General features: G+C 51.9%; 3 protein-coding genes and 1 long non-coding RNA gene across 13 annotated transcripts in view; 3 read left to right on the top strand and 1 right to left on the bottom strand.

Moving 5' to 3' along the window:
* Positions 1 to 37,838, top strand: part of CAPRIN1 (cell cycle associated protein 1) — a 43,693-nt gene extending 5,855 nt beyond the window's left edge. The window contains exons 3-19 of the mRNA XM_051825901.2: positions 10,399 to 10,461; positions 10,569 to 10,655; positions 16,534 to 16,772; positions 16,868 to 16,950; positions 20,399 to 20,536; positions 22,946 to 22,998; positions 23,076 to 23,162; positions 24,698 to 24,853; positions 24,934 to 25,042; positions 27,144 to 27,205; positions 28,381 to 28,491; positions 28,739 to 28,888; positions 30,087 to 30,237; positions 33,227 to 33,421; positions 33,891 to 33,991; positions 34,370 to 34,433; positions 35,994 to 37,838. Coding sequence (XP_051681861.2) covers positions 10,399 to 10,461; positions 10,569 to 10,655; positions 16,534 to 16,772; positions 16,868 to 16,950; positions 20,399 to 20,536; positions 22,946 to 22,998; positions 23,076 to 23,162; positions 24,698 to 24,853; positions 24,934 to 25,042; positions 27,144 to 27,205; positions 28,381 to 28,491; positions 28,739 to 28,888; positions 30,087 to 30,237; positions 33,227 to 33,421; positions 33,891 to 33,991; positions 34,370 to 34,433; positions 35,994 to 36,058 — 1,914 coding nt within the window. The 3' untranslated portion in view covers positions 36,059 to 37,838. The remainder of the gene's footprint in view (positions 1 to 10,398; positions 10,462 to 10,568; positions 10,656 to 16,533; positions 16,773 to 16,867; positions 16,951 to 20,398; positions 20,537 to 22,945; positions 22,999 to 23,075; positions 23,163 to 24,697; positions 24,854 to 24,933; positions 25,043 to 27,143; positions 27,206 to 28,380; positions 28,492 to 28,738; positions 28,889 to 30,086; positions 30,238 to 33,226; positions 33,422 to 33,890; positions 33,992 to 34,369; positions 34,434 to 35,993) is intronic.
* A 3,957-nt stretch (positions 37,839 to 41,795) lies between these two features.
* NAT10 (N-acetyltransferase 10) lies at positions 41,796 to 82,044 on the top strand. Of its 3 annotated transcripts, XM_002709044.6 has the most exons (29): positions 41,796 to 41,991; positions 44,661 to 44,783; positions 45,848 to 45,939; positions 48,689 to 48,860; positions 50,231 to 50,353; positions 51,752 to 51,813; positions 52,432 to 52,546; positions 52,636 to 52,743; positions 56,218 to 56,351; positions 57,411 to 57,504; positions 57,642 to 57,740; positions 60,666 to 60,802; positions 65,264 to 65,388; positions 65,820 to 65,970; positions 66,228 to 66,324; positions 67,082 to 67,198; positions 68,577 to 68,678; positions 68,773 to 68,847; positions 69,322 to 69,438; positions 70,151 to 70,284; positions 70,765 to 70,813; positions 74,278 to 74,374; positions 74,452 to 74,562; positions 75,535 to 75,707; positions 76,174 to 76,293; positions 76,607 to 76,705; positions 77,492 to 77,565; positions 78,424 to 78,507; positions 81,231 to 82,044. In XM_002709044.6, the coding sequence occupies exons 2-29, from the start codon at positions 44,676 to 44,678 to the stop codon at positions 81,340 to 81,342; spliced, it is 3,081 nt and encodes a 1,026-aa protein (XP_002709090.2). In that variant the 5' UTR covers positions 41,796 to 41,991; positions 44,661 to 44,675; the 3' UTR covers positions 81,343 to 82,044. The 3 variants fall into 3 exon arrangements, with proteins under 3 accessions (XP_002709090.2, XP_089183620.1, XP_089183617.1); XM_089327494.1 differs by lacking the exons at positions 41,796 to 41,991; positions 44,661 to 44,783; positions 45,848 to 45,939; ... (3 more) ...; positions 52,432 to 52,546; positions 52,636 to 52,743 and adding an exon at positions 54,948 to 55,088; XM_089327491.1 differs by lacking the exons at positions 41,796 to 41,991; positions 44,661 to 44,783; positions 45,848 to 45,939; ... (3 more) ...; positions 52,432 to 52,546; positions 52,636 to 52,743 and adding an exon at positions 55,753 to 55,980.
* A 3,593-nt stretch (positions 82,045 to 85,637) lies between these two features.
* Positions 85,638 to 255,930, bottom strand: ABTB2 (ankyrin repeat and BTB domain containing 2). The gene is made up of 17 exons (XM_008269616.5): positions 254,640 to 255,930; positions 125,238 to 125,384; positions 117,975 to 118,188; positions 101,406 to 101,558; positions 99,976 to 100,141; positions 97,437 to 97,526; positions 96,807 to 96,908; positions 95,086 to 95,182; positions 94,610 to 94,745; positions 93,559 to 93,788; positions 91,962 to 92,140; positions 91,546 to 91,651; positions 91,194 to 91,296; positions 90,750 to 90,837; positions 88,117 to 88,185; positions 87,466 to 87,579; positions 85,638 to 86,882 (listed from the first exon to the last, which is right to left on the bottom strand). The coding sequence occupies exons 1-17, from the start codon at positions 255,523 to 255,525 to the stop codon at positions 86,685 to 86,687; spliced, it is 3,078 nt and encodes a 1,025-aa protein (XP_008267838.1). The 5' UTR covers positions 255,526 to 255,930; the 3' UTR covers positions 85,638 to 86,684.
* Positions 255,931 to 257,694: 1,764 nt separating this feature from the next.
* LOC149128338 (uncharacterized) lies at positions 257,695 to 270,265 on the top strand. Of its 8 annotated transcripts, none has more exons than XR_016230235.1 (3): positions 257,757 to 259,584; positions 260,196 to 260,293; positions 266,637 to 266,810. It is a non-coding gene; the product is annotated as an uncharacterized LOC149128338 (long non-coding RNA). The 8 variants fall into 8 exon arrangements; XR_016230233.1 differs by having other exon boundaries at positions 257,767 to 259,903; XR_016230236.1 differs by lacking the exons at positions 260,196 to 260,293; positions 266,637 to 266,810 and adding exons at positions 268,625 to 268,840; positions 270,228 to 270,265 and having other exon boundaries at positions 257,769 to 259,584.
* The last annotated feature ends 12,333 nt before the right edge of the window (positions 270,266 to 282,598 follow it).

The raw sequence follows: 282,598 nt of genomic DNA, 5'->3' as shown, positions 1-282,598 counted from the left end.
TGCTGGTCTGTACTAAATGTTTGCTTGTTGTAAACCAGAACCATTTAGGAGAGAAGTAGGTGTGACCACTTTTTCATCTAAATTCTTGTTTACTATTTAAAAACTTTTAAATTTTTATTTATTTATTTGAAAGGCAGAATTACAAAGAGGTAGAGACAGTGAGGTCTTCATCCGCTGGTTCATCCCAGATGGCTGCAGCTGCCAGAGCTGTGCCGAGCTGAAGCCAGGAGCCAGGAGCTTCTTCCTGGTCTCCTATGTGAGTGCAGTGGCCCAAGAGCTTGGGCCATTTTCTGCTGCTTTCCCGGAACATAGCAGAGAGCTGGATCGAAAGTGGAGCACTCGGAACTCAACCAGCTCCCATGTGGGATTCTGGCACTGCAGGCTGTGGCTTCACCCACTACTGCAGCCTGAATTCTTGTTTACTAATAAGCTCCTGGAGTTTTTCTAGTAATTGCCTCCTTTTTCTGGAGGAAATGATAGTATTCAATAGAGAAGAATGAGAGAGTAGCAGAAGAGAAATTCAGGCAAAAGCACTGCTGCAAATTGCTTGAGTTCAGCTCATTTCTCTGTACTTCTAGGACTTTGGGTAGGAGTACAAAAGCGTTGATGAAAATGAGACCTTCCTGGGCAGGGTTCAGGATTCCTGCTTCCTGAGGGAAGGGAGAGCTGTGCTTTGACCACGTTCTTGACCATGCCTGAACAAATGCAGTCTGTCTCCTTTAACTTCCTCTGTTAACCCTTTCCTTGTATGTTTTTCTGAATTGGTGCTAATGGAAGAAACTCCTGGCTCCAGCCTGGCCCAACCCTGCTATTTGCAGCCATTTGGGGAGTGAACCAGCAGATGGAAGATGTTTCTCTCTCTCTCTCTTCTAACTCTGCCATTCAGATAAAAAATAAATAAATTGTTGGTGAGCTGTTTGTGGGCACAGACTAGTAATCATTCCACTGTGCTTCCTTGCACATGGTATATGCTAAATAAGTATATTTGCTAGGTTGACTAAATTATTATATTAAGCTACATTTGTAGCTTCATCAGCAAACCTTTAAAATGGAAGGAGGGAAATCTGTTAAAAGAGATCAATCCAGGGGGCGAAATGCTTTTGAATAGAGCTAATTACTTGGATTAGTGGTGTTTTTTCTTTCTTTCTTTCTTTTTTTTTTACTGAAATGGAATTTTGCCTCTAGGGTTTTATTTTTGTTTCCTTAGATGAGTAGACTTGATGAGTAGGCAAGAATACCCTTGTTTAGAGTCTGGGTAGTGTGAGCAAGGTTCTTGTATAGTCTGAAGAAGGAGGATATAGGCAATTCTTGGTCTTAGAACCATTGTAAATTATTAGATATTTCATTTCAATCCCCTCAGTACTGTTAAACAGAAATAACAAATTCTGATCTCCATCTTGAATTACTGTTCATCTTACATTGAGCTAACTTATCGGTCAGTTGCATGGATTCATTCTACCTAGTAGCTTGGCTAAAGCAACTAATAATAGAAAAGACACTGTTAAGATTCTCTATGATAATTTGTTTTGCAGTTTACAGTTTCTATACTTTTTAAGAATACAATTCAAAGTAGGTGATAGTGAAATACTTTAACAATATTTTTTCTCTTTCCTGCTAGGATCAGTTGCTTTTTTTTATTGAAATTAGAACCACAGACAAGAAATAAGAATTTTTTCAGGATTGTCTTTCATGTTTTTTTTTTTTTAAAGATTTATTTATTTATTTGAAAGAGTTACACAGGGAGAGCAGAGGCAGAGAGAGAGAGAGAGAGGAGAGGTCTTTCATCCGATGGTTCACTCCCCAGATGGCTGCAATGGCCGGAGCTGCGCCAAGCTGAAGCCAGGAGCCAGGAGCTTCTTCCAGGTCTCCTATGCGGGTGCAGGGGCCCAAGGACTTGGGCCATAGCAGAGAGTTAGATTGGAAGTGGAGCAGCTAGGTCTCAAATCGGCGCCCATATGGGATGCTGGCGCGAAAGGCCAGGGCGTTAACCCACTGCGCCACAGTGCTGGCCCTTTCATGTTTTTAAAATTGGACAAAAGTCTTGCTGAATTAAACCCCTTACCTACTTTAAAAATTATAAGAGCCCTAGAGAACACTGATTTAGCATAAGTCTATTTTTTTGTTGTTCAGAAATCTGGCATCTTTTTTTTTTTTAAGATTTATTTTATTTATTTGAAGGAGTGACAGAGAGGTAGAGACAGAGAGCTTCCTTCTGCTGGTTCACTCCCCAGATGGCTGCAACGGCCAGAGTTGCGCTGATCTGAAGCAGGGGCTTCAAGCCAGGGCTTTAACCCACTGCACCCAAGTGCCGGCCCCAGCATCCTTTTTTTTTTTTTTAAGTTTTAAAAAATTTATTTTTATTTATTTGAAAGGCAGAGTTATAGAAAGAAGTCTTCTATCTACAGGTTCATTCCCCAGATGGCCACAGTAAAGCCAGGAGCCCAGCCAGAGCATCTTCCTGGTCTCATGTGTAGGTGTGGGGACCCAAACAACTTGAGTCATTCTCCATTGCTTTTCCCAGGCCGTTAGCAGGGAGCTAGGTGGGAAGTGGGGCAGCCAGATCTTGAACTGGCTCCCAAATGGGATGCTGGTGTTGCAGGTGGTAGCTTTATCTACTATGCCATAGTGCCAGCCTCCTTTTTTTAATCTTTTCTCTGTGTATTTGTCTGTCTAGGGGTTTTTATAGTACTCTAGAATTAATTTATGTGGCCTGGATATATAAGATGATTTAAGTATAGCAAGGTGTTCTTAACTCTTTTTGTTATTTTAGGTTTCATTTTATGTTCATGTTCTGTCCCAGTTTAGAGATCATAATTGAGAACAGTAATATGGTTTTCCTGGATACCCAAGTTAGTTTTAGAGGTGGTGTCTTCTAATTTTCCTTGTGACTATTTACAGTTATCTGGCTTAAGTATTTATTTTTTTGGAATCATTTATTATGTTTGTTTCTAAATGTATAATTTAAAAATGTTTCCTTTTTTTTTTTTTTTGACAGGCAGAGTTAGTACACGAGAGAGAGACAGAGAGAAAGCTCTTCCTTCCATTAATTAGTTCACCCCCCAAATGGCCGCTAAGGCCGGTGTGCTGCCCTGATCTGAAGCCAAGCACCAGGTGGTGCTTCCTCCTGGTCTTCCATGCGGGTGCAGGGCCCAAGGACTTGGGCCATCCTCCACTGCCTTTCCGGGCCACAGCAGAGAGCTGGACTGGAAGAGGAACAACTGGGACAGAACTGGCGCCCCAACTGGGACTAGAACCCGGAGTGCCGGCGCCGCAGGCGGAGGATTAGCCAAGTGAGCCGCGGCACCGGCCTGAAAATGTTTTCTAAAGACTTATTTACTTGAAAGGCAGAGTCACACAGAGAGAGAGAGGTCTTCCATCTGCTGATTCACTCCTCAAATGGCTGCAATGGCTTGAGTTGGGCCAGTCTGAAGCCAGGAGCTTCATCTGGGTCTCCCACATGGGTGCAGGGGCCCAAGCACTTGGGCCTTCTTCTGCTACTTTCTCAGGCCATAGCAGAGAGCTGGATCAAAAGTGGAGCAGTGGGACTTGAACTGGCACCCATGTGAGATTCTGGCACCATTCTGGCTTTACTCACTACGCCATTGTACCGGCCTCCGAAAAATGTTTTGTTACTCATTTTTGCGATCTATTGGATATAACAGTAATGGAAATGAGCTTAATGAGAACATCGATCTTGGATATCCACCTTCTAGCACCCTAACAGTATTGTATCGACTAAAAGAAGTAAACCTGTTTAATAAGGTAGCTGGTGATGAAGAATTCTTGGGGATTCACCAACATAACAGTATTCAGAAGAAGGGAAGCAGCAGTAGCAGAGGCAGAAACAATGCAGCAACAGCTGGAATCCAGAATGGCATCTAGTAGCTGAGAACGGTGTGCCTCAGAGAAGGATGCTGAGGCATAAATGAATTTTCTAGAATTCATGACCTTCAGCCTGTTATTTAACTGCTGTCTTTCAGTTTATGATTAGGTGACCTACACTTGATAATAGTACCTCCATGTAATGTTAGCTACCTGGTAGTTTAAATTTAAGTATCACACAGTGAATTCTGTTCACTCTTAAAAGCACAAAGAAACAGAGTTCCTACTGTGCTCTTTGCAATCCAGCTCACTGTTGATGCCCTTGGGAAGGCAGTGGAAGATGGCCCAAGTGCTTGGGCCTTTGCTGCCCTTGTGGGCAAATAAGGTGGAGTACCTGGCTCCTTGTTTCAGCCTAGGCCTGTCCTTGGCTTTTGTAGCCATTTGGAGAGTGAACCAGCAGATGGAGGATAACTCTGTCTTACTCTTCAGTGTTGCTGTTTCTCAAATAAATAACTAAAAAAAGGCGGGGGGGGGGGGACTGGTTAGTGCTTGTGGTAATTCTTAGTGCTACGTGACTGAAGTCTTGACATATAGTGGGTATAGTCACAGCTCTGTCCCATGGTTCCCCTTCATTGACTTGGTGGTATCTGAGACATTCCATGGATTTTATGTGGTGCTGTAGATGACTTTCAATATACATGGGATGTTTGGTAGTTGAAAAAAGGAATCTTACTTTGAATATCAAGATAATATATTTTAACATAGAATCTAAGAGGGCAGATTTGTATTACTAACTTTCTGCAATATCTTTTTATGCTAGGAAAATGGCTCTGTTATGCAGAACAAAATGCTTAATCTTTTGATGAGATAGATATAGCGGTAGTTGACCAATTCTCTTTACCACTACTATGTTAGGCAGCCATGTTCTAGTTTAGGGAAGAACAAAGCTGTATTTGTGTGGAGCCCTTTATTTCTGTCTTTGTCCCTTTGTTTTTGTAAATGCTAACATTGGATCTATCAGTATGACAAGTCCTTCTGTATTGACTTAGTTCATACCAACTCCAAGTGGACAGATTTTCTAGTTGGACTTAAGGTAAGCTGTTTGAATAGGGAGTGACAATAGGAATGAAGCCACTTTTATTTGTTTGTTTATTTATTTTTATTAGGCAGAGTTGTGAGAGAGAAAGAGAGAGAAAGGTCTTCCTTCTGTTGGTTCACCCTCCAAATGACCGCTATGGCTGGTGTGCTGCCCCAATCCGAAACCAGGAGCCAGGTGCTTTTGCTGGTCTCCCACGCGGGTGCAGGCGCCCAAGCACTTGGGCCATCCTTCACTGCTCTCCCGGGCCACAGCAGAGAGCTGGACTGGAAGAGGAGCAACTGGGACTAGAACCTGATGCCCATATAGGATGCCGGTGCTGCAGGTGGAGGATTAACCAAGTGAGCCACGTCGCCAGCCCCATGAAGCCACTTTTAATATGTTGTGATTTGTTTCCGAGTAGTTTACTCTGCAGTAATTAGGGGAATGGTAGTATTTGGACCTGTGTAATATCATATCCTTTTCCTTATCAATGAAGTTACTCAGGAGTTAGCTAGGACTGAAAGCTATAGCAAGATATTTTAATTTTGCTCTAAGAGGTTTTCTGTGGGGCTAGGGCTGTGGCTTAGTAGGTCAAGCCTCTGCCTTTGGTGCCGGCATCCGGCATCCCACATGGGCACAGGTTCCTGTCCCGGCTGCTCTTCTTTCAATCCATCTCTCTGCTTTTTTGGCCTGGGAAAGCAGTAGAATATGGCCTAAGTGCTTGGGCCCCTAAACCCATGTGGGAGACCGAAAGAAGGAACTGCCTCCTGGATCAGGATCATCCCAGTTCTGGTCGTTGGCAGTCATTTAGGGAGTGAACCAGCGGATGTAAGACCTCTCTCTGTCTCTCCGTCTCTGTAACTCTGCCTCTCAAATAAATAAATCTGTAAAAATGAGGCTTTCTGTTTCTAGTGCAGATTTCCATTGAGTTTAATCATAAAGAATGCTAACTGATTAGAAACCAAACCAATCCATCATTCAGCAAATTTACTGAGTTGAAAGCCAAACTTTTTTTTTTTTTTTAAAGACTGACTGACTTATTTGAAAGACAAGAGCCCAAGCAGTTGAGAAATCTGCTGCTGCTTTCCCAGGTGCATTAGCAGGGAGCTGGATCAGAATTGGAGCAGCCAGGACTTGAACTGATGCCTGTATGGGATGCTGGCGTAGCATGCTGCTGTTTTAACATGCTACGCCACAACGCTGGCCCCTCAAAGCTGAACTTTTATGCAGCCTATTCCTAAATTGAGGTAGCCATGTGATGGATGGTTTCTAAGGTCACAAATCAAATCACAAATTCAGGATATCTTATTTCTAGGTTTTTTTTGTTGTTGTGTGTGTTTTTTTTTTTTTTTTTTTTTTTTTTTTTTTTTTACAGGCAGAGTGGACAGTGAGAGAGAGAGAAAGGTCTTCTTTTTCCGTTGGTTCACCCTCCAGTGGCCGCTGTGGCCGGCGTACCGTGCTGATCCGAAGGCAGGAGCCAGGTGCTTCTCCTGGTCTCCCATGGGGTGCAGGGCCCAAGTACTTGGGCCATCCACCACTGTACTCCCAGGCCACAGTAGAGGGCTGGACTGGAAGAGGAGCAACCGGGACAGAATCCAGCGCCCCAACTGGGACTATAACCCGGTGTGCTGGTGCCGCAGGTGGAGGATTAGCCTGTTGAGCCGCGGTGCCGGCCTCTAGGTTCTTTTGGACTTGGCATCACAAGGAAATTGCTATATATATTACTTATGAATATTTCTCAAGTTTAAGGATGCATCATAGTCACCCTGAGGACTTGATAAAACAATTGCTAGCTCCCACCTCTAAAGTTTCTGACTGAGTAGGTCTGGGGTGATTGCATTTTGACAGTTTCCCAGTGATGCTGACATTGCTAGCTTGGGGACCACACTGAAAATCACGGATTTAGCTCAATATTGGGTCTCTGCTATGTAGAGATCTGATTATATGTGATAGTGAACAGAGATTCCTTCTGGCTTAGACTCGTGGTGATAAAAAAGTTCTGTACACCTTAGCAGCCTTGAGGTCCATTATTATAGTGGTAAAGATAAAACTAGGGCTCTTTAATAGAAAACAGTCTTTTATTGTCATTCTGCAGTTTTCTTGGTAAGTTTGTTATCCTCAAGGGAATGCCATTTCTAAGGCACTGTGACCAGACTCAGGATCCTGCTTTCCTGACGTCTGCAAGGTTAGGATATTTATAATAGTAGTGCTGAGTGTTCACCGTGGGAGGACAAACGCGGTGTGACTCTTGGGTGGACATTTGGCCTATCAGTGAAGGTGCTTGCGTCCTGTATGGGAGTGTCTGTATTTGAGTCCCAGTCCTGCTCCTGATTCCAATTTCCTGCTAGTGCACAGGTGATGGCTCCATGTTTAGGGACTGACCCAGCAAGTGAGAGTACATAAACACGCTCACTCACTCGCTCTCTCTAGTTCTCTTTCTGCCTTTATAATAAATAAAAGCAAATAAATTGTTAAAATCGTAACTCTTAAGTTACTGTGAAATGGTAAAATAGAAATAATGTTAATAATGTAAAGTCAAAGTTAAATAAGTATATGAACTTTAATAAAATGCAGATAATTATTTTGGCTTTGTATCTTTTTAGCACTTTTTTTCAAAGATTTATTTATTTATTTGAAAGGCAGAGTTACAGAGGCAAAGAGAGACCAGAGACAGAGGTCTTCCATCCGTTGGTTAACGCTCCAGATGGCTGCAATGGCTAGAGCTAGGAGCTTCTTTCGGGTCCCCCATGCCAGTGCAGGGGCCCAAGGACTTGGGACATCTTCTTCTGCTTTCTTAGGTCATAGCAGAGAGCTGGATGGGGAGTGGAGTAGCTGGGACTCGAACTGGTGCCCATGTGGGATGCCGACACTGTAGGTGGCGGTCTTTCCTGCTATGCCAGCCTGTTCCAGCACATGTCTTCTTGACAGAACATTCTACAAATACGTGTACTGTGAAGCTGAGTTTCACATAGTAGCTGCTTTCCTTTGATTTTCATTTCCCTTTTCTTTAACCTTGTTCCAGTTTAGTTGTGTAGTAGGTTAATCTAAAACTTAAGGGCTTAAAACCATCATTTGAATCTGCCCCTCAGGTATTGAGATGTCATACAGCAGAGTTGATGTCTGTTCCATCATGCCTGGACCCTCAGCTGGGAAAGTTAAACTTTGTTCATTCACATGTCTGATGCCTGGGCAAGAATGACTTGAACACCAGAACTGCTGCCCAGAGCTCTTCCGTGGACTTCTTAAGAGTGGCTTGGCTTCTGCATAGCATGGCTCTTCAGGAATTGGAGAATTTTGTGTGATGGCTCAGGGTTCTGAATACAAGGTGTAGTAACTTGCATTCAAGGCAGAGATACATTGCTTTTATTGGCCATGGACTTTATAAAGCATCTCTTAGACTGTACTCTATTGGGTAAACCTGACAGTGGCAGGGGAAATTAGTTTTTTTTTATAATTAAAAAATATTTTTTGAATTTATTTGAAAGGCGGACACATCGAGATCTTCCCATCTGCTGGTTCATTTCCTAAATTCTCTCAACAGCTGGGGCTGGGCTAGACTGAAGCCGCTGCCTGAAAGTCAGTGTGGGTCTCCCACATGGAGCTGTCCCCTGCTGCCTTCCAGGGTGTGTAAAAAAAACAAAGCTGGAATTTTAAGTGGAGCTGGGACTTCCAGGCACTTCAGCATGGGGTGTGGGTATTCCAAGTAGTTTCTTGACCACTGTGCCAAGTGCCTGCCCCTGAACTGGTTTTTAATGGAGTGCCAGGGTCACAATGTAGAACAGCATATGAGGCTGCAAATGTTGTAGCTGTCCTGGGAAATGTAATCTGTTCTAAAACCTTCCAACTGGATGTATAGTCAATTTGTGATGTGTAGAGAGTTGGAGTTTTCTACTATAGGATAGCTAGTCCTATAAGTCCTTCTGATAGTACCCTTTTCTTAACATACTTTTTCTAGCATGGAATTCTAGTTTTCTTAATTTATTATTTTACTTTCATTTAAAAGATTTATTTGAAAGTTGTGTGCGTGTATATATATATATATATAGAGAGAGAGAGAGAGAGAGAGATCTTCCATCTTTAGTTCACTCCCCAGATGGTCACAATGGTCTTGGGCCATTTTCTGCTTTTCCCAGGCCATTAGCAGAGAACTGGATTGGATATGGAACAGCCAGGACTTGAACTGGCGCCCATATGTGGTGCCAGTATTGGAAGCAGTGCCTTTACCCAGTATGCCACAGTATTGACCCCAGAATTCTAGTTTTTTATGCATATGTTATAAGTATACAAAACAACAAAAGGAACCTTTCCAGCTGTAATTTTAAAACTCTGGTACATTCTTAGCCTTTTTTGTTTTTCTTTTTATGTTTATACAAACATGTTTTAGGAATTTGATTTGACATTTATTTTGATTGGGTATATAAACTATGCCTCCATGAGGAATGTTCAGTACATTTAGTGTATATTAATGTCTAGATTAGCAATAATTGTCTTGAAAAAAGTTCAACATGAACAAGAAACACAGGTAATAGATGCCAGTGGTGGGGCTGGTGCTGTGGCACAGTGAGTTAAATCCCTGGCCTTTAGTGCCGGCATCCCATCTGGGTGCCAGTCCCAACTGCTCCTCTTCCGATCCAGCTTTCTGCCATGGCCTGGGAAAGCAGAAGAAGATGGCCCAAGTTCTTGGGCCCCTGCACCCTTGTGGGAGAACTGGAAGAAGCTCCTGACTTCAGATCAGCACAGCTTCAGCTGTTGTGGCCTTTTGGGGAGTGAACAATGGATGGAAGACTCTCTGTAGCTCTGCCTTTCAAATAAATAAAAATAAATCTTAAAAAGAAAAATGCCAATTGTAAGCTAATGGCAGGTCTTTTGGTTTTGTTTTGCTTAGTGCCTCGTTCTAAATTGTAACTCTGTACTAGTGCTAAATTTTGAGTCTTCCTTCTATTTGGAGATTTTCTGTTAACTATATATCTAAATAGAGGTATTTTGACTATAAATACTACATTGTTATATTTATATACTATAAATGAGGTCCACTAAAGACAGTATGCCATGGGTTTATTCAGGAAAAATACATTCTTTATACCACTTTTTCACATTCTTTATACCACCTATTCACATTCTTTAAAGGAGAAAGGGACAGATACTTGACATTTTATATATGTCTGATAAAACCACTTGGGTATAAGCAGGATTCTAACCAAGTTGTGCCCCCTCACCCTTGTGGGTTTGAACCACAGGCCTGTCCTATATAATGCATATCTTTTGAGTAACCCAGAGTAAGTAGTGCTGTGTCAGTGGTTTGTAATGTAGTACTCAATTTCATTCAGCAGTGGTTGGAGTATTTACATTTATTTTTTAGTTCACAATTAATAAATTTTTATTACTAATTTAAACTGGAGTATATCTATAAAAAGCAAAATTTGAAACAGATTTAGGAGGTTGCATGGTTTTTGCCATTTTAGCTTGATGAAGTGATTTTTTTTTTTCTTTCAATATAGGGTAAGCTTGATGATTACCAAGAACGAATGATCAAAGGGGAAAGACTTAATCAAGATCAGCTGGTAAAGATTTTTTTTTTCGTTAAAGAGTTTATGTTGACATTTTAAATAAGAAAATGAATTTTGTGGTTCTTTATTTCTAGAAAAGTTGACGCTATCTGTCATTTTAGGATGCCGTGTCCAAGTACCAGGAAGTCACAAATAACTTGGAGTTTGCAAAAGAATTACAAAGGAGTTTCATGGCATTAAGTCAAGATGTAAGTAAAAGCATATATGTTAATAAGTTTAAATATAGTATTAGTTAAAATTGTTCTTTTGGTTTTAATCTTTCCATTACTATTGGTAGCTTTTCTCTGAGGTGAGAGGATTGGATCTAATTATATTTAAAATGCCTTCTAGTCTGTAAAGTTTAGTATAACACTTGAAGTTTGTCTTTTGAAATATGACAAACATAATAGTTACCCTAAAGATCTCATTAGTTTACAAAATCAGCTGTACAAGTACGCAAACATCAATTTTCCGTATGTCCTGTAATGTCTAAAGGCCATCTCATAATTCCAGGAGCTTCTTCTGGGCCTCCCACACAGGTGCAGGGGCCCAAGGACTTGGGCCATCTTATACTGCTTTCCATTAACTATCAATAAATAAAGAGACTCACTTATATAATTGGTGATTACTTCCTCCATTTGGGGATTCTAAAGGGATATGGCTGACTGATAACATTGCTCTTGTGTCAACTTTTGATCCAAGGGAATTGTAAGTTTTTCCCAAGTACCTTTTGAGGTGAATAATGCCTTTGGGAAAAGGACAAAATTAAATGAAGCAAAGTCAGATAATTTGAGACCAGAAAGTTATGTCTTCTGGGGCTGCTATTGTAATGAAATGGGTAAAGCCACTGCCTGTGATGCTAGCATCCCATATGTGCTGGTTGGTTTTCTAGCTGCTCTATTTGTGATCCAGCTCCTTGCTAAAGGCCTGGGAAAAGCAACAGAAAATGGTCCTAGTGTTTGGGTCCCTGCCACTATGTGGGAGACCTGGATGGATCTCTTGCACCTGGCATTGGAGTGAACCAATGGATGGAAGATCTCTCTGTCACACTGACTTTCAAAATCAATCAATGTATCTATATAAAGAAAGTTAAGTCTCTTGAGTAAGTGTGAGCTTATTTGGAGAAGGACTAATAACATTGAAATACAAAGTTACCTTTAGTTTGGTGAAATGAAATAAATTGTTAGGTGATGAGTGAGTGAAGTACAGGAATTGAGAGTTCTGATATTAGAACCAGAATGCCTAGGTTGAATTTTTTTTTAAGATTCATTTGAAAGGCAGAATGACAGATGACAGAGAGCCAGAGCAAGCACTTCCATTCATTGGTTAACTCCCCAAATGGCTCCAACAACTGAGTTTGGGCCAGCACAAAGCCAGGAGCTACAAACTCCATCTAGGTGTCCCACATGGGTGGCAGGAACTCAAAACTTGAGCCATTATCTGCTTTCCAGGTGCATTAGCAGGGAGCTGGTTTGAAAGTAGAGTAACTGGGAACTGAACAGGTGCTCTGATAAGGCATGAGGGTACACCCGTTGGCACCTTAACCCGCTGTACCACAGTGCCTTCTTGGTTGAGTGTTGTTTCTATCACTTTTATTTAATGGTTGTGTGACCTTGGATAAATTTCCTATTTTTATATTTTACAAGGTTTTCCAGTTAAACAGAACCAGTCCAATAGTGGAAAAGGGAAAGGGGGCAAGTTCATCACAGTTCTTTTTTTTAATTAGTATTTTAAATTTTTTAAATTTTTCTTCCAGAGAAACCTTTTAAGGAATACAAACTTCATGCATTTGATAAGTACAACTTCAGGAATATAGTGATTCTTCCCACCATACCTGCTCTCCCACTCCTCTTCCTCTTCCTTCACCCATCCCCAGTCCCATTCTCTACTAAGATCCATTTTTGATGAACTTTATACACAGAAGACCTACTCTATACTAAGTAAAGAGTTCAACAGTTTGTACGAAAAACCACAAAAAAATTCTTTAACAGTCCAGACAAGGGCTGTGCATAAAGTCCTTGAATCTTGAAGTTAATTTCACTTCTTTTTTTTTTTTTTTTCTTTTTTTTTTTTTTTTTGACAGGCAGAGTGGACAGTGAGAGAGAGAGACAGAGAGAGAAAGGTCTTCCTTTTTGCCGTTGGTTCACCCTCCAATGGCCGCCGCTGCAGCCGGCACACCGCGCTGATCCGATGGCAGGAGCCAGGATCCAGGTGCTTTTCCTGGTCTCCCATGGGGTGCAGGGCCCAAGCACCTGGGCCATCCTCCACTGCACTCCCTGGCCACAGCAGAGAGCTGGCCTGGAAGAGGGGCAACCGGGACAGAATCCGGCGCCCTGACCGGGACTAGAACCCGGTGTGCCGGCGCCGCAAGGTGGAGGATTAGCCTAGTGAGCCACGGCGCCGGCCAATTTCACTTCTTTTTTAGAAACTTAATTAACTTTAAGGAAGCACCCAAAAAAGAGATACATCTTTTTTTATTTTATAAATTTATTTATTTGAAAGACAGTGTTACAGAGAGAGGTAGAGACAGAGAAAGGTCTTCCACTGCTGGTTCACTCCACAGATGGCCGCAGTGGCCAGAGCTGTGCCGATCGGAAGCCAGGAGCCAGGAGCCAGGAGCCAGGAGCCAGGAGCTTCTTGGTCTCCCAATGCAGGTGCAGGGGCCCAAGGACTTGGGCCATCTTCTACTGCTTTCGCAGTCCATAGCAGAGAGCTGGACTGGAAGAGGAGCAGCTGGGACTAGTACCTGCACCCATATGGAATGCCAGTGCTTCAGGCCAGGGCTTTAACCTGCTGCACCACAGCACCGGCCCCATGATACATCTTTTGCAAGCGCTTAGACATAGTTACAATACCACTCTTTGAGGACAGAGGTCCTGCATGGGAAGTTAGCACACAGTGACTTTTTTTTTTTTTTTTTAATTTATTTATTTGAAAGAGTTACATAGAGGAGAGAAAGAGAGAGGTCTTCCATCTGCCGGTTCACTCCCCAGTTGGCTGCAATGGCTGGAGCTGTGGCAAACCGAAGCCAGGAGCCATTGGGCACAGGGGTTGATTCCATATCTTAGCTATTGTGAATTGAGCTGCAGTAAACATGGAGGTGCAAATAACTTTCATATGCTGATTTCATTTCCCTTGGGTAAAATCTTGGGTTTGGGATGGTGGGTCATATGGTAGATCTGTGTTAAGATTTCTGAGGTATCTCCATACTGTCTTCCATAGTACTTTTTGAGGTGAAAAATGCCTTTAAGAAAAGGGCAAACTTAAATCCAGCAAAGTCAGATAATTTGAGACCAGAAAGTTAAGTCTTCTGGAAATTTACCAATTTACATTACCACCAAGAGTGGATTAGGGTACCTTTTTCCCCCCACATCCTTGCCAGCATTTGTTGTTTGTTGATTTCTGTATAAAGGCAATTCTAACTTGGGTGAGGTGAATGAAACCTCATGGTCATCACAGTTCCTTTAGTTTTCCAGTCTTCAAAATGGTGATGATAGTTATCTACCTCCCTCAGGATTGTACTTGGAACAGTATTTGATGCATAGCCAATATATTTCAAGCAGTTAATGTTACTATTATTTATTTTATGTAATTAAAGGAGGAAAATGTTGATAATTTGCCTGAAAAGCAAAAAAGATAATTAATACCCAGTTTTAGTCTATTTTGTGCTGCTGTAACGGTATCTAATATTGATTAAGTTATAAAGAACACATTTCTCTGTTCTGGCGGCACTGGGAAGATGAAGGCATCAGCATATGCCAAGGGCCTTCTTTTGGCATCCTTGCATGGTAGACTATGGAAGGTCAAGAGACAGCAGACCCACTTCCGTAAGGCCCGCCCCCTTTTGGTGGCGTTACTCCATTTATTACAATGGAGCCCTTTTGACCTAAGCACCTCCCAAAAGGCTCTACTTCCCACCACTCTTGCACTGTGAGGATTCGGTTTCTCCCCTCCCCTCCCCTCCCCTCCCCTCCCCTCCCCTCCCCTCCCCTCCCCTCCCCTCCCCTCCCCTCCCCTCCCCTCCCCTCCCCTCCCCTCCCCTCCCCTCCCCTCCCCTCTCACAGGCAGATGGACAGAGAGAAAGGTCTTTGCCGTTGGTTCACCCTCCAATGGCCACCGCGGCTGGCGCACTGCGCCGATCCGAAGGCAGGAGCCAGGTGCTTCTCCTGGTCTCCCATGGGGTGCAGGGCCCAAGCACTTGGGCCATCCTCCACTGCACTCCCGGCCCACAACAGAGAGCTGGCCTGGAAGGGGGGCAACCTGGACAGAATCCGGCGCCCCGACCGGGACTAGAACCCGGTGTGCCAGCACTGCAAGGCGGAGGATTAGCCTAGTGAGCCGCGGTGCCGGCCTATGATTCGGTTTCTTTCATACGAATTGTGGAGGACATGTTCCGACCACAGCATCCAGATAGGGATTTGTTTCACTTAGGTCAGAGCTTCAGGCTTGAACCCTGCTCAACTTGAACATGGGTCATAAACGCAGGGTTACTGTGATACCTATTTCTGATGCTACTGTGACTGTTAGTAAAGATCCTGTATCCTCTTTTGCTTCTATTTTAGAACTTTAGTGTTTTTAGGAGCTTTTGTTTGGTTTTTTAACTTCTTTGGCAATGCTTTTATTTAACTGTGAGCCTCTGATAAACTTTCCACAATTATTGAACAACTTTTTAATTTTTTAAAAATACTTATTTATTTTACTTGAAAGAGTTAACGCAGAGAGAGGCGAGGCAGGGAGAGAGAGAGAGAGAGAGAGAGGTCTTCTATCTGATGGTTCACTCCACAGATGGCCGCAATGGCTGGAGCTACGCCGATTCGAAGCCAGGAGCCAAGAGCTTCTTCCTGGTCTCCCATGCAGTTGCAGGGGCCCAAGGACTTGGGGCATCCTCCACTGCTTTCCCAGACCACAACAGAGAGCTGGACAGGAAGTGGAGCAGCCTGGTCTCGAACTGGCGCCCATATGGGATGCTGGCGCTTCAGGCCAGGGCGTTAACCCGCTGAGCCACAGTGCCGGCCCCCATCAACTTTTTAATTTTTATTCAAGGTTTCTTCAGTTTAGTTCCATCCTCTCATCTTCTTTTTCTCTTTGAACTATTCATGTAATCTAAAGTGGCTTCCTTTTTTTAAAAAAAAGAACCTGTTTGTTAGAACCCTTATTTTTTGGCTCACTCTCAAAGGCCTGCAACAGTTGGGGTTGGGTTGGAATTGGAGTCAGGAGCTGGGAACACAATCTGGATCTCCTGTGTGAGACAGGAAGCTTATTACGTTGCCTCTCAGTTGTCTTTGACAGGAATCTGGAGTTAGGAGCTGGTGCTGTAAATTGAATCCTGGCACTCTGGCATAGGACATGGACATCTTAACAACTAGGTCAAATCCTCACTTCTCTAAAGTTACTCTCTATTATTTCTTTTGCGTTTTTTACTTCCTTTCACATTCATGCCTCTTTTTCTGTTTCTTGCCTCTAGCTACCTATAAAAAGCTCCCTACCTTTAAACTACGCTCCTCTAAGATAATCTATCTTAGATGTCTCTTTCTTGAAAGCTTCCCTTAAGACTCTCACTTAGGTCTCTCTCTACTCATATATATTATTTGTCATTTGTTGCTAAAATACTGTGTACCCACTCTGGTGCCAATGTAGATGTCTAGTTATTGCAACCTTCACTCCTTCAGGTTTGCTTTCCCCATTCCTTCTTTTATAGGTTTCATTTGTGTCTCTTTGTCTTTCTCTCAGTTCATCCTACTGAACTTGAGGAAGGGTAAAAGCATAACCATGGCTCTCTGAAAGACTGACCTTTCCATCCCCAGACTGATGGCTAAAAATAAGGAAGGTAGAAATACTTGCGTTTAGGTGAAGTTATCCTTTCAGACTTCCCAAGGTAGACAAGACCACTGGGAAAAACACTATGTTTATGCCTGGCAGCATGCTGTTATTCATAAAAACAAATCAGTGTTAGTCACTGTTTTCAGTATATTGTAATACCTTTCCCATATCAGAAGTGTATTGTTCTGGAGTGTGCTGACTCTGTGAGTCAGTAGGAGTACTTAAAAGTTAGAACTTTGAATATCTTATGTTTATATTCTTATGCAGATTCAGAAAACAATAAAGAAGACAGCTCGTCGGGAACAACTTATGAGAGAAGAAGCTGAACAGAAGCGTTTAAAAACTATACTTGAATTGCAATATGTTTTGGACAAATTGGGAGATGATGAAGTGCGAACTGACTTGAAACAAGGTTTTAATGGAGTGCCAATATTGTCTGAGGAGGAATTGTCTCTATTGGATGACTTCTACAAGTTGGTAGACCCTGAACGGGACATGAGCTTGAGGTATAGTGGTATTTGATAATACAAATTTTCTAAACATGTCTGAAGTTGACTACTAGAAGGTAATTAATACGCTGTTAAATTATTATTGTTATAAGGTTGAACGAGCAGTATGAACATGCCTCCATTCATCTGTGGGACTTGCTGGAGGGGAAGGAAAAATCTGTATGTGGAACAACTTGTGAGTATTACAGATAAGTTTGATTTTGTAAGTCAGAATCTTTAAATAAAAAAAGGGGGGAGGGAGCCCGGCGCTGTGGTGTAGCAGGTAAAGCCACCGCCTGCAGTGCCAGCATCCCATATGGGTGCCGATTTGAGACCCAGCTGCTCCACTTCCAATCTAGCTCTCTGCTATGGCCTGGAAAAGCGGTGGAAGATGGCTCAAGTGCTTGGGCCTCTGCACCTGCGTGGGAAACTGGGAAGAAGCTCCTGAATCCTGGCTTCGGATGAGTGCAGCTCCGGCTGTTGCAGCCATCTGGGTAGTGAACCCTCAGATAGAAGACCTCTCTCTCTTTGTCTCCCTCTCCTTCTCTGTGTAACTCTTTCAAATAAATAAATCTTTAAAGAATCCTTAAAAATTAGTTTTTCTACTTAAAAGTCATTTTTTAAAAAGATTTATTTATTTTTATTTGAAAGTCAGATTTACACAGAGATAGAAGGAAAGGCGGGGGCGGGGGGTCTTCGATCTACTGGTCTCCCACGCGGGTACAGAAGCCCAAGGACTTGGGCCATCTGCTGCTGCATTCCCAGGTCATAGCTGAGAGATAGATTGAAAGTGGGGCAGCCAGGGCTAGAGCTGATGCAGATATGGGATGCTGGCACTGCAGGTGGGCTTAAATCTGCTGCGCCACAGTGCTGGCTGGGAATAGATTCTTACCTTTGTCACTTAAAAGGTTGAATTAGATAGATTTTTGAACATATTAAGGTAAAAGTTTATGATTTTATACCTTGCTCTATTTATTTAGGTTAAATAGCAAAATTTGAAATAAGATTTGCTTTAAGAAACTGGGTAAATCAAATGAAATGGTAATGATTTTCATGTGAGATATCATTTTCTTGGCTTGTTAACTTTTATTGGGGTCCATGTTTCCTTATAAAAATATTTTGCTTTTTGCTTTTGGTTATGTTATAAATGTGTGTTGAATTTACCATTTTGAGATGAGGAGATAATTTATGTGTGTATAAGCTTATTAACTTACAAGAGTAGTTTTATGTTTTGTGATTAAGATTTTATAAGCATTATTGAGGAGTAACTAGGATTAAACCTCTAAGCTTGTACTTTGTATTGTTATTTTTTGCCTTGTTCCTACATCTGAGGAATGTAACATTTTTATAGCTAATGGAAAGGTACTAAGTATCCAAATGAGTGTTTTTATTTTATGTACATTTAGATTTGTCTTAAGTTTTTGAAAACAGTTCTGAGTCTGAAGTAAAGTAAGGAAAAATATGAACTGTTCATCATTTAAAGAGCTGTTGGTAATAGGATTAATTCTATGATACTTTGGTACAGTATGGAGTCTGAAGTTTTATTTTTTTGTACAGTGACCTCAGAGAATGACTCTGCTATGTATCTCCTCCACAAGGCCAGAAAATTGAGAGTAATTCTTTATGTGCCTCCTACCTTACTATACCAAATTCTATTTTATTTGCCTTATAAATATTTGTTGATGTTACTTTTGTCTGATAACAGTCACTTTATTGAGTCTGCTCTCTGTCCGGTTTTAACATCTTTTAATGGCTTCATTTCATTTTTTTCTTAAGATTTATTTATTTATTTGAAGGGCAGAGTTACAGAGAGGTAGAGAGGTAGAGAGAGAGAGAGAGAGAGAGAGAGAGAGGTCTTCCATCCGCTGGTTTACTTCCCAACTGGCCGCAACGGCCAGAGCTGTGCCGATCTGAAGACAGGAGCCAGGAGCTTCTTCCAGGTCTCCCACGCGGGTGCAGGGGCACAAGGACCTGGGCCATCTTGTACTGCTTTCCCAGGCCATAGCAGAGAGCTGGATTGGAAGTGGAGCAGCAGCTGGGACTCCAACCGGCACCCATATGGGATGCTGGCACTGCAGGCAGTGGTTTTACCTGCTATACCACAGTGCCAGCCCCTCAGTTCTGTTTTACATGCACCTTAACTATAAGGCCATTCTTGGTCTGGCCTTTCAGGATCTCTGCAGCTTCATCTTTCCCTATCCTTTTTTTATTCTTTGTGCTTCATCCATTGTGGCATCCTTTCCGTTCCTTGTATTTGACAACCTTCTTTGTTCAGGACTTTGTAAATTCTGTTTTCTCTTCCTTGAAACACTTTTGCTCCCCTCTTCTCATCTTTGGTGTCAGCTCTAGTAGTACCTACTCCAGCAAAGCCTTGTGTGATCTCACCTTGATGTTCTAATGCCTTATACCTCTCGGTCTTCCTTTCCACAAATGTAATTTTTACTATCTTTGTATTTGATACTTGTTCTGTCAGATGAAGCTTAGGGGGGAAATAATAGATCTTTTCCAAAGAGATTTTTTTTAAGATTTATTTATTTATTTGAAAGGCAGAGTTACAGAGGCAGAGAGAGACAGAGACAAACAGATCTGTCCGCTGGTTCACTCTCTACATGGCCACAACCGCCAGGGCTGGCAAGGTAGAAGCCAAGAGTCAGGAGCTTCATCTAAGTCTCCCACTGGATGACAGGGACCCAAGTACTTAAGCCATGATCATTCTCTCAGGATATACTACTGATTCACTCCCGAAATGGCCACAATGGCTGGAACTGTGCTGATCTGAAGCCAGGAGCCAGGAACTTCTGGCTCTCCCATGCAGGTGCAGGGGCCCAAGGACTTGGGCCATGTTCTAACTGCTTTCCCAGGCTATAGCAGAGAGCTGGATCGGAAGTAGAGCAGCCAGAACTCGAACTTGTGCTCGTATGGGATGCTGGAGCTGTAGGAGACAGCTTTACCTGCATTGCCACAACACCACAACAATACTGTATAAATATATATATATATATTTTAAAATTTTATTTATTTATTTGAAATTCTGAGTTTCACAGAGGAGAGGCAGAGAGAGAAAAATAGTGGTTTCGCATCTCTTGGTTCACTTCCCAATTGGCTGCAATGGCCGGAGCTGCGCCGATCTGAAGACAGGAGCCAGGAGCTTCTCCTGGGTTTCCTACGTGGGTGCAGGGGCCCAAGGACTTGGGCCATCTTCTGCTTTCCCAGGCTATAGCAGAGAGCTGGATCGGAAGTGGAGCAGCCAGGTCTTGATCCGGCACCCTTAAGGGATGCCGGTGCTTCAGGCCAAGGTGTTAACCTGCTGTGCTATAGCGCCGGCCCCTACTGTATATTTTTATAGAACTTTCTGTATCCCCAGTGTCTAGTACATTACCCAAAAGATAGTTTATGTTGGGTGATATTTATTGAATGAATGTTGTCAGCTTTTTATTTTGAATGATAAAACACATAAAGTTTAAACAGGTTCTTGTTTCCTGTCATTCTAGTCTTCAGCGAAATTTAATCTTTTATGTGTGTATATGTTTTAAAAGCAGTGATTAGATGGGTTTTTCTCAATACAATATTTTCTAGACTGTTGAATCTTTTTTAAGCTAGGCATTGTCATATAGTCTAACATTATAATTTATATTCTTTTTTAGATAAAGCTTTAAAGGAAATTGTTGAGCGTGTTTTTCAGTCAAACTATTTTGACAGCACCCACAACCACCAGAATGGGCTGTGTGAGGAAGAAGAGGCAGCCTCAGCACCCACAGTTGAAGACCAGGTAGCTGAAACTGGTGAGTATGTAGGTAGATAAGAGCTTTAGGGTCCTAGTATTACTTTGCTACAAGTTTAAGCTATACATTTATTTACTTATATATGTACACTTAGATTTTTAAAGAAACTAAACCATAACAAAATATCAAAAATATCACAACAATTGACACCAAGAATATGTTATCAGTTATTTGTCCTACTGATTTTAATCATGGTTAATAAAATGACAGTTTTCTTGATGCAGTATTTCAGGGTGTGAGGTGGGTGAGGGCGAGTTGTAGGGAGTTTCAGTTAGATTTTTGTGTGATGTGCCCAGGTAGACTGCTGTTTATTTACCATGTCAGTATGTGGTGTGAACAGTGTAAGTTGTTTTTATCATGGGAAGATTATAACTCCCTAATTTTGAATTATAAATTCCTCAGTGATAAGGTGACTTTTCTAATTATTTTTAGTAAGTAGTACAGTAGTATTTAATTGGAAACCAACTACTTTTATAGCTTGTAAGTTGAGTAAACGTGTTGAGTACAATTGGAAGCATTATTGGTGCCTAATTTTGAAGGGGTTGAAAACATGAGTTCTACAGTCAGACTGTAAAGTCTTTGCTTCAGTACTACAAACCATGTCGCTTAGAGCAAATTACTAAAGCTCTCTGTAGTCAGGTTTCGCATTTGGAATTCAGTATGTGAAGTATATATACAGTGCCTAGTATGTGGTATACATTTTACAAGTGTTGGCTATTAGGTTGAACCCAAAAGGGAAGATTGCACATTGGTGGAAATTTAAGAGTTGGGGAAAAACATAAGGCAATGCTGTCCCCCACCCACTCGCTTTGCTGTCCTTTTTACTACCTTTAGGAAGTAAATTGAACTGGTAAGATTTTAATCTATGTTGTCTTGCATTATTACATAAAAGAATAAAGGATTTGAATGTAGTTGCTCTGTTTACATTATACATAATCTATAATACTGTTGAATAAAATTTATTCTGGAATAAACATAAAAATTTTTCTAAATATATTATTGTAGAGTAAGTGCTTGGGCTTGTGTTGGTTCCACGTGGGAATCCCTGGCCTCTGATTCCAGCTTCCTGCTAATGTGTCCCCAAGGAGGCAATAGTGATGTCTCATGTAATTGGATTCCTGCCATCCATATGTGAGGCCTGGATTGAGTTCCTGGCTCCCAGCTTCTGCCACATGACTCTTGGGGGACATTTAGGGAGTGAACCAGTGGGTGGCAGTTTTCTCTGTGTCTCTGCCACCCACTCTGACTGGGCCGGAGCCATGGGAACACATCCACTTGTGAAACAGGAACCCAGTTACTTGAGCCATCATTGTTTCTCCCATGGTCTGCATTGATGGGAAGTTGGAGTAAAGAACTGGAGCCAGAAATTGAACCCAGGTGTCCCTGTGTGGGCCACAGCCATCTTGACCACTACATTAAATTCCCACTCACTGAATTGTTAATTTTAAAAAAGATTTTTTCCATTTTTGCACAGTTTTTAAAAGTATTTGAAAAAAACATTTTCTTAAAATAATTTGAGAACTAGAAAAGGAGAGATCGGCTGTTTTCTGGATGCCTTCCACTGCTGGAGCTGGGACCTGGGAACTCAATTTAGGTCTCCCATGTGGAAGGCAGCTACATCAGTCATCACCACTGCCTCCCAGGTTCTGAACTAGTGGGAAACTAGAATTAAGAGCTCGAGCAGTGAGTGAAGCCCAGGCATTTTGATGTGGCATGTGGGCATCCTGACCCGTGTTATGGCTGCTAGGCCGAACGCCAACCCCAAATAAAGTGTATTTTTAGGACAGTTTTAAGCAAACAGCAAAACTGAACAGAAGGTATGGCGATTTCCTCATATACTCCCTACTTCCATGCTTGCATAGCCTTCCTCGTTCTCAGCATCCCTAACCAGAGTTGTGCTTTTTATTACAATTGATCAACCGGCCGTGGTATGTCATTATCACTCAAAGTCTGTAGTTTACATTAAGGCTCATTTTAAAAAATAAATTTTACTTATTTGAAAGGCAGAGTTACAGAAAGGGGCAGGGAGGGGATCTTCCATCTTCTGATTATTCCCCAGATGGCCACAGCAGCTGGGCCTGGGCTAGGCCGAAGCCAGAAATATTCAGGTCTCCCACGTGGGTGCAGGGGCTGAAGGACTTGGGCCGTCTTCTGCTGCCTTAGGTGCATTAGCTTGGAGCTGGTTCTGAAGTGGAGCAGCCAGGACTTCAGCCAGCGCCCATACAGGATTCCGGTACTGCAGGCTGCAGCTTAACTCACTATACCACAGCACCAGCCTGAGGGCTCACTTTTGGCATTGTACATTCTGTGGGTTTGGACAAAGGAATAATGACAGGTAGCTACCATTTCAATTGTAGAGTACTTTCACTGACGCAAAAATCTGTTTTGCATCGATTTTTAATCTCTTAGAACCTGAGCCAGCAGAAGAATACACTGAACAAAGTGAAGTTGAATCAACAGAGGTATGACTTTGATTTAATGCAACTTCTACTTTTCTACCTTTCAAACAGATGTCTCAAACATTTATTTTGCTTTGCAGTATGTAAATAGACAATTTATGGCAGAAACACAGTTCAGCAGTGGTGAAAAGGAGCAGGTAGATGAGTGGACAGTTGAAACGGTCGAGGTAAGAGTACTTTTTATTGCAAGGTTGACGTTTTTGTCTTTGTAATTTTTGTCTCTCCTGAGGACAAAATGTTAGTCTTTTGTGTTATTAGTACATATATTTATTATAATTATAAACTAATTTTATAAGACTGTTATTTATCCCTGTAGGTGCTTAATAGAATTGCTGCATTGCGAATATGGTTATTTAAATAATTGCACAAAGTATTCTGTTCTGACACCAAGTAGCTCTGTATGAAAAAAATGATCTCTCACATAGATGGCCTTCAGCAAAACCCACCATGTGGCGTGGCATTGGAAAGTCCTTGTGTCTCCTACTTAGCGTAGTGCTTTTGGCTGCCAGGCTCTAGACTTCCTCTAATGTTTTTTGCTATTGTCTCTCAAGTTATAGTAAGCCTTTTTTTTTTCACATCCTTATCCCTAATTCAATGGCGCCCTTCATATTTTCCTCCATTGATTGCTCTCAGACCATCCATAGGGTCAATCTAGGTAATAAGATACTTGTTAGCATGGATAGAGAAATAGAAATGAATTACTAGCATATGTTTTCTTTTAAAGATTTCTTTATTTATTTATTGAAAGAGTTATAGGGTGGGGGGTAGTGGGGAATGATGAGGGGAGTGAGAGCAAGGACTTCTATCTTGGTTCACTCCACAAATGGCTGCAATGGCCAGGGCTGGGCTAGACTGAAGCCAGAAGCCAGGAGCTTCGTCTGGGTCCTCTAAGTAGGTGACAGGGGTCCAAAAATGCCCATGTTGGATGCTTGGATGCCGGTGTTGCAGGTGATGGCTTTACCTGCTACCCCACAATGCTTACTCCTTAGCATATGTTTTGTGGAACATTGGAAATGAAAGATATGTATTGTGTAGTAGGAAAATATTGAGATGTAACATTGCTTTGTAGTTAAGTACTTTGTGTCTTATTTGAGGGAAGAACATACTACTGAACCTAGCATTGTGCCAGTATGTTTCCTTCTTACTCTGTGGTAGGTAAGCCTTTATCATGCTATCTACCTCTGATCCTTGGAATTTTGGAGCATCCCCAAGTCAATAGCAGGCCTAATTAATCGGTTCTCATGGTTCACCAGTTTCTTTAGGAGCAATTTTTAATCTCTTATTTATAAACAAAGAAAGGTTACCTGTTCAGACTCGATAGATATGACTTGCACAGGTGTAAAAGCTGCACAGAAGAATACCAGTAAAAATTAGGACTTCCCAGCAGAGATAGGGCAAGTTAGAAGATGTAATGGTTGAAGCAAAACACATTGTTTTAGAAAGAAGTCTGTGTGAAAGCAGTCTGTAAAGTAAACTCTGAAAAGCCACATAGTGACCTATACAAAGAATTGAGAATACTTGAAAAAATGACATTGCTGGTCAAAATGTTAAATTTGGCATGATTGTGGCCTGGGTAACACTATTAAAGCCTGTTCTGTTTACAGTATAGGTGGCCTACATAGTGTGGGTACCAGTTTTAGTAGTAATGAATGGAGCTCTTTTCTCTTTTCTCTCCCTTTCCCTCCCACTTCTCCCACGTTAGGTGGTAAACTCACTCCAGCAGCAGCCCCAGGCTGCATCTCCTTCAGTACCAGAGCCGCACTCTTTGACTCCTGTGGCTCAGGCAGATCCCCTTGTGAGAAGACAGCGAGTACAAGATCTTATGGCACAAATGCAGGGGCCCTATAATTTCATACAGGTAAGTGTTTTTTAATTAAACCCTAATTGAAGATTTAAGAATTTAATAAACTGAACTAATTCCATTATATCTTAACATAGGATTCAATGCTGGATTTTGAGAACCAGACCCTTGATCCTGCCATCGTATCTGCACAGCCTATGAATCCAACCCAAAACATGGACATGCCCCAGCTGGTTTGCCCTCCAGGTTAGTAATGGTACAATTTAATGTAAGAGAGAAAGGGTAGAGACTAGTGCTTGCTTGCTTTCTTCCTTTTTTTTTTTTTTTTTTTTTTTTTTTGACAGGCAGAGTTAGAAAGGTCTTCCTTCTGTTGGTTCACCCCCCCCAAAATGGCTGCTAACGCCGGCACACTGTGCCGATCCAAAGCCAGGAGCCAGGTGCCAGGTGCTTCCTCCTGGTCTCCCATGTGGATGCAGGGCCCAAGCACTTGGGCCATCCTCCACTGCCTTCCCGGGCCACAGCAGAGAGCTGGACAACCGGGACAGAATCCGGCACCCCAACCGGGACTAGAACCCGGGGTGCCGGTGCCGCAGGCAGAGGATTAGCCTAGTGAGCTGCGGCGTCAGCTGAGACCAGTGCTTTCTTACATACAAAGTTTGCTCTTTGATTATGTGCTTATCTTTGGCATTTGTATCTTAATTTGATCTTTTTCCTTTGAGTTCTGTTTATAGTTTTAAAAACTTTTATTAGCATACAGAAAAATGCATGCAAGTTCTATGAGTTTTCACAAAGTGACTACACTAGCACCCAAATCAAAATAGCACATTATCAGTACCCCAGAAACCTGTCTTGCTTTTCCCTTTTAGTCACGAGTTACCATGTCCCCTAATTCCGTGGTAACTACTTCCTTCTAATGCTAGAGACCAGCTTTGCCTGCTTTTGTAGTATTTATATAAGTGAAATTTTGCTTGACTTATAAAACTTTTTTTTTATTTCTTTATTTGAGAGGCAGAGAGAGAAAAAGCACGCTGCTATCCACTGGTTCACTCCCCATATGTACGCATATGGGGCTGGGCTGCAGTTGAAGCCAGGAGCTGGAACTCAATCCAGGTCTCCCACATGATTGGCAGGAATCCAGTTACTTGAGCCATCACTGCTACCTCTCAAGGACTGCATTAGCAGGAAGCTGGAGTCAGGAGCCAAAGCTGGGTATCAAACCCAGGTACTCCTATATAGGGTAGTGGCGTCTTAACCACTAGGCTAAACGCCCACCCATGCTTGACTTTTAAAGTGCACAATTAATCTAGGGATAAAATCAATAGAGGTGTTTTTTCTTTGGATGCTTGTAACTTTTCAGGAGAATTTATGAACATTTTATTATCTTAAATAGATGAGAAACATCAAGAAATGAGTAAGGGAATGCATACGAGGAAAGGGGAACAGATAAGCTACAAGACAATTGTAGTTTTAGTCTCCTGCTCGTTTTTCACCATTATTTGATGAAGCAGCACTAAACAGACTTGGTGCCTTGTATTGGGTCAAGTGGACTTTATCTGCAAGACCATTAATAGTTTTGAATCTTCTTGGTTTTTTTCCCCCAGAATATGTCAGTGTTAGTGGAACTAGATTAAGTAATGTATTTAATGTTGTATAATTTTAAATGCCATAAAAGAAGTTGTTGAATAAAAACAATTTTAATAACATAGTTAATTTGGTAAGATAGTTAGGTAAATCAATTGTGCCAAAGTGAACACAGGTAACACTGACATGATCTGTAAGACTGTTTAGTCAGGAGATGCTGAGTCCATTAATACGTGATTTCTGCATGACTTACCAAAGATTTTGGTTATATGCTTAAATATGGTTGAGAAGAGAGTTAGGAGAGGGGTAGAAATTACCAATAAGATACACACTGACTTGAATATAGGCTTAATAGTATATTTACAGTTCCCCCTGCCTCCCATGGAAACATTTGAAATTATACTGAAAGTTACATTAAAATATTAACAATTATTATTGATCTAAGGTCTTGAATATAAAATTAGTTCTTATGGATAACAGTGACGTGGATTCTTGTCTGTTGTGCTCTACTGCCTTGTTAGCACTTCCACATTAATATATCTTTACTCTTCGAAAACAAAATGAAAACAATTGTAAGAGTAAATTAATAATCACTATCAGGAAACCAAAATGCCAACTTGAAAGCTAATTTATTTTTATAATCACTGAAACTTTTTTGTTAAAATTATTTGGTGATAGAAATTTGCCTTTTGTAACAAGTAAATGATACTTATATATTTCTCAAGAAATTTGGTTTCGCATAATAATCTTTTGGTTGATTTTGCAGTTCATTCTGAATCTAGACTTGCTCAACCTAATCAGGTTCCTGTACAACCAGAAGCTACACAGGTAAAAGTGATTAAAAATATTTTTTTTTGGTTTCTATTTATTTATTTATTTGAAAGTCAAGAGCTACAGAGAGAGAGGGAGAGACAGAGGTCTTCCATCCGCTGGTTCACTCCCCAACTGGAGCTCAGCTGGAGCTGAACTGATCTGAAGCAGGGAGCCAAGAGCTTCTTCCCAGTCTCCCATGTGGATGTAGGGGCCCAAGTACTTAGGCCATCTCCCGCTGCTTTCCCAAGCATATTAGCAGGGAGCCATATCAAAAGTGGAGCATCCAAGACTTGAGTGGTGCCACAGGCAGAGGCTTAACCTGTGCCTCAGCGCTGGCCCCTCAGGTTTGTTTTTAATCAGTGCTTAGGTCTTTTTCTCCACTAATGAAAGTTAGATATGAATTTGGCCAGTATTCAAGAATTGTGTTGCAAGTTCATTAGGTTGGATAGTTATCAGCCTATATTTTCCCTTTTGATTTAAAACTTTTTTCTTGTTAATTCTTTTATTTATAGTAGTTTATTATAATTAAGGAAGCTTTTAAACACTGCAAACTCAGAATTGCAGAAGACATTTCAGAAAAATAAATTTTTTTTAAGAATTATTTATTTTGGAAGACAGAGGAGTTACAGAGAGAGGTAGAACCAGAGAGAGAAAGGGAGCTTCCATTCCTCTGGTTCACTCCCCAAATGAGCGCAACGGCCAGAGCTGAGCTGATCCAAAGCCAGGAGCCAGGAGCTTCTTCCAGGTCTCCCACATGGGTGCAGGGACCCAAGGACTTGCGCCATCTTCTGCTGCTTTCCCAGGCTGTAGCAGAGAGCTGGATCAGAAGAGGAGCAGCTGAGAACTGAACCGACGCCCATATGGGATGCCAGTGCTGCAGGCTGGGGCTTTAACCCACTACGACACAGCGCCGGGCCCAGAAAATTAAAATTTAATGCAATTTGCCATCTTACAATGATAAGGGGGTATTATAACTGGACTAGGGTTAATTTAACTTTAGATTTTAAAATATACATATTTTTAGTAATTGTTAGTCTTTATAGTCTGCAAGTTCAAAGAGCAATTTGAATTATTCAAAGAGAAGGTAGCATTAACTTCTCCCTTCCTTAACTGTTTCCCGGCTCTATCTGTGTTGATCCTAACAGTCAATTTTGCAAGAAGAAAGCAGCTTTGACTTTTCTTCTGTCTAGGTTCCTTTGGTTTCATCCACAAGCGAGGGGTACACAGCATCTCAACCCTTGTACCAGCCTTCTCATGCTACAGAACAACGAACACAAAAGGAACCAATTGATCAGATTCAGGCAAGTTCTGTTACTGGGCCATATAAACAAACATATATACCAGGCTCCTACTCATGAATGGGGCAGAGATATATTACATTTAATATATATGTATATTATATATATAGTGTATATATAGTATATATATAATATATATATAGTGACTATTCTTTTTGGACCTATTTTGGTTTCATGAAATAGTTGAGTTTATTAATACATAAGGGAATTTTCTTTACCACTAAAGTGAATGTATTCACTTTGTGTTTAGGCAACAATTTCTTTAAATACAGACCAGACGACAACATCATCCTCCCTTCCTGCTGCTTCTCAGCCTCAAGTGTTCCAGGCTGGGACAAGCAAACCTTTACATAGCAGTGGAATCAATGTAAATGCAGCTCCATTCCAATCCATGCAAACGGTAAGAAAATTAATTCAGTTGACATTAAGTGCTTAGGGTGTATTGTGTCTCAAGCAAGATTCTCAAAAGGTTTCCATTGTACTGGGCTTGCGTCTGCATCTATTGTAATTGTAGATTGCATTTAATTGAATATAAACTGAATATTCCTAAATTTGAGTCTTAGGAGTTAATGTAGCTGTATCTTATTTTGTAGTTTCGCTCTTTGCTTTGATTAACAAATTTTAAGTGTACAGAGTAGACTGTTGAAACATCCATATACTAGTAGTCATTATCTAGATATAATAGTTTTTGACAGCCCTGTTTGCTTGACCTTTTATTTTGCTGAAGTATTTCAAAGGACTTCATCTGATTATTCAGCAAGCATTTTTAAATTGGAGAATTTCTGTAAAATAGTGATAGTGAAAATACTGTATAATCTATGAAAGAACTCAGTGTTCAGAGGAATGTTCAAGATCAAATACTTAAAATACTAACTTGTGATTAAAATATGAGTAAAAATGAAAATGAATTAAACATTAAACTGAAAATTTAAATCCACAGAATAAATTTCTACAAGTGGTATTACATCAGGGGCCTGCATCTTTTTTTTTTTTTTTTTTTTGACAGAGTTAGACAATTAGAGAGAGAGGTCTTCCTTCTGTGGTTCACCCCTGAAATGGCCGCTAAGGCCGGCGTGCTGCGCCTATCCAAAGCCAGAAGTCAGGTGCTTCCTCCTGGTCTCCCATGCGGGTGCAGGGCCCAAGCACTTGGGCCATCCTCCACTGCCTTCCTGGGCCAGAGCAGAGAGCTGGACTGGAAGAGAAGCAACCGGGACAGAATCTGGCGCCCCAACCGGGACTAGAACCCGAGGTGCCGGCGCTGCATGTGGAGGCTTAACCTAGTGAGCTGTGGCGCCAGTAGGGGTTTGCATCTTTTATAAAGATTTCTCAAACATAAAAGAATCCCAGGACTCCTGATTGTGTTTTTAGTTGTTTTTTTTTTTTTTAATCTCCACTTTGTTTCACAGCACATTGTTGTACTGCCTTTATAAGTTGTATGCTCTATGAATATCTTTCCTCATATTAAAGTGCATGACGTTTGTGCTTGAAACTTATGTGATGTTCTTCATTAATGTTTGAAGCAAAGTAAGTGTTGAGATCTGCCATGCTGAAACAGGGAATAAAAGAATCAATTAATCATTGACTTCATTCACCTAAAGGTGTTCAATATGAATGCTCCTGTTCCTCCTGTTAATGAACCAGAAACTTTAAAACAGCAAAATCAGTACCAAGCCAGTTACAACCAGAGCTTTTCCAGTCAGCCTCACCAAGTGGAACAAACAGAGCTTCAGCAAGAACAGCTTCAAACAGGTAAGAAAGTGAGCATCACTTTGTTGGCTTCTTGCTTTCCACAATTACTGACAGATTAGAGTTGAGAGTGGCAGTGCCTAAGGATTTTTGTGTTAGCATTACACCATAAGAATTTTTCATTACTGATTGTGAATTAAATTGACTTCATACTTTATGTGAATTTTTGTGAAGCCTTAAACCCTTTTTCCTTTGGTCACTGAGCTTTCATAATATCTTGGCTTTGTTACATAATCTTTCTGAAATTAAACTTGTGATTTGAATCATGATAAACTTAACCTTACATTGCTAATTGATGAAGCTTCCTAGCTAGTATCATATGAAGGAGTCAGTTATATAAAGTTAAGAAACAGTAGGAATTAGTCTGGTTATTGTTGTACTGATTAGTAAAGCTTCATGAAGTTTAAACTGATTAAAACTTCTGTGAAAATCTCATGGTGGCTACAGTTGGTGGACTGGTTTGAATCAAAATTCTTTTTTGGCAAGTAAGATCGTAATTGGACCAGTTACCATATCTTTTACAGTAATAATGTAGGCAGAGATACTGTAATTTCTTACATTTATATGACATGAAATTTCTTTAGGTCTCTGATTATTTCATTCTGAGGAATTTAATTGGAAACTCAAACTAACATTCTGCTGAAATCAGAGGAACTGTTAACACATTTGTTTAATGTGACTCATCTTAAAAATTGAAAATTCTAAATTATTCATTTTTTGGTAGAGCTGGATCAACATTATAGCTTTTTAGTAGTAATTCTTAACCTGTTCCTGTAGTGGTTGTTACCACTAATGAATGTGGAAGTTGAATGAGTCATAATCTGATAAAAATTTATTAGTTGTACTGTGTTCAGTCCCTAAAGGATGAAACTGGGTTTTGTGGTCTTAGGCTTCTTAATGTAGTCATAAATTGGTTGTGGAACTGAAGTATTTGGAGACTTGTGACACTCTTTTATGTCTTTGACTTTTGCCATTCTTTTAAAAGATAGTGTGGTGAAATAAAAAGCAGTTACCATGTGTCATTTGTTTTGGGTGAATTTTGCCATTTGTGCCAGTTAATTTGAAACTCTTGCTTTTGTATTCCACTTTTCTAATTGAAGTGCTTGAACCAGTTGCCATCTCAAAATATAAATTATAAAAGTTGACAGTAATATTTTACAGATATTACCAGTAAGAAAGTAGCATCAGCCCATACTCCTTGCCTTTTTCTAACACTAATTTAGACAGCCATCATTTCCCATCTGGAATATTGTACTGGTTTCATGATTTTATTTTATTTTATTTTTTTGGCAGGCAGAGTTAGAGAGAGAGAGACAGAGAGAAAGGTCTTCCTTCCATTGGTTCACTCCCCTAATGGCCGCTATGGCCGGCGCTGCACCGATCTAAAGCCAGGAGCCAGGTGCTTCCTCCTGGTCTCCCATGCAGGTGCAGAGCCCAAGCACTTGGGCCATCCTCCACTGCCTTCCTGGGCCACAGCGAAGAGCTGGATTCGAAGAGGAGCAACCGGGACAGAACCGGCACCCCAACCGGGACTAGAACCTGGAGTACCGGCGCCGCATGTGGAGGATTAGCCTAGTGAGCTGCGGCGCCGGCCTTGTACTGGTTTCAAAACTTGTTGTCTTAACTCTTCTAGCCTACCCTGTTCTCCACAAAGTAGGCTGTGGTCATTTTTTCAAAAAGATTTATTTAAAAAGCAGAATTAGAGAGATATATCTCCCATCCACTGGTTCACTCCCCAAATGGCTGCAACAGCCAGAGTTGGGCCAGGCCGGAGCCAGGAGCTTCTTCCTGGTCTCCCATGCGGGTGCAGGGGCCCAAACTCTTGGGCCATCTTCTACTCCTTTCCCAGACCATAGGCAGAGAGTTGGATCAGAAGAAGAGCAGCAGCATCCCATATGGGATGTCAGCACCATAGGTAGAGGCTTAGTCTCCTAAGCTACAGCACCTGTTCCCCCCAGAAACTTTTAAAAAATTAAACAGTAAGGTGCATTTCTGTTAATAATTCACATGGGAAAAAAAGCAACCAAACAAAACTGTGTTGCAAAGTGCCTTTGAGAGGTAAGAAAGGTAGTAGAACAAAGGGAAGGCCCACCCCCAGCAACTGTGGTCAGTAGATAACTGGCCAGCCCAAAACCTCCACTTGGGGCGGACACAGAAATGGACAGGACTCTTGAACCTGGGAAAAGCAGCAGCAGGTGACCCAAATGTTTAAGTCCTTGCCTCTCATATGGGAGATTTGGGTGACGTTCCTGTCTCCTAGCTCTGGCCTGGCCCAGCCCTGATGGTTGCAGCAGTAAAGGGAAAATGTCTCTGCCTCTCTTTCTTTCGAATAAATAAACAAATATTTTTTAAATATAAATATTTAGTTTTATAAAAAAAGAATTTGAAATAGAATCAGGCAGAAAGGACTTTTAAGTTGAAGGTCTCTGCTGATTCAGCAGTGTAATTTACAGCATATTCTACTATATCGCTGCTTAGCTACTCTGAGAGCATGGTTTTGTGTGTTTGACTAAGTACCAAGGGAAATTTAAAATAATAAAACTTTTACCACCAAGGAGCTTTATAATGAAATGGTACAAAATAGCAATTGTACTAAGTGTTTAAGAAAGCCTCTGAATTATTGTAGATCCCTTGTACTGAAAGTTAGATATCTTTTGAGAAGATGTCAGTAGTACAGTCTTTTAAATCCATTTGGAAGGATGGAATTGTGTATGCTGCTTTCCAAAAGTTTGGGATTATTGTTGGAAGAATTTTACTCTCCTTAGCTTAATCTTTGTATAGGAGAAAGGGAGGGATTTCATTAACGTATTTTTTCTATTGTTAATGTGCAAATTTATTTAAATTTTGTATTAGACTTTGTGGAGACTGCATAAAGGCAAAACCAGAAAGCAGTTGGGAGAAAAATGGTAATCAGCTGTGTGTGTGTGTGTGTGTGTGTGTATACATGTATGTATATGTGTGTGAATTACAGTATATATTTTCTCTTTTATAGTGGTTGGCACTTACCATGGTTCCCAGGACCAGCCTCATCAGGTGACTGGTAACCACCAGCAGCCTCCTCAGCAGAACAGTGGATTTCCACGTAGCAATCAGCCCTACTACAACAGCCGTGGTGTGTCTCGTGGAGGCTCCCGAGGTGCTAGAGGCTTGATGAACGGATACCGGGGCCCTGCCAATGGATTCAGAGGTAAAGAAACAAACAGCAAGTTCTGTTAATCTTTTAAAATTTCAAGTTCTTCTATGATTTGTAAAATACATAGAGATAATGTCATAGTTTTGAGAAAAGATGTGTCTATATTAGCCTCTGAGGTACATTTTTAAGTGTGTTTTGATATATTTGAATGATGAAGTGGGAGATTTTTGCTTTTGTCAAATCAGTATCTCTTAGTGTCTTAAGGGATAATTGTTATCTATATATTACCAGATCTCACAGGGATGGGTTTTTTATGTTTGTGCTTGTGCATAGGTGAGTGAAAATTCTTAGGCAGTCAATACCTAATAGAAATGTATAAATCAATTGCATTAGGATAGGAAATTAGAAATTTGAAAAATAACCTGGTGCAGAACTTTTCAGTTCTTCCCTTCATTGTTAATAAGACAGTAAACATTCGTTATGAAGATAAGAGAATTATTTATTTTCTTGTCTTAAATTTTAGGAGGATATGATGGTTACCGTCCTTCATTCTCTAACACTCCAAACAGTGGTTATACACAGTCTCAGTTCAGTGCTCCCCGGGACTACTCTGGCTATCAGCGGGTAGGTAAAGTGGCTTTGAAATATAAACCTGACCTAAATACACCAATGGAAGGGTCTGCTGCAGTTGCTCTGGGGTTAATTTTGTGGGGTCCAAGATGTTTCATTACAGAAAGTGATGACTTTTGCATTTCTTAGTATTCAACATAGGTTGATGCCTACTCATTTAATGAAGTCTGTTAGAAATAATAATTTTCAAGGACAGTAAAATATATCTCATTGAAGATTCTTGAGAACAATAGAAAAACATCAGTTGCAGAGTAACTTTTTTAGCTGTGGTATGCTGAGATGTCTCAAAGAATAGTGTAAGAATAGAGGTAGAGGGGTTAGCATTTTTAAAAATTGCCATTTCTTGCCAATACTAACTAGCTTGTCTTTTAGGATGGATATCAGCAGAATTTCAAGCGAGGCTCTGGGCAGAGTGGACCACGGGGAGCCCCACGAGGTAATATTTTGTGGTGGTGATCCTAGCTCTTAAGTGGAGCATCTGTTCTGGCCTTGGAAGAGCTGTTCATAGTCTGCATGTGGATTATATGTTAGGAACCCATTTATCTTTTCCAGACTTGTGGCTAGGGATTAAATGAAATGCGCTGTTTCTAAAACTTAATATTGAACCCAAAATTTAATTTTTGAATGACTTTCCCTGTTAAAATATAAACTGTCTTGAAAACTAGAACATTTTCTCTTCCTCAGAAAAAGTGTTTTTCCAACTGGAAATTATTTTTCAGGTCCTAAAACCTGGTAAATGTTTTTAGGAAGTACTTATTGAAACATTTTTGTAAGACATTTTTGGAATGAGATTGAACATTTATATAAATTTATTATTCCTCTTTCATTTTTGAAACATGAATCTTATATTTTAGGACCAGAAACCCTTTAATGGCCAGGTAATAAACGATAGTTAAATTTAGAGAACCATTTAGAAGTAATAGAACTAACTGAAATTTCAGTGACTTTTGGACCACTATTAGCATTACAAATACCAAGTTATTTCTGCTTTTTAAACAGAATCTCTAAAATCTTACTAACTTACTGACTTGTAAGTTCAACTAACTTACTGAGGTGTATTTAAAGATTATAGACTTAAAAAGCATTTTGTCTTTTACTGTTGGAAAAGTGCTTTCTATTTGGGCAGGAAGTTAACCTGTTTTAACAGTTGGAGCTAGCATTTCATATAATCTGAAGCTCTAAATGGTTCTCTGAGGGAGGCTAAATATTGACTAGATTTCCTCCCCATAACATGTTTAAAAGTGTATATTAAGGAGGAATTACAAAGTACATTGATTGGAATGTTAGTAGAACTGGCCAGCAAAAAGGTGCATTTTTTTTTTAAAGTAATGGATCACTTGGGAGTTACTGACTTGACTAGAAGTATCAAAGGATTTTTGCATGTGAATGTGGGTTGTGTTCTTCTTTCCCACCTTGTAGCATTCTATGAAAGTTGAGTTAACTGAGAGCTTACAATCTGTTTTAACAGCATGTAAAAAGTTATTTTATCTGTTATAAGTCATTATACAATTTTGAATGTTATGTAGTTTCTTTTTAACAGTTTAGGTAATAAGGTCTGTTTTCATTCTGGTGCTTTTATTAATTTTGATAGTATGATGTTATTTACTACTGAAATGTAAGCTAGAGTGTACACTAGAATGTAAGCTCCATGAGAGCAGGTACCTTGTCTGTCTTCACTGCTGTATCTATTCCCAACGCCTGATGATGGTGCCTGGCACATAGTGGGCACTCAATAAATACTTGTTGAATGAATGAATGAATGAGTACTGGTGGAATACTCCATTAGCTCTACTCTTCTTTTAGCTAGGGAACATGAGCAAGTTTGCGCATGACCACTTCCAGGACAGGTGAAACTTGAACACTGAAGAATTGACTTCTTAAACCTAATAATGTGGTGACAAGCTGCCCACATGCTTCTTGACTTCAGATGAAATCTGCTTGAAGGCAAAACAAATAATATTTGAAAGAAAAATCAAATGCCATTTTTGTCTTCTAGGTCGTGGAGGGCCCCCAAGACCCAACAGAGGGATGCCGCAAATGAACACTCAGCAAGTGAATTAATCTGATTCACAGGATTATGTTTAATCGCCAAAAACACACTGGCCAGTGTACCATAATATGTTACCAGAAGAGTTATTATCTATTTGTTCTCCCTTTCAGGAAACATTGTAAAGGGACTGTTTTCATCCCATAAAGACAGGACTACAATTGTCAGCTTTATATTACCTGGATATGGAAGGAAACTATTTTTACTCTGCATGTTCTGTCCTAAGCGTCATCTTGAGCCTTGCACATGATACTCAGATTCCTCACCCTTGCTTAGGAGTAAAACATAATATACTTTACGGGGTGATATTATCTCCATAGTTATTTGAAGTGGCTTGGAAAAAACAAGTTTGACTTTTTGGACATTGGATAAAATCTACAAATCAGCCCTAGAATTAATTCAGTGGTAATTGACAAAGCTAAAATATTTTCCTTGAAAGGAAGAGGGAAGGAGCGGAGTGTTGGTTTGGCAGAACAGCTGCATTTCACAGCTTTCATGTTAAATTGGAGCACTGAATGTTTAGCTACCTAGCAAATTATGCATGGGCCCTTAATCACACATGTAAGGCTGGCTTCCAGCTTCGACACAGTACTCACTTTTCATCTGGCCAAGCGAGTGGTTAAAAACACATAGAAATTGCTTTTTAATAGCTGATATTGTGTAAGATAAAGTCAATACAGATTAGGCTTTGATTGGCACTCTTAAAGATACGCAACAAATATGGGATATAGTCTGGATGGCCGCTTCTGTACTTAATGTGAAGTATTTAGATTTCCTTTTTGAACACTTAACAATTTCTTTGAGACAATGACTTTTATAAGGATTGGTACTCTTATCATTCCTTATGACATGTACATTGTCACTAATCCGTGAATATTGCTGTATTGTCACCTAAATTGGTACAGGTACTGATGAAAATCTCTAATGGATAATCATAACACTCTTGGTCACATGTTTTTCCTGCAGCTTGATCGTTTTTAAAAGAAAAAGATACCAAATGCCTGCTGCTATCACCCTTTTAAAATTGCTATCTTTTGAAAAGCACCAGTATGTGTTTTAGATTGATTTCCCTGTTTAAGGGAGATGACAGTCAGTAGCTTCAGTTCTGATGGTATAAGCAAAACAAATAAAACATGTTTATAAAAGTTGTATCTTGAAACGCTGGTGTTCAACAGCTAGCAGCTTTTATGATTCACCCCATGCATTGTTAGTGTCACAAATTTTTATGGTTATTTCCAGCAGCTATTTCTATAGTATTTGCACTTACCTTTTATCTAATTTAACCCTAACTGAATTCTCCTTTTCTCATGGAGGCATTTATATTCAAAGTGGAGGTATCTTCCCTTAGGTATAGTATAGGGAGAGCTCAAATATAATGGAGATGGACAGTTTAGTAGTGCTATAGCCACACGTACTGTGTTGGCATTTGTGGTAACAGTTTGAGCACTAGTTCAGTGTGCCTATGAACTTAATGCTGCTTGTTGTCCCATTCCACTTTGACGTCATGGAGAATCAATCCCACCTATTAAGCAAAGGCTGTGAAATTACTTTTCTGTGCAGAAGTTAAATTTGTTTTCAGCCTTTAGCTAAGGGATTTTTCCAGTAGGTGCTCAGCTACTTAAAAACAAAGCTATTCTCAAACATTCATCATTAGACAACTGGAGTTTTTGCTGGTTTTGTAACCTACTAAAATAGATAGGCTGTTGAACATTCCACATTCAAAAATTTTGTAGGGTGGTGGGAAATGGGGGATCTTCAATGTTTATTTTAAAATAAAAGAAGTTCTTGACTTTCCTCATGTGTGGTTGTGGTACATCATATGGGAAGGGTTATATGTTTACTTTGGCAAATGAGTATTTCTTTTGCTAGCACCTCCCCTTGCGTGCTTTAGACATCTGCCTGGGATGTACCACAACCATATGTAAGCTGTATCTTAGAGGGATGGATAAAATATTTGTGGTTTAGTGAATAATCCCTAGATGATGTGTGCTTGTGATCCTATATAAAACTAAGTTTTTATCTGTGTAGAAAATAATTTCATGACATTTAAGATCAAAATTGTAAGTTCTTTATATAGTGATCTACAAGAATCACTCCAGAGATGAGATGGGAGAGAAATGCCTTCTAGGTTTCAGATTCTATGCATTAGTGCAGATGTTGTGAATTTGTAAAGATGTTTGTAGTTTGATTATTCTGTGTATGTTTTTTAAAAGAATCATTTGTTCTTTTTCAAAGTACTATTTTTCTTTCATTCTACCATCACAGTTTAAATGTAAGTCTTTTATGTCTTAATTCAGATCATATTTTTAAAAAGTAGTATCTCTTTACAGGGAAGAGAACTTTTTAAAAAAAAAGTCTCATTAAGATCTTGGTACTGAATATTCTGTATGTTAATGCTTGACCTAGTTGCTGAGGGCCTTTTGTTTGATCAAATACACATTTTAGCAGAGTTAGAAGGACATGATGATTGTCACACCTGTCACTGTAGCCTCTTGGTGTAGCAAGACCACATATAAAATACTTTTTGTACATACATGATAATTATCTCATGTGGATAATGAAACTTCTTTTTCAAAGTTTTTTTAGTAAAGGTAAAATGCCATTGATCACCTTGGTTTAGGGCAGTTTTATTTCCAGATTCTAATATTCTTAAAAATATGGGAGAGTTTTTCCAATCATTGTATCTTGATATTAAAGCAAATGTCCATCACCTGTTTTTAAATCAAGTAGTTTCTCCAGTTCATTTGTCTCCACACACATGTAATCTGTTGTGTGGGAGGCTTTTCCACCTAGTCTTGTCGGAGACATGAGAATGTGTGAATGTTGTCAGACTTTTAACTGAGGTGCTCATTTGATAACCAGTTCATAAAATGCAGAAGGTAGTTGAGCGGTTGGCTTTCTGTTTTAGGAAGTCTGTGTTTCGCTCATATTTTCAATAATATATCTGATAAGGAGAAAGGGGATGCAGGTAAGCACTGAATTCAAACCCTTCATTTTAACTTTTAGCTCCTGAATCTGCATCCTATTGAAGTTCTTATTAAAGCATTTTGAGTTTTATTGACTAAGTTACATTTGAAAAAATCAGTATTACTCTTTGAGCTCTTGTTCCTTTTTATGGAGGAAAGTGAAAGTGAATTGTTAAGGCTCAACTCTAGTTTTTCCTATTCTGAATTCTACAAACATTGGAAAAGATTAGTGAATGTTTCAAATTCCAGTAGATTAAATTATATGAAAACCTGATTCTTTGTTGTCCTTGAGCGAAGTCTGCTTCAGTTCTATGTACCATCCAGGGAAGCTCAAGTAAAGACATGCCACTTAGGAAAAGGCTTGACTCTGGTAGTTTCATCTTCTAAGAAGGCTTGAGTGTGTTTTCTCAGTCTGTACTATTAGCATACCCTACTTTAACAAGGTGCTAATGAAGCCTAATTTTGTGCAACAGGCTGGATCTTTGTCCAGTGCAAGACCAGCAGTTTGTCTCTGGTCTAGTTAAGAGAGAGTTTTTAGCTTACTGTTTTGTTACCTTTCTTGAAGTACCATCTTTCCGTTTGGGAGACACTTAAGCCACTGAACTAAGGCTTCATTCAGCAAATTAGCTGGCATCATGCCAAAATACTAGGCATTCAGTGGTGACAAAAATCATTGTCGTTCCTGCTTTCATTGAGCATAGCAAATGCTGTGATGGAGCAGTGCAGTTGGTGGTAAGGACTATGACTGATGGGATATGAACACGATCAGGAAAGGCTTCATTGGAAGGAATAATTGCACTAAGGTTTGAAGGATGTGAAGTAAACTAGGCAGGTAAGAGAAGAGCATATTCAAAGACCTGATCACTAAGGAAACTGCTTGAAGTGGAAACAGCAAGGTTTAGTAGAGTGGAGAAACTGGTAAGGGCTAACTGGGTAGCTTTGTAGTTCTACTCCATGTTAAGTTTTGTCTCTTCAGAACAGTTAGAAACTTGGTTTTTAAGCTGTGTGTGTACTGTTTGGAGTGAGGGGATGGAAGTAACCTATTGCCATTTAAAGAACATTGAATGCAGAATAAAATGTATGGAGCAAGAGATAGAGGAGGCTTATTAGAGTAGCCCGCATGAGTCATGATTATAACATACAGGTGGGTGGTGGTGGTGAATGGGATCTGTACATTTCCTTTCACTAGCCACTCCCTCAGTTATCCTTTGCCAGTTTCTCCAGGTTTTGGTTGTCAGACTTGATTTCTAGCTGTAGTCTTCCATAGATGATCTGCCCAATCCCATGATTTTGAGTATGTTCAGTGTTTTCAGTCTCCCCTAAATATTTCTAGGCCCCAGACCCCTCAAGTGCCAACACCTGGATTCCAGATCAACCTCTTGATGATGCTGCACCAGCTGCTTTTCATTCAAATCTTTGCTGGGGACAGGCCCTTTGGGGTACCATCTGATTTCCTTTCATACCCTGTAATCCTTCAGCAAATGCATGTGGTTCTACCCTGAACTCTGTCTTGCCATCTAGAACTTGGGACCACCACCACTACAACATGATAAAACAGGCAACTACAGTACCCTGTGATGGTTCTTCATGCTTGAACCCATGGTACAGATTTTGCACACCAGCCAGAGGAACCTTTTAAAAGACAGCAAATCGGGTTTTGTTACTCTTCTATCGCTCAAACTCCAGTGGTTTCCTATCAAAACTAAAGTTAGAAGTTTGGTCTGCATGTCCAGCATTATCTGGCCTGCTTTCCCACTGTGTTCTAGCCACACTGATTTGCCAAGTGTCTTACCATCTTGGAGCCTTTGCATATCTTTGGCGTGAGAAGGCTTTTAACTCAAATATCCTCAGGTTTCATTCTGGTCACAGCTCTTGCTCCAGTGCCACCACCTCACCTGCTTTTCCAGTCCACTCCTGGATACATTTAATCGCTCTTTGTGCACTGGCCTTTTCCTTAATAGCATTTAAAACTTACCCAGAATTACATAGGCTTCACTAGGAGCCGCAACATTTCGGTGACTCCTTGTGAACTCAGTGTAGCGTCTGGCATATTGACATTGAGTTGGAAGAGAACGTGATAACCGGTGTTGGACTAGATGGGTGGTGATAGAATCGAACTGTATTTGGGGAAGGGAAAATGAATTTGTCTTGGACATTCAGTTGTTAGTATCCAAGAAATGTAAAACATTTGAATCCCTAAAACAACGCAAAAATATAGATAACCCTTGTTAGGCGCTTGAGCGAATTCTCCCGGGAGATGGAGAGGACACAGCTGAAGAGAGCGTCCCAGGGCTGGTTTACCGAAGACCTTCAACCTTCCACGACCAGATAAAGGTCTAAAGGGGAATCCTCAAAGTACGACGACCGCCGTGGTGGGCAGAAAACGTACAGAATTCCAGACAGCTCCACAGGTTCAGTCCTGCGGGGATGGAGGGTCTAACGGTGAATAAAGCAGGCGTACTGGCTAAGCGGCCTCATCGTGTCCCGTTAAAATGTTTACATAAGGTGAATAAAGCTCGAGCGCATTCCAGAGCCATCTCGCAAAAACCAGGCTAACAAACCCCTGTCGTACCAGCATTGCGCTGCACCGGACCTACCCCCGGCACAATGGCTGGTGGCCTGGTGCTGACGGCTATATCTATATAAATACATGCCTGCTTAGCCCTTAGTGGCTGGAGCAAAGTCGCACCCCTCACCACAGCTACCGCTAGGACCGACTAGGGCACAGCTCAAGTTTAGGCAGGGGCTCCGCCTCCCTGTCCTGTGACGTCATTGGTACGCGACCGCATTAACGAAGGCCCCTTCGCTTGCCGTCGCATATACTGCCCTCGCGCACGCGCAGGCTGTCAGAGCCTATGCGGGACGAGAGGTGGCGGCCAGGCATCAGCCGAGGCAGCCTGAAGCGCCCGCCTCTCGTGGAGTTCCTTGCTTCCCCCACGTGCTTCTGCCGCCGGCAGGGATCGGCCGGGTTCGGGGCTCAGGTACCCATCGCTGGAGGGCTGGGGGTGGGTGTCAAGCTCCGCGTCCGTGTCCTCGCCATACTGGGAGGGGGTCGGCCCCAGGACCAACGTGCGGCATCGAGGCAGACACCCGGCCAGAGCGACTGGCCCTCGCTGGGCGTTCCTGGGTAGCCAGAGTCCTTTCCGTACTCGGGCGGGCTCTGGGGACCCCTGGCAGGGGGTCGTGGCGAATGGGTGCATGGCAACACTTGAGATTCTCGGAGCTGGCTCACACTTGGCCAGTTCTGCTCTGGGCTTTGAACTGAGGCGCGGTGATCCCAGGTCCTCCCTCGCTCCTACTTACCTCACTGTGCACGTTCGTTTCTACTTTTTATTCAGCCACGTGCAGGACTTGGTTTTGTTTGCCACGCACCTGGGTGGTGCTTGGCGCACAAATGCTGTGTGCAGTTAGGCGAATAAATAAGTGAGTAAAAAAATAAGCATCAAGGCCCTCCTCGTCCATTAGTCCTCCCTTGGCAACTTCGGCGTACGGTAATCTTAGAGCTCTATCAGATCCCTTATAGTAGCTATTATTTTACACCTAATTTTTACATCTAGTCTTTCCTTTTTTTTTTTTTTTTAAGATTTATTTATTTATTTGAAAGTCAGAGAGTTATACAGAGAGAGAGAAGGAGAGGCAGAGAGAGAGAGGTCTTCATCTGCTGGTTCACTCCCCAATTGGCTGCAACAGCCAGAGCTGCGCCGATCTGAAGCCAGAAGCCAGGAGCTTGTTCCAGGTCTCCTACGCGGGTACAGGGGCCCAAGGACTTGGGCCATCTTGTACTGCTTTCCCAGGCCATAGCAGAGAGCTGGATTGGAAGTAGAGCAGCCGGGTCTCGAACCGGCATCTATATGGGATGCTGGCACTGCAGGCCAGCTCGTTAACCCGCTGCGCCACAGCGTTGGCCTCTAGTCTTCCCTTTAAATACAAGGGTTGGATCTGGTGCCGCTTCTGAGAGCCCCACAGTAGTTAGGGCTAGAGGCTGCTCCCACCTCCCATAATTATTGATTGGGTTTCTGTGGCTGCAGCTGGTGAGGTTGTCGATGGGAACAGACTCAGGCCTGGGAGCCAGCCAGACTTGAGTGTGAACCTCACCTCACTTTTCTGCCTTGGGATGCGTTACATATAAATAGGGGCTCATGCTAGGGTTGGGAAGTAGGAAGGGGCAGTTATTAGTGTATGGTTAAGGTTCAGTTAATGAGCTTTGTTTTTAGAATGTAGCAGGCACTGGCGTTTCTAAGTGGCATGTTATTTGTACTTTTACCTTATAGTGTAACGGACAGTTCTGTTGTTCCTTTGGTACATTTTTCTTGTGGTAATGATGCAGCATTTTACTGCAGGCAATCATGTAACTTTTAAGGTCTGGACAACTTCAGTGTGGTTTTTTTCCTCACTTGAGGCAAAATAGAAATATTCACTGATTTCCTTTCCTTGGCTTTGTTAGTAACACAAACAAAATTAAAACAACTCTAAAAAACAAAACAAGATAAAACTTCATCATCCAGGAGTAGCTACTTTTCATGTCGATATTTGTGACCAGTTTTTCCCCTTCTGTTGTGTATATGTGTAAAACTGGTAGCATACTTTACTTTACCGTGATATACTCTTATGAGTATCTGTCCCAAGATCGTTTTTGAAAATGGTTTGGGTATATGGGTATACCATATATATTTTAGTCATTCTCTTATTTTTATTTTTGAACTGTCACGTTTTCAATTAAATTATTTACTTATTTGGAAGTGTGACAGAGATACCTTTCACCTACATGTTCATGAGAGAGAGCAAGAGAAATCTTCCATTTACTAATTTATTGCCCCAAATGCCCTCAAAACCAGGGCTTGGCTGGGCCAAAGCCAGGAGCCAAGAACTCCATCTGTGTCTGCTACCCTTGACTCATTTTCCAATGCCTGGGTTCCCAGGTGCATTAGCGGGAAGCTGGATCAGAAATAGAGTAGGTGGGACTTGAGTCTGGCACTCCGATATGGGCTGTCAGTACAGTAAGCGGCAGCTTAACTGCTGTGCCACAAGCTGACCTCGGATTTCCAGTTTTTTTTTTTTTTTTTTTTAAGATTTATTTATTTATTTGATAGTCATAGTTAACAGAGAGAGAAGGAGAGGCAGAGAGAGAGAGGTCTTCCTTCCACTGGTTCACTCCCCAGATGGCTGCAATGGCCAGAGCTGCGCCGATCCGAAGCCAGGAGCCAGGAGCTTCCTCCAGGTCTCCCATGCTTGGGCCTTCCTGTACTGCTTTCCCAGGCCATAGCAGTGAGCTGGATCGGAAGTTGAGCAGCCGGGATACGAACTGGTGCCCATATTGGGATGCTGGCACTGCAGGCAGCTGTTTTACCCTTCACGCCACAGTGCCGGCCCCAGGTTTCCAGTTTTTAAAAACTGCAAGGTGAGGGCATGAATTGCAGCTTCCCTTCTGACTTCCCCTACTGAGGGAACTTTTTTTCTTCTCCCAAACCTCAGTTTCCTAATTTCAAAACAGAGGCTGCCATCTTCCTTGGGGAACTGTTTGAGGCTTCAGTGGGCTGATGCTTATCAGTGTGCCTAGCTGAGCCCCAGTTCCCATCAGCAGCAGCCAGTTCAGGTTCCTCACTGCAGTCGGGTGTTTTGTCCAGTTGTATTTCCTTTGCTTCTCTTCTAGTGAAAATCTCTCACCATGCATCGGAAGAAGGTGGATAACCGAATCCGAATTCTCATTGAGAATGGGGTAGCTGAGCGGCAGAGGTCTCTCTTTGTTGTAGTCGGGGACCGAGGGAAAGATCAGGTAAGACCTGGTGATCGCTTCTTGAATTACTTTATGTCCTGTCTCAAAGAGGCAGCACGTGATAGGCCACCTGGGGTTTCAGCACACAAGGGCGTCAAGATTTCTTTAGTTGGGGATCCCCTTCATTGCCTGGAAGTAGCAAATTGTATTTATATTTATTTATTTTTAAGATTTATTTATTTATTTATTTGAAAGGCAGAGTTAGAAAGTGAGATCTTCCATCTGCTGGTTCACTCCCCAGATGGCTGCAACGGCTGGAGTTGGGCCAGGCCAAGGCCAGGAGCCAGGAGCTTCTTCTGGGTCTCCTACAGAGGTGCAGGGGGCCCAAGGATTTGGGCCATCTTTTGCTTGCCCAGGCCATAGCAGGGAGCTGGATGGGAAGTGAGCAGCTGGGACTCGAACTGGTACCCATATGGGATGCCAGCGCTACGGACTGTGGCTTTCCCCGCTATGCTACAGTGCCAGCCCCTGTATTCATATTCATTAGCAGACAAGACAATACCTATTGAAGTGTGAGGTGGTAGGTTGACCACAAAATGAAGTGTGTGCGTTTGAGCTTCTTCTTCTTCTTCTTTTTTTTTTTTTTTTTTTTTTTTTTTTTGACAGGCAGAGTGGATAGAGAGAGAGACAGAGAGAAAGGTCTTCCTTTGCCGTTGGTTCACCCTCCAATGGCCACCACGGCCGGCGCACCACGCTGATCTGATGGCAGGAGCCAGGTGCTTCTCCTGGTCTCCCATGGGGTGCAGGGCCCAAGCACTTGGGCCATCCTCCACTGCACTCCCTGGCCACAGCAGACAGCTGGCCTGGAAGAGGGGCAACCGGGACAGAACCCGGCGCCCCGACAGGGACTAGAACCCGGTGTGCTGGCGCCGCAAGGTGGAAGATTAGCCTATTTAGCCGCGGTGCTGGCCATGAGCTTCTAATCCCAACCTGGCTACTGTTTGCCTTGTGAATTTGGGCACTTCATTGGCCCTCAGTTGAGTTTTCACATCTGTCTGATAAGGTCTTAGCCTGGCAGTTTCTAAGGGCTGTTTGACCAGAGATTCTGTGCCTGTTCTTTGCAGGTGGTGATACTCCATCATATGTTGTCCAAAGCGACTGTAAGGGCGCGGCCTTCAGTGCTGTGGTGTTACAAGAAGGAGCTGGGGTTTAGCAGGTAAACTTATCCCCTTTGTGTGTCCCAGTCCACCTGCAGCCCCTGCTGATTAGTTCAGTGCCAGGAGGGTAGTTCCTTGATGTCGTTTTGCAGGGATCTTTACTAGAGGTGCTGCTGTCCCTGAGGACATCGCTAAATGGAGGGGAAAGTAGAGTTGCCATCCTTTCTAAACGCCTCACAGTATTTCTTGCCACTTGAACGCCCTTCCCAGCTCTCAGTGCCATGCCTTGTTTCCTGCACGTGCTTTCTTGTCGTCCTTTTCCAAACTGATCAGGCCACTCCATGAAAGTTCCTTCAGCGGCCGTTTCACACTCCCTTTTCCTGCCCTTCCTTCACAGACACAATGCACCTTCTTCCATGGCCACGAAGACCAGTTTTTCTGCTTTGGATCTCTTCTCTCACCTCCCTTTCAGGACTTGTTTTTTAAGACTTTGTTTATTTGAGAGGGAGAGTTACAGAGAGAGAGAGATAGGGAGGGAGGGAGAGAGAGGTCTTCCATCCGTTGGTTCACGCCCCAAATGGCCACAATGGCCAGAGCTGGGCCATTTCGAAGCCAGGAGCCAGGAGTTTATTCTAGGTCTCCCACGTGGGTGCAGGGGCCCAGTGATTTGGTCCATCTTCCACTGCTTTCCCAGGCTATAGCAGAGAGCTGGATCGGAAGTGGAGCAGCTGGGACTTGAACCGGTGCCCACAAGAGATACAGGCGCTGCAGGCGGAGGCTTAACCCACTATGCCACAGCGCCGGTCCTTTCAGGACTTGAATTGTCCTTCTGGCTGACACTGTATATTCTTGAAACTTTCTCCTTTCTTGTGTACACATGCTTAGCTTTCCTTGTTCTCAAAATGTGGTGAGCGTTTATAGCCAGCTTTATCCCGAGGCTGGCATTGTCCCTCCTTTTACTGCCGTGTATCTTAAAACCTAAGTGTCTCGCACCTCCCTGCCTTTGCCATCTGTCTCAGTGCCCATTTTGTGTGCTGAGACGTGAGACATGCGCAGCGACCTGCTGCCCCAGTGCAGTGCCTTTTCTCCCAGCTTCTCGGCAGGGCCCTTCTTGCCACTTCACTGCTGTCCTTGACGGTGGACTGTGGCCTCTGGAAGCCGTGGTAGTCAAGACTTCTGCTCATCCACAGCTTCTTCCGGGTCTCCCACGTGGCTACAGGGGCCCAAACACTTGGGCCATCCTCTGCTGCTTTCCCAGGCTAATGCAGGGAGTTAGATCAGAAGTAGAGCAGCCAGGTCTCGAATTGGCACCCATATAGGATGCCAACATTGCAGGCGGCAGCTTAACCTGCCGTGCCACAACTCCGGCTCCAAGCTTTTTTTTTTTTTTTAAGATTTATTTATTTATTTGAATGGAAGAGTTATAGAGATGCAGAGGCAGAAGCAAAGAGAGAGAGAGAGGTCTTCCATCTGCTGGGTCACTCCCCAAGAGGCCACAATGGCTGGAGCTGGGCTGGGCCAGAGCCAGGAGCTTCCTCCAGGTCTCCCAAGCGGGTGCTGGGGCCCAAGCACCTGAGCCATCCTCCACTGCCTTCCCGGGCCACAGCAGAGAGCTAGACTGGAAGAGGGGCAGCCAGGGCTCAGCACTGCAGGCAGCAGCTTTCCCTGCTGTACCACAGCACAGCCTGCACACCCCTCCCCCCAAGCATTTTTAGTATAGAATCGAGAATGAGGCCTGTTGCCTGCCCTAGAATTTTAAATTTTGGGGCATTTTCTCAATATTGTTCATTTGTCAAATATGAGAAGGGTGCAGAATTAGGCAGTTCAGTTTTCTTGGCAGATTTGCCTTTTAAACTTAAGCCACTTGGTTTCACTTAATCTATTGTCTGCCTGCTTTTTTAAAAAATGTATTTATTTGAATGATAGACAGAGCTCTCCCATCTGCTTGTTCACTCGCCAAATGTCCTCAACTGCTGGGACCAGGAACTGGGAGCTGAATCTAGGTCTCCCATGTAGGTTTCAGGCAGGAAGCTGTAGGCAGAAGCCGGATCTGGGGAACAAAGCCAAGCACTTCAGTTTGGGATAGGAGCATCTTAACGGCTGGACCAAACGCACCCCTGTCCCCTCCCCACTCCCTTCCCCACCTGCTCGGGTTGCAGAGGAAAGTAGCAGACTTGGTCACGTCCGGACTGCCTGCTTGCAAAGCCTTCTCACCCGCTCTGCTCCGTGCTTGTCCGCTTCCCTTCACCTTTACAGCAAGTTAAGCAGCCCCACACTTTCTTTTCTTTTTTAAGGTTTATTTATTTGTTTGAAAGAGTTACACAGAGAGAGAAGAGAGAGAGGTATCCATCTGCTGGTTCGCTCCCCAATTGGCTGCAACAGCTGGAGCTGGGCCAATCCAAAGCCGGGACCCAGGAGCCGGGTCTCCCATGCGAGCCCCACACTTTCTAAGTTCCCTACTGCTCTGAAGGTCTGAGAGGGTGATCGCTGAGCCTTTCCCCCACTCCTAACTTTTTTTTTTTTTTTTAATTTGAGAGGCAGAGATCCTATCCACTGGTTCATTCCTCACATGTCTCCAACAGCCAGGGCTAGAGTGGGCCAGAGGCAGGAGCCGAGAACTGAATCCAGGTCTCCCAACTACTTGATTGATCACGTATTGTCTGCCAGGGTCTGCATTAGCAGGAACCTGGAATTGGGGGCCAGGACTTGAACCCAGGCACTCTGATACGGGATGCAGGTAACTTAATGGTGCCAAACTGCTAGGCTCTGTTCCCAACTAAAGTAGCTTCTCTGGTTAACCAACTCTAGTCATCGGAAGAAGAGAATGAGACAGCTGCAGAAGAAAATAAAGAACGGAACGCTGAACCTAAAGCAAGATGACCCCTTTGAGCTCTTCGTAGCAGCCACAAACATTCGCTACTGCTACTACAATGAGACCCACAAGATCCTGGGCAATACGTTCGGCATGTGTGTCCTCCAGGTGCGTGTCCACCCTCTCCCCCACCCCCACCCCCGCCGAGCCTATGCCTGGTGTTAGAGGATCGACGGGTGCTTAGTGCTGCCTGATGGATGGAAAGATCTCCTACCCTCTGCGTTAGCCCTGAATGCCTGCAAGAGCCAGGGCGGGGCCAGGCTAAAGCAGGGAGCACGGAAATCAGGCTGGTTCCCCACATGGTGTCAGGGGCCCAGGTGCTTGGGCACCACCTGCTGACTCCCAGGGTGTGCGTTAGCAGGAAGCAGAGTGGCCGGGACTCAGCTGAGCACTCCAGTATGGGTTGTCCCAAGTGGTGACGTAACCGCTGTGCCAAATGCACACCTCAGCACCAGATACCGTGAGTGGCCCTAGGGTCCCAGAGCCCCTTGGCACTCATGAAGCCTTCCCTGGCCAGTGTGCAGAGACTTGTTAGAGCCAGCTGGAGCCACCTGTGTCTCCTGGGTCCTCTCCAGGATGCACAAGCAGCGTAGCTGCCAGGAGCCCACTCCCCCGCTCTAGCCCCGAGAAGCCCTTCACTGTCCGCCCAGAGAGCTGCTGGGGACGTGCTCCCCAGTGTGTATTTGTGATCGGGTATCTTAATAGACTTGCACGTTTTTCTTTGTTCTGGTTCTGGCGGTCTTTGTTTTGTTCTTTGATTCTTTGACAGCCGTGCTCCCCCCACCCCAAATCTAAGCACAAATTCCCACCTTTCTGTGTGTGTTTTTATAGTCACATACCACTGAGACCCTGATTTCGAAAATGGTAAAGCATATCTTGCAAAATATAAATTACGGAATGAGAAAAATCAAACTAGACAGTGTGATTGTTGTCTGCATTCCAGCGAGTTGGGCACTGCTGGCTCGTGTCTCACCTCAGAGGCCAGGAAGAGCAGTTATTTTACTCCCCTCTCACCCTAACTGAGGGGAGTTCCTTGGCCTAATCACTGACTAATTGGGGGAGTTCTGCTCTTGGCCACTACTAGGTGCCAGAATGGTGCCTCTCTTAAACAGTAGCACCCCCATGTGGAACAGTTGAGTTTTGCCAAACTGCTGCCACACACGAAGCTATTTCTGAAGTTCACGAGTGAATCAGTGAAGGCTGGAGGACTCGTTTCCAAATAGGATTTTATCGGTGGTTATTGAAACATTTTGCCAGAAGAGTATAAACCAGGTATACCTGTACTCGAGGCTAGGCTGCCCTCTGTCTCCAGATGAGGGCCTGTGTGTGTGTGTGTGTGTCCTGGTTCATCAGGGCTGGAGGCCATACTGTCTTGTCTTTGTGATCGGAAGCCCTCTTTGCGTGACCACCTGGCCTTAGTCAAGTCTCCTTGGATGTCCTTGGCATGATCAGCCCCTTCTAAGGTCTCTTCCTTCCAGGATTTTGAAGCTTTAACTCCAAACTTGCTGGCCAGGACTGTGGAAACTGTGGAAGGCGGCGGGCTGGTGGTCATCCTCCTGCGGACCATGAACTCCCTCAAGCAGTTGTACACAATGACCATGGTAAGCGGCTGAGGTTACACTGTGTGGATTCGCTTCAGTCTGCCTTCGCTGTAGCCCACTTTCTGTAAAGAATTTCTCACGGGCAGCACCAGTGAGCAAGCTGCACACCTCTGAGCTGGGAGCTCTTCAACTGCAACTCAAGAAAAAGTCAGTGTGGATGGCTCTCAGGGCCGGGTGTGCCTAGGAACCTCCGGATTTCACATTGCTTTCAGGTGTTCGTATGCAGTTATGATGCGGCTTTTATGTAGCTCAGTTTTCTGGAATGGCATTCTGCCCAGAGCCATGCCCACGCCTACGCGTGTGTATTGCAAAACAGGAAGCATGCACAGCTTTCTTGCTGGCCCCCATTCTAGTGGATGAAGGAACAGTCTCACTTGCCCATCTCACTCCTGTTTTGGCAAGAGTTTTGATCATGGGAGAGGAGGTTTGGCTCCCTCCGCAGAAGCCACTTAGGAGTGGGAGTATGTTGTACCTGAATCGGAGCGTCTCTGGAGCAGTGCTGGCACTGTCCCCGGGGGCTCATGAGCTGTATTTATCTAGTGAAATGGACTTTCCCCAGCTCTTGGGCTCCACTTCCTGTCATTTCCACCTCTGACATCACTTGTCACTACTGTCCTGGCTTCCTCGGGCAAGCCCAGCTCATTGTCACCTTGGGGTGTCAGCACGTGCTTCCCCCACCACAGCGTGCTTCCATGCATGTCAAGTCCCTGTTCGGGGTAGCCTTTGCTTGTGCTGCTTAGAATGGGTGGCTGCGCCCAACCGCAGCCTGCCCTGGACAGCCTTCCGAAGTTACCAGTGATTGGCTTCTGTACCTTGGGTCCCTGCGGGTGTGTTCCCAGGTTCCAGAAGAGTGTGTGGCATTTAGGCAGCGCCTCTGAGGTGCTGTGAGTAAGTGACTCCAGGTCCCATAAGTTGCTTTCCTCCACCTCTTACACGGCTACCTGCTTGTCCTTCAAGCCTTGGCCTGTCACCGGGGAGCACCTTCCTCTCTCTCTGGATGTGCAGGTCCTCCGTTTGCTGTCACCGCACCCTGTATTTTACTTGTATTCTTTACCAGAGTCTGTATCTGTTCACTTATGTGTCTGTCTGCGTTCCTGGCCTTCAGGCTGTGGGCCCCGTGAGAACGAAGGGGAGCTATATGCACCAGGTGTGGCCAGCATGTCTGGCACATGTGCACCCTGGGATGCTGGATCAAGTGTGGGAAAGCGAGGGGAAGTTCATTGTCATAAGAAACGGCACATTTAGCATCTGAGCTCAGTTCTAGCAGATCGCACTTGGCCAGAGCCAGCACCAGCACCGTGGGATCACTGACATCTCCTTTGGCAGACCTTGGTGTTGGACTCCTGGGCCTCAGCACTACGGGGAGACTTCACAGTGAATGTTGTCTTGCCTCCTTAGGACGTGCACTCCAGGTACAGGACCGAGGCCCATCAGGATGTGGTGGGAAGATTCAACGAGAGGTAGGTCTACAGACATCCTGCAGTCCCTTACTGTTGTCAGGAGCCAGGAGCTTCTCCCGGGTGTCCTATGCAGGTGCAGGGGCCAAGGACTTGGGCCATCTTCTACTGCTTTCCCAGGCCATAGCAGAGAGCTGGATCGGAAGTGGAGCAGCCGGAACTCAAACTGGCACCCATATGGGATGCTGGCGCTGCAGGCCAGCTTGTTAACCCACTTTGCCACAGCGACGGCCCCTTGTGCTGTATTTCTTCAGGGAGACTTTCTTTGTCCTGTCCTCCTGTGTTCTCTCTCCCTGATGAAAGAAGGCAAATTCCTGTGTGTGTGTGTCCCCATCCCTGGTGTGTGTTGGTCAGCTGAGGAGGACAAGGGACAGAGCCAGGGGATTGGGGGCACACATGGCAGGCATGTGGAGGGCTACCCATGGGCTCAAGGGCTGTGTATGGCACGCGGGTGCCCTGTACAGGTGGCTCTCAATCATCTCACTGCTCTGCAGCTGGGGCCTGGCGCGGCGAGACGCAGGGGGCTCGGTGAGCTTCCTGAAGAGCAGCCGCTCTTCTGTGCCCCCGTGTGGGCTCTGCCCACTCCCTCCGAGCCCTCACTGCCCTGGTTTTGTTTCTCAGGTTTATTCTCTCTCTGGCCTCTTGTAAGAAGTGTCTCGTCATCGATGACCAGCTCAACATCCTGCCCATCTCCTCACACGTGGCCAGCATCGAGGCCCTCCCTCCGCAGGCTCCGGTGAGTCTGTGGCAGGGTGCAGAGTCCGGGTCTCCCGTGTTGATCCTCCCGTGGTGGTGCTAACCTCCCCTTCCTTTTCTCCCTGGTAGGATGAGCGTCTCGGTCCTTCTGATGTGGAGCTGCAGGAGTTGAAGGAGAGCTTGCAGGACACGCAGCCTGTGGGCGTGCTGGTGGACTGCTGCAAGACCCTGGACCAGGTGAGTGGCGCTGGGCCCCCAGCCCAGCGTGCGCAGCGCACAGGTAAGGTAGGGCCTACAGAGAGCTGCAGAAGCCAGTCAGCCCCCAGGAGCTCCCCAGGGCTGGGCCTTGGCTCCTGCTTATACTCACGCATGCTCTTCTGTCCTGGCTGGGTTCAAGAGGAAGTTCAGGGATTTCCTCCCCCTTCTCCCCCCCACCATGCCCAATCCCCACGAACAGTTCAGGGGGCTGGGTGTCTGCAGGGGAAGATGGATTACATCTAAAGAGGAGTCCTCTTGGTGCTGTTCCCAAGGCAGGGGGATATGTGTGCACTCTGTCACTTCAGTTAGGTTTGATGATAGAAAGGGTTTTTCGCTTGTGTAGAAGTGCAAAGAGAGCTTGGTTGCCTGTCTGCATGTGAGGCCTGATGAGGGCCCTGTGGTCTGTTGGGTGCAGATGGCAGGCTGAGTGGGAGCTGCCAGGAAGCATTTCTGCGCTGGCATTGCTGGCAAGGTTGGCTTCTCTGGCGGTGCCTGGGCCATGTTGGCTGCTGATGGGACACAGCCCGGTGCCTTTGAGCTGTCAGGTGTGTTCAGGGTTCTGGGCTAGCCTGAGCCAGATGAGCAGCACAAGCCCCTTAGCACTGAGCTCTGCCTTCCTGGTGGGCAAGAGCCTCGGTGACCCCACCCACCCAGGCTGAATCCTGACAGACTGGCTTCTCTGTTCATTCTGGAAACATCAGCACCAGCTGCGTAGCTCTCTGGGCAGCCCAGACTGCGGGCTGTGGACTGCTCTGGACCATTTCCTGGTATGTGTTTTATTACCAGAGAGAAGGAGTGAGACACAGGATGGGCAAACAACGTACAAAAGGCCATGGCAAAACAAAAAGGGGAGAAAATTAATTAGTACGCAGAGTACACATTAAAGCAATAAAAGGTGGTGTTGCCACTTGGGAGTCCCGCTCTGCAGAGCCAGCTGTTATTAGCAGTAAATTCTGCATCTGAGTGCTAAGTTTTCCTGACTGCAAAGAAGTCACAGTGCACAGCCTGGAGGGGGTCCTTTGCTAGGCGTTCAGTGAGTCCAGCTTTTTTGCTATCATAAATAAAGCTCTTAGGACTTTCTTAGTTACATCTGTGGGCACTGTACGAGGGGGCTTCAAAAAAGTTTGTGGAAAAATGCTCGCTCTGTTTTGGTTCCATTTTCCCACGAATCTTTGGAAGCCATCTTTTATCCTGGGTAGGTTTCCAGAAGAGGAATTGCTGGGGCTGAGGCTGGGTGTGTAGGGGTGGGTGTGGGTGCAGCCCCGGCAGCGGATGCAAATGCTTTCGCTCTGGGCGCTGTGACCTGAGTCTTCACCCATGTGATGTGCGTGTTTTAGATTGGGCTGCTCTAATTAGGAAAGAGGCAGGTATCTTCTTCATCGATTATCGGTCAGCTGTATTGAGTTTCGTTTTTGTGTCCGTTTTTCGGTGAACCGCCCTGCTCATGTCCTCTGCGCACTTTTCTACTGGATTTTTGTTTGTGTGTGTTGGTTTTCCATTTTGGAAATGATTGCAGAATGCATTGTTAGTCCAGGTCCGATGCCCTTCAGTTACATCAGTGGCTTCTTCCCGCTGTTTGAACAGTTTACTACTTCACTGCTCTAAAAAGGGGCAGAGTTCAGCATTCAGGCAGACCGGGTTGACACGAGGAGGACCTGGCTCTGCTTTGAGTGTCTCCTCCTGGAGAGACCCTGGCTTCCCTCGGGCCCGCCCTTGCATCTGCCTGGGCCTGTGTCTCTTCAACATCTTCTTCGCATTGAAGAAGTTTCATGAGGACTAGCCGTGCCGCCCCATCTGACCCTCCCAGGACAGGTGCCAACCAGGGAGCCACAGTTGGCCCGAGTCCTGTTTTGGCTCCTCTCATTCGGGGCCATGGCATCAGGCTTTCCCTTCCAGGTGCCAGGCATTCCTCTAGGCCCTCTAGGGGCTTGGCGGTAACTAAGACGGTGCACCTGCTGCACGGAACGTGCCTTCTCGTTGGGCGACAGAGCAAATAAAGGAAGCTAGCCAATCACGGATCAAGTTGAAGGTGCTGTGTGTGACGGAAGGTCCATAAAAGCAAAGAGGGACAGGGCGTATGGGACTCGGGGAAGTGGGGCTGCTGTCTTTCTAGATCCAGCAGTTGGGGATGGCCTGGTTTGAAGGTGATATTTGAGCAAGGACTAGAAGGAGCTAAGGAAATGAGCCAAGTTGCTTTCTGCGGATGAGTGCATCAGGCAGAGGGATCAGCAAGTGCGCGGACCTTAGGCAGCAGTGTGGCTCGGGTGCTCCAGGACTCACGAGGAGGCCACTGAGGCTGTGTGGGCCCCTGGATGAGCCGTGGTGTGTGCACCGTGAGACGATGAGGTTTCTGCTTACGGTTACTTCTCAGTGCAGCTGCCGGGGGCTCTGGGTCCTCGAGCTGCTGTGCTGGGTCGAGACGGCAGCAGAATGAGGGCGGCAGCGGGAGGGCTGGGGGAGGCTTCTGGGGTCCCGGAGGCCAGTGAGGGTGGAGGCCTTGAGCCGAGTGCTCGAGGGCATGACGACGAGGAGTGGCAGGGTTTGTGTCCGTCTTGCTGGTGGTCGATCAGCTTCTGGCATAAACACTCGGACAGGTAACTGAGCCGAGGAAGACTGCGTGTGGGAAGGTTTGTGGGAGCCTTTAGCGTCCAGCTTCAGGTTTAAGATGTCGGTGGTTGTGGGGAGCAATCCGGACTAGACTAAGTTACTCGAATTAGGACTTATTCTATGCATCTGCTCTCCCACAATATGGCGCTGGGAGAGAAGTAAACAGCTTCCGCACAGCTGCCTCCAGTTCAACCAATTAACTGTAGGACTTGCTCCTGATTGGAGGAGAGCAGCGTACTCGGCGTGTGGGCAGCCGAGTTGGGATTGGCGGAGGAGGACTATAAAGGAGGAGAGAGACGGCATGCACCAGGAACATCTATGGGGAACATCTAAGGGAACCCGTGCAGCCCCCAGAGAGCCGGCCGGCGGTGTGCCGCTCCCCTGCGGAAGTGGGGAATGCGGCCAGGGGGAACTGCCCTTCCACGGAGGTGGAAGGGATAGTAGCCAACCCGGGAAGAACCAGCAGCAAACCCAGGGAGGGCCGAGCAGACGAAAGAACAGCTCAGGGTTTAGTGTCGTTCCTCCATGAAGAGGGGGAGCGACAGGTGGTCCCAGGGGAGCTGTGCAGGGAGCCGGTGCGTGGGCATAGGCCTGAGGTGTGGGGACGAGGTATGTGCCGAAGCTGGAAATCCGAGGGCTGGCCACATGTAGTTAGTTTTGTAGCTCTTGGGGCCGAGTCGGGATGGCCGGGGGAGTGGGATGTCCAGGTGCTGAGTGGTGCTTTCTGGACTCGAAGAGCTGCCACTTGTCATTTAACCCTGGCAGCAGCCTGGCTGCTCGGCGATGGTGATAAAGGGCTGGAATGTGGCTTTGTCAGGGCTCACCCAGTACATTTTTTTTCCACAGGCAAAAGCCGTCTTGAAATTCATCGAGGGGATCTCGGAGAAGACCCTGAGAAGCACCGTCGCGCTCACAGCTGCCCGAGGACGGGGGAAGTCTGCAGCCCTGGGCCTGGCTATTGCCGGGGCTGTGGCTTTTGGGTGAGGGAACTCTCGGCAGCTTGCAGGATCGGGGGCTGGAGGGGAGCTCGGTCTGACTGGGCTTGCTGGCTTTCTGTTGGCTTCTGGCTGGAAGCGGCAGCACTGTTGCCCTCCACCCACCCCCGAGGTGCAGGTACACCTGCGTGCACTCGGCACCTTTGGAATCGCAGCTTAGAGTAGAACAGACACACGAGCAAAGATGTGGGGGAAGAAACTTAAACTCTCGGAGTGAGAGTGATGTGACCCGCTTTGCTGGCTGAGAAAAGTACGAGTGTGGTGTCTACTGGCCTGCTTCGTGGAAGGTCCTGCTGGCCTCTGAGGGGCTGCTCCCCAGTCTGAGGCTTACCAAGGAGGCGGGATGGTTGATGCGGCTGCTGTTACGGTCTGTTCTGCTAACACTGTAGTAGCAGACCTACAACTTACCTCCTGCTCCCATGTGCGTCATCTTCCCGGTGCTCCCTAGAGCACTTTGGGCATCTCCTAGGTGGACGAACATGGGCTCAGGAGTTCCAGAGACTTCTCCAAGATCTCCCAGCAAGTTGATGCTGGGAGAGCTGGGGCCTGAGCTCAGCTCTTGATTCCTAGCTCTTTGTTTTTCCTGCTGCTCCGTCTGAGCCGCCAGCACCCTCTCCTGCATCAAGGGTCCTGGAGGCTGGCTGCGGCCTTGGCCTGAGTGTGCAGGAGCTCTCCGGCTTCAGCACAGCTCGTGTGAGCAGGAGGCCATCCCCCTGGTGGCAGGGCCCTGGACTGGGGAGTGCCATTTGGGTTTCTGCATGCGGGGAGGGGGGTGGTGGTGTCTCCCCACAGTGCTTCTCAGCAGTTTGCTTTCACACATGTGGCAGCTAAATGCCTGAACTTGCTACCTACCTGGGAAGGAGAACCTGACTCGGGCCTGGGGAGTCGCTTCATGTTTCTGCCCCAAAAGCATCCTGACCTGTTTCCCTGCTGTTGCCTCCAGTTATCACCTGTATGACAGGAGCAAACCAAAGTTTTCTTCTCTAAACGACATTGCTTTAAAGAGTCCTCCATTTCTCAGCCATCCTCCTCTTCGTTCTGTAGGTACTCCAACATTTTTGTTACCTCCCCAAGCCCCGATAACCTGCACACCTTGTTCGAATTTGTATTTAAAGGATTCGACGCTCTGCAGTATCAGGTAGGAAGCTGGGATGAGGGCTGACTTTGGTTCAGTGCTGAGCTGAAGTCCAGGGGACGTCTTTAGACTTCAGAATGCTTGCTTTCTTAATATTTGGTTGCTAAAGTTTGCCATTGGTTTTCCTTTGCGCCCGCCAGGAGCATCTGGATTATGAAATCATTCAGTCTCTCAATCCTGAGTTTAACAAAGCCGTGATCAGAGTGAACGTGTTCCGGGAGCATAGGCAGACCATTCAGGTGAGGCCGCGGAGATGTATCCTTTCGCAGGCATTGTGGGCTCTGTAATTGCATGTCCCTTCATCGTGTTGCTGTTTATGATAAACCTGTTCAGAATTTGTCTCTTCTAAAGGACAGTGAAGCCAGTGTAGCCAGACTGGAAAGTTGTAGTCTTGTCCTTTGAATGTGGAATGAGAAAGGGGGCAAAAAAAATTGTTCTGACATCAGTCAATTCTAACGTGGCTGAGTTACTGCAGGTTCTGAAATGGTCCCTCTGTAGCTAGAAGAATAACCTCGCCATTTAAATGAAAAAAGAACTTTGCCAAATGTGCTCCGCATCTTTGTGGTTTAGCCAGTGGCCTGTTTTCCTTTTAAAACTGTTTTCCCAAAAGCTCTATAAATCTCCAGCACTCTGCAAGCCTGAGTGGCCTGTGCTCGTCCAGAGCTCAATTCTGTGAAATCTCTAAGAGCAGCATTCTGTGACAGCTCACGGGGGGGACTGAGATTAATGGGCTCTTACTGGAGTGGGCTCATTGATTGTATTTGGAGTAGGGTGGGGGTGGGAAGTGAGCCAGGTGAACTTGGCAGTATACACCCTTCCAAGTGTATGGGTATGCTTGTCAGAGAGGTATGCTTTTATCTGAGAGTCCAGGTTGTAAACGAGGTTAAGTGTTTATGCCTTTTGCCTTAAGGATCTTGTTTGATTCTTACTGTCTCCTAGAATCTCCTCGTATACATTTCTTCCCACTTGGGCCTGATTCTCTCAGCTGAGGGGAGGAAAGATTGATGACGTGGGTTGGGGCGGGGATGGAGGCAGGCTGCAAGGCAGAATGCAGAGGCCTGTTAAAACTCAGGAAGGTACAGAATCCGGAGGAGGAAACCGTTTCCTTGAAGTGCCCTAGCGTGGCCCTTCTCGTCCTTGAATTTGTAACCAGATGCACTCTCTGGTTGCCAGAGTGCTGTTGTCTGCAGCCTGCAGGAGAGGCACACGGGGGTGACTTGACTGAGCCCCCGCCTCTTGCTAGACATGGAGAAGGCAACGATGGAACGTGGCCTGGCGCCTCCTGTGGGCTGCTTTGATGACGTGCTGGTTTACCTATCACCTGAAGAATGCGGTGGGGCCCGGTGTGGGGGGGTGTGGTGCTGCTCGGGGTGGGCCGGGTCGCTACCTCCGTGACCCGTGTCCTCTGGCGATGTGGTTGGAAAAGGTGGCTCGCGGTGAAGTACTTCAGCTGCCCTGGGAAGTGCAGGGTAGCTGTGTGACACTCGGGTGCCCAGCACTCACATTTGAGAAACACTGGCATTTTGCTGCTTGCCGCGTTTCTTTCATATGTGAAAGTCGTTTCTATTTTTGTCTTAGGTAAGCTTTGCAGATAGAGTGGAAGTCCCTCCTATACCTCTGCTCATGCCTTGTGTCCCTCCCTGTTGGTAACTTGATTCTGGGTTGAGGCTGTGTTTCCTTGCAGTTGCTGTGTTTGTGTTTTCTGTTACATAGTATGCGTCCGTAAAGGGCAACACACTGTTCTTGTCCTCCTTCAGCTCATCTAGTTACACTCGGCATTTGTTTTTGAGACACGTTCAGGAGTGAGCATTGGGCTTAACAGTTAAGATGGGCACATCTCATCAGAGTACCTGGGTTTGATACCTGGCTCTCGCTCTTGATTCTACAATCCTGCCATGTGGCCCTGGGAGGCAATAGGTGATGGCTCCAGTCGCTGGGTCCCTGGCACCTCTGTGGAAGACCTGGATTGAGTTCCCAGCTTGTGGCTTCCGTCCTGGCTGTTGTGGGCATTTGTTGAGTGAACCAGCAGATAGGAGCTCGCTCATTTTGTTTCTCAAATAACACTAAGAATTTTTTTAAGATGTGTCCAGGTTAAAACTTGTGGATCTGGTTGATTCCTTCTTAAACACTGTATTAGTATTCTACAGTTTATTTTTTTATTTCCAGAAGCAGAATGGTTGGGTTTTGGGATATATATAGGTTTTCAGATTTCTGGGATTTTGCTAAATTCTCCTTTAAGGTATTCATAATGGTTTCCCTTCATACAGGCATTTTTCATAGTTTCTGTTTGGCCAAGTCTCTCCAGCACTGTTGTACAGCTGTGATGGTTTTGCCTGTCTTTAAGTGAAATGGTGTCTCCTAGTCTTCAGTGGTCCACTGATGATTGGGGAGGTGGGGTCATCTTTGTTTATGCTAATTGTCCTTCCCATGAAATACCTCCTCATGGCCTTTTTTAAACCACTTTTTTTTTTCTTTAAAGATTTTTTAATTTATTTATTTGAGAGGTAGAGTTTCAGACAGTAAAAGGGAGAGACAGAGAAAGGTCTTCCATCCACTGGTGCATTCTTCAAATAGCCGCAATGGCCAGAGCTGCACCGATCGGGAGCCAGGAGCCAGGTGCTTCTTCCCGGTCTCCTGACTAGAACCGGTGCCCATGTGGGATACCAGTGCCCCAGGTAGAGGATTAACCAAGTGAGCCACAGTGCCAGCCCCTTTTAAACCACTTTAAAAAATTTTTTTAAAGATTTATTTGAAATGCAGAGAGAGAGATATCTTTCATACACTGTTTCACTCCCCAAATGGCCATGATGTCCGGGGCTGAGCCGAGCCAAAGCCAGGAGCCTGGAACTCCTTCTGTGGGTCTCCCATGTGGATGCAGGGACTCAAGCACTTGGGCCTTCTTCATCTGTGTTCCCAGGCACATTAACAGGGAGCTGGATCAGAAGCGGAGCAGCCAGGACATGAACCTGTGCCTCTTTGGGATGCTAGCATTGCAGGCAGCTGCTTAACTCACTGTGCCACAACGCTGGCCCCAAGGCCCGTTCCGTTCTTGCTTTGCCATGAGAAAATGGAAAGGAGCAGCAGCCCCGATGATGAGTTGTTGGTAAAGCATAGATGGGGCATTACCTGGCCAGGCTGATAACCTACATTTTCCCTCTCCACAGTATATACATCCTGCAGATGCTGTGAAACTGGGCCAGGCTGAGCTTGTTGTGATTGACGAAGCTGCCGCCATCCCCCTTCCCCTCGTCAAGAGCCTGCTTGGCCCCTACCTTGTCTTCATGGCGTCTACCATCAACGGGTAAGGCACCATGGGTGGCAGTCCTACTCCCGTTGTAAAGTCCTTACAGATTAGGTGGTACATAGTAACGTGGCCTGGGCCTGTGAAACTTAAGTCTGACTCCTTGGGGCTGCTGCATCCTTCCCTGGTCTTCTGCAGACTGGAGCTGGCCTCTTGATACACTGTAACCTGCCTCTGGTCTGATGTTAAATAGGCAGCCTAACACTGAGGAATTTCAGAGCCTAGTGTTTCCTGACTACAGGCATGGTCACGTTTTTAAAGTTATTTGAGAGGTAGAATTACAGACTGTGGGAGAGAGACAGACAGAAAAGTCTTCCATCCGCTACCACTGGTTCACTCCTTAAATGACCACAACAGCTGGAGCTGGGATGATCTGAAGCCAGGAGCCAGGAGCTTCCTCTGGGTTTCCCAAGTGGGTGCAGGGGCCCAAGCACTTGAGCCATCCTCTGCTGCGTTCCCAGGCCATAGCAGAGAGCTGGATCAGAAGAGGAGCAGCAGGGACTTGAACCGGTGCCCGGATGGGATGCCAGCACCGCAGGTGGAGGATTAACCTACTATGCCATAGCACTGGTCCTGTGGTCATGTTTTTAAAAGTTTGTAGTACTTAGTTCATATTTGCTATGGAAAAATTGTGTAAAACAAGTAAGCCAAAGAAAAATCATCTTGCGGCAGGCATTTAGCTTGGCAGTTAACATATTCATGTCCAACATCAAGTTTCTGTGTTCGATATTGGACTCCAGGTTTTTTTTTTTTTTTTTTTTTTGAGATTTATTTATTTGAGAAGCAGAATTACAGTTAGAGAAGGAAAGAAAGATCTTCATCTGCTGGTTCACTCCCCAAATGGCCACAACGACTAGGGCTGGGCAAGTCCAAGACTAGGAGCTTCTTCCGGGTCTCCCATGCAGGTGCAGGGGTCCAAGGACTTGGGCCATCTTCCACTGCTTTCCCAGGCTACAGCTGAGAGCTGGATCAGAAGTGGAGCAGCTGGGACTTGAACCTGTGTCCATATGGGATGCCAGCATCACTGGCAGAGGCTTAACCCACTACGCATGGCTCTGGCCCTAGACTGCAGTTCTTGTCCCCAGCTTCCTGCTAACGCAGACTGCAGGAGGCAGCGGTGATGGCTCCTGTGATTGTGTTCCTATTATCTGTGTGGGAGACCTGGATTGCGTTCCTGGCTCCAGGCTTTGGTCTGGGGCAGCTCCTACCTTTATGGGCATTTGGTGAGTGAACCAGATGATAGCAGATCAAGGTCTCTGTCACTCTGCCTTTCAAATAAAAATAAAATATTTAAGTCCACAAAAGAAAAACCATCTTAATCCAAACATGTAGAGAAAGCTTCTGCTAAAATTTTGGTGTACATTTTCCCTGCATTTATTTTATGTTTTCATCTGGAAAAAGAACATATCATTTAAAAGGTTGTGTTTTTTTTGGGGGGGGGGGCAGAGTTAGAGAGACAGAGAGAAAGGTCTTCCTTCCATTGGTTCACCCCCCAAATGGCTGTCATGGCCAGCGCTGCGCTGATCCGAAGCCAGGAGCCAGGTGCTTCTTCCTGGTCTCCCATGGAGGTGCAGGAGCCCAAGCACTTGGGCCATCCTCCACTGCCCGCCTGGGCTGCAGCAGAGAGCTGGACTGGAAGAAGAGCGATCGGGACAGAATCCGGCGACCCGACCAGGACTAGAACCTGGGGTGCTGGCACCACAGGCGGAGGATTAGCTTAGTGAGCCATGGCGCCGGCCAAAAGGTTGTTTTGTTATATAACAATATACTGTGAAAATCTTCCAGGTCAATAAACATGAATATCTGAAAAAGTTTGTGGGAAACAGAATTGAAAGATTATTTTTGGCACAAAAATATTTGAAATTCGTGTGTAGTTTTCTCATAACCATTCTCCATGAACTGTTTGGAAATTGGTTATATACATCTTCTCATTATAAAGATTTCTGTATGGAAATCGCATCTTAGTTAATTATATATATTTTTTAATTTATTTGAGAGGTGGAGTGACAGACAGTGAAAGGGAGAGATAGAAAGGTTTTCTGTCTGCTAGTTCACTCCCCAAATGGCCGCAACAGCCAGAACTGTGCTGATCTGGAGCCAGGAGCTTCTTCCAGGTCTCCCATGTGGGTACAGGGGCCCAAGGACTTGGGCCATCCTGTACTGCTTTTCCAGGCCACAGCAGAGAGCTGGATTGGAAGAGGAGCAGCGAGGACTTGAACCAGCGCCCATATGGGATGCTGGCACTGCAGGCGGCGACTTTACCCGCTAGCCACAGCACCGGCTCCAACCAGGAGCTTCTTGTGAGTCTTCCATGTCGATGGCAGGGACCCAAGTTCTTGAGCCATCTTCCACTGCCTTTCCCAGGCCAGCAGCAGGGAGCTGGATCAGAAGTAGAGCAGCCAGGACTCGAACTGGTGTTGAAATGAGATGCTGATGTTGCAGGTGGTGGCTTTACCTGCTACACCTCATGGCCAGCCCCGCTGGCATCCCATATTGGAGCACCAGTTTGAGCCCTGGCTGCCCAGCTTCCTGTCTAGCTACTTGCTGATGTGCCTGGGAAAGCAGAAGATGGTCCAAAGTACTTGGGCTCCTGCCACCCACGTGGGAGACTCAGATGGAGTTCCTGGCTTCTGGCCTTGGTCTGGCCCAGACCTGGCTGTTGTTGCCATTTGAGGAGTAGGCCACCAGGTGGATGATCTCTGTCTTCCCCGCCCTCTCTTGGTCATCTTGCCTTTCAAATGAGTAGGTAAATCATAAATTTTTTTTTATATATTTTCATTTTATTTGAAAGGCAGAGATAGAGATATCTTCTGTCTGAGTGCCCAGATGCCTGTAACAGCGAGGATCAGACCAAAGCCAGGAGCTCAAATCTGGGTGTCTCATGGAGTTGCTAGGGATTCAGGTACTTGAACCGTCATCTGGTGCCTCCCAGGGTGCACATTAGCACGTTAGCAGAAGCTGGATTGGAAGTGGAGCCAGAACTCAAACCAGGCTCTTTGATGTGGGAGGTTGGCCTCCCCACATGATCTTTTAATCATTGTACCAGATGCCTATCTGCCTCAGTGTTTTAAAAACTGTCTTATTTGAAAGACAGAAGGATGGGGAGGTAAGCCAGATCTCCCATCCATTGGTTCACTCCCAAACACCTGCGGTGACCAGTGCTGGTCCAGGCTGCAGCTGAAGCTAGGAGCCAGAAACTCAGTCTCCTGTGGGTGTTGGAGACCCTGCTACTTGAACCCTTCACTTGCTGCCTCCCAGGGTGTGCATTAGCAGGAAACTGGAATGGCCGTGCCATTTTACATTCCCACATCAGTGTATGAAGATTCAGTTTTTCCACATCCTCTCAAACACTCGTGTGTCTTTTTGATCATGATCTTTCTAGTGAGTGGGAAGTGGTATTTCCTAGGCTTCATTTGCATTTCTCTAATGAGTATGAACTTGGGTATCTTTTCAGATTTACTAGTCATTTTATGTCTTCTTTAGAGGATTATTTAGGTTCTCTGCTCACTTTTCTAATTGGATTATTTGTCTGTTGAACTGTATTGAGTTCTTTATATGTTCAAGATATACTCCCTTATCAGATACATGATTTACAAAACTTTTGTTTTCTTCATAATGTTCTTTAAACCAAAAGGTTTTAATTTAAGCTCTGTTACTTGTGCTTACTCTTGCATTTTGTTTTTAAAGAAGTAAATAGAATTTTTTGGGAAGAGCTTTGTTATGGGGGGAGTAACATACTTCAAAATTCCAACTTTGTGATCATCCTTTAAAAGTAGTGTTTAAGAAGTATTTTTTTTAAAGATTTATTTATTTGAAAGAATTACAGAGAGAAGTAGAGACAGAGAGGTCTTCCATCTGCTGGTTCACTCCTCAAATGTCTGCAATGGCTAGAGCTGATCAGAAACTAGGAGCCAGGAGCTTCTTCCGGGTCTCCTATGTGGGTGCAGGGGTCCAAGGACATGGGGCATCCTCCGCTGTTTTCCTGGGTGCATTAGCAGGGAGCTGGATCAACAGTGGAACAGCTGGGACTCGAATCAGCTTCTATATAGGGCGCTGGTGCCACGGGTTGGGGCTTTAATCTGTTGTGCCACAGTGCCGGCCCTAAAGAGGAAATATTTATGCAGTGTCTGCTGAGGGCTTTACGTAATCATCTTTTCAGTCCTGAGAGTTTTATTTCATGTCATAGTCCTGAAAGGTGGTAGAAGAATCTGTTTTTAAGGATGGGGCTACAAGAGCCGCAGGTACTGAGTAGGTGACCCGAGATTGAGTCTAGGCCCCAGGGCTATGAGATGGACGTGAGTGAGTGAGTGTGTGTGTGCGCTGCACTGAAGGTGGAGCAGCGAGCATGGCTGTCCCTGGGAACAGCGGAAGGTGTCTCGGCAGGCTCCAGAAAGTGGCTCTGTCCCCGTCCCGAGAGTGGACTGGAGGCCTCATGGCTGATTGCCTTCAACTTTCTCACAGCTATGAAGGAACTGGCCGGTCCCTGTCCCTCAAGCTAATTCAGCAGCTCCGGCAGCAGAGTGCCCAGAGCCAGGTCAGCACCACGGCTGAGAACAAGACCACAACGACGGCCAGGCTGGCATCAGGTACCCCGGGAACCCTGCCCTGGGCCCTGCAGTCCACAGCGAGGCCCCTTGGATTCTTGCTGAATCCTTGCTCCCCTGTGACGTCATGGCAGCACCAAACCTTCCCAGCACAAGGCAGAGAGGTTGAGCCCCTAAGAACTGATTCACTTGTCACTGGATGGCTGTTCAGAGAAGAGATGGGGCCAGCCGTGGGCCTTGGGGTGATCAGACCTTGAACTGTCCCCATCTCAGAACAGGTGGCTCTGACTCGGAGCTCTCTTTGGCACTGGCCGAGTTGCAGGTCCCCAAAACAGTTGAACCCGGTGTAACTTCTGAGCTGCACGTGTCTGGGCACTGTGCGACGAGGATGGTGTGGCACAGCCTTCTTGCTCTCCTAAGAAGTCTGTGTTTACTGACCGTTTCTTGTCATGTGTGTGGTTGATGGGGAGCAGCGCGCACCTTGCATGAGGTGTCCCTGCAGGAGTCCATCCGGTACGCCCCTGGTGACGCGGTGGAGAAGTGGCTCAACGACCTGCTGTGCCTCGACTGCCTCAACATCACACGCATCATCTCGGGCTGCCCCTTGCCCGAGGCCTGTGAGCTGTATCCTCCTCTGGGTTGCGCTGGGAATGGGCGAGGGGGTGCTGAGGTTCAAAGGAAAAGGGCTTCCACCCTTGGTTCCACAGGACGTTGCGTGAGGCACAGGGGAAAGTCGAGCAGTTGTCCCCCTAACGCCGTGTTTCTGCTCAGTACCCTGGGTTCCTCCTCCCAGGCCGAGCAAGCCCTTGTCCTCCTGGGGTGGCCTGTGTGGGGTGCTCTGGTTTGTTGCATATGGTGTAGTTGCTTAACTCCAGACACAGCTACTATGTCAACAGAGATACCCTCTTCTGCTACCACAAGGCCTCCGAGGTTTTCCTTCAGCGGCTCATGGCTCTCTACGTGGCTTCCCACTACAAGGTAATGCAGCTAGCCCTCTGCGGAGTTACAGCACTTGGCTGCCCTCTTTTTCTCAGCTTCTCCCATGCTTTATGACCGGTGGCTCCGGTGACCGTGCTGCCGGCATGGACTTCCGTGCCCCGACCTCCGCAGGATCCGGCGATGCAGCTGGAGGGGTTGTGGTTGCTGCGGTGGGCGGGCCTGGAGGGCTCGCAGCTGTGCCGGTGGAATGTGGAGTCTGGCAGGTAGCTCCAGCTGGGGTGGCCAGCGAGGGCAGACAGCCTCGCCTCTTCTGAAGACCCGCTGTTGGTCTGCCTGCAAGATTCCCAGGCCTCAGTGCCGTCACTGTCGTAGGCTGGCGGTGCTGTCGCTCTGAGGCCAGCTGCTGAGCCATCTCTGAGAGTGAGACTGAGGCCTTGGACGGCCTGAGACCTTACAGACTAAAGGGCAGTGGGAAAGGATACTTTCTGAGGATGTAGGTGGCGTTTTGTGAACGGCCTTTAGCGGAAAGTTCCAGGAGTCGGGGTTGGAGGGGGTGATGGCTTCTCCGGAAGTAGCAGCCTCTTACCTGGGAACGTTCACCTCCGCCACACAAGCGTGGTTCTGTGTAGCCGTGCACCTGGGTGGCAGCCAGTGTCTGAACCCCAGTGCTGCCTGAGCCTTTGTGAGGCACCTCAGGCTTCACTAGATCCCAGTCCTGCCTCGGCCGTGGGGAAGGCAGGGCCCCGTCACCTGTGATTGCAAACCCAGCCTCGCTGACCTGTGTTGTACCCTACAGAACTCTCCCAATGACCTCCAGATGCTTTCGGATGCACCTGCTCACCATCTCTTCTGCCTTCTGCCTCCTGTGCCCCCCACCCAGAATGCCCTTCCCGAAGTACTTGCCGTCATCCAGGTACGGGAGCAGAGGCGGCCGTGGGACCCTGACTGGGGAAGCACGTGTGCGTCAACATGAGAGGGGATGCTTTCAAGTCCTAGGCAGGAGCCGCGTGGCCGGGTCTGTGGAGGTGGGCAGTCAGGGTGCAGTAGAGGAAGCCACTACCACCGGAAACCAGAGTCCGTGGTTCACGGTGGGGAAGAGCCAGGGCTGGCCACCGGTATTACAGCTTCTTCCCTGAGCAGAACTTGTTTGTTTCCCCTGCTTTATTACACAAGCAACACCTGGCACTTGTAAAATCAAAGCCTGCAGATTGGAGGGAAAAGTGTTTTTAACATCTGGCCTGCATGTATCTGTGTCATTTTCTTTTTCATAAAATTACAGTCACAGTATTTAATCGTCTTTAAAATTTTTTTAAATTTTATTTGAAAAGCAGAGACAATGAGACAGACACAGATTGCCATCTGCTTTTATTCCCCAAATGCATGCTTCAGCTGTGACTAGACCAGGCCAGAGCAAGAACGCAGGTTAGTTACATGGGTGGCAGGAGTCCAACTACTTGAGCCATCACCTGTTGCCTCTTGGGGCATGCACTGGCAGCCAGCTGGGCCGGCGCTGTGGTGTGGCAGGTAAAACTGCCGCCTGCAATGCCAGCATCTTATATAGGTGCTGGTTTGAGTCCCAGCTGCTGCTCTTCCAATCCAGCTCTATGCTATGGCCTGGGAAAGTGGTGGAAGATGGCCCAAGTCCTTGGGCCCTTGCACCCACATAGGAGACCTGGATGAGGCTCCTGGCTCCTGGCTCCTGGCTTTGGATCAGCGCAGCTCCATTTGGGGAGTGAACCAGCAGATGGAAGACTTCTCTTTCTTGGCCTCTACCTCTCCCTTTCAACTAAATAAATATTTAAAAAAGGGATCTGGGACTTCAACACAGACACTTCTATATGGGATGTAACCATCCCAAGCCGTCCCAAGTAGTCCGCTTTTCAAAGGCAGTGCATTAAATAGTCGTGAGCTATGTAATTTTTCAAAGCTGTGTAGTATTTCTTACGTGCATGTACCCAAACCTGTGTGTAACCATTCTTGTATTAGACAGGTGAGTTTCTTGAATTTGCATTGTTGTGTGCAGAGCCGTGTGAGCACCCCATGTCTACACATGCATGTGCACCACTTGCATGGAACCGTCTTCTGAGAAGATTTATTTTTCTGTGGGCAGGCAGGGGTTAGTGTTCAGCCTTGTTACGAAAACAGCCGTGAAGCATCTATAAGAAGTGATTCAGTTGGTTTCAGAGTTACAGCTGGGGGTGGAAATAGCCGACCTAGTCGGAAACACTGAAAGTGCTGGTGTTTCATGAGTGGATTCCGATGTGGAGCTTGGTGGGCCTGCTTCCCCACAGGTGTGCCTTGAGGGGGAGATTTCTCGCCAGTCCATCTTGAACAGCCTGTCTCGAGGCAAGAAGGCCTCGGGGGACCTGATTCCGTGGACAGTGTCTGAGCAGGTGATGGGCTTTCCCCGGCCCATGTGTGGGTGAAGCTGGGGGGGGATGGGGGGACCTGGGTGTGGCTGAGTTAACTGGCTTGTGTCTCGCACAGTTTCAGGATCCGGACTTCGGCGGCCTTTCTGGTGGTCGGGTCGTTCGCATCGCTGTTCACCCGGATTATCAAGGGGTAACGTGTCCTCCCACCTCAAATCTGTGTGCTGCCAGCTGCAGTTGTGTGGCTCTTTAGGGCAGATGTGCTGGTCCAGAAGCAAGTAGAGTTGCAGGCTGTTCTGTTGGTCAGGTTCAGGGAGGGAGGGTGGCCAGGCTGATAGTGGGTGCTCCATCTTCCTGTGATCGCCTTCTGTTGCCCGGAAGGAAACAGTCCCCCTCTGGGATTTGTGTGGGGACCGGAAAGCACAGCCAGCCGCCATCCCCACGGTGGCACACGGGCTGTTCTCCATGGGCTAGGCCAGGTCGGGAGCACGGCCACACCACTTCCGGTCTCCAGAGCCTCCACCAGCCTGTGGAGGGGTTTCTGTGGCCCTGGCTGCCAAGTGCAGTGTGACCGGGATGAAGGCTCTCCTGCTCGGGGCGGGGAGTGCACATGGCTCAGACAGACTGAGAACGTCTCGCACCCTTCCCCGTTTGTGGGTGCTTACAGATGGGCTACGGCAGCCGAGCGCTGCAGCTGCTGCAGATGTACTACGAAGGCAGGTTCCCTTGTCTGGAGGAAAAGGTCCTGGAGACATCCCAGGAGATTCACACCGTGAACAGCGAGGTGAGCATGTTCGGGTGGGATGGCGGTGCTGGTTCGGGGTGTTCGGGAGCAGCAGGGAGGACTGTGCAGAGGTCCGGACTCCGCTCTGGTTCTGCGGCAGCTGCTGCGCTCTCCAGGCCAGTGCTTCTGTTGAGGTCCTCAGACCAGCATCGCCTGGCCATTTGCCAGTTCTCAGCCCCACCCCAAACCTACAGAATGAGAAACCCTAGGAATCTGGCTTAATGAGCTCCCCAGGGGGCCCTACTGCAGTTGAAGTCTAAGAACCCTTGCTGTGCAGCCCCCTCTTCAGGACCACCCCCAGATGGTGGGACGGTGTCTTTCGTTGATAGTGATTAAGGCTCCCAGCACGGACAGCTTTCACACACATTCATGGATTTTCATGGGGTGACGGGGAAGGAGCTTTCATTGAGTTTCAGGCCCAGAGTTTGTCACCTGCCAAAGTCCTGGGGCAGTTGGGTGACAGAGCCGGGAGCCCATGCTGGACCTCTAGAACCCTACCCCTGTCCCTTCGGCATTGCTGAACCCTCTGGCCATTTCTCTGCATGTTGGGCTCAGAGTTTGGGCGTTTTGGTTTCCTGGGGAATGATCACTGGGCTCATGGGTGATCGCATGGGTGTCGAGTCCCGAGCCTGCTGTGGCTGGGGTGCTTCACAGTGCCACTGACCGGCATCCCTCTGCTAAGTGGGCAGTATTCTCCCCACCATCTCCCCAGGCTGTCAGCCTGTTGGAAGAGGTCGTCACTCCTCGGAAAGACCTGCCGCCTCTACTCCTCAAGCTGAACGAGAGGCCTGCTGAGCGCCTGGACTACCTGGGTGTGTCCTATGGCCTGACACCCCGGCTCCTCAAGTAAGTGTGCCTGCCTTGGTTCCCTGGCGCTGCTCCTCCTTGGCGCTGAGAAAGGAGCAAGCTGCGAGCTGGGTATCCACTGCGAGCCAGCATCGGCCTTGGTTGTATGTGGGCTCTCCTTGCCTGGCTTCGCCACTCAGCTACTCCCCAGAGGACACATGGTGCTAGATTCCCTTTCCCTCTCTCTCTCTTTGAAGATTTATTTATCTGAAAGGCACAGTTAGAGATCTTCTATCCGCTGGTCTGTTTCCCAAATGGCCAGGAGCCTCTTCGGATCTCCCACCTGGCTGTAGGGCCCCAAGACCCTGGGCCATCCTCTGCTGCTTTTCCAGGCACGTTAGCAGGGAGCTGTATAGGAAGCAGAGCTGCCAAGACTCCAACCGGCTCCCAATAAGGGATGCTGGCATCGCAGGTTGCGGCTTTACCTGCTGTGTCGCTGCACTGGTCCCAGCGTGATACATTCTCATTGTCTCTTTGCAGGTTCTGGAAACGGGCTGGGTTTGTTCCTGTTTACCTGAGACAGACCCCGGTGAGTGAGACATCAGGCGGAGTGTTTAGCTCTGTGGTTACTGTTAGTGATGGGCCTGGCCTCGCCTGGAGCCCTGGTGCCTTGCAGCCACTGTGCTCTGAGGCTCTGAAGGTTACTGTGATGGCCACCAAGATGGCCATTGTCCCTGAAAGGCTGCAGTCACACTTTATTCTGTGTTATATGAGGCGGAGCTGGCTTGGTGTTTGATAAGAAAGTGGCAGAGGTGTACATGGACGTGGTCATTTGATTCTGGAATGTGTCATCTGGGTTCCTTGAATTTGTTTAAAAAGCAAAGGGGTGAATGAGGGGGGTGCCGAGGGTTCCTGAGGGAAGGTGAGAGGTCATGACTACTGGATCATTTAAATTGAGGAAACCAGGCGGTGAACAAGTAGGACAAGCTCTGAAGCTGATTTTTGGTGGTAGAGGGAACACAGGAAATCCTCAGTGTTCTGTGCTTCTGTGCTGTGCTGAGAACCAGGCACAGGTCACACGACTGCCCAGGGAGCCCTTCAAGTTGGAGCCAGACCCGGGGCGCAGGAGTTTGGAGTTAAAGGAAGAGGCAGGGGCTGGAGTCGCCAGCATACTCAGCAGAGTCTGCTCCAGCAGGACTGGGTGTTCTGTTCCCTGCTGTCCCCCTGCACCTGAGTAGCATCTGGTACACGGCATGCGCTCAGTAACTTTGTACGCAGTGAGTGGAGACACTTTTGAAGCTGTTGAAAGCAGAAGAGGTTGAGTCCTTGGACTTGAACATCAGAGGACTGAGGACTGACAGCCAGGGGACTGAGAAAGAGCAGCCTTGATGTGAGGGAGAGGGGAGCGATGCCCACGATGGGGTTCAGAAGTGTCTCAGGGAGAGGAGACGGTCGCCGTTCAGGGAGCGAGTCTGGACAGGACCGAGAGTTGCCCACTACTGGGTTGGCCGGCACTGGTGATCTGAATGAACGTGTTGGCGTGGTGAGGGCCCGCTCTGCTTGGGGAGAACAGGAAGGGAGGGAATCGAACGGGAACAGGGATCGCTTCACGTAGCAAAAGGGAGCAGAGGAGTGAATGAGATGGGTGGGCGATTCTAGTGTTTGCTTGCTGCCATGTGTGATCCTATGGAGACTGTCCGAGAGACTGTAGGTGAGGGAGGCCGAGTGCAGGGGTGCAGGCCTGGAGGGTGGGAGTGGGATGCAGGGCTCAGGAGGTGAGGGCCCACCCCTTCCTTCGTAGCCAGAGGGAGGGCGAAGAGTGTGGGCTAGTGAGGTGTCGGTCAGCCTCTGCTTTGGTGCTGGGAGGATGAAGACGGCTCCCTCTGACCTCTTCTGCTTTTCCAGGGAGGGGAGGAGTGTCCAGTGGCCGAGGTCAGGGTCAGGTGCCCATTAGAGGATTTAAAGTGGGCCTGGTTGAGATCCTGAGTGTGTGGCTGCTTCCGTGCACGTGTGCATGGCCTGTAGAAAGATTGGGTCCTTGTCAGTGCACTGGCTCGGGGCTGGAGTATAAGTCTAGCTGCCTACTGCCGGGGGGGTGTGGAGATGTGAGCGCCCACATGGACGATGGCACATCCCTGCGGACTGTGCTGTGTGCGTCTTGTTTCTGATGTGGAATGCCCGCCAGTGAAGTCCCCCACGTACTTTCATACTGTGGTACTTCATTGTCGGGTAGTTGAGAATGAAGATACCAGTGTGCTCGTAATTACTGTTTTAGCACTCGAGCAGTCTGTGTTTGCAAGCTGGCTACCGGCGTGGGAGCTCTGGGTTTTGGCTGTAGGGTGTCTACTGTTTGGCACCAAACATATTGACTGGATCATGTGGAGTTTAAAAAACTTATTTGGAAGGCAGAGAGAGCAAAATCTTCCATTCTTTTTTCTTTAATTCTTCTTCTTCTTTTTTTTTTTTTTTAAGATTTATCCATTTATTTGAGAGGCAGAGTTACAGAGGAAGAGATAGAAAGGTCTTGCATCTGCTGGTTCACTCCTCAAATGGCCACAGTGGCTGGAGCTGGGCCAATCTAAAGCCAGGAGCCAGGAACTTCCTCCAGGTCCCCCATGTGAGTGCAGGGGCCCAAGGACTTGGACCATCTTCCACTGCTTTTCCAGGCCATCAGCAGAGGGCTGGATTGGAAGTGGAGCAGCTGGGACTCAAACTGGTGCCCATAAAGGATGTTGGGGCCCACAGGTGGAGGCTTAACCTACTACAGCACAGCCTCGGCCCCAAAATCTTCCACTCTTGCATCCCCTGGTTCACTCCCCGAATGGCCACAATGCCCAGGGCTGGGCCAGGCCAAAGCTGGGTGTCTCACGTGGTTGCAGGGGCCCAGGTGCTAGTAGGCATGTTAGCAGTGGAGCTGGAACAGAAGTAGAGCAGTGCCACGCTGCGGCTTACTAGGCTAATCCTCCGCCTGCGGCGCCAGCACACCGGGTTCTAGTCCCGGTCGAGGTGCCAGATTCTGTCCCGGTTTCCCTTCTTCCAGGCCAGCTCTCTGCTATGGCCCGGGAGTGCAGTGGAGGATGGCCCAAGTGCTTGGGCCCTGCACCCCATGGGAGACCAGGAGAAGTACCTGGCTCCTGGCTTCGGATCAGGGCGATGTGCTGGCTGCAGTGCGCTGGCCGCGGCGGCCATTGGAGGGTGAACCAACGGCAAAGGAAGACCTTTCTCTCTGTCTCTCTCTCTCTTACTGTCCACTCTGCCTGTCAAATAAATAAATAAATAAATAAAAGAAGTAGAGCAGCTGGGACTGGAACTGGCCCTCATATGAGATGCTGGCAACACAGGCGGCAGCTTAACCTGCTGTGTCACGGTGCTGGCCCCAAGTTTAAATTCCCATGACTTAAAAGGAGCAAGTGGCTGGCTTCTGTGGGTCAGAGCAGAAATGAGACCTAAAGGTCTGAGCAGTCTGCTCCATCTGCATGCACTGTTCAGGAAGGTGCAGGTCGGCGATCTTTGAAGATGCTGTGTGTGAGCTGAGGTGATGGGACGACGTGCTGGCGAGGGCTCTGCTGCAAGAGGGGGCCTCTGTGCGGGGCAAGAAGGGGAGCGCGAGGAGCACTACACCTTCCTTCTTTGCATGCTTGCCCTTGACCAGTGCTGGTCATTCCAAAAAGAGGGTCTTAGGGGCAGGTATTGTACGGCGTGGATGAAGTCGCTGCTCGTGATGCCCGCGTCCTGTGTTGGATTGCCGGCTTGAGTCCTGGCACCCCTACTTCCAGTCCAACTTCTTGCTAATGCATCGTGAGAGGCAGCAGACGATAGCCCAAGTGCTTGGGCTCCCACCCACCATGTGGGAGACCAAGATGGAGTCCCTGGCTCCTGGCCTTGGCCTGGCCCAGCCCTGGCTGTTGTGGCCATTTGGGGAGTGACCCAGCAGAGGGAAGATCTGTCTTTCTCCTCCCCACCATCATGTCACTCTGTCTCTCAAGTAGATGAAGATAAATATTCCTTAAAAGAGTGGGTTCTTGATGCCAATTGGGAGTGTGTGTTCCCCAGAATGACCTGACTGGAGAACACTCGTGCATCATGCTGAAGACGCTGACCGACGAGGATGAGGCCGAGCGGGGAGCCTGGCTTGCGGCCTTTTGGAAAGGTGAACGCAGAGCAGAGGGGGATGGCCGGCTGACGGGGGTCTCCAGACGCTCACTCTGCCCGTTGTGTGCCCCGCAGATTTCCGAAGGCGGTTCCTGGCCTTGCTCTCCTACCAGTTCAGCACCTTCTCCCCTCCCCTGGCCCTGAACATCATTCAGAACCGGCACGCGGGGAAGCCGGCCCAGCCAGGTGAGCTGGGCAGTTGGGGGAGGGCTGCTGGTGGCTTGGTTGTGTGAAAGGAGGGAGGCAGGCGTGGTGTCCTGGGGAGAGCCCTGGCCCAGGGCGCGAGGCCTGCGCCTTGTCAGTCACCCGCTGAGCACCCCGCCATCCTGTACCCTGTGACAGAACTTTGGGGATGTGGCTTGACAGCAGCGTCAAGTTCATGCAGTTGGTCACGGTGGAACCTGGCTTGAGTCCTGTGACCTGGGAATAGCTCAGGCTGCCCGTGCACTGGGCAAGAGGGCAGTCCCATGGGCTCTGCCTTCTCTGGCCCGGTGCGTGAGTGCTTGTGTGCGTAAATAAATCCTAGGAGGCTGTGGAATGTGAAAATGAACAGAATGTGTGAGGGATCATTAGTAGTAGCTGTGTTTTTGTTGCCTGTTATTTTTATACATGTAGGTATGCATATATGCATGAGAGAACTTCAGCCAGCTTGTGGAAAGATGGAATTGGGAGTCGATTATTTTGGTGCAAAACTTTTGAACCCATGCCAATTTTTTTCTTTCGGTATGACTCTTCCAGGAGCTTGTCTAAGTACCCTCACTGTATATATGTGTGTGTGTGTGTGTGTGGATACTTTCTTGCCAATTATATTTCCATGGAACAGTCTGTGTTCCTCAAGCTGGGGCTGGCAGAGCATCCACACTTCCTGGGAAGCTGGATCCTAAGAAGTGACAGAACGAGCAACAAATGTGTCCCTCTCGCCTGCAGGCCCGAGGAGCCTTTCCTTGGTCTGGCGGGTTGGCGTAGGAACTCCGAGCTGGGGTCACAGCCAGGTGCCCTCCAGTCCTGGAGCTGCCTCCGCTGGGCGTGCTGCCAGCTCAGGATTGGCTTGGGTTAGTGGCCAGGCGCCTGCAGATGGCCTCTGTTGTCGGGGCGAATCCCGTCAGGCCCTGCGATGGCCTCGGGTAGACCTGACCCACGTGGCTGTCTTGTGTGCAGCCCTTAGCCGGGAGGAGCTGGATACGTTCTTCCTCCCCTACGACCTGAAGCGGCTGGAGATGTACTCGCGGAACATGGTAGACTATCACCTCATCATGGACATGATCCCGGCCATCTCCCGCCTGTATTTCCTGAACCAGCTGGGGGACCTGGCCCTGTCTGCTGCCCAGTCAGTAGGTTGCCTGCTGTTTGGGGGTGGGGGCAGTGGGGGGTAAGCAAGGACGGTGGAGGTGTTCATTTGCTGGGTTTTCGGTTGGGCGCTATGACGTGGTAGCCATCTCCTCGTTGGACAAACCTGGGCTCCGACGCCGAGGAGCACGCCCAGCCGTGCTGTGGGCGAGTGGGTGGGCTGCAGTTTGAACCTGTCTCCCCCCATCCCCCACGGTGCCTGAGCTCTTAGTGTGGTTGTGAAGCAGGTGTCTGTCAGGGAGTACAGGCTGGGCTGGGGACTCCGGGAGGAAGGAGCGTTGCTCAGTGGTTTCAGCAACAGGATGGAGGTGCAGATGGCAGGGTAGGCGCTGCCAGCCTGTCTTTGTACCAGGTAGCTCTGGCCAAAAGAGGGCAGCTCTGGTGCTCAGGGCCATCTTAGCGGGGAGGGGCCTACCCCGGGGCCGCCGCAGCAGCTTTCCCACCCTGCAGGCTCTTCTCCTGGGGATTGGCCTGCAGCATAAGTCCGTGGAGCAGCTGGAGAAGGAGATCGAGCTGCCCTCGGGCCAGCTCATGGGACTGTTCAACCGCGTCATCCGCAAGGTCGTGAAGGTGAGCTCGGCGTCTTCGGGCGACATGGCTGACCTGCTCCCGGACGGGTGTCAGCAGTTCACTGTGTTTGCCACAGATCTTCACGTGGTGCCTGTACACGCATACACGCATGCACACATATGCAGGTATACACACTAACACACCCACAGTACCTGCAAAGTTCTGTGCACAGACAGGGATCCGATGTGTGCCGGGTCTGAGTTCAGCTCTGGAGAGCACTGCCTTGTCCTGGAAATGCCCAGCTCCCTTGGGCCCTGGCCACCCTGGTGACCGGCCCCGCTGCTCCTTCATCTCTCGCCGTTGTCTTTCGTAGCTATTCAATGACGTGCAGGAAAAGGCCATTGAGGAGCAGATGGTGGCCGTGAAGGATGTGGTCATGGAGCCCACGATGAAGACTCTGAGTGACGACCTGGTAGGTCTCTGCCGAAGGCCCCTGGGCCCCGGGTTTCCTCAGCACCGCTGGCTTTTGGGGGCCAAGCGTCCTCTGTGTTCACCCAGCGCAGTGCTGGTCCGTTGGTGCCAGTCCCCCCGAGGGTCTGTTCTCTGCACCTCCCTGCCCGTGCAGCCTTGCTGAGTGTGAGTGCAGGAACCTGGTATTTGTCCTTCTTCCTAACTTTTTAAGTGCTTAATTTTTTTTTAAAGAAATTTTATTTATTTGAAAGGCAGTTAGAGTGAGAGACAGAGGTCTCCCATCTGCTAGTTCACTCCCCAGATGGCCACAAGGGCCGGAGATGAGCCAGCTGAAGCCAGGAGCCAGGAGCTGCTTCTGGGTCTCCCACGTGGGTGCAGGGGCCCACGTACTTGGGCCATCCTCTGCTGCTTTCTCAGGTGCGTTAGCAGGGAGCTTGATCGGAAGTGGAGCAACTGGGACTCAAACAGGATGCCGAGCTGCAGGCAGCGGCTTAACCTGCTTTGCCACACGAAGTCCCCAAGTGCATAAATGCAGGGTCTTCAAAAAGCTCGTGGAGAAAAGGTCATAGCTGCCTGAGAAGAAAAGCTACACGTGGATTTCAAAACTGTTTTGCACCAAAATAAGCGTAACTTTGAACTCCATCTGCGAGGGCTGTGTGAAGTACCCTGGTGTCCTGGAGTATAGCAGAGTGCCTAGGTGGGCCTTAGGGTACACTGCAGAGAAAGGGTCTTGGCTCCTGCTCCGCCCCCCCTCGCCTCTCACCTCCTCTCTGCTCTTTGACCCCAGGATGAAGCCGCAAAGGAGTTCCAGGAGAAGCACCGGAAGGAAGTGGGGAAGCTGAAGCACATGGACCTCTCCGAGTAAGGCGGAGCCGGCGCTTCGCGTAGCTTTTGGGCTCTCGCAAGCAGGGTGCTTGGAATCTACATGCAGCGCCCTGGCAGCCTTTCTGTGGGGTCGTGGAGGATTTGGTTCCCCAGACCACCTCTGCCGCTTGGCCTTTGCAGATGTGGGTCGTCTGGGTTCCCCGGGGCTCCCTGGGGAGCTGCCACCTCAGAGCACCCTTTGGGCAGAGAGAAGCTGGCGCATGCGCATCCATCTTAATGGTCATGTTCTGCATGTGAAGTTTGGAGACGGAATTCTGTCTAAAAGAAAAAGAACTTGTTCTAGAACCTTCTGAGTTTGCACTGTGGCGGTGTTTTCCCCACCCCGTGGGTTGCTGTGTGTGGGTAACTCTGGAGCTGTCCTGTGGTGCTTAGTGCCCGTTGTCCTGTTGCCAAGCCAGAAGTGATGGTGGCTTTGGACATGTGAGGTGGACATGGCCAGGAGTCCCGTCAGGGCGTCGAGCTCCAGCTTCTGCTCTCAGCTTTGGGACATAAAAACCTTGACTCACTGGGACTGCTAGACCCAGAGAGTCGAGGCAGGGCAGAGAGGGGGAGAGGCACAGGGGCAGAAGCCTGGAGGTGGGAGTGAGGAAGTTGGAGGGAGAGTGGCCTGGAGGTTTCTGGGGCGGGCAGTGACTGAGTGCACGCGAGAAGCCGGGTGGGCTGCCCCCGGAACAGGCCTGGCATTCCCGCTCCCGGATGCTTCTGTCCGGTGGAGCCAAGCCACGTGTGTCTCAGCACTGCCCTCCTGTTGAGGGCTGACGCGGCTCGGCCTGGCTTTCGCAGCGCGGGTCCCCTCTGCTCTCGAGCCAGCTCTGACTGTGCCTTCCTTTCCAGGTACGTCATCCGCGGCGACGACGAGGAGTGGAACGAGGTTTTGAACAAAGCCGGCCAGAACGCCTCGATCGTGAGCCTCAAGAGGTGAGGGGCCTTCTCCGGGACCCCTGCTGCCCGTGGGAGGTTGGCGCAGAAGCCTTGGTTTGCTGTTTGCTCAAGAACGCCCTGGCTGCCGCCACCTTGATCGCATGTCTCTGGGAGGTCAGGTGGGGCATCTTGAGGCTGGGGCTCCTCACTGTGTTTGCCTGCCCCTCTCCCCGACCCCGGGGCCCCAGGTCTGGTGGGGAGACAGACGGACTGGAGAGGACAGTGCAGGGGCTGCGAAGACGGGCACCTCACTGGCTCACCTCGAAGGTGGGGGCCATCACCTTCCCGGGGAGCACAGAGCGGCTGAGGGTCAGGGCCGGAGTCGGGACCAGGTCCGTCCCTGGTGAGCCCGAGTGTTCACCGCTGCCCTGTCCTTCCTTCAAGCCAGTTGTTCTCTCTCTCTCTTTTTTTTTTTTTGACAGGCAGAGTGGATAGTGAGAAAGAGACACAGAGAGAAAGGTCTTCCTTTTTGCCGTTGGTTCACCCTCCAATGGCCGTCACGGCCGGCGTGCTGCGGCCAGCGCACCGCGCTGAACCGAAGGCAGGAGTCAGGTGCTTCTCCTGGTCTCCCATGGGGTGCAGGGCCCAAGCACTTGGGCCATCCTCCGCTGCACTCCCGGGCCACAGCAGAGAGCTGGCCTGGAAGAGGGGCAACCAGGACAGAATCCAGCGCCCCGACCGGGACTAGAACCCGGTATGCCGGCGCTGCTAGGTGGAGTATTAGCCTATTGAGCCGCGGCACTGGCCCAGTTCTCAAAATTGTGAGTCTTTGTCTTAAAGAGACCTTGGAGGACTTGGGTTTATGTGGATCACGTCAATCTGGATCGCTCACACGGGAACTCTTAATAGCGTTTATTCATTCAGCGTTAGCAGTGGACTCCCTAGAGTACTTTGGTGCTGTGAAAGTTCTCTTCCTAACAGTGTCAGGGAGAAAAAAAAAGAGCTAGAGTGGCATCGCTTCACGCTTACGCTTTTGCAGATCTGTCTGGTGTAATAGAAAGCAGCCGGATTCTCCCATCTGCTTCCTCACGTACGCCATTGTTTAATCCCATCTCCTACTCCCCGGAAAACCAAACATCCTGAGAGGATGAAAGTAAAAAAGGCAAATAATGTGTTAGTAGTATCACCAGACAGCTCTGGCAATTAGCATGTTAGTAGTGTCACCAGACAGCTCTGGGCTTGCGGACCACTCAAGGGTCCTGGGGACCCCGGGAGTCCCTACACCACTCTCTGAGCCTTCACTCCCAGCTTCCTATCGGCAGAGTAGTGCATTGTGGGTAGACACGGTTGCCGGGCTGCAGCCTTCGTCAGCGTTTGCCTTGGGAATAGAGCAAGGCCTCTGGAGATAAAGGCTTGCGCAACTGGCTTGGAGCTTGGTGGGGATGGTGAGTTCTAGGCATCACCATGGTTGTGGATGGGCCCCCTTGAGAGTTTGGAGACATTTGGGAAGAGGAAACCGTGTGACCCCAGGAACCTTAGATCCCAGAAACGCGAGATTCTTCTGACGTCTCCGTAAGTCACTCTGGCATCATGGAGTGCTTCTGGCCTCACTTCCCAGATGCGCTGTGCTGTAGCACATGAGCCCGCTCTGTTGTGTCCTGTTTCTGGTTTGGACAGTGTGGCAGGTTCAGCACAGAGCCTTTGATGGCTTCAAGCCTCTGGCCCGGACCACGGTAGCTGTGACCATAACAGAACCTGGGAGAGCGCCCTAGCCATGGAGACTCTGCAGAGCAGGGCCCCTGCTGCCATCTGTCTGATGTTAGTGCTGGCCAGGAGCCTGCAGAATGTTGTGGTCATTAATGGACTTGAGGGCTTGCGATAAATGTGACAGTCTGCATGTTTGGAGGTAAAAATACTGATGTCTATCATAAGATTTATTTATTTATTTGAAAGAATGAGAAAGAAGTAGATTTTTTTCATCCACTAGTTCACTCCCCAAATGGCTGCAATGGCCAGGGCTGGGCCAGGCGGAAGCCAGGAGCCTCATCTGGGTCTCCTACGTGGATGCAGGTGCCCAAGGACTTAGGCCATCTTCCAGTGCTTTCCCAGGTGCATCAGCAGGGAGCTGGATTGGAAGTGAGCAGCTGGGACTTGAGCTGGCATCCATATGGGATGCCACACAGTTCCATAATGGAAGGTGCTGTTTGCTGAGTGATTCCCATGCCGATCTGTCAGTGAGGAATTGGTGGCCAGCTGTAGGGCGTGGCCTGTCAATTACTGTTGCTTTGGGTCTCTTCCAGTGGTTTAGGGAAAATACAGTAACGGTAGCACATCAGAAAGCAGCGAAGACTTTTCCTCGGAGTCTCATGCTGTGTATTGGGCATTGTCCTCACGGGCTCTGGGGTGCTGGGTATCAGGCATTGTCCTCACGGGCTCTGGGGTGCTGGGTATCAGGCATTGTCCTCACGGGCTCTGGGATGCTGTGTCTGCTTTCCAGGCAGCCCCTGGGGTGGGAGGGAAGCCTCTCTGAGCCGCTTGAGCTCTTCTTGAGGTCCTGGGAGGGGCACACACCGCATGGAAGGTTCAGGTGTTCAGATGCCGGCTCGTTCCCAGCAGGCCGTGCGTGGGTGGAGCCCCAGCCTGCAGCGCCATGCCTGCCGCCTGGTGGGTTTGCAGAGAACACTTACCTCTGTACAGCCAGGGCCGGGCGGCGGGGACTCCGGCGGACAAGCAGAGCCGCCTGCGCGTGTCATTCATGCTGCTGGCTCTCTCCCCTCCAGTGACAAGAAAAGGAAGATGGAAGGCAAACAAGAAGCAAAGCAGAACAAGAAGTTGAAGAAAAGCAGAGACGCAAGGAACAAAAAAGACACGAAACTGAAGCGGAAGAAGTAGTAAAGAGAGACCTGGGCAGCAGCGGCCGGCCTCGGGAACTCCTGAGCCTTCTGTGGGTGGCCCGGGCAGCCTGGACTGTTGTTTTTGTTTTGTTTTTTAAAAAAGAATAAACTAAACAAAAACAAAAAAAACAAACGCAAACCTGGAGGCCAGCCATGAATTCAGTCTCCAGGCCTGACTGTGTCAGGCCACGGGGCCAGCCTGGCTGCCGGCAAAGTCACTCCCAGGCGGTCTGCTCAGAACTTGGCGGCTGGGCAAACCCTGGGTGCTGCCGGGGTCTCGCTCCTCCTCCTGGTCCGGGGCTCTCCTTTCCCGTAAGTTCATCATTTGTTTTGGGCCAGCTTTTCAGGCTCCTGGGGACAGCATGCTGGCTCCTGTCCCTTCTCAGGCCCTTGAGGACATGACTGTCTGGTGACCTCACGGGAGGCGGCTGAGGGAGCCCTGGCTTCGATCATGGACTTGTCCAAACAGCCCGTGGCCTGCGGTGGCACAGTGGGAGCACCAGGGTAGCTGATGCCCCGTGCTCTCCTCCCGTGGCTCCTGCTGGCTGCTGCCTGCAGTGTGCCCGCAGAGCCGGGAGCACAGGACATCTGCATCCCCAAGACCCGTGTCATCCATTCGTGGAAACGTCGGGAAAGGCTTCTTTGCTGCAGGGGTGAGGAGAGGCAGGGAGAACTATTTTTAATAAATAGCATACTGAAAGACCTGCCTGCGGGTGTTGGACATGCCCCTGGCTCACTGCTGTTTGTCTGGAAGGTGTGGGCGCCCCTGCCAAGGGTGGGCAGTGTGGCTGGGGCGGCCCCAGCTCGGGAGACTGGCACAGGTGGCGGGCACTGGGTGGTGCTGTGGTTGCCTTGAGGGGGGTGAGGCCTGGGCCCAGCTGGCTGTACCCCCTTCCCTTGCTCGTCCCTGCCAGCTTGTTCAGGCGCTTCCAGTCGCTGGGGACGCAGGTTCTGTGATGGCTTCGTACCTACTTGGGTTTGTAGGATTCCCAGGCCATGGGTCCAAACCGGAACCTTCGTCAGCCCTCAAAGCTAGTTAGGCTTGTAGCGTGTGATGAACGGGCGAGGGAGGAAGCTCTGGGCCGCGTGTTAAACACTCTACGCCGCGTGCCTCTCCGAGGGAGGGGCAGGTTCTGTGCCACCCCCACAGCTACCGCGCCTCCTCCCGGACTGGCAGGACCTGGGCGCAGGGGCCTCTCATTCCTTGGGTCTGCGACTTCTGCCTGCCAGACCCTGTTAGCTCTAGGGGTTTGCTGAGGAGGACATGAGCTGTTCTCTCAGATGAGCACCTGAGCTTGCGTTTCAAAGAGGATTTTCTTAGAGCATGACTGGGGGAAAAAAAGAGCCCTGATCTCGAGTGGTCAGAGCCAGATGATGTCTTTGAGAGGCACAAGGTGCTCCCAGCCGCTGGTTCACCGCTGAGACGGGCCCAGTCCAGGTCTGCCCTGTGGGTGGCAGGAACTCACTGGGACCGTCACTGCTGCTTCCCAGGGACTGCGTTCGCAGGCAGCTGGAGTCTGGAGCCAGAGCCGGGTATGGAAGCCAGGCACTCCGCCTCCAGGCTACAGGCCCACCCCGCAGATGGTGTCCTCACAGTTACCTGAGTACATGGTCCTGCAGGTGAGGATGCCTGCGTTCAGAGCCTCGCTCCAGAGCCTGTGCAGCTGCCCCGGGCACCTCTGGGGCGAGCTTGTGGGGGGCGGGGGGGGGGGTTGGATGGTTGGCTCTTCCCTGACCCTGACCCTCCCCATGACCTTGAGCACTGCTATGGTTTGCATGTCTCCACTGCCGTGTTGAACTTGAATCCCCATTATGAGGTTAAATGGGACCAGGTAGGACATTTTGAGAGAGTTGATTAGCTTGCCCACGAGGCAGAGCCCTAGAACCTAATCTGTTCACAGGGTAGCGGGGTGGCTGGAGACGGGTCCAGCTCCCAAAGCTGTCCAGTCGAGAAGCCCTTGCCATGCGGTGCCTGTGCCACCTCGGAGCTCTCCAGAGGCCCCACCAGTCCAAAGGTCCTCCCCAGCTGGGGCTCAGTGTGGGCCTCCCGGCTTCCAGGACTGTAAGAAATGCGTTTCTTTATAAACGACCCGGGCACAGCAATGGGAAATGGACCAAGAACAGCGTGGTCGTCGCTCTGCCTGTCCTCCAGGTCCGTATCTGTCAATTGTGAGTAGGGATGGTGGCACCACCTCCTGACGAGGAGAGGGTGGAGTCGAACGGGAAGAGCTGGGAGGAATGCCCGGAATGCAGTAAGGGCCACTCGATCGCCCTGGGTTCTGGGCACTATCCTCGCATCCAATTCAGGCTGCTTGGTTCCATGCCAGCTGATGACCGCAGGACCGGCTGTGATCTAAAACCATCCTGAGCCAGCAAGAGTCCCACGTGCACAGCCGAGAGCGTGCGCTTTGCAGTCAGATCTGCCCGGTCGGTGCAGTGACGCCTCTGAGGTGGCCTTGTCCTCTGCACACAAAAAGCCCAGTGAATGTCCACTCGGGTGTGCAGTTCTGGCCCTGTTGTTTGCAAAGCCTGGGTCCTCAACGGGGAGAGGGCTCTGTGCTTTATGTCCTGATCTTGGGTTCTCCTTCAAGGCTGAAAAAGCACGGCTCCCCCAGCCCTCACCATCTGGCCCCCAGACAGGGGGACATCTGTGGAGCTCGGCTGTGTCAGGAGCTGTCACTTGTGGGATGAATTCAGATGGGCCAGGACGGGAGGGGGCTGCAGGGGCGGGAACAAAGGCGCCTTCTAAATGGCCTCCCCCAGCCCCAAGCCGGCAGGGGGCTCCTGTGCTTCCACTGCTCATCTGGCCCCCAAAGTCCCTGAGGACAGCCAAGTGACCAGGAGGCGGGACACAAAGCGTGCGGCTGGGGTGGGGGAGGGGCGGAAGTGACCGTCACCTTGGAAAAACGCAGGCTCATTATCTGAGGCTATTACTGCCGCACAGGCAGCCTGCAGGCCTGGAGGCGGGGCAGGGCCGGGAGGCCCGAGGGCCCGATTTCAGCAGACAATTGGTTAAACACCAGAGGGATTTTGCACGGGGCACTAGAAAGGCTGCCTCAAAGGGAGAGGCCCGCGGCTTCCTCCGGGCTTTGGCGGGTGCTCCTGCTGCCGCTCCGGGCTTTGGCGGGTGCTCCTGCTGCCGCCGCCTAGCAGCCGTGACCCTTGGCATCTGGCATAGGGAAAAGGCGGGGCGCCGGGAAGGATCACCCACATCTCCAAGCGCCAGCTGCCAGTCACCCCGCGTGGGGCGGGCGGAGGGGAGGGGAGGGAGCCTCGTGTCCCTAACTGATGCTTCCAGCCCTACAGACCCAGGAGCTCCTGCAGGAAGCCGCCTCTCCTCCCTGACCCTGCAGTCTGGCTCCTGGGAGCCAGAAGCTGGCAGCCACCGAGAAAGGGCCCCCCCGACTCCTGAAGTAGTGACCCTGAATTGGGGGGGGGTGCAGCTGCCTGGGTGAGTAACACCCCATTCCCCTTAGATTCCTGGTCCCTTGGAAGAATGCATGATGTTTGTGCTACACACAGGCCCAGAGGGGCCCCTGCCCCTCCCCCACAGAGAGCCCTGGCTGGATCTTAGCTGGATCTTGCTTCAGGTTGCAGCCAGATCCTGTGTTGGGTACTTTCCTCCAGGGGGAGGTTAGACATTGACCTGGAGGGACAGCCCCTCCCCGCCTTGTCGGAGCCGAGCAGACCTCCTTTCTGTGGCCTCCGGGAGGCGCTGTGGGTCCACATGCTGCCCAGGCTGGACCTCAAGCTACCTGGCCCAACCCTGCACCCGCAGAGCCCAGAAGTGGGCCCTTCCCAGCACTGACTTGATGAGGGCTTTGCGTGGGCTTCCTGGCTGTCCCTGAGCCGCAGGCTCCCGGGGGGCCTTAGGAATTCTTCCTCCTTATTCAGGCAGGAGCCTAACCTGTATTCCTGCCTGGCCTTTGCGTCTCAAACTCAAGCAGGGCCCAGATGCCCTTGGACTTGAGTCACTAGCTCACTGTCCTCCCTTGATGATCTCTTCTGGGGTCCCCATAAGGTGGCATGGCCAGCTTGGGCTCAGGGGCCAGGTAGAGGTGGCTCTGGCCCCACTTTGGGACTTTGCAAGTACTTGGGAAGCCAGCCCCAACAGCAGCTCCCCCGTCACTGCTGCGGAGGGGAAAGGCCTGCCGCTGTCCCCTCGTGTCACCTGGCGTCCAGGCGCAGGTTCCAGGGGAGAGGTGGGGTGCCATGAGTAACCCCGAGTCAGCCCTGGGCCCTCCCTGCCTCTGAACTCTGAGTAATCCTCTCGCAGGAGCATTGAGGCCAAGGTCATTGTTAATGAATGTTTATTGTTAATAAAACCATAGTACATTTACAGTAAGTGACATTAATGTACAGTTACAGTATCATACAATATTACAGCAATAAAATAACCCCTATTCCTCTGTACATCCAGCTCAAACAGCTCATCAAAAATATTTTCCAGGATTGTAAGCCCCTGGGGGCTTTCCCAGGTGACCACAGTGCCACCTCCTGAAACGCCCCAGGGGCTTCTGGGGAATAAATAGTTTCTAAGGTGCAGCCAGACAGCTGAAGGCTGCACCCAGAGCAGGCTGTCCTGGATGCCCTCACAGTGTCTGCGCCATAAATAGGACAGGTGGGGCCTGGCACCAGGGCTCCCCCGGCAGAGCCAAGGCAAGTGGGGAGGGGCCTGGCAGAAGAGGGTCTCCTCCTGCTCCCTCTTTTTTACCTGTTGTTTATCCCCAGTAGGAGCCATGGTTCCCTGTGGAGAGTGCGTGCCCCACTGTCTCTTCCTTTAACGGAACCTCTCACCTAAGAGACCTGACCAGGGGGCTGCATCCGGGCTCTGCTTCCTGAGCCTGCAGAGGCAGCCCACACCCAGGCCTGAGGTTTCAGAATCAAACTCTTACCTTGCCCCCACCCCTAAAAAAAAAAAAAAAAAAAAAAAAAAAAAAACAGCAGCAACAACACAAACTGAGGCCCCCAGGCTCCCACATCGTCCCCCAGCCTGAAGGGAGAGGCATCTGCCGACCCACACTCCAAAGGCAAGTGGAGCAGTCAGAGGAGCTGGCCCTGGAGCCCGGCACAGCCTTGCAGCCTGGCACGCTGGATGTTGAGCAAAACAAGTACCGGCTTTTGAACGACGTGGCCTGGGGCCCGGGCAGAGGATACTGGGATGCTCACACCACAAGACCTCGCTCCAGCTGGGATGGGCGAGAGCTTGGAGCACACTTGGCCCAGGACCTGCTGCTGGCCGCCGGAGGAGAGAGGGCACACATGGTGAGTGTGTGGGGGCCGGCTCTTGGTCACACCAGACACACACGGTCTGCTCGGGGCACGCCCGCCTTCGCCCGCTCACACCCGCGAAGTGATGTAGACCGAGTGCACGCGCTCGGCCAGCGTGCTCTGCAGATCCTGCAGTGGGTCCAGGCCCTGCACCTTGCTGCTGCGGCCGTAGATGAGCTGCCGGAAGGAGTCCTGCTCCAGCAAGGCCTTCATGTGCTTCAGGAAGAAGCCCTCACAGAACAGGGCCAGCTCCGGGGCGTTGTGGATCTGCAGGGTGGGGGCAGGGAGGGGTGAGACCTGGCTGCAGCCTCCCCCTGGTGCTGGGGGAGGTGCTCGCCAGCTCTGCAGCCACAGGCTGCCTGGCCGTTATCAGGACGCCTGCCTTGGATGGGGGCCCATCTGGGGTCATCCCAGCAGTGCCACCAGCAGCGTCACTCAGGTCTGACGGTGGGCCCCTGGGGGGCCTAGCTATGCCCCCTGGCTCGGAAGCTCCCCTCCCAAGGGCAGGGATCGGGACTGGCCACCACTGGACGTTGGGCCCCACTCAGCACGTGGCACCAGCACGGTAGCTGTGTTAGTTCAGCCCACAGCGAGTGCCCGCCCCAGGCCAGGCACTGGCGCTGGGCTCTGAGGTCATGGGCTCTGCAGGGACGCACAGTCTGAGACAAACAAGGTGACCGCAGCCTGCACGTAAGGCTATGTGTGGAGGAGATAAGGGCTGGTGCTGCTCAACTCCTGAGCAGCCATGGGCGCCGGGGCCCCGCGACCTCTGGCTAGAGAAGGAGTTGCAAATCCTCTCTCCCCCGCCCCCACCCCAGCTCAGGGTGGGGTGGGGGGAGGCGGCCCTCACCTTGGCGTATTTGTAGGTGTGCACGGCGCTCTCCACGCTGAGCGTCTGGGAGCACAGGATCTCACAGTGCCGCTGCAGGGCGTCTAGCTGGAACAGGCTGGCGGCAGACAGCAGCTGCAGGGGGCAAGGCGGGCCTTGGTGCTCGCGGTTGGGGCCGGGAGCTTGCCCAGTGTATGCCCTGCTTTTCCCAACCCCCTCCTCGCTGGCCTTGTGGGAGGGACCAGAGGATGGCCGTGGATGGTTGCTCTTTCTGGGCCACCTCCGTATTTGTTGGGCCACCCGCGGTCACAGGATGGGTGACAGATGCTGGGTGGGACTTCTGATCTGCGGAGGTTGTGGGGCTGCAAACGATGTGCTTTGCTTCCATGAGCGTCTGAGCCAGGTGGCCGTGGCCAGTAGCAAGTGACCAGCTGAGGCGGAGGGCCAACCACTGGGACACCCCCTTCTAGCCAGCCTGCGGCTATGGCCCAGGCTCAGCAGTATGTGAGTCCCTAGTCTCTCAGAACTTCCCCGGCTGTTGGTGGAGAGAGGGGACCGTGCAGCAGGGGGCATTCCAGCCTCAGAGGCCACCTGCTCCGCCCTCCTAACACTGCATCACGGGGAGAGGCGCGGGGTGCGGGGAGACCGTGCAGCTGGGCTCCCAGCCCTCACCTCCAGGATGTCGGCAGTGGGGATCTCCATGGATTCTGTTCCTCCGTAGTACAGATACTGCATCATCATCTAAGGTGGGGAGAGACCCCAGGTGAGTGCCTCAGGCCCGTGCCGCCCCCTTCTGTATCCCCCGCCCCCTCCCCGGCTCAGGCTGCATTTTCCCAGGCACCACCTGTAGAAGCCGCTCCCTGTCCTGCCTGGGTGACAAGCCCCCTTCCATGGAGTGGCTCCCCTTCTAGCCCCATAAAAACCCCAGGAGCTCAGGAGGTAGGATGCTGTTCGCAACAGTGGAAACTGAGGCCCGGGGAGGGAAGCTGGGCTGGCTCAAGGCACGTGGCCCTCCTCCCTTCGGTGCAGGGCTCCTCCATCATCCCAGGCACCCTGCTGCTCCAGCCTCCTCTTATCTGAATTCTACATATGGAGCCGGAAGAGCGACTGGCCAACTGGTCGCCCTCAGAAGGCCACCTCTGGGCAGCCTCATCTGCCCTAGGGCTCTGATGTGTCAGTGACAGCCAGGTCCTGGTGCCCTCCAGGTTTGCTCCCCGTCCGGCAGAGCCCCCACCCATGCTCCCGCCCAGGCTGTCATGACATCCAAGAAGGTAGTGGGAGGAGGGGCTCTGACCATGGTGCGGTCTGCAGTGGGAAAAACAATTGTGTGTGGTTGGCAGAGGCAGCAGGCCCGCATGGAGCTGGCGAGCGGGAGGTAAACAAGCTATGTCGGGACCGGCCCGCGGGCTGAGCGAGGCGGCACCACAGGGTCTGGGAAGAAGCCCAGCAGCGCAGGCGAGCAGGACCAGAGGAGCCGCTGGCTTTGTCCAGGTGCCCAAGCCGCCGGCCAAGGCCTGCCCCGGGCCTGCAGCCAGTCTGGCGATCTTACAAACGCCCCTAAGGGTCTGTCTCCTTCCAGGGACACGTGCCTCCTTGGGCAGGCTGTGTCTTGTTCTTCTGCCTGCCTGCTCTCCTTGCACCAGGCCCTGGGCAGGCACTGGAGACACGAGCAGCAGAGGGCAAGCTGTGTATGTCCCCTGGATGCTTCTGCCCAGGGCTGGGGCGGGAGGGGAAGGTGGGTCTTCCTCTGATTTTGGCCTCTGGGCAGGGGTCCCAGCAGCAGCAGTGCCTGCTCCTCCCTGTCCCTCCCTCCTTCCCCGGGCTGAATTTGGGGAGCTGGTTTGGCCCAACCACCCGGTGGTCACGTGAGTGCCGAGTATCCAGACCACAGCTGGAGCCTTGCTGAGGGGCCTGGCAGGCAGAGGTAAATTCAGTTTGCACAACCTGGCAGCCCGTGGCATGGCCCGGGTGCCTGCCTCCCTGCACGGCCAGGCTGGGGCTGGATGAGCCACGAGGAGATAGGCCTGGGGTGGGAACGGTGGCAGGGTTGGGAACTTCTGGGCCATACTCCGTGGGCCTGGGTTTGGTTGACAGTGACCCTGGTGAGTCTCTGGATCTATGCTATTTGATAGGATAGCCACTGGCCACGTGGCTTCGGGGTAGCTGGTCTGCATTAAGATGCACCGTGTCAGGCACACATTGGGTTTTAAAAGTGTAGCATGAAGCAAACAAATGTGAGAGGTCTCGGCAGTCTTTACATGGACCACGTGTTGAAATGGTCCTCTGGCTAGACCGAGTTGTATATTGGAATGGATTTGACAGGTTGGTGTTGGGTAGGTGACAGCCAGGAAGTTTGCCACCAGCACCCGAGGCTTGCAGAGGGCAGTGCATAGCACTGATTTGGACATCTGTCTCCTCCTCTGAAGCCACAGCCGGCAGCGCCTGCCCCGCCTCCCTCTCAGTGTCGCAAGGGCTGCTGGGAAACTGGCAGGCTGCATGGATGGCTTTGGGTCAACCCCTCTAAAGTGGAGGGCTCAGAAAGCAGGAGCTGGGGGGCCCTGAGATGGCAGAGCCCTGTCCCCAGAGAGCCCAGGAAACCCACAGCGGGAGGCTGGGGCTCTGGGCCACAGCTTGTTGAGAACCAGCGGGTAAGTGTCCGCGGGGGGCATGTGTGCCGGGATGTGAGGCCTGCTTCCCCGGGAGAGGTCACCAGCAGCTGCTGAGCCTCTTGAGGCCCTCCCTCACCCTCCAGGCCGAGCTTTCTAAATGCAGCTGTGACTGTTCTGCTGTCCTCGGTTTGAATCCAGGCCCCTACCCAGCTTCTCTGACCCCGCTGAGCAACAGGGAAGCCCAGTACACTTGCAGAAGCCCCGGATGTGACCCTTTACAAGCGGATGGGCTCCTCGCGACCTTTTCGGCCTGGCCAGCAGGCTGGGGTTGGATGCTCGGGAGAAGGGGCTTGGCCTGCATCAGCCCCGCTGCAGCTGCACCAGGCATACCCACACCGTGGTGTGAACATGCAGATTCAGAGCGGGGAGCGCGGTGGGGCACAGCAAGCTCTCGGGGGTGCTCACAGACCCCGTGTGCAGTGTGTGTCTGTCCTTATGCGTCTGTCTGCAGGTTGCCAGGATTCTGAGTCCAGCAGGACCCAGGAGAGGCCCTGAAGCGACAACCCCTCACAGTGGCACAGCCGCCTCTGCCCAGGGAAAGACCCGGACATGCTGAGCTTGCCCTTGACTCAGCCGGGCCCTGGTGGGGGGAGGGGAGAGGAGGACAGGACCAACCCCCAGCTGCGACCCACAGACCTGAAAGATGTGGTACTTCATATCGCTGATCTCGATGGTTTTGCTGTCCCCATCGTGTTCTGACTTATTGGTCATCAGCGTCTTGAACCTGCAGCAAATGGGACCAAGTGAGGCAGGGCTTGAACTTGACTTTCACACCGACACCGTGCAGAGGCAGCACCATCCATGAATGGATGCGGCATTTTACTGCCATGTCCCAAAATAATTCTCTGCTGGTGACATTCCCCACCCTTCTGGGCTGAGCCCAGTTTTGTCCCCACTGCCCTCCCTCGTGCAGGGACCCAATGCCTGTGGCCAGGACACATCTATGTTTTCTGATCATCTAAAGGGGTAACTTGGCCAGAGAGAACACCACCTCTGAGCTCCCCTTGGAGAAGTCTGGTCCCTGGGGTTTCTGTCGCCGTCTGTTCTCCATGTCTGTCACCTCACACCCAGGCTGCCTACCTGTTGGAAGCTGTCACCAGCAGTACTTTGTGTGCGTAGAACAGCTTTCCTTCCACCAGGAACGTCACGTCTGACATCTCCTTGTTGTTCAAAAAGTGAGGGTCTGTGAAAAACAGGGAACAGTGGAGAACGGCCGAGGACTCAGGAAACCTCCATGGGGTTGCTAGGTGCACCCAGAGGTGTGTGCTGGGGATGGAGGCGGAGACACACACACACACACACACAGGCACGCATGCGGATGAGGAGCAGAGCCTGATGCCAGGCTGTGGTCCTTGGAGGTGAGGAAGGAGGGCCCAGCGATAGAGACGGAGACGGGGTGGCAGGGAGGCGGAGCACGGGGGCGGCCTCTCACCTAGCCTGGCCGGCAGGGTCTTTCGGATCTCGGGGATGCTGGGGATGGGGCTGCTGCCGTAGCAGTGGGTGAAGATGGCGGCCAGCTGCTGGATGACCGAGTCGTTCTGCAAGGTGAACAGGGAGGGGGATGTGAGGGGTGGTAGCTCGCCTGCAGGTGCCTCTACAGCATCCCCTGTCTGCGGTTCCCGTGGATCTGGCTTGGCGAGAGAGGCCTGCACCTATATCAGCTGATTTCCCCCAGTGGCTCTCTGGCCAGGCTCCAGCCTCGACACATCCACGGCTTCTGCCCTGTGCCGCCGGGCAGTATGAGTCTGGGTGCTGGGGGTGTGCCCGTGTCTGTCTGTGCATCCCCCGGTCTAGGCTGGGGGCCGTGGACTCCGTGAGCGCGGGCTGGAGCCGCTCGGCCTGGCTCACCTTGCTGGTCTTGAGGATGTCGAACATGAGCCGCAGGCCCTCGGTCACCAGCTCCTCGTTGTACTCCTCCTCCTTGATGGAGCTGAAATCCCGCAGCAGGCTCTGCACCACCGAGTACCGCGACTGCGCGAACGAGGTCCGCAGGGACTCGATCCAGATGTGCAGCTTCCAGGGGACGCCTGGGGAGGGCAGCGGTCACTGGCTGGCCACAGGGCAGCCCCACTGCCACCCCTGCCCTGGTGGTGTAAGCCCATGGGATGGAAGCTGTGGGCTACTCTTCATGGGCCTGGGCTGCAGGTGCTCCTTGGGTGAGGGAGCAGAACGAGGAACCCGGGCCAGCCTGTGGGTTGCCAAGTGCGCCAGCGCCCGCGGAGGCTCTGGGGTATCTGCTGGGGAGGTGCCAGCAGTTCTGGAGGGGTGGTCAGGGGGCCGCAGAGACGCATGACAGTCCCCACACCAAGAGGACTTCAAAAGGTCCATGGAAAAAATGGAATTAAAAAGATGATTTGGCTGTAAGCCATTTTTGAAACTTGTATGTGGTTTTTTTCATAATATACACTGCCGTGGGCTTGGTGAGGGCCCCTCGTAATGGCCTAGTCCTACTGCAGGGGGCTCTTCCAAGGCAAAGTCACTTAGCAGCTGCCCGGAGCGTGTCAGCAGGGCCAGGAAGTCATTCCACTGCTGTGGGACCTTCATGACAAAAACTCCTGTCTCATCCCTGGCCTCACTGTGGATTAAGAATGAACCCAGGGCATTCCCCAGGGACGGTGTTGACTGTAGATGCAAGTGCTACCCATTTTACAGCTTAGAACACCGAGGCTGGGCCAGCACTGTGGTGTAGGTGCTGGTTCGAGACCCGGCTGCTCCACTTCCGATCCAGTTCTCTGCTATGGCCTGGGATAGCAGTGGAGGATGGCCCAAGTCCTTGGGCCCCTGCACCCACGTGGGAGACCCGGAGGAAGCTCCTGGCTTCGGATCAGCTCAGCTCCGGCCGTTGCAGCCATCTGGGGAGTGAACCATCAGATGGAAGACCTCTCTCTCTCTGCCTCTCCTCTGTGTATCTGTGGCTTTCAAGTAAAATAAATCTTAAAGAACACTGAGGCTGACTGCTGCTCTCCTGGCCCGGCCCGGGCTCATGCGTGCTGCAGCCCTGTGATGAGAATGACATTGCTGGGCCTTGTGTGTTAGGTGACCTCATCCCATTCTCAAGGTGATCAGGACTGAAGCCGGAGAGGAGGGGCGGTTACACAGTGTGCCTGACGCAGACCTGACCTACGTCTGTGTGACTCGCCTCCCTGGAGGACACAGAAGGTCCACAGCCCGGCATCCAGCGGTGACCAGATGTGCTGACTCAGGAGATGACGCTGCAGGGTGCTGCACAGGCTCATGGGAAGGGGGAAAGGCCTGAGGGCAGAGGGCTGGGCCGTGACCTTGAGATGCGTCCCTGCTAAGGACCGCCTGAGGCCCAGGGCATCTCCTCTTCCCAGGAGGTACTCCAGCCACCACCCTGTATTCAGCGCTCCCTGACCCTCCTGGGCCTGTGCGTGTCTGCGCATGCGCGCCCTGTGTGCCTGCGTGCACGCCCGGGAAGCCTCACCCAGCGCCCGCAGCTCCATGGTGATGTCCACGTAGCCGTGCTCGGCGCTGTAGTACATGGCCTCTTGCAGGGCCTTCGTGCGCGTCCGGCTCAGCCGCACGGGCCCCTCGCTGCCGCTGCCCTGGCTCGAGGTGTCGCTCTCCTCCACGCCCTCGGCCAGGATCTCCTCCAGGGACAGCACGTCTGCCTTGGCCTGCTGGGGCTGCGTCAGGAGCTTCCGCAGGACGTTCCTGTGGAGCGAGGGACGAGGGAGGCTGAGGCCCGAGTCCCCAGGCCCGAGGGTAGGTGGTGCCACAGCCAGCGCTGCACGGCCCAGACGCAGTGTCTTTCCCTCCCAGGCAGGGCGCAAGCAACCCCCGTCCCTAGACAGCTGGGCTACCCAGGGCAGGGTACAGGGGAGCCACCCTGGTGGCTTTGGGGCCGAGCAGCTCCTGCCTTCCTGTTGCGTGAAGGCAGTGTGAGGGCTCAGCATCACCCCCTCCCCCCGAGGCTCCTCCTCTTCTGCGATTTGCTAGCCCAGGGGACTTGCAGGGCCCTTGTGTCCCAGGGAAAGGGAGAGGCAGATGAACAAATGGGAGGTTTCCAGGCAGGCGTGGAGCCGCGTGGAGCAGAGGCCCTGTGGGGCGGACCCAGGGCGGGGGCGGAGACAGTGGGGAGAGGTGCAGGTGCAGCAGTGGAGAGAATGTATCCGAGGGGAGGGGCTCCAGGGAGAGCACAGGATGGGCTTTGGGAACCAGAAGTAGTGGACCCTCGGCCTGCTCCTCTGGTGCCCTTTAGTAACCTCTCCTATCTCCCCTGCCCACAGCCCTAGTGGTACCTGACAGTCCCAGTGGGTGCTGGGAGGCCCTGCCCCGTCCCAGCAAGCCACTGCCCCCAGCGTGTGCGGTCCCTGGGCTGCGGGAGGACCCACAGCTCCCTGGCTGACTGGTACACAGGCCCTATCTTTGGACGGGTCTCCAGGCCCAGCTCTTCTGCCGCCTTGGGCTCCTGAGAGGCTGTTTGGGCCCCACCCCCACCCCCCGGAACCATGGGCAGGTGTCCTGGCAGGTACCTGTGGCCGTGGGCGGCCGAGTGGCTGAAGCAGTTCATCTCCTCGTGGAGGGAAGAGGCCATGCCGTTAGCCTCCAGCATGCTGAGCAGGGGGTCCGCGCCACGGCTCAGCAGCAGGCTCACAAGCTCATAGTTCCCTGGGAGACAAGGGGAGGGTGACCAGGGAAGCTGAACAGGAGGGTGGGGGCGTCTCCAGGCCCTGAACCCTGGACTAGGAACCCCCAGGCCTGTCTGTGCTGGGCGGGGTGACATGGCGGAGGAATGCCGGCCACACTCTGCCCCTGGCACCCCACCTGGGCCTCCCTGCCCTGCTGGTCCTGTCGGTGCCATGCTCAATGCCAAGGGCAATGGGTGCGGTGAGGGGAGGCCCCCCTCCCCCAGTAGGTACCCAGCCAGCCCGGGGTGTGGGTGGTGGACAGAGCCCCATGGCTGTCGGCTGTCGGAGGCCTCTGGCGGGCAGGGCGGCTGTGTACCTACCAGCGGCCGAGGCGAGCTGCAGGGGCGTCTCGGCACAGCTGTCCTCCCCGCTGCTCACGGCCGAGCCCTCCACGTGGGCGCCAGCGTCCAGCAGCAGCTGCCGGGCACAGAGTGGGGAGGGTGCATCGTCAGCACAGCAGGTGCCAAGGGGCCAGGGGGCCGGGGGCCGGGGGCCAGGGGTGGGGTCTGTGGACAGGGCCTGAAGTTCTCTCCAGGCTCACTCCTGCTTGGGAACCTTCCAACTGCAGGTTACCCCCCTGAGCTCCACGTTTCTGGACAGTTCCACTCCTGTGGCCTGGGGCTGAAACTAAGCTCTGAGAACTCAGGTGGATGAACACAACAGAAAGTGTCACCGCCAGCTGACAGGGAGAGGCCGCAGGTGTCAACGTGGGCCAGGGAAGAGTGAGTGGTCCTGGGCAGGTACTTCCACAGCACCTCCTCCCCACTAAAAGCCCAGGACAGCACGTGGCCTCTTCTTATTCCAGCAAGGGCAGGCTTGGCCGGGGACAGATGGGCAAGGTGAACAGATACCAAGAAGTGCTGGCTGAGCTGGGCCTGTTTCTGCCCTGGGGCACGGGTGGTGACTGTATTACACTCATCGGTGACTTCCGGCTCCGGCTCCCCCTGTATGGCTGCTCTGATGGGACTACCCTCCTGGCCTTTCTGAGCCCTGGACAGCAGGTAGCTGGGCAGTCTAAGCAGAGCGTGCCCAGCCCTCACGTGGAGATCAGTCTCAGTTCAGGCTGACCTCCCAGCTCTGCTGCGGTGTAGGAGCAGGGCTGGCTGGCTGGCAGCTGGGAACTGGTGGCCCGTCTGCCTGTGCCAGTGTGGAGGCCGTGGAGGCGGGGGCCTGCCCGGCAGGATGAAACTGGGCACCTGTCCAGACAAGCCCACGGCTCAGCCCTGCAGGCCTCATCTGGGCTGAGGTCGGAGCTCTGCCTCAGTGCTGCAGGGGAGCAGGCGGGTGTGGTGGCCGGTGGACAAGGTCCACTCACTGAGTCCCTCCTGGGGGCTGGCATGGGGGTGGCAGTGATGAATCCTGGCCACAATCCCTGCCCTCGCCAGCACTGGGACCTCCTAGCTGGGAGGCTGTGAATCCTACAGACCCCGGTGGCCTGGGAATCGGGTGGTGTGTGACAGGTACCCTGCTGGCATGGGAAGCCGCTCCGTCCCAGCTTCCCCTTCTAGAACCACCACCACACCTTCATGGCAGCTCCCTAGGCCAACGCAGGTGACATGTGGCTTGGCTCGACAGGGGAGCTGTGCCGATCTGTGTTGTCTCTGGGGAAATGGGAAGTCTGAGCCCACTCACAGGGAGGGCGTGGTCCTAGGACAGAAGCTCACCATGATATAAAGCTGGCCCCAGGGCGGGGGATACACGAGAGAGCACGCAAAGCACAGGGCCAGAAAGATGCCCGGAGGTGAAGAGCTGGAGTGGACTGGGCACGTCTCTGAGGCGCCCCAAGAGAGGCAGAGATGCCAGGAGGGCGCAATGGGTCCCTTGTCCACTTGGACCTCAGCTTTGCTCCCTAAATCCCACACAGATCCTTATCCTAACCCTTTCCTTGGAGGCCACTCAGGTGGGTCTCGACCCTGCTGACCAGGTGTGCCCAGCCTTACTGCCCCCAGGCAGCTGCTAACTCAGGTGAGGCTGGGGCTGTGCCTGGGGTGCAGCCCACCTGGGAAGCTGAGGACACACGCTGCACATGGCGGGAGCTCACCTGCACCACGGAGATGTGTCCGTGCAGCACAGCAAATGTCAGCGAGGTCCAGTGCCGGCTGTCGGGGTGGATGGAGGGGTGCCTGGGAGAGTTACTCGGAACCTAGAAGACACCATAAATGATCACTGTTTCTTGGGCGGGTGACACAGGCATCTGAGCCAAGGAAGTACCCTCCTGGGATGGTGAATACTTTCTACAGTTGATCAATAATGTCTGCCTGGAGCTCCATGTGAACAAGGCTCAACTCTTGCTGTCTACCCTGGGCTAGCAATGGCAGAGGGGGAGCATTTTATGTCTCAGGAAGAGGCAGAGGTAGAAGTGTTTGGGAATGGAAGAGATGGCAGGGGATCCGGCTGGTGAAACAGGAAAGGTTCTGTGACACAGAATCATGGCCGTCCTCTCCTGCTCACCTCTCCACTCACCTCCCCCTCGGCTCTGGTGGACAGAAAGCCCAAGTGTTCAGTGGTGTGCTCTTTGCTAACAGTGACCTCCATGCACCCTACAAGCACTTCCAGTGCTTGGAGAGACAACCACCAGCTGTCCCAAACGCAGCACCCAGCACAGCTACCCAGACCCGGGGGTGATCTCCTCTGGCTTGGGGCCTGGTGCAGTGCCCTGGCACTTGCTCACCTGGATGTCCAAGTTTGCCCCAGCATCAATCAGCATCTGTACCATGGCTTCATCCCCGGCTGCACAGGCGTACATCAGAGGCGTCATCCCCTGTGTGAGCAAAGGCAGGTGTTAAACTGTCCGCAAAGAGGGCACAGCTGCTCATATCCCACAGGCTCGACCATCCCACAGGCTCGGCCATCCCTCAGGCTTGGCCATCCCACAGCTCAGCCATCCCTCAGGCTCGGCCCGCACCCACGCTGCTGGCTTCCTGCAGGAGCTATCCTGGGCCTGCTGGACAGATGCATGAGAAGGGTGGGTGGCTGGCACTGCAGGACACTAGCCAGGGAAAGACGGTTGCAAAGGCCACCATGGGGAGCTGTCAGCTTCGTGCAAGTTCCTGTCCCTCCCTGTGCCTCCATGTCTGCGTCTTAAAACAGCAAACGTCACTGATCTCACAGGGCTGCCTTAATTTAATGTGTTTGAAGTGCTGGGTACACAGGATGGCTGCTTTGATGAAGGGGTCCCTGGAGGGGCCGGTGCTGTGGCAGAGCAGGTAACGCTACCACCTGTGATGCTGGCATCCCATTTGGGCGCTGGTCAGAGTGTCCCAGCTGCTCCACCTCTGATCCAGCTCCCTGCTAATGGCCTGGGAAAGCAGCGGAAGATGGTCCAAGTGCTTGGGCCCCTACTCCCACATGGGAGACCTGGATGAAGCTCCTGGCTTTGGCCTGGCCCAGCCCTGGTTGTTGCAGCCATCTGGGGAGTGAGCCAATGGGTATAAGACCATTCTCTGTCTCTCTCTTGCTCTGCAACTCTTTCAAATAAATAAATAAAACTTAAAAAAAAAAAAGTTCACTGAATAAAATAACAATGCGCTCACCACAGCAGTGTCCTCTCTGTCATGTATTAACCCATTCCAGGCCCAGGCATGGAAACTATGGCGCTAAAGGGGTTTGTGTGCATTATCCCTTTATCTACCTGTCTGTTCCTTTAAGGAGGTTCCCCTTTATTTATTTCCAGGTGCAGAGAAGACAAGGGGAAATGACTGCCCAAGCTCACACAACAAGAGGTAGCACTTGGACAGGAACTCGGGAGGACATGAACTGTGAAGCCCATGCTTGGAGGCGCCCCCAAGAGGGTGCACCAGGCTTGAGCAGTTGGGGGGCCTGAGAGCTGAGCCCTGGTCCCTCCCTGGGCGGGGGCGGGGCAGCTCAGGAGGCTGCCTCCCTCTCCTAGAGATGAGGAGGGCACGGCTGTCACGGGTGGCTCCACCCCAGGTCTGTCTGAGGTTGAAGTCCGTGGACATCCATGCTGAGCTACTGGAGGAAGGCGACCCTCCCAGAAGAGCTGCAAAGCCCCAGAACCTGTGCTGACAGAGGCCTCACGCCCAGCCGGGCCACCTCCCAACCGCCCCCCTCTATCAGCAAGCCCCTCCCCCACCCCATCCTCTGTCTCTTTTCCCGGGATGCCTTCCCCACTCCTCTCTGCTCCATCCCTGCCCTGCCCTCCGCTCAGGCTCAAGTCAAAGCCGTCCAGCAGGAAGGCCTCCCTGCCACGCACGGCCCAGTCAGGTTGTCTGAGAAGGCGGCTCAACCCGCCAGCTCTCACCGCGCTTCCCCCAGGCCTCTGTGTGGGCTTGCCAGGCTTGCAAGCGAAAGGCCCTCGAGTGAGCAAATGGGAATCCCATGCGGCCAAGAGGCTGCATCTTCCAAGCCCAGCTCTGCCCCTGCCTAGTCGGACGACTTTCGGGAAAGCAACCTCAGCTTCCCCATCTGTAAAATGGGGGAACAGCAGTGATGGCATCACAGGGCGGCTGTCCTCAGGACTAAATGAATTAATCCAGGAAGCACTGGGAACCCACCCCAAGCGAGATGTCAGCTATTCGCGGCAAAAACAAAAAACAAGTCAAACACAGAAACTCCAGCTAAATTCCACGTAAAATGGCAAATTCTATCCCATTCATGCTCCATTTTACTCCTTAGCATTTTCCCTAACATACATTCTATTTTGTGTTTGTTTCTTTTTTAATATTTATTTGAAAGGCATTTACAGAGAGAGACAGAATGAAGAGAGAAAGAGAGAGAGAGAGAGAATAGTGCTTTATCTGGTGGTTCACTCCCTGAATGACCAGAACAGCTGGATCTGGGCCAGGCTGAAGCCAGGAGCCTCTCCCGGGTGCCCCATGTGGGTGCAGGGGCCCAGGAGCTTGGGCGGTTCACTGCTTTCCCAGGTGCATTAGCAGGGAGCTGGATCAGAAGTGGAGCAGACGGGTGCTTAGCCTGCTATGCCACAATGCTGGCCTGATATGTTTTGTATTATCAGTCTGCTCTCTGGAATGTTCACTCCAGGAAGGCAAGGGCTTCTGCGGGCCGGGCACAGAGCGGGCACCTGCCCCGCTCTCCTGCACGTGTTGGTGATTCTGATCCAGGGCCATCTATCAGCCTGCTCCCTGGGACTCTTTGCCTGGGCCTGCACCAGCACAGCCAGTCTCTGGGTTAGCACGGTGGGGCTGTGCCTCCACCCCGACTCTGGTCGCCCAGCCCTGGGAATTAATTACCTGGTCGTCCATGGTGTTCACGCCATCGGGGCCCAGAGCCTCGATGGCCTGGGTGATCAGATCCGTCCGCCCACAGCTGAGCATGCGGAAGCCCAGATCCTGGCTGAATTTCTCGGTCGCCGCCCGGGCATCCAGCCTCCGGAATGAGCTGAAACAGCATTCAGGCCTGCAGGAGAGACCAAGGCGGGGCTCGAGGGGGCTGTGTGGGTGGGCCCCTCCTGCCGGGACCCTGCCGGCCCCTCCTGCCAGGACAGGTGACACTGGGCCAGGACTGGGCAGTATGATCAGCTCAGCCGTGCATGGCCTGCACCATGCTGTATCGCATACTTCCATGTTTCTAGAAACCTGGAAGGAGGGTGCTCGGCTCTCGGGAGCCGCCCGCTGCCAGGAATCAAAGTCACAGCTGAAGCATCCGCTGGGGGATTTCCCCGAGGGGGAGGCGCCCGCCTGGGCTTGTGCTCCAGCCCTTGGCTCTGTCCCTTATGCACAGAGCAGGCTGCACCTCAGCCCGTGAGACGGTCACTGTGGCCAAGTTCTAGCTTTTTGGCTTTGCCTCTTTCCTCGAGGCTTCCTGGGGAGGACCGGAGATGGCAGGGCATGGCCTGGGATCCCACGGGCAACCCACTCAACCTAACCAAGGCAAGTCGCGGCTCAACCTGCGGTGACACAGGGTAGACAACCCATGTCCGATAGGCATGTCCATGTCCATGTCCGATGCGGCCTGGAGCCTTGGTTGGGCCAGAGTGTAGGGAGTTCATCTTCAGACCAGGGTCAGGTGGTTGCCATGAAGACAAAGGAAGCCATAACTGGGATTTGGCCAGAGGGTTAAAAAGTAAAAAGGTGCAAGGGTCTTCGAGGCCAAGGATGGCCAGAGGGGACCCTCTCGAGAATAGCATCTGCAGAGGACTCATCCAACCCAAGACAGGCACTTTGGGAAGGAAACCTGGGGCAGAGGCGCGGGAGCTACACAGTCCTGTGCTCCAACCGGGACTCGGCCGAGCTGCCGGCTGCGTGTCTGTGGGGAGGCCGCTGCTCCTCCCTGGCTCTCTGCTTCCTCATCTGCAATGTGGACACCATAGCCGCATCCTCTGCCAGGCTGTGGCCAAGACTAAGATCGTGCACAGAGACTCGGCATGGGGTCCGCGCCCAGGAAGTGCTCAAGAAGCTGGTGGCCATGGCAGGAAGAGAGGAAGGAGAGGGTGCACTTCTACCCCTGACCCCTCCATGTATCTCAGAGAGTCAGACCATGGTGAGCGTTCCTGCCCAGGACCCCCCGTGCGATGGCTCCCAGCACCGTTGGGCAGATGCAGCAGGTGCCCTTGGAGTGGCGTGCACGCCGTGCGGCCCCTGGACTCTGAGCATCCCCCAACCAGCTACCAGGAGGGAGCAGAGAGGGGCTGCGGGGTCCTCCTCCCTCCCCAGTTCCATACTTAAGCTGCCGGGGCTCGCAGTCCAGGCCAGGCAGCAGCAGCCGGGCGGCCTGCCGGATGTCACCGCTGTCCACGGTGAGGCTGCGGCGGTGCTCGGCGTAGGTGATGGCCACGCGCATCCATTCCATCAGCGGCGGCAGCAGCATGAAGGGCCTGCGAGGCAGAGAGAGAGGTCAGGTCGCGGACAGGGTGCACCTGGAATGGTGGAGGGGCCCCTTGGGGACACAGGTGTGTGTGGGGGCACTGGCGGCACAGCAGCAGCTGGGAGGTCTGGCGGCGGAGAACCCGTCCCTCGGCCCACAGCATCGTGGTCAGGGGCACAAGCAAGTCCCGTCCTGGGCAGTAGTGGGACCAATGGCCCTCAGCCACTCATGGGGCAGGGTACACAGCATGGGCATTGGGGTTTCCAGATGGTCCTTCCTGCACAGGCCAGAGACCCCCTGGGGGGGTGCACAGCAAAAAGTTGAACAGACCCAGGCTCCAACCCAGCGTCGCCACCTCAGAGGCACACCCTGAGTCACTTCACACGTGACACATGTGTCCCTAATTCTCAGGGTTGTCATCTATGTGCACCGACAGTCATTCCTTCCGCACCAGGGCCTGGGTGAAGGTGAGCCCTACAACGTCCTGTGCCTGGCCACAACTGCCCCCAGCCTGGTGCTCAGGGAGCCCTGGTCCCTGGGGTCCCTGTGGCACAGAGGACCTGTGTGGAGCAGCCAGGATTGGAAGCTGATGTCCAGCAAGGTCTCTGGGTTGCCAACCCTATGGGCCACCAGGGGGCGCCATTCACACGGACTGTGACAAGTGCCCAGGGCCTTATACGGCCGCTCGGGACCGCCCTCTCCCCCAGCTGAGCCTTGCCCCTCCTCCCACTTGGCTCTGATTCCACCGGGCCGGCTTTGGGGGAAGGGGGTGGGGTGGGGGTGGGGGCGGGGGCGGGGCCCCTCGCTCTGGAGGGAAGGTTCCTCTTGTTCTCGGCCATTCTGAGAGTCTGTTGGCAAGAGCCCTGGGGAGAGCCCTTCGCAGTGCAACAGCTCTCACGGTTTTGGAGGGGCCAGCCAGCCCCCACGGCCAAGGGACAAGGCAGCCCCGGAACTGGGCCTCTCGGGCTGTTTTCTCTGATGACAGCCCAAGAGCCAGCCTACAACAGGCTCTGGCCCGCGGCCCCGCCTCTCAGCCTTGCCACCCTCTGTCCTGCCTTTTAAAGCCAGCCGGAGAGCAGGCACCAGGCCAGGGGCAGGCGGCCAGACACACCCCGCTCCCTGGGAGCACTGGGCACACCGGCTGTCTCCTTGACAGGCAGCGAAGAAGGCCAACCAGGACAGAGATGCTGTGACCCAGCCACAGGCAATGGCTGGAGCCTGCCTCAGCTTGGGCCATCTTCAAAGGGACAAGTCCCTCACCTCGAGGGCCAAGGCCGCTTTGATTTCAGACAGAAGCAGGACCCCAGATAGCTGTGACCTCGGAGGTGGTGGTTCTCCTGGAAGGTGACTCTGGTGGTCTGGCTGTGTTGCAGTCACCTAGCTGGGTCACTGAGCATCCCAATGGCTCTGAGGAGGGGTGGCAGGGGGTGGGGGACACAGGTCTCACCAGCCCGGGCCTTAGGGATGCCTCGAATCCCACCCCACCCCAGCCCTGCCCTGCCTACCTCCTGGCACCAGGACGCTCCAGGCTACACACACACCCCACCTGCTCCCATCTGCTCACGAAAGCAGCGACCAGCTCTCCCCACTGCCTACCGAGATCCTATTCACCCATCAAGGATCAAAGCCAGTGCCACCTCCTCCCAGAAGTCTTCCAGACTCCCTCTCCAAAACAAACAAAAAGAACACCTCTGTATTCTTCAAAACCAGGCCCGGCCCAGGGCCTGACACAGTTAAGTCCTCGATAAGCATTTGCTGAATGACTAAGTGTACGTACAGGCACTCGGAACCTTCAGTGGGGCCTTGTAGTATCTCTGCCCAGAAAAGAACGTGGGATTTCCGAGGGTACGGGGCTGACTCACCTACAGGGGACGCCCGGGCTTTCTGGGGGAAGTTGGGTAGCCCGGGAAGGAACAAGAACTCATTCATGAATTCGGGCTGTGTGTCAGGTCTCCCTCGATTACGAGTGACAGCTTGAATTCCCCCCAATATTTTTCAGTTTTCCAGTTCTTACGTGACCCGGCGGGAAGACAGGCTCTGAGAACCGCTGCGCGCCTGCCCTCTGATCCACACAGGAGGCTCTATTTAAACGTTCAGCTTTGGAAATTGAGGTATGAATAGACGGGGGATCAGGAGTTTGCCGGCCATTCTTCCCCGCTGTGGCCAAAAGCCGAGACGGAGTGCCAAGAGTGGCTGCTAACCTCTAAGCAGGCGTCCCCTTCCCCACCATGCACCAGAGGAGTCTGGGAAATCAGGAAGTCCAATCAGATGGCATCTTCATTCTCCCGCCTCATACTTCTGACAGCTCAGCACAGGAGAAAGTGCAAGCTCGCTAACCCGGGCCTCTGCGGGGCACCAGCTCATTCCACTTCCACGCCACCAACCTAGCTGGTGATGTGAAAGGCAAAAAACTACATTTCCCAGAATCCTTTGCAGCTGGGGTTCTGGACACAAATTCAACTCCGCCATTAAGAACTAAGGCAGAGGTCACCTGGGTATCCTGTTTGTTATCATAGCAAACCAGGTCGTGAAGCTATGAGGTCTTTCTCCCCCTCCCCCACGAGAACATTCCAGTGTCCAATTCTCCCCCTTGCTGGGGGGCTTCAGAGGCAGGAGCGGTGGTGGTGAAAGCAACAGCAAAGACTTCTCAATTCTAGCTCCAACCCTGAATCGCAGCCCCAGGGGTATCTGCTCCAGCCCACAGCTCTGGGGGCAGCTTGGCTTGTTCTTGGGGTCACCCCTGGGGGCTCAGCCTAGCAGCTCCTCCAGTTTTTCTGTTAGTGCCCAATTCCCTGCATTAAATCCCTTCCTGCTTGGAATACCTTCAGTGGCTTCCGATCGCTGAACTGAATACGGATCACCGGATCACCGCTCTCAACACAGAGAAACCCAGCTCCTCTGACTCTCGAGTGTGACCCGTGGCCGCACACAAGGCCGGGCCTGTCCCCAGAGGGGCCGCTTCAGGCCTTTCCCCTTGGCCCAGCCCCCTCCCTGGCCTGGGGTCTGGGGGAAGTTGAATGATAAGCAGTTCCCAGGGCCTCTCTGTAACGTCCCCTGCACGCCCAGCCTGCACTGTCCAGGCTCCGCTTCCTTTCTGGCAATTTCCTCCAGTCCATCGGGCATGCCGAGAAGAGCCCGCCTGCCCTGCTGGGCGTTCTGGAAAATCCCTATAAAAACTCCCACCCGCAGGGGCCGTGGCTGTAACCCCAGGGTCACAGGGCTTCGAGGGGCAAGGTATGCGCTATTCCTGGGAGCCTGCGGCTCTGCTCCCTCCCAAGGAAGAAGGCCAGTCCTGCTTCCCGCCTTGCCTTCCACTCACGGCCATGCCACGGTGCAGACGTCTGCAGGCTGGATCCAGGCGGAGGAAACTCTCTGCTTGCTGAATTTCCCTATGGCTGAGTCTCATAGCTCCGAACGGTTCTCAAAAAATTTTTTTGTACACTTAAAAATGATCTTGAACCTCAGCGAGCTTCGGCCTGTGTGCTTTCTCTATGGCTACTGACTGTGCCCGCGGTGGAAACTGAGCAAATGTCAGCACACATGAATATGCCCACTCACAACCCATGCGCTGCCGCGGTGAGGACATGAGCACGTCACGTGGCCCCTGGGAAACTCCCCTGGACACTTGCAAGAAAATGAGAGTGCACAGGCAAACAATGTCTTATTAGGACAACGGCTTTGATCCTGTGGGCTCCCGGAGCTGGTCTCTGGGACCCCAGGTGTCCCTGGAGCACCACTTTGAGGACCACTGCCTTAGTCCTTAGCAGATGCCGTGGGAGCAACACTGCTCAGGGGCTGGTGGGCAGCTGTGGGTGAGGGGCTGGGAATGCGCCCTGGCGGTGAAGAGTGGTGATCGGTTTGCATCACACTCCTGGACCCCGTCCCCTGCAGCATCCTGGTTTCTTCCGTACAGCTGAACGAGCTCTGTAGCCCTCTTGGGGCTGTTTGCCTACTATGGAAGAGGTTAAATGGTGTGATTCTCTCCTGTCCCAGCCTCAGCTGCTCCATCAGCAAAATGGGTATCAAGTACAGAACCGCCTTCCAAGACAGCTGGAGCATGTACACAGAGCGCTTTACATTCCCCATAAACATAAACGATTATTACTAGTTTAGTAGCTGTTGAGAGAGAAAACACTAACAGCAGAAAAGGCTGCAGGAATCTGGCCCCATGAGATGCCTCAGCTGCAGCCTTGGTCAAGTCCAGCCGGCTCCCTGCCTCCCCTCCCCCCACCCCCGGCAGCGAGTATAAACATGCAAGGCTTGCACCGGCCTGCCAGCGACTGCCCACCACCCACTGCAGCCCAGCTCATAAAACAGAGCAAACAAACGCCACCACTATGTGGAGTGCAAGCTGGAAACTTTCCTGGCAGCGCAGGCTCTTGGCCTTGGCACTGCAGACTTGCACGGGGGAGCACAGAGATCCAGGGGCTGTGGGTCTCGAATGCGGGGGGAACCAGCCACTCGAGCACGCCCCACCCCACCCCCACTGATGTCTGTGCCCGACCTGAATAACAGTGCATGCACGGGCAAACAGATCAAAGGGTCATCAACTTTCTGGAAGCACGCGTCCCAGACATGAGCAACTCTTATCAAGGAGGGAGGGGCCGTGGAATCCACCGGTGAAACCTGGCTTCTACATGAAGAGCTTGGCAAATCTGACCCACTCCTTGTGTGGCCGGAGGAGGGACTGCGAGACGGGGATGGGCCGCACTCAGGGTGGCACAGCTGGCTGGGCAGAGATAGGGATGCCAGACCCAGTGGCTGTCATTCCGTTTCTCTTCCCTGCTCCCTTTCATTGCCTAGGTGGCCCTGATGGTATCGGGCCAAGGGTCTCATACGGTCCCTCCACAGGACCAGGCTTGCAAAAGCCATTTTTCCCTCCTTTAAAAAATGAAGGCGAATACGCTTAAGGCCTTGGTTTTAAGAGGTCCCTTCAGTCTGGGACGGGGGTGGAGGGAGGTGAGGAAGAAAAAACCAAAACAAAACACACAAGCCGTGCCCCACTCAGCAAGCCTATGATTTATTGGGATTACAGCCCCGTAAGCAGCAGCGTCTCAACAACATGGAACAGGAAACGCCTCCAATTTCCAGCTCAAAGCAGGCTCTGTTCTTCCTCGAGGCAGGCAGGGGCCTGGAGCGAGACTCAAGGTTGGCAAGTGGGGCCTGGGTCCCCGGGCGTGCGAGACAGCCGCACGCCTCTGTCCCCAGCTGGGCGAGCCCCTGTGCACCCACACAGAGGGAACTGGGTGCAGGCCTGGGCCCCAGGGCTGGAAGGGGTGCAGGAAGTGCGCGCAGCCCCAGGCTTGCTCTGCAGTGCCATTTCCCCAGCACTCTCTAAGCCCCACCTACCCCCTGGAGTCCAGGGAATGGTGGGACAGAGATCAGCGAGGGCTGGCCATGACTCTGCCCACCTTGAACCCCAAATCCTTCCCCTCACTGTGCCCCACCTTCGACTGGAGCCAGAACCAAGCACTGGGGTTGAGTGTGGTGATTCTCCTGAATTCACCCTGCTCAGACACACACGGCTCCTACACGCCCCCGGTCTAGGCCGGGGCCGGGGTGGCAAGTGACATGGTCAGGAATCTGCAGAGACGCCAAGCTGTTCCACAAACAGACCTCTCTGGAAGGTCAAGGTTGGCTCTGCAGCGCCGGCAGCTCAGGCCCTTGCCAGGTTTCCCTGAGTTCTGCAGAGCCACCGCGGCCCCGAACCAAGCCAAAACATCCATGTAGAATAAAACCAACATTGTGCCCCTGAAGGCGGCTTCCAGTGCCGGCACAAAGGAAGCAATTCTAGTCCGGCTCACATCTTGGACTAATTATTTTTTCTAGAATTGCTTGGTAAACCAGGATGGTTTGGCTCGGCTTGGAGTCGCAGTCGGGCACATTTCTCTCTTCAGACCCCCGGGCCTCTCTCACCCTGTCTGAGCCAGGCTGCGGCAGAACGTGGAGCTGACCTGGGGCCCAGTCACCACCGAGGCTCAGAGGGTCCTGCTGGAGTCCAGGCTTTGGACTTTCTGCAGGGCAAATGCACTGGGCTCGTTACATTCCTGGGCCCCAGATGAGAGGCGCTAGACACAGCTTGCCTGGATACACAAGAACAGGAGCGCGCTGTGATTAGCTGTGAGTTCTTCCCCCCCTCTCCCCAGTGCCAGGTTCAGTGGAGCCGGGACTGCTCATAGGAACACGGACGGAGCAGGTGCTAAGCACCCGCAACTGTCTAGAGTCCCTTCAGCCTGTGTCTCACTGAACCCTCATGCGGGGTGAGAACCATTTACCAGGAATGCTGGGAAAGAAGGGGTTCAGTTGTTCTGAGCTTGGCTGAACTCTGCATGGACTTTGCTGGTGGAGCGTCCCTAAGCTGCAATCCAAGATGCTCCACGATCCTGAACTTCCTTTTTATCGGAATGCAGCTTACTGTTGGGCGCCATGTCAGTGGAGGGTGCTCTAAAAGTTACAGATGTCACAGCATTTGGCACTTCTTTTGGATTAGGGACGCTCCACTTCTCCCTGCTTAGAAAGCTGGATATGCCCTCCCTCCCATCTACCCATGGGGAAGCAGGAAGTCGCCTGTCTACACCCTGCGCCTGTGCATCGTAAGCGGCTGGGCTGGCAGGTGAACTGAGTCCAAGCCCCCAGACAGTGCAGCCCCCTGCGGCTCAGCTTAGTCCCTGGCCTGCGTCCTGCACCTTGGGGATGAGAAGGTGAGTAGGCTCAGCGACCATCTGCTTCCCAAACCGGATCTCTTATGGGAGGGCACAGAAGTGCTGTTCCCCATGGTGCCAGGACAACCAGGCTGAGCCAGGTCTGTGTCAGGCGAAGCACAACATATGGTCACCACAGTGCTGGGGCACTGGGGCCAAGGGTCCCTCTGCCTGGCTCATGCTGTCCACTCTGGGCAGCGGAGAGTGTTCCTGGTCCAGCCACCCTCCAAGCCAGTACCGCATCCTGGTGCCCATGCAGCCTGGACCAGCTTGGAATTAGCGTGTGTGTGTGTGTGTGTGTGTGTATTGTCTGCTGTCTCCCCAGACCGCCACTTCTCAGAAGGCACAGTGCACTGCGGTCTCCAACATTCCCTTCTTCCTGAGCACAGGGGCCCCTACAGGGCCTCAGCTGTTCCCTTCACACACGCGTGGCCCCTTCCTCACGCCCAGAGCCAAGGCCCTGTGGCCACCAGCATGGTTTCAGGTGTCTGCTCTTGGCTCGGTGCTACTGGATCAGCCGAGAGCTGTCTAGGGAAAAGGGGGAATCTGTTTTGTCCTAACGCCTTGAGTTGGGCTTGGGTATCGGTGAATGAGTCTCCTTCGGAAAGAAAGGAAGTCATTTCCAGATAAAAAGCTAACAATTCCACGTGAGAATTTTCCAACTGGGAACAGCTCCGTGGGGACAGCACGGCTGAGTGAGAAAGGGAAAGGCGGGTATGGTCCCACGCCGAGGGGGAGGGCGCGCAGCACGGTCACCTGTCCTTGGTACCTGAGCCTGACCCCAGGGCAGCTGATGAGGTGGTCTGGTTCCAGTGGAAACTGCTCCCGGGCCTCCGCCCCTGCAGCCTTCCCCACACAGTGGGGCGGGCGCTGGCCTTGTGAAGCCCAGTGTACCTGCCCCGTTTCCCAGGCCACGGCACCCCAGTGTGTGGCTACCCAGAGGGCACGTGGCCGGTCCAGCAGGCTCACCTCCCACGCACCGAGAGCACCATGAAGTTGCCTCCCTCCACTGGCTGGGCGTGGCTCCCCGGCCTGCTGGTTGCACGTTACCCAGCCCTACTGCCGTGTGGCAGACACGCACTGTCCTAGTGTTTGGTGCCTCTGGCTCGTTCACCACATGGTGGCCAGCCAGTGAGGGCCTCCAATCTGCTCAGACACACTTCCCTCCCAGGGCACCTGCCACCACCCGGCGGCCTCTGCTAATGAGGCCGGCTTGGATGGACCCCATTTCCCCCATAGACACCTGCCGGGCTGCAGGGCAGGGATGGGCCTGGGCTCTCGGGACAGTCCATCCTGTTGGGAGTTAGCAGAGCAGAATCACACAACCCCTGCTCTCTCCAGTCCCTGTAATGTGAGGCAGAAAGGTGACTATTCAGGCTGACAGGTGAAGTTTCTAGAAGTTTCTAGGAGGCAACACAGGAAGGCAGCTCTTGAGACCTGACAGATTTAAACATACGAGGCTACTTCAAAAAGTTTCTGAAAGGAAGTAATTAAGCTTGTTCTGGTGCAAAACAAAGGATTTGAGATCCATGCATAGATTTTTCATAATGCACACTTTTCACTTATCTGCATGGATTTCAAAATAATTTCAATTCCACTCTCTACAGACTTTCTGAAGCTCCTTTGTGTAAGGGGGAAATTCCTAAAAACTGGCAACTGGTGACACTGGGCCACAGGGCCGGCCAGAAGAGGAGCAGGAGAGAGTGAACCAGGCTCCTGGAACAGGACCAGAACCTACACTTCACACTTGTGTCTCAGCCGCAGCTCAGGGAGGGCTGGGGGTGGGGGGCCTCACGTCTCTGGGGGGTGCTGAGGGTCTGCTGTGTGCCAGGTATGCACGAGGCCATCTGTATCCTTCACCTCTGACCCTGCTGGCCACCCTGGCAGGTGCATACTCCTTGCGTATGTTTTATAGATGTGTGGCCCGGGCTGCACGGCTGGCCACTGCTGACCTGTCTGGTTCTAAAAACAAACCAGCTGGCTGGCGCTGCGGCTCACTAGGCTAATCCTCCGCCTTGCGGCGCCGGCACACGGGGTTCTAGTCCCGGTCGGGGTGCCAGATTCTGTCCCGGTTGCCCCTCTTCCAGGCCAGCTCTCTGCTGTGGCCAGGGAGTGCAGTGGAGGATGGCCCAAGTCCTTGGGCCCTGCACCCCATGGGAGACCAGGATAAGTACCTGGCTCCTGCCATCGGATCAGCGCAGTGCGCCGGCTGCAGCGCACCTGCCTCGGCGGCCATTGGAGGCTGAACCAACGGCAAAGGAAGACCTTTCTCTCTGTCTCTCTCTCTCTCACTGTCCACTCTGCCTGTCAAAAAAAAAAAAAAAAAAAAAAAAAAAAAAAAAAAAAAAAAACACCAGCTAACAAATCAGTGGACACACTGGGGGCCACATAGCAAGTGCTCTGAGCCCCTGGTGTGCCCGCTTTACCCCTCTGCCCAAACTCCAGCTTTTGCACTCATAGCTTCATCAGGCCGGAAAGCCGGTCGGGGAACAGGAGGCCCCAGAACCTCAAGGGGTGCACACCCCAGGCTTAGGAAATCTGACGAGGCTTCTTCCTCCCAAACCGCACACAGGCAAGCTGCTCAGGTGCTGCTCCGGGGGCCGAGTGGGAGGGGAGGAATGGGAAGGGCCGCTGGGCAGGCGAGTAAGAGCAGGCAGGAGGGCGGCTGGGCCCAGTGCGGGGACGGCCTGAGCTGCCAGGCTGCCCGCCCAGCCTCGGGACCTGGCAAGTTTCCAGCTCAGCCTAGGAAGCGCTGTGGTCAGAGCACAATCGACGGAGTCCCCCTGGAGTTGGGATTTCCCTGCACAGGCCCTCGCGGCAGACAAAGCTCATTGTCAAAACGCTCCAGGCCGCAGAGCTGGCAGCCGGCAGCCAGGCAGCTTCCGTAGGTCCGCAGCATGCGACAATGGGACAGGAAGTCAGGCCAACAGCAGCCCCTGGGGCGCGGGTCCTCTTTGCCTCCATCCTCTTATCCGGCACTGCCGCTTCCTTTGTGTGCCCCCATCCCCGGCTTGTTCCTTCTTCGAGGCTGGGCAGATGCCACCCTCAGCCTGGCAAACGCGGGTCAGCGAGGGGAGAGGCCCCCCGGGCAGAGGAGGCGCTGCCCGAGAGCTGCCCGAGTCCTGCCCTCTCTCTCCCAGGGAGGGAAGGGATTGGCCTGGGCGGACGCTGCGAACTCATGATGCGGTCATCTCGGGCCTCTCTGCCGAGGCTTAGGGCTGCCGCTTCCTCGCCTCAGGCACGCCTTAGACCCTCTCCCGGCCTTAGTCTGCTCATCTGTAAACGGGAGGCCACAGCTCCCTCCAAGAGCCACCGTGGGCGCCTGTTAGCTGTGGTCTGAAGGTGCTTTATGAACCGCTTTGTCTCCACGCCTCTAACTGGTGTGAAATGAATCGCATTGGATGACTCCCAAGTGCAAGCCTCGGCAATGGCAGCCCACCACGGGCAGACACTGCCAGACCCAGCAGCCAGGGGCACGGCGTGCCACCAACTGTGGACGGTGACTGACAGCCTGCCTGGGCGGGTGAAATCCAGGGGGTAGAGTTCATTGAACTCCTTGAGTTATGAGTGGCAATGCCTCTGTCCAACAGAATTCCTGTGCCAAGTCTTTTGTGACATCTGGTCTACCTCATCCTTTCAGGCACCTGCTCCCTGGGCTACTGTCTTGGGCTGTGAAAACAGAATTAAGGGCAGTAACTGAAGGAATTGAGAGGGGGAGAAAACACGCATTTTGGGTGTGTGCAGTTTTTAAATGCATTGATGTTTTTGGGTTATCCACGCATTAACGCTGACTCGGTCACTGTGGTCTCTATAGGTTTTGGATGGCAGTAATTCTATCAACTAAGGGCAGCCACCCTATAGGGAGCACTTGTCCTGTGCCAAGTCCTTTACAGGCACACGGGGTCCCACACAGCCTTGGCAAGTGGGTCAAGCCACAAACTGGGCAGACTAAGGCTTGAGCAATGAAATAACTGGACCAATGTCAACCAGCTAAGACACGGCAGAGGTGGGACCTCAGATTTATGGCCTTTCCCATCCCAAAGAGCCCAGCCCTTGGTCCCTACAGCCTAGTTCATGAACTGAGCGAAAGACAGCACTGTCTACAACGTGCCAGGCTCTGTCTATTCAGGGCTCTGGGGGCACTGCAGGAGTGAGGCAGAGCCGTGAGGGAGGGGCACACGAGCTAGTAAACAGACACAAGAGCAAGAGAACCTCATGGAGAGAGAACAAGGGGAGAGTGAGGGTTGGGGGTGAGTGGGGTGGGCGGGACAGCCCCCGGTGAGCACAGCAGAGCCTCCCGAGCCATTTCGGAGGTTATTGGACTTCTCAGCCTGAGGAATAATGGGAGTGAGCACTTCATTCACTCAATAGCTGTCCTGACTTCATTTACTTCCATTTTGGGTACACAGATGGAAATTTAATGCACAAAAAGGGGGAGAGGGAGAGAGAAAAGAGCTTAACATTGCAAATCTTCTTGAAATGGTATTTAAGGGAATCACAAGTCAGTAGTATAAAGCCACCACTGTCATCATCCCTATTATTCGATAAGGAAACATTTTCGCAAGCCGAGCAAAAGAGAATCGAGCCTGCCCCTGCGGTGGGTGGGCGTTTCATGTTGGGTGGCGCGTGCTCATCTGAGGACAAGGAGACAGGGGTGCCTCTGCAGCCTGGGGTCCCTCCTGCACTTCTGAGATATTTCCCCAGAGCTGGGGGTGGGGGACCATTGAGCAGGCAGGCTCTGCCAGGGTCCCCAGTGCATGCAGGACAGGGCTGAGGTCCAGGGAGATGAGGAGACCCGCTCAGACCACAGAGTCAGAGGAGGAGGGGCTGGCCTTGACCCTCACGCCATCCTAGAGGAACCCCTGGCCCAAACCTGACCCTGAAACCCTTGCCTAGTGGATCAGGCAAGACTTGAAGAGCACTGAGTGTCTGTGTTTTCAAAGTGTAGACCCAGAAGTCTTGCCCACGCCACCCACGTGGCCCAAGCTGGCATGGCTGCCCTTCAAGGGCTGGGGTACATCCTTGACGGGCTCAGCACCATGTCCCAGCTACTCCAGGCTTCCCAAAGAGCCTCCCGAGTGTGAGGACGATGGCGATGAAGACCACTGACAGTGCTGTGTGCAAACGCTACTGTCAGTGCCTTATGGAAGCAAGAGCAAGCCCCACAGCACCCCGCGAGGTCAGCAGGGGGCAGGCTCCGTGACACCCCGAGGCCACCCGGCTCGCATGTGGCGGGTTTGGGAAAGCAGCAGCAGACGACCTGAGTGCTTGGGCCCTGGAGGCCTAGATGGAGTTCTAGGCTCCTGGCTCCAGCCTGGCCCAGTCCTAGCTGTTGGGGCCTGAACCAGCAGATGGAAGATCTGTCTCTCTGCCTTTCAAATAAATAAATCTTAAAAAAAAAAAAAAAAAAAAAACCTTATCTTATCATCTTATTATTCCGCCATGCCCCACTGCTCTGCTCTCGGCCCTCTTGGGGACCTTGCTTCCTCTTGCCACATGGGCCCTGCTCCCTTGGCCTAACACACAGGACCCCGCTAATAAGAGGTCCTGCTCAGCACTTACTGCGAGCCAGGTGCCGTTCTACAAGTGTGCAACTCCTTCAGTCAGTGCCAAATGCTGCTCAGCCTCGGGGGTAAGCAGCTGGTGGAAATGCAATCATCAGGGGCCAGTGCTGTGGCATAGCTGGTAAAGCCTCCGCCTGCAGTGCTGGCATGGGTGCTGGTTCAAGACCCAGCTGCTCCACTTCCGAACCAGCTCTCTGCTATGGCCTGAGAGGGCAGTGGATGATGGCCCAAATGCTTAGGCCCCTGCACCCACATGGAGACCCAGAAGAAGCTCCTGGCTCCTGGTTTTGGATCGACGCAGCCCCGGCTGTTGCGGCCAATTGGGGAGTGAACTAGCGGATGGAAGACTTCTCTCTGTCTCTCCTCTCTCTGTGTAACGCTTTCAGATAATTAAATAAATCTTAATAAAAATAGGTAACAGGAACTTAGTGAAAAAAAATAAATGAATGTAAGCACACTTCATGTGTTTCAAAAAAGAAAAAGAAATACAATCCTCAGCAGGCAGTGAAGCCCAGTGTCCCCTCCCCGATAGGGCCCTCTCGCTGGCTAAGGAGTCACGGCATCGGGTGTTTCCAGGCCTCCTCCCAAATCCCAGCCTCTTGGTTTAGAGTCCTAGATACCAGCAGACCCTAAGCCTTCTGAGCATGCCCCCACCCCTCACGAAGTGGCACCATGAGGGGCCAGTGGAGGGAGGCCAGGGGCTGAGGCCCGGCGGAAGCTTACAGCCAATGGGCTGGCGTGTGGCCGAGTGGCCTGCCATCAGTGCCAGTCCCCCGCCATGGCCACCGCTCAGAGGTCCCTCAAGGGCCGTCTGCCCCAGCCCCCTGCACCTCTGTCCACACGTCCCCCTTCTCTCTGCTTGATGGCGTTTCTGCCAGCCCCCAGGCAGGCCCCCGTCTCTCCTGTGTGTCTACATGGCCTTCCTCCTTGTTCCTCAGAGGCCCAGGACTCTGGCCCTGCCGCCCATCCCCTGTCTCCAGGCATGTCCCCTGAGGCCGAGGTCCACCCGATACCTGTCCGGTCTCCTCCAGACCTCAGGTGAGAGAGGCGCCCCCATCTCCCGGGCAACCCTGCACCCCCGGCAGGACGCTTCTTGCTCTGGGAGCCTGCGCTCTGGTGACCACACCCCCTGCGGGGCAGCAGCTGGGACTACTCATGCGCTTCAGGCCCTACCTTGTGCGGGGGGGGGGGGGGTGGGGTGGGGGAGGCAAATCTGCCATGGGGGCGGGGGAGAGAAGGAAAGGAGGGGGGGGGGGAAGAGGGGGAGGAGGAAGAGGACAGGGAGGAGGAGGAGAATGGAGAGGAGGCGGCAGCGGTGGCATCCTAGGTGGGTACAGGGAGGGTCCGGTTGCGACACTGCCCCAGGGAGGAGTCCTGGGAGAGGAGAGGCCGGCAGGGCTGGATTGGCCCGAGGAGGTGACCCCGTGGGCCAGGGCCCACCCGGTGGTCTTGGAGCTTTAAGATCAGGTCTGAGCAGCTCACTGGGAAAGCCGGAGCCTGACAGGGTGGAAAGCAAGGGCTTTCGAGTCGCAGGGACCTGGCTCGAACCCGCGTCCAGCGCTGCCTGCCTCTGGCCTCGTGCCCTGGTTTGTAAGATGGAGATGATGTGGACATATCCCTTGCTGCTGTGTCTCGGGGCACCAGGAACAGGAGCAGGGATGCCGTCGGGAGGGCGTCTGGTGTCATCTCCCTTAGCCCTCTCGGGCAGCAGCCCGAGGCAGGTGCTGCTGGGCTCACGAAGGCACTGGAGGGAAGTGACGTCAGGTGACCTCCTCGCTCATCAAGGGTGGTGCCCTAAGCACCCTGAGCTCCCCCAGGCTCCCCGCCAAGCCCCCAAGCAGGCAGCTGTGGGGAGAAGAGCCCCTCCCAGAGAGGACTCAGGCCGCCCCAGGGCAGCGCGTGGCTCAGCAGACGTAGCTGGTGAGCTGCACACCCAGGCAGCCACCAGTCCCCTGAGGCAAAGCCCTGGGCCAGATCCCCACAGCGTCACATCTGGTTCCCGCTGAGGCGGGACACACAGGAAGGAGCGTCAAGCGAACAAGACAGAGAGGAGAGACAGACGGACATCCCTAGACTTGCAGAGGCCGTGTGCTCTCAGCTTGGAAAGCTCAGCGCCTCCAGCTACTTCCCGTACTGGGAGAAGGTGGCGGGCTCTGGGAGGGGGGACCAGGGCTGCAGCAGTGCTCTGAGCTCCAGTGCCTCTGGGGAGGGCTGGCCAGGCTCCGGTGCCACCCCGTGTCCCATCGAGGTAGGTGCGAGGGACAGCAGCATGTGCCTAAGCAGCCGGGAACCAGGCCACCAGAGCGCGCTCGGGCTGTCTGCTTGCCCGAGTATTTTTAGGGTGTCCTCCTTTTAGTGTCAGATTTTGAAAATTCTGTATTTTTTTCCTAACAGTGGTTCCAATTTCCTACATGTCTAATACTCATTTGAAATGACTCATGGAAAAATACCTTTGCTACCAATTTATTGGTGCCACAGGCTGTGGTTTCCAAACCATCCGATAGCTAAATGCATGCACATGTGGACCCTGCTATGCGCGCTCGGCTGTCGGCTTGGGGAGGGCTGGGGTCCCCCAGGGAGAAGGCCACAGGGCCCCACAAGGTGTCCAAGGAGGCCAGGGGCCAGTGGCTACAGAGGCAGGCTTTGCCACAGGCCTGCTGGCCCCATGGCCCAGCGCCATGCCGCAACTCACACAGCACAGAAGCCCTGCTGCTTCTATGGCAGCAGACCCAGAGGAGGCTCCTGGGTGACCAGACCAGACTCAGCACCCTTGGGACCTGTCCAGACAGCAAGCGAGCCTGCTGCACCGCCTCCTCCTGGCTGTCTTCCTCGCTCTTTCTCCTCTCCAGCCAGCTCCTGAGACCATAACACTTTCTCCCCGAAGCAGAACCAGCTGGGCCCACGCCCTTGCTCCAGCCCCACCTGCAGGCTTCCTGCTTGGTGTCCAGCCCTGGGAGGCCCCGCCCAGCCTCGCGCCCAACTCCCAGAGAAATGAGACAATGACGACATGATAATGGCACCAGCGATAAGAACCGCAGGGACCGGCATTTCCTGGAACTCTGCTCTGTGTGGAAACAGGGCCACTGTTGCTTCGCTTCTCTTAATAAAGGCAGTGTAGTGCAGTGGTCACCAGGAGCACAGCCTGTGTGCACGTGGCCAGTTCTCAGGCCTCTCTGTGCCTCCACTTGCTCATCTGTAGAATGGGACTATGATAGGCACCCCCCATTCCTGGTGGTGTGTGAAACGAACGAGCACACACATGTGAAGTGCCTAGCACACAGTGCTCAACTGCTGGTGATTCTGTGCAATCCACCCGCTTCATTACCAGCTTTCAGCCAAGGAAATGAGGTTCACGGAGGCTTGGAACCTCGCACCCAGGTCAGGAGGCCCCTGAATGCCACAGCTGTCACGCACGCCCGGGCCATCTGACTCTAGCTTCCAATGTTTGCTGCCTGTCTATGGGATTGCCAGGGTCTTCCCGATGGTGTGGAAATTTGCCTCGACACCTGCAGTCACCTGGGTAGACCAGTTAGCAAAGGCATCCTGTCCTCAAGGGGACACGGCCCCATGTGCGTCCACTACCCATGCCCTTCAGTGAGTTCCCTTGTGCAGTGTGCAACCTGTACATCTGTTCTTAGCTACCCTGTCCTCAGCTGGAAAAGGGTAGGGCTCCTGGGAGTGTTTAAACAGTAACCTACTGGAGATCAAAGAGCCATAGCCATGGCGTTGTCATCTGTAAATGAGAAGGGACAAACCACGCCCGAGATCTCTGACAACGAGGAGACCCACGGTGACATCACTGTCATCAAGACGTGACAGCTGTGACTGACAGAGGCCGGCTGCCGGCCTCTGTGCTCGGTGCTCTCTCCTCACTGCCCCTCCAGGTAGGAAGAACATCTCAGTTTATAAAGAGGCAGCTGGGTCTCAGGGAGCCCCAAGCCCCACATATCTGAGCCTCAGTGACCCGCGCTGCATGGGCCCAGGGTAAAAGATGATCCCACTACACACCAGCCAGGCCTGCGGGCATGTGGATCCCCAGGCCACCCCCGCAGGCAGGCAGGCCAGCTCCAGGGTTCCAGGGCGCTCTGGTCACTGTGTCAGTAGGCCAGTGCACATGTGAAAGCATTCCCCAGCAGGTGCATAGCCCAGGCACCTCCCTACCGTTCATTGTTCAGTGTCATTCTTGGGGGGTCCAGGTTGGGGTTCTCCATGGACTCCATCTGTGGACATCGCAGGAAGTAGTAGAGCGTGTGCAGGGCGTCGGGGGACCAGGTGATGGGCTGTGGCGGCTGGCGGGCCTGGCGGGCAGGGCTGGTGCCCGGGCACAGCGGATGGCGCCCCTGCATGTGGTGCATGGCGCGGGAGACCAGGTCACCTGTGAGGGCAGAGGAAAGCAGACAAGTCTAAGCCCCCGCCAGGACCTCCCAGGGCTGCTGTGGTTTGGGGTAATTACTGTTTACCCCAGAGCAAGGCGGTGGGGCGGGCGGGCGGGGGTGGAAGCTGTCACCTGCACACGAGAGCAATTCAGTTTCTCTTTCAGTTCCAGCCCTGCCCGCACTTGGCTGGGCTGGGCTCCTCCAGAACTTTCGCTAGTGTGGTTTCTTTTTCAACATCCCCACTCTCTCCGCCCCCACGGAGGGAGTCTCTGCGCTCCCTCTCCCAGCCTCTAACAGTCGGCGCCCGGCTCTAGGGCAATCCCCTCCGTGCCGTCTTGTGCAAAGCCCTCTACAGAGAGCGACACCCTCAGGGACAAACACCGCCATCCCCACCTGCGGGGTCCTCACTACGTGCCAAGAATGCAGTGCCCCAGATGGGTGCTTTAAGGCTAAGGGCTCAGTTATTATCCCCACTTCACAGATGAAGAAACTGAGGCTTTTCCAACATGCATTTCCTGACCCCACACATTCTCCTGTGGTTGCATTAACTAGTCAAGGTCGTGTGGCTGTGAAATGGTAGAGTCTTGCTTGGACTGCACAGTTCATGAACTTCACTGTGACCGGCGCTGTGGCTGGAGTCTGTGGGGTCTACAGGGCCCCATATCCTGTGTTATGCTTCGCCCAGGGGTCGGGTCTTTTTTCAACATCCCACCAGCCTCAAGCAGGAAGCCTGCGATCATTGTGTGAGGCCACAATGCTGAGACAGGATGGGCTGCAGCCAACCCAGACACCTGCCGGCGCCTCTGCAGCAGCCCCTGGGGGCCTGAGAATGCAGGGCCCCCCTGTGGGGGTCAACCTTGCCTCCAGCGACTCCTCACGGAGCCCCTGGGACACCACGAACCCTAAGCTGGCAGAAGCGGACAGGCTGCGATCTGGCCAGGGAGGCTTCCTTGAATGCATGGCAGAAGCAGCTCGGCTGTCAGTCAGCCTGTGGGTGCAGCTTCTGGAAGTCTGGGCGTCTGCTGTGAGTGGGGCCTACTGCACACCGGGCGCTCAAGCACCTGGAGAATGAAGGACGAAGTGGCCTTCTGCGCTCGTCTCGTTTTCAAATACTTGTGCAACGTCTGGAGAGGTTTCCGCCGCCCAGTGCTCCCAGGACAGCCACAGCGATGGTGTCTGACTTCCGGGCAGGGACAAGTGACACCCCTGGACTGGAGAGCTCCAGGAAGAGCCGTCCTTGTCTCTCGTCCTCACTCCCCCCATGCCCTGGGTCCTCACTCCCCCCACACTACTGACTCTGCACTGGTAGACCAGCTGTCCGTGTGCTCCTGGCATACTCCTGGGCCAAGAGCTGGAGGGCAGTGAGCTCCCACACCTGTCCCTATCCTTGAAACTCTGATTTCACTGGTCTGGGGCAGGACCCAGCCACCTGTAGTTTGTCTAATTCCCTTGGTGTTTCCAACCTCCCGTCAACTTTGAGGATCACCAACGTCAACTGCTAAGAGCGCAGACTTCGAGTCAGGCATGCTTGGCTTCCATAATGATCACAGCCTCAGCTTCCTCACCTGCAAATTGGAAACCATAGCATCTGCCCCGTGATCTTGATGAGTGCAAGAAATAACCAACAGGAAGCTTTTCATTAACGGCACGCTTGGCTCAGAGGAACCATGTGGTCAGGTAAAACAGAGCGCTATTATCGCTAACGCCTCTTTGTTCATATTCTCTGTCCTGTAGGCGGCCGCTGGAGAGTGCTTCCTTCCAGAGCGACTGCCTATGGTCAAATACTGGCCCCCAGTCCCCAGCGCAGCAGGAGTCTGAGCCTTGAAATGCAAGCGCCCAGCCCTGCCCCGGGGCTGCTGGGTGGCAGAAACTGCCATAGCAAGCAGCAGCCGGCCCGTCTCCCTCCCAGCCGCTGGCTGGGCCGCTAAGTGGGCAGCAGTAAGTTGACAAACCTGGTTCCTGTTTCTCTGGGTCTGAATGTCACAGATTTTGGCAGGACCACGAGGAGGAGGAAGCCAGGAGTCTGATAGCATCAGCGAGAAGTCTCGCTGAAATATTTCAAAGGCGCGACAAGGTAGACGTCATTACCGTTCATTACAGGTATGGTTGTTTTATTGTCATTGGTGGAGAAGCCGCCGGCTGTACTTTTCCAGCCAGAGTGCGGGCTAGAGCGCCCAGAAAGCAATCAAAGCCCATCTGAGAGGGTTTCCCGAGAGGCACTGGGAAACCATGAGGGCAGCTACAGTTGGAGGGCCCCAGCCCCTGCACATCTGGCTGCGGCCAGTTTCTCTCAAAGACCAACAAGCCAGGTGCCTGCGGACGGCTCCGATCCCCTGTCTCAGAGCTGCTGCTCGGCACCCGTCTGCAGCCAGAGATCAGCGTCTTTGGATCCTCTCCTAAGGGCTTTTCCTTCCTGGCGCTTCCTATTTTCTCGGCTTTGCACTAGACATAATAGAGAGATCTAACATTTACAGCCGTCCAGGGAGAGGGTGTTTCCACGTACAGACGAGGCAGCAAGCTCACAGAAGGTAACGGATCTGTTCCATAGGCCAACTAGTGAAAGAATCAGCCAGGCCCTCATGGAGGGGGGTTCCCCCACGTTCCACATGCACGCTCTTGACCTTGGCACCAAGGCTACTGAAAGTGTCGCCTGTGAATCTGAGCAGCTCCACATGCTGTTACTGGTTCACAACAAGTTAATTTCAGAAATTCAGTGAATTTTTAAGAACTTCCATAGTTGGGGCTTGTGTTATGGTGAGTGGGTTACACTGCCACCTGCAATGCCAGATCCCATATTGGAGCACTGGCTGCTCCACTTCTGATCCAGCTCCCTGCTAATGCGCCTGGGAAGGCAGCAGAAATGGCCCAAGTGCTTGGGCCCCTGCACCTACATGAGGGTCCTGGATGGATTCCTGGCTCCTGGCTTCAGCCTGGCCCAGCCCCAACCATCACAGCCATTTGGGGCATGAACCGGTAGATAGAACAACTTTCTCTCTGCCTCTCCCTCTCTCTGTTACTCTGCCTTTCAAATAAATAAAAATAAATAGCAGTTTCACAGAGTAATTTTATGTCTATCTGACCCAGTCATAACTTTAAAAATTGGGTTCATATTTTATGTGTCTTATTTCAGTTTCTAGACATTGTCTCCACTGTAGTTTTATTTATTTATTTTTTTACTTTTGACAGGCAGAGTGGACAGTGAGAGAGAGAGACAGAAAGGTCTTCCTTTGCCGTTGGTTCAGCCTCTAATGGCCGCTGCGGCCAGCGCACCACACTGATCTGATGACAGGAGCCAGGCACTTCTCCTGGTCTCCCATGGGGTGCAGGGCCCAAGCACTTGGGCCATCCTCCACTGCACTCCCTGGCCACAGCAGAGAGCTGGCCTGGAAGAGGGGCAACCGGGACAGAATCTGGCGCCCTGACCGGGACTAGAACCCGGTGTGCCAGCGCCGCAAGGCGGAGGATTAGCCTAGTGAGCCTCAGCGCCGGCCTCCATTGTAGTTTATAAAAGGTTTGACCTGTAGCAGCCTGGGGGCTGGGCTGGCTCTGGGTCTAGTGCAGGTGGCTCCTAGTGCTGTCTCAGAAACGTCCTGGAGCTTGAGAAGCGAGTAGGAAGCTCTGGGGAGCCGGGGTCTGCAGCCCAGCCACGCCCAGCAGCAGGGGAAAGCAAGCCCCCCCCCCCAGCCCCCACCCTGGGCACCATAAAAGACCTGATTAGAGGTCCTGCAGGTTTCACCCTGGTCCTTCCAACCCTCATTAGGCGCCATCCAATAAAAACAGCGGGGCGAGAGTCTGCAAGTTAGCGCTGTCTTCAGAAGACGGCTTCCAACACGTGGCTGGCTGCCCTCAAAGAGAAGTGTTTGGTTTCGTTTATTTCTCACTCCTTCCCTTTAAAGCTTTCCTGGGCAGACAGGGGCAGAGCAAAACACAAGAGCCCTGCTTCCCCGGGGCAGCAGGACTGGATACAGAGAGAGACTTCTCCCTTCCCTGGCAGGCTGGTCTCGGGAGGTGCAGGGAGGGCGCCCAGGTAGGACCCAGGGGAAACTCTGAGGTCCAGGAGCTCAGCGCCAAGTATCAGTAGCCTCATTAAGGTCTTTCGCCTCGGAGAGAAAAGTGCAACAATGCCTCCGCCTTGGACTCCTCCCTCCTCCACAGCCACCTTGCAGAAACCCTGGTTTCAGAGGGCGGGACAGACACAGCCTGTCCTGCTGTCCCTGGAAAGACGCTCAGGCGATGCTGCTTCTCTGTGACCTGGAGAGTGGCGGGGGCCAGGGCGGGGCTGGATCACAGGAGAGGTGTGGGAGACAAACCCTGGGTGGGACAGAACCCATCCCCTGTAAGACACACACATGCATGCATACACACATGTGCACAGACGCAGATACAATACACATGTGTGCACATACCTGCACACAGACATGCACATGGGCTGTGCATAGGTACACATGCATTGCACTCTCTGAGCGTCAGGTACTGCTGTCTGTGCCAGGGATATGGTTCTAAGCACCAGGGAGACAAAATCAATCAAGTCTGTATGAGTTGGAGGAGAGAGGTGAGAGACTACTCACAAGTAAGTTCAGCCTTTCAAATGAATAAATAGATCTTAAAAAAAAAAGTAAATTCAGGGGCACACCAAAAAGTTCATGGAAAAGTGGAATTAAAAGATGTTTATTTCAGTGTGAAGAAAATTTTTTGGAAAACATAACCTGTGTTTTCCGAGAACATTTTCAACACCCCGCATATCTCATGCATGTCAAGTGGTGGTCAGTGCTTTGAGTAAAACAAAAGTTGCCAGAGGAAAGACAGAGCGAGGGTGGGCGCTCACTGGCACAGGTGCTCTGGGAAGCCCGCTGGGTGAAATGCCATTTCAGTGGAGGCTTGAGAGAGTGAACCGCATACTTGGGTGTCAGGGGGAAACATCTTAGGCAGTGGGAATAGCCAGTGCAAAGGCCCTGGGGTGATCCTACTTTGGGTTGGGGGCTGAGGTGAGGAGTTTGGATTTTGCTGACCATGTGGGGAGTCATGGGGGTGAACAGGAGGAAAGGGACAGACAGCAGGCAGATGAGTGACATACCCTGACTTCTGTTTTCCACAGCCCCGGGCTTGGCTGGGTGGGTGGTGGTGGCAGGGGTAAAAGGGGCAGAGCCGACAGGGTGTGGTCTCTGGGACAGCAGGAATGGCACCCAGGAGTTGCTGAGTGCCCCCGCTGTTCCTGGCATGGATTCCAAAGCAAAAGCAAAGCTTGCCCTCGGCTTGCCTGAGTGGCTGGTGGCTGGGCTGCTGGCCCCGTGCAGGAGCCCATGGCCCTGAATGACTAAGAGCATGGCCCCAAGGCCAGGCACAGGGGGAGTCCAGCCCTGGACCTGAGCCTCTCTCTGTGACTCACGACAACCTCTCCTCTGAGCCCTACTTCCCTCCTCAGCAGGTGCCTCCATAAGCAGGAAACCGAGAGTCCCAAGTCCTGCTTTCTCTCCCGGCCCCATTAGGGATCTGCAACCTTGAACCTGGCACCTTCAGTTCCTGTCCTGGGGAAGGGGAGGAGGGAGGATGGGAGGAAGCAAGAAGGTTTGGCATTCACCGCTCAGGGCCCAGAAGACCTGAGGATGTCACAAACGGACAAGGCTGGGGCCATCCACGGGGTAGACTCAACAGAACACGGGGTTGGAAGCAGAGTGTGTGCTTTGGCTTCTTAGGTAGCAGGAATGGGGCTGGCGCTGTGGCATAGCAGGTAAGTCTCCGCCTGTGGTGCCAGCATCCCAGATGGGTGCCAGTGAAAGTCCCAGCTGCTCCACTTCTGATCCAGCTCCCTGCTAATGAGCCTGGGAAAGCAGTGGGAGATGGCCCAAGTCGTTAGGCCCCTGCACCCACATGGGAGACCTGGAAAAAGCTCCTGGCTTCAGATCAGCACAGCTCTAGCCACTGCAGCCAATTGGGGAGTGAACCAGCGGATGGAAGACTCTCTCTCTCTCTCTTTCTCTGTCTGTAACTATGCCTTTCAAATAAATAAATAAATCCTAAAAAATGAAAAAAAAAAAAAAAAAAAAAGGAACAAGGGTAAGGAGAGGGAGAGCCGGGAGATGGCCTGGGCCTTTGTGCCCCTAACACATGTGGGAAGCCACTATCAAATGCGGAGGGTCAATTCAATGTTAGGGGGCTCCGACTGTGTTCCCTGGAGCCCCAAAGTCAGAGACAGCCCAGGGCCACCGCAGAGCTGGGGAAGGGAGCCAGGGGACCCTCCCTCCTCCTGCCAGAGTAGCCGTGCGGGCGTCTTCCTTCCTTTGACTGTGCTGAGGCTTTGGGGGCTTTCTTTCCAGAAAGAGCACCACTGGCAACTTCAGAGGCTTTGTGGCAGGCAGGTGAAATAAGAGAAACAGGCAGGGGCTGGCGCTGTGGCGGAGCGGGTAAAGCCACCGCCTGCAGTGCCTACATCCCACATGAGCACTGGTTCTAGTCCCGGCTGCTCCACTTCCGATCCAGCTCCCTGCTAATGCACCTGGGACGGCGGTGGAAGATGGCCCAAGTGCTTGGGTCCCTGCTCACTGCCGGCCATTGTGGCCATCTGGGGAGAGAGCCAGTAATGAAAGATCTGTCTTTCCCTCTTGTTCTCTGTTAGCTCTGCTTTTTTGAAATAAATAAATGAATCTTTAAAAAAGAAAGAAAAGGAAAGAAAATCAGGCCGGCTATAAGCTAGCCAGGGCTTAACCCATTTAATTGCTTCTTAGCTCCCAGTGACAGCAGCTGTGATGCTGGATGGGGCTCAGGGGCACTTGATCATCTGAATTTTCAAGAGAAATCAGAAATGCAGCTTTACATGGGATTAAACCTACACACTGACCACACCGTTCATTTGTGCCCTTGGCCACCACTTTGTCAGCCGTGGCTTGGGAAGATAAGAAGCGTGGAGGGGGAGAGGTTGGGGGAGGGGGAGGGAGGAGGGGGAGGAAAGAGGGGGGAGGAGGAGGTAGCAGAGGGAGGAGTGCAGTTTCTTCCCTGTCTTGTCTCTGCAATCCCTGCCCCACTGCCCGCTGGCTGTGGAGGCCACACTTACTCAGCTCCGAGATGCTGCCCACGCAGGTGGCCAGGAGGGACTGCTCCAGGGTCCGGAGCTCCAGCTGCGCGTAGGCGTCGGCTCGCTCATCGTGGCCCAGGGCCCCGCCGTTGTAGGGACTGAAGTAGGCGGGAAGGGACAGGACACCTGTGGGAAGCAAGGCAGACAGGTCAGACTCAGGGGGGAGGGGAGGCCGTGTGGACCCCGCTCTCCATCCCCCAACACAGCAGGTGTCAGAGCCTCGAGGATTCACAACTCTTCCCCACAGACAGCGGACAGCGCGGCGGGCTTTTCTCGGAGCTGCCCAAGGAACCAGCGTGCCTCGGTTCACGGGCCGTTCATCTGTGCACTGAGCACCTGACTCAGGATCTGGGGGTGACAGAGAGCTGGACCTGCGTTCCCACGGCCCTGGACTGGCTGAGTCAGAGGCAGGTGCCCGTCCTGCCCACTCAAAGGGGCAGTGCTGCCCGCACGGTCGTCCCACTTCTGCACGCTGCCCTGCTCTGCCTCAAGTCCCCAGCGGCTGGAAGCCACACGAGGAAGACTGCTGCTTTCTCTGCTCCAAGAGGGAGGTGTCCCAGCCACTGGCCAAGTCCAGTTAGTGTTTCTCATTAGCACGTCAGCGGCCGCGGGCCGGGGCTGTTGGAATCAGTCCCAAGGGGCAACCACAGCCTGCCCTTTCCCCAGCTCACTGTGCTCCTTCTTAGAAAGCACCAGTGGGGGCCACGGAGATTCTGGTCGCAGGCGGATTCCCAACTTCGGGGTAGCTGCGCTTCCTTGGTGCAAACCATCCCCACTCCAAATTCTTGTTTGTTTGCTTTTAGAAAAATACCCACGGAAATTTCATCAATCACTTTTGTTGCGGGGAGAAAAAATCTCTTAAAATTCCTTGAGATAACTGGAGAGCCCCTGGGACAGGGCCAAGCCCCGGCTGGGAATCTGGATCCTGACTGCGTGTGATGTGATGGGGGGTGAGGACAGGGCTGGGTGGTGTGGCGCAGTGGTGAGCGCAGGGCCTGCAAGGGCATTGGCAGGGCTCAGAACTCTGGCTCCTCATTTAGCGGCCGTGTGAGTGGACTTCCTGGGTTGGTCCATTGTGTGTTAACCAGAGACGGTGCAAGCACCTGGCTCGTGAGGATTCGTGAGGACTCCTTACCGGAGTCCATGCTCGAGCCGGTGCGTCGCTCGCACTGCCCAGTGCGGCTGCTGTTTCTGTCCTTTGTGTTGTGAATGAACGCGGACTCTATTCGCACGGTCGCCTCTGCTCTCTCTGGAACCCTAGGGCATGGGCTCCACTTTCGAGAGTGGGGGACGGGCATTGGGAGAGTTCAGGTAACTTGCCCAGGTAGCGTGGCAGGGCTGCGAGCCCAGAGGCTGATGAACACATCCCCCCCCCCCCCCAGGCTGTCCCTCCTAGCACGTGCAGGGCTGACTGCACAGCATGGCATAAAAGCATTTTCTCAAGGCTCTGTTTTGTCAGCAGGAGCTGCACCCACCCCCAGCCAGGGGCCTGGTTCCCTTAAAGCAGCCAGTCTCCCCGACAGCTGAGTGACCAAGCATGTTAGGAGGGGCTGGGCTGTAAGCATTCAAACAAACACGATGAAGCTGAAAGCCATCCCGGCTGTGAGCTCCGACTCGGGGCAGCCCAAACAGCTGGGAGGGCCCGGCGCAGCCCCGCTCCTCCAGAAATAACACTGGAGACATATGGCTCAAATTTATGGTGCTTAGGGCAAGGGGATAGGAAATTCAGCTGATTTGTCAGAGGATTCCCAGAGAGAAATATTATGTCAGTGGATCTCGTAACAGGAGCTGGCAGCTCCATTAATAATCGTTCCTGTTTTCCCAGTCATCACCCATCCAAAGGGGCTTTCACTTAATACTGGGGCACAAGTCATTAGGAGCCCATTATTATTAATAATAACCGATCGCTTCTGCATAGTACCTTTCGCTTTTTACATGGAGTAGTGGATTCTTCCAGTATGGGAGACAGGGCAGCTACCGCTGACTGTTACCAGGCTGACTACGTGCCAGGCCCTGCGGCAGCTCACCTGCCTGAGCACCTGCAACCTCCCCCGGCCTTCAGGACGTCTTATTCTCACCCATCTTACAGATAGCACAATGGAGGCCCCACGAAGTGAAGCGGCCGGGCCCAAGGTCAAGGAGGGCCAGATGTGGAACAGCAGCTGGTGAAATGCCCATGGCCTCCTGGTCTTTCTGCAAGCTAAGCAAACCCTGGTATTGGAGGGAAGAGAGGTCCCCTGTGGGCCTGGGGTTTGACAGGGGGAAACTTAAAGACAGACACAGAACTAGGACCTTCCTTGAATGGGTCTCCAGGTACCTGCTGCCCAAGGGTGCATGAAACCCGACTGATCAGGCTTTCTGGGACCCAGTCACACCACTCATCTTCCAACCTGCTCCCTAAGAAAGCTGTCTTCATGCCAATTCTGAATTCGTCCCCTCCCACATGAGCCACTCCCCAGCCCTTCTCCCTGGAGAGGGAAAAGACTGTCTTTAGATTCTCTCCACGCCTGATGTCTTCTCTTTCTCCCCACCATTGCCAGCCTGGTGCCATCAGCTCAGGCTAGGTCATTTCTGGGAAAAAGAATTTCTGAAAAGCGAAAAGGAAAGAAAGGGCATCTATGAGTTGCCACGGAGGAAAATCTTGCGGGGAAAGTTGTGTGTCTCAGGGCTTCCCATGGATCCTTCACCAGCTCACCGAGCCCCCGTCGAAAGCCCTGCTCTGCTCCGCGAGCGACACCTGTGTCACTCAGAACCCCGCCGGGAGGTGCAGCACCTGGTATGAAGCCAGACTGGCTTTGCCTCCGGCTTCTAGAAGCCAGCATTCGTGCTGGGACAGCATGCCAAGCCGGTGTGCCCCTGACTGCGTGTGTAGCCTCATTTTTCAGTCTACACAGAGAACCACAATCTCCCATCACTCGGTTTTTCTCACTCTGCCCAGCCCTTGGATCTCAGAACTCATTATCTCGCTCCCCATAGCCACCTCCTTCTCCTTCGCCGTCCCCTCCCTGGGCACAGTAGCACCTCGTCCGCCCGGTTGGTCAGACAGAGGCCTATGAGTCATCCTTATCAACTCTCTGCCTCCTCCACACCTCCACTCCGCCACCAGGCAGGCCTAGCTGCTTTTACCACCGAAATCTCTTGGGCTCCCATGACCCAGCTCAGGACATGACCTCCCTCCCTCCCTCCCCCACCGCCGGACACCGTGGCAGCCTCCTCACCAGCCAGGCTCTGGCTTCCAGTCTTAGGCCATCCCCTGCTAGGACCTCACTGCTCTGGCTACGGACTCTTCAGGGTCTCCCCACTGCCCTCACAAAGAAGCCCTGACTCCTTCGTACAGCGTAGAACAACTTTGCTTCTCTGAAATGCAGGGAGGAGAGTCACGCATCCAGTAAATGGGGAAAACACACTGATGTCAGCGGTTCCTCATTTCTCTAAGCTCCGTTCCAAGTGCTGGTCACATCCCTTTGCAGGTGGGGTGGTAGTGGGGGTGGGACGCAACCTGTTGTTGTCCAAGGTGAATCACCACTAGTGCCCAGAGAGGGCGCCATCGAGTCAGCTGGGGAACCCCAGGCTTGGAGACTGGAAACCCCGCCTTCCCGAAGCTTGTGCGCGCCAGCCAGGAATTACACTGGGATTCAGCTTGCAGAGGCCCAGTCCCCTCCAAGCAAGCAGCAAGCCAGAAGCAGATGCACTGCACGGCGGCGGGTGGAGGGACCAGACGGCCAAAGGAATCCCTGGGGAGCTGGCACGCTTCTCCATGGAGCATGGTGTGTGTATGTGTGTGTGTGTGTGTGTGTGTACGTGATGACATTCCAAGATTCCCAGCAATGGGATTCCAGACTCCACTGACCCCTAGGGATACTCAAGTGTCCCCTTGAAGGCTTTTCTGCCCCTGGTTCATTCCATCATTTAACTTCTGAGCAGTCAACAGGAGGAACAAAGAGACCTTGTTATTACTATTTTCTATGGTTTAACTTCCCTCCCGGCTATAACACCACCTTCCTGCCCGTACACAGCTGGACAGAGTGTAGCTTTTCTGAGCATTCACCAAAGGCCATCAAGTCTCAGAGGTACCCCTTCTAGACTCAGCAATGCCACTCCCACCCCTGCGCCCGGCTTGTACGTAAGCTTTCCGGGCCACAGGATGGCAGCGGGCCCAGGACCTTGCAGGCCTGTGTGCGCAGCCTCTTTCCTGGCCCTGCCCTGGCCCCTGCTGCCAGATCCACCGGGCGCCTGGCTGGGGGAGGCTCACTGGCCAAGGCAGCAAAAGCCACCTCTGAGAGGAAAAGTGGGAGGCAGGGATTCCTTCTTTGGTGCCCTAGTGGGGAAACTTGGCAGGGCCTCTCCTGCCAGTTTCCTTAGGAGCTGGAAGCTTTGGGTGGGGTTCAATCCTTAAGCTTCTGAAAATAAAATTCTATTGCCCCACGGAACGGTTTCCAAATAGTCCACTTACTCCAGCCCTTTTATTTATTTTTTAAGTGTTTCCACTCTCTGATCTGGAGTTTTATATAGAGTACGTTACTGCCCACTTGTCTATTAGTCATACCAGGACCAAGTGCTGAAAACTGAAGCGTGAGTGGCTTGTAGACAGCGAGCAGCGGATGTGAGAGGGGTTGCACGTTGCTCCTGATGGTCTAAATTCAGGGCGGGCAGGGGGATGGGCTGAGGCAAGGGGAAGATGGAAGAGGAGGAGACACCTGTACATGGCATGAAATAAGCTTGTGGGTGTCGCTCCCCCTCTTTGTGGAGGAACGACACAGGACCCTGCGCTGTTCTTTTGTCTGCTCGGCCCTCCCCGGGTTTGCTGCTGGTTCTTCCGGGTTGGCTACCGACCCTTCCACCTCCGTGGAAGGGCGGTTCCCCCTGCCACTTTCCCCACTTCCGCGGGGGAGCGGCACACCGCCGGCCGGCTCTCTCGGGGGCTGCTCAGGTGTTCCTTCAGCTAGATGTTCCTCTTAGATGTTCCTGGTGCATGTTGTCTCTCTCCTCCTTTATAGTCCTCTTCCACCAATCCCAACTCTGCTACCCACACGCCGAGCACGCTGCTCTCCTCCAATCAGGATCAGGATCAGCTCCTGCAGGTCATCACTCAAGTTGGCGAGAGGCAGCTGCGTAGAAGCTGTTTATTCCTCTCCCAGCGCCATATTGTGGGAGAGCAGATGTATAGAATAAGTCTTAATTCCAGTAACAGCCTAGTCCGAGTTGCTCCCCACAGTGGGGCTGTCAATCATCCATGGAAAAGTGGCTCAGCAAGGGGCATCCAAGGGTCACCCTATTCCTGGACAAACCCAACTTAAGATGACGCCACTGTGCTGCATAGTCTGAGTCCAAGTTCAGAGAAGATGGAGGAAGACAGGGAGTGGGGGAGGGGTCTGCACTGGGCTTGGGAAGCAGGCTTTAACCACCGGTTAGTAAGCAAGGGAGATGGGCTACCATAAACCGACCAGTCAGTCTGCTAGGGATGGGGTGAATGAGGTTTGGCACCCCCACAAGGGCCCCAGCAGCAGGGACTGCCACCAACCCATTTTGCCAGCAGGGGGCACTGAGGCTTGGATGGGCTAGGTCACTTGGCTAAGGTCCACGGCTAGAAGACAACACAGGTGGGGTTCAGATTCAGCCTGACCCACGTGAGTCCCTGCTGGCCACCAGGACACCACTCTGCCTATCACGTGCGGCTGAGGCCAGATGGGGAAGGAGAGGTGCACCAGGCTCTCCCCATTCAAAGCCAGGGCCGGAGTTCTTCCTTTGTCATTCCCCACCCCCCAATTTATCAGAGGGGCAGAGAGACAGAGACAGATGGACACAAACACAGAGAGCTTTCCCACTGCTGGTTCATATCCCAGCTGCCCACAACAGCGCTGGGGCTGAGCCAGGCCAAGCCCAGAAGCCCAGAACTTAATGCAGGTCTTATATGTGGGTGGCAGGTGCCCCAGCTCTTGAGCCTTCACTGCTGCCTTCCAGGGTCTGCATTAGCAGGAAGCTGGAATCAGGAACGGAGCCAGGACTCGAACCCGGGCACCCTGAAAACAGGAAGTGGGTTTCTCAATCAGTGTCTTAATCACCAGGCCAAATGCCTGGCCCCTTCTCTTTCTATGGGCAGGAAATGAAAAGCAAATAACAGGCAAGCTCCGGTGAACACTTTGCTCCTGCTAAGTTATCAGGGCACCACAGGCAGTGCAAGGTGGTCCTCTGGCGAAGGCAGGCCTGGGCCAGGAGCTCCCCATTAAACCGTGAAATAATAACGCACAGTTAAGACTGCGCAGTGAGCTGGCAGCCAGGGAGGCCAAGGCAGATGAGGCATAGCACGCACACGGCCAGTGACACCGGTTCTCCCCCAGAACCAGGGAAAAAGGCAGACCTCACCCCGGCTCCTGGGCTCGAATTCACCCCATGGGCAGGCTGCAGGGGTCCTGCTAGCGGACCTGGTGGTGTGGGTGGGAGGTGGGGTGGGGAACTCTTTCTCCTCCAGTGGGCTCCAAGCAGGGTGAGGATGGAGAAGGGGAGAGAGGGGCTGCCACAGAACCCAGGCACCCCACAAGACAGTGCAGACGCCCCTGGAACCCCCACCGGGAATGCCGGCTCCATGGCATTTTAGTGAACTGTTTCATTAAAATAAATAGCGGTTCTCTCGCGGACCTAGAGGAAGACTACTGAGTGCCTATTAAAAACAAGCAAGTTGGTAGAGATTGTGGATGGCTGTTTAATTTCTCTGAAGCAAAAGCCTCATAAAAGGCAGCATGTTAGCGTGTTCACTCCCATTTCCCCTCTTTGCAAGAGAGTAAAATAAAGCCAGAGGAACCACCCAGATCAATTTCAGGAAATTAAACCTAAAGGTGACCTCTGGAAAAATCCAGCAGTAGTCACAACAGCGGGCAGTGCAGGGCAGAAATCTAACATCGCAGCCACTGAGCGTTTTCCTGTGGAAAGAGCTCCGAGGTATTTAGAATACAGTACTCTCGAAAGAGCTTCTGGGTGGGCTCCCTCTGCAGCACTGATGTAACACACTGAGAATTCAGACTGACCCTGGGAAGCAGGGGTCTGAGAGCTCCGGCCTCCGAGGACAAGTCCAGCACATGACCGTGGCCCTTGGTCTCATGCTGCCCTTGACCAAGGTGGATGCACACATGGGTTGCTGTAAGCCGAGGACTTACAGTTGCTGTGAGCCATCTTTCATGTAAAGCAGCACACGCACACACATGTTACACATGTAGGGACTGTCACGGAGTAAAGGCAGAACTTAAGGATAGCGAAGGAACAACCTGGAGGCCACCTCCTAAAATACCCACATCTGATGTGCCAGGCTGGAGTGGCTCTCTGTCAGGCTTAGGAAAAAAACGTGCTCTGACCTCCGGTACTTTCCACTTCTTACAATGGGCGTGACTTACTGGTGATAACACAAGTGTAATGAAAGACGCTGGAGGGGAGGAGGCAGAGAGAGAGGCAGAGGCTTCTGACCAACGGAACAGCCACAGTGTCCAATACGGCAGGAAACTGGCTCTCTGAAGTTTATTATGTTTTTAGATAATCAAAGTTCTTTGAGAAATGCTTACTTTCATTTGCTTGAAAGGCAGAGTGTTGGGGGGTGGGGGGGGGGGAGAGAGAGAGAGAGAGAGAGAGAGAGAGAGACAGACAGACAGACTGAGCCTGGTTGAAGCCAGGAGCCTGGAACTCCATCCCTGTCTCCCACGTAGGTGCAGGGTCCCAAGCTCTTGGGCTGTCCTCCATTGCCTTCTCAGGCACATTGGCAGGAAGCTGGATTGGAAGCGTAGAAGCGGGGTCTTGAACCAGCACTCCATTCAGGATGCTGGCATGGTAGGTGGTGGCAGCTTAACTGGCTGTGCCACAACGCTGGCCCCAAAATTAAATTAAAAAGTGAAAATGGTTCACAAACCCGCCGTTACTATCAAGTTCGGCGCAAATGCTTGGGACAGAGATCAGCTAACATCGGGCAGAGATTTCTGCGGGCAGTGTTTTCAGTGTTTTTTTGTTTGTTTCCTTCATGGCTTTGCACATTCTTTATAACGAAGTCATGGCTGCAACCATCGTGAGCGCACAGGTGAAAAAACAGAAAAGGAAAACCTGATTGTCTTGCAGAAACTTCACTTTTAAAGTAAGTAGATGGGGGAAATACTCCTTTAGGAGGAATGTCAGGTGGGAGCCGTCCCACGCAGCTAACCAGGAGGGGTGTCTCTCTCAGGGTGAGTCAGCCCCTCACCTGGCCCCCGGCGGTGGTGACTCACCCAGGGGCTGCGTCACCGCTGGGACTCCCCGGGGCATCTTGCCGAGGCTGCTGCCCTGAGCCAGGCTGAGTGAGGATGACTTCTCACACCACGTGGCCAGCATCGTCATGAGTGGGCAGGGAGGCTGACCGTGGGGCTGGGGCCGCGAGAGGAAGTGGAAATGGGCAGGAGGGCTCCGTGGGTCAGCCCAGGGAGGAACAAAGAGGGGGCAAGAAGAGTCCTGGCACCTGTTAACAAACACAAGGAAGGCACCCCTTTAGGGGCTTTTACACACACACACACACATACACACACACACACACCCCTTGCCAATATCACAAGGCGTAGGGCTGAGGGCCAGGACATGTATTAATAGAACTGGAGCACATTAGTTACAAATGCACCTCCCTGGAGCCCCGCTCACCAGCAGCACCTGTTCCCAGCAGCTTCGGTTCCAGTTCCCAAGAGCTCAGTTCTGGAGGACACCGAGTCCTAGGGATGAGGGTTCGAAGCCCAGCTCTGCCACTTGATAGCTGTGTGATCCATACTACTTATTTCACTTCTCTGGGCCTCAAGCTGCTCCTTTTTATAAAACTGGCCTACTGATCACACCGAATTCCCAAGATTATTTTTCTATTAGGAGAGGTTATATAGGCAAGCACTCATCAAAAGGCCTGACGCACAGTAAGCGTACAGTAAATAGAAATATGTTATAAATGCCTCGCTCTTCCCAGGCTGACGGCTTTGGGATAAGGGCACCAGATACCATCTAAAAGCTAGTGTCACTATTAAGAGCAGGGGAGGGGTGCAAGACCACTCTGCTACAGGTCACATTCATCACTCGGAAGGTCATTCATCCTGCCTTTGGTCGCTCATTTATCCAACAACTGTTTACTGGTTAGCAATGTGCCAGCGGCCGCTGCTGTGGTGTTGTGGGTAAAGCCGCCACCTGCAGTGCCGGCATCCCATATGGGCACTGGTTTGAGTCCCTGCTGCTCCACTTCCGTTCCAGCTCTCTGCTAATGCACTTGGGGAAGCAGCAGAAGATAGCCCAAATGTTTGGGCCCCTGCCCTGATATGGGAGGCCCAGAAGAAGCTCCTGGCTCTGGCAGGGCCCAGCCCCAGCTATTGTGGTCATTTGGGGACTGAACCAATGGGTGGAAGATCTCTCCCTCTCTCTCTCTCCCTCTTGTTCTGTAATTCCGGCTTTCAAATAAATAAATAAATCTTAAAACACAAACAAAAAGACCTGTCTCCAAATACAGCTGCAGTCTGAGGTCTAGGGGGTTAGGACTTCCACAGATGGATCTGATGGGGACACAGTCCTGCCCCCAGACAGACTGTCAGTGATTGGCAGATGAAGCGATTCCGACGCGAGAGGTCCTGGAATCCAGTGGTTGTCAGTTTTTAAGCCACGAGTCCTGTGTTGAAATGAAATCGTGGGGACCGTCCTACCACGACCACTGCTGAAATACACTGCCCAGGCTGCGGGCTTTGGAACCGTCCCTCGGACCTTGTTGAGAGCAGAGTGGTTCGGCTGAGCCTGGGCCTCCCCGGGGGCTGCAGGTAGCACACTCACAGGAGCTCCCTCCACGGGCGGCCTCTGGGGCAGACCACTCAGTGGAGCTCCACTCATTCAAAGGTTATTTAAATTTAAACAACAACAACAACAACAAACACAAACCCGCATCGGAGGGCAGGTGCTTAGCAGGGTGGCTGAGCTGCTGTGTGGGATGCCTGGGCTCCGGAGGCTGGTTCGGCTCCCCAGGCCAGCTCCCCGCCAACGTGCACCCTCAGAGGCAGCAGGCGATGGCTCGAGTAGTTGGGTCTCAGTCACCGACATGGGAGACCTGGATTGAGTTCCTGGCTCCTGACTTCAACCTGGCCTGGCCCCAGCTGCTGTGGGCATTTGGGGAATGAACCAGAGGATGGGAGAGCTCTCTTTCAAATAAAGTAAAATAAATAAAAAATTTTAAAGAATCCAGGAAACAAAAAGATGAAAATAAAAATCACCATGATTTCACCACTCAGAGACAGTCAGCACTGACACTTTGGTACAATATTCCTTCACACTCTTGAATATCACCCGTGCCCCCGTGTGCATCTCTGCTCTTAATTTAAAAAGCAGAACTAACCCCACCTGCTTTAAGCACTTTTTTTTTTTTCCAGTAACCATCTTATGGACATCTTTCAATACCTCCCAAGGCATCAAAGCATTGTTTCTGCCCATGACTTTCTTTTTAAAAAAGGACTCTCCCCCTCCAGAAAAAAATTTATTTATTTGAGAGGCAGAGTTACAAAGAGAGGGAGAGACAGAGAGAAAGGTCTTCCATCTGCTGGTTCACTCCCCAGATGGCCACAACGGCCGGAGCTGAGCCGATCCAAAGCCAGGAGCCAAGAGCTTCTTCTGGATCTCCAACAAGGGGTGCAGGGGTCCAAGGACTCTGGCCCCCTTCTACTGCTTTCCCAGGTCATAGCAGAGAGCTGGATGGGAAGTGGAGCAGCTGCGACTCGAGCCAGTGCACATATGGGATGCTGGCACTGCAGGTGGAGGCTTAGCCCACTATGCCACCACGCCGGCACCCTGGCCATGACTTTCAATGGCTGCATTGAAAGGCACCATTTTTTAAAAAAATTATGATTATGATTATTTTATTTTTTAAGTATTTATTTGTTTTGAGAGAATTGCAGAGAGAGGGAGAGACCGAGAAAAAGAGCACTTGGAACATCTTCTGCTTTTCTCAGGCCATTAGCAGGGAGCTGGATTGGAAGTGGAGCAGCAGGGACTTGAACTGGGGCCCATGTGGGATGGCGGCATTGCAGGCGGTGGCTTTATCTGCATCTCCACAACGCGGGCCCCAGCATGCAGCATTCGAAGAGCTCTTACTCTAGGGGAGTCAGGAAGGAGAGAGCTGTCAACCCCACTGAGCTCCAGCACTCAAGGAAGCCCTGCCTGCTACCTGCCCTGCAGCGGATGCCCCGAGCAGCCACGTGGGCGGTGAGTGACCTCCTGGAGCCTCAGCGGGCCTCGGGGACCCACATCGGCGGCCCCAGCTCAACCTCAGCTTGAAAACCATCTCTCCCAGATATAGCGTGGAGCTGCAGGAAGACATGGGGCTTCCTACCTAGCGCCCCTGGACATCCCTGCTCCCCCTCCGAGGCCACCCACTTGTGGCCCTGCCTCTCCATGGGAAAGCAAGGACCCTCAAGGAACCCAGGCAGGAAGGTGACCTGCCATGTGATCCCCAATTGTGGGGTAAGAGAGAGCCTGAAGTCAGCTTTCCTGGAAGGGCGGGCTGACCCTTGGGGGCATCTCCGCCCATCCACCCTGGCCCCCGTCTTGGGGGTTGGGGCAGTGACCTTGTGCGCTTGCACAGCAACTGCGGGCCTTGGCCCGAAGCCCCCCACTGTTTGTTTTACAAACTCCTACTTACAGTCTCAAATTAGGCTCGTTAAGCAGGCCGCTCCCCGTGGGGCTGTAAACGTCACTGGACAAGAGGGGAGTGAGTTTACGAGGCTGGCGTGCGATCTGCCCACCAGTGCAGCCGAGGGCCTGCTGGAAACAGTGACTCGGCGGCCGCTCTGGGCAGAACCCCTGCTCACCCTTCCGGCTAGGGGGGCGCTGGGGAGGGACAGGGTGACCCTTCCCAGAGGGCTGCGCAGGCTCTGCCCTGCACTCCAGTGCCGCTGAGGGGTGCAGTGCTCGCCTCACGGTCTCGTCCATCTCCCTCTGAAGCCCCCCAGCTCCGTGGACCCTCACTGCCCCCCACTAGTCACTGTCCCAGCCCAGGCTGCCCACCCCACCCCCATGCTCTGGGCCGACTAGCCTTATCTCCCCGCCGCCACCCCGGGGGTCCTTCCCCTGCCTGGGCCACCATGTCCCAGGGTCATCACTAGAATCCAAGCTGGGCAGCAAGCCTGTGTGGCTTGAAGCTCACGGTCCACTCCCGGCCACCTGCCAGGTGGCAGAGATGAGGGCGAATCAGCTGCACTGACCTCCTTGGCTAAGCGACAGGAGGCGCTCTCTCTGTACCAGGCCTCTACAGAGCACACAAAACACCACCCCTCCCCACCCCCAAAGCAGAAGAGCACCTGGTGCGGTATCTGGCCAAGGCTGGAAGGAGCCACTGCCACTGGACAGGCCTCGGAAGCAGGGCTCTGACACCCCAGAGCTTACAGACACATCCCTGCCACCCCCCCAAAGAGAGCTGACCCGCAGCTACCTGGAGACCTGTGTGTCCCCTCATACCGCGGGCGCAGGCTTCTCGCCTGCAGACTCCAGCCCCTCTCCCAGCCGGAAGCCAGGACCTGAAGCACAACCTCAGGGTGGTGTGCGTGTGCGTGTGCGTGTGTGTGTGCGTGTGCCTCTCCCAACTGATTCAGAAAAGAACAGGCGAGCCACGTCCCTCCTTCTGAATGCTGAATCCCTCAGATTTGCCCATTGCTGCCCTGGTGGTCCCGTCTTTGTCCAGCCTCGCTCTCCACCCAGTGACTCATCCTCACAGCATGGCTAACAGCCCCAGCCCATGGCTTGGTGGGTTCAGTCTCACTGGCAAGGTGGACGTGGGGAGTAACAGGTTCTCTGTGCCTCAGTTTGCCTCTCTGCAAAATGGGGACAGCACCTACTCCGAGAGAATCAGAGTAAGGATTGACTGAGGGGAGGCGCACAGGTGTTCTGGGCACAGACAGCAAGGCAAAGGGGCCCCGGCTCCATCACAGGGAAGTGGCCCAGCATCTGTAAGTCGATGATGGTTGAGTTTTAAACAATTTAGATATAGCTCATGTATAAAAGGATTCACCCTTTTAAAAGGTACAGTCCTTTGGATTTTAGTACGCTTGGTCTACCCTGCGTGTGGTTCATCTGTGCCACTGCTGGCAGCCATGGGGGTCCTGCCCACCCTGGCCATCGAGAGCGGTGCCACTGTGAGCACCCCTGCACGAGTTTTTCGTGTGAACAGACATTTCCACTTCTCTTGGGTATACACGTCGCAGTGCAATAGCTGGGTCAGGTGAAAATTCTACATTTTGACTTTTTGGGGCTCACCAGACTTTTTCACAGTGGCTTCCCCAGCAGTGTGGGTCCCCGTTGCTCTGCATCCTTGCCAACACTTGCTATCGTCTATTTTTCTGGGTACATCCTGGGAGGGATATGTATCCCTACGTACACTATATCCTTATGCGCTAGCTTTTCAAGAAACCTGTGTGATTATTTTTCTTTCCCACCAAAGCGGCACTGACTTCTGTGCTCCCTTAAAAGAAGCGCCACTGCCAAGGACATGGAAGAAGCTTGTGGAGGAATAAGAAGAACGCACACTGATCAAGAAATCAGGAGCTCAGGATGACCCTGAAGGATTACGCCCTCTCAGTGGCTACACACTACATTACGATTTTTATTTTTGTAGGAATAACTAATGCGTGTTTGCTGCTGAAAACGAAAGAAAATACAGCCACGTGCAAGGTGGACAATATAAGCAATCCACAATCCCATCACTTGGGGAAGTCTTGAGACATTTCTTAAACTGACAATGTTCTTTCATTTCACTTGTTACCCCCCAAAGCATTTTCTCGCGCCATTAGAGACCTCTGCAAGAGGCCTCTGAACTTGGCCACACAGCTGCTGCCTCTTGTTTCAGTTCTACAGTCCACTTGGCTCCTGTTCTTCGCGAGGGTTCGCTTTGCTCTCCTCTGCAGCTCAGCGCTGCTCAGGGCTCAGCAGCAGGGCCCCTGTGTGGATACACCTGCCGGGGAGCGGGCAGAGGCCCTGCAGAAACCCCTGAGGAGGCCGGAGGGTGGACAGACACCCATACACACACACACACACACACACACACCCCTTGCCCACACATTTCCCCGTGACAACCGTTCTGATCCCAGAAAGCAGAGAGGGTGGACCAGCAGACTCTGCATTCACAGCCGCGGGCCAGGGCTGCGTTTGGATGCTAACAAGTTCACAAACCCTGCTAAAGGGCAGCACAGCTCCGCGAAGGGGAATCTGAGTGTCGCGCTGGGGGTTGAATTCTGGCTTAGTCACTCAGCCAGCACCCTGGCCCAGGCCTCAGTCTTCCTGCAGTAAAATGGGGGCCAACACCACCTCGGGCATCTTGCAGGGTGCCGTCACGTGCCTGGGACTCAGTATGTGCACAACAGTGGTGCCAGGGGCAGGCAGTGGGCAGAGAAGGCTCCGGTAACTTGGTGGTGGGCAGGACCCCTCAGCACCTCCAAGTGATGCTGGCCTGAAGCTCCTGGGGCACGGGTCGGCCCTTAATGGTCTAAAGCTGGGTGCCTCTGCAACCCTTCCCCTCTGCTTTGCACCACAAGACCTTAGCAGAGACTTAAGTTTCTGAACTGCGTCTCTGGAGTACAGGAAGGGATTTTTCCCTGTCCCGGCTCCTCCCCTGCTGGGGTGGGGCAGAGGTGGCAGGAGCGGCTCCCTGGAGGTGGTGCTCAGTCTGTGAGTCACTCCGGGACTTCCGGGGTGAGGTCACGCGGGGTGGCTATTTGTGGACACCTTGGCGGGGCCAGCTGATCGCTGACTCAGCGAGGCAGAGGGAAGGGAGGGGGAGCCCCCATCGCAACTGGGGCCCCGCTGACTGCTGATAGCTACTGAGGAGAACGGTTATTCTCCCTGCCCCTGCCTTCCCAGCCAGCAAGACAGGGCTTCCCCTGGGGAGATTCCTGGTGACTTTCACTGATAAGAGCTGTAACTGCCACACCCGGGTGAGGCTGGCCGGGGGAAGGCACCAGGGCTGGTCGCTCCTCGAGACGCAATTCCCTCCTCCACCGCCCCCAGCACCCTGCACCGTGGGAACACAGTGGATGCCAACTCTGGCTGCGCCTCCCACAGCACTTGGATTGGCATGAAAACACTTGGCTCCCAGGCTGTGCCAAGTGCGGGGCCACATTCAGGTGACCGAGCGCTGTCTGATGAGACACCGAGTTACCTGGCTCTGCCTCGGAAGAGCTCGCTTGACACATGTAGAGCAGAGGACTTCAAAAAGTTTGTGGTGGGCCGGCGCCACAGCTCACTAGGCTAATCCTCCGCCTTGGGGCGCCGGCACACCGGGTTCTAGTCCCGTTCGGGGCGCTGGATTCTGTCCCGGTTGCCCCTCTTCCAGGCCAGCTCTCTGCTGTGGCCTGGAAGTGCAGTGGAGGATGGCCCAAGTGCTTGGGCCCTGCACCCCATGGGAGACCAGGATAAGTACCTGGCTCCTGCCATCGGAGCAGCGCAGTGCGCCAGCTGCAGCGCGCCTGCTGCGGCGGCCATTGGAGGGTGAACCAACGGCAAAGGAAGACCTTTCTCTCTGTCTCTCTCTCTCCCTGTCCACTCTGCCTGTCAAAAAAAAAAAAAAAAGTTTGTGGAAAATAGTTAAGTTTATTTTGGTGCCCAAAACCCTGAAATCCGTGTATATGCAGCGGTCTTCAAATAGTTCATGGAAAATGCTTATTATGAAAAAAAAAAAATAACTGTGCTAGGATTTCAAATGTTTTTGTACCTAAACAAACTGATTTTTAAATCCCGTTTTCCAGCAACTTTGAGAAATGCTCTCACACAGAAATTGTTTGTTTACTTGCTTTACCTGTTCAGTGTCTGGCGCCGTCCTCTCCCCCACCCCACGTAGGCTCCTTATGACACAGGCTGCCTGGACAACACCAGGCACGTGGTAGCTCCTCAGCCAACAGTTTTTGGAGAAAGTGAATGCCGTCCACCAGCTGTCACCACGGCCCTGGGTGAGTTCATCTCCTGACCTGTGTCTTCATCATGTGTAAAATGCATATGGTTTCTCCTCTCTCATGGTTATGCCTAAGTCACCTAAAGCACTAAACCCAATTCCTAACACATATGAAAGTGCTTCAGAAGGTTTATGGGAGGTCAGAGTTACGGCACAGCTGGGTACACTGCATGTGAGACACCACCATCTGGTATACAATTTGGGAGGACCTGGGATCGAGTCCTGTCGCTGCGGCTGGTGTGCTGAGGCTGGTGCGCTGCGGCTGGCGCAGCGCGCTGATCCAAAGCCAGGAGCGAGGTGCTTATCCTGGTCTCCCATGGGGTGCAGGGCCCAAGCACTTGGGCCATCCTCCACTGCACTTCCGGGCCACAGCAGAGAGCTAGCCTGGAAGAGGGGCAACTGGGACAGAATCCGGTGCCCCGACCGGGACTAGAACCTGGTGTGCTGGCGCCCCAAGGCGGAGGATTAGCCTAGTGAGCCGCGGCGCTGGCCCCTCTTCTTCTTTTAAGATTGATTTATTTGAAAGTCAGAGAGAGAGAGAGAGAGAGAGAGAGATTTCTTCATCTGCTGTTTCACTCCACAAATGGCTGGGGCTGGTCCAGTCTGGAGCCAGGAGCCCAGAACTCTATCCAGGCCTCCCATGTAGGCAGGGGCCCAAGTGTTGGGGCCATCTTCCCCTGCTTTCCCAGGAGCGTTAGCAAGGAGCTGGATTGGAAAGCAGAGTAGCTGAGACTTGAACTCTGACATAGGATGCCAGCGTGGCAAGTGGCAGCTGAATCCGCACCACACCACCAGTCCCCCGCCTCTGCTTCTGGTCCAGCTTCCTGCTGATGTGCTGGGGCCACCTGATGATGGCCCAAGTGCTGAGTCCTTGCTCTCCATTTGGGAAACTCAGATGGAACTCCAGGCTCCTTGCTTCAGCCTGACCCAGCCCTGGCTTTCAAATAAATGAATAAGCCTTTTAAAAACCATTTATGGAAACATGAGACCAAAAGATAAATTTATTTTGGTGCAAACAATGTTTTTGATGCCTAGGAAGGCAGTGAATGATGTCCTAATCATTAGAGCCCCTGCCACCACGTGGGAGATCAGGATGGAGCTCCTGGCTCCTGATTTTGGCCTGGTCCAGCCCTGGCTGTTGTAGCCATTTGGGGAGTAAATTTATGGAAGGAAAGATAGACAATGTCTTTCTCTCTCTGATGCTTTGCCTTTCAACTAATAAATCTTAATTTTTTTTCTTAAAAAGCCATGCATACTTTTCCCATAATACACATTTTCCATGGACTTTGTGAAGACCCCATAGCAAGGGTTCAATAAACCCATACATGGGCTCTCTCTGTTATCGTCAGAGGTGACAGGGTCCCAACTACACAATGAATTAGGCTTGTTCAATGAGTGCCCCCAGCAAGTGGGGGGGGGATCAAAAGGCACTGGGGCCTGAGATGGCCCCTCCCAAGAGGATTTGCCCTGTGGGGACCCCCGTCTGGCTTCTCCCCCGCCAGCCCCGGGAGCAGCAGAGAGCAGCCCATCACTCATGGCCATTTTGCAGAACCTGGTCCAGCTAAAGGCACTCATTAGCCGCGGGAGGTCAGTGTCTGCTAATGGAACTGTCTTGGTCCCTCTTGAAAGAATCCAGCCACGGCCACAGCCACGGCCAAGCAGAGCTGGGGCCAGGACCAGCGCAGCAGGAGGTTTCCTTCCTGCCCAGGAACAGGGGCAGGTGAGCAGCCCTCCCGCCTGGGGCTCCTGGGGACAGCCCTGTGGGGATGAGGCAGGTGGGGAGTCCCTGGCGAGTCCTGTTTCGAGCCTGAGTTTAAAAGAGACTGAGGCCGGAGAAAAGGGGGCAAGGAAAAGACTGGCAATCAAGAGCCTTCTGTCCCCAGGAAGAAGAGCTCAGTGGGGGCCTTGTGAGACAGCTGAGAAAAATGCAAATGTTCTTCCCCCACTCGGGTGGATGCTGAGAAGTCAGCTGTTTCCCACCTCTGGCCTGGTGCAAAGGGTGTAAAACCCAGGACGAAGAACGGAAAAAAAAAAAAAAAAGCCCAACTTCCTGCTGCTCTGGACTGGCTCATGGGCTGCGTGGAGAGAGCTTGTTTCCAGGGCTGGAGGAGGGACTTGTGCCTCCAGATCTCCCTGGCGGGAGCGGGGAACCCCCCTCTCGCTTTGGATCCCCTTCCTGTGCCCCCCCCCCCCCCCGCCCCGCTCTGGGATTGACCCCAGGGGGCCTCGGGGCCCAAGGCCAGGCCTGGCTGTCTGGGGGCAGCAGAAGTGACTGAGATGCCCATACCCCGGCTGAGAGCTTGAAGAGAAAAAGAGCCACAGAGGGGGAGAGAAACCAGCGAGGCCTCTCCCTGAGGGATTAGCACCTGCCTGGTCCTCACCATTCCCTAGGGAATCTGTGTCTCAGGTGTGCCTGGGCCAGCCAGGAACCACACCCTCCCCCCAGGATTAGAACTGTTTTGAAATATTTGGTAGAATTTTGAATATTCTATCTTTTGAATATTTGGACTATCTTTTTGAATATTCAGTGGGGTTATTTTAGCAGCTACTGTCTGTGGGGGAAATAATATTCTGTCCTTGGTGAACCTCCAGTTTATGTATACATTTGCCTTTCTCATAAAGGCTTAAAATCAGGGCTGTGCTGTGGCTTAGCGGGTAAAGCCACCGTCTGCAATGCTGCCATCCCATATGGGTGCCGGTTCGAGTCCCGGCTGCTCCACTTCAGATCCAGCTCCCTGCTAATGTGCCTAGGGAAGCAGTGGAGGCTGGCCCAAGTGCTTGGGACCCTGCACCCACATAGGAGATCTGGATGGAGCTCCTGGCTTCGTATCAGCCCAGTTCAGGCTATTGTAGCCATTTGGGGAGTGAACCAGTGGATGGAAGATCTCTCTCTTTCTAACTCTGCCTTCCAAATAAATAAATAAATCTTTAAAAAACAAGACGAAATCATTTAAGTTGTATTTGGAAAGTAAGTTGTGTGTTTCGTGGAGGACATCCTGGCGTTCGGAACCACCGTTGCTACACACCTGAATCAGCCTGAGTCCGGCTGGCTTCCGTGGGGACCCACGGTCACAGAGAAGCCAGGCCCTCCTCCAAGAGCAGATTCTAGACCTCCACCTGCTGCCCTAAAACCCCACTGTGTGCGGGGAAATCTGAAGGGCTGGGGGCGCGGAGGAGCCCTGCTGAGAACGGAGCCCCAGCCAAAGGACTCAAACCCCAAGACGACCCTGCAGGGCCCCGCTGGGCTGCCCTCCTGTGGGTCTGCAGCTGTCTTCCTACTGGGGGTGGAGAATGGCTTTGGCCAGGGTATCCTTGTTGGAATCACTCCGTCTTCCTCCAGAGGAGTTGGCAAGGAGCCAGCACACCCAAGCACCGTGGCTGCCGGCAGCGTCCCTGGCATCTGAGAAGCAGGTCAGCGGGGGTCAGAGCAGGCCTCTGCTACCTACGAGTGTACTTGCCTCCCCAGGTCAGCCTCCCCCTGACCGTCTTCTTTGGGACCATCTGGTCCAAGCGACCATCGCCATTCTCCCGGATGCCTGCGATAACCTAGCTGATCTCCCCACTTCCATCTTAATCTGAACACACCGCCCTTCTATTCAGAGATCTTTATGCCAACACCTCCTCCACCCTGGACTGCAGTCTGAGCAGAAAAGCCTTTAAATTGACCTCAAAGCCGCATACCACGCCACATATCCCCACCTCTCTGGCTGTACCACAGTGGCAGCCATGCTGTGCTCAATCATGCACATATGGTGGCCACAGGACCTTTGGACTTGCTGTTCCCGATCCTAAAATGCTCCTTTCCCCTGGTATCTGTGTGGCCATGCACCTCCTCCAGGGCTTTTCTCAAGAAGCTCCTTTCGCACTGAGGTCTGCGCTGATCAGCATCGGTCTGCTTCTGCCCCTCCCGATTCACATTCTCTGCATTACTTCTCTCTATAGCACTAACAACGTCAAACACACCGTGCGATCGTCTTCATTGCTTTATCGTCTATGTACTCTCCAGGAGAGCAGAGCTTTTGTGTGCTTTCTTCCCTGTTTTATTTGCAGCATTTAGAGTGCTGCCTGGAATACAGTAAGTGCTCAATAAGTACTTGTTGCGTGACCAGGGCTCTGCCACGGGACCATGTCACGCACCTGCACGAATACTAACCCAGGACTACTGGATGCCAAGTAGCCCACTTACACAATCCCTCATGCTCACCACAGCCCGTGAGGAGAGGCCGTGCCCCTGCATTACAATCCAAGGCATGGAAGCAGAGAAAGTGGCTGTGCCTACAGCCCCAGCTCTCGCCAGAACTAGGCTCCTTCCTTGTGACTGGAGCCATTACTCTGCCCACTGTCTTTGTCAGCACTGGAGCCTGCTTCCTGCTGCGCTGGGAGCCACGGGCGGGCCGGGGCTGTGACTGGTCTCCAGGAGGTGCCCATGAGTATCTGCGGGTGACTCCGCCTGGTCAGGACCAGGGCGAGAGGTGCAGTGGGCTCTGCAGGGGCACTCGCTGTCTTGCGCTTTACCCAGCTCCCGGGTTTGTGAGTCAACCCACAGAGCAGGTCAGAGTAGTGTACAGATGATTGCAATGCAGATCCAACACAGAACCCCTGCTCACGCCTCTGCCTTCCTCCGACCCCCGCCCTAGGCTCTCTGCCAGCAAGGAGCACTACGAGACAGGCCTTTTCCTGCGAGTGACGTCAGCAGGGTCCGTGGGAAGCCCTGACACATAGGGACCAACTGCAAGCTGTCACTGAGCCCCTCCAGGGGACACCGAATGGGCCGCTCTGCTCTGCATTCTGGTGAAACACCCGAGGCTGGGAGGTGTACGAAGGAGAGAGGTTTATGTCTTCAGTGCCTGCTTTTGAGGGCTGAAAGTTCACGTGCAGGCGGCCTCATGGCAGGTGACATCACAAGGATGGACGTGTACGCGGAAGAGATCATGCGGCAGGACGGTATGCCGCAGACCTGAGAGGACCCCGTCTCCCTCTCCTGCCATGGGAACTGACTGCAATCCTGCAGGAACTGCCTTAATCCTGTCCAAGCACAGCACTTCCGCTAGGCCCTGAATCCTGGGATTTCTATCCCCTCTCAACATGACCACACGGGGGACCAAATGCCAGCCCATGAACTCAGGCCACATCCAGACCACAGCACCCACCACCAGCCACAGGCAGGAAGACATTCTCGGTCCAGTGCCGGGGAGACGTTGGGGAGAAGGCAGGGACTTATCTTCACAGCGCGAGAGGCTGGGCACCGAGTTATCACCTAGCAGTCAGGCGCAGTACCTCATTTCAGTTACACAACCAAGAGACAGCGAAAGCACATGGAGGACTTGACGGTTCCTGTGAAAATCATGATAACCACGCTTTCTACTCATTTCATTCCATTTGTTTCCTGGGTTTCTGAGAATGGATGGAGAAAAAAAGCCAAAGCCATAGGGGTCCCCCGACCGCTGTCCTTGAGGCACCAAGGCGGGGAGCTCACACAGAGGGCCCTCCTTCCCGCAGCTTCCGAAAGTTTTCCATCAGACGAACGGACTCCAGGTGCCAGGATCGAAGCTGAGCTGGTGCCGGCAGCAGCTCCGGCTGGCAGGGAGACCCCAATTCCCCAGCTGGCCAATGAGCACGATGACCTCACCCCTGAGCCATGTCCCAGGAACGCGGCTTTGCTCCCTCTAATGCCGACCTGCAGCTCGAGGGGGACCAGAAGCCCCGGGAAGCCGCAGACAGCAAGGATCCCCAGCAATAAACCAGGAACACACGGGCGGGTGCTCTGCTCCACCAGAGAGTCCTGCTCTGGAAGGTTTGGGCTGAAATCCTCAAGTTCACAGGGTTTAATGCAAGAGGGAGATGGAGTAGAGACTTTTCCAAATTTCTCTCTCTCTTTTCTTTTCATTCATTCATTCATTCATTCATTTTTTATTTGACAGGTAGAGGTACAGACAGTGAGAGAGAGAGACAGAGAAAGGTCTTCCTTCCATTGGTTCACTCCCCAAATGGCCGCTATGGCCGGAGCTGTGCTGATCCGAAGCCAGGAGCCAGGTGCTTCCTCCTGGTCTCCCATGCGGGTGCAGGGCCCAAGGACTTGGGCCATCTTCCACTGCCCTCCCGGGCCACAGCAGAGAGCTGGACTGGAAGAGGAGCAACCGGGACTAGAACCCGGTGCCCATATGGGATGCCGGTGCCACCGACGGAGGATTAACCAAGTGAGCCATGGCGCCACCCCCCCCCCCCACAAAGTTTCTCTTTCTTTCTAGATGAGCTGTACTATGGCATTGTGGTTCAAAGGAGGATGGGGTGGGGGCCGGGGCAGGTGTTTGGTGCAGCAGTTAAGATGCTGCTCCGGATGCCGGCATCCCGTATCCGAGTGCCTGGCTTCGATTTCTGGCTCCGCCTCCTATCCCAGCTTCCTGCTCCTGTGGCAGCCCGGGAGGCAGCGAGTGATGGCTCGAGTAGGCGGATTCCCACCACCCGAGTGGGAGACCGGGGTTGAATTCCTGGCTCTGGGCATCTGGGGAGTGACCCAGCAGATGGTTCACCATCTCTATCTCTGTGTCCTAAATAAAATAAATACTTTTTTTTTTTAAAGGAAGATTTGAGAGCCAGATGGTTTGAGTTCCAGATGGCAGGGATGGTTCGAGGGTACACACTTGCCCTCTGAACATGCAGCCTGAGGACAGCCCTACCGCCCAAGCCCCACACGGTGGCAGTGGGGAACAGGAGCTGGCGGCCTCTGTGCCTGGTGCCCAGGCCTGGACAGGACGGAAAACCTGGTGGCTGCACTTTGTTCCTCCCCCACCCGGAGCTCCCCCGGAGGTCAATCGTTTCTTATTCATATTTGTGTTTATTTATTTATTTTTAAAGAGTGCATCAACCTCATACTCATCTTCAGTGGAATGTCAAACTGGTCATCTTTCATGCTAAAGTGCAAAAAAACTTTCCCCTTTCATCATCACTGAGTGATGTCAAGCTTTTAGGGTCCAAGGCAGAGGTGAAGTCAGTGCCAGGCCACACCCCTCCCCCACGGCCGCTGTGATGTGGGTATTCCGGGAGGGTCCCCCCAGGGTTGATCTTGCCTCCCAGCCCCTTGGTTGCCTTGAGAAGCCAAAAGCAGAGGCTGCTAGGAGCCCGCCCCGGCCCTGTGTGTGAAATCCCGCCCACGGTCACCCCCCGACCTGTGTTTCTGGAACCTCATGTCCAAGGCCATGCGCCAACAAGGTGCAGAAGGAGGGGGCTTCTGCTGGTTATAAACAAAGCCGGGATTCAGTCAGGCACGTGGTAGGTCTTCTGTCTCTCTTCTGAGGACCACAGATCTGTGAGGCACCTGCCTGTCACCCCTGAGTCAGAGCTGGCCACACCCTCCTGTAGACAGAGGAACCCAGCAGGTGGGAGCAGGGGCCAAGAGTATAGGCATGCCCACCACCACCGGAAACGCAGGAGCTCCCCCTGACTGTGGGAAGACTGTCGGGCACCTGGTGACCAGCATCCGATCCCAGTGGCAGTGACAGTGAGAGGGGAGGGGTGGTCACGTGCCACGCCCACCGCGTGAGCAGCAGGTAGCAGTCCTCTGTGGGGGTGGGTGCTGGCCGGGACAGCCAAACTTGTAGCCCAACAGCAGCTGGACCCGCATTAACTCTGAGGAGGTGCTGATTTTCCTGGATGGGGGGAGGGGGCCTGGGAAACAAACACGTCCAGCCAGAGTCTTCCCGTCCTGGGCCGTGGGGCAGGTCTGGCTGCCAGCCACGGGCTGATATCTTCCCCGCGCTTACTCATTTGGAGCCAAGCCACGTGGTTCGTACGTGGATGCCTGGCTGAGCCCTCAAAGCCTCCCAGGGATGGGCAGGATCCTTGTGCTGTTTTTCCAGGAGCAGGGACAGGCCCGGAGGGAGCTGGGCTTCTCCACGCCAGGAGCCTCCTGCCCGGGGGCTGCACCCCAGCCCGGCTCCCAGGCAACCAACGTCTGAGGACTGCAGCGGGAGGCACTTCCTGCCTTCCACAGAGCCAGCCCAGCCAAGCTCCCCAGGGCCTTTATGGCACACCACGGAACTGGAGGTGGGCAGGCCTTTTCCACTTCCTGCCCTGTGACCTGGGGCAGACTCCTGAGCCCCCGAACCCCATCTTCCTCCTCTCTGTAACCTCTGCCCGCCGCCCTGTTCCAGCAGCGGCACAGACCTCTAACGAGCACTTCTTCACCTGTGCACCTCCGGCATCCCCTGCACGTCCCCTCCTTAGTGGTCTGCAAAATACCCCTGGGGGCGGGGCCTTGTGCCCCTTTCGCACATTGTCATACAGCTGTGATGATGGGAACAGCAACACTTTGTGTGATCGCTCACGGAATCCGTTCGGCACAGACCCGGTGTTGGAGACGTGAAAGCTGGTAGCCCATGGGCAGATGCCAGAACGGCCCCCTTAGACTTCTGGAGCAGCGTCCTTTGTCCGGAACACACCTGGGCCCGGATGTCCGTTAGGGACTCAGCAGGGGCAATCCTGGGCTTATAAAAAAGTTCTCTTGGAAACCCCTACCTGGGGGTGGCCCAGGTCCTTCTGGACCAAGACAGGTCTGGTCTGCTGGAGGCTTTGGCTCTTCAGTGAGCACTGCATGGGGCCCCCACTGCTGAAATTCACAAGCCACTGCATGCTCTGGGCTGGGCCCTGGGTTAGCCTGGACACACACAGAGAAAGACACTGGCTTGTCTTTAAGCACCAGCCTGGGCATCAGCGGAGCACACCTGCCCAGGGAGGGGCAGGCTGGTCCCTGGAGATGTCCCTATTGACCGAGAAAGGCACTTCTTCTTCGTGTGTGTGTGTGTGTGTGTGTGTGTGTGTTTTAAATCCCTTGCAGTCGTTAAAAGCAGACACAGCTCTCAAACACTTAGGGGACAAGAGGGCAATCTATCAGGGCCCCGTGACCCTTGAAAGCTCTCAGTGGAGCCGGAAGCCGGCCCGGGCCCGGCTGGCGGTAGGCAAAAATGCCCATCAACAACCCTGTCGCCAGCAACACAAAGAGACTGAAAGCCCGGCACATTTGTAGCGTGTGACTAGAATATTCCACAGCTGGGCCCCTCGCACAGAATGCAGGATAATAACGGAGGCAGCCAGCGGGGATAACCAGCGGCCTGCATTCTAACTGTGGGCGTGCTTCCTGGGTGCTGCGTGAAGCCTTGCACGTAGGTTTCGCATCTGATTCCATTTGCTCATTGCCGCAGTGGGTGCCCGCTGAGCTTGGCCTCGGCCAGCCTGGGTTATTCTAAATATACCCCATTCACCATCCCTACCCCCCCGTTTACTTGTTATGTGACCCTGGCCCAAACTCTTTAGGCTTAGGCCTCTCTTTCACCTAGTGTAAAAGCAGGATACGAGGGCCTATCTTCCTAGACCGTCGTAGGCATTAGCTGAGTATATCCATGCAAAGCCCCTGGCTCACGACGTGGGACATGAGGTCTTGGTCCACAGCAGCTCTGGTGCTGCGATGGCAACTGGCAACAGCCTCTGCATGGCACATGTATCACCCTCTGGAACTGCCCAAGGTCAAGAACCACTCGGGCTCAGGGCTGCTGCAAGATCCAGGCCCGAGCCTGTGCCACCCGGCCACACAGCCTTCTTGTCCTGTGACGGCTCAGGGCCCAGCATAGCCACTTCCCTGCCGGGCCTTTTTCCGTAAGGAAATCATGCCCCCCACCCCCAAGGTATTCACTTGCAAGGGTGGGGAGGAGACACCTGGCTGGACAGTCTCTGTCCATTGAGACTCCTAAGTTCGAGCCAGTGATTTGTCCCTTGTGGCACTGGGGTGGGTTGTTTGCCTTTGTCATGTGGTCCACACGGGCTGGGGCAGGGGCAGGAGCTGCTGTCCGGACGACTCACAGGGATGCTGCGGTCCAGACCACAGCGCTGCCTCCTCCTCTTCCCCGTGGCTCCACGGAGCCGTGTCTCACAGGAGGAGAAACGGAAGCTGATCACGGTTACAGCTGGAAGGCGCAGGTCCCACCCATTCCCCTCGGAAGCTGTCCCCCAGATGTCTGGAGCCTCTGTGCTGCTCTGGATTCCACGGTAAACTCGGGACTCCCCCAGGCCCTGGAGGCCGCAACCACAGAAACACATGGACCGCAGCAAAGCAGAGAGGTTGCCCTCGGCCTGGGGCCATAAATGCCTGTCATCCTTGGGTCGGCCTTTGCGGCCAGCTCTGAGCAACACACGTCCACCAGCGGCCCTGCCCGTGCCAACAACAGAGGGGCCGGCTGGGACTCGGGCTTCTTGTCCTCTGCTCCCCAGCCTCCTGAGCCAACACCCCTGGCACCTCCTTAGGGTTCAGTGTATTTGTGGGATACAGGCAGGTCCCTCACCACGTACACTGCCTGCCAGAGTTCTGCATGCCTCAGCTGTGGCACTGTCCCCAGAGCCGGCACAAAGTTGGAGGAGGACCGCAGGGGCATGGGCGGGGTGTGCCGGAGCCTCAGCAGCAGGACCAGCCCAGGAGAGACCAAGCACATGCCACCTCTGCTTAGTGGAGAATTCTATTCTATTCCCGCTAGCCAGACAAAAAAAGCAAAAAGCCAGTTGGGCAGTTATGTGGGTTTCTTCAACAAGTTCACCCAGAGTGGCTAAGATGGGGTTGGTTCTTACCCAAGCAGCGACATGAGGGCGGCTTTGTTTGGTTTTGAAAAGACAAGCATCGCCTCCTGGACCCTTCTCTCAGTGTGTGCATTCCTAGCCATTCCAGCTTGCCTCGAACCCTACTCCAACATCTTTCTTTGGGTTGCTTTTTACATCAAATCTATGTCGCGCAAATGAGTTTCTTTGTACTGAGCCTAGGAATGCTCCACAAACCATTTTGCCCAAAGCTCAGCTTCCTACCACACTGGACCGAGGCCTGGCTGATCGGTCTCGGCCTGGTGGCTGGCGGGCCTGTGGTGGCGACTGCCACACGCCGCCCAGCTTGCTTCTCATGCCAACACCACGTCTGCTCTCCTCAACAGCGCCGACAGGGATGCGTCTCTGGGGAGTCCTGGTCCTTCCAGGACCAAAGAGCAGAGCAAACACACGGTTCCCACTGCCAGCAGAGCAGGAGCTGACACCCTGCGAAGCACTTCACACGCACACTTCACTGAAATCACCCCACAACGCTATGGCAAAGGCTATTTCTGGCACCAGTTTGCACATGAAAAATGGGTTTAGAGACAGGGAACAAAGAGACCCACACTTGATCAAGAATCCAGTACCTTAAGCTATCATCACTCAGTATCCACGGGGACTAGTTCTGGGACCCCTCGCAATACCAAGTACCAGCAGATGCTCAAGTCCCTTACATAAAAGGCACAATAGGGGCTGGTGCTGTGGCGTGGTAGGTTAAGCACCCGCCTGCAGCGCTGGCAGCCCATATGGGCACCAGTTTGAGTCCCGGCTGCTCCACTTCCAATCCAGCTCCCTGCTGATGGTGTGGAAAAGCAGTAGAATATGGCCTCGGTGCTTGGGACCCTGTACCCATGTAGGGGACCCAAAGGAAGCTCCTGGCTCCTGGCTTTGGATCGGCTCAGCTCCAGCTGTTGCGGCCATTTGGGGAGTGAACCAACAGATGGAGGACCTCTTTCTCTGTCTCTCCCTCTGTCTGTAACTCTGCCTCTCAAGTAAATAAATAAATCTTTTAAAAACAAGCATAATATTTGCATATAAGCTATGCATAGCCTCCCACATATTTTAAATGCCCTCTAGATTACCTATAATACCCAGTACAATAAAATGCTGTGTAAATAGTCATTAGACTACATTGTTTAGGAACCAACAGCAAGGAAAGAAAGCCTGGCTTTTCCACTGGTATTTAGGTCCGTCCGTCCTTCCTTCCTTCCTTCCTTCCTTCCTTCCTTCCTTCCTTCCTTCCTTCCTTCCTTCCTTTCTCTCTCTCTCTCTCTCTCTCTCTCTCTCTCTCTCTCTCTCTCTCTCTCTCTTTCTTTCTTTCTTTCTTTCTTTCTTTCTTTCTTTCTTTCTTTCTTTTTCTAACAGGCAGAGTGGACAGTGAGAGAGAGAGACAGAGAAAGGTCTTCCTTTTCTGTTGGTTCACCCCGCAATGGTCACTGTGGCCGGCGCACCGTGCTGATCCGAAGCCAGGAGCCAGGTGCTTCTCCTGGTCTCCCATGTGGGTGCAGGGCCCAAGCACTTGGGCCATCCTCCATTGTACTCCCGGGCCACAGCAGAGAGCTGGACAGGAAGAGGGGCAACAGAATCCGGCACCCTGACCGGGACTAGAACCCGGGGTGCCGGTGCCGCAGGCAGAGGATTGGCCTAGTGAGCCACGGCGCTGGCCCCCCTGGTATTTTCTAACCATGGCAGTGGCACCTGTGGGTGCCGGAGGGCTGGCCGTATTTGCCAGGTGCAGCAGCAAGGGCAGGGAGGAAGATGAGTGACCTGAGGCAGGCTGCGATCCCGGCTCAGCGGACGAGCCCCCTTTGTGGGAAGAGCCCCTGGGGACAGAAGCCACACTCAGGGGACAGCTGTTCATTTTTAAAAAGGGTCGTTGCAAGCTTCTTATGAAAAAAGAAATTTCCTTGCTGTCTTTCTTTATGACTCATTTTTCCATTGCACATTTCCAACAACCAGAACCAGCGTCCTCCAAAGTAGGACTCGTTAAAACATAGAAGTGAGGTCCGGTCCATCTCAGAGGGGCTCTGCACAAGGGAACCTGAGTGCACTACCGGGCAGGGTAGACAAGAGCGTCTGTCTCCAAGAGGGCATTTACTGATTGATGTTAAACGAAGAGCCTCAGAGACAGGAGGAAATTCAGAGAAAGAGAGAGATATTCCATCCATTGGTGCACTCCCCAGATGGAGCCAGGAGCTTCATCTGGGTCTCCCATGTAGGTGGCAGGGGCCCAAACACCTGCGCCATCTTCCGCTGCTTTCCCAGGAGCATTAGCAGGGAACCGGATTGGAAATGGAGCAGCTAGGACTTGAACCGGCGCCCATATGGGATGCTGGCGTCACAGGTGGAGGCTTTACCCACTACGCCACAGTGTTGGCCCCTCACTGCTCGTGTTCTGAGGGCAAATTTCAGAACAGCGGCTGAGGTCAAGTGCAGTACAGCCATGCGCCCCCAAACCACACTCCAGTCACTAAGAGATTGAGTGCATGGCACAACAGTGTACACTACACAAGACACGTGGGTTTTCAGGAAGTTCTATACCCAAATAAACTTAATTCCACTTTCCATGAGCTATTTGAAGAAGCCCCGTATAGCCTAAGTGTGTAATACCATGTAGATTACATGTAATTACATGTAGATCTGTATGAATACATTTAATTTTTTTTAAAAAAATATTTATTCTATTTATTTGAAAGGCAAAGACAGAGAGAAAAAGAGAGTGAGATCTCCCACTCTCTGGCTCACTCTCCAAATGCCCCCAAAGGCTGGGGCTGGGCCAGGCCAAAGCCAGGAGCCAGGAACGCAGTCCAGCTCTCCCATGTGGGTGGCAGGTACCCTACTACTGAGGCATCACCTGCTGCCTCCCCGGGAGCACAATGGCAGGAAGCTGGAATGAGGAGCAGCGCTGGAACTTGCACGGTGCCCAAATCACCTAACGATGCATTTCTCAGAACACGCTCCATCATTAAGTGACACGTGACTTACACTACATCCGTATCAATGAGCAATGGAAACAGATAACGAGAAGTGGCGAGATAATGACCTCACCTAAAAATACCCACAGCCGGGTGAACATTTAAATCGACCTCTAAGAAAGCAACAACTGTCAAGTGGCTTTGACCAGAATAAAGTGCTTGGGCTTCTCAGAGTAGACATCCTTTGGGAATGTCCTCTGATACAACGGGGCTGTGCTGCTGACGCCTGTGCAGCGCATTTCACAACTCCTGAGAAAGGAAGTCATAGGAACTTGACCCCAGCAGAGCCTCCAAGAGCTCTATCTCAGAAGCAAGGGTTCCTAAGGAGGCGGCAGGTGCACAGCCCTGCTCTCACAGAACTGGGGTGCAGCTGCCGACAGGAGACCTCACCAACATCAAGGCATCTCTGTGGCGGTGGCAGAACAAAGGTGAAGGCTACCACAGGGACGACATGAGCTGGTCCTGGAGGAAGAACTGGGAAACTCAGGCAGGAAGAGACGGCAGGAGGGGTTCCAGGCAGGAACAAAGGCAGAGACAGGCAGGCTGAGCTGAAAATAGGCGGGAGCTGGCCACTGCTAGGGGAGTGGCGGAGGAGAAGCTGGCCAAGTTGGGGGTGAAGGGGACCAAGGAGGTGAGGGCCTGGATGTTACCTGCTGACAATGAGGAGGTGTGGGGAGCAAACCGGACTAGACTGTTACTGGAATTAAGACTTATTCTATGCATCTGCTCTCCCACAATATGGCGCTGGGAGAGAAGTAAACAGCTTCCGCACAGCTGCCTCCAGTTCAACCAATTAACTGTAGGACTTGCTCCTGATTGGAGAGCAGCGTACTCAGCCGAGTTGGGATTGGCGGAGGAGGACTATAAAGGAGGAGAGAGACGGCATGCACCAGGAACATCTATGGGGAACATCTAAGGGGAACACCTGTGCAGCCCCCAGAGAGCCGGCCGGCGGTGTGCCGCTCCCCTGCGGAAGTGGGGAATGCGGCCAGGGGGAACTGCCCTTCCACGGAGGTGGAAGGGATAGTAGCCAACCCGGGAAGAACCAGCAGCAAACCCGGGGAGGGCCGAGCAGACGAAAGAACAGCGCAGGGTCCTGTGTTGCTCCTCCACGAAGAGGGGGAGCGACAAGGAGGCACCCAGGCTCTCAGCCAAGCGTCCCTCCTGGACCCAACAATCCTTTAGTGCTGCCAGCTTGCAATCCACAGGGGCAGGGGTTCATCCCCAGCACCCACGACAACGCCCAGCACATGGGGCATGTGCGATCAACGCTAGATGTGAACCTGAGCCTCTTCCCTCCTCTTCCTAACACCTTTGCTTCCTGTGGGGGACAATGTGGTACCAAACAGGAGGGCTTCAGCCAACGGAAACAAGTTTCTCCGCGGCCCCCGGGACCAGCTCTTTATAGTTCTGAACGAGGAGGGATGTCTGCAGACAGTGAGGAGTCAGGGCAGAAGGATGCCCATCGCTCCAGTCTCCAGGCCGATGCCCCCCAGGCCCCTCAAGCTGTAAGGGAGACCCTCTGCCTCAGAGGGGCAGCACCAGCCCCAGCTTCTTCACACAGCACACAGGTCACCAGCCTCCCTTAGCAGGATGCTGCTGCCATCACCGAGAGCTGACCGCACGTAAGGCCTTTGCACGGGGCTACCTTTGGCCCATCAAGTCCTCAGGAGGACACAGGGGAGGTGGACACCAACACCCCCGCTTTGCAGATGAACAAAACTGGGGTTCCGAGAAGTTCACCGACTGGCCCCGGGCAACAGAGCTACTGAGGGACAGAGCAGGACTCACACCCAGGTCTGCCTGACATCAAACACATGTTCGTCCTCCTCCTGATCTCTGAGGCTATACCCAGGGAGCTGGCAGGCTAGGAGACGGGCAGGCTACGCCCTGTCTCCAGCTGCTGTGGAGCGGAGGCAGGAGGAGCCTCCCGGGGGGCAAGGAGAGGGCTCCTCCTATGACAACCAAAACCAAAATAGAGCGGGCGAGGCTGCCCATGGGTGTGGCTCCAGAGGGTAGCACGCCGGCTGTGAGTCACCCCTCGGTCAAGGGCGAGGGCCCTGCTCAGACAGCGCTGGTGCTGCTCCTGCTCCACGGGGTGAGAGCTGCAGTGGGGGGAGGGGCTCTCTAATGCACAGAATAGAGGGGATCTGCCTGTCCTCCTCCTTCCGCTTGGTTGCTGTGGATCAGGGCGTCCACTCCCAAGCCCAGCAGGTGTCAGGTGCACTGGGGGAAGACGTGCGCCCCCTGTAGGTTGTAACAGCGAACACGGTCCTGCTGAAAGGGTAAAAGACTTCTTGTACTATCTACATCTTGCAACACTCCTGACCTTTTCTTCCTGAGACCCATGCATGCAGCAGGTTGTTATGTTTTCCCAATCAGGGCGCAACACAGATACAAGGCATGAGGACAAAAGAACTGCAGACGGAGTTGAAGACACAACTGGCAACTAAAGAACAACGCAGGATATCTACAATCAAATGAGACGTGAGCCACCGCCGACTAAGAAGCAAACAGGAGTGTGGGAGACGGAAAAGGCTCCTCTAGTGTAGGTTGCACTTCCAGAACTCAGGAGCCAGGGAAAATGAGCTGTCCTCACCCACCCCACCCTTAGCACCTGTTGGGGCAGTGTGCAGCCGCTCAGGGATCTCAGAGGACACCCGAGAGCTCACAACCCAGCCAAGAGAGGAGCTTCTAGGGAAATCCAACATGATGGATGGCATGGCCTAGGTAGCCGTTCTGAGTTCAGGCTCCAGGGGGCTGGTGGCAGTGAGCTGGAAGGAAGGCCACCTGCTGTGCATGGTCCAACAGAAGAGCTGGGCCAGAGCTCCATGCTGCCACGCCTGGGAGAGCCATGCGGCACCTCCTGGAACGTCTGGGCTGCTGTTCATAGTGGCTACTGATTGGCCAGTCCTCTCCCCTGGATAATGTGGCCCCTGAGCTAGTGACTGCATTCCCCACCTGTGCATTTAGGGCGCTTCCCCTAACCTGCCTCATCCACAAGGCCAGGAGGAAAGCAAAGAGGATGTGAGCTGTGGGGAGGAGGAGGCAGCGAGAGGTGGGCGTGGGGAGGAGAGGGAAGGGTGAGGAGCTGAGTTCCTCCCAGGCCTGTCCCAGCATCTTCCTGTGGCTCAGACGCGCCACCCACTTCTACTAGCTCCTGCCCTTACTCAGTTCTGGTTTCCTAAGTTGCATCCACAGGAAGCCTCTGTAAGCTGGTGCCAGAGCCAGTGAGACTAGCAGCTGGAACAGAAGCGGCTGGGTGATCTCCAGGAAGCCATAAGGTGGTCAGGTCTGGACACCTGGTCCTTCCTTGTGTCACCCCAGGTGACTGTCACCTGGCCCATGCCTGAGGCCCTCCCCACTCAGTGGCTGCTCTCAGTAGAAAACCCACCCACTTCTGTGGGCCTTGAGCCGATCTTCTCTTCTTCCCAGCTGACCCCTGTGCCCTGGAAGGAGGTCCCATCCCAAGTTAGCTTCTCAGTGTGCCTCCCAGATCAGAGTGAGTAGGGGCCCTCCCAGGCTGGACGTGTGGCAAGCCTGGGAGTCTCCCACCCCACCCCAGAGGCCTGGGATCCATCACTGCCCCTCCTTCAGGGTGGCTGGGAGCACCGCTCACCAGACAGTGACACCTGGGCCCCTGCCCCTCTGCACACAGACCTGGCCTAGCTCTCTACAGTCCCGCTCCCAGGGGAGTCACAGAGGAAGCAAGGAGCCTGTGGCCAGGGCAGGTTCTCCCCTGCCTAGACAGCCCCCGTCCTGCCACCACCCACTGGAAGGCGGGCAAGCTTTCTCCCCACTCTCCACGAGGGGGTTTCCTTCGGTATTTAGGGCTCTTAAGACAAGATGGCCTTGGCATGCCGTCACCTTGACTCAGTCTGCTTGCAGTGAAGGTCACGGTGCACTGGCCTGGCCCCAGCCACGGGGATGTGTAGATTTCTATGTGGTATAGAGGCAGGCACAACAGTCTCCAGGCTTGGTAAGCCACAACTCGGTACTTCATGTGAGTACTTAGTGCCGGTACTGAGCTCAGGGCTTTGCAGATGTGATTGTCATTCAACCATCACAACCACCCTGTAAGGAAGGTACTGTCAATTCTCTCTTGTTACTAATGAAATGGGAGGTGACCTGGCCAGGTCTTTAGTTTGAAAGGCAAAGAATGAGGGGATGGAGGGAGGGAAAGAGACAAGAGACAGAGACAGACAGACAGACACACAGAGACAGAGAGAGAGAGAGAGAGAGAGAGAGAGAGATCTTCTATCTGCTGGTTCACCCCTCAAATGGTCCCAATGGTTGAGGCTGGGCCAGGCTGAAGCCAAGAGCCTGGAACTCCATCCAGGTCTCCCATGTGGGTGGCAGAGGTCTAAACCCTTGAGCCATCCTCTGCTGCTTTCCCAGGCGCATTGGCAGGGAGCTGGATTGGAAGTGGAGCATCACTTTGCCCACCAAGTCAAACTAAACCATTTATTTTGCATAAATTCTTAACAAACACAGGGAACTCGGCTGGCATTCTGTCAAGTTATGCAGCATTCACCTCTCAGCTTCCCCTCTCTAAACCAGCATGTAGCTTAGATTCCAGCTAACTGTGGCTGACTTGAACAGTGCTCATATGGGATGCCAGCATCAAACGAGGCTCAGTTGAATCCACTGCACCACAGTGCCGGCCCTGCCCTGGTCAAGTTTTGCAGCTGCTGGTTCCTGCCAGAGCCAGGAATCCCACCCCCATCTCCCCATCTCCCATGTGGAACCCAACCCTCCCATGACTGTCGGCTCCCAAGCTCCTCCGGGACACTGCTCTCACCACCTGCTTCCCTGACTTGGTGCTCTGTGGCAGTGTGGAATGTGGTAGCCACTGGCCACATATTGCTACTGAGAAGCCAGTACCTATTAGGAAGTAAATTTTTACTTCTATTTCATTTTAATTGATTTAAACTTAAATAGCCACAGGTGGCTAGGGGCTATCCTACTGGACAGTGCTGACATGAAGCTGTATTTTGTACAGTGCACTTCCGTCTGTATCATGTCATTCAATGAGAGGCAAACCAGGCAAATAAAATTTACCCACAAGACAGATGAGGAAACGGGCTCAGAGATTTGCCCAGGTGGAAATGTAGGAAGGTTCTGCAAACAGTTCATGGAAAAGTGGAATTAAAAGGTGCTGCCCAGGGCTTTTTTTTTTTTTTTTTACAGGCAGAGTTAGACAGTGAGAGAGAGAGACAGAGAAAGGTCTTCCTTCCGTTGGTTCACCCCCAAAATGGCCGTTACATCCAGCGTGCTGTGCTGACCCGAAGCCAGGAGCCAGGTGCTTCTCCTGGTCTCCCATGGGGTGCAGGGCCCAAGGACTTGGGCCATCCTCCACTGCACTCCCGGGCCACGGCAGAGAGCTGGCCTGGAAGAGGGGCAACCGGGACAGAATCCGGCGGCCCGATCGGGACTAGAACCCGGTGTGCTGGCGCTGCAGGTGGAGGATTAGCCTAGTGAGCTGCGGCGCCAGCTGGAGGCCTGGTTCTGACAGAGCCCTACTGTGGCTCCACAATTTAACACATCACTTTCTCATCACTGGGAAGTGAAAGAGACAGGCACACTCTGTGGAAGATTCCAGAGAGTTCTAGCAGCGATCACTTCAGACCAAAGGACAAGGTGATCAGGATGCAAGATGCTCTAAGTCGCTGTGTGCTTCCAAGTTACTTCTTAACCAAAAGGAAAGTGAGGCAGAAATTTGATGCGTTTCTTCTCCCTCCTCCACCGGTCTTGTCCCAGGAGCCATAATTAGGAGGAAGAGGGAAAAAAAAATGTGTGATCCCACGCTGGCCTCAAGGCCATTCCAATGTCTCCTTCAATGAAACCCAACTTCTGATCATTGCTTTGCGGGCATCACTCCCCAGCCCGGTCCTCAGGGCATCGTGGCAGCGCTGAGGACGGCTGAGACCCACGGGGTGGGCACGGAGCCTCCTCAACCCCCACCCCGCTCCCGAGTGAAACGCAAGCCGGGCTCGCCATGATGCCCACACTGCAGACGGTTTCTCGTCTGCGGGGGGAGGGGCCGCCTAGAGACCGACATAAATCACACGGGCAACAGCCACATGGAAAACGCGAATTTAATGAAACGCAGACAGAAGATAAACCCCAGGCCCAGCGCGGTGTTGTTCTTCCCCGGGCCTGGTCCCTGGTGGATGCCCCGATTCCGGGACACGCTCCCTTTCGCCTGGGAGTCCGGCGGGAGGGAGTACCGCGGCGCTTCAGCCTTGGGCTTCGGGTGGAGAAACAAGCCCGGTTTTGTCTCGGGGCTCCCCGCACCTCCGCTGCAATAACACTCGCCTTGTGGATCCGCGCTAAAGGAAACAGCACATGGCGGCTGCGCCCGCGGCTGTCGGGGGCTCTGACCCGCCAGTTGCGGGGTGTCTGGGGTGTTGGGAGAGCCGGAGCGGGGAGGAGATGCAGCCGCCGGCAACCTGTGCATGCGGTGCGGGCAAACGAGGCGGAGGTCGGCTTCCCAACATTCCCAGCAAAATCGCCCAAAAGAGTCTTGTTTTTTTCTTTGCCAAGTAAGAAATGGTTCATGTAGTCTATTTGGGCACACATATGTGCACACGCGTGCAGGCTCACACACACGCTCTGGAGGGGGAGCCTGCGGCTTTGCAAAGGAAGATTACGTCCCTGGAAACTCCAGCTGGCGCGTGCTCCGGAGCGTGTGACCAGGCTGTGCAGCTGCAGGAGAAGCAGTTTGCCGCCTGTGTCCCTGCGCTGCCCTGAATCGCTGCGGAGTCACGGGGCGCTCACGGCCGTTGAACACCTTCTCAGAGACAGGCACGTATTCAGGAAAATGTAAAACGCTCACTCCAGCACGCCAGCTCCTCACGCCCCACTCAGCTAATGGGTCCCCAGGGCTCCTGGGAAAGGAAGCTGGTCTGGGGTGAGGACGGTCTCAAGGCTGACCTCTGAGTTCTGACTTGTCCTCTCTGAACCCCTTTACAGGATCAGAGCACGGGAAGGATCTCAGACCGCCCGGGCCCTCCCACAGGAGGAAGCAATGAGAAGAAAATGAACCTGAGAGCTGTGTGTGGCCCAGGAAAGACCTAGGTCCCGTTAGCAAAGAAGACAGCACATGCCACAGATGTGAGGCTTGTCAGCATCCCCAGAAGCCCTCTGGGATCTGAGAAATGGCCCATGGAGCCCAGCACCGGAAAGAGAGGGCTTGCGGCCACACAGCAGCAGGACCAGGGAAGCTCCAGAACCTTCTGGAACGGCGACGGGCTGCATCTGTGCTGTGCAACGAAGTGGTCACTAACCAATGTGAGCACTCGAACTGTGGCTCATGGGACGGAGAGACAGAAGTTTTACCTGATACTGAGCAATTAAAATAGAAATTTAAATAGTCCCATGAGGCTAGCTGCTACCCTGCTAGACAGCACAGCCTTAAATCTCTGTTTATGGAAACACACAAGCAAAGCCATCTGACAGCTGCTGGCACCTGGGGCCTTCAGACTCCCAACTCCAGGATACCCAGCCACAAGATCCAGGTGGCCGACATAAAAGCACCTGTCTTCTAGGCAGGACGGACTCTGATGCACACCCCCCGAGGAGGCCGTCCACCGAGGGGTTGTTCACAGCCACAGGGAGCTACCGGGTCCCTCCAAAGCACAGCCCGCCTGTCACGGAACAGCCCAGAGTCCCTTGGTGAGGTGGCCCTGGGGCAGAGGCAACCCCCTGGCTGGGCCTTTCTTTAGGCAGAGTTCTCTGAAGACTGCACAGGCTGCAAAGCCCCATCTGCTTTTATCTCCCTCAAAATCACAAGATGGGGGTCCCCTGACATGCATGGCGGCCTGTGACGTCACTCACTCCAACATTCACAAGCCACTCCCTCATGCACCTGTTTTACAGAGAAGACCCCCGCCCCCATCCCTGTCCAGGATTTATGGAGACAGAGTCAATGGAAGCCCGACTTGTGCTGCTGTGGGCAGGTTCCCAACTTCTCGCTGCTCCTGTGCTGTCTATGCAATGGAAACCCTGACAGCACTTGCCTTTGGGGGGTTGCGGAGCTGAGGTGTGTACGCTTTACACCTGTTGGCTATGTTTTTTCAAACATTTATTTCAGAAAAGTCTTACGTTTACAAAACAAAAACTGTGAGGTAGTGATACAAAAAGTTCCCTTGGACCCCAACTCCCCCACCCCAGCCCTCCTACCACGAGTGGTGGCTTTTGCCCATGACTTTGCTCATTTGACCCTTCCCACATGCGAGGAGTGAGGAGGGGGGTGGGCGTGGAGAGGAGGTGCACCACATGGTGAACCTCTTTCCAACCACCCACTTCCTTCCTGGAAACAGACCAACTCCATCCTCTGGGCCACGCACAAACCCAGGCTCTTGTTGATTGCTAGGGACTGTGTGTGTGTGTGTGTGTGTGTGTCTGTTCCCCCACGGCAGGTGTGATCTGGCCTGGAGCCTTAGAGAATGGGGAACACGACCACGCCCCGGCTTTCAGAAGTAGCGGTGTCACAGAGCCACGCTCAGCACCCCGGGAGATCCAGGACTAGTCAGCGAAGGCTCAGCAAACTTCCCCCAAACGAACTTTAAACAGAGAAAGCTCCCCACTAAATGGAAAAGGTGAGGTTCTGCTTTCTTGGGGGCCCCTGCCCAGGCCTCAGGCCCAGAGAAGCCAGGATGACCATCAAGGTCCTGACATGAAGCCCCCCAAAGCCCCGAGCTTCAGGGAACATGGTCAAGTAGAACAGGAAGGAGCAGGCTGAATACAAAATGAAAATTTTCTCAATCCAATCGCCCACGTGATCCCAGCGACACGGTACCTGCGCTCGGAGCTCTGCCTCTTGAATAATAAATGCTCGAGGCCCAACTGCCGATTGCTCTGTAATTCGATGAGGGGTCCCCGAAGAGGCCCCACTGGCACAGGCGGCAGCCCAGGGCTTTGGGAGGACAGAATTCCCAGGCGGGGTGACTCCCCAGAGTCTAGGATCGCACGGCTCCCTCCTTTGAGGATGTGTCGCTACCAACAAGGGGTTCCCGTTGTTCTCACAGGGACATTTGACCCAGGATGGCCTCGCTGGGAGAATTCCCCGACAGTGTACTTATCTCATGGATTTTCTCAAAGCATCCAATCTGTACTCCCTGATCGGCAGATATAAAACCTGAAGTCCCCCTAGACCCAGAGCCCCGCCCAGGGCCATGAGGAAGGCAGGGGCGAGCTGGGGAGAGACTGCGCCAGGTGTTCCTGCACACAACCCTGCAGCTGTGTTTCCTCCCAACGCCTTTTCCTGTCCTGCTTGGGTCTGCGGAGTCCTCACAGCAAGCTGAAACTTCGTAATGCACTTTCTCCACTTCCGTCTCAATCACTCTCACCTAGGTAATAGCCTTGTGAGACTGTTCTAGAGAAAGAAGTTAGTACGAACACAGCAATACCAGAAGGGTCCATGTATCAGTGAGCGCGCACAGACAGGAAAGCTCCCAGTTAACCTCAAACAGGCAGGTGCATCTTTGCTCTACAAAACTATTCTTCCTGGGGCCTGTGCTGTGGCTCAGCAGGCTAAAGCCATGGCCTGCAGCACCGGCATCCCATAGGGGTGCCGTTTTGAGTCCCAGCTGCTCCACTTCTGATCCAGCTCCCTGTTAATGTGCCTGGGAATGCAGCAGAGGATGGCCCATGTCCTTAGGCCCCTGTACCCATGTGGGAGATCCAGAAGAAACTCCTGGTCATGGCTTTGGCCTGGCCCAGCCCTGGTCATTGCAGCCATTTAGGGAGTGAACCAGAGGATGGAAGATCATTCTGTCTCTCCTTTTCTCTCTGTAACACTGCCTCTCAAATACATAAACAAACAAAAAATTAAAAAAAAAAGAAATATAAGAACTGTCAAATAAATGTTATTGAAACAAAAACAAAAGCTATTCATCCTAGGGTTCTGGCAATTAGCCTGCTTTTCTATGCATTTGAAAGAGGACTTGGCTTATAAAAAATCCTTCCCAATTTTTTGGGCTTATAGCAATTGCATTGTGTGCAAAATGTCCCTTTTGCTGATTTTTTTTTTTTTTGAACAAGCTTATTTTCATCTACTTGAAGGCAGAGAAACAGAGAAAGAGAAAGAGACAGAGAGAGATTTTCCATGTGCTGGTTCAATCACCAAATACCTGTAGAGCCAGGCGTGGGCCAGGTCAAACCCAGGAGCTAGGAACTCCATTAGGGTCTGCCATGTGGGTGGCTGGGACTCAGGTACTTGAGCCATCTTCTGCTGCCTGCAAGGAAGCACTAGGAGGAAGCTGCTTGGGAGGCAGAGGAGTGTGGACCTGTACTGGTGCTCTGAGACGGAACGCGGGCATCCCACGCTGAGCCACACACCTGCTCCATTTTGCCTGAGTTTTGTTTCTGAGGAACCAAGGCGGTGATAACAAGACCCATGAAGGAGGACAGGCTGCATTAGTAAAGGGATGAGAATACAGGTGAAGCCCTGTAGGAAAGAGACCTCCAGAAAACCAGATGCAATAAGGCATCAATCCACAAGGACATTAAGACACATGGATAATGACTTGCATTTTCCCCCTTGTAAATGCTCTCTCTCACACCTTCTCTTCTGCCTCCCCGCACCCAAGGCACAGCCATTTCCACAACTGGGTGAATGAGCTGCATTCTTCTGGCTTTTAACAAACAGCACACAGTGCTGTCTGTCCCACCCCTCCAATTAAATCAGACTTGTTGCAACACAGCTGCAGCTACTGGCTGCCAGCATTTCAGAAGGGCAGCTCGACTTCCGACTTGGCAGGGTGGGCTGCTGGTATTCGCAGGGTCCTTCCAGCCCCCAAATGCCACCAGCCCCCTGGTACGGGAGCGCCCCGCAAGACAACAAGCACCGACTCACAGCCTTGTGTGGCACAGGGGGAAAGCAACCATCCTGGCGACCAGCCCTTGGCAGAGAAGTAAACGGGGTCCAGAAATGGGACAGCACTGGTGCTTGGCACCCAGTTGGCTCTCAAGAAATGGCGGCATTGGTTAGCACCCTGCGTAGTATCTGGATCTGCTCTGCAAGGAAGGCGAAGACTTTTCTAGCAAGCCTTGTGTGTTTTGCGGCTGATCCTCCTTTAGCAACACAAGCGGCTTGGCCTTGCGTGATCTCCAGTCTGGCTGTGTCCCCTGCAGATGAAGCATCTCAGGTTCGGAAGTCAAAGGGAAACTGCCCAAGGTTATACTGCTGTGCCAGACCCAAGATTTAAGCTTTTTATATATTTGCATTTCATTTGAAAAACAAAAACAGACAACAAGAGACAGAGAGGAAGAACAGAGATCTTCCATCTGCTGGTTCACTTCCCCAAATGCACACTACAGCCAGGGCTAGGTCAGGCCAAAGTCAGGAGCTAAGAACTGCATCCAGGTCATGCGTGTGGGTGGCAGGGACCCAAGTGCTTGAGCTGTCACTGCTGCATCCCAGGGTGTGCGTCAGCAGAAGTCTGGCATTGGGAGTGGAGCTGGGACTTGAACCCAGGCACTGCGATACGGGATGTGGGTATCCCAAGCGATGGCTTAACCGCTGCACAAAATGCTTGCATCCGCATCCAAGATTTCAACCTATGTCTTCCGACTTCATCCTCAGAGCCTTCCAGGGGCTCAGAGCCAGTGAATGGGAGCACAGCCCTCTTACAACAAAGCCAACAGGGATGCAGAGGGGCTGTGGGTGTCGTCCACAGCCTCCGTGCCCAGCCCACCCCCACACTCTTTTCCCAGTGGACTCTTCCTCCTCCGTTAGCTTTGATAAATTACAAGGCCCCACGGCAGGGACCGTTTCTTCCTCTCAGCTTTGTTTGGAGTGCTGGCCTCGCGAGCTCACATAAAGGGCTATTATGAATGGTGACAATAATGCAATACTGTTTTCTCAAGGGCCTCAGCCAGGGCTTGCCTGATCCAACCGCTCTCCTTCCTGCCGCCTCTCACTCGGGGGTTTCACCTGCAAACCCTCAGTAGTCTACAGGGATTGTGCCCAGCACTGTCCTCACATCCAGTGACCTAAACCCTCTAAATGCTGGACAGAGAGGGGCCCGACGAGGCATGTCAGAGGACAAGGCAGGACCAGGCAGGCACTGCAGGAGGCAAAGTGAGGCCCAGGAGGCAATGGGCCCAGGTTCATCGTGAACTGAGTTCTCTCCCAGCCCAGGGCCTCAGTGCCCTACATCTGGGAGGCTTGGAGGGGGGGTATCTCTGGTTTTCATGAGGCCCCTTGGGACTTGGGTGCTCTTGAGACGTGCTGCTTTGGGTGGGGGCAGAGAGGGCTCACGTGCAGGGGTCCCTGCTTGTGCACGAGGGCCGGCCCATCCTTCCCACCCTCAGACTTTGGGTTCTGGTTGGAAATGTTTTCACAAAAGCTCAGTGGGGGGAAATAAAATGGGCTTTTATTGCAACAAAAGCAACCAGCAAAGTGAGGCAGGGTGGGTACGGAGGGAAGGTGAGGTTTAAACAGAGTACTCCCCATTATCCACCTTCTGTCATCATTTGCAAATACTGAATGGAAGATTCCAAAAGCAAACAACTCACCGGCTTTCAATTCCACGCCATCCTGCTCTACCCCACCCAGTGCATCCACGTTGTATGTGCTACCCTCCCACTAGTCCCTGAGTAGCTGTCCACTGTGGTGGTGTCACACAGCTTGGGTTCAAGTAACGCTCATTTACTTAATAATGGCCCCAAAGCACAAGAACGTCTGTAAGAACAAATCTCCTATTGAGAAACTGTGCAGAGGAAAAAAGAAATTCATGCTGGTTTTGCTGTTCTCGCTCAAACTGCTAAAGGCACAGTCAGCACTTTGTTAAGATGGAAGAGGTACTAAGCTTGCTTGTACATGTAGAAGAAAAGACGGCATATGTGAGGAGAATATGTATTATGAAAAAACTATGTGCAGGCTTCAAAAATGTTTTGCATCAAAACCAATTTATGGCCGGCGTCGCAGCTCACTAGGCTAATCCTCTACCTAGCGGCGCTGGCACACTGGGTTCTAGTCCAGGTCTGGGCGCCGGATTCTGTCCTGGTTGCCCCTCTTCCAGGCCAGCTCTCTGCTGTGGCCCGGGAAGGCAGTGGAGGATGGCCCAAGTGCTTGGGCCCTGCACCCCATGGGAGACCAGGATAAGCACCTGGCTCCTGGCTTCGGATCAGCGCAGTGCGCCGGCCTCAGCGCGCCAGCCATGGCGGCCATTGGAGGGTGACCATTGGAGGCCATTTGGAGGCAAAAAGGAAGACCTTTCTCTCTCTCTCTCTCTCTCTCTCTCTCACTATCCACTCTGCCTGTCAAAAAAACCAATTTATCTTTTATTTCCATTTCTTTCCATGAAGTTTTGAAGTTATCGTTGTATGGGATTTGATTCTGTGCATGGTTTCAGGCACCCTTCCACTAGGGGTCCTGGAACATACACCCCTGCAAAAAAGGAGGAACTGCTGTGAGTTCTTTTCTGTCTTATTTTTACTTATTTGAAAGAGAGAGAAATGTGGGAGGAGGGAGAAAGGGAGAGGGAGGGGGAGAGAGACCTCTTTCACCTGCTGGTTCACTCCCTAATGCCTGCAATAGCTGGAGCCAGGAGCAGGGCATTCAATCCAGGACACTCAGCTGGGTGGCAGGGGCCCAAGTACTTGAGCCAGGACCCCCTCCTCAGGGTGCAGAGCAGCAGGAAGCAGAACTGGGACTCGAACCCGGGCACTCTCATATAGGATGCGGGCACCCCAAGTGGCTTCCTAACGGCTGCACAGAATGCCTGTCCCCTGTGAGGTCTCTCGCAGGTTCTGAGCTTTTAGTTAGCACTCCTCTGGTGGCCAGGACTCCCTCTCCCCCTCCGAGCTGGCCACAGCTCATCTGAGTAGGAAGTACTGCAGCCCAACGTGCTCCTGTACGTGGTGGACTCGCCACGGCACAGCTCCCTCTAGCTCCCCCAGCCTCAGTGTCTTCCTCTGTGAGATGAGCTCTTCAATGTGCACCACCCCTCGGATTGGAGGCCCCGCATCAGGGGCCCGAGGTGACGCTGGACGGGGCTCCTTCCCCGTGCGGGGGTGGGAAGAGGGACCCATGGCCATCTGATGCAGCTGGCATTTCTGTCCTGACGTAGGGGAGGCACGAGGGATTGATGCCTTTGGAAATGGCACTGAGTGGTCTGAATTCAGGAGAAATCGCCCAGCTACTCTGGGGGAACCTTTCCCACTTGCTCACAAAGTCTGACTCCTGTCAGCTTTGTGCTGCCAATATTAGGCTGAGTTGGTTGGTTATTTTATCTCTTTCTCCCAAACAGTCTCCCCAGGCTGATCAAGGAAACCCAAGTTGAGATTCACAGCCAATGCAAGGCTCAACTACAATGCTCTTTCTGATCTGGGCCAGGGGTGGGTGTCCTGGCCTGGCCATGCCTCTGTTCCCCCCTGGGACACTGACCCAGTTCATCCCAGAGCTGCTGTCCATGGTGGGTGAGACATTTCTGCTGCCTGGGGCTGGCCAGACCTCACCCTGCCTTGGCCCTGCTTCTTCATTAAGAACAGGGACCTGGCTTTGTTCTCAAAAACCTCTTCCAGCCCAAAGATTTCACTGAATCTCCTCCGCTCAGTGTTGCTGGTCACCAGCGCGGAGGGTGGGGAACCTAGAGGGGTACATCGCACGGCCAGCTCTTCCACGGTCAACTCAGGACGTCAGCAACCCAGCTCGCTTCCTTACGACTCACTTCCTCTAGAACAACCGGCGAGCAATCCTGTCTGGTCTTCCTAAGCCAGGCACAGAGAAGTCATAGGAGCAAAAGCAACAGCTTCAGAGGCAGGCCTGGGACAGCGCTTAGAACCTGAGCAGCTGGAGGTAGCTCCCACGTGACCAGGTTGCTCTCTGCCCTAGGCAAGGGAGGAGCTGGGGTGGGGGGAAGGCCCTGCCCACATCCCTACGAAGTCACCTGCTGGCCTGGAGGACCACGGGGAGAGGGTGCCAACCCTGGTGCCCGCAGCAGGTAAGTGCACTGACATTTTGGGGGGGGGCACAGCGGCAGTCAGCCCAGGAGCTGACACTCTGACACCCAGGGCTAGCCCACAGGGGTCTCTTCTTCCCCAAACAGATCCACCAGCCAGAGGGAAACGCCCTCCCTGAGCAGGGAGGCACGACCACTGCTCTTCCCGGCTGCTGATCCATTCTCAGACTCTGGGGCAGCCACGTCCCCTGCCTGGGCCTCAGTTTCCTCACCGTGAGCAGCGCTGGCCAATCAGACCGATCCCTTCTGGGCCTGGCCACGGCGTAGGCCCCCGGAGCGGGCGGGAGAACAGTGCTGTGTCTTGTTATTTCTGAGCAAAAGCCCTAACTGTTCTCTGCAGCCTGAACTCCTCTATCTGAAACCCGCAACCTCTCCTCCCGCCTCCCTCCCCTGCCGCCCCCTTCCCCTGAGGTCCACAAGCCTGCTACAGAACCTCCATTTATTTTTCTTCAGTGCTTGGGCTGCAAACTCTGATGACTAAGCCATTGAATTTTAATACGCTACTGTGCTCCTGGGAGGACTCCTGCCTCTCCCCCCACCCCCCGCCCCGCCCCCTGCCCGCCAAGGACATGTGGTAGTCGTTAAGGAGCAGTTTGATGAAGTTCAGGTTTTCGGGGTAGGGGAGGGAGGGCCTGATACAGACACGCAACAGCGCGGGAGTCACTCAGAAAATAAACACAAAGCTCCTTTTGAGCGGGTCCACTGGAAATTCATTCCCCCAAAGCTCCCCCACCCCCTATTTTTTTTTCTGGGGGGTGGGGATGAGGGAGGGAGATGGCGATGGGAGAGGAGCATTCTCTCGATATGAACAAGCACTATTCAGAGGAAGAAATGATTCTCCTCGTTGGCAGCGACCGGGTGTGCCCATCAGGGCCCTCCCAGCCATGGGTCACCAATGCCAGGTTCTCTGTGGCTGTAGCTGCTGTGTTGTGGGTGCCTGAGAGGCAGCGGCCGTTGGGGAGCCAGCCAATGTGGCGGGGTTCCACAGAGGAGCCCAGGTCACCCTGGCAGAGGGCCAGCAACTCAACGAGCCGGGGACACTCCCCTGGGGCTCACAAAGCCCCCTGCAGTCCCAATGGATCCCCAACTTCTCTTCCCCAGGCCTGGCCCCCCTCCCTCCCCCCACGCCAATGGCATCCCCCCTGCCCTCCTCCACTCACGCTTCTACCTCTGCAGTTTGAAGACTCTCAGCCCGAATCCTGCACAGAACTGGGCAGTGCTGACAGCTGTCACCACTCCTGCTCTGGGGTGTGGCGGTGACACTGACTTTGCTTGAAGGTACACACTGCTGGTTATAGGGAGAAGACGACACGAAACATGGGACACCAACGTGGTGACAGGCACACGGACACTCATGGCTGTGGGTGACGCCTACACGGGAGCCTTCCACGGCACGCCTTACAGCTTGTCTGCAAGTTTGAAAATATTCGCTATGGAGGATAAGGCACTCTTAAAGAACCCCTAGACTTCCAGTGGGAAGACCTTGCTTGCACCCTGCGGCTCTGCTGGCAGGAACCAGCCCACTGGGGAGAAGCAGAGTGTCTCTGTGGTCTTCGGGGTGGATTTCACTTGCTGGTTAGCCAGGAGTTTGGCCAGCAGGTGCTCCCTGAGCAGGAAGGACCAGTGTTCTTACGCGGCCAGGAGGCCCTGCTGGTCTGATGCAGGCAGTCCGTGTCCCCACCCGCATCTCATGGAGGACGTCCCCAGGGACCTCTCGGGTGCCTTCTTCAAGATGCACAGTGAGTGGCAAAGAAAATGACAGCTCACTCTCTGCTGGTGTCTACTGGAAACAACACGCACACGTATGCAAAAGGACTCCTCTTCCCATTAAAAAAAAAAATTAACAGCTGAGTTTTCCTCTTGTACATTTAAGAGCTCAAGTCAATGAGCTGAGGCGACCAGAGGAAAGAAATACTCTCGGTGGAGCTCCTGGAATGCGAAACACAGGCAGGAGGCGCCATCACTGTGAGCCAGGCATTCCCCCGGAACGCCATTCCCTGGACACTGCATCGCAGCAGCTCAGAGTCAGGAGGCTGGGGTTTGAATCCTGCTCTGCCAAAACCCCAGGCGGCTCACTGAACCCTGCAGGGCCTCTACTGCCTTCTTGGGAGAACAGGGGTACGGCCAGATGCTGTGGAAGATACTAAAAGGCTGCGCCACAGGGCACGCGGGCTGCGTTCGAGTGTCCTAGAGTTGCTGTCACAAAGGACCACACACTGGGCGACTTTAAGCCACAGAGGGTTATGCCCTGATGCTCTTGGAGGCCAGAAGCCTGAGAGCCAGGTGCCAGCAGAGCCAGGTGGAGACTCGGATGGCATCTCTGCCTCATCCTCCTTTCTAGCGGTGGCCACCAATCCTGGACCTGCAGTTCCATCCGTCCCACCCCTGCCTCCTGGGCCATCCTCCCTGAGGGTCTCCGGCTCTGTGTGCAAATTTCCCTCCCAATCTCTCCCTTAGCTGATGATAGCCCAGCTGTGTCTGCTTCCCAGTCAGACCACATTCGGAGGTCCTGGGGTTCGCCCCTGCAGGTTATCAGAGCAGAGGCTGCCCTCCAAACTTCCTCTTGGCCCAGGACTGGGGCTGGGGCAGGGGCCTCGGCTGGGCAGGCCTGCTCAGTGGCTAATGCGCTGGAGCAATGCCCACTGGGACAGGAAACAGCCTCTTCTCTTTTTGTGGTCGATGCTAAAAGGGAGATTGGTTTTATAAAAATGCTGTGGTTTTCATCAGGAAGCACCCCTAGCCGGAGCCTCCGGGAGGGAAGTGTGCTCAATGGGAATTAAGTGGAGAGAATTCCTGGCCTGGTTGTGCAGGGCAGGTTTGCTGTGGGCCACAGAAGCTGTGCCTACCTGGGTTTTAGCTTGGAAAATGTTCCACAGGCACCGACTGGCAGCAGTGAGCAGAAAGCAGGGTCCCTGCCACAGTGACCTAGCTCTTCTGCTACAGCTCCCAGGTAGCCACAGAGAACACAGAAACACATGGGCGTGGCTGTGTGCCAAGGAACTTCTACCTGTGGCTGCTGAAATTCAAACTTCGCCAATGTCTGATCCTCTTTCCCAGCCTGGTGGTATGCACGGTAGACACTAACCCATTTCACAGATGAGAAAACCAGGACTCCAGAGTCCAGTTGGCAAACAGTAGAGCCAGAAGGAAGTTCACCTCTTTTGACTCCTTATCTGGTGAGGCAGCTAATAGGCCACATTGCCCAAATACTCTCTGAACCAGCTCCTTCCCCACACGTAAATGCACCTACCCACAGCTCCCCAAGTCAGCATTTGTCACCCCCAGCTGCCTCTCCCAGGAATCCTGCCACAACCAGGGTGTCGGTGCACAGCTGAGGATTCTCTGGAGCCTCAATCTCCCAGTGGGGACGACAAGGCGTTCACACTGGCCTAGGAGAAGCTTCGGGGCTTCTAGCTTCCCGCTGCCTCTGCACGACCCATCCAGAGCAAGCAGCAGAGTGCGAGGCTCAAGTGCAGCCTCTTGGCTCCCGAAGCATCCATGCGCCTGCACCTGTGGGGACCAGGTTTTCCTTCAACTCCATCAGTGACTGACAACCAGACGCGGCGGGGCCAGGCGTGCAGGGAAAATGAGTGCAGTTTAGGGGTCGGGGGTGCAGGTGGAGAGGGCTACAGCAAATCAGAAAGCTTTGCCCCATCTGAAGGGTGCAGATGCTACTCCGCTCCGGTCAACTGCTGCCCGACCTGGAACTATTCCAAGTTGTAAGTGCTAGCACAAGGATGTCTTACAAAGATAGTGTTAGGTCAAAAGGTGTTTCCAGGCCCCCGTGTGCAGCCTCTGCCCCGAGACCTGTCTTCAAACCTTAGGCAGTGGACACCGCCATGGAGAACACACACCCAAAGTTGATTTCCCTTTCTGAAAAGCGCTCCTTATTCGAAACCAGGGGTGGGGAATAGGTGGATGTTAATGGAGGAGAGACAGGGAGAAACAAGCAACCACATGGCCTTGCATAAAAGAGCACAGGAAGCGAGAAAAAGCCTGGTGTTTGGAAGTAGATGAACACTGAATTATTCAAGACAGGTTCAGCCCAGGGCAGAAATAGAAAATAAGTCCTTCCAGTGTCCTGATTCAGACTAAATTAAACCTGACGATTCCCGGTCACAAGACGCCTTTGATGGAAATGAAGGTGATAGTGGCTGATGCCGTCTGGCCTTATGATGGATAGCGCTCCATCTTCCAAACCCTCACCGTGTCCTTGAATCCGGAAGGTGCCTGGCTTGGGGCCAACCATCCAGACGCTAGCTCTGGCGAGCCAGCTCCGGGCCAGGTGGGCTCACGCGCTGCACACAGCCACACGGCGCAAAAGGGCCAATTCAACCAACAAAGGACCCCATCTGCAACAGTGGTCCCACAAGACTACGCCACCCAGAGGTGCTGTGGCTGCAGAAGTCTGTGTGAGCTCACCCCACTGTGGGGAGCAACCCGGACTAGACTGAGTTACTGGAATTAAGACTTATTCTATGCATCTGCTCTCCCACAATATGGCGCTGGGAGAGAAGTAAACAGCTTCTGCACAGCTGCCTCCAGTTCAACCAAGAAACTGTAGGACTTGCTCCTGATTGGAGAGCAGCGTACTCGGCATGTGGGCAGCCGAGTTGGGATTGGCGGAGGAGGACTATAAAGGAGGAGAGAGACGGCATGCACCGGGAACATCTAAGGGGAACATCTATCCGAATAACACCTGTGCAGCCCCCCGAGAAAGCCGGCCGGCGGAGTGCCGCTCCCCTGCGGAAGTGGGGAAAGCAGCCAGGGGGAACTGCCCTTCCACGGAGGTGGAAGGGATAGTAGCCAACCCGGGAAGAACCAGCAGCAAACCCGGGGAGGGCCGAGCAGACGAAAGAACAGCGCAGGGTTCAGTGTCGTTCCTTCACGAAGAGGGGGAGCGACACCCCACAGTGCTCACACAGCGGGGCCATCAATGACAATGCTGCTCTCAGAACGAACCTCCGGCGGCATGCGGTACGTGACTGTGCCCCTACCTTGCCTTTAGCACCATGGAAGCCGCCTGTGGCCTACCCCACGCTCCTTGATGTGGCGCCACGTCATACCTCTGAGCAGAGGCTGTGATGGTGTGGTGGGGCTTAGCAGTCCCCGTGGACTTAGCAGATCTGTGGCGTATCCAGGTCCCAGGTGCTGCATTGCAGTTGAGGTCTGTAATAAGAATCACGCTCCCCCGTGATGCCACTCAGCTTGGGCACCATGCTAAGCTCCAGTTTCCTCCTTGGAAGCTGAAGATGAAACGGTAGTACACACGCCTCATCAGGTTGCCAGCAGAATTAAACAGAACAGTGGACGTGGAGTGACCAGAAAGAACCCAGCGCACTGTGGGCCATAGTCTGGTAGTTTGCTTGTTTGGCCCTTTTACTTTGATATAATGATAGACCCACAGGAAGCTGGAAATAGTAGGATGGAAGATCCTGTGACCCTTAGCCCGGTTCCCCCAGGTGGCTACCTCTTACATCACTAGGGTATAATAGCAGAACCTCGACATTGGAATAACATATATGGATAGCTCTATGCAACTTCATCACATGTGTACATAGTGTGCACATATGCACATGTACATGATACGCATATGCAGTATATGTATTATTTTATGACTACTTGTGTAAGTATTTTATAAATATCATCAGAGGCAGTACAGGGCTGTGGCTAAGTGTGTGGCCTCTGATTCTAGACTTCTGCGTTCTAAAGTTGCCCTGGCCATTTCTAGCTGTGTGACCTTAAACAAGTTGCTTAACTGCTCTGGGCCCTAGCCCTCTTATCTGTAAAAGGGGGACACCAACACTAGTACTTCCTATTAGAGGACTAGATAACAAGGCAAGTACAAGCCATACTGGTACTTAGGAAACATCCCATGACTTTGAGCCATTATTATGCTTGCTGTTTTTACTATTTCTGGGGCTGAGAAAGAGAGAGGGGTGGAGAAGAAACTTGGCCCGGCTTCTGTGTCAGGCCTCTGGCCCTTCTTTTCCTTTGGTGAATGGTTGCGATGTTTCACAAAAATGAGCCAAGGAGCCAGCAGGGATCTGCTTTTGTTGTGTTGTTTTGGAATAAACCCATGCTGGAGTTTGGAGAAAGTCCTTGGAGTTCGAGGCTGAGCTCGTTTTGCAAGGCCTGGGGTCTCTGCGTAGGGGGAGCCTCAGCTGCCCTCAGGTTCACTGCTTTGGAGAGGAAGATGGCAACGGAGGGACACAGCAGGCCGGCTCTGGTGGCCTCTGCGGCCCACGTAAGCCGGCGTCTGGCCTCAGGTAAGAGCCTGCCACAGGCTCACGCTTCCTCTGAAAGACAGCTCTATCCTTGTGGATTTGTGGCTCCCTCGAAGGGCTTCGCAGCCCACAGAGGAGACGGATGAGACAGGACCCCAAAGTGATAACAGCCTTGCTGGAGGATGACGGATGGCAGCCAACGGCCTGGTGTCAAGGCCAAGATTCCCGAGAACTTGTCTCCCCTTACACACCAGCACTGGAGCAAACGTAGCGATGAGGGAGGCTATCAGACCCTCACGGCGGCAGCGGCATCCAGGGCATCGCCCCGGAGCAGGCCGCTGCCTTCGGGGAGGGGTCACAGTAATCACACTAACAGCTGCCACTTACGGAGCACTTTGTGCAGAGTGCACGCCACACTCGGGCTCAGTCATGATGCGGCACCATCTCAGAGCAGAAGAGCGGAAGACCACAGAGGCCAAAGTCACTGCCAGCAAGGGGACTCAAAGCCAGGCTGCACCCCTCCCCGGCCCCTGGTGCCACCCCCTCCACACCGTGTGCCTGCACCTCCTCTCAGCTGGACTCACTTCTTGCCCTTTATTAATGCTGTGATCCCTGCAGTCGGCTCATTTCTAATTTCACTCCTTCTAGTACCCTCTTCCGCATCCCCACGATAAGTAGTGCATTGCAACGCGATTCGTAGACTTGGACTTCAAAGTACACCTCAGCTGGTTAACATTAAAAAAAAGAGAATACACAGACAGGTCGTTTTTCTTTCCTCTTTTCTTGTTTTTGGCCAGGCAAAGGTATCATTTGGAAGGCACAAGGTCAGGCCAAGGTCAGCTACAAATCCCAGCCCTGTTTCAGTCCTAGGATGCCATTAGCAACGCAGGGCAGGCCCACAGGCTGGGTGCAGCACAATAGCGCAAGCGTGCCTTGAAAGCCCGCGGCGAGTTCCCAACCTGGAAGCATTTCTTGCTTTTCCACTTCCAGCCAACTCTCATCTCATCCTCAGGCACAGGGGCCGGTCCTTCCAGACTGTGATGACGTCGCCGACAGAACTGGACCGGCAGCCTTGACCAACCTGCTGCTTGCTGCCGGGACTGCCCCCAGCCCAGCCTCCCAGGTGAGGGACGGTTCCCGGTGGCTGTGGGCTCCAGGCTGGCAACGCTGCTTGAGATCCCCCACTCAGCTGCCTGCACCTTGTTCAACTCTGAGGTCAACCATGGAAGCCAAAAGCACACCCCGCGCTGACTGCCCTGACACCAAGCCCGACAGGAAAATCAGATTCTGCCATTTGGAATCCATTTGGCTTAGGGCCACGGCTGCATTCCTGACTCAAGACCTGACTCTGCACAGGGCTGAGCCCGCAGGCGCAGGCTGTACGAAGGAGCCGGAGTTGCAGGCAGCGCCCTCCTCGCCCTCTGGGAAGCAGGGCTACACGTGATGCCAGGAACAGCGCCATGAGTGAAACATGTCCCATCTCTGCCGGGGGGAAGACACACACCGGACTTTGTCCAGGGGCTTGTGGTGAACAGGAAACTACTATGGGGACCACAGCATGCCACGAGCTCCCCTCAAATACTGGGCATTGTTTTCCTTTTGCTCTGCCCCAAGAGGGGTGTCAACAGCCCCCTAAAACCTTGACTTCTGGACTAAAACTAGCCACAGACGGCACTGGCACCAGCTTCTGTCCCACTGCTTGTGAATACCTGGTGGCGTCTTCCTCACTGCCGTGTACATGGACCGTGACGTGGTGCCTCCCTTTGGATCATTGTCACCTGCTGTGACTGCTGGTCTGCCCCGTTTCCCCGGCCTGCTGGGTCTGGTTAAGGGTGGTCACCTGTCATGCCCAGCATGCCGCCAGCCACCCTTTTAGGTCCCTGCTGGGTAAGGGTCAGCTGGACACAGCCCTGTGACCCCACAGGTGGGACAGGAAGCTGTGGCCAGAGAGGGCAGCTGCTGGCCTTGCTGGAGGTGAAACACCTCCTTGCTGGGGACGGAATGGGGAGATGCTCAAACCCGCCCCCTAAGCCAGGCCACTGTCAATCACTAAAACGGAGACCTCTCAGCTCTAATTCATCCACTCATCGAGCTCCCAGAACCTAGTGCTGGCATCTGGGCCTTACCCGTGTGGGAGGGCTGGGAACTGACAACCCAGAGGTTGAAGCCTTTGTTTCGCAGGGGGCGGGAGAGGGGCGGCTCCTGAGCACCACGGAACCTGTTTTAATAGGAAAAATTCAATAGTACAGAGCCATGTCCAAAATCCTCACTCTAATAACTCCCGTGGCCACAGTGGCAGAGGGTCCTAATTTAAGAGATTTGTTAAAATGCATTTAAAAGTAGAACGCTTTCTTCTCCCTAAACTTAATCAGTTATTCTTGGCTGCAAATAAAACCGGTACTGCTACTTACTCAAAGCCATACTTCATAATCCGGTTACTGCTCTTAAGGGAGAGAATATTAATACATGAAATACTTGGCCATATATACCATGTGGAAAAAATACAGGGCAACAGGATTCTTCCACACACGCATACACTGTCTCCATCCTCGCCTCCCCTCCCCCCAACACCCACTGCTCCATCTCTGCTGCATGGGCAGGCACATCTGGATTACATAAATTTCAAGGATGGTTTTCAATATTAGTACCTCTTAGGGTTGCAATACTTGACAAATCTCGAATGTTAGGATGTCAAACCAAATTAGCTTGACCAGTCACAGAAGAGAAGGGGTGAGAGGGATGCACTGGGATAATAAACAAGGCCTTGCGGCTGATCCACTGTTTTGACTTCGGCTGGCACGGAGGTTTCAGAGGCGACCTTGCAAACTCAGAGCCAGGAAAGTGTTGACCTGCAGAGCCAGATCGCCATCCCTCCCCAGAGGGGCGGGAGGAAGTGAGCCATGGGGCTTGCATGGAGTCTGGTAATTCGCACTGCTTTCCACAGGATAGCCATAGGAGGATTCTTGGATGATTCTTGTCGAAGCAGTTTCCTCCTTGCAAGGCAGCTGTGCGGGCAGAGTGCTGTCCCCAGAGACACGAATCACATGGACAGTCTTCTTCAGGATACATCTTTCACCCGGGCTCTCTCATGCTGCTCTCCAAACTTTGGTCTGAGAGCTGAACGACTGGGTCAGGAGCTGGCATGCAGGGTGGAGGGGGCCCCACATGGCTGGGAAGTGTGCTAAAACCCTCCACTGAGACTGCTTGTCTGCAACCTGGTCAATTGAGGATCTCACAAAGAGACCTTTGAAATTTCAGATTTTTACCTCCGTTACTCAAGTTCTAGTCTTAGCTCCATGTCACGACGCCAGTATTTGGAGAAGGGGGGCTTGGTAAGAGGGCTCCGTGAGTTCTTTATGAGCAAGTCTAACCGTGAGTGGCACACACGTATTTTCCAAATACTCCCAATGGGAAGCTCTAAGTGTCTTGCTGAAAACACATCAGAGCCCCCTTTCTCAATAGCCGCACGTCACTGGTTATAAATTTGGGGGAAAAATGGCCCAGAATTTCTCTAGTATTTTCCCTAGCTCCTAGGGATGCTAACTGGGGAGAAACATATATGTAGTTAGTGTTCCTGGTGAACTTGATTTGGGCACACAAACAATGTTGTCTGTTGACTGCAGGACCTCTGGAATATGCAAATGCATATTATAAAATCCCAAGAAGAAAAAGATGGTCTAATGCACTTTCCAGGCCCGTTTGGCCACAGCCCCTTTTCCTGTGGCCCTTTCTTCCATGACAAGAGCCCCGAGAATCGCTCTGACCACAAGTTGATCCTAAAGTCCTCTTGTTAGTGATGATGACACCCAACCCACTGATGAGGAAGCCACAGCTGTGCCACGTGCTGGCTGCCACCTGAATGCAGAGGGGATGGCTAGGGACGGCTGTCAGTCCCTGCGGGTGCAGAGGGACAGCATCGTGCTTCTCTCCGGTGTCCCACACCATGTGCGAATATTTATGTACAGGCGACGTTTCCAAAGTACTGAGATAACAAGGGAAAAGCTGCAAACCCAAACACCCAGTAACCGGTGATGGGTTACATGAACCCATTGTATATATATATGTGTATCAGTCTGCTTGAGCTACTAGAATGAAATACCATCTACTGCAGGGCTTTATCGACAACAGAAAGTCATTTCTCACTGCTGTAGGGGCCGGGGAGCCCAAGATCAAGGTATAACTGGCGTCTCTGGTTCAGAGACGGCACCTCCTGGCTCTGTCCTCGAAGGGGCAAGGCAGCTCTCTGGGGTCTCTCGAAAAATCAAAAATCCCAGTCATGGGGGCTCCACTCTCACAGCCTACTCAGCTCCCAATGGCCCCCACCGACCACTGGGCACTTGGGCTCCAACATGGGAATGCGGAGAGGCACAAACCTCCAGACCATAGGGACATGGAGCAGTCCATAGGCTAAATGCTTTGCAAGGCATTAAAAATGAATATGAGGAGGAGCTGTCTTTATTGATCTGGGAGGATATTTCATAATAGAGTAAAAAGCAGGTTACAAAGCAAAATGGAAAGAGATAACATTTTCATAAAGATAATCATTATTTGTATATCAACCTCTTGATGACACTAAGTGGTGAAAATATAGATGATTTTAATGTGCTTTCATAATCCATTTTTAAAATTTTATTTCAGAGAGAGCGAGCGAGTACACTTCCATCTCTGGTTCCCTCTACAAATGCCCACACAGCTGGGGACAGCCTAGGCCAGAACTGGAGCTGGAAACTTAGCCCAGGTCTCCCACGATGGTGGCAGGGACCTAATCACTTGCAAGCTCATTTCCTGCCTCCCAGGGTCTGCATTAGCTGAAAGTTGGAGTCAGGAGCCAGAGCCAAGACTTGAACCCAGGTCCTCCGCTGTGGGACACAGGTGTCCTAACGAGTATCTTAAAAAACCAATTGAAATATCCACACTTATGACCCATATTTTTATTTTTATTTTATTTTACCGTTTAATTAGTTTCTAACAGATCCAGTGTGGTTTGTTATGCATATTTTTATAAGTTTGTCTATAGGGAGCATATTAGCTGTATGACTAAAATGATAAAAAAAAGTTCTTTTGATCAAAGAAGCATATGTCCCTTTGACAAGTGTTAAAAATACATATTGAGGAAAATTCCGTAAATCCAATGCTCAACGTTCCAGATTTAACCAAAGGCATGGAGTAGTAATCGAGAGACTGGGTCAAGACAGGAACTGTAACTAAATGCCAGCCAGCCTAGAAGGTAGCACAAGGTGGCCCTTGAGGACACAAGTCTTTTGCAGCTGGTCTTCCACAGCCAAACATTTCCCCCAGAATGAGAAGCAGCTGCCAGGACACTAGATCCCAAGGACCCAAAGACCCCCGTTCAGTTCCTCACTCTCGGCAAGACCAGAAGCAGGGAGGACAACTCTCTAGCCGTGTGGATGGGAGGGGGCTGTTGAGTTCTCTTACTGGGCATATTCACAACGTCTTGGTATCCAGGGCTTCACAAACAGCCATGCACTTGAATCCTGAGGGTCAAAACGTGGACCCTGAAGCAGGAGGCTGGGTGGAGCCCGAGGCCCTGTGTTTCTAGCAGCTCCCAGACAATGCCGGTGCTGCCAGCGCAGGGACCACACTTCTCAGGGCCCTCTCCACGAGGAGAGGGAGGAGGGAAGGAGGCTCAGCCCAGGGATGCAGGGATGCAGAGCTTAATTAAACAGGCCCACAGGCCAACTCTCACCGTGCAGGAAAAGCTCAGCTTCGGAGAAACCCTTCTCAGGCCGTGAGCGACCCAAATGGCACCCTCAAGCACTGCAATGAGGTAATGTCCCCGTCCCAGGGGGACACTGGCCGCAGCCACCAGCTGATCAGCCCAACGTGCCTGAGCTGCCTCATGGGCGTCACCCTTAGGTGCCAGGAAAAGACAGGCAGCACCCGACAGCCTGTTCAGAGGCAGAAGTCTAACAACACAAAATAAATCAAGCCCCATGCAGTCATGTCCAGCTGGCTTCCAGGAACGCTGACCCTGGAAGCGCGCGGTGAGGCGCTCAGTGCTCAGGGCAACCCAGACGGGGATGAAGGAGGAGCAGGGAGCTGTAACAAGGAGCGTGGAGGGCGCAGAAGACAATAAAAATGGAAAGAGAAGGACCCAAGTCGCAGGGCTGCAGCTGGGAGCCTGTCCCAGGGGCCGCTGTCAGCAGCGGCAGCAGGCGCTGGGCCTGCGCACACCCCGCTGGATACCGTCTGGACCTGGAGGGGGGTTAACGAGGCTGGGTGGAGAGGCAGACTCCATTTTTCATCCCTGACACTCGGGCGGCCAGTCCGCAGGCCGGGGCCGGCCAGTCAATCAGACACCAGCTCTGCTGTGTATAAACACCTTCCCTCCTCAGTCAGCAAGGCAGGCAGGTGCCGACGGTCTGGTCACGGTCAGTTGGACAATCTGATAAAGCCTTCCCCCGTCCCCGTGGCCCGGGGAATGGACCCGGCATAATTAGACCAGGCGGAGGGGCTGGGCTGTCAGGCGATCCAGGCGGAAATAACAGGGCCTCTGCCAATCAAAGGGAAACCCAACTGAGAGGGCAGCCTGGGGGGTGGGGGGTGGGATTTGTTGGACAAGTGGACGGTGGGGGAGGGGAGGCTCTTCAGGCTGGCTGGTGACTCTGTGCTCATTATGTGTGCTGGGCGGGGGCTATCGATCACTATTGGGAGTCCCCAGGGATCCATCATTATGCAGCAGGACAGGGGGGGGGGGCAGGGCTTTGCATCCCTACCAGTGGGGAACCTGGGTAGCCTCCCACCACCCCGTGTGCTCTCGCAGGCCTCTTAGCCGTGAAGGTGCAGAAATGTCCAGCAACAATGAAAACACCACCACCACCAGTGGGTCTGTGCTTTGCAGATCCATTCTGTGTTATCCCAGGCAGGCCTGGGGGAGGCGGAGGCTTGAGGGAGCTCACCGCCCTGCCCCTTGGTCCTGTCACAGAAATCCTCCATGTGCTCACGGGCAGTCCCTACGCTGGAAGGGGTGGCTCAGCCCCGCCGGCTCCTCCAGCCCTCCAGCCCTCCAGCCGCGGGGCCGGGCGGCAGGAGCCCCTGGCGCACCCTCCTGTGATCCTGCTCCTTTTACTAACTTACAAGCTGCCGCCCCGCTGCTTGCATCTGTGCCTGGGATGGATGAAGACCCCTGGGACGGCCTCTGTCCCCGGCCCATGTGCACCCCGCCCCAGCGGCTGGCCTTTCAGCAGATCCGCCACAGAAATCCAGCTGTTGACCAAACCCCAGTGGTGAAGGTACTGCAGGGGGAAAAGCAAGCCACGTGCCCCTCCCATCTACAGAAACCCATGTCCTGAGGGCCCCCTCTACACCCCCAGAGTCCTCCCAGGGCCATCTCTAGGCTCCCCATCCTGTTCCCAGTTCTTGCCACCCCTCACGGCTTTCACAGCTTCTTCCCCTGCCTCATCTTCAGAAAGCCAATAGTTGAACTATCAGATTCTCACCACGTCCCCTTGGAGGCGGGAAACCACACTCATGGACCTCATGCTGAGTGAGAGGCTGGTTTGAAAGCTTCGGTGCAGTTCCAGTATACGGCATTCTCTGTAGACATAGACGGAGCTATCATGATGGACAGCGGGCAGGCGGTGTAAGAGCTGGGGGAGGGGTGGGGGCGGGGACTACAATGCTTAGCTTTTTGGGGGTGATGAGGCCTCTTCTGCTCTCTGATGATGGTAATGGTCACACAAATACATACAGGTCTTGAGATGTGCAGAACTGTTATCACACCCTCATGAGTATTTTTATTGTAAGATAACTGAAAAACACAGGGGCCAACAGACTGGATCTCCTCCCTGGAAGGAGGCTGGCGAAATTCTACAGCCTGAGTCATCCGTTGATTCCAACCACCCAGGAGCATCACTCCTGCAAAATTCTTTAGATCTCTGAGGGCAGCTCTCCATACGACACACAGCCTCCGTGCCCACGCTAGGGCTTCCGCGTGCACCACCTGACACTGGGGACCCCTTCCGTGGCATGCCACTCACCGGCTCTCTCTTGCTATCCCAGCGACGCTGTTGAGCCAAACCTGTCGCCAACCATTTCCCACACCGGCTTTCTTTCCCTTCTGCAAACACACCTGCTGCCCCCACCTGTCACGCTTCTTCCCGCACCCCTGCGTGGTGACTCCTGTGCACCCAGGCCTCAGCTCTGACGTCCTCTCCCTGGAGACCCCGTGCCTACAGCAGCTGACCTCACCCCCACTCCGTCTCCATGTCTCTTCCCTTGTATGGAACTCCTCATTATCACCTGTCTGCATCCCCGCCCCCAGAAGGGTGAGAGGGCTTGTGCTCCTCAGGCAGAAAGCCGCCTTGCTCACCATCACACCCGCAACACTCAGAACCTGCTGCCCACAGGGGCTTAAAACCATGAAGCGGGCAGAGCATGAGCAAAACAGAGAAACGACGGGGCTGAGCGGGTGTGTGCGCATGCGTGTGTGTGCGGGGAGTCAGGGATCCACGTAAACACTCTCCCGGCCATTTTTTCGGTGTTACATCCAAATATTTCAGCGCATTTCTCCCAACATTTCATTATTAAAATGTTCAGACAGTAAAGCTGGAAGACGCTATAGCGAACAGCTGCACAGCCATCATCCAGAGCCAATCATCGGCCTTTTGCGGCACTTGTGTTATCACACTTTTCCACCTCTCTGTCCCTCTACCCACCTGGGTTCTCCCCCCACCCCACCGCCCCCTAACTTCCGGTCAGTCATCTAACAACACCACATTGTATAAATGAAGAAAGAGAACTGGAGGCGAGGACCCTCTTCAGAGCTATCCCAAGTGTAAGAACAACCAAAGGTTTCCAATAGCTGGGCGCCCTAAAAGCCGTACGCTTCTTTCCAGTTTCCCAGGCACTTTGAATCAGGCCAGAAGACATCGTCACAGAAGCACAGAGCCCCCAAGGTGCGCCTCATTACTCTTCGTGGTCATGTTTTCCATCCAGGAGCAGGTGGGGGCGGCCAGGGGGCACTCGGGCCCACAGGCAGACGATAATGAAGGATGACCCTCGGCCCCGGCTCCAAGGCCACTCCCCTTCCGGTCAGGCTGCTGTGTTGGGGCAGCGCTCACCCCCCAGGTACATGAGGACGTTGCAGGACTCGTGCCACAAGGGACACAGAAACAGCAGAGCCTCCCTCTGCGCACCGCTGCATCTGGTCCTAACATCAGCAGTGACCTTCACAGTCCCGCCGGGGTCATTTATCACTCACGCCCACCTCCACCTCCGCCTCCGGGTGGCGCCCGGCAATGCGGCCGATCTTACTGAGGTCGCGTTTGCTAGATTGGAACCTGGCTTTTCCAATCCTGGCATCGGTGTGGCCTGCAAAACTGGCTGTGCCTCGAAGAAAGCGGGTCGAAGGCACGAATCGACGACCAGCCAGGCTCTCACGAGGGCGGCAAGAGCTAACCTACCAAGGCACTTTACTTCTACGTCCGGGAGCACCTGCTATCAGGGCTCAGGAACAACTTACCCGCTTCCTCCCCAGGATAAATCAAGCGCACATCAATGCAACATTGCGTCATTAATTTCCATGCTCATCATGGCACATCCACAAAGCCTCTAACCCCAATAGCCACGGTTAATGCTAACGTAGTTTATTTACTAGGTGCTGGGTGCTGTGCTAAGTGCTTCACCCACTCTGTTTCATTTAATCTCAGAAACGCCCAGTCCTCATTGCTAGTCCCATTCTCCGTGGTGGAAAATGTGGCTTAGAGAGCGCATCTTGCCTCTGGAAACTGCACAGCGTGTGGGTAGCAGAGCTGGAATGTGCCCAGGCCAGACTCCAGGACCAGCAGTAAAGTCACGGTGCCCTTGGGATCCACAGACCAACTCTGCTCAGGCCAGGGCTTGGGCCCTGACCCCAGGTCTCCCTTCCCATCCAAATGACTTTCTCTGGAGTTCAAGCTCCACTGATGAGCCCTTCTAGGCAGGCCAGCCAGGGTGAGCCCTGGGATCTGAACACAGAGGTCATGGGGGAAGGTAAAAGAAACCTGGGGGATGGTGAACCCCACTCAAGATCAAGAATATCCCGCAAGGAACCAGCTCCTGAGCAGATGTCAAATTGCACTCATGGGCCCAATCTGGCCAGAAGTGTGCTGGTGGCCCACTGGGATTTTTTGGTTTAGGTACAGCTGTTAGGCTGGGTCTATAGCTCACTGTAGCCCCCACCACTCTCCATTGGTCTTGTACTATTCCCAGTTGTTTTACCTGCAACAGCTTTCATGGAAACAAATGAATGCAGATAGATGGCCTAGTCCCTGAAGATGCTGGAGGGAACTCCCAAGTTACAGCCAATCCACTGCACTGACCTTACCACAGAGTTCTGGGACTGGGCCCCAGACAGCCCTCTGGACACCTTGGACGCTCCAGGTCCTAAAGCCCTGACTTCCTCAGAATGCCAGTTTCCTTGTGAAAGAGGCTAACATCTCCCGAGCACAGCAGAGGGCCAGCCAGCGAGCCGATGGATGCAAGCCTGCTCCGTTTCTGGTCTCCCAAGACCAGAAGACAACGTGCACTGATAGAATCATTGGGACATTATAATGTTCTATCCTGAAAATTTCATATATACACAGAGAAACAGTATTTAAAAATGGAATTATCATGAGTATATGTGGAATTCTCATGAGTATATGTGGTCTCAAAAGAGCAAGCAGGAGCCGACCCTGTGACGTACTGGGTAAAGCCTCCACCTGCAGTGCCAACATCCCATTTTGGCACTGATTCGAGTCCTGGCTGCTCCACTTCCCATCCAGCTCTCTGCTATGGCCTGGGAAAGCAGTAGACGATGGCCCAACTCCTTGGGCCCTTGCACCCACGTGGGAGACCTGGAAGAAACTCCTGGCTTTGGATCGGCTCAGCTCTGGCTGTTAGGGTCATTTGGGGAGTGAACCAGCAAATGGAAGACCTTTCTCTCTGTCTCTCCCTCTATCTGTCTGTAACTCTACTTCTCAAATAAATAAATAAGATCTTAAAAAAAAAAAAAAAGGAAGCAAGGAAACAAATAAAAGCCCACCAACCTCATCTTCTGCTTTAACTGGTATTATTCTCTCCATGCTAAGAGTTAAAATATTCTACAAATTAATAGCTTTTTATAAAACACAGCAATAGAGATAAGCCATTTTACTACAAAGAAAATACAAGAATATGATGATCATTTATTTAAAAAGTTCATGGAGAACAGAATTAAAAAGTTTATTTAGGCCGGTGCCGCGGCTCAGTAGGCTAATCCTCCGCTTTGTGGCACCGGCACACTGGGTTCTAGTCCTGGTTGCCCCTCTTCCAGGCCAGCTCTCTGCTGTGGCCAGGGAGTGCAGTGGAGGATGGCCCAAATGCTTGGGCCCTGCACCCCATGGGAGACCAGGAGAAGCACCTGGCTCCTGCCTTCGGATCAGCGCGCCGGCCGCGGCGGCCATTGGAGGGTGAACCAATGGCAAATTTGGGAAGACCTTTCTCTCTGTCTCTCTCTCTCTCACTGTCCACTCTGCCTGTCAAAAAAAAAAAAAAGTTTATTTAATTTTAAAAAATAATTTTAAGAATCCCAAATGCTTGTTTTCATCTACTTGAAAGACAGAGTAACAGAGAGTGAGAGCCGTCTTCCATCCACTTGCTCTCCCTAGATTCCCGCAAGAACCAGAACCAGGCTGAAGCCAGGAGTCCAGAACTCCGTCTGGGTGTCCCATGTGGGTGGCACTGGACGGAGCACTTGAGCCATCATCTGCTGTCTCCCAGGATGCATTAGCAGGAAGCTGGATGGCAAGCAGAGCAGCCAGATTGGAAGCAGAACTCCAATACGGGAGGCGGGGGTTGCGAGCAGCACTGTACCAGGACACCTGGCCTAGTCAGTTTCTTTCAATGTGAACATTGTTTGAAATCCACTCATAGTTATTTCATAATATGCATTTTTAAAAAAGATTTATTTATTTTCCAGAGACTTCTTGGAAGAATAATCGTATGCATGGATTTCAGATTTTTTTGTACCAAAATCAACTTATTTTTAAATTCAATTTCCATCTACTTTTTGAAGTTTCCTTGTATATATTTAAGGTGCACATTACATATAAAGATAGGAAGCATGCACCGTGAGATATGTTATATCCATTAGGGTGGCTATTGTCAAAAAATAGCAAATAACAAATGTTCACAAGGACATGGAGAGACTGGAGTTCTTGTGCAGTACTGACAGGATTATAACAGTGCAACAGCTATGGAGCATAGTATGGAGGTAACTTAAAAAAAAAATCAAAAACAAAACCACAATATCCAATCATCTCATTACTGGGGATATCTCCAAAGGAACTGAAGGCAATTCAAAGCGTCTCAAAGAGGTATTCACACACCCATGCTCACTGTGGCATTGTTCAGAACGGCCGAGAGCTAGAAGCAGCCCAATCGCCCACCCGGAGAACGGACAATTGAAACATGGCATCTATGCATGCCCATGTCTCCGTCCAGTTTCTGCTGCCCTAACAGAATACTTGACACCTGGTATTTTATGAAGAATTCAGATTCATATGGCTTGTGATGCTGGATGTGGCCTTCACACTACGCCATCCACGGAGGGAGGCAGGCGTAGAAAGAGAGCAAGAGGGGCAGGTGTTGTGGCCCAGTGGGTGAAGCTGCAGAGCTACAGAAAGGCAGAGGCGGAGAGAGGTCTTCCATCTGCTGGTTCACTCCCCACATGGCTGCAACGGCCACAGCTGAGCCAATCCCAAGCCAGGAGCTTCTTCTGGGTCTCCCAGCAGGTGCAGGGGCACAAGCACTTAGGCCATCCTCCACTGCCCTTCCAGAAGCATTAGCAGGGAGATGGATCAGAAGTGGAGCAGTCAGGACTCGAACTGGCGCCCATATGGGATGCTGGCGCTGCAGGCAGTGCTTTACCTGCTATGCCACAGTGCCGACCCTGGCCTGGCCGACTATTGCCAGCACTTAGGGAGTGAAATAGTGGAGGGGAGATTTCTTGCTCTCTCTCTTCCTCATCTCTGTTGCTCCACCTTTCAAATAAATAAACCAAAAAAAGAGAGAGGAGCAAGAGAGTGCTGGACTCAATTTTATAACAAATCTACCCTCATGATAATGACTGCAACACATTTATGATAGCAGAGGTCTCATAGCCTAGTCACCCTCATTAGGCGCCACCTCCCAACACCACCACTTTGGGGATTTAGTTTCCAATGCTCAAACTGAGGGGCGTATTCAAACCACAGGGAACTGCAATGGAACATTCATCAGCTTTAGAAAGGAAGAATGGGGCAGCTGTCCCGCCTGGAGGCTGAGACACCTGGTAGGACGCCTGCGACACACATCACGGGTACCTGAATCATGGAGCCCTAGCTCTGGATCCCGACTCCAGTTTCCTGCTAGGCAGCAGGTGATGGCTCGAGTGGTTGGATTTTCGCCACTCACCTGGGAGAACAGGATTGAGTTCCTGGTTTCCGGTTTCAGCACTTCGGCTGCTGCAGGTATTTGGGGACTGAAGCAGCAGATGGGAATTTGTCTCTTACTCGCTCGCTTGCTCACTCTCAAATAAATTAAAAAAAAAATTGTTTTAAAGGAAGAAAACCCTACCACAGGCTGGGCCATGGATGCGCATAGAGGATACTATGCTCAGTGAAATAAGCCAGGCACAGAAAAGCAAATACCGTATGAGTCCACTGATGAGGTGTCTGAAGTCGTCATCTTTATGGAAGTGGCAAGTGCAATGCTGGTTCCTGGCTGATGGAAGAACGAGGGAAAGGGAAGCTACTGTTTAATGGAGATTAGACTCAGAAGAGGAAAAACCCTGGAGACCTACTTCACAGCAGTGTGAATATATGGCGCCCCAGGTACTCTACTCTCAAAACTGGTTAAGATGCTAAATTTTACGGGATGTATTTTTTTTTACCACAATCTTTAGAAAAAATTTTTTTTAAAGATTTATTTATTTATTTGAAAGTCAGAGGCAGCAGGTGAATGACATCCTATGTGAGATATGCGGGCCCTCGAAGTCCTTTCTCAAAGAGCGAGGCCAAGAGAGGGCCAGACTCACACGGGCACAGCCAGGGTGCCAGGCAGACCCGGGGATGGACTGAACCTTCCCTTAGCCCTCCCTCCCTTTCCTTTTTCTTTCTCCTCCAGTAAAAGGTTTGAGTACCTGGATGATTCTAATCTTTGTTTTGGTGTTAATAGGAATGATGTTTCTAAACGCTCTGCTTTTCAATGTATTTCTCGGGGACTTGGGAGACAGTGCCCTCACCCTCTGGGTCACTTCCCCAGGACTGCATGGCCTGAAGCTGGGAGCCAGGGACTCCATACAAATCCACCATTTGTGTGGCAGGAACCCAGTTACTGGAACCGTCATCACTGCCTCCCACAGTCTGCATTAGCAGGAAGCTGGAGTCAGGAGCTGGCACAAGACGTGGGGATCAAACCCAGCCACTCTGAATTGGGATGCGGGTGTCCTATCTGACGTCTTCATCGTTAGGCTAAATGCTCACTCCCTAAATGTCCTAATTTTATATTCAGAGAGTGTCCTGAAAACTATCCCTTTTGTCTGCTACTATAACATACTTATATCTATTTTATTGTCTTTCTGCCATTTCTGAAATTAGAATAGGGTTTATAATCTATGTGTACATAAATACAAACCACTAGGTTCCTTCAAAGTCCTAAATTATTGATTAAAATCAGCATTTAAATGCTTCAAGAAATGTTACTCTCAGTGCAATGCACTGCAATTTAGTGGTACCTGGATTAACATTAAAAATTTTTTTAATAATAGTATGTTTGAAAAAAATGTAAAAAAGCTTACCAAACCCATAATTTTATGGATAATGTGACTCAAAATAAGGCTGAGTTTTCAAAATTTGTTTTAAAGAGAAATACCAAGATAAATGTAGTCGAGTGATATTTAGCTACAGACAAAGTCATGAGTTGAAATTGGAATCATGAAATGATTACAGAAGAGACAACCTCGGGCACCCGTGCTGCCAGAGTGGGACTGGGTGTGGGCAACACAGCCACCTTCCCTGGCTCATCCCCGGGGTAATCTGCCTTTCCAAGATGGCAGCTGGGGCTAGGGTTCCCAATGTGGCTGGGGCGCACAGAAGGCCAGAGTTTCTTTTGCCAAGATTCTACCCAACTCCATCCCAACCTCAGAAGTCTGTGCTAACCCAAGTAACCACAGGGAAGTACTTTCTAAACTTTCAAAAGTGTGGTTCTTCTCCATAGTAAGTAAGAGCTGCTGAAGACATATTTTTAAAAAGCTCATGAGCCACATATGGAACATATGAAAATCACGCATGCACACATCATGAAGGGCAGGTGGCCTTCCAGAAAAACTCCAGGAGCGGGCATTTGGCACAGCCGTTAAGACGCTACTTGGGACACCTGCATCCCACATTGGAGGCCTGGGTTCCAGTCTTGGCTCTGTTCCTGATCTCAGCTTCTTGCTAAGGCACACCCTGAGAGGCAGCTGGTGATGGCCTGAGTACTTGGGTCCCTGCTGCCCACATGAGAGACCCAGATGGAGTTCTCAGCTCCTGAGTTTGGTCTGACCCAGCCCTGTCTGTTGCGGGCATGTGGAAAGTGACCCAGTGGAACGGAAAACTCCACCCTACCTATGTCTGTGCCTTTCAGATAAATCAAGTCAAACAAAAAGAAAGTTACCAACGTTTAAACGAGAAAGAAAAACTCCAGAGGAAGAAAAATAATGGAACAAAACTACGTGCTGGGGAGGACGGAATTATTCCGACTTGAACACAGATGGAGAAGTGTCTGCAGGAATCCCACAGCCAGCACTAATAGCTAAAATTACCAGCTTAAACTATTTCCCATGTTCATTCTCTGAAGTGCTATAAATGGAAACAGTTATAAATTTTTTTCCCCAATAAAGTGTTAGCATTCTTCTTTCTAAGACACAAGAGACTACCACTCACTTAAGCCCCACTGAGGAAAGCCGGTGATTGAGAGCCACTGTGCAAGCCCTGAGACGCTGCACAGGGAGCCGGGGCAGGCCGCGCCTGGGTTTCCCTGGCTCCTGCACCCACAAGGACGGGGTCCCTCATTCGTGCACACACCAACGAGTTCCAGATCCGAGCTAATGCCACAGCCAGCCCCCAGGAAACTGGCCAAGTGGTCCCAACAGCCTAATAACTTTGGGAATTACGAGGGCAACGGTGTCCTGTTCTAATTGGATCAGAATCAGCTTTGGTGTCTCCATCCCAGGGAACCGGCCTCTGCATCCCAGCCAGCCTCCCGCACGGGCTGGGGTCTGCACACGCAGCCCAGTGGGCAGGGAGGACACGCAGGCTGGCAGACTGGCAGCCCTGCTCTAGATCACAGGGTGGGACAGTGGTGGCACGGAGCTCTCGGGGGTCGGGAAACAGAGCGGGAAACCCTGCCTGTGGCGGGGGATCTTGCTTGCACTTATTTAAATAAAACCATTATTATTATTGTTATTTAACATCCATGGGCTGCTTTGGGTCGGGCAAAATGGTTTGAAAAGAAACACACCCTCCTGTAGCTCACCAGAGGGATCTTTTAAAAGGCTTTTAGAGTGGCTTCCATAAATAATACAGATGCACCATTTTACACAGATGCACGAGGAACCTGAACTCCGCTGATTTACACATCCCAAACGAGAGCCATAGATGTGAATTTGCTGTGTCCCGACCCTGGCCCATATATTTTTCAAGATGTACTGAGCAGGGGGACGGAGGAGCAAATCCAAATAGACCTTAAATCAAGCGTGTATTTCATTCTGCTTGAGACCCTGGTCTCAGGCCCTTGGACGCAGGCTGCATTCCTCCTCTCGTCCTACAACCTCACTCCTTCCGCAGTGACGAAGGCGGGGAAAGCCGCAGTGTTTGAGAGGACCGGGAGTGGTTTAGCAAAGACTCACTTGGAAAGCTGCAAACCAGCTGCAGCAGCTACAGGCTTTGTGGCACAGAGATGGTCTTTCCTACTTTGCACACTGGTAACATGCTGGCCAGTTTCTTTGGGGGATCTTTTAGTCACCGTCTGTAATGATGGCAGCCTGGCTGTACGCAGAGTTCCACGGGCTGTAACGCTGGTAACCCCACTCTGTCATTTTTGCCTCTGCCCACTGCTCTGTGCATGAGACAAACACCTACGGAATACTTCCTTCAAGCGCCAGATACTTGATGCAAAACAGACCTAAGTCCTGCCTTAAGGATCCTGCACTGTGGAGGAAGACAATATGCAATTATGTATATGGTAGAGAGCAGTTGTTGACAGGAAGAAAAATGAGCAAAGAGAATGAAGAGGCCGGTGCTGCGCTGCAGCGGGTTAAGCCGCCGCCCACAGTGCTGGCATCCCACATGGGCGCCAGTTCAATTCCCAGCTGCCCCACTTCCAATCCAGCTGCCTGCTAATGTGCTTGGGAAACCAGTGGAAGATGGCCCAAATACTTGGGTCTCTGAACCCACGTGGGAGACCCAGATGAAGCTCCTGGCTTTGGCCCGGCCAGCCCTGCCCACCATGGCCATCTGGGAGTGAACAAGCAGATAGAAGATCTCTCTGTCTCTGTCTCTCCCTCTCTGTATAACTCTGCCTTTCAAATAAATAAATCTTAAAAAGAAGAATTAAGAGAGATGGAAGGGGTAGAGCTTCCTCACAGGGAAGTCTGGGAGGGCCCCCTGGAGGAGGTAGCAGTGCAGTAGACACCTGCTAATACCTAAGCGACTGTATGGGTCAGCTTTTCATCACTATAATCAAACACCTACGATGGCTCCTGATTGGCTCACAGTTTTGGAGGTTCACAGTCTGAGGTTGGGAGCCTGGTGGTTCCTTCTGACAGAGTCTGAGGCAGTACAGAGCAGCACAAGGCATGAGGGAGCCTGTGGCTGTCTCTGTCTTTCCTTAGGAAACCACTAGGCTCACTCACGGGAGCCCACGCTAACAACCCAAAAGGCACTGCGTCCACACACCACAGTCAGATTAAGTTCCCACCCTCTTAGTACCATTAACCTAAGGCTGTGGGGACCAAGCCTTTAACACAGCGGCCTTTGGGGAACTCCCAAACCTGTATCCAGACTATAATCTGAGAGGGGCCACCCTGGGGGAAGTAACAGCAGGTGCAAAGGGCCGGGGTAGGGGTAAAGGAGTCATGGAGGAAGGCAGGGGCTGGATCACAAAGAGCTCATTGGCAGTGAAAGGATCTTGGACCTTATTCTAAGCATACAGAGGCTTTTTTTTTTTTTTTTTTTTTTTTTTTTTTGTGGCCAGAGGAGTAGCATGGTAAGACAGGCTTTTTTGTTTATTGTTGTTTTTTAAGGATTTACTTATTTATTTGAAAGGCAGAGTTACAGAGACAGAGAATCTTCCATCTTCTGGTTTACCAGCAGATGGTTGCAACAGCCAGGACTGGGCAAGGCCAAAGCCAGGAGCCTGGAACTCCATCCATGTCTCCCACACGGTGGCAGGGACCCAAGCACTTAGGTCATCTCCTGCTGCTTTCCCAGGCGCATTAATATGGAGCTGAATAGGAAGTGAAGGGGAGCAGCTAGGACTCGAACCAATACTCTTATGGGATGCTGGTGTCACAGACAGTGGCTTAGCCCACCACAATGCAACACCAGCCCCAAGACATACATTTTTAAAAACTGGTTTTCAGGGAGGAAGAGTGGGGGCAGGGAGACAGGGCAGGAGGTCGTGGGTGCAGTGCAGGAGATAGGACAGCAGCTTACAAGAGAACAGCAGCTGCGGAAACAGAGGGCTTTTGAAGACAGTATCAACAGGCTGGCTAATGGATTGGGTGTGGGTGTAAGAAAGAAGAATCAAGAATGACTGCTAGGTTTGGGGCAGAGCACCAGAGAGAAGCAGGGAAGCTGAAACCGAGACAATTTTGGACAAGTGACCTCTGATGGAGACTCAAGGCAGCAGGACAACCTGGGGTTGAGCAGGGTGCCCTGGGCTGGAGGTGCAGTGTGAGAGTCTCAGAACCCAGTGACTTCACCCAAATGCTTGGGGTCCAGGAAAAAGAAGCCCTGGACAGCATGGTCTCAGGGCTGAGTCTCGAGAGCTCTAGCTATTGTGGCCCAGGAGAAGGAGAGGCTCACCAAAGGGAATGAGAGGGGCTGGTGCTGTGGCACAGTGGGCTAAGCTGTCACCTGCGATGCCAGCATCCCATGTGGACACTGGTTCTAGTCCCCGCTGTTCCATTTCTGATTCAGTTCCCTGCTAATGTGCCTGAGAAATATGGTCTAAGTCCATGGGCTCCTGCACCAATTAGGGAGATCCGGATGAAGATCTTGGCTCCTGCTTTGGCCTGGCCCAGTCCTGGATGTTGCAGCCATTTGGGGAGTGAACCAGCAGATGGAAGCACTCTCTCTCTCTCTCCCTCTCCCTCCCTCTCTGTATGCACTCTGTCTTTCAAATAAATGGAATCTTTAGATTATTTATTTGAAAGGTGGAGTTACAGAGGCAGAGGCAGAGGCAGAGGCAGAGAGAGAGAGAGAGAGAGAGGTCTTCCATCTGCTGGTTTACTCCCCAAATGGCCATCAACCACCAGAGCTGGGCCGATCCAAAGCCAGAAGCCTAGAGCTTCTTCCAGGTCTCCCACATGGATGCAGGGGCCCAAGGACTCGGCCCATTTTCTACTGTTTTCCCAGGCTATAGCAGAGAGCTGGATAAGAAGTGGAGCAACCAGGAGTTGAACTGCAGGTGGTAGCTTTACCTGCTATGCTATAGCACCGGCTCCAAAAAAATAAATCTTTAAAAAAAAAAATGTACTGAGAAGGCACAGCCAAGGAGGAAAGATGAGAAACGAGAGTGGCAGCCCAGGCACCACATGAAGGAACTTAAGTGTGAGAGGGAACCATGGCCGGTGGCATCTGGTGCTGTGGAGACACTCTTTCCCAAGGCCCAGCAAGTTGTCTGCTGGTGGCGACACACACGCATGTGGGGAGTGAGACCAGCATTGGCACAAGGACAAAGGCAGACATGGTCAAATGTTGGCACTTGGAAAACCGGGTGAAAGATGGGAAACATTTGTTCCATTCTTGAAATTTTCCCTATTAAAGACCTAAATCTGTGAACTGATACCATCAAATTATCAGAGAATATTGGGGAAACCCTGCAAAACATTGGCATAAAGAGTTCTTGGAAAAGACCCCGGAGGTACAGGCAATCAAAGCCAAAATTAACATATGGGATAAGATCAAATTGAGAAGCTTCTGCACTGCAAAAGAAACACTCAAGAAAAGTGAAGAGGCAACTGACAGAATGGGAGAAATTATTTGCAAACTATTCAACTGATAAAGGATTAATAACCAGAATATATAAAGAAATCAAGAAACTCCACATCAACAAAATAAACCCAGTTAAGAAATGGGCAGAGGACTTACAGAGACATTTTTCAAAAGAGAAAATCCAAATGGCCAACAGACACATGAAAAAATGCTCAGGATCACTAGCCATCAGGGAAGTGCAAATCAAAATCACAATAAGGTTTCACCTCACCCCCATTAGAATGGCTTTCATATAGAAATCAACAAACAACAAATGCTGGCAAGGATGTGGGGGAAAATGTACCCTAATCCGCTGTTGGTGGCAATGTAAACTGGTAAAGCTACTATGGAAGACAATGTGGAGATACCTCAGAAATCTGAATACATACCTATCATATGACCCAGCCATCCCACTCCTGGGAATTTACCCAAGGGAAATGAAATCAGCATATGAAAGAGTTATCTGTACCCCATGTTTATTGCAGCTCAATTCACAATAGCTAAGATATGGAATCAACCTAAATTCCAGTCAACTGAAGATTAGATAAACAAATTATGAGATATGTACTCTATGGAATGCTACACAACAGAAAAAATGGAATCCAGGCATTTCCAAAAAAAAAAAAAAAAAAAAAAAGGATGAATCTGGAAAACATCATACTTAGTTATAGGGACAAATACCATATGTTCTCCCTGACCTGTGATAACTAATAGAGCACCTAAAAGGCAACCTGTAGAAGTGACACTTTGAGAAGCAATGACTTGAACAGCCATTGTCTTGACTGTTGAGGAACAGTTTTTTTTTTTTTATACTATTTGTTGAACTCTTTACTCAATATAGAGTTAATCATATGTATATAAAGTCAAATGAAAATAGATCTTAGTAAAAAATGAGTGGGAATGAGAGAGAGGAGGAAGAGTGGTTGGAGTATGGGTGGGAAGGAGGGCATGGAGGGAAGAATTATGTTCCTACAGTTATAATTATGAAGTGTATAAAGTTTGTAACTGTAAAACTGTATAGTTCTGTATACATTCCTACAGACTTACTTCTAAGGGTACAGTTTAAAAACTTGTCATGGGACCCCAAATCCCCTTAAGCTGGGTAGTAAAAATACCATCTTAAGGTTACAGTGAACATTTAGATAGGATTAAGTATTAAAGTGATCACAAATAGGATTAAGCATCTGACAATAATAATAGATAGAATTAAAAAGGAGAGAATGTTCCAACATGAGAAACCGTCCACACAGCAGATACATAGAATGACAATTGCTTTAAGTAGCATTCTGACCTCAGAATCAGCCCTTAAAGCATTCTGGTCTGGCTGAAAAGTCCATGAGAACATTTCAGGCATGGAAAGCCAAGATACTGTGGCAAAAAATATCCTACATGAAGGATCTCTGTAGGTGAGACCCCAGTGGAAAGAAATGGACAAAGAAGGATGTACTTTTCTCTGAAGGGAGGAGAGAACTTCCACTTTGCTTATGGTCTTGTCTAAATACTGATGGAGTTTTATTTTCAAAAGGCTTCCACAGCCTAAGCAGCTTATGTCAAGAGCCTCAGGTGGTCACTGACGTCATTCATAAGAGTGTTAATTGTTAAATTAACAATGGGAGTCACTGTACACTAACTTCCCATGCAGGACCTCTGTCCTCAATGTGTTGTATTATGAAATTTAACTGTAAAACTTGTTCTCAAAGATTTATTTTGTTTTAGTGTATTAAGTGGAAGATATGAACAGCCCTTGCCTCCACTGTGGAGGAACAGTTTGTGTGTGTGTGTGTGTGTGTGAGCAAATTATTGAAATTTTTACTTAGCATAGAGTTGATCTTCTGAGGAAAAAGTTAATTGAAAATGAGTCTTAGTGGAGAATGGGACCAGGAATGGGAAAGGGAGGAGGTGGGAAGACAGGTATGGTGGGAAGAATCACTATATTCCCAAAGTTGCACTTATGAAATGCATTAAGTTTGTATTCCTTAAATAAAAGGTTTCTTTGGGAAAAAAAATTAATCACAGATACCTGATCTACATTTGAGATATTTTGTGAAGACAAAATACAAGATCAAATGTCCAAGAAATTTGAAAACCACAGCACCAGACAAGCTTGAGAGGTTAACACGGGCAACAACAGCACAGCAGATCTGAAAGTGCTCAGCGTCGTTGAGAGCAAGGATGCTCTTCCACTCCAATGTGAAACCATAATAGACACATTGAGTCCTTGATTGTCCTTCAACCTCCTTCAGAGAATGTAGAAAATGATAACTCACCTAAAAAGCAACATCCTAAAAGTATCCACAGTTTCCAGGAACCCAAAAACTTGTTTGAGGTCCTGGGGAATTCAAATCATTAAGAAATATATTCATTGGGTTCCCAGGAGTCCTACAACTTTAGCTCTCTGCACAGTTAATAAACTGGAGAACAGAAAACAGAGAAATTTCCCCTACATCAGAAATTATGTTCAAATATAGATGAAAGAAAAGAAAATCAAGAGTTTCAGTAAGAAACTGAGGAGGGGATGCTGAGTCTGGTGATACAGGACTTGTTGCTGTAGGTTGAGTTTCTGTAATCTTTCTGAGTGCCCACAGCTTTCTGAGTGCCCGTGTGACACCACAAGTGTTCAAGTTCCAGACCTGACATTGCATGATGGGCCATGGTCCAACTACAACTGCATTAGAAATCTTGCATGCAATCACCTTTAGGCTATTGTACAGGTGTCAGGATATCTGAAAGCTAAATGAATTTCATCTTTAGACTTGGGCCCCACCCCCCAGGATATCTCATTATGGATACATGAAGATTCCAAAACCTGAACAAATTTGAAACACTCGCGGTGCAGCATTGTAGATGAGGGATACTCAAGCTGCATCTTAACAGAATGACTTCCTGGGAACGGTGGGGATGGAATCCTGATGTCGGAGGCTCTGACAGAGAATGAGAAGGGAGACAAGGACCCCAGATAGCGTTTTCCAGGAGTTTCACCACAAGCCGGAACACACACAGGGGCAGGGGCAAGGAGCATGGGCCGAGTGGGAATGATTACATCAGATGGCGCGTCTGTGGCTGAGGAGAGCAAGCCGGCAGAGAAGGGGAAAAGGACGGGAGCAAAAATTTCCAGGAGGCCAGAGGTGGTGGGATCCCAATGTGGGGTGGGGGGTTGGCCATGGCGGGTAGGAGGGACAGGTCGCCCTCGGCGGGATGGCAGGGGACCCAGACACAGATGCAATGAGATCCTTCCATCGCACAAAAGCAACATAAGGACATCCCCTTCTGACTGCTATTTTCACTGTGATGACAGAACACAGTGGGTGAATGAAAAGGGGACAGCAGGTGCTTAAGGTTTCAGAGAGAGGGGGCGGGAGGAAGGAGACAAGGGTGAACTGACCTGAGGGTGGGATGAACAGGGTTCAGCCAGAGCAGAAAGCTCTCGCCCATAGATACATTAGTTTGTCTTAGTCCCAGCTGTTGTAACAAAGTACCACAGACTTCCTGGTTTATAAACAGGAGTTGGCTTCTCAGTGTTCTGGAGGCTGGAAGTCTGGGACCAGGGTGCCAGCACAGCTGGGTTCTAGGCTGCAGACCACCTGCTTTCCCTTGGATCCACACACAGTGGAAAGTGCGCTAGTGAGCCCTCAGGGGTGTCTCTCATAAGGGCACGGATCCCATTCCTCAGGTTCCCAGAGGCCACACCTCCCCGCAACATCACACTGGGGGTCAGGATTCCCACATGCGAATCTTCGGGGGACGTAAACCTTCAGTCCACAGCAGCCCACGCACCTAGATGAATCCAATCAGCATGGTTGCACACATATTTTTTCCACCCAGGCTGAGCCACGTGGGGTGGAGATGGGATTCACCAAAGTTGGGATTTTTCCAGAAAGGGTAAGAACAGAGTGAAAAACAAGGCAGTGTGATGAGAGGGTGGGGAGGGGAGAAAAGAATGCGGGGGCGGGGGTGCGAGACAGTGGAAGGTCCCACTGGAGTGGAGGAACCACGAGAGACCAAGGATGTTAGACCGCTAGGACCACACCGAGTAAGCCTGGGATCTGAGAGGCGGGGAGTCCAAGAGACCAAGGCTTAAAGAGGTGATTTCAGAAATGACGGACTTAGCGGTCGTGGCAAGGTCCAGGGTATGACCTGTGAGTAGGTGGCTGTAGCCAGATATGGGACAAGACCACAGAAGGGAGAAGGGCAAGGAACTGAGTGGCCAGGTGATGTTGCTGGGAAGGAGGCGGGAGCTACGGGGCCGAGACAGGCAGTGAGGGAGGGGCCAACATCTCCAAGGGAGGGCCAGAGGTAGGAACCCATTGCTCTGAAATTATTGAAATAAGGTGGCTCAGCAGGTGCCTGATGACTCGCCAGGTCATCAGGCAGGTCTGAAACGGAAGCAGAGCCCAGGACCCTCGGCTGCCGGCTATCCCAACACATCTATGAGCTGCCATGGAGCTGGTGGGATTTGTTGTTTGTCTTTAAGCAGAAAATGGGGTGCAATGGTGTGGCACAGCAATGTGTCCTGACACACATCCAAGTTCGGAAGAAATAAACAGCCCCTGAGGGAGAAGGCTGCAGGGACAGCAGCGGAGGCAGGAGTGCCTTTTTTTTTTTTTTTTCTGGCTCAACTTCTGGACAATTCGACCTTGCTCAAAGACCTAGGGAAACAAACTACTCCACCCGAACCTGAGTTGAAAGAAGGCTTTCAGAAAGTGAGGTTTTCACTCATGTATCCAGTTTAGCCAGAAAAGGTGTGAGGATGCAAAAGCAACGCCTGTAACACGTATTTCAGGAAGGAAAATGGATTTGTCCTGGCCTCTTGTGTGTACATTCGTTTTATGTCCTCACGTCTCAGCCCATACCTGGCACACCGCAGGTATTCCATGAACGTAAGAATGAATTCACTTTTCATTCAGCGTCTCTGTAGCCTTTGTACTGGAGATTGTTTTCTTTCCAGTCTTTCTAGTTCCATATTTTTTTAAGGGTTTAACTGAATGAGCACCAGTCAAATTTCTGCTAACTTCTCCTAATGGACGTTAGAGTAGAATATCTTGAAAAGAAAACATATCACACTGGAGGATTTGCAAGCTGGGTTATACACTGACAAGTTACCCAATTTCTATCATCTTACGTGAACTCAGTGTGATGGTTTCAACGTGGCTCCTCCAAACTTCAGGTGTTGCCGATGTGCCAGAATCGGGAGGTGGGTCCTTAAGAGGGGGCTGGGCCACAAGGGCTTCTCCCCTGCAAATGGGATTCAGACCCTCCTAACAGCCTCACGCAACATCCTGCTCTCTGGCCCTTCCTCCTCTGGCCACATGAGGACTCAGAGTTCTCTCCTGTGGGAGGCGAGGCCCTCATCAGACAACCCACCCTGCTGGTGCCTTGATCTTGAACTTCTCAGCCTCCTGCAGTCTGAGACGTAAGTTTCTGTTCTTTGTAAGTGACCCAGTCTCAGGCATTGTTATAGCTGCACAGACTAAGACATTCAGAGAGGCTAAACGACTTGCCCAAGATCACATGTGGGAGGTTTGCAAAGAACCGGGGCCCAGGACTCCAGGCTATAAGCTACCCCAAGCCCCCTACCAAACATGCAGCCAAGTTCCATTGCCAACTTCCAGCCAGGCTCAGTTGCTCATATCATCCCTTCAGATCAAACTCAGGCCTTAATTTCCACTTTAAAATCCAGAAGATATGGCTGGTGCTGTGGCATAGTAGGGTAAGCCTCCACCTGCAGTGCTGGCATCCCATATGGCTGCTTCTTTTCTGATCCAGCTCTCTGCTGTGGCCTGGGAAAGCAGTAGAGGATGACCCAAGTGCTTGGGCCCCTGCACCCATGTGGGAGACCTGGATGAAGCTCCTGGCTCCTGGCTTTGGATCGGCCCAGCTTCGGCCATTGCAGCACTTTGGGGAGAGAATCAGCCAATGGAAGACCTGTCTCTCCCTCTCTCTGACTGTAACTCTGCCTCTCAAATAAAGAAATAAAAATCTTTAAAAAACAGACCAAAAAAAAAAAAAAAACACAGGAGATGACAGAAAGAAATTTGGGGGAAAAAATCTCATTGAGAGTCCCTTCTTTTACTTTGAAAAGTCATTGTTACTTCCTGGCCTTCCCATGGAGGGGGGAAAAAAAAACCCAAGACACAGTTGGGTTTGGGAACACCAACACAAAGAGTCCAGCCTTTCCTATGTACAACTGGCTCTGCACGAACCAAGATCCCTCTCCTGCTTTCATTCCTGGTACTTCCTCACCCCCTTTCAAATTCCAGCCCTTGAATGGTTTGAGTGATTGAAGACACAGCTTAAGGCTTCATAGGAGCTTTATGGGGCCGTCTGCATTAATCCTCTGCTCCATGCAATGTAGAACACATTAAGTAAGATTGTCTGAAGTTAAAATATGGACTTCATTCCCACCACAGGGGAAGGAGCTTTTTAGCAGATGTTGCCCTGGAAGAGCTGGTGACTGTGAAATAGGAAGAGCTCAAAGAATCAAAGTGGAAGTAGGTAGGGAGGATGGACAGGCCGGGGCTGGGGGGAAGGCAGCACCAATTCAATTTCCAGACCGTTGCTTATGAAAAATAAGCTGTCCTCGGATCGTTTCTGGGACACGGCTGTACGCGGTGGTCATGGACCAGGGAAAACGAACCCAAATTGATGTTAAAAAATAATCATTTAAGCAAGACATTGCTCTGATGTGCAAGCCAAGATCTCTGAGAGGATCAGGTTGCCCTGTTGGGGGGGGACTGTGTGTTCAGGAACTGCCGGCCGCGCGCTCCTCTTCGAAAACAATGAAGGCACAGTTGTGTGCACAGTAAAGGAGGCCGCAGGCCACCGGAGGTGGCAGCTCAGCCCGACTTGCTCCTCCAGGGGCTCCTGCCAGCCCACCGGCCCACCACTCCCCGTGGGTCATTGTACACCAGCAAATGAGCCCCGCTCCGAGGCTCAGGGGCACAGACGTTCCTGTCGGTTAACCGGCTTTTCCTGTCGCAGGCTCAAACTGACAGCAGCTACACCTTGGACTCAGATGCCAAAGGCACTTGGAATGGGCTCGCCTGGGATGCCCATTCTGCAGGAGAGGCGGGAGAACCAGGAGGCGGCAGAGTGCTGCCCGGGTTGTCACCGCGGCTGGAGCTCGTCCTGGCTCTGAGAAGTGGGTTCGCAGCCTCTTTCCGGTTTCACTCTCTGTAAAATGGGAGCAATACACCACCTCCTTCATGGAGCCGGGGGAAGACTGAATGAGACAGGCATGGAGCCGGCAAGCCCAGGCCTGGCGCCTACTGGTGGTGGGCTGAGGGTGAGGAGTGGGACTCCCTTCAGGTGAGGAAGGGGTCTCTTTCAGGACCGTTGACCATACCCTGCTTGCTTCTGGGGGCGCTCTCTCACAGCCCGCCGAGTGCGGCTGCCACGCCAGCTCAGCGTGAACGCTCCGCATTAAGAATCATGTCACACCCTTGCTTCGCAAGTTGTGGAAACGCAAATCAGACTGCATTCAGCTTCCGATGGTGGGAGACACACTGAAGGCCTTTCAATTTCCAAAGTCATGATCAGAATGAAATGTCCCTGCGGCGGGCGTTGCACATTTTAGAATTCAATTACAGAACCCTACCATTTAGCTTGTTAGGCTGGCTGCTCCACCCCAGACCAAGCGACAAAAGACAATTTTTATAGCCAGGCTGCAAGTTCCAGTGCCATAAATCACTGGTTATCGGGTGGAAGGGAACTCATTAATACAAACGAGAAGCCTGAAAGGCCCCCATTAGCATGCTATTAATTTGCTTGATGGTCTAGGGCATGGCAAGAGCTAAAATAGTTAAGCCAGGCCAGGCCATGCCGCCTCTTGCACCCAAGAATAATCTGGTCCCATTCGTTTCTGTCTTGGGCTTGCCAAATGTCCCTGGGCATAATCAGAGCTCAAACACGTCCCCTCATGGCTTTCTCATCTTCTGTTCTTTTTTTTTTCTTCTTTTTAAAGAAGATTTGCTTATTCAGAAGGCAGAGTTACAGAGAGAGAGGGAGAGACAGAGAAAGAGAGATCTTCCATCTGCTGGTTCACTCCCCAAAGAGCCGTAATGCCTGGGGCTGGGCCAGGCTGAAGCCAGGAGCCTCAAACTCCATCGGGGTCTCCCAGGGGTCCAAGCACTCTTCTTGGAAGAAAGCATCTTCCATTGCTTTCCCAGGCACATCAGCAGGGAGCTGGATTGGAAGCGGGCAGCCAGGATTAGAAGTGGTGCTCATATGGGATGCCGGCACTGCAGGCGGCGGCTTTACCCTCTACGCTGCAGCACCAGCCCCCTTACTTTCTTTGAAGGAAGAAACTTGAGGGTGCGGGATGTGCTCAGAGTCTTGGTACTCCATAAAGACAACCAAGCCGTGAGCAGAAGTTTTAAGTTGGGACACCCAGGTACCATCTGTTTGCCTGCCCTTGCTCTGCCTTTTGTGTTTGTTTTTATGGAACGCATGTGCTGTTGAACCCTCCTGCAGCTGGGCTAACTCTGAGTATACGTGGGTTAACACTGCCATGCAGTTCGCTGGGGGGGGGTGGGGTGGGGTGCAGAGGATTCATTGAATCCCTGTGGGTTGAAAGGCTTGTCTTTAATCTTTGCCCCTGACCAGGGGGCATGAGGGAAGGACAGAATGCAGAACATTACCTGCCCTGTGTGGTCTCTCGGCTGTTTGTCTAACAGTGGGATGCTGCTGTGGTTTTCTGGTCTTCCAGGCCCCAAAGCTGATTCAGAAAATAGACTCACAGCCTTGGAGGCCTCTGACAGTGTCCGGGCTCCCCTGGTTCCTTGTGCTGAGAGAGGATGTCAAAGAAGGCAGCTGCTCGCAGGCTCCTAAACCCCTCCGTCGTGCCTGTCGTTAGCACTGTTCAATGGGAGCTGTCTTGGGGCTGGCGCTGTGGTATAGTGGGTTAAAACCCTGGCCTGAAGCACCAGCATCCCATATGGGTGCCGGTTTGAGACCCTGCTGCTGTACTTCCAATCTAGCTCTCTGCTATGGCCTGGGAAAGCAGTAGAAGATGGCCCAAGTCTTTGGGCCCCTGCACCTGCATGGGAAACCCAGAAGAAGCTCCTGGCTCCTGGCTTCGGAACGGTGCAGCTGCAGCCATGCGGCCAATAGGGGAGTGAACCAGCGGATGGAAGACCTCTCTCTCTCTCTGTGTCTCTCCTTCTCTCTGCTTCTCCTCTTTCTGTGTAACTCTTTCATATAAATAAGTCTAAAAAAAATGGGCACTGTCTTGCCATCAGATCAATGGGAGAAAAAGTATGTTCTTGGGGTTTTTCCAATACTGAGATTACAGATAAAGGTCTAGTGATCTGAACTGGATCTTCCAAACGATCATTGACTATACCAAGTTTAAAAAAAAAAAAAAACTACATCAATGAGTGTATCCAACAACAAGCTACCATAAACAATGAGCTTACACCAGCTGGCCTCAAGGCCGAAAGGCTGAGAAGAGGTAATATGTATGCATTTCAATTTTTTTTGCACTCATCTTTCCACAAACTTTTTTTAAGAAAGGAAGGATTTTATTTATTTGAGAGGCAGACACATGGGGAGAAAACAGTAGAGACAGCAAGCTCCCATGCACTGATTCACTCCCCAAATGCCTACCACAGCAGGGGCGGGACCGGCAGGAGCTGGCAGCCGAGGACTCAATGCAGGGCCTCCCGTGTGGGAGGGTATCAGGGACCAAACTATTTCAGCCATAACCTGCTGCCTGCTAGGGTTTTCGTGAGCAGAAAGCTGGGGTCGGGAGCTGGAACAGGGACTCTGCTGTGGGTCTCAGGCATCCTAAGCAGGGTGTTCAGCGCAAGGCTAAGTGCCCGTCCCTTTCCACCAGCTTTCTGATGCTCCCTCGCACGGCTGTTTTTACAGAACTGGACCACAGCATACATATGGTTCCTTGTCTCCGCCTCCTTCCCACCGCAACGGGGTACTTAGTGAGCATTTTCCTACGCCATTACATTTCCTGCAAAGCTGCAATTTTTATTGAGGCTACATACATTTCACCATCTCCAAGTGCTAGTATTTATTTAATCATTCTCAGATGACACGCAGTCAGGATTTTGATTTCTCCCTGGCAGCTCTACTAAAATTAGACTCCAAGCCTTCCCATGTGAGGCTTACGACCAGGCAGATTGAAATCCACCGAGCAATGCTCTCCGCGGGAAACCCGAGAACAGGGATTCTTGCCATGAACGTCTCTGGTAGGAGAGGGCCCACCCTTTCTGCAGTCCAGAGAGGCAGCCAAGGCCTGACATCAAGAGCTGGGCCGGGCAGTCACCCTGTTCCCTTTCATGGTTTGTGCAGGTCACTGAGGCTGTGGCCCTCGCATGGTTCACTGTTTGTGGCCTTGCCAATGCCCTGGCGCAGGGAGCAGGGAGATGTCTCTTAGATCAGCTGCTGCTCTGAGCCTCACCCCACAGACACAGGACCTCTTTCAAGAGGTGTTGTGTATTTAAGCCCAGGTGACATCCCCAAAGGTCCTGCTGGAAGGACTCAGCAGGTGTCACAGATTCATCAGGGGCTGTGGGCTCCTCAGGGGTCTCTGGGAGGGCAGGATTGAGATCCACGCCTGATAAGGGGCCCCCTGACTCAATTTCCTTACTCCGGTAGATTCATTCCTGATGGGTTCCGTTCTCATCCTTCCTGCCCCCCAGGCCTCCTAGTGCAGGCTCAGGCTGTGGGATGCTTTTATAGGTGGGAACGAACTAGACCACACAATTAGCACTATTGGATTTACAGCACTTAGGGAGATAACAGTGGTCGGCTCACTTCACTGGGCAAGGGGGAGACCAAAGACAGGCCCAGGAAGAGGTGTAACGGCCACTTCTGGTGCTGAGTGCTTGCCTGGAGCCGTAGCCAACCGTCTCAGCGCACGGGTGTTTTCTAACTCTATCTTCCATTTCTATTAACCAGTCACCGTCTGATAAGCGGATGACAGACAGTTTCCCCACATCTAAGGAGACCTCAGTACACTGCAAGGAATACACGAGCCGCACCCCACGGGAGGAAGAGCCCCGACGCCGTCGAATTTAATTTCTAGCTCTGCTTGTATTCTGTCCCCATGACAGCAGTGTTGCACTTTAAATGCATTAGACTCCATGAAACACACACACACACGCGCACACACACACACACAAGTCCTTCTATGAAACTATGTGCTAGCACTGTCACAAGCGTGTCCCAGAAATGAACCTGATTGCCTATGACGTAAGTATGATTCCCATTTCTCAGATGAGAAAGCAGGCGTGGACAGGTCGAGGACCTCGTCCATATACCAGGGCCAAGACTCGAACCCAGGCAATGCAGCTGCAGGAGTCTCTTGGCCAATCACATGGCCCCAGAGCCCCTGCTGGGAGAAATGGCGCACAGCTGGGAGGGTGGGGGGTTGTGGGGGATTGCAGCTGCCACTCCCCGCAGAGGGCGTGGGCCCCGAGTCAGTGTGGGATGCACCTTCTGCCACCTGTGCTGACAGCGGAGCCCAGCTCCTGAGGTGTGCCTCCGTGCCGCAGCATCTGGGGCTGCCGGCAGGCACAGCCGACCTGCTTCCACGTCAGGGCTCACGTCTCAGGCTCTGAATGAAGACCTCACACAAGTGCACTTGATGCAAGGAGAAGCCCTTGAGTTCTCTCGCTGAGACTCAAAACGTTACATTGCTCTCGGCACTAAACAGCACGGGCCCAAGACCCTGCCTGCCCCAACGGCCATCTTCACCAGTGCTTTCCTGATGCATGTGAACGGCGGAGCTGTTACGGGACACGCGTGCTCCCCGTGCACGTCTTTGCTTACACACGGCGTAGCCAGGCAGGCAGGAGCACCCTGGGCCGCCTCCTCAGCAAACTGAAATCCTGTCCGCTGAGCAGCGCCTGGGAATTCACCTTCCTCGCAGAAAACAGTCTTTCCCGTTTGTATAAACACGAGGGCACTGTACAAGGTCGCAGCAAAACAGAGTGAAAAGTTTGTTTTTATGCAAAAAAATGTTGAAATCCACGTAGGTTTTTTTTCTCCCCCATAATATACTTTTTTAAAGGAGCCACCTATTCCACTGGTTGCTTGAGGACTTAGATGGCGATGCTGCCCCCCTAGGGTGCACTAGCAAGAAGCTGGATCACAAGTGGAGGTGGGACTGGATCCCAGGCACTCCCAAAAGGAAGGGGGGCATCCCAAGGGGCGGCTTAACCCATGGGCCCCAGAACCTGCTCCGATTTCCCTGTGCTTAACCCAACAGCCTCGAACGCTTCCTCTGAGGGGGCCTGAGAAGCCCAGCGTGTGGAAGTGCTCTGGAACCACAGTCACCTCTTGCTCCGTGACCTTTGATGAGTTACCCCGCTTCTCTGTGCCCCAGCCCCCTCACCTGCAAGCTGGAGGTAAGAGCAGGGGCACCCACTCATGGGTTACCCCAGTGAGACTGACAGGGTGGACTCGGGCAGGGAGCACAGAACACCTGCTGCACAGCGAGCTCGTCACAGCAGCTCAGCATGAAGTCTAAGGTTTATTTATCTATTTATTCGAAAGGCAGAGTGAGAGCGAGACAGACAACAAACAGATGCACCGTCTCTCCGTCTCTCCACTGGTTCACTTCCCAGGGCTGGGTCAGGCTGATGCCATGAGCCAGGAACTCGATCTGGGTCGCCCAAGTGGGTGGCAGGGACCCAAGTCCTTGGGGGGACCATCTTCTGCTGCATTACAAGGCCCATTAGCAGAAAGCTGGTCCGGGAACAGAGAAGCAGCCGGGTCTCAAACTAGAGCTTCCCCAAGAGATGCCGGTGTTGCAAGCGGTGGCTTCATCTGCTGTACCACAACAGCCACCCCGGCTGGCTACACTTAGTATTACTCCGCCTACATTCCCCCGCCCACCACCTGACACAGGGCAGGTATGCAACAGAGACTCGAGGCCGGCATGAATCGTACTGCTTTCCAGACCACAGCTCATTTAAAGCTGCAAGAAATGAGAACCAACAGTGTTTGGGAGAGGTGTGTTCAGAATGTACAAAATTAAAGAACGCAGGCTTAAAACACTGTGCTGGGTGTGTGGTGTGTGGGGCCTTGGGGTCAACACCTGGCCACATCTTGGGACGCCTGGGTGAGCGACTCCCCACCTGCACAGCCTGGAAAGACGACTCCTAGGATGTCCTTGAGTCATCTGAACACATTCACAGCCGCTCCACTCACGGAGTGAGAACACAGGACACCGTGTGGAACCCTTTTCCGATCCTTTGGTCCTGAATGGTTCGACTTTGTCATGACAAACTCTGGGCATGAATGTTCAACCGTCTGGGGTGACCGGTACCCCCGTGGTCTGATGAGCTACGATTTCAGTGGAGAAAGATTTCCTAGGAAGCCACGGGGACTTGAACTTCAGGCAGCCCCCACATGCACAGGGAATCCCTGCTGGAACCCCCAGAGGGGGTCCAGCATCTTGATCACGTAGACGTGAGTTTTTACAGAATGAGACAAAGCGAGATTAACCAGAGTTGGCGAGGGCTGCACCTCCCCGTGCATTTGGGAGCATTTCTGGGATTCAGCGTGGGGGAAGTTGAGCCGGGGGTGCAGTCGGCAGGGGTGCAGTGGTTGGCAGTGACTTCCACGCTGAGTTAACCTGTCACCAACCATCCCAGTGTACCAATAACACCAGAGGCACCCCGATTACCAAATGTGTGGTGACGCAAGGGTCAGGGCCGGAGGTCACAGTAGGATAGCAAAGTGTACTACTGTGTTCAGCACTGGACGTGGGCAGGGGCAGTGTGTGCAGGAAGGGGCGGGACAAAGTTCCAAATATGTGGAGTCCCACACCCCTCCCCCCAGCTGTGGAAGAAAGCAACTGCTGTTTCCCCGACTTCAACAGCGATCCTGAAAAATACATTCATCACCGAGATACTGCGTTATGAAGCAGAAATCAAGTTTTCTAACCTGTGAGTGACAAAAGCAAAACACAAGCTTTTGGTTCACTCTTCTGAAGGGAAGACGGAAGCATTATTTTAGAAAATAGCACAGGGGGCCGGCCTGCAGTGCCAGCAACCCACATGGGTGCCGGTTCGAGTCCCAGCTGCTCCTCTTCCGATCCAGCTCTCTGCTATGGCCTGGGAAAGCAGTGGAAGATGGCCCAAGTCCTTGGGCCCCTGCACCCGTGTGGGAGACCTGGAAGAAGCTCCTGGCTTCTGGCTTTAGATCAGCTCAGCTCTGGCTATTAGGATCATTTGGGGAGTGAACCAGAGGAATGGAAGACCTCTCTGGCTCTACCTCTCCCTGTAACTTTTTCAAATAAATAAAATAATTCTTAAAAAAAAATAGCACAGAACCACAGAACTATTGGATGCAGAGGTGATGGGAGCGGCCAAGCACCCTCACAAGGCGTCAGGCAGGTGTTGGGCTTTTGTGACAGGTGTTGGTTTCTAAAACTGCTTTATAGTACTTGGCTCACTCTCAGAAAGCATCTGCTTTTATACCCCCCTTGGCATTTGTAATTTGGGGTTCTTCTTAACTGTGTCAACTTTAGGCCTCGCCACACCTGGCTTGTCCCTGACCCTGACTGACTGTGAGCTTCCTGTCACTGGGGCCGACTCTGAGACTGATTAACAAGTGACAAGGGAGGCGCCTTCCTCCTCCCCAACAGGACTGGCTCTCTGGATCCTAGAGGGAACAGGCTCCAGGTGCCTGTGTCATTCTTGTCCACAAAACAAGATAAGGCCTGGAGGGGCTGAGATCCAGGTGGTCGTCCCTCCAAACACGCTCGTCCATGCACTCCTGACATTGAGGTTCCTCACCCAATGCTTTGTTTGCTGCTTTGTTTTGATATCCCATGGACACCCCCAAATCGGTCTCACCTCCCACACCCAGTCCTCTCCCGAAGCCCCAGCTTCTGCTCTGCTGGGATCACCTGATGGACCTGCACCCCGACCATCCCAAACTCCCAGCAGCCTGCTGACCTCCAGATCTGATGCCAAGGCTCCTTGTGTTTGCCCCACCTCCCCTGGAGGACTCCATGGCCAGCCGCTTTGCAGGGCTCCTCCTCATGTACCTGGTCCCGCTGATCCCTCCACCTGGAGCAGCAGCCCTCTCCCAAAGCATGGTTCTCACCCCATCAGCACCCCCGCCCCGGCCTTCAGATAAACACAAGCCCTTCGTGGTGCCCACCTCCAAGCCGTGCCCTGCACTCAGCTTCAGCCAGCCCAGTCTTGAGTCCTTGCCTGCCCTGTGCTCTTGCAGGCACACTCAGCCCCTCCGAGTCTGGCTTTAGGACCCACCTGGGTTGGGCACCTGTCGGGAGGAACGGGGTCCTCCCGCGGTGGGCCGCCACTCATCAGATGCGTCTCCCCCTGAACTTGGCCGACCGCCGCCCTGCCTTCCCCTGGTCTCCATGCCTGGCTCTGTGCCCACAGAGCACGCAAACCCAGCTTATGGGTCCCTGCCACACACAGATGGAGTTCCAGGCTTCTGGCTTCAGCTGGCCCACTCCTGGTGGTTTCAGGCATTTGGAGGGTAAACCAGCAGATGGAAGATGTCTGTCTGTCTGTCTGTCTCTCTCAATCTCTCTACCTTTCAAGTAGATAAAAATAAATACAACTTTAAAAAAAGAAAATTCTTCCTTTTAAAAAAGCCATCTTGGGTGCTATCTCGGGAAGGGGCGACTCCTCAGTAGCCCCTGTTGTCAGCCAGGGTCCTGATGGACACCCCCATCAGATGTGGGGTGACAGAGCTGGGGACATGGCACGAACAGGCCGCCTCTCCACCCCAGGGGGCTTGCTGCGCAGCCTGAGCCCCGTTTCTGTCCGTCCTCGCCTGCTAGGAAGGTGTTTCTTAGCGCTCTGCCTCTTCCTCCGGTGCTCGCTGGCAGTTCTCACTCACACCCAGGCTTTGTCAGGCCCCGGAAGGGCGGCCTGCGGCCTCCAGGAAAGTGAGGTGTGAGGTGAGCTGGCAGCAGCACGACCCGGCCACACCGCAGACCCACACAAGTGCCACTAAATTTATCTGCCTCCCAGAGGCCTAAAAATACCACTGGGGAAGTTCAGCGCCCTGGCCGAGGCCTCAGCTGGCCTCCTGGGGACCCTTGGCTCCAAAGCCATCCAGAGAAACTTCCTCTAAAAGGCAACCTGAGCCCACCCGCGAGGCACAGGGCGCCTGGGCACCCACTGAAACCAGAGCTGGGTGCCTGCCAGTGGGACTTTGGCACAGCGAGGAGAGGAGAGCCCAGAGACAGCAGCTGAGGCAGCTCTCGGGGCTGGGCACACATGCATTTTATTTTTCTTTATTTATTTTCAGAAAGCAGGTGTCCATTTGCAATGGGAGGCCATTATTCAAGGACACCCGGGGTTGCTACCATTTTGTTTTAGGGCAGTTGCCGCATCATCTCTTCTGAGTAAGGCCTCTCCTACAGGAGGGAGCCAGAGTTCTGAGGGTGCCCCCGTGCTGGGCCAGGACCCCAATAACCTGCCCAGCCATGCAGAGAAGGCGACTCACAGTAAGGCTAGGGACAGCAAGGGCTCACCTGGACGGAGCAGGCCCAGGAGTCCCGACACAGGCCCTGTTTGGTTCAGCGCTGGACTCCCACTCCCAGGGAAGCTCAGGTTGGCTGCTCAGTTTCTGAGGGTCTCTCAGAGGGCAGACCCCTGGACTTGCACCAGCAGATGTGGGCTCACACTGGCAACGTAGGCCAGGTTTCTGCCTTTGTAATTGTGGGTGGGGTGGGGGTGGGGCGCTGACTGCGCCTTCCACAGGCCTGCTGGGTACCTGGGGCTCGGGCCACAGGTGACTTCAGAACACCCTCGTTTCTAGATCAAAAAGACCAAACTCTGAAGCGTCCAGTGGGTCTGCAGTGCTATGCGTTTTGTTTTCTTCCTTCCTCCCTCTCCTGATCCCAGACAGGTCCTCCCCAAGCGCACGCCGTTAGGTCAGGCTACGTCTCCCAGCAGCAGCTGATGGTTACCAAGTGCTGATCACAAGCCACGAGCCACGTTAACTGTGGTCCACGCATGACAACCTCCAATGCTCTCCACAGCCCTGCGTCACAGGTGCTGTCATTCCCAATGCCCCAGAGAGAGAGAGTGACCTGCGTGAGGTCACAGAGCTAGCAGGTGGCTAGTTCTCTAGGAAAAAAAAAAAAAACCAGCCCATTTCTTAGCAAGTGAAACCACATAGGCTAAGATCAAATCTATATGCTTGATTTGAAGATAGCCAGGGACCCAAAAGGGTTAATAATAGCTCCTTGTCAGTGCAGCAATTTACACAGGAGCCCGTGTGCACGGTCTTGCTCAAGGGGTTCTGGAACCTTCCCTGGAATGAGGTCAGCAGCTGGAGTGCGGCTGGCGGTGGGAAGAAAGAGAATGACCAGGCACCATCAGAGGCGGTGCTGGCTCCCAGACGGAGCGTCCCATTGGCTGGCTCCCGCCCGCCTCAGCCGTCTCCCGGGCAGGATGTGGTCTGACCACATTCTCTGAAGTGTCTGGTAGTTCCTTGCTGGCCACCTGGCTCAGAAGGCAAGCCAGCACCTGAACAGCTGCCTGTGTCACCATCAGACCGGGCACAGAAGTCCCAACTTCTGCCCCGCTGGGGCCAGGCCTCCCGAGTTAAGGCCAGGCCCTTCTTTCCAGATTCTAAGCAACCTGCTCTGTAACTCAGCGGCATCTGACAGGTGCAAACCTGGACAACATCGTCTCAGGCACCCCAGGGGGCGGCAGGGATTGTTACCCCGATTCCCCTCCAGCCCCCATCAATGATGTTCCAGCCGTGCCTTGAAACGGGTGAGCTGCCACCATTTCTTCACAGCCAAAACAGGGGTAGCAGCGGGACCCTGCAGCTCTCCGGAGAAACCAGTTAACATGCTTAGGGCAGCAGTGCCTGGCACTTAGCAAATGCTCGTGAAGTGCTAACGAGTATCAGTACTATTAATACTCTGGTGATGGGTGGCAAGAAATCACAGATCCACTCTGCAAACACCTCCCGCTGTCCTCAGAGAGGGGCCGTCCCCAGCACCGTTAGGACGGAGTGGCCCACGGAGAAGACAGGTCCCCAGGGTTTACACGTGGTGCTGGGTGGTGGGCGCTGCCTGGGTTGTGATGAAGGAATAAATACACTCTGCAAACTCAGACGGCTCCGGTCCCCAAACTCACACCAGCAAGAAGGAGGAATCACGGGAATACCACCCGGGACAGAGTCCATCCTTTGAGATCCCAGCCTTCGAGAGCTGCATGGAGGCCTGGATGGCCAGCATCCTGCAGGCCCCCGCAGCTCTTCCAGGCCGCCCTTGAGGCTGGGCCTCCTGGACGCACTGAGGCAGGGCAGAGGCCCCTGTTGGGACCTGGGCTTAGCCTCTAGCCCCGGTGAGAGCAGGGGCCAGGGCTGTTTTCCCTGTTGGGGCACCTGTAGACCAAGCCGGAGCCAGTGCCTGGCATGGAGCATGTTCAGGAACATTTACTGCATGGAGGATGGAATGACCAGGAAGGCCAATTTGCTGGGCGTGTGGCCCGGGGGCCACTGCACGACACAGAATGCAGCAACGCGGACAGCAACCTCTCCTCTCTGCACCAGGCAGCAGGGACGCTGCTGGTGGCTCTCCTTTGAGAGAGGGACACTCAGGCTAAGAGGTCAGTGTCCTGTCGGCCCTAGGTCTCATAGCTGGTGTGTAGCCGAGCCCAGCCTTCAACCCAAGAATCCACTGCGGGGGCCTGAACCCTCTTGGCAGGAGGCCAGAGGAAAATAAATGTGGGAGGCCCACCACTCAGAAATTATTATTTTTTAATTAGAAATAGAAATTTTGAGATGTTTATTTTATTTGAGGGGGGTGGGATTTCTCATCTCCTGCTTCACTCTGCGTAAGCCTGCAACAGCCTGGCTGAAGCCAGGAGCCTGGAACTCTATCCAGGCCTCCTAAGTGGGAGTCAGGGACCCAAGTACTGAGTCATCACTTGCTGCCTACCACGGTGCACATTAACAGGAAGCTGGATTCAGGAGCGGAGCCAGGATTTGAACCTAGGACTGTGATATGGGAGGCAGGCAACCCAAGTGGTATCTTAACCACCACGCCAAATGCCACCCCCTCAAAAACGATAAAGAACTGCAGGCCAGCAATAGCCTATCATTAGGCCGGTTGGCAAAGACCCCACGAGGCTGCACAGGTTGCAGGCTGGCGTGGCCGGCCCTGCCTCGGGGAACTGAGACACGGAGCTTAAAAGGCGCCATCAGCCCCATAACGGTCCTGACAGCTGTCCTCTGGCCAAGCTCCAGCTCATCTCTCCAAACGACTTCTCCAGAAAGGCTGCCGTGCGGATTGTCTTACCCTCCTTTCAAAAAAAAGCCTGGAAAAATCCCTGCCTGAAGAGTTCAGAATTCCACATTAAGAAAGGAGCCTGCCCCGCGCGCGCTGTCCTGGGCACGGTCTACAACGGCAGGCGGCCACGTGAGCGGCTGCCACTCTATCTGTGCACACGGGCTCGCCTGGCATTTGGAAGCCTAAGTGGAACCAGATCTCTGGTAGGAGCCCCAATTACACAGAGCAAGTCTCCTGATTAAAACCAGCGGCCCGAGGTTCCTAGGCTTCGCTGAATAAACAGCCTGGTTCAGGCTGACCGCTTTCTCCTGCTTGGGAGAAAGGAGCTTGCTGACCCGCGCCCAGGAGGCTCCGGGGCTTGGTTCTCTGAGGTTTTCTTGTCCATCTTTTCGAGGTGAGCTATCTGGGTACCCACAAGGCTTTGGGGAACACAGGCCCCAAATGGTTATGAGGACGAACGGAAACAATTCAGCTGATTCTGTTCAGGGTTCCCATGTTCCTCCCTTCTGCCCTGTCCCAGTTCATCCAGGACCCTGTGCGGAGGCAGCAGGGAGGCGAGGGGGCATGCTGGCCCCGTCTGGCCCAGCAAGAGTCCGGACTCCAAGTGCACAGGTCTCCTCCGATCCTACAGACAGTGGTGTCTTGTGCTGAGATCTCAGCGCTCTGACGCACAGGCAGAACCCCACAGGCCCATGCCGGCCTGCACAGGGGTGCCCACAGGCCGCTGTAGCAGACTTTATCTGAGGCCAGCTTATGCAGCAGCTGCTAAACCAATCCACGCCGGGCTGCTGATCACCCATCTGCAATTCAAATTTTGATCCAACACTTGACAGGAGAACCAACCACCTTGGGACCAAGTGACCAGACTGGTTAGAGCAGGGCTGAGGATGCTGGTGTCCGGGCTGGTGCTGGGACATAGCAGGTAAAGCCGCCATCTGTGGTGCTGACATCCCATATGGGCACCGGTTCAAGTCCTGGCTGCTCCATTTCTGATCCAGCTCTCTGCTAATGCACCTGGGAAAGCAGTGGACGATGGCCCAAGTGCTTTGGCCCCTGCACCCACCCATGTGGGAGACCTGGAAGAAACTCTGGCTCCTGGCTTCAGATCGGCCCAGCTCTGGCCATTGCAGCTATTTGGGGAGTGAACCATCAGATGGAAGATCTTTTTCTCTATCTGTCCCTCTGTAACTCTGCCTTTCAAATAAATGAATAAATCATTGAAAAAAAAAAAGATGTCAATAGTCCTCTGCTTTGTACGGGACCAGCAGGTGGAGAGGGGAGGGCAACGAGGGAGACCTTGGGGGAGGCAGCAGGGGGAGGAAGGCACTAGCATGGGGCTGTGTTTGGGGGTCAGTCCCACACTCAGGCCATCGCCATAGCACTTGTCATGTGGGTATTCGAAAAGCTGCAAACTGCTTCCTTTATCTTTTTTCCCCCCCAAGCGATGAGCAGATTGAGACCCTCTGGATAGACAGGAAATCACAGAAAATGCTGGCTTTTCAGAAAGAATTTCCTTAGAAACTCAACTTCACGCCCAGCCCGGCAGACGGCCTGAGATCTGTGGATCATCTTCTGCACTCTGCTCCCTCACTCCCCCAAAACCCACAGGCTGAAGTCACTGCCTGGGTGCAAAGATGTTTGCCACAGATATTTCGCCATCGGCTTCCAGGCGGGGCCACGAGAATAGCAACGCTGAGTTCCTCTTTCCCCGGGTGCTGCTAAAACCCAATTTCACAGATAATCCGTGAGCCCTAGAGTCTGGTTTCTAAAATAAAAAAAAAAAAAAAAAAAATACACCACAGGCTTGAATGTGATAAAAACGACAATAATAGAAACCGCCTGCAAGGAGTTCCCAAGAATAAATAGGGCTTGGCTGGGCCTGTCCTGATGGACAACATCAAGGGTACACAAAGGACCCATGTGTGCCCAAGGGCAGCAATCGGTGGCCATGAAGAGATGTGGGAAGATGATGATACGGTCCTTATCCTGTGCACACTAATGACCTCATCGGGGAGCCCAGAAGGCACATGGGAAAAGAACAGAAAGGGTTGGGCCAAAAAACACACAGGGCCCATCAGTGCTGACTTTGAAATTCCTCTGTGCGAGGTACGTGGAGGGCCATTCCTCCTCCACAGGCCGTCAGCTACAGAACCGACAGAGCTAGACAGCCTCCGCCCAGCGACGCCTGCGCGAGCCCCTGGCCCTTCCCAGCTGGGCTTTCCAGACATTTAATGAAAACACAGCCTCTCCTGGGTGCACAAGATGTGTCACCCTCGCCCCCTCGCCATGTGTTTACACTCTAGATCTGCTTGATGAGGCCTGGCTTAGGCAAACTCTGCCCTGCAATCTCACTGCCCTCTCTGTGCAGATCCTCATCGCCCTCACTAACATGGTCTGCACTGGAGACCATCACCCTCCTGTGGACGAGGAAGCTGGTGTTTGCCAACCTATTCTTTCTGTGACAGCACTGGGCCCACGCACCGCCCAGCGATGGACAAAACAAGTGCACAGGACGACTAAGTGTTTGCTGTGCTTTGCATGTCTCCCCCAGATTTCCTGTGTGGGCAACGTGGTTCCCAGGGCAGCGGGGTGGAGAGGGGAGGCCTTTGTGGGTGACTACATCCACCCTGAGATTCAGGGGTTACTGATGCAGTGGGAGCTCTCTGGCCCCAGCTCGCTCTGTCTCCTAGTACATCGCCCTCTGTCCTGGTGCAGTGGGACGTCCTCCCCAGACGAGGAGCAGACACCAGTGCCGTGGCTTTTAACTTCCCAGTCTCCAGCACTAGGAGCTAAAGAAAGCTGTTTCCTATAACATTACCCAGGCTGGGGGCATTCAGTCACAACAGCAGAAAACAGATGAAGACCCCATTGATCAAAACAGATTAAAAGTCGTTCCATTTTGGGGCCGGTGCCGTGGCTCACTTGGTTAATCCTCCGCCTGCAGTGCCGGCAACCCATATGGGCGCTGGGTTCTAGTCCCAGTTGCTCCTCTTCCAGTCCAGCTCTCTGCTATGGCCTGGGAGAGCAGTGGAGGATGGCCCAGGTGCTTGGACCCTGCACCCGCATAGGAAACCAGAAGGAAGCATCTGGCTCCTGGCTTTGGATCAGTGCAGCACACCGGCCGTAGCAGCCATCTGGGGGGTGAACCAACGGGAAAAAGGAAGATCTTTCTCTCTCACTAACTCTGCCTGTCAAATTAAAAAAAACAAAAAAACAAAAACAAAAACAAAAACAAAAACAAACAACCTCAATCCATTTTTAAAAAGGGCAACCCAGAGACCACCTGGAAAAATCACACTGCAGTGCCTCCCCGGGAAGAAAGCATGGACCCCGAGAGGTCATGGGGCTGGCCTCCAGTCACTCGGTCAGCTGACGGCACGGCCGGGATGTGACTGACTCCCTGCTCTGAACACACAATGACGCAGTCATCAGGATTCCAGCTGAGATCCCCAGGCCAGCAGAAAGAAGGTGGTTTTACTCGCTGGTGAATCACCAGGTCCAAAAGCCCAGGGGATTAGCAGCAGCTGGGGAGTCAGAACTGGATGTTCTGAGTCGGGAGGGGCCCGCAACGTGATAAGCGCTGGAGCTGCTGCTCACAGCTCTTCCTGGGGGCGTCTCCCCAGCAGGAAAATCCTGCTGCTAAGAGAAACAAAATGTTTGGATGGAGAAACACCAAGAAATCTCATCTCGGGGCTAAGGAGGGGAGCTCACGTGCCTTGCGAAGGGACTGCTCCAGTTATTAGCCTTGAGTCAGCTGTGTTGCCAAAGGCATTTCTTTCCAGCCTGGAATCCTGGAGCCAGAGACCAGCGCTGTCCCAGCAAGAGTGACTGCCAAAGCTTCTGCAGGTGGGGAGCAGCGTGTGAGGCCCGCACGGGAATGCAGCAGTGTGCAAACTCCTGAACGGACTGCCCCAGGCTCCAGAGCAGGTGGCTCAGGGCGAGGCAGTGGAGCGGACTGCTCCGCTGCCTGCAGAGGACACAAGGCGGCCCCACAGACTTCGGGCAGTCACTACACAGTCAGCTGGGGGAGATGGAGTCCTCAGCAAAGCTCATTTGGTCTTTTTTTTTAAAAAAAAAATATTTTATTTATATGAAAGGCAGAGTTATGGTGGTGGTTGGGGGGAGGGGGCTTCCATCTGCTGGTTCACTTCCCAATGGCCAGAATGGCCAAAGCTGAGTCCATCCCAAGTGAGGAGCCAGGAGCTTCTTCTGGGTCTCCCACATGGGTGCAGAGGTCTAAGCACTTGGGCCATCTTCCACTGCCTTTCCAGGCACATTAGCAGGGAGCTGGACAGGAAATAGAACAGCCAGGACTCGAATCGGTGCCCATATGGGATGCCAGTGCTGGCCCTGGTCTCTTCTTTGAGATTTATTTTATTTATTTGAAAGAGTTTCAGAGAGAGACGGGAAGAGGACGGGGTAGGAGGTGGGGGGGAAGAGAATAGAGGGAGAGGAAGAGGGAAGGGGAGGGGGAGGGGAAAAGGGAAGGAAGGAAGAGGGGGAGGGGGAGGGAGAGATCTTCTACTTTATGGTTCATCCCCCAAATAGTTGCAATGGCTGGGACTGATCTAGGCCGAAGCCAGGAGCCTCATACTCCATCCCAGTCTCCCAAGTGTGTGACACAGGCCCAAGCACCCGGGTCATCTCTGCTGCCTTCTCAGGCACATTAGCAGGGAGCTGGATCGGAAGTGAAGCAGCAGGGACTTGAATTGGTACACGACTCTCTGAGCTATGATACCAGCCCCTGATCTGTCCTCTGACCTTGTTACTGAGGGGTAGGACCAGTCAGGACCAGCTGATGCCTGAATGTAGGTCCGGGATAGCTCCAAGCCAGGGAGGGGCTGGGGGCACGAACAGAATGGCCAGTACACCATGCACACCTTTGGGAAGCAGTAAGAAGGTGAGTGCATGTTCCCTCTCCATCACTCTCCCTCTTATTAAACTCCTCTCAGCCCCAGTTTGGTCACCACTGCTTAGAAAGCAAGTGTATCAAAATGAGCCAATAGGTATAAAACACTTAGCCCGGTAGCTGGCCCGCGCTAATCTTTGGATGCGTGTGAGCTAAGCGCCCTTTTATTCCTAACACACAGCTCCCTCCCTGTGAGCTGGATGTGATTTATCTGTCTCCCCCAGGTACCTGCCTGGATGACTCAGACAGGAATTTCATTAGCAGGGAGTGGCGTCGGAGGCCACTATGGTTATGATATGAGGAAGGTACATATTCTCTTTCTCATGGACGTGACACTTGGGTTAACACTGGGATGTTCTGCATGCGCTAGGCAATCAATGTCAGCAGTCAGGGGGCCTGGAAGTGAACAGTGTCCAGAGCACAGAGTGGCTGACGGAAACATCCTTGGACCATCCCCACGACGAACAGGCATGGGCCATGTCAGCTCCCCCACTGGAGACAGACTGACGACCACAGGTCCCTCGCAAGGACACACTTCTTTTTGTACTTTTTTTCCCGCCTCCAAAGCAGTGCAGACCCTGGAAGCCCGAGGGGCCGTGGGGTGAGCCGAATGTCTCCTCCATTCTCTCATCGAACCTTCACTGAGTACTTGGTCCACGAGGAGGCAGATGGACACTGGGTGTTTGCATCAGAGGGTCACCAAAATGACATCCAGAACCCCCTGTCCCGTTCCTCCTGGAACTGACTAAACTGTGACTCTTCTCCAGAGTCAGAATTGCTGGGTTTCCTTACAGGTGAGTCCTGATTGTTGTGACCTTGACTGTGACTAGTTTAGGAACAGACAGGTGTCCTAATTCAAGCCACTGAACCTCGGAAGTCTGCAGGGCGGGGCTTTCTGAAAGGGAGGGTCCCTTTGTTAAAGGCATCATCCAACTTTGGGTTTTCTCTTCCACCTTTTGGATGATGTATGAGAATGGGATGCCTAGAACTGAGGCTCTGCAGGGAAAGTTGAACAAAACCCAACATCCTGATGCAGGCTTGGGGAGCAAAGGAAACGATTGTTTCCTTGATGACGCTGTCGAGTCACAGAACTCACCAACCCTGAAACCACCTTTCCTGGCAGTTCGTGGAACAGGAGATTATGCCCCTTGCTGTCTAAGCCTCATTTGTTGCTAGTTTTACATTCAGAAGCATAGCAATGATAAACCGAGCCCCTAGTGTTTTTCTGGATAAAGCAACGTCCCTAAGAGACTTTCCTGTTCTTCCAGAGAGACAAGAGGAGGCAGCCTTCAATCTGTCCTTCACCTCCCGCTTGGACTTCTTGCTTTTTCCAGGTGTTTGGGTCATGTTGTCTGTTTCCTGTTGAACCCTTGCTAAGCCTGACTCACTGCTAGGATTTGTGCAGAAGTGTGGAGGAAGGTTTGATTTCCGTGGAATGGGAAGCATGCGGCTCTTCAAGGCGAAGCATCTCTCAACAGTGCGGAAACTGGGGAGGATTTGGGCGCCCTGGCTGAAAGAGGGATGCTGTATCGGTAGCAGTTCAAGACCTTCAGGGCTCCTAGCAATCTGAACTGCATGCAAAACCATCCACAGTGCATGTCTGACCTCAAATACCTTTCTCATCACGAAAATACTTCCCGGTGAATGAAGGGATGAAACAGGTGGACCTTGTTCAGAACCTGACACTAACCAACTTCCTTTTTTTTTTTTTTTTTTTTTTTTTTTTTTTTTTTTTTGACAGGCAGAGTGGACAGTGAGAAAGACAGAGAGAAAGGTCTTCCTTTTGCCGTTGGTTCACCCTCCAATGGCTGCCGCGGCCGGTGCACTGAGCTGATCCGATGGCAGGAGCCAGGTACTTCTCCTGGTCTCCCATGGGGTGCAGGGCCCAAGCACTTGGGCCATCCTCCACTGCACTCCCTGGCCACAGCAGAGAGCTGGCCTGGAAGAGGGGCAACCGGGACAGAACCCGGCGCCCCGACTGGGACTAGAACCCGGTGTGCCGGCGCCACAAGGTGGAGGATTAGCCTAGTGAGCCGCAGCGCCGGCCTACTAACCAACTTCTAAGATACTTTTGAGGCAAGCAAGCAAGTTTGAATGTGGGTTAGGTACCAGGTTTTTTTTTTTAAGATTTATTTATTTATTTAAAGGCAGAGTCAGAGAGAGAGAGAGAGGTCTTCCATCTGCTGGCTCACTCCTCAGTTGGCTGCAACGGCCAGAGCTGTGCTGATCCGAAGCCAGGAGCCAGGAGCTTCCTCCAGTGGGTGCAGGGGCCCAAGCACGGGGGCCATCTTCCACTGTCCTCCCAGGCCATAGCAGAGAACTGGATCAGAAGTGGAGCGGCCGGGACCTGAACCAGCACCCATATGGGATGCTGGCACTACAGGCAGCAGCTTTACCCACTATGCCACAGTGTCAGCCCCAGGTACCAGATTAGATTAAGGGATTATTAATTATGACAAATACATCGTGAGAATTAAATGTAGGAAATTACATTAATATGTAAACAAGTGCTTATTTCTTTTTTAAGGATACATACTGATGTACTTAAAAACAAAATGTCATGATGTCTGGGATTTGCTTTAATCACTTCCCAGATGAAACAAGAGTCCAATGGTGGGAACAGCTGACTCTGTGTGACCAGCAGGCAGGGCTTCACTAGGCAAGCCTCTAGGTTTTCTGTTTTTTTACTGCTTTAACATTTTTCACATAAAAATCAAAGTATTTGGTCAGTAAAGCATGACCTCCGTGACCCTGCCTACTGAGAGCGTACTGTGCCTTACAGCTGGTCCTCCCCAAGGCCTTTACAGCTCCTCCTTTCTCGAACATTCTTCCAGACCTTTTATTAATGGCCCCTTCTCACACTCAGGCCCCTGTCCAAATGCCACCTTCTCACGGGCACTTTTCTCCACCTACAGTCCTTAGTCCAATCTGTGTTGCTCAACACTCACCTGGCCACCTGGTTGTTTATGTGCTGTTATCTGATACTGTCTCTTTATTCTGTGTATCTTGTACAAGCTTCTCCCAGTGCCAAGCGGGTATATAGAAGGCACTCAGATATTTGAATGAATAAACTGAATGTTCTCTCTTAAAGCCCTTATCAACATTAAGCTGAATGGTTATCACCTTATGAGTACTTTATTTAATCCTCACACTTGATGAGCACTTTATTCTTATTTAATCCTCACAATGGTCCTGTGAGAACAACTATTACTACTGCACTATAATGAAAATCTAAGGCATGGAGCTGTGGCATAACAGGTTAAGCTGATGCCTGTGACGCCAGAATCCCATATGGGCACCAGTTCGAGTCCTGGCTGCTCTGCTTCTGATCCAGCTTCCTACTAATGGGCCTGGGTAAGCAGCAGCAGATGGCTGAGGTCCTTGGGCCCCTGCACCCATGTGGGAGACCTGGATAAGGCTCGAGGCTCCTGGCTATAGCCCAGGCTCAACCCTAGCTGTTGTGGCCATCATTTGGGGAGTGAACCAGCAGATGGAAGATCTCTCTCTCTCTGTATTAGGAAAAGAGGCACAGATTGGTGCCTCCTCACAGGGCACCAAAAATGTTTGGTGGCAGTGTACGAATCTACAGCCAGACTGAATTTATTCAGAGAAAATAAATTTGCAGAGGTAGGAGCCCAACTGACGATATGCACATTGATGGGACACGTGGCAGAAGGCCCTGACCCCAGGGGTCGGGCCTTTTTATATTTTAGGAGGGCTAGGGCTGGGGTGGGGCAGGGGGCAGCTGGCAGAGGGGAATTCCTGGAACTGGTCTTTCAGGTGGCCTGGCCGTCCTGGGCATTGGGAACCTGGAAAGAATGTGGGGGTGGGGTATGAAGGCAATAGGGTGTGAGACCCAATTGAGATTCAAGGGCAAGGAATAAACTCCATTGTTTGTCTATCTTTTGGACAATAAGTGAGAATGGCTGAGGCTTATGTCTTTGTTCCATCACTCTGTAACTCGGACTTTCAAATACTTGACAGGCAGGCTTAAGCCTCTGTTCCAAGGCCCATGGCAGGCATCACCAGTGGATTTCTGAATTCTTTCTACTGAGCCTGGATTCAACAAGGTGTTCCAAGCAGTTACCCCCACTTGATTAGGTCTGGTCTGTGATGCCTACTTTGCATTCTCATACCACTAGGTCACACTATTAAAAAGTAGGCATGGGTTTGACTGCATTACCCCTCCAACAGAGTCGAATCCTGCCTCTTCAGGAGGCAGCCTTGGTGAGTGATATTGCCAGCCCACTGGGTCAGCCTCCAGGTTATTAAGTAGCACAGCCCAGCTGCCAGGGCCTTCTGAGGCTTGGCACGCAAGGAGGGCTCCCGTGTGGGGACCGCTGGTGTGCCCGCGCTCGGTTCCAGATCAGAATTTCCAGTCCTGCTGCCCTTCAGCTTCCCACACCACTGTGCCAAGGAAGCACACAGGGGTGAAAAGACACCAAAGCAGGGACCAGGAGGCCTACGTCCAGGCCAAGCTCAGCCCCCACAGAGTGACCCTGCACAGGCGGCTTTGTCCCCCTGCTCCCTGCCCCCTGAGTAGCATCTGAAAAGTGCCCAGATTACGAAACACCCAGAGCTCCTTCCAGTTCTAACCTCAGATTCAAGGTCCATTTTCAGAACCATGGTATTTGTGTGCACACTCCCGGGCACAGAGAAGGGTTCCCATAAACATTAACAGGAGCATAGGAGAGACCTGGTCTGGGAAAGAGAAGAGTCTGTTAGGTGGCCATGTGGTGGTCGCAGCAGAGCAAGGTCTGGATGTGGCAGGGAGTTTGTGCTCTGCCCCTGTGGGGAGCCTCCGCCAGTGCAGGGGTAGACTCAGCGGGTCACCGGCTGGCGAGGCGACTCTGGGCAAGCTGACCTCTGCACCCCGCTTTCTTCACTTGTAAGGTGCAGACAATTGTAGCACTATAGCTTAGGGTTGTTGAAATCATAACAGAACACCTCTAAGGAACCCAGAACGGTGCACGGCACATGTAAGTGCTCGACCACGTCAGTTGCTAATAGTACTACCATCGCTGGCCTATGGGTGACCCAGCCCAGCAGGGAAAGGGTTCTAGGCAAACGTTTACTAATGAAGGAATGAGGTGAAGTCAACCATTCCTTCCGGGTCCTTCTGCTCTCTGCACTCTGGCTGAGCGGTTAGCAGAGTCTCCTACAAAGTGAGATTTTGTAAGAGGGTAAAAAAGGGACCTGTACCATGGTGAGCTTTCTACACATTACACCTGAAGCAGGAAACTACTGTTCCCAGGTTGACTGACAACTTCAGGGGAGAGACAGAGATCTTCCACCAGCTGACTCATTCCCTTAATGCCCACAGCAGTTGGGCCTGGGCCAGCTCAAGCCAGGAGCTGGGAACTCAGTCTGGGTCTCCCATGTGAATGGCAAGGCCCCAACTATCAGCCCATCATCTGCTCTCTCCCAGGGTGCACATGAGCAGGAAACTAGAATTGGGAGCATAGCTAGGACTTGAACCCAGGTACCTCAACAAGGAAAGTGGATAGTCTTAGTGGTGGCTTAATCAGTGTACCAAATACCCACCTCAAGTATGTATTTCTAATCTTTAGAGTATCTACTAAAAACAACAACAAAACACCTACACAAAGATGTATAGTCAAAACACAACATATAAATTAAAATAGAATACTTAAAAATGTTCAAATAATCTAGCAGCTGGAATGAGGAAAGAGATAAAAAAATTAGAATGGTAGAACCCAGATTCAAGCTTACCAAGATTATATTAAATATGAATGGTCTAAACATGCCAGTTAAGACAGAGATTGTAAGAACAGATAAAAAAAAGTAAAACCATATACTTTTCATAAGCAACTTACTAGGAATATGAATATAGACCAGTTGAAATTAAATTTATGTAAAAATATGGGCCAGTGCTGTGGTGTAGCAAGTAAAGTTGATGCCTGAAGGCCGGCATCCCACATGGGAGCTGGTTTGAGTCCTGGCTGCTTTCCATCTAGCTCTCTGCTATGGCCTGGGAGGGCAGTAGAAGATGGCTCGAGTCCTTGGGCCCCTTTGCCCATTTGGGAGACCTTGAGGAAGCTCCTGGCTCCTGGCTTCAGATCGACATAGCTCTGGCTTTTGCAGCCATCTGGGCAGTGAACCAGCAGATGGAAGACCTCTCTCTCTGTCTCTATCTCTGCCTCTCTATAACTCTGCCTTTCAAATAAATAAATAAATCTTTTAAAAAATATGTAAAAATGCACTATACAAATGTGAATCAAAAGAAAGCTAACCCTGGTTTGGTCATTACATGTTGTGTGCATGTACCAAATTATTTACACCATTAACTACCCCATACCCCACAGAAAAACAGATAGAAAAAGGATAAAAGAAGCCGGAGTGGCTCTAATTAAAAATAAGATAAAGTATGGGGCCAGTGCTGTGGCGCAATGGGTTAACACACTGGCCTGAAGTGCCAGCATCCCATATTGGCACCGGTTTGAGACCTGGCTGCTCCACTTTTGATCCAGCTCTCTGCTATGGCCTGGGAAAGCAGTAAGAAGATGGCCCAAGTCTCTAGGCCCCTGCACCCACGTGGGAGACCCGGAAGAAGCTCCTGGCTTCGGATCAGTGCAGCTCTTGCCATTGTGGCCAACTGGGGAGTGAACCATCACATGGAAGACCTCTCTCTCTCTCTGTGTAACTCTGACTTTCAAATAAATAAATCTTTAAAAAAAAAAATAAGATAAAGTAGCTTCAGAGCAAAGACAACTACCAGGGATACACAGGAACATTGCAACACCAGCTTCAAAAATTAATGGAAAATGGAATTGAAACATCGGTTTATTTTGGTACACACATTTTCTGAAATTCTTGCATAGCTTTTTCCTAATATGCATTTTCCATGAACTTTTTGAAGCCCTCTCATCCAAATCGCAAGGGAGGGCTATAGTTTCTAGTGGGAGGGGGAGGGCTGGTGGAGGAGGAGTCCTGGCCCCTCGTCCCAGAGCTCCATTCCTCACAGCTGCCGGAGCAGCCAGCAGCAGGAGACACAGGAGCCTGGCCTCGGGCCCACCTGGTGGCCTTCACTCACCCCCAGGTCCACCCCAGCCTCACTAGCTTTTTTTTTTTTTTTTTTTTTTTTCCTTTTTCGTCTTCATTTTAATGAACACTTTACAAAGTACAAAATATACTGTCTTTTTTTTGGGGGGGGGGGACATTAGGTACTTTTTTTTTTCCTCTCCATCATACAGTACATGAGTCTAGAGGGTCTGTGGGCGGGCCCGCCAGAAAGGAAGCCACCTCCAAAGTGACAGCCGTTGTTGAAAAAGTCAGGATTACACTCATTCTCTGGGGCTACATTCTCATCTCTCCTGCCTCACACTGTATGCGAGGCTCTACATTATGTTGAGGATTTCGAAAGAAAAATTACCTCACTTCCACTCTTTGCCTTCTCCCTGATGTATTTCTTCCAAGAGCAACCGCGTAAGAAAAAAAAAAAAAGACTTCAAAAACCCAGTGATCCTGCCCAGGACCAAGAGTCCTGGATTGTGTTTTCTGCTCCTGATCTTGGCAGGATCTGGTTTAAACAAGCCCCCGGCAGACAGCCCGCGTGCGTGCTCGCAACTCTGCTGTCTGCCATCTCGCCTCCCAGCCCCGCAGCCTCGCGGTCTGTCAGCCACCTCCAACCCCTCGCGGTCCGCACTCCCAAATGCGGCATCCAGTGCCATGTGTGAAAACACAGAGAGTAAGGGAGCCTGGACAACCATGGACAACTCTGGTCCCAGCCAATTCCAGAAAAAAAATTTTTTTAGTTTGTGCTTGGACTGGCCCTGCTTTCCGGGTGGCAGACTGGCGGGACCGGCAGTGGGAGTCAGAAGTCAGACAGATGGAGGGGGTCACGTGGGTCAGGGAGAGGCTGGCAGGAGGCCCTCCCAGGATCCTCCTCCTGGAACGGCATCAGCCCCAGCAGCCAGGCAATCTTCTCTCTTCCCAGGCCTGCAGCTTCAGGAGTGCTGAAATCTGTTATCAGGGGAGAACGCGCCATTTGGGCTGAGAAGTCGGGTAATGACAGTCTCCATCCACAGCACGAGAGAGAGGGGGACGCGGGCTCTGCAGCTGGAGAGAGCTCAGTGTGAGGCTGACGCGGGTGCTCACCTGCTTGGTGACTCAGGGTGGGCTGATTCACCTCTCCAAGCCTCTGCTGCTTCCTCTGAGGAATGAGGAAGCAGCACCTGCCCTCCCACGGGTGTTGGGGGAACTGAACGAGACAGGCTGTGCAAAATCCGCAGCGCCGTGCCTGCACATAGTAACTGCTTAGTAAAACCGGTGTCTGTGATTCCTGCAACAGGATCACTCATGCCTCGGAGCAGAAAGCACTCCTTGCGTGTGCTCGGTGATGCTGGCTGTCAGATGCGCACTCAAGGAATCCATATTGGCCCGGCGTGCGCGCTGTCCGGAGCTAGTTAGCTGCAGGTACTTCAAAAGGAACATTTAATAACACCCCTCCTTGTCTGGTTTGCTTGCGAAATGGAAAGCAAATTAGCCACTTAGCCATCCAGGATCCTGAAAGCACGTGGTCTCTAATATATTAGCACACCTTCCATTTGCATCTGCGGCTGATTTTAACAAGAGTCTGTGAGATAAACGTTTCCATGATATTTGGCACCTTGCAGCTTGACCAAAGGGTCTCCCTGAAATTTCAATCATGTCAAGGCAGCACGGAAATGGACACAGATTGGAAGAAAAGAGAAGTGGCATTTTGACTCATCTGGCATGACTTAAGATACCAGTGGGACAGAAATAAACCCAGTCTGCTGGTTCTTCGTGGCCTCAATGGTTCTCTCCCTCAGACCTGTAATCTGAACATCCGAGAGGCACTGGAAAGAAGTACAGACAGACACTGAAGGCAGTGACTACAACGAGTAATAAGTGCTTAGCAGCAGCATAAAAAAGATACTCCAGTTAATGGTCCACTGGAATTCTTGGCACCCAGCCTTACGGGGCAGGTGTGTTTCTCCCTGAGACGGGGTTGTTCACTCGACTCCTCTCTCCCAATCTCCCAGTACTGGGTCTCCCCAGCATTGGCCCTTCCCTCCTCTATTCCGCAGGATGCCACAATAGCCCTGCCTCTCAGCATGGGGTGGAGCACGAGGCCTCGGACTATTAGTGACTGGCTCAGGGATGGGCGTGTGACCTAAGCCAGGCCAATGTGAGAAACAAATCTAGGATTTTCATTCCAGCTATCAGGGAAGCTAACTTGCCCCCTTTCCTATTAGCTTCAAAGCTGGGGCTGCAGTAGTCAGTTTACAATCAGAGGAGCAGGTTGTGGATTGGAGCCAATTCAGGAGCAGGATCCAGAGGGCAGGAGGAGCAAGAGAAACGGGGTCCTAAAGATGCCACTGAACTCCTGAGGCCCGCACGCCAGGAGCCACACCTACTTTTGGGACTGTTACATAAGCCCGTAAATAAATTGGTTTTAACTGTGTCTGCCACCCACCACGAGTCCGGTGGCAGAGATCTTAAGCAACCTGATGGGTTCTTAGCTTCAGTCACATTACTTGGAATATGAGAATGGCATACTGGGGCCCCAGTACTCCTTCCTAGCCACCTGTCCCGAGTGCAGGACTGGCTGTTTCTGACCACAGGATTGCTGGCTTGGAAATCCCAGGACCTCATATGGGGCAAACTGCTCAGGCAAGCAGCACTTGGGAAATGACAAAGCACTGGTCCCTTGGGAGACCCAACTTCTGGTTCCTGATGGTACCCTCCTTGGCCGTGAGACCTCAAATAAGCCACCCACACCTGACTTTCTCCTACAGGAGACTGAAGTCATCTGCTCTAACCATGGGAGGGATAGGAGGCCGTACCATGTGCGATCTGGGAACATGGGCTTTGAGCCAAACAGACCCATCTGGATTCAAATCCCGAGTTCACCCTCAGCTAAGTGCAGGGATCTTGGCTATGAGGCTCACTCTCTTAGCCACGGTCCCCTGATTTACAGAAGGGGAATACGTTAGAGTATTAGTATGCAGGGTTGTTCTAGGGATCGGGAAAGGTGAAATGTTTAGCAGGGTGCCTGGCATGCAGTAAAGACATGATCCACTGCAGCAATAATAGCTGTGAGATGAAACGAGAACATGGAAGTACTCCATGAAACCCGTAAGCCTCGCGCCTCCATCAGGGACTACTGTTGCCGCTGCTCTCCTACACTGGCTGCAGACACATCACAGGGTGGAGTAAAGGCAATAAACTTGCCAAAAAGAATTCAACCAACAAATTACATGCAACCATGGGAGGGGGTAGGGTAGGGTAGGGTAGGGTAGGGAGAGAGAGAGAGAGAGAGGTCAATGGCACGTAGGGGTGCAAACCCCATGCTCTCACTGTCATTTCAGCGACAGTTTAGCACACTCCCCAAGAACTGAATCCAGGTGGCTCATGGAAAATGCTATCAATAGCAACCTGTTAACCACTCCTCTGAGGCCTGGAGCTGTTTCCAGGCTCTGTGCAGCCAGGCCCCTGCTGAGCCCTTCCAAAGCTCCATCTGCAAAAGTACAACTAAGAACCCTTTCCCCGATTTCTCAATTGCTTTTCACATCAGCTTCACAGGCAGGATGCAAACGCGCTTCTGGATGAATGAGGAGCTTCAGTCCTGGACTGGGTGGCAGGCCTTCCAAGAAACTCCCAGGCGGGCTCATGGTGGGGGGAGCCCCCTCCCGTGTCCACGCGCCCATCCCATCAGCTGCCGGGTTTCAAATGGGAGGCTTGCGGGAAAGAGACGGCTGCGGGGAAACCAGGAAGCTCTTCCTTCCAGATGCTGGAGAGCTGAGTGCCCCGACTGAAGGGACTTTGGTTCTTTTCTCGCTTGGAGACCTCTTAAAAAAACACACATATACAAACAGGCCTAAGAAGTGCTTGCCGCAGACATAGAAAAGGGTCACTTTAAATCACCTGAAGTATTGCTTAATGTGGAAAAAATTAAAACTTGGAAATCAGCTCCATAAAATGTAAGGAGTCCTGGAAAAACAACCCCATCCGAGGTTGCAGGATCCGTTCAGGAAAATAGATGGCCTGTTCTCCGACTCGCCGCGCTAGCTGCGGCCCGTACACCAGCCCTGTGTACTTTGGACCGCTTCCCACCCTGCCATGATTTCCTGTCTCAGTCTGGGTCCCATGGTAACTGCAGAAATTTGGCGAGCTGGCTCCACACGCAGTAACTGGCCCCGTGTAGGATGCCAAGTGGGTATCTCTTCCTGAACACAGATTCCCCGTCCGCCTCCGGGGCAGGCTGCTCTCACTCACACACCCTGCGGTGTACACACAGCTCCTCCCAGCCTTTCTCTCTCAGCCCCCCTTCAGAAGGTGATGAAAATCTGCTACTGGGACAGGGGGCCTGGGTCTCCACTATTACACTGCTCAGGCAATGTTAGCTTCTTCAAAATGACGACTGCATCTCAAGGTTATCAAGATAAAAAAAATAAAATAAAAAGGAGATGGGTGGTTTGCCAGTGGTGAAGGTGTAGGACAGTTCAGTGAGAGCAAAACCTCATTTGCAGGGTGGTCAAAGTGACCCTTGAGGGGAGGTGGGCACTGCAGTCTAGCTTCTCAGCCTCCCATCCAGCTTCCGGCCAATATGCACCCTAGGGGGAAGCAGGTGATGGCTCAAGTACTTGGGTCCCTGCCACCCGCACGGGAGACCCAGATGGAGTTCCAGTCTCCTGGCCCCAGCTTGGCCCTGCCCTGGCTGTTACAGCCATTTGGGGAGTGAACTAGTGAATGGAAGATCTCTTTCCCTCTGTTTTTCTTTCTACCTTTCAAATAAAATGAAAATAAATAAGAAGCACACATACACAAAAGGAGTTATCTTGGAAAGGTAATTCCCTGGTGAGAGTCCCAAGGCTACACTGATGGGTGTCACGTTGTAAATATATCTGAGATCTCGCTGCTATTCTCAGATCTCAGCCCAAATGACACCAGCTCCAGGACTGGGAGAACAGTCTTCAGTACTTAATCTAAGGGAAGGGCCACAGTCTTCCAAGCACAGTACTTAGCCAACTATACTGCAAACGCCCCTTTTAGTCCTCACAGCTCAGAGCCCGGGGGGACAGGATGCAGGTTTTCAGCACCATTCTGACCCAGGCCTGGACTTTTAGCATAGGTGTCCTGGGCCTGGCCAGCAGGCACACTCGGCCTTAGAACACATCACAGACTCGGGGGATTTGCCCGGATAACCTCTTCCAGCCTCCTACCAACTGCACAGTTCACCTTCTGTCGTGAAGAGCCTCACTCAGGAAAGGATATGATAAAACTCATTCACGAACAGAGTCACACATCATAAAGTAGCAAGCCCGTCTACCTTGGCATAAGGAATTAAGTTATAATTGTAGAATCTTGGGCACTCACAGGGGCAGATTTTTGTTTTTTGAAGGAGGAGCTGCAAGAATTGGATCCTCTGGTGCCACAAAAACCACACAATGACCGGCTCTTGGCACTTGAGCCAGTTTGGTGCCCAGGGAAGCCCCCGGGCCCAGGGGGAACTGGTCCAGCCTTGCCCGCCATCCAGCAAAGCCACTGTTGATTTTGCTAATAGACCAAACAGACCCTCTTTGAAAAAGAGGCAGAAGCAGCGGAGCTCTGCCTTCCTGTCCATTTCCTCTGCCTTTTTAAGTAAGAAGAACTGGTTTCGGCAAGAAACCCTGCAAGCCACCGGTGGGATCCCTGAGGTGTGCTCAGGGAGCCACAGGACATGGCAGGGCAGAGGGCAGAGGAAATCCGTGAGCCACAGTTAGCACGGAGGGAAAGACCCGCTTCTCTGGGTGAGCAGCAGGCCGAGACTTTGAAGCCAACAGCAACGGCAAGATGACAGCTGCCATCACTGTGTGGAGAGTGGCCTGCTTTCCTGTCCTTCGCCGAGCCCCTTACCTCGGGGTCTCATGCACACATTGCCCGTCTGCAATGCCACAGCACAAGTCCTATGCTTCTGCTTGCTTTCTTTTTAAGGTTGGCTTGCTTATTTGAAAGGCAGGGTTACAGACAGAGAGAAGGAGTGAGAGGCACAGAGAAAGAAAGAGAGAGAGACAGAGACAGAGACAGAGACAGAGACAGAGACAGAGACAGAGACAGAAGAGAGAGGGCTTCTATCTGCTCACTCACTCACTCCCTAAATGGCCACAGTGACTGGGGTTGGGCTGATTCAAAGCCAGGAGCCAGGAGCTTCTTCCAGGTCTCCCACCTGGGTGCAGGGGCCCAAACACTTGGGCCATCCTCTGTTGCTTTCCCAGGAGCATTAGCAGGGAGTCCAGATCAGAAGTGCAGCAGCCAAGACTTGAACCGGTGCCTGTTTGGGATGCAGGTGTGGTAGGTAGTGGCTTAACCCACCATGCCACAGCGCCAGCCCCCTACTTTTTCTTTTAAAGAAACTGAGGCTCAGAGAAGGATTTACTCACTTTCCTACTCCCAGGATTTCAACAACAGGCAAAGCTAGTGAATGGTGACAAAAGTCAGGGAATGGTTACTTGGGGTGGGGACAGGCCACAAGGGCACCTTCTGGGGCCAGGAGCATTTCCTATCTTGACATTGACCTGGGTAGGTCACACAGGGGCATGCCTGGGTGAAAAGTCACCAAGCTGGACCTGATTAAGATTTTGTACTTTTTTGCATCTCAATTTAGAATAAATGTAAAACCGACAGTGCCTGGGCCCCAAATCACACAGGGAAGATCCCAAAATTGAACTTGGGTCTCCCTAGTTCCAAAGCCTATGCTCTTGTCTCCTCTACATGGTCCAGTTCAGAGGAGCAGGGCAGCAGGTGAGGATCATTTACATGCAGATGCCATGGACGGAGAGCACGGGGCTGAGGTCTCTCACAACCCCCCCACCCCGCCCTGGCCCCCCATACTTCCACCCTCCCTGAAGGAGAGGGAACCACAGGTAGAGAAAAGCCACACGCAAAGGTCAGGGTGCTGGGTGGTGGCCATGAAAGCGGAGAGGTCTAAGATCATACCAAGGCAAACACGGCGGGATCCAACTCAAATGTTTCCCTCCCTTGGAAAGCAAATCTGACCAACACGAATGCTCCCAAAGTGACTCTAATGAAAGCCTTGACATCTGGCACAGCAAGGACAAAAACAACCCCGTTTTTGTTCAGCTACCTCCATACACACACACACAGGGCAGCTCAGGCCCCAGACCTGTACCAAACACACACACGCATGCACACACACACACACGCACATGCACACAGGGCAGCTCAGGCCCCAGACCTGCACCACACACACACACACACACACACACACACACAGCAGCTCAGGACCCAGACCTGTACCAAACACACACACGCATGCACACGCACACACACACAGGGCAGCTCAGGCCCCAGACCACCAAACACACACACACACACACACACACACACGGCAGTTCAGGCCCCAGACCTGCACCAAACACACACACACACACACACACACGGCAGCTCAGGACCCAGACCTGCACCAAACACACACACACACACACACACAGGGCAGCTCAGGCCCCAGACCTACACCACACACACACACACACACACACAGGGCAGCTCAGGCCCCAGACCTACACCACACACACACACACACACACACACACAGCAGCTCAGGCCCCAGACCTGCAGCAAACCCGAGAGACAAGGCAATTTAAACTCGCCCACTGTTCTGGGTTGCCCTGCGGAAGCCGCTGTGGCTGGAGGAGGACACCCTTGGTTCTCGGGGTGTTTTGTGCGGATGACAGCACCTCAGAGTGCATCCATAGCAGCCTGCAGCCTGGTCCAGCTGGTTCACGGCTGCTGTCAAACAGCTGCCACCTAGGGACAGCCCACTGATTTCTTAACCTCAGGTGCATGAACTGGATTCTTCGCAACCCCTGGTTCATGGCCATTGTGAGCTAGTTATAATAATGTGAACTGAGCTCCCAAAGGCTGAGCTTGGGCAACCATCTGCAGCTGAACTCTGTGACCCTCCCTCCCCCGACCACACCCCCACCATCACCCACATTGACCTTCCCCCCACTTTCTCTCTTCTACAGTATCTCCTGCACCTGTAATGCACACCGTCTGTATATTTTCATATTTGTTGTTAACTTCACAAAGATTGTCTCCTGTTTTTCTGTATGCACTCTTTTGAGCTGTTTTTCACTTATCAGTAAGGAATACTCCATCCATATTTTTCCCTCTATTGATCTGTTGCCAGCGGAGCCCACGTACCTTGCAAAAAGTTTTGCTCACATTTTGGCATTTCACCCCACAATACCTGAGATAGGTATGACTGTTATTCCCATTTTATAGATTAAACAGCAAAACAGGCTGAGGGAGCTGCCCAGTGTCACATTAAAGAAGCAGAGTAAGGAGGGGTTAAACCCAGATTTGTCTCCAAGGCCCCTAACCTCTGCCCTCTGCACATGCTAGCATACGAGTGGGCCCTCCCTCCATACCAAGGGAAGACCACCAAGTACCCCCTCATTGTCGTCATCAGCACCATCATAATGGCAAGCATACTAGAGTCTCAGGTGCCAGGTACTGTTTTGAGCATCTTAGAAGATCTCGTTCATCTAAGCCTTACAACTACCAAATAAGAGGGAGGTTGTATTATGTCCATCTTACAGATGAGTAAACTGAGGCACAGAGATGGCAAGCAACTTGTCGAAGCAGCAGCAGATCCAGGATTTCAATCCAGGCAGTCCAGCCACACACCCAAACCCCCAGCTGGGTTACCCAGGACATCACCAGGGTACCTCAGGCCAGACTAAGAAAAGTGCTGACAGGAGGTGGCATGAGCCGAGCGTGCACCCCGGGTGGGACCGCGGCACCCCCAGAACCTGCCTTATCTACTGAGGAAGGCCGTGGCTCTGTCTCCTTGGAGTGAGCAGAGCTGCACGCAGGGACTGAGCAGGGGAGGAGGAAAGGAATGAGGAAGAGACCACAGCCTCAGTGAAGGGGAGCACAGCAGCTGGCTGCTGGCTTGGCGGGGGGGGGGGGGGGGGGGGGACAAGGCTCCGCCCCCAAGGCTGCAAGGGCCAGTGGGCGGTGCCTTACGATTTTGGTGCACACTTTGACTTTGTTTGAACTCTGACAGCACCGACCTGGTGTGTGTGTGTGTGTGTGTGTGTGTGTGCAACCTCGGACAAGCCATTCTAACCATCTCTGGTTCTCAGCTTCCTCCCCTGTAGAATGGACTCTCTAACAGGGCCGACCATGCACAGGCTGTAAGGAGGGTCCATGAGATAACCTCATGAGTCACTGGAACCTTGCTCACCTCGTTGCAGGCACTCAGCAAAGGCCAGCCTGTGTGCCGACCACCACCTCCCTGGATTTCACTAAGAGGATAAACAAGACAGTGAGCTACTCCAAGGCAACGCCCTCCCCCCACCTCCCCTGCTTGAGTCATCCTGACCGCTGTCTCCATCCCACCACTCAGAGGGGCCCTCCGAGAGCAGCCTGCCTTGCCCTGGTCTTGCCCAAGGCCTTACCCTCCTCAGGGGGACCTTTGCTCAATGCACAGAAGAGCCCAGAACACCACCTGACTCCCAGTGACAGAAGATAGCATTCCCCACTCTGCCTGCCTGCTCACCCCCATTGCCTGAAGAACATTCTTAGAAGTATTACCCAGGGGCAGGTGTTGTGGGGCTGTGGATTACTGCCACATCTCATATCAGAGTGCCAGTTCAAGTCCCTGGAGCCCCAATTCCAATCCAGCTTCCTGCTAAAGTGCACCCTGAGAGGCAGCAGGCGATGGCCCAAGTACTTGGGTTCTTGCCACCCATGTGGGAGACCTGGATGGAGTTCCTGGCTCCTCGCCTAGCCCCAGCTGTTGTGGGCATTTGGGGAGAGAAGCAGCAAAGGGAAGCACTCTCCCTCTCTGTCCTTCTATGCCTTTTGAGTAAATAAATGAGTCTTTTTAAAAATTCTAAACAATTGTCCTGGCTCCACTTAACAGGAGTTTTTACTATACCCAGGGAGGGTTCCGGAATACGCATTCTGTAAGTATTTCAAGATGTTTCAACAAGCAGCCAGGCCTGGAAATGACTGGCTTAAGGGTTTCCTGTATTTTAGGAAGGAGAAAGAGATGTGTGGGCTCTTGCTTCACACACATACACACACACACACACACACACACACAGGGTTCCTTTGGAGGTCTGGGGAGGTGCTGATGTTGGAGGAGACACTGCACAGATAATAAACAAAGCAACTATTTGGCAAGAAGCGTCAGGGTTACCCATTAACCATGAGTGATTTGTCAGTGCCAGAGAAGCCACACAAAGGACAACAGGGTGGTCAGCCCGGGAGGGCCCCCAGTGGGGCCCACGTCACACAAACAGCAACTCAATGATGCTCTCTCTTGGCCTCAAACCCTTCCCTCTCCTCTTGGTGAGCTCTGCCTCTGTTGCTAGAACCATCCGGGGAAGGAAAGGACAGTGGCAGCATTTCTCCGTGGCATTTGGGTTTCCCCAATTCGAGCCAATATCATGTAGCAAGCATGATGGAAATGCCTGCAGTCCCTACACATGGGTCCAACTTGTTTGGAGTGCATTGCAAGGAGAAGATTTAACACATTCTGTATTTGGGCAATAAGTGGCAGCCCCATAAATATACGGGCACTGCAGACCACAAATTCATCCCACAGCAGTGACGCACCTCTGATTACATGGTTGGACTGGGTGGTGCTTGTTACGCTGCCCAACACAGCACAGGGAAGCAGGCTGCTGGTCGCACGTGGGATGAGAGTGACAGCTGAAGATTCATGGTTTATACTTCTGTCATCCTCCAGAAAAAAAAGGAAAGAAAGGAAGAAGGGATGGAGGGAGAGAGGGACCAAGACCACGTGGAGTCCAGGACACACAAATTTAACTTTAAATTCACGTTAAGGGTTAACATTGTGGTCACTCTTCTGACACACAACATATCCTCAATTAGGAAATGCAAATGACACACGTCCAATGCCATCCCTGGGTAACAGTGACAAGGAGGCTGACATCAGCCAGGTGGGGGTTGCTATGAAGGAGTCTTCAGGAGGTTCATGGAGGGGCTGGCATTGGGGTGCAGAGGGCTAAGCCTTCTTCCACTTGCAACGCCAGCATCCCACATTGAAGCACCAGTTGGAGTCCCAGCTACTCTGCTTCCGATCCAGCTCCCTGCTTATGGCCTGGGAAAACAGCAGATGATGGCCCAAGTCCTTGGGCCCCTGCCATCCATGTGGGAGACCCAAATCAGAATTGAGCCTGGCCTAGTCCTGGCTATTGAGCCCATTTGGGGAGTAAGCCAGCTGATGGAAGATCAATCTCACTGTCTCTCTCTCTCCTCCTCTGTATTTCTGAAAAGAGCTCACTTCTAACAGTGAGAGGACCAGATCATTCACAATGGACAGTGGGCTCAGAGGAGTTCTAGTCTAAACAAGCAAACGTTCCCTGACTGATGACAAGGGGCCGATCAGGAAGCCCAGGGGGAAGGGACAGCCCTGGAGGAAACACAGAGAGAAGCCTGAAGCCATCAGCAGTGGCCAGAATAGCAGTGATAATAACCATATCCTCCAAGGAGCCTGTTCGCTCCTCTGCAAAATGGCAACAGTATCTACCCCAGAAGATGGAGCTCCCCATTACTGAAATGTAACACACCTAAGTTCTTACTATGTGTCAAGCATTGCTTTGATTGTTTGACACACATTTGGCCTTTATGTGTAATCCCTCCAAAACTCCTAGAAGGTATCTTTCAAATCTCTGATTCACTGGGAAGAAAACAATTTCAGAGAGGCTAAGTGGCCTTCCCCAGGCCACACAGCTTGGAAATCATAAAACCCAACCTCTTGTGTCAAGGGTCCAGAGGTTAGAGCTACAAGAATCAATGGCCCTCGTCTCTTCTTCCATGAATCCTCCTGTTTCTGCAAATATGGGGCTTCCGGGAAGCCAGGGAAGGCTTCCAGTGCTTGGACCTCTGTACACCTAAAAGGCTGGCTCCCGATGACCGACTGGTGCCCCAGTCTAATGGCCATCTTGTCTGGTAGACCCAGTAGACCTGTGCACAGTGGTGGAGATGTGCTCTGTGCTGTCCAACATGGCAGCCACGTGGCTGAGCACTAGAAATGAAACTGGTGCAATCGAAGAAATGATTTTTTACCTGCACTGGATTTTACTAAATTTTGACACCCCTGGGGTGGCCAACGGCCATCGTGCTGAAGAGAGTGGCTCTGTGGCTCCTGCCATTTGCAGCAGGTCCAGTCTCCCAGGCACCACAGGCTGAAGCTTGCGAGAAAACTCAGGGCTTCCCAGGGCAGCCCTTAGTGTGAATGAATAAAATCCATTTTTTCTCACTCTAGAGCAAATGCCATCATTGTGATCTTGGAACCTTCACAGCTGGAAGGGAGAAAGGGCCAATTCCCAAACAAATGGCTTCCCTTCCTTTTCGTTCCTTTTAAAAGGAGGGGAAAAAAAACCCACTGTGTAAAGGGCCCCTAGCGAAATGACTCTGGAAAGACTGCCACTTTTCCTGGTGACAAATGCCTTCAGCTGATGATGACACGAGGCCTCAAATATGGCAGACAGGAGAAGCCAGAAAGGTAGACACACTCTCGGAGGTGTCGTAAATCAAGAGGAAAGGGGCCCGGGCAACCAGCCGCTTCCAAACAGTCTTCCTCTGGAACTATTTTAAGCCACCAACACACACAATGTCTCTGAGGTGATCTCATTCACGCCAGCAGAAAAGCAGCCATGTGCCTGGCAGGAAGTATCTCTAAACTCACAAGAGAAATGAACGCCCACACCACAGGTCCCAGGCCTGCCAGGCTGCACCCCTGAGGGCCAGGGCTATGTTAGAGGTACCAGAGTGGCTCAGCTGTGCAGGAGCAGTGAGGGATTTTCTGGTCTTGCTTCAGTGTCTTCCCCTTTTTGAACCAACCCATTCATTTCTCTGCTCAGGAAGTCACTGTATTTGCTTTGTCCCCACCCAGGCAGCAACAGTAGCTCAAATGATGACATGGGATCCCAAGAGAGGTGGGTTTGAATCCTGCTGGCTCTCTTTACTAAAGCTATGCCAGTGTCAGCTCTTTCAGCTGCAAAACAAGAGTGGGAAGCATACGCAGGACGCTAACAGGTGCACGACACCACCCAGGTGAAGCCCGTGGCAAGCGCTCCATGTGCGCTGGGGATGAGCAGCAAGAATTCAGTCTCGTGGTTTCTCCAGCACGGGCAAGGAGCAGAGAACCTGCAAGGCGGCTGTCTGGGTTGACGCGTCTCCGCCACCTGTTACCTGTGTGGTCTGGGCAAGTTATTCACTTCCATGAGCTCACATTGCCATCAGAGATGCAATTATGGGCAGGCATCTGATGCAGTAATTAAACACCGCTTGGGATCCCCGCGTGCCACGTCAGAGTGCTTGGCTGGGTTTGAGTCCTGGCTTCACGTCCCACTCCAGCTTCCTGCTAGTGAGGCAGCAGTGGTGGCCCAAGCACGTGGGTCCCTGCCACCTACGTGGGAGACCTGGATGGAGCTCCGAGTTCCTGGCTTTGTTCTGGGCCAGTCCCAGCTGCTGTTGGCATTTGGGTAGTGAACCAGCTGATGGGAGATCTCTGCCTCTGTGCCTTTCAAATAAATAAAAACTTTGGAAAAGATGTTATGCACAGAACCTACCTCAGTTACCAGTTGTGATGTGGATGCTGCTGTCCTAGATCCAACTTGGCCCTGACCATTCCAGCTTCCCTTGGGGATTCTTTGTGGATGCCTGCAGCTGAGGAACGAGCCAAAGCAGCGTGGCTGTGAAGCCAAGGAAAGTCATTGTCTGGGGTGGGACAGGACAAGCTCCAGAACCACGGTGCTCTCACCACTGATGATTGCTAATGTCTGAGTGCTCACAATGTCCCAGACTCTCCCAAACACTCTGCCCACGTGGTCCGGATGCACCCCAGACCATTTATTTCAGAACTATGAAGGTGGGGCCTTAAGTCTGACACACACACACACTTTTATTTTTAAGTTGTCCAAGTGATTCTAATACAAAACTGGATTGGAAGCTCCAGAAAAAAAAAAAAAAAAGCGCCCAGAGAAAGGAACTGGATGTCCCCATTCAGCAAAAGAGGAAAACTGAGGTGGAGACACACTAAGTGACTCGCTGGCAGTCAGGGGCAGCTCTTTCAGATCCCATCACTCAGATACCCTGTGCACTCAGCCACTCCCAAGGAGCAGAGGCCAAACTGCCTAACAGGCACTCGGCCACTCCCAATCATCAAGAGGATTCTCTTTCGGGCTCAGTGGCTGACCTTGACCCAGCTCCAGGAGTCCAAAGCTGCCAACAATGCAGTCTCGCCATCCCAGAACTGAGGGACACTGGGGCCAATGCATGGTGGTCCATGGGCCTTCTTAAACAGACCCCACAATAGTGACAGGTGACAACAGAGCTGAGAAGTTTCCTTAAAGGGGCTGGCTGCCTGCAAGGAAGCCAGGAAGCAGAAGTCGGGGGCTCCTCAGCCCATCAACCGAAGACCATGAGTCGAGAACGAAGATGAAGCTCTCTCGTCTGAGCCTCTGCTCAGCCCTACTGGGCAGGGCCCGCCCTCAGGAAGGGCACAGCTCCAAGCCACGTTGTGAACAAGGAAGTTCAAGGGGGCCTTGCCTGCCAGTCAACTTCCGATTCGCTACGTGAACTCTGACCCAAGCAACTGAAACCACACTGGGTCTCTGGTGCAGCCCTGCTTCTCCCAAACATGGCTCCTCCTACTCCAGTTGGTGGCCACTCCCTTCCTGCAGTGGCTCAGACCCTGAACCTGTTGTCCCACTTTGCCTCCCCTCTCATATCCCAATTCCGAGCTGTTGGCAAACACCACTGGCTCTGAGTTCAAAACACACCCAGTGCCGCCTCTCTGGACACCTGGGCCCAGGCTCTCGTCTTCTCTCACCTGGACTGTTGCTAAACCTCTGAAGTGGCCCCTTGGCTTCCATGACCGACCTCGTTAAAATGCAAATCAGATCATGCCATCTGTGCTTCTGTCCACCCAGTGCCTCCCAGCTTGTCGAGAAGGAAAAGCCAAGGTACCCATGGCCTCCAAGGCCTTACCTGTCAACCCCACCACTCCCTCTCAAATCGCATCTCCCACCTCGCTTCCCTGCGGTGGCCCCACCCCAGCCACTGGGTCTCCTCAGCACTTCTTGGACCCACCAGGAACTCCTGCGTTCTCCAGCCAGGCTGGCCCTCCCTCTTCCTTGCCACCCACGCCGCCTTCACCCTCCATGCTCCCAGGTATCTTCCATTCATCTGTTCTATCATCAAACACTTGGAACAGTGCCTGTACACAGCAAGCTCTTGATAAACGCTTGTTGAATGGGATGTGCCCCCTAACTGAACTCTCAGCCTCTACCCTATTCCCAATCCTGAGACGCCCCTACCCTAACCGCCAATCGGCTCCGGGAAGACCAACATGGCAGCAGCCACTACCCGGCATACTTTCTGAGCATCCGCTGGACAGGTGGGGGCCGTCCTGATGCCTCCTCAGGGGCCGCGCCACCCCCAAGGCCTTCTCACCTCCTGCTGAACTGGGGCCAGCATCGCTCTGGCCTGCTCAGCTTGTCCTGCAGGATCAAGTCCAGGAGAACAGCTGCGAGCAACTGCCTTCCAAACTGGGTCCCCGAGCCCACTAAGGAGTTCGAGAAGAAAGCAGCAGGCCCCTGGTTTTCACAGAAGCAGCTCCTTTCTCCTTTTGCTGGGTGTTCTGTCTTCTCCAGAAAAGTGCGTTCATTTGCTACAAGCTTGGGATGTGAGGGGCGGATGGGCTGGTGGCGTGGACGGACACAGCAGCCGCCACCTGTTTACTGAGCCTCCCACCCTGGCCACAGGAGCCCGGTTCACAACACTGCAAAGTCCGTGGGGGGGTCAGGGCCTGTGCGTCCCAGAGCTCCACGCCTTGCGTCTTGGCCTTCAGAATTCCTGGCAGCCCGTCATCCCCAGTTACTCCCACTTTCCCTCCTCTTTGAAAAACCGGCCCTGCCAACTGCAACAAACAGCATGTAAAAATATCTCGCTGGATTAGCCAGTGCTGCCTTCTCAAATCTCTCACAATGCTCGTCTCTGTCCCACACAGGATAAAGAAGGGTGTAGCAGTTTTAACTTTTTTTTTTTTTTCTTCTCTCTCTCTAGCTGCTCCCCTGCTAAAAATACCCGAGTCTGGGTAGGCGCACTCCAAACACCGGCTGGATGAAGTCACCTCCGAGCTGGACCTCACCACAGCCCTGGCCTGCCAAGGCCTGGACACAGCTGTCCAGCACTGAAGCGTCAGGTCGTGGCCAAAAGCATCCACAACTCATCCTTCCATGCGGAGGGGCCGAGGGCGGGCTGCAAGAATGGTAATCACAGTTAATCCTAATATAAAAAAGATGGTGTGCAGCTGACACCAAGCCAGGGCTTCACAGAGCGTAGTCCAGCTCCCTTGGGGCTGCTGGTTCCCCCAGAACACTAATGATGGGGCTCAGCCCCCCAGGAAGGGGATTCCGCAGGGTCCACTTGGGGGTCTGGAGCCGTCTCAGAGACAGCGAGGCCCGGGGGAATCCAGCGTGCCCTCGTCACACCACAGGGAAAGCATCCGAGGTCTGAGAAGCAGAAGTGATTCACTCCAGGTCACCGAGGGGCCACGCTCCACCCCAGACTCGTCCGGATCCAAATCCCTTTCACACTGGGTTGTTCTTGACACTCGGGCACACACACACGCCTAGTGTGTGAGCTTTGGCGTGTGCTGACGGATAACTCTCCTCCTGGCTAGGACTGATGTTCATATATTTTAAAAGGTATAGACTTAAAAAACAAAACTTTTTAAAGTTTCAACAAAAGCTTGGCCTCGATTGTGGGGCGGTTTTCCTGCACTGCAAGGCCAGCTCTGTACTCATCTTTCCCTGACCCCAACCTTGCAGCTCCAGTTCTTGGTTGGGTTTCCCTGCTGAATTTTTCCATCCTGGGACTGACCCTTTAGCTCACTTGTAGAAAGCCAACAGTTAGGGGGTCAGCACCATGGCATAGTGGATAAAGCCACTGGTACAATGCCACCATCCCACATGGGCACTGGTTTGAGTCCCAGCTGTTCCACTTCTGATCCAGCTCCCTGTTAATGTGCCTGGGAAAGCAGTGGAAGATGACCCAAGTCCTTTGGCTCTTGCACCCATGTGGGAGACCTGGAAGAAGCTCCTGGCTTTGGCCTGGCTCAGTCCTGGCTATTGTGGCCACTTGGGGAGTGAATTAGCAGATGGAAGATCTCTGTGTTTCTCTGCCTCTCACCCCCGCCCCCTCTGTAACTCTTTCAAATAAATAAAGTCTTAAAAAAAAAAAAAAGCAAGCAAGCAGTGGACCACAGAGTATTAACCATCAATGCCTCTGTATGTATTTTTGCAGTAGGTTCGCACAGTTTGTCTTTTTCATGTGACAAGGAAAGGGTTCAGGAAAGGCCTGGCACAGGTTACTGGCTGAGCCATTGAGGGTCTATCTCATTTTATTATTGTCCATGGAATTCAGCTGGACCCTAGGGAGTCCGGGCCAGATAGCAGTGAGCTTTTTTTTTTTTTTTTTTTTTTTTTGACAGGCAGAGTGGACAGTGAGAGAGAGAGACAGAGAGAAAGGTCTTCCTTTGCCGTTGGTTCACCCTCCAATGGCTGCCGCGGCCGGCACACCGTGCTGATCCGATGGCAGGAGCCAGGTACTTCTCCTGGTCTCCCATGGGGTGCAGGGCCCAAGTACTTGGGCCATCCTCCACTGCACTCCTGGGCCACAGCAGAGAGCTGGCCTGGAAGAGGGGCAACCGGGACAGAATCCGGTGCCCCGACCGGGACTAGAACCCGGTGTGCCCGCACCGCAAGGTGGAGGATTAGCCTATTGAGCCGTGGCGCCGGCCAGCAGTGAGCTTTAAGGTGATTCCACCTTAAAGCTGACAGCAAACATGACTGAAATCTGTCCAATGGAAGCTCTGGAAACACCTTAACCAAGAATTAGAAAGGGAACAAATAGCTAAGAATTGAGCTGCTATTTGGTAAACCTTACACTGGCAGAAGAACATACCAAGTCAGACTTAAACAAAACAAAACAAAACAGATAATTCAGGGCCTCTCCAGTCTCACGCTGGTCTAGACTGCTCCCAACCTGCCCGGATGAGGATTGTGTAGGAACAATTCCAGGGGCCTCCGTTCAGCCCTCGTTCTGCACGGGGACTGCTCTGGGCTGAAGGATCGCGTTCAGGGCCACAGAGGAAATGTGGAGTGGGGAGCCAAACCCTACGCGAGCTCTGCGCGTGGTCCGCTCTGTCAGCCCGAGTTTGCTGCCCTCAGGGCTCTTTCCTAGCGGTGAGGACAGTACACAGGGGGGCCTTTTTGAGGTGAGGCTCTCCATCGCCGGGCGGGGTCCTGGGAGGTCTGGGGCTGTGGTGGAGATGAGCTGGGAGCAGACACACTCCATTTCTGAATAGTAAAAATAAGTTTTGGAAAACCCTGGCTCTGTGCTCTGGCAGGCTTCTGCACATCTGGATAAAAGATGTGGGAAAGTTTTCCTTTTCCTGTGCCATCTCCCCTGCTCCTTCTCGTTACGCAGTGGAACCTCCCCCACCCCCTTCCCCCAGTCACTCGCTGCACGTCCCCCCCGCCCCTGGGCTCACGCTGTCCCTTCCATCTGGAACCCTCTGTGCTCCCATCACCCCGCATCCCCTGTCCCAGTCATAGCACTGCCTGTCCAAGTCCCCAGAGACTTTGAGGTCTGCACTGCTGGGACAGAAATTGCATGCACCTTACAGAGGGGCCGCGAGGGCTGCGTGAAACAGCCTGCACCACAAGCACCCCCATCCACCATGTACCACACGGGCAGGCTGTGCACGCAGCCCCCTGCACGGTTTGCAGGCAGCAATCACAGCCACAGCAAACGGCATCACGGGCCTCACACATACGTTGCCTTCGCTGTGGCATTCTAAACTCCCCGACCAGCCCAGCCACTTCTTGCACTGCTCCGCCCTGTGTCCGATGCCTCGTACGTAGCTGGCGCTTGGTAAGCAGTAGATTAAGGAGGCTGGCGTGGCATTTCTCAGGCCAACTTGGGCTATGTTTCTTAATCCTCTCCTCCCAATCCAGCGTGCGGCTCCAAACAGACAGCCAAAGCTGCCAGAGCAGTGAGGCCTTTTCGGAAAAACAAGCAAGATGACCACAAAGTGTGTTTATGTGATGGGCCTGCGAAACACAAAACACCTGCTACGGCTCAGGACGTGGTGGCTGCAACCAGCCGGGCCCCCATATCCATGGCAGAACTGCACCCTGGAGAGCCTGGGGATTTCACAGTCTGCACTGTCACTGTCGGCCTGGCGGGGGGTGGGGGGACCAGAGAGGGCTGACCTCACTGCCCACCACCACACTGCTTTGTCTTGGGGATGATGGAGCCATAACTGAGCAGAGTGCAAAGTGCTTTTCCAGATTCTGTAAGTCCTCCTGCCTCCACCTGCGAACGGCTGCTCACCAAGGAGAGCCTTGTGACTAATGCTGGCCACCCTGAGAGTTGGGTCATGATCCTTTCCTGCACCACAGACCTCCCCCTCTGGCAAAGGCAAACGTGAGCAGTGCATCTAACACACGTGTGTAAAAAAGTAATTCAGGGGCCAGTGTTGTGGCACCGTGGGGTAAAGCCACCACCTGCAGTGCTGGCATTCCCATATGGATGTCGGTTCCCTGCCTGACTGCACAATTCCAATCCAGCTCCCTGCTAATGAGCCTGGGAAAGCAGAGAAAGACAGCCTGAGTCCTTGGGCCCTCCCGCACCCATGTGGGAAATAGGATGAAGCTCCTGGCTTCAGCTTCAGTCTGGTGCAGCCCTGGCTGTTGAAGCCATTTGGGGAGTGAACCAGCACACGGAAGATCTCTCTCTCTCACGTTCTCACTAACCCCTCCCTTCAAATTAAAATAAATTTCTTTTAAAAAAGTAATGAAAACTGACACAACACAAAGTCCCTTGTGGATCGCTTCTTATATCCTCACAACCACCTCATGAGCTGGCTACTTGTTCCAGTCCCATCTCTCAGAGCAGAAGTTCAGGAATTTGCTCCCCAGGAGGACACCTGGAAATGTCAGGAGACAGTTCTGCCCATCAGGACAGGTGGTGGACAGATAGGGGTACAAAGCACCCTACAATGCACGGGAAAGATGCCCCAGCCAGAACAAAAGATCTAATCTACTGGGACCAGCACTGTGGCGTAGCCAGTAAAGTTGCTGCCTGTGGCCAGCATCCCATGTGGGCACTGGGTCAAGTCCTGGCTGCTCCACTTCCAATCCAGCTCCCTGCTGATGCGCCTGAGAAAGCAGCCAAGATGGTCTGAGTCCTTGGGCCCCTTGCATCCACGTGGGTGACCCAGATTGAGTTTCTAGGATCCTTGCCATTTGGGGAGTGAACCAGCAGATGGAGGATTCTCTGCCTCCTTCTCTCTGCCTTTCAAATAGATAAATAGATCTTAAAAGAAAAATTAAAGAAGATCTAGTCCACAGGATCAAGGCCAAGGTGGAGAAACACTGTTAAGGAGGGAGAAACTAAGGCACTGAAGTTACACAAGTTTCGCAGGGTTACACGGTTCAAGGCTGTGAGGAAGCACCCTGGGGCAGCCCCACCCTGAGCTGTGCTCCTGCCACCAGACTGGCAGCCTCTTTAAAACTCTGGGAGCACTGACTGTGCACCAGGCCCAGCAGGTGGCATTTAAGAACTGGCCCCCCTGGGGTTAAGTGCAGGGGTTAAGTCCTCACTTGGGACACCTGCTTCCCATATCAGAGTCTCTGGGTTCAAGTCTCACCTGTGCTTCCCATCCAGCTTCCTGTTAAGGCACACCCTGGGAGGCAGGGTCCACTCCAGTGGACCTCGGTCCCTGACACCCATGTGGGAGACCTGGACTGAGTTCCTGTCCCCTGGCTTCAGCCTGGCCCAGCCCTAGCTGTTGCGGCTACTCAGGGCATGAATTAGCAAATGGAAGAGCTCTTTCTGCCTTCCAAATAAATACAAAGAAAAAACAGTTCAAGAAATGAAAAAGAAAAAAGTGTCCCATGATCTCACAGTGGAGTGACTTGCTTCACGGCTTGGGGTCAGCACGAGTCAAAGCAACTTCTGACCCAACTTGGACTCCAAAGCCAGGGCACATGAGTGCCCCGCTACACTGCTTCATCCTCTCTCAGTGGCCCTACCACTGAGGTTTCAGCAGCAGTCAGGCACCCTGGGGAACTTGAGATCAGAGCCCGTTCGCACAGGCTCTTCTGCCGACGCCAGGATCTGAACATGGGGTCATTGTGGGTGCCTTCCCTCCACAGTGTCCCTGCCTCCCCCGAGCTGGCTCACCTGCTGGAGCCGGTGGACCCTCATGGGGGCCCCAGCTTACTGAGCGCCAAGCAGCTGACACTTGGAAGGCCCTCGTCGGGCAGCACAGCTCCCTGCCTCTGCAGGAGCAGCGGCGATGGCTCCCCAAAGTCAACGCAACTTCCAGGGCACACGGCCAGCACCAGCGGGCAGCACTGAAGCGGAGCAACATGGCGCCCTCTGGAAGAAAACCTACACCCGAGCACCAGTGCCTTCACCCTGATGGTGAGGATTCCCTGGCCTAATGGCCTCGAATCACCATTCACCAACGACATCTCACGAGTCCTGCTCTCTGTCGTCGGGGCCTTGGCCTGAGCTGTCTTTTGAAGACGGTCAGATGCTGACCGTTCCCTGTTACCTCCGAGTCTGTGAAATGCAGGAAAAGTACAGGCCTGGAGCTTGAGCAAAGATAGGGCCAAGTCCTGGCCCAGCCATCGCTGGGCTATGCACTCCGGGCTCCTGGAGACCCCTCTATAGGGCATGAACAGGATTTTTACGGGGATCCAGGGAGATCAGAGATGAGGAAAGATTGTTATAGGAAAGTCGGGCCTATCACTGCAGCTGCAGAGGCATACAAACAGGTACCCACTGTCCCCCTGGTGGAGGGGAAATACTGAGGGGAAGGGGGTAGGGACAAGCTGGGGATGAGCAGTGCAGTCTGCCCATGTTTCTGGCCACGCACGCCAGGGACATCCCAGCTCTGGATTTCCCTGGTTCTATTCTCAGACTGGATGCAAGCGGAGGGGACACAGATATAACCCCTTCTGAGTGATGGCCACTGACCAAGACTGTCCTGTGGGCCAGGACTGCTGTCCAAGCAGGGACTGGTACTGCTGCTCCTAAGGCAGCTTTCAACTCAGCCCTCCCCCTCCTGCTGACTTATTGCTGTCTATTAGACACCTGCTGAGAAACCTCGCACTTGGGTATCCCACACGGAAGGCGTCCACCTAACCAGAAGGCCCCACTGCACGTGTTACTCATCACAGATGACCTTGCGAGCCCTACTAGAAATTAGAGTATGAAAAGACTGAATGATGGGCCAGGTGTTGTGCATGGTGGGTCAAGCTGCCACTTAGAATACCCACATCCCATAGTGGGGCTCAAGTCCCACCCCGCTTCCGCTCCAGCTTCCTGCCAACGCACACCTTGGGAGGCAGCAGTGGTGGCTCAAGTACCTGGGCCCTTGCCACCCACATGGGAGACCCAGATTGAGTTTCTAGGCTCCTGGCTTCAGCCTGGCTTAGGCCTGGCTGTTGATGGTATTTGGGGAGTGAATCAATGGATGGAAGAGCTCTTTCCATCTCTCTACATTTCAAATAAGCAAATAAACAAAACTTACAAAGGAAAAAATTAAAGACTGAATGTTGACTCCATGCTGTGGTTACACTGAAAATACTGCCCCTGCTGCCTTGGGGCCAGCATCGTGGCGCATCAGTTAAGCCTCCCGCTGCAAGGCCAGCGTCCCCCAAGAGTGCCAGTTGGAGTCTTGGCTGCTCCACTTCTGTCCCAACTCCCTGCTCGTGTGCCCGGGAAAGCCCAAATGTTTGGGCTCCTGCCAGGCATGTGGATGGAGCTGCAGGCTCCTGGTTTGGCCTGGCCCAGCCAAGCCTGGTTTATTGCGGCCACCTGGGGAGTGAACCAGCAGATGGAAGATCTCTTCATCTCTCCCCTTTCTGTGACTCTGCCTTTCAAATAAATAAAGAAGTATTTTTCCAAACTGCTGCTCCTCTCCATCAAGAACAACTTGAAATCCTCTGCTATTGTAGAAACGGGGAAAGCTCTCTCCCAATGTCAAAGGAAGTCACAAGCAAATGTCAGCACACAGCACGCTCTGTGGTGGGGTCCCCAGGTGCCTGTCCTGCAGTGATGGGGCACCCAGCGTGCGTCAGACAGGGGCTCGGCAGACACCAAGATCGCTGTGAGCTCCGGGTGCGATGAAGGGAGAGCCACAAGCAGAGCACAGGCCCTGGGTGCCGTGGAAACTGCAGGGACTGAGCGGGTGGGGACATCAGCTGGCTTCTGGAGGAAGCCCAACAGCTCCACCTTGTTCCTCTAACTCCCTAGGGCTGGGCTTGCATTTCCCAGGTATGCAAGGTGGAAAAAAATTAATAATAAGTTTCCGTTTCCAAAGCTTGATTTTGTTTCGGTTTTACCAGCTCCCTTAGTTTCAACAGAAGTCAGAGAGCCGGTGCCCCTCCCCGCTGGGACTCCCCAGGTGTGGAAGCAGATTAAACAGCAAGCAGCAGCTCAACTAACCCTGGCTCCTCCGGATGAGCAGAAAACCACGACAATCTTCTCACCATCACATGGAAAGTTTCCCTCCCTGCTGTGCTGGCCACAGAGGAGATGCCAAGGTTTGCCTCTGCTGGGAAACAGCTGAAGAATTGAGACAGGCCCCGAGTCACCATTCTTGACTCCAAGGTCCTTAGATGGTGACAGCGCTGACATTAGTGGCTCCTACTAATGAAACATCAGGGACCTCTTCCTTAGCTGTTATTTCAATTACCCCAGTCACAGCAGCCCATTACCCTGTTGTCTTCAAAATACGACTGAGAGCAAGTCTCTGTGTACTTGGTTTACTTTTTCTCCTCCTCTGGATGATAAATGGCACAAAAGGAGGACTTTATCCCTCCATTCCCAGGTAACCCACAGCACTTTTGGACGTTGGAATAGTGTTGCTGCTCGATATTTGTGGAATGAACTAAGCATGGAGCATTTACTGTGTGCTGAGATCTTGAAATCTATGATCGCACTATTTCCTCATGCAAATCGCATGAACTATATGATTATCTTCCATTTTACAGATGACCAAATGGAGGCTCAGAAGGGTCAAGAGGTCTGTCCCAGGCCACTCATCTGAACAGCGGGGGCAGGCTTCTAACCCTGCTGGCCCTTCCAAAGCCAGCGCTCTTTGCCACTGGGACGGGAGCGACCCTCCCGTAGGCCTGGATATCCCATCGGTTGCTGTGGACTCCAGGAATTGAAGAGGATTTTCTGCAATGCCACGGACACTTTAGAAAGCTTAGTCAGGAAAACGGCCAAGTAGCACCCAATTCACACACAGGGAGGGCAGGAGGGGCAGGGGAGAGCCAGGTGGGTGGGGAGGGAGCACTTCCTATTCTCTGCTGGCGCCCTCTTCGTAAACACTACCCTCTCAGAGCATTTCTCTGCCTCCCAGAAGGAAGTCATGAAGATCTCATCATTTAATGACACCGCCCTGCCATGGGAGACATCAATAGCAAGAGAGCAACAACACACAACTCCCTGCTGTGGAGCCGGGATCATGTTTTGTAAACACTATGGAACGTTTATCATCCATCCCGAGCTGAGCAAAACCTTATTTGTCCAGCATTCTGAGTAATGGACAGCAATAGATGGACGAGGGCTCTTAAATTCCTGGTTGGAAGACATTAAAAGTTTAAGAGCCCCAGATAGCTGAGTCAAATGCATATGCCCATGCTGTATAATTAACAGGCCTCACAACAATAAATATATAATTTAGGGAGAAGACCAGCAGGACGAGACTACTAACCAGCACTGTGCCTCCCATGTGCAGCCACTCAGCTATAACCTTGCTGGCCTTGGAGGGAAGTTAACCTGGCAAAGGTCTGGGGCCGGGGCTCTCCGTTTCCTTCCCAAGCAGCTTACGCTTCCCTCTGAAGCCAGCTTGCAGGCATAAGTAATTCATCGCTCCTCCACTCAACATGCATTTCACTTTGTTCAGAGAGACTTTAATCAATCAGCCTGGTCATTGTTGAGGGAGGCCACCCCCTGGTTTTCATGTATAAAAAATGAGCCTCTACATTACGAAGGGGAAGCAAACGGACCACTTGCCTGCAGGACAGAGAAATGTGCGGAGGGAGACACCTGGGCTCTGAGCCTCCAGGGAGCTCTGTCTGTCACCTGCAGACTCCTGCTGTCTTGCTTAAGCAGGACTGTTTGGGGTTGCAGGAGGGAAGAGGTCCAATTCAGCCTACAGTGAAAAACCCTGCGGAGTAGAAACAGCCCTTTGGTTGTAAACTCTTTAAGTGGAGACACCTGCTCCCTAGTAACTTCTGACTACTTGGCAACAGAGGGGACCTCAAGGGGCAGCTGTTCTTCCTAGCACCCACGGGCAGCCTGATGAACAAGGGATGGGCGTGTGTGTGCACAAAGCCCCGCTGTGCTTTGGGCATGGGCGTCCCATGAAAAGTGTGTTTTGGTCTAGTGTTCCTCACTTCGTCTTCCACCTCTTCTCCAGTCTAGTTTAGAGGCTTTGGCCTCCACTCTGTTCCCCACAGCCTCTACTTCTTTAAGTCCTGTCTGGGTCTTCCCTTAGGCAAAAGCACCCCCCCACCCCCCCACCACCACGGGGCTGTGACAACAGTCTGGAAATCCCTCCCCATCCCCCACTTCCTCTTCAGGAGCTGGTGTTCCCAGCACTGATGGCCCAGACCTGAAGGGTACAGCACGGTGACATCATCAGTGGAGATGTGGACTGACCGGGAGGAGGGAGAGCCAAAGTTCAAGGCACTTCCATTCCAGGCCAATGCCAAGTGCCTTCAAAAGGGGCCCGACCTGTCAGCTGGATGCCTTGGAAGCTGGACTCAAAAACAAAGCTGTTTTCTTGCCTCTTGGGAGCCTGAACTCTGGGTTCAAATTCCAGTGTTGTCACTTAATCCCAGGCAAACGACTGGCCTGACCGGCTGGGATTCTCGGCTTCCCCACCTGGACAATGGGGAGGTGCTGCAGGCGCCCACCTCCCAGGCTTGCTAGAGTGACCCAGTTATTGGACACAGTGCCAAGAACAGCGACTGACACCTTACGTGCTGTTTCCAAGTGTATCTATTAGAGAAGTGTGAAACCGCTTTTGAACTGGTTCCCTTCACCCCTTGCAAGTGCCCACCTTGCCTCTTGTACACCCTGCTTGCTTGCCACCACACACAATCGTCCTCCGACCGGAGTCTTAGGACGTCTAAGCACCACGCCACTCCAGACCATTTATGGTGCCGACTCCCGAAGCCGGAGTCTGGAGGGCCGTTTGCTGTAGAATCCCCGGCACAGCCCCGTTTAGGCTGGGCAAAGGCTCTGGTCACAGCCTTTGCCCTGAAAGCCACGGCCTCTTTCAAAGTGCAGCCCCCAACGCTTCCTTTCCCTCCCTGGATGCTATGCAGTTACCACCCCCCCCCCCAACCGTCCCCTTAATGCGCTTTACTGAGTGGGTCGTCCAGCCTTTCAGCAAAATCCATAATAAGGCGACAGAGGGTTTTAATCAACTGCTCACTTGGGTGATGACAGCTTAGAAAACTAGGCTCTGAGCGCCAATACGTGCTTCCCGTGCTGGGAAGGGGATTCAGGAGCCCCCCAGGCCCATGATTCTTGGGCTCAGGGGGGTAAGACCCCCCCCACTACCCCCATCTCCCATGAGAGGGCCAACTGCGGGCATCTTTTCATCTGGCGATGCCCAAGGCACAGCAAATGTCTCTAACCAGACAGCAGCGCCCCTCTGCCCACCCCGCTCTCCCAAGGCCCAAGTTTCAGAGCACTGGCCCTTTGGTTGTTACTACTGAGCTGCCCAAACCCAGGGACAGAACCACAGTCTCCCTGCCCCGTTGCTTGGGGCGGGATGATCAACTAGACAGCAAATTAAATAAGGCAAACAGTGGCAGGGCCGGAGGTTCCACTTCATGGGGAGTTCAGGAATGGCTTGGTCAAGAGGCTCACTTTTACCCTACCAGCGCACGTCTCCCCCCTCTGCCCGACAGTCACGATGCCACAATCGACCACAACTTCACCCCTCAAAAGTCAGCGGCGTGACACAACTTCAGGCAAGAGCCGGCCAATGACTTCCACCCGTGGACCCGACGCTTTCGCCCAAAATGCCGGCGCAGGCGCGAGGCTCCCTGTCCCACCTGTCGGGGGCTCGAGGCCGGCGCGCGCTTACCATTGGCGTTCTTGCCGCAGATGAGGTGCTCATAGGGCTGCAGGACGCCCCAGAGCTCGGCGTCGTTGTTGATCAGCATCTCCAGGGCCTCGGCGGACACCTCGCCGCCTCCCGCGCCTCCGCCGCCGTCGGGGCTCTGGCTGGCCACCACCCTGGCCCGGATCTCCTCCACCAGGTTCTCCATGCACGCGGTGAGCGAGATGGCTGCGTACTCGTGGATGCGCACGGAGATGCGAGTGTCCACCATCCAGCGGAAGAAGCGGCCCACGGAGAAGGTGAGGCCGCAGCGCGCGGACTTGCCCCGGCGCAGCCCGTCGCCCGCGCTCATGCTGTACAGGGACAGCGCCTTGACGGCCGCCAGCGCGCAGCTCTCAGCCAGCGCCCAGCTGTGCACCAGGCGCACGGCGCTCTGCACCTCGAAGCGGGTGCACTTGGCGTGCAGCACGCTCAGCCGCTGCGCCTCGCGGGCCACGCGGATGAGCGCCCGGCGGAGCAGCCCCGCCAGGCGCCTCACCGCCTCGGCCGAGAAGGCGGGCAGCCGTCGGCCGCCGGCGCCTTTCCGAAGCACCCGGGCCACGTCCCCCTCGGTCCAGGGGAACTCCTCCAGCTCGGGCAGCCGCGGGCAGCGCGAGAAGAGCTCGGCCACCTCGGGGTCCTCGGGCAGCACCGTGTTCACCGTGTCCCAGCTGTTGTGGCGGCTGTTCATGGAGCCGGAGTAGCACCACCAGGCCGCCCCGCGGTGCTGCTGCGCCGAGGAGTTGAGCGCCTGCGAGTTGGACTTGGAGGACGAGAGGCTGAGCGAGCGGCACGAGTCCCCGGCCCCATACCCGGAGTCCAAGGTCAAGTCCTCCAGCGTCTTCAGAGTGGAGCTGTACGTCCCGGCCATGGGGAGCCTGCCGGTGTGTGTGGGGTGGCCTCGCCGAGCGAGGGGCGCTCACAGCGCCATGCCCCCTTTCCCAAGTGCTCAGAAAGCAGCTCTAGGCTCTCCGGGACGCCGCGGGGCTCGGCGGCCGCATCGCCCGCCGGGCGGCAGCGGGGAAGACGGTGGCGAGACTCGCGGCGAGCCGGAGTCCTGGCGCGCTCAGGGATCCGGAGCGAAGCTGTCACCGGCCCGGCCCCCGGCAGCTCCCGCGCGGTACGGCCCCTGCCGCCCCTGGGCTTCCCTCAAGTAGGGCGTGAGTCCGCGGCCGAGGAGCAATCGGGAGAGCGCAGGGCGGCGGCGGCGCGGGGGCCAGCGCGCAGCGCCAGTCCGGGGCCAGCCGGCGAGGAGGCGCTCGGCAAACTTCTGCGCCGCGCCGGCCGCCCGCACAGCTGGGGACCCCGAGGCGGCCCGCATGCAAATAATCCCGGGCGGCCCACCAATCATCGGCCGCGCCGGCCAGGGGCCTGGCCCAATGGGTGGCGAGAGGGGCGGTCACTATGCAGATTTCGCGCCGCCGCCGGTGGAGCCCCGCCGCGGCGCAGGCGGGGCTGGAGGCCGAGGGTCGCGCGGCGCGGACGGGATGGCGGTGGAGGAGGGGGAAGAGCGAGCGAGGAGACCCTGAGAGGAGCTGTCGGTGCACAGACAGACAGAGAGGACCAGCGGCCGTGCGCCGAGCCCTTCCCGCGTTTGCAGGGAGAAGGGACGCCCCTCTGGGCTCTGGCCGCACGAGACCCCTTCTCGACCCGGGAGCCGGCGGAGGGGCCTGGGGTCTTCCGCGACCCCGCAGCCGGTTTTCCGAGGGCTTGGCTGGGGAGAGGGTCCCAACGTCAGGGTCTCACGGGATCCACGCCTTCCCGGGTGCCTGGCTGCGGGGCGGAGCCTTGTCGCGCGAGTGCGGGAGTTGGGGGCGGGGGTACTGCCCAAAGAGCAACAGCAGCCGAACCTGAGGTTTCCTTCGGGGGCCCGCGCCTGGAGCCCCCCGCCCGCGAGCAGGCGTGAGCCGCGGCTCTCCACGGCCTTGCCCACGCACGCGGGCGCCGCTGCACCTGTGACCCCTGCAGGGGCGCCCGCCGGGCAGCGGCCTCCAGCACTCAGCGGCTCCTCGGTGCTGCGTGCAGGGGTGTGACCGTGGGCCCGGGCTGGGTGCGCACTCGCCACGTCCGCCCCCTGCAGCTCCTCCCGGCCTGGCAGTATCGCCGTCCCGCGGGTCTGTCTGCGCTATCGCCGCCCGCTGGCCACGGCGGGGCCCGCGGAGGAACTAGGGTGAGAAAAGTCGGCGGCGATCAGACGAACCGAGGACGCGGTCGCGACTTACACAAGTGAGATCGGAAGTCCCGGCGGCTCAGGAGGCTCCAAAACACTGCCACGAGTGTGATAGCCGGGACGATGCGAGTGTCATCCTACGGGGAATGTCGCCCTCTACTGGGTGTCTCATGGAAGTACATGTTAGAAATGCTTTGCTCTCCGTTTTTCATCCTGGGTGCGCCCTGCAAAAGCAAGGCGAATATCGCCTGCTAACCCAGGATTTAAAAATAAACCTAAAATAAAAAGGAAGCGCATCTGGGAACTTACAAAGGGGAGCTTACTGAGCGGAAAGGTTATTTGGGGAAATTAACTGGAGTGTTTCTTTGGGAAAAAGAGCCTTTGGGATTTATAGCAAGTATGTTTTTAACATTTATAACGTAGACAGCAGTATATTCAAATTACTTAATGCCTTGCGGTGTAAAGATAAGCAAGCGTGCCAAGTCAAATCTCAGAACCCTGTGATGTGAAATTCCCCCGCCAGGATATATACTCGTTCTCAAAACGTGGAGAAGCAGTTGCGGCTCTTCCACAGAGAAACTGCACAGAGAGCAAGGGACAGAAGAACCCGATAAATGAAAAGAGACTTTAAAGAGACACTAACCAGTCCCGAGGTGTGGCATTTATTTCTATTTCGGTTTTTTTTAATTCAATAAATATTTAACATTATGAAACCTTTGGAAATCAAAACACTGTTACATCAGTGTCACTCTTGTGATGTGGCAAAGGGAGTGTGGTTATGTTTACTAAATATTCTGTGTGCTGAGAGACACAGTGAAATGGGTAGTTTGTAACCCTGAAGGTGGAGGAGTGTCTTCCCAGGGAGAAAGAAGAAAAACGCTGATGGGGAGAAGGGGGGGCCGCAAGGGTATGACGGGCTCCAGCAGTCCTGCAACGTTCATCCTAAGTCCTCTGGTGAACTTGAGGACCGGAGCTCCCAAGTACAGCCCCAGCGTGTGTCTGCGTTTTTGTTTTGTGTGACGTGGGAGCCAGAAGAGGAGGCGTAGAGGTAGAGACGGAAGAAAAGGTGGATCCGGCCGTCTGGTAGTGAATCCGCTGAGTGATGGAAGATAATTCGGGGGTGTGTAGGGGGGGATTGTTGGCAAGTATGGTTTGGATCAAGGAAAGAAAGGACAGAGCTGCTGCTCTCTAAAGGCTTGTTTATTGAGATTGAGATCTTTCATCCACTGGCTCACTCCCCAAATGGCCGCAAGGGTGGGAGCTGGGCTGAAGCCAGGAGCCAGGAGCTGCTTCTGGGCCTCCCATGAAGGTGCAAGGGCCCAAGCCCTTGGGCCATCCTCTACTGCTTTCCCAAGTGCATTGGCAGGGAGCTGGATTGGAAATGGAGCAGCCAGGACTCGAAACGGCACCTATATGGGATGCCGGCACCGCTAGCTACGGTTTTACCTATTCCACCACAGTACCAGCCTCAGGCTGAAGCTTATATATGTGTGATATATGTGTGAGGAGGATATATGTGTGAGTTGATCGCAATCTGGTGGCCGTGTGTTTAGTTTTAGGGATGCAGATTATATTCAGAGAGGAGAAAATGTCCTCCCAACCCAGGCCTTGCTCAAACATAATCTCTGAAGAAAAACAGCTGTCATGGAGCTGCACACACAGAAGAAAAAAAATGACTGAACTATGGCAAACGCTGGGGCAGTTCACAGCAGAGTGAGCCATTAGCAGAGGCCTGGGACTGACGGTGCAGCAGGCAACACGAGCGAGGCAGCAGGAGATCAGTGTGGGGAGCTATGCCGTGGGCTAGGTCTTCCACTGGGTAGAACGGTTTCTTAGAAAATCATAGTCAGGGGCTTAGGAGACAAAACACCCCAGAGTTTATCTCGTGAGTGAAGATATTCTGACCTCAGCTATTCAAGGGCAAGCATGACTCTTATGAGAGCAGCAGAGGTCAGCTTTGGATGATTGACAGCTTTTTGTTTTTTTAAAAGCTTTATTTATTCATTCGGAAGAGTTACAGAAAGAGAAGGAGAGACATCTTCCATCCGTTGGTTCACTTCCCAAATGGCCACAAAGATCCAGGCTGGGCCAGGCTGAACCCAGGAGCTTCTTCCGGGTCTCCCACACAGGTGCAGGGGCCCAAGCACTTGGGCCATCTTCTACTGCTTTCTCAGGTTATAGCAGAGATCTGGATCAGAAGAGGAGCAGCCAGGACCCGAACCAGAGTTCAGATGGGATGGTGGCGCTGCAGACAGCAGCTTAACCTGCTGCGCCACAGCCCAGGCCCCCAGCTGACTGGATTTGAATTCAGTTTACGGGTCACCTTCGGCACAGAGGCCTATTTAACCCCTGCAGGTGATTGCACTCAGCTCGGAGCATCGGGGCGCTGTTTTAAGCACGGTCAGGCTCAATAGAAACAGACCTGAAACCTGTTGAAGAAAATTAAAACTCTTTGCCCGGAGCAGGAGCTGCTGGTTTGCGTGTTCTCTCTCTCCCACAAGAGCACCTGCTCCATGGCGGGGAGCCGGCTCGCTCTTCTTCACGCTTGTATCTTCCTGCCTCGGTTGGTGTGAGCAGGAAGTCGGAGCTCAACAGGACGTGGGTAAAGGAATGGACGAAACTCCCAGGTTAAGTGGGCAGTTGCATGGAAGGCCAGGTGCCTTAGCCTCTCCAGGAACCCTCCTGGGCTGAAGGATTTGACGCATCACTGACCTCTGTGCCCAGACTCACCTGGTCCTTGCCTTCTCCGCAGACCTCAGGGTAACCGGGAGCACCCCATCCCCCTTCCAGCGCATTCCCAGTGCCTCGGGGGCGTTCTTGGGGTTGGAACCAGGAGGGGAAAGGAGACAAGGCTCAGGGCCTCGGGCGATGAAAATCAAAGCTGCCTGCAGGGTTCTCAGTGGAGTGGGAGCCTAAGGAACCGCAGCCCACACTGAAGTGGCGGGAGAATCCTGGGGGAGGAGGAAGGCATGTCCCCAAGGGTGCTAAAGGCAGAAGTCGTCCTGGGGATGCAGAGAAACAAGCCCTGTGCAGGGATACAAGGACCAGAGCCCAGAGGGTAGGAGACCTCTCTACACAGGTATGGAGAACTCGTATTGTGATTCCTTATCCCTGTATACCAGGAAAGACAAGAGGTTTTTTTTTTTTTTTTTATTTTTAAAGATTTATTTATTTATTTGAAAGGCAGAGTTACACACAGAGAGAAGGAGAGGCAGAGTGAGAGAGAGAGATCTTCTATCCACTGGTTCACTCCCCAATTGGCCACAATGGCTGTAGCTACACTGATCCAAAGTCAGGAGCCAGGAGCTTCTGGGTCTCCCACTCGGGTGCAGGTACCCAACGACTTGAGCCATCTTCTACTGCTTTCCCAGGCCATTGTAGAGAGTTGGATCAGAAGTGGAGCAGCTGGGACTTGAACTGGCGCCAGCTTTACCCGCTATGCCACAGCGCTGGCCCAGAGTTTTTTTTGGTATGTGTTTGGGAATTTCATTGTGGCCTATTTGTAAGAAGACTGAATTCAACCATAATATGCATGAAATACAAAATGGATAAATGGTATAGGTTTCAGGTGATAACTTCATTGAGCAGTCTTCAACTGGCTTAGGTGAGAAATTCTTTTTCCAGTCTCACACAGGACATGACGTGTGTTTTTTTTTTTTTTTTTTAAGATTTATTTTATTTATTTGAAAGGCAGAGTTACAGGGAGAGGGAGCGATAAAAAAAGAGAGATCTTCCATCTACTGGTTCACTCCCCAAATGGCTGCAACAGCTGGGGCTGGGCCAGGCTGAAGCCAGGAGCCAGGAGCTTCTTCCCTGTCTCCCACGTGGGTGCAGGGGCCCAAGGACTTGGGATCTTCTGCTGCATTCGCAGGCGCAACAGCATGAAATACAAAAACCCAGTGAGCTGGATCTGGGGGCTGGGGTTTGGCTGAGTCGTCGAGAGCTGTGTTCCTTCTTTCCCCACTCAGGGCTCTCCAGCACCCCCTGAGGAAGTCTGTGCAGGCCCTGGAGCTTTGCAGGGCAGCTGGGAAAGCCACTGAGCTCGGCTCTCGGTGCCCCTGTGACTCGCCACACAGGCAGGTGCGTCTAGGGCAGAAATGGAGGAAGTCCTCTGTGACTGGCAGGAGCTGAAAAAGAAGGCAGATAGACAGGTGCACCTCGGTCAGCAGGGCAGCTTCATAGCTGGGAAAAATCAAGCAGATCCCTTGTTTGTAGAGAAGGGAACCAGTGGTGTGGCGACTGTGGGGCGTCCTCCCGATCCGTGCCAGCCCCGTCAGCCCACTCCTGACCCGGGGCGTGCCTGCAGAACTCAGAACCAGAGAGAAACAGACACAGCCGCCCTCTCTACCCACGGGGGCCACAGCCACAGCTCCAACCAAGCGCAGATCAGAAATATCGGGGGGAGGGGAATTGCACCTGCATCTATACTGAGCACGTGTGGACCCCCCCCCCCAACTCCCTCACTGACTGTTTATGTAGCACCGACATTCTTGCTGTAAGTAATCCACCGATGATGTCGAGGGTACAGGAGGGTGTGTGCAGGTCATATGCAAATACCATCTTAAAAGAGACTTGAAGATCTGAGAATTCCGCTATGCTTAGCTGGGGGAGGGGGGTCCCCAGAATCAGTTCTCCAGGGGTATTGAGGAACGGCTGTAATTTGAAATTTAAAAAAAAAAATCCTCAAGATAATTTTAAGAAAGGGAAAAAAATCCCTAGAGCCAGGCTGCAGAGTGGTTAGTCTCATGAGATGGAACCAGTATTTGGTGGCTAAACTGGGAGATTTCTCATTTGGTCTCTCCTTCATATATTTATGACAAGTGGCATTTAAAGCTCTATTTCTATCTTTTAAGTCTTTCTAGCCCAGGCTTGACAGGGCAGAAAAAATTTTTATTTATTTATTTATTTATTTTTGACAGGCAGAGTAGACAGAGAGACAGAGAAAGGTCTTCCTTCCGTTGGTTCGCACCCCCCCCCCCCCAAATGGCTGCTATAGCTGGCATGCTGCACCAATCCGAAGCCAGGAGCCAGGTGCTTCTCCTGGTCTCCCATGGGGTGCAGGGCCCAAGCACTTGGGCCATCCTCCACTGCACTCCCGGGCCACAGCAGAGAGCTGGACTGGAAGAGGGGCAACCGGGACAGAACTGGTGCCCCAACCGAGACTAGAACCTGGTGTGCCGGCGCCACTAGGCGGAGGATTAGCCTAGTGAGCCGCGGTGCCTGCCCAAGCAAACTTTATTTTTTAAATCTCCACAGGGTTGCTCTGAAGTAATTGGCATTTCTGTTTGGTCTGGAGAAGAGAACAGCGCTCTTTGATGTGTCTGCCCCGGCAGCTGTAGAGCCGGGCCCAGACCTCAGAACAGGGCCGGCTCACCGCCTGGCCACCGCACAAAGCAGCCACGTGGCGTCTGCTGGGCACAGACGTGATTCCGGAAGGAGCTCTGAGCCTCGGGTGTTGGCCAAGGGGGCAAAGGACACAAAGGGGTGGGGTAGTGTGGCACAAAGGTTTAGCAAAGCTTAAAGAGGCTCCCAGGGCAGGTCAGGCTGGGAGGGGAGGGGGCGGCTCTCCATCCGGCGGGTGGCAGCTCAGATGCACTAACTGGCGTCAGAAATGGCGGAGCTTGGGCAAGAATGTTGGTGGATGCACTGGGTCTTAAACTGTGGAGCTGGACAGGACAGGAACCCAGGGCCGACCTGGCTGTGGGCTTGCTGCCTGGTCTGCACATCTGACTCTTTTATGCATCAGACCAATGCCCCATAATTGTGTCCTTGCAAGACGGAATCTCCAGCATTAAGAGACATTCAGTTGCAGATTTTACCCAATAGTCACCTTCTAGGACTTGCATTCTTTTTTTTTATTTTTATTTTTTGATTTTCCATAAACTTTTTTAACTTTTATTTAATGAATATAAATTTCCAAATACAGCTTATGGATTACAATAGCTTTTTCCCCCCCATAACTTCCCTCCACCTGCAACCCTCCCCTCTCCCGCTCCCTCTCTCCTTCCATTCACATCAAGATTCATTTTCATTTCTCTGTATATACAGAAGGTCAGTTTAGCATATATTAAGCTTTCAACAGTTTGCACCCACACAGAAGCATAAAGTGTAAAATACTGTTTGAGTACTAGTTATAGCATTAAATCACAATGTACAGCACATAAAGGACAGAGATCCTACATGAGGAGTAAGTGCACAGTGACTCCTGTTGTTGACTTAACAATTTGACACTCTTGTTTATGGCGTCAGTAATCTCCCTAGGCTCTTGTCATGAGTTGCCAAGGCTATGGAGGCCTTTTGAGTTCACCGACTCTGATCACATTTAGACAAGGTCATAGTCAAAGTGGAAGTTCTTGCCTCCCTTCAGAGAAAGGTACCTCCTTCTTTGATGACCTGTTCTTTCCACTGGGATCTCACTCGCAGAGATCTTTCATTTAGGTTTTTTTTTTTTTTTTGCGCCAGAATGTCTTGGCTTTCCATGCCTGAAATACTCTCATGGGCTTTTCAGCTGGATCCGCATGCCTTAAGGGCTGATTCTGAGGCCAGAGTACTGTTTAGGACATCTGCCATTCTATGAGTCTGCTGTGTATCCCGCTTCCCATGTTGGATTGTTCTCTCCCTTTTTTATTCTATTGGTTAGTATTTTCAGACACTAGTCTTATTTATGTGATCCCTTTGACTCTTAGTCCTATCATTATGATCAATTGTGAACAGCAATTGATCACTGGGACTAGTGAGATGGCATTGCCACCTTGAAGGGATTGAATTGGAATCCCCTGGCACGTTTCTAACTCTACCATTTGGGGCAAGTCCGATTGAGCATGTCCCAAATTGTACATCCCCTCCCTCTCTTATTCCCACTCTTGTATTTAACTTTTCAGTTAAGTTTCAACACTTAAGAATAATTGTGTACTAATTACAGAATTCAACCAATAGTATTAAGTAGAACAAACAAAAAAATACTAAAAGGGATAAAGTATTAAGTTGTTCATCAACAGTCAGGGCAAGGGCTGATCAAGTCACCGTTTCTCATAGTGTCCATTTCACTTCAACAGGTTTTCTTTTTGGTGCTCGGTTAGTTGTCACTGATCAGGGAGAACACATAATATTTGTCCCTTTGGGACTGGCTTATTTCACTCAGCATGATGTTTTCCAGATTCCTCCATTTTGTTGCAAATGACCAGATTTCATTGTTTTTGACTGCTGTATAGTATTCTATAGAGTACATGTCCCATAATTTCTTTATCCAGTCATCTGTTGATGGGCATTTAGGTTGATTCCAGGTCTAAGCTATTGTGAATTGAGCTACAATAAACATTAAGGTGCAGACTGCTTTTTTGTTTGCCAATTTAATTTCCTTTGGGTAAATTCCAAAGGAGTGGGATGGCTGGATTGCATGGTAGGGTTATATTCAGGTTTCTGAGGAATCTCCAGACTGACTTCCATAGTGGCTTGACCAGTTTGCATTCCCACCAACAGTGGGTTAGTGTCCCTTTTTCCCCACATCCTCGCCAACATCTGTTGTTGGTAGATTTCTGTATGTGAGCCATTCTAACCGGGGTGAGGTGGAACCTCACTGTGGTTTTGATTTGCATTTCCCTGATTGCTAGTGATCTTGAACATTTTTTCATGTGCCTGTTGGCCATTTGGATTTCCTCTTTTGAAAAATGTCTAATGAGGTCCTTGGCCCATCTCTTAGGTGGGTTGTTGGTTTTGTTTTTGTGGAGTTTCTTGATCTCTTTGTAGATTCTGGTTATTAACCCTTTATCTGTAGCATAGTTTGCAAATATTTTTTCCCATTCTGTCGGTTGCCTCTTCACTTTCCTGACTGTTTCTTTTGTAGTACAGAAACTTCTCAATTTGATACAATCCCAATAGTTAATTTTGGCTTTGACTGCCTGTGCCTCCTGGGTCTTTTCCAAGAAGTCTTTGCTGGTGCCAATATCTTGCAGGGTTTCTCAATGTTCTCTAATAATTTGATGGTGTCGGGTCATAGATTTAGGTCTTTAATCCATGTTGAGTGGATTTTTGTGCCTCAACCCCCAGGTCCCTCTCCTGGGGATCCTGATTCAGTAAGTCTAGAGCAGGCAGCAGGAGGTTCAGCAGGGATCCTGGGGATTCTCATCAAGCAAGTTTGGGTACTCAGGCATTTGTCTCCTAAACCTCAAAGTGCCCCCAAATTTAATTTAATTTGTGCTGCCTGCACAAATTCCAATTCAGTAGGCTTAGAGCTTATGAATCTTCATTTCTAAAGATTTTTTTTTTCATTTGAAAGGCAGAGATAGAGAGTTCCTCCATCTGCTGGTTCACTCCCCAAATGCCTGCATCTGGTCTGGCTGGGCCAGGCCAAAGCCAAGAGCCAGGAACTCTTAGAGGTTATCTGCATGGGTAGCAGAGGCCCAAGCACTTGAGCCTTCTTGGGTCACCTCCCGAGGTGCACATCAGCAGGAAGCTGGTTTGGCAGCAGAGGTGGGACTCGACCCCAGGCACTCTGATATAGGATGTGGGTGGCCCAAATGGTGTCTGTCTTCCTTTCCTTTCCTTTTTTTTTTTTTTTTTTTTTTTGGTTTGTTTGTTTTTTAGAAGGAGAGACACAGAAAGGTCTTCCATCTGCTGTTTCACTCTCCAAATGCCGCAACGGCCAGAACTGGGCCAATCCAAAGCCAGGAGCCAGTAGCTTCTTCTGGGTCTCCCACATAGGTGCAGGGGCCCAAACACTTGGGCCATCTTCTGCTTTCCCAGGTGCATTAAGCAGGGAGATGCATCAGAAGTGGAGCAGCTGGGACTCGAACCGGCTCTCATATGGGATGCCGGCACTAAAGGTAGAGGATTAACCTACACCACAGTGCCGGCTCTCCAAGTGGTGTCTTAACCACTGTGCCACAGTGCCCATCCTTGAATCCTCCTTTTTATCCAGTGGGTCCCAAGTGACTCAGTCAAGGAAAACATGGAATTTCAGGTCTTTTCAGCAGATGGCGCTCTTGTCCATTTTGTCGCAGACTTGGACCTAAAAAGTGAATTCTTTACTCGTGAACAGGAAAAAACAAAAATTAAAAAATGTGAATTTTCCCAAAAGGGTAGATTTGGGACCAGATAACTATTCCTTTTCAAAACTGGGAGATGTCTCTTAACTCCCTTTGAGCAACAGTGCTCAGTGCTGGAATGCACCTAGTCCCAAGCCCGGGAGGTTGGGGTGCAGGTGGGAGTCCTGAGACCATGATCTCAGAGTTCATGGTGACAGTTTCAGACTTGTCAGTGCAAAATTAACTTGAGAACAATTAAAGCTACACATCTGTGGGGCTTTGTCTTAATTTACCACACATGGGTTAAAAATTGACCCCCATTTTAGTCCTTAAAAAACTCGCTCCAAATCAAAGTAAGGAACCAAATTGGAATGGGTCAGATAAATGGCTTTAGAGATAACCCCGTTCTACAGATAAACACTAGAATAGAGAACATTTTCTTAACTGGATCAGCAAATCAGTATCAGACACCAGATTCATAACCAAGATCTAACTTCTAATTGACTGTTATTAGGGGAACACTTCTTTTTTTATTGTTGTGTTATTTGTGATTGACACAGAATATACATATTTGTAGGTTACAATGCAATGTTTACATACATTGCAATGTAATGACCAAATCTGAGCGATTTGTGTACCTTCACAATTTATCATTTCTTTGTGGTGAGAACATTAAAAATCCTCTTTGAGGGGCCAGTGCAGTGGTATAGTGGGCTAAACCACTGCCCGCAGTGCCAGCATCCCATGTGGGGGCTGGTTCATGTCCTGGTTGCTCCTCTTCCCATCCAGCTCTCTGCTTATGGCCTGGGGAAGCAGAAGAAGATGGGACCCTGCACCTGCGTGGGAGACCCAGAAGAAGCTCCTGGCTCTTGGCTTCAGATTGGCCCAGCTCTGGCCCCGTGGCCATTTGGAGAGTGAACCAACAGATGGAAGACCTCTCTCTGTCCCTCCCTCTCTGTAACTCAGCCTCTCAAAAAAATAAATAAAATCTTTTTTTAAAAAATCCTCTTTGAAATACACAATATATTATTGTGAGCCACAGGCACCCAATTTGGCAATGGAACCCGGGATTTGTTCCTTCCATCTGGCTGTCACCTTGCACCCACTGACTAACCTGTCCCCACTCCTCCTGCCTGCCTCCTTCCCACAATTTACACCCAACTTGATGAGATCAACTTTGTTAGAGTCCACATGAGAGTGAGGTCGTTGTAGCATTTGTCTTTCTGCGCCTGGGTTGTATCATGTCATAGAATGCCCTGTCTGGCCATCCACATTCTTGCATGTAACAGGAGTTCAGCCTTTTTTGGGGCTGCATAGCAGTCCACTGTGCATACCTTTTCTTTGCCCACTCTTCTGTGGATGGATGCCTGCACTGAGTCCCTATCTTGGCTGCTGTGGGGATGGCTGCAGCATGCATGGGAGAGCAGATGTCTCTTTAGGATGAAGACTGTGGCTTCATTCTCTTCAGGTATAGACCCAGGAGTGGGATTGTGGATTTGTAGGATAGCACTATTTTGAATTTTTTAGAAGGATGTTTAAACATTTTTTTTTTGACAGGCAGAGTGGACAATGAGAGAGAGAGAGAAAGGTTTTCTTTTTGCCATTGGTTCACCCTCCAATGGCCGCAAGTGGCTGGTGCGCTGCGGCCCACCACGCTGATCTGATGGCAGGAGCCAGGTGCTTCTCCTGGTCTCCCATGGGGTGCAGGGCCCAAGTGCTTGGGCCATCCTCCACTGCACTCCCTGGCCACAGCAGAGAGCTGGCCTGGAAGAGGGGCAACCGGGACAGAATCCAGCGCCCCGACCGGGACTAGAACCTGGTGTGCCGGCGCCGCAAGGCGGAGGATTAGCCTAGTGAGCTGCAGCGCCGGCCTTAAACATTTTTAGTCCAACAGTTTTGTACTTATTTCTCCAAAAGCTCAAAATCAGAAACTGACATGGAAAGGAAAAAATTTAAGTAGCATGATGTGTATTTAAGAAATTAAATTCATTTAAAAAAAATCTTACCCCAGGGATAACTGGAGACCTGAACAGTTTCAGTGGCAACTCCCCCTGAGCATAAAGAAGAAATAACTGCGTAATAATATGTCTTTTTGGAAAGCAGAGGAGGTCAGCCTCTTTCTAACACGTTTTAAGAAAGCCAACTTAACTCCGACATGAAAACATAACGAGTGGGTTAAGCCACTGTCTGCAGTGCCGGCATCCCATATGGGTGCTGGTTCATGTCCTGGTTGCTCCACTTCTGATCCAACTCTCTGCTATGGCCTGGAAAAGCACTGGAAGATAGCCTAAGTACTTGGGTCCCTGCACCTGACCCCTGGCTTCAGATTGGCCCAGCTCTGGCTGTTGCAGCCATCTGGGGAGTGAACCAGCAGATGGAAGACCTTTTTCTCTGTCTCTCCCTCTCTCTCTTTCTCTGTAACCCTGCCTCTCAAATAAATAAAAATCTTAACAAAGAAAAGAAAACCTAATGTGTGGGGCCTGTGGTGTGGTGTGGCAGGTTCTGCCTTTCAAATAAATAAAATGAATCTTTTTAAAAAACTCTAATGAGTACAAAAAGAAATTTACATATCTAATTAATACAGGTGAAAAAATCCCTTAACTAAATATATTACAAATCAAATCCAGGAAAAAGTAAAAATGCAGTATGAATCATGAGATTTTTCTTTTCATTCGTTTTTGAGATTTGTACTTTCACATGTTTTCCTGATGGTAACTATCATCCTTTCTCTTTTTTCTCCCCAAATTCTCTTCATTTTCATTTTATTTGAAAGACAGAAACACACACTGCGTGAGAGTGATCTCCCACCCAAATGCCTCAACACCTGGGGGCGGGCCAGGCTGAAGCAGGAGCCTGAAATGCAAAATGCAATTTGAGTCTCTCCCACGGAGCCCAGGGAGCCATCAGCTGCTGCCTCCCACAGTGTGGGTTAACAGGAAGCTGGAGTTGGGAACAGCGGCAGGACTTGAACCCAGGCACCCCAACATGAACACGTAGGTGCCCCAGGTGGCATCTTTTTTTAATAGAAAGCTTTTATTTAATAAATATAAATTTCATAGGTACAGCTTTTGGATTATAGCGGTTCTTCCCTCCATACCTGCCCTCCCACCACCACTCCCATCCTACCTCCTACTCCCTCTCCCATCCCATTCTTTATTAAGGTTCATTTTTAATTATCTTTATATACAGAAGATCAACTCTATACTAAGTAAAGATTTCAAGTTTTGCAGCCACACAGACACAAAGTATAAAGTACTGTTTGACCAAGTGGCATCTTAATTGGCTGCACCAAACACTTGTCCCTGGACTTAAATTTTTAAGAAGTGATAGCATCAAAGTTTCCCTTCAATTGTTATACCAATGTATACGCTGGAACCCTGGATTCAACCCCGTTCCTCCTCTCCCAGCATCTTTCAGTAGCCCAGCCCATTTCCGTTCATGGTTCCCTTAATCCACGTAGTGTTCTTGTTTCTTACCTGACTGTTAAAAAGAACATGCTTTGTGAGAGTTGTCTAATGGACACATTTATAACCCCCCCCCCCCCGCCAGTATCACCCCTACTTTCCTTGGTCAGTACTGCACCTGCTTGCTCCCTCGCTCGCTCTCTTTCTCTCTCATTCTCTGCTTCCTTTTAGTGGTGCCTCCCTGGAGTCCTCTCCTCCCACACCTGGCCCGGATTCCTTGGTCCCATTTTGCTACCCTCACCTTGCATCATAGTCCAGTGTAGCCACTGTTTACTTCTCTGGTTTTTCTGTTTTACTGTGAGCACCTTGAAGGCAGAGATTATGTTTCATTCGACCGTTTATCTCCAGTTTGTGCCCAGCACAGACCCCGAGCCACTGAAAGCATTCAGGATTTCTGTTGAATGAGCGAGTTTACCACACATGCCCAATCATTTGGTTGTTTCATGAGCATATGTCTCTCTCGCTGTCTCAGGTTTTTGGAAGACAGGAACCTTGCTTTATGTCTCTTCCTCTACAAGATTTTTTTTTTTTAAATTATATATTTGAGAGGGAAGGAGAGAGAAAGAGAGAGTGAGCAAGCTTCCCTTTGCTGTTTCAAACCCCCAGATGCCTTCAAGGCAATCCAAGTCTCCCACATGAGTGGCAGGAACCTAATTGTTGAGCCCTCACTGCTGCCTCCCAGGGTCTGCATGAGCAGGGAGCTGGAGCCAGTGATCAAACCTGGGACACTGATGTAGGACATGGGCGTCGTAACTGCCATTGTAACCCCTGGGTCACTGTGTCCTCTACACACGTTTCTCCCCAGAGTCTAGCACATTTTAATCCTGGAATCTATAGTCCATGTGCATTTGTTGGATTCAATTCAGCTGAGTTGAACCAAACTGACTGCAAATAGAAATTTCTATTCTCTTTGCAGGGTCCTACAGTTTTGCTTATGAAGGCTGTGTGGCAAGGGATCTACAAAAACAAAACACTACAACTGTGCACATTGAGAACATTCTTTCTTCAAAACAGAGAAGAGTCAAGATCAGACGGGATTGACAGAAAGAAGCTACGCCTGCAATGCTGCACACCGTCCAGGTCAGCAGTGGGAAAAGTCGCCTTCACCTTCAACGCTGGGTCCACAGTGGAAAACCATCCCAGTGAAGCAGCCCTCCCGTGCGTCTTCTCGCCCACCCTGGAGGCTGTGTTTTCCAGGGAGTGGAAGCAGTGGAAGCGCTGCTCTGTGTTCTTACCTACTGTGAGGATTATGTGAAGCCGTGCCTTGGGCTGTGGCTGGCTGAGCGACCGCTGTGGCGTTTTTAATGGCAAGAGTTAAGTACCAGTGGACTCATCTGTGAGTCTGATGTTCGAGCCTGCTTTACGAAAGCCTTGAGGAGCCACTGATGGGGCATAAAGCCGGCCAGGCCACTCTGTCTTTGCTGTCAGCTACCTTTACAAAGTGTTGGAGAGGGCTGGCGCTGTGGCTCACTTGGTTAATCCTCCGCCTGTGGCATCAGCATCCCATATGGGCACTGGGTTCTAGTCCCGGTTGCTTCTCTTCCAGTCCAGCTCTCTGCTGTGGCCCGGGGAAGGCAGTGGAGGATGGCTCAGGTGCTTGGGCCCTGCACCCGCATGGGAGACCAGGAGGAAGCACCCGGCTCCTGGCTTCGGATTGGCACAGTGCCGGCTGTAGCAGCCATTTGGGGGGTGAACCAATAGAGGGAGGACCTTTGTCTCTCTCTCTCTCTGTCTAACTCTGCCTATCAAAAACGAAAACAAAAACAAAAAACAAAGTATTGGAGAGAGGAGTAAACTGGGTTCTTGCTCAGACTCAGCCTGGAGAATAGTGACTCAGGGAGCCAGGTGGGATGGCTGGGGCCATGGGTTTTAGTTCTCTGTACTGCGACTCCAGGGCTGACAGATAGGGTTTGGGGTTGCTTCCGGTAATACTCCAGGTGCCGTGGAAACCCAGCCAAGTACCAGGTAAGCCGTGTTGGAATCGTTGTATCGTTAAAGCCCAGCACCTGTCAGAGACATACCCCATTGAGGGCTACTTAGATAGTTTACAAGTGTGGCTGTCGGAGAAACAAACCCGAGGAGAGGTCTACAGGTAGCCCCAGGCAAGCTGCCAGTCGGGCTTAAGAAGACATTGCATGAGGAACTGTCACCCCAGGATTCGTCACTGGATGATGCGCTCCAGCCCACCGTGGGGGCCTCAGCCTCTGAAATTCAGCCATGGCTCAGGCACCTTCATTTTTGTAAATCAGCATTTCATGTTGCAATATAGTCCTATGGGTCCTCCACACCTAGTCTCCTCTTTTATTCGCCTCTGTCATTAATGTGACACTTTTTATTATAATTAATGAACCAATACTGATACTTTTAAAAAATTATTTGGGGAAGAGTCTAATGCCATGTTTTCTTAAGCTTTATTGAATTAGCAACTATGTATTTAAGACGTACAGCTTGTGTTGATGTGAACATGGGGGATTGATCACCAGGGTCAGGCTAATTAACGTATTCACCACCTCCCATGGTTGTTTTCTTTCTTTGTGTGTGTGAGTGTGTGTGTGTATGCTGGGCACAATTAGGCTCCACCCTCAGATTAAAATATTCAAGCATACAATTTCAAGAACGCAGCACAGGATTGCTATCTGTGGTCCCCTACTGGACAGCATCTTTTATTTTATTTTATTTTATTTTATTTTATTTGACAGGCAGAGTAGACAGTGAGAGAGAGAGACAGAGAGAAAGGTCTTCCTTTGCCGTTGGTTCACCCTCCAATGGTCGCTGTGGCTGGCCCGCTGCGGCCGGCGTACCGCGCTGTGGATAGCATCTTTGACGACTAAGACTTTGCACCCTTTATCAACATCTCCCCATTCCCCGCCCCCCTGCCCACACCCAACCTCTTGCAGCCACCATTTTACTCTGTGCACCTGTGCGTTTGACTTTTTAGATCCCGCATTGTCAGGGAGGTCATACAGTGCCTGTGTTTGTCTTTCTGTGTCTGGCTTATTGTTTTTAGTATAATGTCCTCCAGTTCCATTCATGTGGTAAATGACAGGATCTCCTTAATCTTTAAGGAAATACACACACACACACACACATACACAAGTACTCAAAAAGTCCTGGAAAAATGGAATTGAAACGAGTTTACCTTGGTGCAAGACATCTTGAAATCCATGCATAGGGCCGGCGCCGCGGCTCACTAGGCTAATCCTCCGCCTAGCGGTGCCGGCACACCGGGTTCTAGTCCCGGTCGGGGCGCCGGATTCTGTCCCAGTTGCCCCTCTTCCAGTCCAGCTCTCTGCTATGGCCCGGGAGTGCAGTGGAGGATGGCCCAAGTCCTTGGGCCCTGCACCCCATGGGAGACCAGGATAAGTACCTGGCTCCTGCCTTCGGATCAGCGCGGTGTGCCGGCCGCAGCGCACTGGCCGCGGCGGCCATTGGAGAGTGAACCAACGGCAAAAGGAAGACCTTTCTCTTTGTCTCTCTCTCTCACTGTCCACTCTGCCTGTCAAAAAAAAAAAAAAAGAAATCCATGCATAATGTTTTCTTTTTTTAAAGATTTATTTATTTATTTGAAAGGTAGAGTTACACAGAGAGAGAAGGAGAGGCAGAAAGAGAGAGAGAGAGAGAGAGAGGTCTTCCATCTGCAGGTTCATTCCCCAATTGGCAGCAACAGCCAGAGCTGCGCCGATCCAAAGCCAGGATCCAAGAGCTTCTTCCTTGTCTTCCAAGCAGGTACAGGGGCCCAAGGACTTGGTTCATCTTCTACTGCTTTCCCAGGCCATAGCAGAGAGCTGGTTGGGAAGTGGAGTAGCCGGGACTCGAACTGGCACTCATATGGATGACAGCACTGCAGGCGGCGGCCTTACCCACTATGCCACAGTGCCAGCCCTATGCATGCATAGTGTTTTCATCATGCACACATCATCTATGCACTTTCTGAATCCCCCTCCCCTGCAAGGAGTGTTCAGAAAGTTCATGGAAGATTTGGATTGTCTTTCAATCCAATTTTCCATGATCTTTTTAAAAAAAATTTTTTTTAATTTTTTTTTATTTTTTAAAATTTTTTGACAGGCAGAGTTAGACAGAGAGACAGAGAGAAAGGTCTTCCTTCCGTTGGTTCGCCCCCCTCCAAATGGCTGCTATAGCTGGCGTGCTGCACCAATCCGAAGCCAGGAGCCAGGTGCTTCCTCCTGGTCTCCCGTGGGATGCAGGGCCCAAGCACTTGGGCCATCCTCCACTGCCTTCCTGGGCCACAGCAGAGAGCTGGACTGGAAGAGGAGCAACCAGGACAGAATCCGGTGCCCCAACCAGGACTAGAACCTGGTGTGCCGGCACCATAGGTGGAGGATTAGCCTAGTGAGCCGCGGCGCCGGCCCATGATCTTTTTAAAGCCTCTCCCTCCCCCATCTCTCTCTCTCTTTCTCTCTCCATACAAACACACACACCGTGTGTGTGTGTGTGTGTGTGTGTGTGTGTGTGTATGATTTCAGAATTGAGAAATTTTCACTCATCCTTTATATAATCTCCTTTATGTCTCTCTTCTCCCTCTTGGACTCCAGTAATGTATATATTAGTTCACTTGATGGTTTTCCATAAATCCCATGTTTTTGTTCATTCTTTTAAATTCTCTTTTTCTTCTCTGACTGGATAATTTCTTTTTAAGATTTATTTACTTATTTGAAAGGCAGAGATATAAAAGAAGGAGGGAAAGACAGAGAGAGATCTTCCATCCACTGGTTCACTCCCCGAATGGCCACAACAGCCAGGTCTGGGCCAGGCCAAAGCCAGGAGCCAGGAGTTCTTTCTGGTCTCTCATGTGGGTGCAGGGGTCCAAATGCTTGGGCCATCTTCTGCTGCTTTCCCAGGCCCTAGCAGAGAGCTGGATCAGAAGTGGAGCAATGGGGACTTGAACTGGAGCCCACATGGGATGCTGGCATTGCAGGTGGAGGCTTAACCGCTGTGGATAATTGCAAATGACTGTCTTTGTGTTTGCTGAGTCTTTCTTTTTCTTGATAAAATCTGCAGTTAAAACTCCCCGCTGTGCTTTCATTTCTTCCATCTGTGCTTCAGCTCTAGAATCTTTTTAAACATTTATTTCTCTTTGTTGAATTCTCTGGATCGGAAGTAGAGCAGCTGGGACTTGGACCAGTGCCCATACAGGATGCTGGCGTTGTAGGCGGCAGCTTTACCTGCTACGCCACAGCACCGGCCCCTCACTGAGCTTCTTTAAAGAATAGTTTGCATTCTTCATCAATCACTATACCAGTGACTGCGAATGACCTGATTGGTCAGGCTGTGGTCACGTGCCCACTACTGGAACTGGGAGTGCTGTCAACCAATCCTACAGTGCATGGACCGAGAGTGGGGGAGTGGAGGTGGTTCCGCAGCGATAAAGTGGAGCACAGAACACCAGCACAGAACAGAAGGAGGTCTCTGGCCCCAGCCGGGACCTTTGGCACTGCCAGCCCCTGCTTTGTGACAGGTCAGTCTCGGCCTGTTGATTCCATCTGCTTTATAAGGGTCCAACTTCATTCTCTTGCATCTGGGTATGCAGTTTGCCCAGCACCATTTATCGAAGGGCTGTCCCTTTCCCATGGTGTATTCTTGGCAACTTCATTGACCAACAATTGACCATACATGCACAGCTTCATTTCTGGACTTTCTATTGTGTTCACTGATCAGCATGTCTATTTTTGTCAGATGGAAGACCTCTCTCTCTCTCTACCTCTCTCTGTAACTCTTTCAGAGAAGCAGAGGTAGAGAGAGAGAGAGAGAGGGAGAGAGAGGTCTGTCCATCCCCTGGTTCACTCCCCAGATGACCACAATGGCTGGAGCTATGCCAATCCGAAGCCAGGAGCCAGGAGCTTCTTCTGGGTCTCCCACGCGGGTGCAGGGGCCCAAGGACTTGGGCCATTCCCAGGCCATAGCAGGATCGGAAGTGAAGCAACCAGGACTCGAACTGGCACCCATATGGGATACTGGCACTGCAGTATCCCATTAAGCCACAGTGCCAGCTCCCAGTGTCATGCTATTTAAATGCCTATAGCTCTATAGTATAGCGTGAAGTCAGGCAGTGATACCTCCAGTTTTGTTCTTTTTGTTCATTATTGTGTTGGTTCTCTAGAGTTTTTGTAGTTCTGTATGCATTTTAGGATTTTTTTTCTATTTCTATAAAAAAAGACTTTGGAATTTTTACAGCAGTTGCATTAAATCTGCAGGTCACTTCAAGTAACATACGCATTTAAACAGTATTAATTCTTTTGATCTATGAACATGGGATATATTTCCATTTATTTGTGTCTTCAATTTATTTCATCAATGTTTCACAGGTTTTTTTAGTGCATGGGTCTTTCTTTACCTTCTTGACTAAACTTATTCTTGAATATTTAGGTTTTTTTGGGTAGCTATTGTAAATGGAATTGTTCTTTTGACTTCTTTCTCAGCTAGTTTGTTGTTGGTGTCTAGGAATGCTACTGACTTTTGTCTTTTGATTTTGTACCCTGAAAATTTAACATTCATTTGCTGGAATCTTGTAGGGTGTTCAACATGCAAGATCATGTCATCAGCAAACTGATTTCCTTTCCTGTTTGGATATCTTTTCTTTCTTTTGCTTAATTGCTCTTGTAAGAACATCAGTTACAGATGAATTACAGAGAGGTTTAATGATCTCCAAACGTCACACAGCGTGTTCCAGTCCAGAGTTCAGAACATGATCTAGGCAGTCCGACTCCTGGACCAAAGCTGGTCATGCGCCACTCTGCTCCTTATCAGCCTGTCTGCTAAACAGCCACTGGATTCAGCCCCTAAAGAAGAAAATCTGAGAGGCATTCAAGGCAAGTATGCTCCAAACTGAGCCACGACTTTCTGGGGCCTTGTGAAGAAAACATTAGGTACTGTGGGTTTCTGTGCACACAGAGGTGTGACTGGTTTTGTAATCTTATCTTGACCCTGCAAACTGGAAGTTCAAGCACAGACCACTGAAATAACACTTGACAGTTTGCTCGAGTTTTTCGTTCATTTGCTATTAGCTAGAAAACTAAAATAAGCTGCAATACCCTCAGTGTTTCCAATATTATTTAATTTGCTTGAGTATTTAAGAGTCCGTTGCTTTAAAGTGTGACACAAACTGTAGCTAAAGTGTTGTTTGAGTGTGTTACATGCTCCCTAATTTGATTGTCAGTTGTCTGGAATCAAGGCCATCTTTTTATCCAGAACAGTCTTATCATATTTTTGCTTTATCATATTTTGATACCTTCCAAATATTGACATGTAACCTAGTTATCTGCTCAGGCCTCCTACTACCTACCTTGCCAGAAACTCTGCACATTCCTGCTGAGGTTTTGTTCTGGCAAATTCCAGCTCCCACAGGACTCTTGCCGTGTCCTGAGGCTTATCTCGTTTGTCCTGACCTGCCGCTAACATTCATAGGGCCCAGGGCAGGGTCGGAGCAAGACAGAAGCCCCACGTAACCTGGTGTCTAAATATATAACACATGATTAAATAAGACACACTCTGTTCTCCTACCTTCACATAAGCTAGAAGGCCAGGCTGAATCTAGGATTGCTGGGCTTCTAATTGCTGGAACTCGGTGGAGTGGGGAGGCAGGACCCAGCCTACCTTGCCCACTCCTGCCCCAAGGCCACCCTCTTCTTTTCTTCCCTCGCCTCCCTGCTGCCCTCTCACATCAGAGGGGCCTCACGTGCATTCACGGATATTCAGGCTGATCTAAGCCCTGCTCTCAGGCAAACCTTCATCCCGGGGAGTGGGGGGTGTGAATCCCAGCAATATGGGCTCAGGGACAATGCTTGCGCAGGCCTGGACATGGACGGGGGCCATCTGCCAGGGTTCCTGAGGCACAGTCAATGAGGAGCAGGGTCGGTCCTCGAGCTGGCAGCATCAGCATCGGCTGTAAGCTGAGAGGGTCGCAGAGCCACTGAGTCGGAATCTTCCCTTCAACAAGGCCATCGGGCCGGGGGATTCCACTGAGGCTGCGCCGTGAGCGGAAGGAACTGTTTCAGCCAAGGGTGTGGAGTCCAGGCGACGCTGCCTTTCCCTGTTACTCCTCTTTCTGCTTAGCAGTGGCTCAGCCCACCCCTCCGTTATCTCTGTTTGATGTCCATTCCTCCCGCGAGAGCAAAGTCGTGTGTAGAATCAGACAGTGACTGACAGTACGGAAGAAGTACGCCAGGGGGATTAGGCTGCAGTTCTCCCCAGCACCTAACAAAGGAGAATCAGGTCCTCTTGTTCCTCGGTTTCTCTGGTCATTTTTCTGGTTTTTCCTCTTCACTCCCCCACACCGCTGGCTCCCAGCAACTCAAAAGGACCCTTTGTACTTGACTACACAACTCTCTCCACCCCCTAACTCCGCCCCAAGCCTCCCACCCTGCACTCACCCATGATTGCCTGATGTCTCTGCTCTCCCCTCCCTGTCGCTGTCTGCCAGGTGAGCATGGAGTTCTTTTTTTTTTTTTTTAAGTTTTTATTTAATGAATGTAGTTTTTCATAGATACAACTTTGGGAATGCAGTGGCTCTTTCCCCCATACACCCCCCCTCAACTCCCATCCCACCTCCCTCTCCCATCTCCTGCATTATGGTTCGTTTTTAGTTTGACTTTATATACAGAGGACCAACTCTGTGCAAAGCATAGACTTCAACAGTTTGCACCCACGCACACACACAACATATAGAGTACAATTTGAAAACAAAATTTGCAGTTGATTCTCGTAGCACAACTCATTAGGGATGGAGGTCCTATGGGGGAGTAAGTACACAGTGACTTCTGTTGCTCCTTTAACAATTAAACACTCTTTTTTTTTTTAAGATTTTATTTATTTATTCGAAAGTCAGAGTTATACAAAGAGAGAAGGAGAGGCAGAGAGAGAGGTCTTCCATCCACTGGTTCACTCCCCAATTGGCCACAATGGCCGGAGCTGCGCCGATCCGAAGCCAGGAGCCAGGAGCTTCCTCCGGGTCTCCCATGTGAGTGCAGGGGTCCAAGGACTTGGGCCATCCTCCACTGCTTTCCCAGGCCATAGCAGAGAGCTGGATCGGAAGAGGAGCAGCTGCGGCTAGAAACGGCGCCCATATGGGATGCCGGAGCTTCAGGCCACGGCATTAACCCGCTGTGCCACAGTGCCGGCCCCAACAATTAACACTCTTATTTATGACATCAGTGATCACCTCAGGCTCTTGCCATGGGCTGCCAAGGCTATGGAAGCCTTCTGTGACCACAGGCTCCGTCGGTATTTGGACACGGCCATAAGCAAAGTGGGTGTTCTCCTCCCTTCAGAGAAGAGTGTATCCTTCTTTGATGCCCCCTTCTTTCCGCTGAGGTCTCACAGGGATCCTCCGTGTAAGGTATTTTTTGCCACAGAGGCTTGGCTTTTGCAGCCTGAGAAGAGCAGAGAGATCTGATCATCCACAGCATGACTCACTGGTACCGATTATACCTCCCTCAGCTCTCTTAGAAGAAAACCAGAGAGGACCCTGGCCACTAGCTAGACCTGGGTAGAGATTTCTCCGGATTAACCTTGTCTTCATACATGTTTTTAATTCTTTTCTTCTTGCGATCATTCATCTTTTTTTTTTTTTTTGATTAGGAAATAGTTTTCTTTTTTTTAAAAAACTTTTATTTAATGAATATAAATTTCCAAAGTACGACTTATGAATTACAATGGCTTCCCCCCCAAACCGTCCCTCCCACCCACAACCCTCCCCTTTCCCACTCCCTCTCCCCTTCCATTCACATCAAGATTCATTTTCGATTATCTTAATATACAGAAGATCAGCTTAGTATACATTAAGTAAGGATTTCAACAGTTTGCTCCCACACAGAAACATAAAGTGAAAAATAATAGATGATTTTTTTAAATGATGATGAAATCAGATCAGACCTATTGTTATGTTTAATCCCAGTGAGTCAAGTTGGGAATTGATAATTTCTTTTTTTTTTTTCAGAAGATCAGTTTAGTATGCATTAAGTAAAGATTTCAACAGTTTGCACCCCCATAGAAACACAAAGTGAAATATATTGTTTGAGTACTCGTTATAGCATTAAATCTCAATGTACAGCACATTAAGGACAGAGATCCTACATGAGGAGTAAGTGCACAGTGACTCCTGTTGTTGACTTTACCAATTGACACTCCTGTCTATGGCATCAGTAATCTCCCTATGCTCCAGTCATGAGTTTCCAAGGCTATGGAAGCCCTCTGAGTTCTCCGACTCTTATCTTGTTTAGACAAGGTCATAGTCAAAGTGGAGGTTCTCTCCTCCCTTCAGAGAAAGGTACCTCCTTCTTTGAAGACCTGTTCTTTCCACTGGGATCTCACTCACCGAGATCTTTTTGCCAGAGTGTCTTGGCTTTCCATGCCTGAAATACTCTCATGGGCTTTTCAGCCAGATCCGAATGCCTTTAGGGCTGATTCTGAGGCCAGAGTGCTATTTAGGACATCTGCCATTCTATGAGTCTGCTGAGTATCTCACTTCCTATGTTGGATCACTCTCCCCTTTATTTATTCTATCGGTTAGTGTTAGCAGGTACTAGACTTGTTTATGTGCTCCCTTTGACTCTTAGTCCTATCATTATGATCAATTGTGAACTGAAATTGATCACTGGGACTAGTGAGATGGCATTGGTATATGCCACCTTGATGGGATTGAATTGGAATCCCCTGGTATGTTTCTAACTCTACCATTTGGGGCAAGTCAGCTTGAGCATGTCCCAAATTATACATCTCTTCCCTCTCTTATTCCCACTCTTATGTTTAACAGGGATCACATTTCAGTTAATTTTCAACACTTAAGAATAACTGTGTGATAATTACAGAATTAAACCAGTCATATTAAGTAGAACAGACAAAAAAAAATACTAAGAGGGATAAAGTATTAAGTTGTTCATTAACAGTCAGGGCTATGCTGATCAAGTCACCGTTTCTCATAGTGTGCATTTCACTTCAGGAGGTTTCCTTTTTGGTGTTCAGTCAGTTGTCACCGGCGATCATTCATCTAAAGAGGCATTTCATTGCTAAAACCATATATTTTCACTAGCTATATAGCCACCGCTTAAATCTCAGCTGTGTGTATGCTTTCCCCCTGAGGTCTTCATTGCATTCCTTAGACATACATTTTAAAGTCCTATTGGTATAAATGCTTTTCCGTGCACAGAATCCAAAGATTCACAGTCTTCCACACAGGTTAGAAAGGCACAAGTTGTGGAATAAATGCGCATTTCTGTCATCAGCCAGTATTGTTTCCTGGCTCTGTCCTCTCCTCTAAGGACAAGGAGCTTCCGGGGCGGGGGTATGTTTTGTTCTTTATATAATTAATCTTTGCTATCCAAACAAGTTAAGTTCTTGGGTTTCAAAGTCTCTGAGTTTGCAGAGTTAGTTTGAGTAATTAGGGAAGCCTGTCTTATTGCAGTTCTGAAATCCAAAGTTCTGTTGAGAAAGCTGTGGCTTTAACTGTTAACTTCTATCCTATCCCTAATCCATTTGGCAGTCTGAATTCAACACTGATTTAACTCCTGAGGGCAGAGTTCTGCTCAGAGCCCTAGCTCCTGGTTAAGTATCTCCAGTGTTGAGCAGTCAGGAAAAGCTTAGTCACTAGAGTTGAGGCATTAGGTCATCCTCTGGGGGGAAGGTACTGGCTCATATCTTAGGTCTACAAGAGGGAAAGAGAGTAAGCAGTACTTATGTAATGATTTGGTAAAGTGTCAAAAGATTTTCATGGAGATAGCCATCTCTGTAGTGGGCCCAGTTTATTTGTATAAAATCCCTCCCTTCCAGGAACTGAAAATGAATATGACATAATGATGAAGATGAGAAAATTTTCACAAGTGCTTTGAAGTTTATAAAACACTTTGATAGTAGAACTTCCAGCAGTCATGGAAATGTTCTGTTCTGCTCTGTCCAATATGGCAGCCACCAGCCACGTGGGCGACTTAGAGGAGGCGTGCACACCCAGGTAACAATAAGGTGACTTGTACACCAGCAGATGCCATGGATGCTTGGGCACAAATAATGAACGTCCACTTTGAAACTCATCAGTGACATAGACAATACAGTCCCAACTATGATAAAAATCTATTCCTGGTCACTGCCCACTGATTAACAAACTTTAGCAATTATGTGACAAAGAAGCAAACAAACTTCAATGAAGTTTACACTTTTATACATTTGTAAAACTTGACTTTCAGTCGGGTCTGGATTTTTCTGGCTGCTGAGACCTCTGTTTATTGAGCAATTGTCTTAGCCAATTTTTAGTGTCTCCCTGAGCAACGGATGACCTTGGGCTCAGTTCTCCACCAATTTATGCCAAGAAATGACCCAGCACTTCCCTCTGTTTCAGTGGTGCTGAGACTGTCTTTGCACGTTGCACCCTGATAGATGGCAATTGGCCTTTACCTGTTGTGGATGTAACAGGCATTACGTTACCTATTTTTTTTTTTTAAGATTTTATTTATTTATTTGAGAGATAGAGTTACACAGAGAGAGGAGAGGCAGAGAGAGAAGTCTTCCATGCTCTGGTTCACTCCCCAATTGGCCACAACCACCAGAGCTGGGCTGATCTGAAGCCAGGAGCCAGGAGTCTCCTCCAGGTCTTCCCATGTGGGTGCAGGGGCCCAAGGACTTGGGCCATCTTCTACTGCTTTCCTAGGCCATAGCAGAGAGCTGGATCAGAAGTGGAGCAGCCGGTGCTTGAACCAGCACCCATATAGGATGCTGGAACTTCAGGCCACGGCATTGACCTGCTGCACCACAGCGCCAGCCCCAAATTACCTATTCTTTCAGTATGAATCTACTGTAATTAAATCACCTCTCTGTCAAAGACTGTTTAGCGGTGTTGCTGAGGGTAACTTGGAGGGGTGCTCTAATCTCTGCTTGCTTCCCTCCCCTGACATAGTAAGTTATAATTGGACTTGTCAGTAAAGCTGCCAGAAAACCAGACGTGCTCCCCATTCCAATTCACCAAAGTTTCTCCTATATAGAAAGTCTAGAGCTACCACTGTCTTGACATGTTAAATGGCTTTATATTCTAATAACCTTTCAATTATATAATAATTGAAATAATGATATAATTGAAATAATAATATAATCTTTCAATTAGTTACTGCAAAAAAGGAGGTACAGTCTTATAACTAGCAAAAAACGAACTTGAGGTACACTGTTGTCATTGTGGCAGAAGGACGCACCAACCCAATGCTAACCAAACATGTTTGCCAACAGAATAAAGGTTAAATGGAGGCTGTTGCTGCGAGTATAGTGTGAATAAAGTGTCTAACTGAAACGTCC

The sequence above is a fragment of the Oryctolagus cuniculus genome, chromosome 1 (assembly GCF_051225735.1).
Source record: "Oryctolagus cuniculus isolate XC-2025 breed Fujian yellow rabbit chromosome 1, ASM5122573v1, whole genome shotgun sequence".
Taxonomy (NCBI): Eukaryota; Metazoa; Chordata; class Mammalia; order Lagomorpha; family Leporidae; genus Oryctolagus; species Oryctolagus cuniculus.
This window is presented reverse-complemented; position numbering and strand designations above follow the sequence as displayed.

Excerpts from the sequence above, each read along its gene's own strand:
- NAT10 (XM_002709044.6), top strand. The coding sequence starts at position 44,676 with ATGCATCGGAAGAAGGTGGATAACCGAATCCGAATTCTCATTGAGAAT. Across the intron at positions 50,354-51,751 it reads AGTTGTACACAATGACCATG|GACGTGCACTCCAGGTACAG; the intron begins GTAAGCGGCTGA and ends TTGCCTCCTTAG. Across the intron at positions 70,814-74,277 it reads TTTACCTGAGACAGACCCCG|AATGACCTGACTGGAGAACA; the intron begins GTGAGTGAGACA and ends TGTGTTCCCCAG.
- ABTB2 (XM_008269616.5), bottom strand. The coding sequence starts at position 255,525 with ATGGCCGGGACGTACAGCTCCACTCTGAAGACGCTGGAGGACTTGACC. Across the intron at positions 96,909-97,436 it reads GGGCAAACTTGGACATCCAG|GTTCCGAGTAACTCTCCCAG; the intron begins GTGAGCAAGTGC and ends GGTGTCTTCTAG. Across the intron at positions 91,297-91,545 it reads GACCCTGCCGGCCAGGCTAG|ACCCTCACTTTTTGAACAAC; the intron begins GTGAGAGGCCGC and ends TGTTTTTCACAG.